The sequence below is a fragment of the Dipodomys spectabilis genome, unplaced genomic scaffold (genome assembly GCF_019054845.1).
Source record: "Dipodomys spectabilis isolate Male_0828 unplaced genomic scaffold, ASM1905484v1 ptg000693l, whole genome shotgun sequence".
Taxonomy (NCBI): domain Eukaryota; kingdom Metazoa; phylum Chordata; class Mammalia; order Rodentia; family Heteromyidae; genus Dipodomys; species Dipodomys spectabilis.
Genome location: NW_024871370.1, coordinates 152,670 through 434,876, shown reverse-complemented (window position 1 = coordinate 434,876; position 282,207 = coordinate 152,670). Strand labels below are relative to the sequence as shown.

The 282,207-nt window shown below is 55.3% G+C and overlaps 1 protein-coding gene across 2 annotated transcripts; it reads left to right on the top strand.

The window, feature by feature from the left end:
- The first annotated feature begins 50,354 nt into the window (after positions 1-50,354).
- Positions 50,355-279,703, top strand: Inpp5a (inositol polyphosphate-5-phosphatase A). Of its 2 annotated transcripts, XM_042672306.1 has the most exons (16): positions 50,355-50,684; positions 101,721-101,762; positions 135,490-135,590; positions 141,575-141,662; positions 179,640-179,703; positions 190,032-190,135; positions 201,502-201,554; positions 202,874-202,993; positions 222,617-222,701; positions 238,705-238,800; positions 238,928-239,002; positions 264,922-264,995; positions 276,325-276,436; positions 278,696-278,764; positions 279,401-279,488; positions 279,576-279,703. In XM_042672306.1, exons 1-15 carry the CDS (start codon positions 50,610-50,612, stop codon positions 279,479-279,481), a joined length of 1,239 nt encoding a protein of 412 aa, XP_042528240.1. In that variant the 5' UTR covers positions 50,355-50,609; the 3' UTR covers positions 279,482-279,488; positions 279,576-279,703. The 2 variants fall into 2 exon arrangements, with proteins under 2 accessions (XP_042528240.1, XP_042528241.1); XM_042672307.1 differs by lacking the exon at positions 279,401-279,488 and having other exon boundaries at positions 50,579-50,684; positions 279,512-279,703.
- The last annotated feature ends 2,504 nt before the right edge of the window (positions 279,704-282,207 follow it).

Here is a 282,207-nt window from a genome sequence, read left to right as displayed (position 1 = left end):
CTCTCCCGGGAGGGCCTGTGCTCCCTACAGAGCCACCAGACTCTCCCGGGAGGGCTTGTGCTCCCAGCAGCCACAGGACTGCTTGAGTCTGGGAATGGGAGGAGGGCTCAGCTAAACCCCTCAGAGGTGTGCAGCCTCACCCCAAGCCCAGCCCCAGTCCCCAGACTCCACCCCCAGCCCCATCCTCCAGCCCCATCCTCCAGCCCCAGCCTCCAGTCCCAGACTCCACCTCCAGCCCCAGCCCAGCCCCAGCCCAGCCCCAGCCCCCAGCCCCAGCCCAGCCCCAGCCCCCAGCCCCAGCCCCAGCCCCAGACTCCAGCCCCAGCCCCAGCCCTCAGCCTCCAGCCCCATCCTCCAGCCCCCAGCCCCAGACTCCAGCCCCCAGCCCCAGCCCCAGCCTCCAGCCCCATCCCAGCCCCAGCCTCCAGCCCCATCCTCCAGCCTCCAGCCCCAGCCTAGCCCCAGCCCCCAGCCCCAGCCCCAGACTCCAGCCCCAGCCCCAGCCCCAGCCCCAGCCCCAGCCCCAGCCCCAGCCTCCAGCCCCCAGCCTCCAGCCCCATCCTCCAGCCCCCAGCCCCAGACTCCAGCCCCCAGCCCCAGCCCCAGACTCCAGCCCCCAGCCCCAGACTCCAGCCCCCAGCCCCAGCCTCCAGCCCCATCCTCCAGCCCCCAGCCCCAGACTCCAGCCCCCAGCCCCAGCCCCAGCCTCCAGCCCCATCCCAGACCCAGCCTCCAGCCCCATCCTCCAGCCTCCAGCCCCAGCCTAGCCCCAGCCCCCAGCCCCAGGCCCAGACTCCAGCCCCAGCCCCAGCCCCAGCCCCAGCCCCAGCCCCAGCCCCAGCCTCCAGCCCCCAGCCTCCAGCCCCATCCTCCAGCCCCCAGCCCCAGACTCCAGCCCCCAGCCCCAGCCCCAGACTCCAGCCCCCAGCCCCAGACTCCAGCCCCCAGCCCCAGCCCCAGACTCCAGCCCCAGCCCCAGCCTCCAGCCCCCAGCCCCAGCCCCAGCCCCAGCCCCAGCCCCAGCCTCCAGCCCCAGCCCAGCCCCAGCCCAGCCCCAGACTCCAGCCCCCAGCCCCAGCCCTCAGACTCCAGCCCCATCCTCCAGCCCCCAGCCCCAGCCCCAGACTCCAGCCCCCAGCCCCAGACTCCAGCCCCCAGCCCCAGCCCCAGACTCCAGCCCCCAGCCCCAGACTCCAGCCCCCAGCCCTCAGCCCCCAGCCCCAGACTCCAGCCCCCAGCCCCAGACTCCAGCCCCCAGCCCCAGACTCCAGCCCCCAGCCCCAGCCCCAGACTCCAGCCCCCAGCCCCAGACTCCAGCCCCCAGCCCTCAGCCCCCAGCCCCAGACTCCAGCCCCCAGCCCCAGACTCCAGCCCCCAGCCCCAGACTCCAGCCCCCAGCCCCAGCCGCAGACTCCAGCCCCCAGCCCCAGACTCCAGCCCCCAGCCCTCAGCCCCCAGCCCCAGACTCCAGCCCCCAGCCCCAGACTCCAGCCCCCAGCCCCAGACTCCAGCCCTCAGCCCCAGACTCCAGCCCCCAGCCCCAGCCCCAGACTCCAGCCCCCAGCCCCAGTCCCAGACTCCAGCCCCCAGCCCCAGACTCCAGCCCCCAGCCCTCAGCCCCCAGCCCCAGACTCCAGCCCCCAGCCCCAGACTCCAGCCCCCAGCCCCAGACTCCAGCCCCCAGCCCCAGACTCCAGCCCCCAGCCCCAGACTCCAGCCCCCAGCCCCAGACTCCAGCCCCCAGCCCCAGCCCCAGACTCCAGCCCCCAGCCCCAGCCCCAGTCTCCAGCCCCAGCCTCCAGCCCATCCTCCTGCCCCAGCCCCAGCCCCCAGCCCCAGCTCTCAGCCTCTAGCCCCCAGCCCCATCCTCCAGTCCCATCCCAGCCCCAGCCCAGCCCCATCCTCCAGCCCCAGCCCAGCCCCAGCCCCCAGCCCCATCCTCCAGCCCCATCCCAGCCCCAGCCCAGCCCCATCCTCCAGCCCCAGCCCAGCCCCAGCCCAGCCCCAGCCCAGCCCCATCCTCCAGCCCCAGCCCAGCCCCAGCCCCCAGCCCCATCCTCCAGCCCCATCCCAGCCCCAGCCCAGCCCCATCCTCCAGCCCCAGCCCAGCCCCAGCCCAGCCCCAGCCCAGCCCCAACCCCCAGCCCCAGCCCAGCCCCAGCCCCATCCTCCAGCCCCAGCCTCCAGCCCCAGCCCAGCCCCAGCCCCAGACTCCAGCCCCCAGCCCCAGCCCTCAGCCCCCAGCCCCAGCCCTCAGCCTCCAGCCCCATCCTCCAGTCCCCAGCCTCCAGAGCCCATCCAGGACCTTCTGTGTTCTGGGATCTAGCCTGTACTCAGGGTCAGGGCTGCACCCCGCACAGAGTCCTTCAAGTAACACTCCAGGCTTAGGGGCCAGAAGCTTCTGGAAAGGACAGGGAGGCTGGCTTTCTGGACCCTGCATGGCCAGCAACCAGATTTAGGCCAGGTGCCAACAAGCATCTCATGCCTCCATTTCCCTGCCTGGACCCCAGGAACGCATTACTCCCTCCTCCGATACATAAGGTGTGAGCAATTCTCAGGTGGGCCCACGAGGGACTTCTGGAACCTGCCAGGGACAGGGTGGCACGCAGGGACTTCCAGCACTGGGCCATAGGGCTGAGGTAGAAGGTGTCTGGGCCAGCTGTGGTCGGTCCATCCTGCCTTTGAGTCCACCCAGAAAAAGCCAAGATGGCGCAGTGGCGGCCCCTGGTGGCCCTTTCCAGTATCACATAGGGTCCCGGAAGGGAGACACGGTCTCAGGGCAGGGCGGAGACGAGCCGCAGCTGTTCTCAGAGCAAGGGAACGCGGCGGCCCCGGCCGGCCTCCGGGCTGCCAGGGCAGGGCAGAGGTGGTCAGCCTCGAGGCTGGAGAGGCAGAGGAGGAGAGCCGTGCACAGACTCCAGAGGGGGAGGAAGAAGGCGTTGGCAAGGGCTGTGGCCACGGGCTTCCCCCGGGTTTGTTTTCATTCTAACCATGCTGGTTTCAGAACAGAGCCACACCTACAGTGGTCAGGGGCCATCTGAGGACAGGAAGGAGGTCCTGCGGGTGAAGACCCAGGGGGAGCAGTTGTATGGACATACCGGCAAGGGGGCGGGTGACTCTGGCCCCTCCCCCAGCTTCTTGATCCCAGCTTCCCGCTCCCTGAGAGGCCAGCTGGGTCTCCTGAGCTGGGTTGAGGGTTCCCAGGAGGAGGAGGTGGCGTGGCATTAGCACTGGCAAGGACACAGCGTCCTGAGGCCCTCTGTCTCCCCTGTACTGAGCAGGAGGAGCAGGGTGGACCTGGGGGTCCAGCCTGGGAGTCCCGAGGAGAAGAACACAGGGCAAAGATTTCATAGTATGAAGGGACCAGCGCGTAGCAGTCCCAGGAGCACTGACTGGAGGACAGCTATGAAGGGCACAGCTCTGGAGGACACAGTTCTGGAGGACACCTTTCTGGAGGACACAGTTCTGGAGGACACACATTTCTGGAGGACACAGTTCTGGAGGACACACAGTTCTGGAGGACACACAGTTCTGGAGGACACAGTTCTGGAGGACACACAGTTCTGGAGGACACAGTTCTGGAGGACAGAGTTCTGGAGGACACACAGTTCTGGAGGACACACAGTTCTGGAGGACACACAGTTCTGGAGGACAAAGTGCTGGAGGACACAGTGCTGGAGGACACAGTTCTGGTGGACACAGTTCTGGAGGACACACAGTTCTGGAGGACACACAGTTCTGCAGGACACACAGTTCTGGAGGACACAGTTCTGGAGGACACAGTTCTAGAGGACACACAGTTCTGGAGGACACAGTTCTGGAGGACACACAGTTCTGGAGGACACACAGTTCTGGAGGACACACAGTTCTGGAGGACACAGTTCTGGAGGACACACAGTTCTGGAGGACACAGTTCTGGAGGACATAGTTCTGGAGGACACACAGTTCTGGAGGACACACAGCCCTGGCAGACACAGTTCTGGAGGACACACAGTTCTGGAGGACACACAGTTCTGGAGGACACAGTTCTGGAGGACACACAGTCCTGGGTCTGCAGTCCTAGGACTGTACCCACATCTGCCCAGATGTGTTTGAGAGGGGCTCTCCTGGACACGGCTTTGTGTTTTCCGAGTACATGGGGTCCAGAGCCTTTCATCATCCCTCACCATGGCTTCCTGATGCTGCAGATCTTTGTCGCCCTCCACAACCGAGAGCTGGCTGTGTACCATGCCTGGGCTGGCCCCGGACCCTGGTGCTCCAGTGGACGTGGACTGCAGCCTGAGGCCGTAGGTGTAGAGCTCCTCCAGGGCCCAGCCTGCAGTGCTAGGGAAGGCAGGAGGGCCAGAGCGCTGGATAGCCATCTCCCGGCAGGCCGCCACTCCCAGCTCTGCCAGCAGAGGGCACCCCACACCCGCGTGAGCAGCTCCAGTACCTGGAGCTGGGTGTGCACCCTCCCGTTCCAGGGATTCCCCGATTCAGGCTGGGAACCCAGGGCACACAGCTCCCCAGAGGCTCGGGGGGGGGGGGGGGGGGCTCTCCAGGACGGGGCCGTCACAGAAGCGAGCTCAGAACTCCGGCAGCTCTGGGAGGCTTCTTCTGGAAGTTTCTACTGCAAGTTCGGGCAGCTCAGTTTGCCTGCACCCTGGGGGCCCTGGGGTGGTGCACCTTGGTTAAACAGACCCCGCATTACACGCCCGCCTGCCGCCGCGTCCCTGCTCTGTTCGCTGTGATGCTCACCTCACGCGCGTTAGGTTCACCATGGTCCACACGGCATTCAGCGTCCCAGGGCCGGAGACACGTGTGGGGTGGGGGTGGGGGGGTGGCGTTTCTAGATAGCTGGGAGGGCTGAGCCTCCAGAGGTGATGGCTGTGAACTTCAGGCCCCGAGGAAGGCATGACCTAGAGCAGGACGGCCAGAGAGCCCCCAGCCCTGGCCCTCTCTCATGCGAGCTCGCAGGCCACGCCCCTGCCCCACGCCCCTGCCCCACGCCTCCCCAGGGAGCGGCGTGCGCCCTCCTGTCTGAGGGTCTTTGTGCTGCTGGCCAGCGGGGTGGAGGCATACAGTGAGTGTGTGCGCATGCATGTGTGCATCTGTGCAAAAGCCCTTGGGCGTGTGGCTGGCACACTTACACAGGAATCACACATAGGCTGTGTCTGTGGGGAAGCGTAGGGGCTGCCCAGAGGCTGCTCTGTGGCTGCTCACCGGGCACATGTGCTGCGTATCTCCTCTGCTGATCTGGGCCTGCTCGCAGGACACACATGCTGTGTAGCACATGTGTTACATCCCTCCTCCGCTGATCTGGGCCTGCTCCCGGGGCACATGTGCTGCATTCCTCCTCTGATCTGGGCCTGCTCTCTGGGCACACGCGCTGCATTCCTCCTCCTCTGATCTGGGCCTGCTCTCTGGGCACACGTGCTGCGTCTCTCCTCCTCTGATCTGGGCCTGCTCTTGGGGCACACGTGCTGCGTCTCTCCTCCTCTGATCTGGGCCTGCTCTCTGGGCACACGTGCTGCGTCTCCTCCGCTGATCTGGGCCTGCTCTTGTGGCACATGTGCTGCGTCTCTCCTCCGCTGATCTGGGCCTGCTCTTGTGGCACATGTGCTGCGTCTCTCCTCCACTGATCTGGGCCTGCTCTTGGGGCACACACGCTGCATATCTCCGCTGATCTGGGCCTGCTCTCGGGGCACACGTGCTGCGTCTCCTCCGCTGATCTGGGCCTGCTCTTGTGGCACATGTGCTGCGTCTCCTCCGCTGATCTGGGCCTGCTCTTGTGGCACATGTGCTGCGTCTCTCCTCCGCTGATCTGGGCCTGCTCTTGGGGCACACACGCTGCATATCTCCTCCGCTGATCTGGGCCTGCTCCCGGGGCACACGTGCTGCGTCTCCTCCGCTGATCTGGGCCTGCTCTTGTGGCACATGTGCTGCGTCTCCTCCGCTGATCTGGGCCTGCTCTTGTGGCACATGTGCTGCGTCTCTCCTCCGCTGATCTGGGCCTGCTCTCTGGGCACACACGCTGCATATCTCCTCCGCTGATCTGGGCCTGCTCTTGTGGCACATGTGCTGCGTCTCCTCCGCTGATCTGGGCCTGCTCTTGTGGCACATGTGCTGCGTCTCCTCCGCTGATCTGGGCCTGCTCTTGTGGCACATGTGCTGCGTCTCTCCTCCGCTGATCTGGGCCTGCTCTCTGGGCACACGTGCTGCATATCTCCGCTGATCTGGGCCTGCTCTCGGGGCACACGTGCTGCGTCTCCTCCGCTGATCTGGGCCTGCTCTCGGGGCACACGCACTGCATCTCTCCTCCGCTGATCTGGGCCTGCTCTCGGGGCACACGCACTGCATCTCTCCTCCGCTGATCTGGGCCTGCTCTCGGGGCACACGTGCTGTGTCTCCTCCGCTGATCTGGGCCTGCTCTCGGGGCACACGCACTGCATCTCTCCGCTGATCTGGGCCTGCTCTCAGGGCACATGTGCTGCATATCTCCTCTGATCTGGGCCTGCTCTCGGGGCACACGTGCTGTGTCTCTCCTCTGCTGATCTGGGCCTGCTCTCGGGGCACACGTGCTGCATATCTCCGCTGATCTGGGCCTGCTCTCAGGGCACATGTGCTGCATATCTCCTCTGATCTGGGCCTGCTCTCGGGGCACACGTGCTGTGTCTCTCCTCTGCTGATCTGGGCCTGCTCAGGGGACACACGCACTGTGTGGCACACATGTGCTATGCTCTCTACTCCACTGACTGGTGCATCCTGGGAGGGGAGGGAGGGGCGCCCAGGGCCTCTGTGGTGCTGTGGGTGGGGAGGAGGGGTCCTCCAGGCCAGTTTGGAGCGGTGGAGACTGGGTGGAGGCCTGGGCTTTGTTCAGATGACCCTGCAGAGCCCCCTGAGGACTGCAAGGGTGAACTGTGCTGTGTGTGCTGCTTTCCACGTGCTGTCCTGATGGGTGAGGGTAGCAACAGGCCGGGAAGGGATGTGCGTGGGTTCTGCCTTCCCGGGCACCCAGGGGCCGCGCGGTCTGCCCGCGGTCAGAGCTGTTAGATGGAAGCTGAGTCTGTCCTCACCCCTGAAGCCCAGGGCCACCCCCCAGGGGTCAGTCCAGACAGGAAGTGGCTGCCAGAGCCCGAGCTCCAGGGTCCTCTGCGCCCTGCTGCCCAGAGCGCTGGGGCACACGTGACTCCCTCTGACAGACGAGGGAGTGCAGGCCGGTCTACCTGGAGGTCCAGCTCCAGGAGCACCAGTGTCCAGATACTGTCCAGAGCTATTTTCTCCTCTCTGCCTTCCCCTCCATTCTCATCACTGGCTAAGGCATTTTCCACCTCTGGTCTCTGCTGATCAGACCCCATCCTCTCCCCTCTCCGCCCTTTGGTCCCCCTTTCCCTCCTTCGCCTCTCTCTGGGTTCTCAACAATTGCCCTACTACGCCCTGCACTTCAGAGCACTAGATGCATGGATGGGTGGGTGGATGGACAGATGGATGGGTGGATGCATGGGTGGATAGAGGGATGGGCGCATGCATGGTTGGGTGGACGGATGGATGATGGCTGGATGGATAGACGGATGACGCATGCATGAGTGGGCAGATGGTGGATGGGTGGATAAGTGAATGAAGAGCATCCGCATCCGGCCAGCTACGAGGACCCCCTTGTGCCATTGCAGCTGGAGCCTCAGTCCCGGAGGAAACTGCTTGTGGTGACGCAGAGCCTAAGGTGAGCAAGGGAGCCTGGGTCTGGTGGTGGCGAGGGCGGGTCTCCAGGAAGGACGGTCTGTTTTGCCTGGGGCCTGGGCCTCTTTGCTACAGGAAGGGCCTCCAGCGGCACGACCCACTTCTCATCGCCTGCCAGGGGCTGCCAAGCCAGCATGGCTGTCCAGTAGCACCCAGCCTGCTGCCCTGGGGTGGCTGCCTGGTTCTGGGCCTAGCACACCTGCTGCCCTCCCTAGGCACTGGTGAAATCGGGTTACTAAACTCTTCCTTGGGGCGGGGTGGGGGGGCAGCTTCTGAAACCGGGGCAGATGGAGAGCTGAGAATTAGATTTATTAGGTCATTTCCAAATTAGACAGAGGATGACTGGACCCCCTGGGCCCTAAAAATACCACACGAGTCACATCCCAACACCCCAGCACAGAAAGGAGGCCTGCTGCCTTCCCGAAGGCCGCACTGCAGGGTTCACGGGCCCAAATAAGGCTGTGACAGTGGGGGGGAGCTGGCCCGCCAGGGCAGGGGCTGGTGCTCCATGGGGGGAGGGCAGGAGGGGGAGGCGGGGCGGGGAGGCAGACGGGCACCTGTGCAGGTAAGGCAGCATGAGCACCAGACGCCAGTCTAAGGAGAGGAGGACATGTGGGCACGGGGCAGGGTCAATGGGCATGGGGCGGGGTCGAGTGGGCACAGGGCGGGGTCGAGTGGGCACAGGGCGGGGTCAATGGGCACAGGGCGGGGTCAATGGGCACAGGGCGGGGTCAATGGGCACAGGGCGGGGTCGAGTGGGCATGGGGCGGGGTCAATGGGCACAGGGCGGGGTCAATGGGCACGGGGCGGGGTCAATGGGCACGGGGCGGGGTCGAGTGGGCACGGGGCGGGGTCGAGTGGGCACAGGGCGGGGTCAATGGGCACGGGGCGGGGTCAATGGGCACGGGGCGGGGTCAATGGGCACGGGGCGGGGTCAATGGGCACGGGACGGGGTCGAGTGGGCACAGGGCGGGGTCAATGGGCACAGGGCGAGGTCAATGGGCACGGGGCGGGGTCGAGTGGGCATGGGGCGGGGTCAATGGGCACGGGGCGGGGTCAATGGGCACGGGGCGGGGTCAATGGGCACGGGACGGGGTCGAGTGGGCATGGGGCGGGGTCGAGTGGGCACAGGGCGGGGTCAATGGGCACAGGGCGGGGTCGAGTGGGCATGGGGCGGGGTCAATGGGCACAGGGCGGGGTCGAGTGGGCACAGGGCGGGGTCGAGTGGGCACAGGGCGGGGTCAATGGGCACAGGGCGGGGTCGAGTGGGCACGGGGCGGGGTCAATGGGCACGGGGCGGGGTCAATGGGCACGGGGCGGGGTCGAGTGGGCACAGGGCGGGGTCGAGTGGGCACAGGGCGGGGTCAATGGGCACAGGGCGGGGTCGAGTGGGCACAGGGCGGGGTCAATGGGCACAGGGAGGGGTCAATGGGCACGGGGCGGGGTCGAGTGGGCATGGGGCGGGGTCAATGGGCACGGGGCGGGGTCAATGGGCACGGGGCGGGGTCAATGGGCACAGGGCGGGGTCGAGTGGGCATGGGGCGGGGTCAATGGGCACGGGGCAGGGTCAATGGGCACAGGGCGGGGTCGAGTGGGCACAGGGCGGGGTCAATGGGCACAGGGCGGGGTCGAGTGGGCACAGGGCGGGGTCAATGGGCACAGGGCGGGGTCGAGTGGGCATGGGTCGGGGTCAATGGGCACGGGGCAGGGTCAATGGGCACGGGGCGGGGTCAATGGGCACGGGGCGGGGTCAATGGGCACGGGGCGGGGTTAATGGGCATGGGGCGGGGTCAATGGGCACGGGGCGGGGTCGAGTGGGCACGGGGCGGGGTCGAGTGGGCACGGGGCGGGGTCGAGTGGGCACGGGGCGGGGTCGAGTGGGCACGGGGAGGGGTCGAGTGGGCACGGGGCGGGGTCAATGGGCACGGGGCGGGGTCAATGGGCACGGGGCGGGATCAATGGGCACAGGGCGGGGTCAAGTGGGCACAGGGCGGGGTCAATGGGCACAGGGCGGGGTCGAGTGGGCACAGGGCGGGGTCGAGTGGGCACAGGGCGGGGTTAATGGGCACGGGGCGGGGTCAATGGGCACAGGGCGGGGTCGAGTGGGCATGGGGCGGGGTCGAGTGGGCACAGGGCGGGTCTGGTCTCACATCTGAGACTCCCTTGCTCACTGGGCTCAGCCCCTCCTCCTCTGCTTTCAAGTTTTAGGGCTGGGTCTCAGGGTGGTGGCAGCATGAAGCATCCCATCCGACAATGAGCACTCAGTGTCCAGTGCCACCCCAAGGGACGTTCCCTGGCCAGGACTTGGAAACCTGGGAGGTGGTGCTGGACGAACAGAAGGCAGGCAGCTGGAGAATGTTAGGGCAGTTTATTCAGGAATGCCACCCTGCGCCTCTCCACGCCCCCAGGGAGGCTGTGCTGCCGTGGCCGGGGCTTTTGGCCAGCGACTGGGTGTTGGTGCTGTCGGAGGCGTGTTCTGGGGGAGCAGGCCGCGTCTGTCCTGAGGGGTCGAGAGCCTTGGGGCCTTCATGGGCTGGGATGGCCACCAGCCCTGGGCTGAGGATGGCCTGATGGCCGCCCTGGGACAGGTCTCCGCCCAACTCCCGATCGCCGTGCTGGGGCCCCGGGGCTGCAAGGAGAAACTGAGGCAGGTGCAGAGGGAAGTGGGGCAGTGCTGGGCAGGTTGCACGCGTGGCCGAGGCCCCGTGTGGGCAGCCACCGCTGTGGGTGGTTGAGCCGGACGGCAGTCCCCTGGCTCCCTGTCCCTGGCCTTGAGGCCTCAGCAGGCCATGCCCTGGGGGCCTGGGGCTCAGCAGCCCCCCTCGGTGGGCGGGTGGAAGGGGCCCGTGTCCCCCTCTCCCGGAGGCAGGAGCGCCGCCACGGTCATCCCCTCAGGCTCTGCTCGCTGCTGGCCTCCGTGGTGGGAAGGGAAGCGGCTGGCCAGGCCCTGAGCGCGCCCATCTGGTTTTCTTCTCTGGCCAGGATTCCAAGGCAGCTTGGGCCTGCCCCTGCCCAGAAGCTTCCAGCATCTCTGTGGCCACAGCAGACCCGTCACCAGGCCGGGAGGGGCCGGGAGCAGGCTCACTGACTGTCAGCCTTACGGAGGCCAGGCCTCTCGGCCTCCCTGGCCTTCCAGGGCCATGCTGCTGCTCCTCTGGGGTCTGTGAGGTCAGTGGGGTTACTGGGCACAGAGGAGCGCGGACCAGGGCAGCCCGGGACCACACGCTTTGCCTAGGACTGCTGTGTGGAGGGTAGGAAGCTCCCGAGGGCCTGGCCTGGCCCACAGACTCCCTGAGGACCGGCGCCACGGCCCCTGCGCCCGTCCACCCAGACGTCGTCAGACTTGTCGGAGGGTGGTGAGACTAATGTTCACAGTCTGGGGACCCGTGGCCAGGAACAGGGCGTCGGCGTGTAGCTGATGGGATGCCCAGGCTTCCGTGGCAGTGGGTGCTGAGCAAAATTCCACCACAGCAGCCACAGCAGCCACAGCCGGCCACTGCCTGCCCTGCCACAGCAGGCGCTGGCCCGGGACCGCCGCCCCGCCACAGGAGCCCCCCTCGGCAGCCCCCGGGTCCCTGTGCCGGTGTGAGGCCCGCCCCGGGCAGACGCCCCGGGCAGACACACCGGGCAGACGCGGGGCTCCTCACAGCCCACGTGCACGTCAGCACCAGCCCCAGGACTCAGAGCCCGGCCTCACCTCTGCATCTCCTCTGTGTCAGCGAGAACGGGGCCACCACAGCCGCCCTGGCACAGGCCTCCTGTGAGCAACCCCGGGAGGTGACCTCAGCGGCTCACAGACACGCCACCTGGCCAGCCAGGGCACTCCGCCCCACCGCCCGGCCCCTGACCCCTCCCCTGTGTGCCTGGCTGGGGACGAATGTCTCCGGAGGCCATGAGAGTCCCCCCAAGCTCTCCCCACAGAGACACTGAGCTCAGTGCCTCCTGGGGAACTGCTTCCATGACTGACAAAGCCCACCCAGGGTTCGAATTCTCTCCGCATTCGAGGTGCGCAGTAAGCACACAGGGGCTAGCTGTGTGTCTGGTGGTGGAGAGGTGGACAGGTCAGGCAGTGGTTGTGGCCAACACCCCCCCCCCACAGAAGGCCTGGTGCTGGGCTCAGGGAGAAGGTGGGGTGGCGTGGGGGGCAGGCAGGGCACTCCCTCTGTAACTTGCACCCCGGCCTGCTCCACTGTTGCCCAAAACCCGAGCCGCGTCGGTCATGGATGGGGTCAGTGGCCACTGGCCAGCACCGGAGGTGATGCCCGCACTGGCCCAGTCCAGAGTGGCCAGACTTTCTTCTCTGAATTCAGAACTCCATGCGGAAGTAACCAGAACCTTTGGCAGGAGCGAGGGCTAGAGGGCCCTCCCATGTGTAACTTGAAATAAAACACTGCCGGCTATACCGCGCGAGGGACGGCCAAAGTTCAGCTCTTTCCACAGTGCTGACTCGGTGCCTTCTCTGAAATAACAGATCTGAACCCTTTCCAAGCGGCCCCTCGGGATCCCGCCCCATGGTGCTCAAGGCCGTGCCCAGGCCAGCCGCAGGCAGCCTCCCAGGGGCCTCCGGTCCTCCCGGCCACCAGAGTCCCTGCCAGAGCTTTGCCAGCACCACGACGGGCCCACCCTCCAGCAGCCCCCAGGGCTCTGCCAGGGCACCAGAGCCGGCCCTGTCAGGTGCGATCTCCCAGTTTACTTCCCCCCAGGGTCGGATCTGCCCCTGGCACCCTAGCACCTTCCGGACCTGAGACCCAGGAGGCCAGCCCTGTCCGAGCACGTGGTTTAGACTGGTTCGCAGCTGCACCCGCAGGTAGTCTGCACCCTAGAGGCGTCCGCAGCGCTCAGCAGGTGAGGACACTTGATTTCCCAGTGGGACCCGGCCGAGTGTCCCCTCCCCACACAGCCCACAGCCCACAGGTCCTGCTGGCCGCCTGCCCACGTGGTAGGGCAAGTCACCAGGAGGAAGGGGCCAGAGAGGCTGATGTAATGAAGCCAGGAGCTGCCTGAGTCTGCCCCGGAGTCAGAGTCACATCTGGAAGACCCAGCTGCAGGGGCCACGGCTGGGCACAGACTCCTTCCCGCACCCGACGCCAAGGCCACATATTCACCACTGAACTAGGGACTCCTTTCGTGCAGAGACAGAGTGAGGCCCCAGCAGGTGGTACCTGGTGATCACATGGTACCTGGGTGGGAGCGTGGTACCTGGGTGAGAGCGTGGTACCTGGGTGGGAGCGTGGTACCTGGTGATCACATGGTACCTGGGTGGGAGCGTGGTACCTGGTGATCACATGGTACCTGGGTGGGAGCGTGGTACCTGGGTGAGAGCGTGGTACCTGGGTGGGAGCGTGGTACCTGGGTGGGAGCGTGGTACCGGGTGATCACATGGTACCTGGGTGGGAGCGTGGTACCTGTTAATAATGTGGTACCTGGTGATCATGTGTTACCTGATGATGGCGTGGTACCTGGGTGAAAGTGTGTTACCTGATGATCACATGGTACCTGGGTGGGAGCGTGGTACCTGGTGATCACATGGTACCTGGGTGGGAGCATGGTACCTGGGTGAGAGCATGGTACTTGTTGATAACGTGGTACCTGGCAATCATGTGGTACCTGGGTGGGAGCGTGGTACCTGGTGATCACATGGTACCTGGGTGGGAGCGTGGTACCTGGGTGAGAGCGTGGTACCTGGGTGGGAGTGTGGTACCTGGTGATCACATGGTACCTGGGTGGGAGCGTGGTACCTGGGTGAGAGCGTGGTACCTGGGTGGGAGCGTGGTACCTGGTGATCACATGGTACCTGGGTAAGAGCGTGGTACCTGGTGATCACATGGTACCTGGTGGGAGTGTGGTACCTGGTGATCTTGTGGAACCTGGTGATCACGTGCTACCTGGGTGGGAGCGTGGTACCTGGGTAGGAGCATGGTATTTGATGACAATGTGGTACCTGATGACAGCAAGGTAGCTGAGGGACACTGGCATCTGGGTGACAATTGGTACTGGTGACGTGGCACTTGGATGACAGCATCATTGTGCGGACAGTATTCCAGCCAGTCTCCTGCCTGAGGAACCAGCTGGAAGAACAGTTGGCTGACCCTGCAGGGGTGACACGGGGTGGAGCACAGTGTGGGTGCAGGTCACTGCTTTGTGTTTGATGGAGGCACAGGCGGGCCCCGGAAGAGGCTCAGGGCTGGCTGGCTATCCATGCCACACAAGAGTGGCCAGCCAGCACTAACCTCTGCCTGGCCCAGATTCTAGTCTAAAAACACCTCATCATTAACTCCAAAGACCTGGAGAGCTGCCCTCAGGGGAGAGCAGACGTGGCTACCCAAGGCCCGTGGCCGCTTCCCACAGCCCTGTGGACACTGATGGCCATGGCCCAATGCGGTCTGGCCTGCTCACAGCCTCGGCACCTAGTGCAAAATGGCCTTGCTGCCCAGCCCCTTCCCTGCCCCTTCCCTGCCCTTCCTCTGCCTCTCCCCTCCCCTCCCCTCCCTTGCCCCTCCCCTGCCTTGCCCCCGCCCCACCCTTCCTCTGCTCTCCCCTCCCCTCCCCTCCCTTCCCCTGGCCCACCCCAGGAAGGTGGCTGTGGCAGCCTGTGCAGCCCTCAAGTCTTCAAGTGTAGCTGCCAGGCTACAGGTGCCCTGCTGGTGCATCCTTTCCCATTTCCTGGGCTCAGAGCTGAGGACAGAGGAGTCTGTTTGGCAAAATGCTGCCCTCTGTGTCTCTTGCTAACAGGTCACAGGGGTCTCCCTTCCAGGGTGTGAGGGAGAGCCAGGCCCTGAGACACACCATCTGCGCTGGTGTGCTATCACAGAGCGGCCACGGGGCCCCAAGCCTCCCCACCCTGCCTCGCTGCCTCGGGGGGGCTCCCCGGAGCGCCCCCCTCCCCCACTGCCTACTGCCCTATAGTCTGGCCCTAGACAACAGCACTGTGATCTTTAGATTTCTGTGAGCTCCTGCTGGCGATCAATAAGCCATTTACAGCTGTAGACAGGGGAGCTGCCTGTCTGACAGCCCCCTGGCATTTTACTGGGGAAGAATTAATCAGCAGCAACCTTTGCGTCTGTCAGCCGCCCGCTCCCAGCTTGTTCCGAAGCCAGGGCCCCAGCTGCAGAGTGGGGGCTCGGGTCCTCGTCGGCGAAGGGCTGGAGCTGCCACCGGACCCCTGCTGTCACCAAGAGCCAGCCCCGTCCCACACCCACGCACAGAGTGGAGTGCTGGCCACGGGAGCAGAGGGGACCGTGGGGCCGCGGGGTCCCATGCAGCTCGGGGAGCGCTGGCCACGGGAGCAGAGGGGACCGTGGGGCCGCGGGGTCCCCTGCAGCTCAGGGAACGCTGGCCACGGGAGCAGAGGGGACCGTGGGCCGTGGGGTCCCCTGCAGCTCAGGGAACGCTGGCCACGGGAGCAGAGGGGACTGTGGGGCCGCGGGGTCCCACGCAGCTCGGGGAGCGCTGGCCACGGGAGCAGAGGGGACCGTGGGGCCGCGGGGTCCCCTGCAGCTCGGGGAGCGCTGGCCACGGGAGCAGAGGGGACCGTGGGGCCGCGGGGTCCCACGCAGCTCGGGGAGCGCTGGCCACGGGAGCAGAGGGGACCGTGGGGCCGCGGGGTCCCACGCAGCTCGGGGAGCGCTGGCCACGGGAGCAGAGGGGACCGTGGGGCCGCGGGGTCCCACGCAGCTCGGGGAGCGCTGGCCACGGGAGCAGAGGGGACCGTGGGGCCGCGGGGTCCCCTGCAGCTCGGGGAACGCTGGCCACGGGAGCAGAGGGGACCGTGGGGCCGTGGGGTCCCCTGCAGCTCGGGGAACGCTGGCCACGGAAGCAGAGGGGACCGTGGGGCCGTGGGGTCCCCTGCAGCTCGGGGAGGAGCCGCGCTGCTAGGGGCCCCTCTCTACCCCACCCTTAGGGCCGGAGCACCCTGCGCTTGTCCAGTTACACCCTGAGTGGGCACTGAGGGACAAGGATGTCTGCCCACCCCCAGGCCAGCGGTGAGCTTGGGCTAGCCGTCCTGCCTCTGGTCCCTTCTGCACACTTGGCCCTCTTGCTCCGTCCAGGGCTTCCTGGGTCTCCCCCTGATCTGCACTGGTAGACTGTGCCTCCAGGGTCCCGAACCCTTCCTTCTGATGACACTGGCCCCGATCCTGGAACCCCAGGGCCTCCCGCGGCTCTAAGGACACACTGGGCCCAAGCAGTGTCAGTCAGCTACTCCGCAGCCCACCCTCAGGCTCCACCTCCTGTCTGCTCTTGTCCGCGCGCTATAACCCCTGGAGGTCTCGGGCATCGCCTCCTTCAGGTGTTCCCTGGGCAGCGCTGGGGTCCTGCGATTCACAGCTCCCTCTACCAGCTGCAGCTCCAGGGGCACATGAAGCCATCCGCGGGCCCGGCACAGGCAGCAATCGCGCAGGAAGCTGCAGTGCACTGCAAGGCGTCCCGCGACCCTGCACCACAGACCCATCCTTCCTGGGGTAGCTGAGCTCCAGCCCTGGAGCTGGGCCACCTGCCTGGGTGGCTGAGCTGCCCCGGAGGGGAGTGGGGGTCGGGGGCTCTCTACCCCGTGGACCCCAGCGCTCACCTGCTTTGTCTCTGAAGGATTAGCTGCCTAGCACACCTACACTTGATAGATTTGCAGCACTCTGAAGTTAGCTGGGAATGGACAGCCTCTTCCTTCCTCCAAGTTAGGGAGAAGGTCACTTTTGGCAGGAGGCCAGCCGGAGATGCTGACCACAGCCAAAGCCAGACACAGGTCCTGTGGAGACAGAAGCCTTGATCACAGACCCCTGGGCAGCATCTGGCTCTGACCGCTGTGAGTCAGGAAAGCTGTCCACAGCCCACTATCCAGGAAGGGCTGCTTCGTGAAACACTGGACAGCCGAAGTCCTTCCTCAGAAGCTCCTACTTCACCCCACAGTGATGGGGCAGCTCCCGGGGTCCTGTGCTCAGCTCAGGTTTAACCGGGGACCCCTGAGGCCTGGGGCCTCTCTGCCCCTCTCCTGCCTCCAGGGCCAGGCTGGGCCGCCCGCCCCGCGGTCCGCTCGCCGGGCTTCCGGGCGGTGAACACCTGCCCCGCCTCGCCGGCACCGGTGCGGCCCTCCGCCTGTTCTGTGGACAGCCACGTGCACAGTGCTAGGGAGCACTGCGCATGCTTGATGTGCACCGTGCACCGAGTGCGCTCCTACCCGGCGGTCGGTCTGCCGGGCGGACGACTGACTGCCGGGTAGACAGACTGACTGCCGGGTGGACTGACTGCCGGGCTCCGGACTCCAGGGATCTCCGGGGAGGGCACTCAGCATGGCGGCTGGTGCGTGGGTCCTCAGGCTCTGGCAGGCCGGCCTTGCCTCCTGATCTGGCCTCGTTCCCTGGGAGCGCCAAGGTCACTGCTGAGGCCCGCGCCGAGGTCCATGGCAAGGCCCATGGCAAGGCTCGTGCTGAGGTCCATGGCAAGGCCCATGGAGAGGTCCGCGCCGAGGTCCGCGCCGAGGTCCGCGCCAAGGTCAGCGCCGAGGCCCGCACCAAGGTCCATGGCAAGGCCCACGCCGAGGTCCATGGCAAGGCCCACGCCGAGGTCAGCACCAAGGTCCCCGCCGAGGCCCGCGCCAAGGTCCATGGCAAGGCCTGCGCCGAGGTCAGCGCCGAGGTCCCCGCCGAGGCCCGCGCCAAGGTCCATGGCAAGGCCCGTGGAGAGGTCTGCGCCGAGGCCTGCGGCGAGGTCCGTGCCGAGTTCCAAGCTGAGGCCTGTGGCGAGGTCTGTGGCAAGGTCAGCATGGAGGCAGGCTCTGAGGCTCGGGGCTTGGGTTCTGCAGCCCTGGGCTCCCCTCCCCGGCCTCGGCCTCCTGGAGGGCCGCCCTCGGGCCCCGTAAACATTGCTTTCCTGTGGCTGCTCCCCACAGGCACGCACGCTCCTCTGGATTTACTGTTCTGCCCATTCCCAGGGCTCCACCCGGGCAGGTCGGGGCCTGGGCACACCCCACCACCCGACTGGGGACAATGCGAGTGGAGACAGGCCCAGGAGCCGACACGCCCAGGAACGGAGGACACGCCCAGGAATGGAGGTCGCACCCAGGAACAGAGGACAGGCCCAGGAACAGAGGACAGGCCCAGGAACGGAGGACAGGCCCAGGAGCCGAGGTCTCCTCCAGGAGCCCAGGCCAGGACGTGCCCGGCAGCTGAGCTCCCGCTCCTGTCTCCTGGGGCTTGTCTGTGCCTTGTGGGCCACCAGAGTCACGGCAGACCCACACGGGGGCAGCTGGTCCTCTTGGATGGAGACAAGACCCTAGAGATGCCCTAGAACGGAACTTGCAGGCTCAGAAGACTCTCAGGACAGCCACGTCACTGGGAGGGCCCAGCAGGAAGGAGACCTGACTCAGGACCAAAAGCACTCCCCGGCCCCAAAGTGGAGCCAGCAGGCAAGTACAAAGGCGGGTACAGCTGGCCCCATGTTGCTCTTCAGACAGCATGGGCCTAACTGGAGACAGCAGAGGCCTGGGCAGGGGTGAGCGTGCCCAGGGGTCCCTGCCCCTCACCCCATAACTGGGTCACCGCTCCCTGTGCGATAGCCTATTTTAAGTCCGTCTTTATAAAATCATTGGGAAGGATTCCACAGAAAAGAACTGGCACTTCAACATGGATTTTATAGATGAGATGAACACTGTCCAGCTGGGACCAAAGGTTGTTCCATCCAAGGGACATTTTCTCCTTGAAGCCAAGAGGAGGGGCAGCAAGGCTAAGTTTAGCGGAGCCTCCCGAGCACCGCCGGAGCCCAGGAGAACAGGCGCATCCAGTTCCCAGCGCAGAGACCCTGGCATGGGCTTGAGCCTGGCCGGTGAGCCGTGAGGGGGCTCGGGGCTGGCAGCCAGGCAGAGATGGGGCAGACAGGCAGGCTGGCGGGGACAGCGCCGCTCAAATCGCCTTTTGTCTCTCGAGGTGGGCACGCCTGCCCACAGCGCACCCTGTCTCAGACACTGCTTCGGACCGTCCTCCTAACAGGGGTTTGAACCCACAGTCCTAGAAGGTGAGTGGGTCTGAGATGGAGCGCTTAGGTACAGACTTGGGCCACACAGCCCTGCCAGAGGTCTTGCCCCGTCACAGACTTGTCTTCTGTGGATGTATGATGCACCACCCTGCCCCACGTGTTTCCTGGCCTTTTCACACTCGCCCCCTCCCCACGCCCCAATGTCCTCTAAAAGATCCCGTGTGCTTGGCAACTGCTAGAGCACGCAGCGCATTCTAGACCACTCCCAGGGTTGGCGGGGGCTGGCCGTGGCGAGCTGCCGCCACGCAGGACCACACAGGCCCAGACCAGCCTCTGCTGCCTGGGACAGGGCGCCTTCTCTTGATTGGCGGAGGTTGGCCGTGGTGCTGCCAACACGCAGGACCACACAGGCCCAGACCAGCCTCTGCTGCCTGGGACAGGGCGCCTTCTCTTGATTGGTAGGGGCTGGCCGTGGCGAGCTGCCGCCACGCAGGACCACACAGGCCCAGACCAGCCTCTGCTGCCTGGGACAGGGCGCCTTCTCTTGATTGGCGGAGGCTGGCCGTGGTGAGCTGCCGCCACGCAGGACCACACAGGCCCAGACCAGCCTCTGCTGCCTGGGACAGGGCGCCTTCTCTTGATTGGCGGGGGCTGGCCGTGGTGCTGCCGCCACACAGGACCACACAGGCCCAGACCAGCCTCTGCTGCCTGGGACAGGGCGCCTTCTCTTGATTGGTAGGGGCTGGCCGTGGTGCTGCCGCCACGCAGGACCACACAGGCCCAGACCAGCCTCTGCTGCCTGGGACAGGGCGCCTTCTCTTGATTGGTAGGGGCTGGCCGTGGTGCTGCCGCCACGCAGGACCACACAGGCCCAGACCAGCCTCTGCTGCCTGGGACCGCGGGGCCAAAGGCAGGGGACCTTCATCCTCGGCTCTCAGGCTCCTGAGGCACAGCACAAAGGGCTGAGAAGAGGAGGGACACACTCCATCCTGAGCATCGAGCCTGTGGGAAAGTTCTGTCAGTGGCCAGCCCACAGATCTCCAGCCAGGTTCACTGGCTCCTGGGGATATTTCCACTGATCTCAGAAAAGGTGAGAAAATGCCTCTTTGAAGAAGTTTTAAGTAAGGTGGGGTAGAATGTCATTCATGTTAAAGCCTATGATTATATCATGGATCAGCTGTCAGAGGCCTGGGGGCTGCGGCCTGGTTTCCTCTCCAGAAGCTGCCCCTGGGATGAAGGAATGAGTATCAGAGTCTAACAGGTAGGGTCTCCAAGAACCTGGGACCCGAAGTTCTGCAGGGTTTCGGCAGCGTTTTCTGATCACCCCATGGGGTCTCCTAGGGCCATGCAGGCCAGCCCTTCCACCCACCACCCCGGCCACTTGAGTGGCCCCTGGCAGCTCAGTGGTCCTGGAGCGGCCACCCAGCACCGTCAGCCCTCAGGGAACGGCTGGGCACCGCGAGGGGCGTGTCAGTCTGGCTCGATTCCTTGCTTCCCCTCAGAGACACACAGGGATGGGAGGGTCGAGGTGCGTCAGCTGGCTCTCTGGTGGACCCCACCCAGCAGGCCAGCATTTGGAGTTCTCCCCCTGGTGCTGGCCACTAGAGGTATTGCTCCCCCACCCCAGATCGGCGTGGCCTCCAGCTCCCTCCTCCTCCCACGGTCAGGAGATTGCAGGGCAGTGAGTGGGCTTCAGTGCCCAGCGCTGGCAGGAGTAAGGGCGGTGTCCCCATTGTAATCAGGTGGCCCACATTTCAAGTTGGCAAGGATATTGGAAAGCGTCCCCGGAGGCCCCCGGTATCCGGGCAGAGCGGTGAGGCCTCCCGCGGAAACCCTCAGAAGGAGGCCATCGAAGACTGTGCAGAGGTTTGGGCTGCCTGCGCCTCCACTGTCCTCCGGCCGGGGCAGGGGCTCTGGGAGGTCCAGAGTGCCCAGGGCGGCCGCTGACACCACGGGCTCTGATGTGGCCACGAGCGTGTCTGGGCCAACCTTTGCGTGGAGACACGTTCTCCAAAGAGCTTGGCCTCTGCCCCTCCAAGCCACAGGATGTGGCCACCACGCCGCACGGTGTGGAGCAGACCTGGTGGAGGTGTCTGGGGAGAGCTGAACTCCTCTGCCAGAGAGGAGAGCCTGGCGTCTGCCTCTCGCCAGGACGGTGGCACGTGCTGCCTCCAGACCCCCAGACCCCTCATGGGGTCTCCACTCAGCAGCGTAGAGGCCAGGGGGCGGCCTCCACTGGGGACTGAAGCTGGACTCGGGACTTACATCAGACTTGGAAGCCAAGGGTGAGTGCTCCAGCCGAGGGAAGGGCTCCCGATGGTCAGCCAGCAGCCCCACCGTGGCCATCTGGCAGGGCTGAGAAAAGGTTGCTCACGTGCCGGGTGGAGTCCAGACCGGAGCGGAGACTCTGTCCCTGGGTACTCTCTCTCATGCAGCGGTATGACTGTTGCCCACACCCCCACCCCCTGCATTCTGCCAGGCAACTCATTCCCGCATCTCTGCCCTTCTTCTTCCTTGCACATAGCCTGTCCAGCCTTCCGGCTACTGGTCCTCCTGCCACCTGCTCCAGGAGGCAAAGCTATGCCAGACATGTCAAGAGACACAGTCCTTCCACCCGCGGTCTTGAATCTTGCTCAGAAGGATGGTTTTCACCTGCAGAGACAACATCAGCTCTGGAACAGACAAGGGACATCCTCCTGGCAGGACCTGAAGCTAAGCCTGGCTGGCCTGAGATGTCATCGGCCGTGTGGACAGAGCTAGAGGCCAGGGTGGACCCCGAGAGAGGCCCCACGGCTCGAGGATAGAATTCAGGTCTGGCCCCGAAGGCCAGACTCCTACCACCTTCCACAACCCCCCAAGGCGTCTTGCCCAGTGACTATTCAGACCATGGCAGAGAGGAAGAGGCAGGAGAGGGAGGGGCTGTTGGTGACCTCGTGTTTGCACTCAGCTCCCCAGAAATAGATCAAGGCCCAGGAAAGGAGTCCAGAGCAGATGAGGAGACAGACACAGATGGAGGCAGAACATTTCTAGGTCCCTCTCAAGAGCTCAAGAGGTTTCTGCTACTCAAGGTAACTGGCACGGTAGGAGCACCATGTTCCAAGACCTCTACGTTTCTCTCTTGAGATAAGCCAGGCTCAAGGAACCTGCATATGGGTTTGTTCTCCATGCAGACCTGCATCTGGATGTCCCCACAGAAACAGCAGAGCATTTGCTTCCCTCATTCGACAGTGCACCTCAAGTAAATGGGCGGTGCCGGTCCTCACCCCCAGACTAGTCTACGGCACGAAGATGTTACAAGGTACTAAAGATCAGTGCCTCTCACAGAGACAGAAAGTGTCCACCAAAATGTTCACAATTGGACCAGGATGACCAAGAAAATGATTAACCCCCTCATGCCTAAGTGGCCTTACTCCCAGAATGCAAGTTGACTCGTTTAAAAATCATTGGGAGGCCTGGGAAGGCAGCTCGGTGGTAGAGCGCTTGCCTTGCACGCATGAAGCCCTGGGTTCCGTTCCTCAGCACCACATACACAGAAAAAGTCAGAAGTGACTCAAGTGGTAGAGCGCTCGCCTTGAGCAGAAGAAGCTCAGGGACAGTCGGTGCCCTGAGTTCAAGCCCCAGGACTGGCACACACAAAAAATGAAGAAAAATCATTGGGACTCACCATCTCTAGAGATGTGCAGACATCTCAAAAGATGTGGGAAAGAACCTGTCCTGACAAAAAGCAGCACATACACCCGACTGAAAACCTCTCAGCAACGTAAGTGTCCTCCACTTGAGAAAGGGCATCAGCATCCTTCACAGCTCATGCCACTACTCACACTACAGCTCACACTACAGCTCACACTATAGCTCACACCACCTCTCACACCACTGCAACACCACCACTACACCACCTCTTATACCACTGCTCACAATGCTGCTCACACTACTGCTCATGCCACAGCTCACACTATTGTTCATACCACTGCTCACACCACTATTCACACCACCATTCACACTACTGCCCATACCACTGCTTACACCACCACTCACACCACTGCTCACAGTATTGTTCAAACCACTGCTCACACCACTATTCACACCACCACTCACACCACTCACACTACTGCCCACTCCACTGCTTACACCACCATTTATACCACTGCTCACAATGCTGCTCACATTACAGCTCACACCACTGCTCACACCACTATTCACACCACCACTCACACCACCATTCACACTACTGCCCACACCACTGCTTACACCACCACTCACACCACTGCTCACACTATTGTTCATACCACTGCTCACACGACTATTCACACCATCACTCACACCACTGCTCACACCATCACTTATATCACTGCCCACACCACTGCTCACATCTTCACTCCACCACTCACACCACTGCTCGCTCACACTACAGCTCATACCACCATTCATACCATCGCCCACACCTTCACACACCACTGCTCACACCAAGCTCACAACATTGCTTACAGTACAGCTCACACCACCACTCATACAACTGCTCATACCACAGTTCATACCACTGTTCACACCACCACTCACACCACACCTTACACCATGGCTCATACCACTGCTCACACCACGGCTCACACCACTGCTCACACCACGGCTCACACCACCACTCACCCCCTTCTCAGAACACAGTGGACTGGATACTTCCCCTAAGACTGGGAACAGGACAATAACCACTTCTCCCGCTTCTACCCAGAACCACCTGGGTCTCTTAAATCACCAGGAAAAGAAATCTGCGGATTATAAAGGAAGAATGAAACGGTCTCTATCTGAGCATGACATCATTTTCTGGAAAGCCATGGTCTGCAGACAATTCTATTGTGAGCAGGGTTGTGAGTCAATGGTAGAGAATTTAGCACACCTGGCTGTGTAAGAGTAGGAGTCCAAGTCCCAGAATTGCATGTCTCACGGGTCACGCCTATGATCCTAACTACTCGGGAGGCTGAGATCAGTAGAGCTACAGTTCAAAGTCAGCCTGGGCAGAAAAGTTTTAAAACTCCTTGTCAACCTACAGCTGGACGCAGTGGCATGTGCCTACCATCCGGAGACCAGGGGATCTGAGTTCCAGAGGGGCCAGGGCAGAAAAGTCCTTGGGGCGCGGCCTCCATGGGGGAGCTGGATGGGGTGGTGCTGGGTCGTCCCAGCAACTCCGGGAAGCCCAAAGCAGGTGGGGGCAGTTCCGATGATCAGCCAGGCCCAGATGGGAGGGACGCAAGACTCCACCCTAGAAACAGCCACCGAAAACAGGCCTGAAGTTGTGGCTCAGGGGTATAGCACCAGCCTAGCATGTATGAGACCTTGAGTTCAAGTCCCAGTACTACCAAAATAATATTTACTTAATGTCAAAAGGTCAGAGAACACAGTTCACATGAGGACAGCCACGTCGCTGTTCATTCTCAGCCTCCCTATCTGGAAGTTTCTATCAGTGGATTCAACCAACTGCAGATCAAACACTTTTTGGAGTGTTTTTTCTTTTAAACTCTATCAATGCTGAACATATAAACTGTTTATTAAGTTTTCTGAGTGGATTTAGAATTTTATCAAACTTATCCTTGGCATTTATTGAGATAAGGTTTTACTTCTTTGATCTTTGACTTACAAATTGCTGAAATTAAACTCTCTTTGTATTCCTGGGATAAACTGCATTAGACAAACCAGGTTATTCATCTCCTCTTACATTTGATTTGCTACTATTCTACTTACGATTTTTGCACCTGAATGGCCTATAATTTTATTTTTTGACTCGGTCTTGGTCTCCTGGTCAAGGTTATGTTAGCCTCATAAAACACTTCAAACAGAACCTTGTCCTTTGATTTTAATCAGAAAAGCTCAGATAGCTTGAGAATTGCTTGTGCTATAAATGTTTGAAAGGCTTCCCCTGGGGTCCTTATTCAGAGGTAATCCCTAGATGACATACCCAGAGGCCATCTATAATTATTGCCCTGCCCTGCTTAGTGTTTCTTATGCTTCTTGAAGCCATTTTGTTAATTTATCTTTTAATAATATTACTTGGGTGGGGATTTTCATATCTTGACTATCATTTTGCTTATGTATATTTTCTTATGTATATATTTTTTATTCTATTTGCTGTAGATTTCTTTATTTATTACCATTTCCCCTATCTAATTATATTGATCAATTTCAACTGTTTCCCCAAATGTAAGTTTTTATTTTCAAAATGGTTAGTCATTTTCCTGTGCTTCCTTCGTACTACGCTTTTGCTTACTGTAGTTGAATACCTCAAAAATGACCAGTTGGGGGCTGGGAAGGTGGCTCAGTGGTAGAGTGCTTGCCTTCCAAACCTGAGGCCCTGGGTTCGATTCCTCAGCACCACATAAGCAAAAAGAAAAAAAAGCCAGAAGTGGTGCTATGGCTCAAGTGGTAGAGCGCTAGCCTTGAGCTGAAGAGCTGAGGGACAGCGCCCAGGCCCAGAGTTCAGGCCCCACGACCGGACCCCCCCAAAAAAATGACCAGTTGCCTCTGAGAATAGCCTTTGACACATCCCAGTGTTTTGATTTTCATTATTTCCTGAAGGTCTGTGATTGTGGTTTTGGGGAATCGTTTTGAATTCCTGCTGACTGGTTGTGTCTGCATTAGCCATGGGCACAGGAAGCAGGGGGTGGGTCTGGCTGCGCTGGACTATAGAAAGTCACCATGAGGCAGAATGATGCACACATGCAGTCTTGCTAGCCGCCTGAGCTAGTGAGGTGCTGCTCTCACACCGGTGGCTACTCTAGTGTATTTCATTGTGGTGTTAAAAAAATGTGGTCTTTACCAAAACATCTTTTTGGAATTACAGAGTTTTCTTGGGGCCTAGAATGTGGGCGGTTTTTTGTGAAGTTTGAATATACCCTTGCAAAAAGCATATTCTTTGTAGCTCACACAGCGTTTTGTAAGCAATTACTCTTTTCTTTGGAGCAGTGCTGGAGTTTGAACTCAGGAGCTTTGCTTGGTGGGTGAGTGCAGTCATTTCTACCCATTTTTAAAAATAGGATCTTGAATTTTGTCCGGAGCCAGCCTCAGACTGTGGCCCTCTACAGATGGCTTCCTATTTGTCTGGGATTACACATGCACATCACCCTGCCCAGGTTTTTATTGGTCAAGATGGAGTCTCACTATTTATCTAGGTGGGTTTTAAATCAAAATTCTACCGATTTCTGACTCCCAAGAACCGGGATTACAGGTGTAAGCCACTTTTCCTGGCTGCAACCTTGTTACTTAAAAATTTTATGTCTATCAAAAAAACTTGTTATCTCCCATCATGAGTTTCTAATGTTGGCTCCATATGTGAAAGTTTTCCCATAAACCCAGTGTGGCCTGGTGCCGGTCTGCGGTCCCAACATTGAGGCGGTGGAGTGAGGAGGATCGAGGGTCAAGGCCAGCCTGGAAAGCTGACAGGAAGTGGAGGCCGAGGGCTTGCCTACCAAGTGTGGGCCCTGCGTTCAGTCCCCTGTCCTGTCAAAAAGGAAGTTTCACTGTAGGATGCTAATAATCTATTCTTTCAAGCAAGGCATTAAAGGATGTTTAATTTTGTCTTTGAGTCGATGTGGCATTTCCACGTTTCCGGGGTTCTTAGTACAGATACTGAACTTCTAGCATGTTCGCCCTCCATGCTGCTGTCTCTACCTGTCCCCCTCCCCCGAAGCCCTGGCTCCCAGCCCTTTTCCCGTGGCCTGGCCTCCCCTCCTCTCACCCTGCCTGCTCTGCCCCCTGCAGGGACTCCTGTGCCACGGAGCTCTCCTGATGGCAAGATGTTCTTCGAGGTCCCCAGGTACTTCATCTCCAAAGACTTTTCTTCTAATCTAACCATTGAGATGACGGCATTAACTTTCCCAGATGCAGGGCACTTCCAGGAGCTCTGAGGTATGTGTGTGTGGGGTGGTGGTGGTGGGAGTGTATTGTGGGGTATGTTTGTGTCCATGTGTGTACATGCATCAGACCTGTGTGGTGCATGCTTTATGTCCATGTGTGGGCATGTGTGGTATCCATGTGTGCGCCTACATGCTGTGTGTGGGGTATGTACACGTGTGTACATGTGTGATCTGTGTATGCATGTTCTCATGTACTGTTTTGTGTGCTGTGTGTCTCTGTGGCATGCATATATGTGTGTATATGTGTGGCATGTGCAGCTATGCAATGTGTACATATATGTATCTGTGTGTACCACTCTGTGCTGTGCACGTGTATGTATGGTAGCCTGGAACTCCCAGCAACATTTGCTGAGGGCAGGTGGTGTGGGTCAGCTCTCCTCTTCTGGGGTTTACTTGGAAGCCACTTGAGGGTGGTCTGCCCTACTGTGTGGCAGTCCTGGGGAGGGAAAGGTCCCAGGGGAGTGAGGTCCTGGGGTGGGGGGAGCGAGTTCTGTGTGGAGGTCCTGGGGGGTTGGGGGGGGGTCCCGGGCACAACAGCCCTCCTGTCCTCCTAGCCGTTATCCAGGAAGCCAGGCCACCCTGTGTGCATGCCTCCCATGCTCACTCTTGCCTGGTCTTTGGGGCTCTTCTGGAAGCTTCTGGGACTGTTGGGGGGCACGGTGTGGGCGCACAGCAGGGGTGGCCAGCTTCTCTGCCCTCAGTCCGAGCTGAGGGATCTGATCTCAGGACCCTCCGTTCTGCAACCCTGCGACCACTCAAAGCAGAGGGGCTGCTGGTGGCACTGGCCATTGGTACCTGACAGCCTCGCAGTTCACCAGAATCCTCAGAAGATGCCAGGCTCTGGTGTGGAGGGGTTGTGGAGATCGGAGCATCTCTCTGCCTGGAGGGTGGGTAGCGATGGCTGAAGAGGAGAGCCGCGGCAGGGGCTCCCAGGCAAGTGTTCCCAATGGAAAGTTTTTGCTAAGTGATGTCACTCATTCTAGAAATGTGGCTTTAAGCCAGGTGCCAGAGGCTCATACCTGTAATTGTAGATACTCAGGAGGCTGAGATCTGGAAGACAGCATTTCAAGCCAGCCCAGACATCAAAAATTGCTAGACTCCATCTCCAATTAACAAGCAAAAAGCAGGGCCAGAGGTGTGGCTCAAGTGGTAGAGCATCGGCTTAGCAAGCTGAGGCCCTGAGTATACAAAAGATAGAAATAACCTTGCTTAAATAATATTTTTGTTTTTCCTTGCTTCATTAGAGCCAAACTTGGGAAATGGAAAGAGAGTGCACTCAGCAGGTATACTCTACCATTATTACCCATCTTTGGAAGCAATTTTCTCCTCTATACAGAACGCGTCCTAACACTTTAGATACAGAAACAAATGAGAGACAGTTCCGAAAGCCGTGACTCTGGGGTGGACATCAGCAGCTGTTTTCTAAGTGACTTTGTTCTGTGGAATAAATGCAGTGTATGCCCAGAAATAGACAACTGGTGGGAAGGTCAGGAAGGCAAAATTTTGCCAAGCTGAGGGCAGACAGCCTCTCATCTTGGCCCCCTGTCTGTCCTAGACACTGAAACTGTGGAGCAGAGCCAGGGCTTCTAAGAGCTTGTAAGGACTGTGCGTGGGGCTGCCTCTCACAGGGCTACCCACTCCTCCACTTGGCCATCCCTCCTCCTCCACGCACTGGCCTCACATGGATGCATTCATAACTGACGCACACCTCACACTTGCACACAGAGCCTGCACACCTGCGCCTACACTCTTCTGAGAACGCACGTGTGCATGCGCTCTCCCGATCCTGCACCATCCCCCGTCCTGCGGACCTCAAGGCTCCGATTGCCCTGGGGTGGGGCAGAGCCCTCCTCCCAGCCTGGCACTCACTCCTGACCTGCCCCAGAAGCTGTTCCAGGAGTAAGGCCTCTGGGCTGCCTCGCCACCAGACTCCTGGGCAGCCCAGGGACGCATCAAGTGGCCCCTTTGGGTGCTCAGCAACAGGACAAGGCGCAGAAGCCAGCTGGGGGCTCAGAGGAGGCCAGGAGAAGGGCAGGTGGCCTCAAGTGGGGGCCCTCAGAGGGTCTGGGGGTGCATGGGGGGCCGGGCCTGCCCATGGGGCCTCAGGCGTGACGGCCCCCCGGGAGGTGAAGGTCAGGCCACGTTCCTGACTGAGGCAGGAATTCTGACATCAGATTTTCCATGCTCGCGGGAGGGGAGGGGCTGGCCTGGAGCCAGGAGGGAGCAGTGGCCATGGGGGCGGGGCAGCCAGCGAGCTGTCCCAGCCGGGCAGGCCCACGGTGGGGGGGGAGGGGGGAGGCTAGGCAGCTGTCCTGGAGCCCCGGGGGCCCAGCCGCCCGGTCCAGCCCCTGTAGCATCCTGGGCAGCCGCAGGCGGCCACTTTCTCACCCCAGCCAGGCCTCGCTGAGTCACACAGGGTGGGTTAGGGGACGCTAAAAATAGCCAGCGGCGTGCTGCGCCAGAGACAGCAGTTATAATTAGGGTAGAACTGAGCCCTTCCCGGGCTGGCCTAGCTGCCCCGAGTCCCTGGACAGCGACGGGCTCACTCAGGCCGGCTCCCAGGGGCCTCCAGAGCCGTGGGGGTGGGGGCGGCTCCCGGATCTCCTCTCTGGGAGGACCTGCAGATGGGAGCCCTCCCTTCCTGCCCCGGCCATCTGCAAGGGCTCTTTCTGGACACCAGGAAGCACTCAGTGGACAGTTGCTTTGTTTGGGGGCAGGGGACAGGACAAAATGGAAATGTGGCTTCTTGTTCAGAAGCAACTAAATTTCAAGGCAAATGGGGGGGCAGGGAGGGGGCCGAGTGTGGTGCTGTGTGGTCAGGTCGTGGCTGTGAAGCTGGCCTGCACCCTGTCCGGCAGGGGTGTCAGCCTCATGGTGGTGACCCAGGACACATCCCCACCCTCCCACCCCACACCCCTGAGAATCCGGGCCTCCCACAAGCTCCCCTGGCCTCTTCAGCTCAACATCCTGGGGAGGAGATGGCCTTCACGGGTCCAGAAGCCCACGTCAGGCGTCATGGCTACTAGTTTAACGCTGCGCACCCAGTCCTGCCCGCCATCCCGAGGAGGTCTGCCGACCTTCTCCTACAGATGTCCCAAACTCAGCCTTCCAGGGCGCCAGGTACAAGTATGAACCACCGGCTTTGAATTTGTTTCTGAGCCCCTGGCCAGAAGAGGGCTGGTCCCAGGGGTGCACCTGCTGGGTCCCCGCACGGGGTCTGCCTCCCACCTCGTCCACCACCCATGGCTGGGTGTCTGCACAGCCCCCAGCTCCTGCCAGAGACCCTGCCGGGCCCCCAACAGACGCACATGTGGGTGTGGGTCGCCCTGAAGATAGCCCTAGGTCTTGTGTGATTGTATCAGTGACACCTGGCCTTGGGTCAACTCCAAACCACAGGCAGCAGTGCGAGTGTTCTACGCCCCTCCCCGCGAGCCCCTCTGTCCAGGCCCCAGGAGAGGCGTGGGCGTGGACGTGTGCAGGGGTGCCTGGGGTCCTGCTGGGGTTCCACGCCCTCCCCCCTGCACACAGCCTGCCCACGGTCAAGACAAATTCTGATGCCCGTGCTGCTGCTTACTTGGCATACCTGTTGAGGCACATTGTTGTTGGATCTGCCTTTTTATTTTGCTACTAAATCAAGGTCTATGTGAATTCATCTTTCCCACTTTGTAGTCGTTTTTCTTAGGATAAAGATCTGAAGAAGACTGTGACTTGGCAGCAAGCTGGGAAAAGAGTTTGGAACCTCCAGCACCTGGAGAGCAGGGGCCACTCATGCTCGTCCCCACAGTGGGCGAGGGGCGGGGGAGGGTCCTCTACTGATGTCCCCACAGTGGGCGAGGGGCGGGGGAGGGGTCCCCTACCGATGTCCCCACAGTGGGCGAGGGGCGGGGGAGGGGTCCCCTGCCGCCATCCCCACAGTGGGCGAGGGGTGGGGGAGGGGTCCCCTACTGATGTCTCCACAGTGGGCGAGGGGCGGGGGAGGGGTCCCCTGCCGCTCTCCCCACAGTGGGCGAGGGGCGGGGGAGGGGTTCCCCTACCGCCGTCCCCAGGTGCCTACCCACCTCACGGCTGCCACTTTTTCCCCTGCTGCACCCTGTCCAGGGCCTCACCTTTCTTATGAAAGCGGGGTTCTCCCAGTGGCCATTCCCCAGGGTCTGCATGCTCAGGGTGGTGAGCCCAGGGCCCAGATGGGGCCAGCAGCTCTTGATACAGGGTGAGCGGTCAGCTCCCCCAGAGGGCCAGGCCCTCTCCCCTTTGGACAGGCTCGGTGGCCCTCAGACACGGCCTCCTGGCTGGTGTCGAGGAGGGCCTCTGTCTCCACAGGAGAGCCCAGTGCAGAAGCTCCACCTTCAGCATGGGGGCTTAGTGCCAAGGTTCCCAGGCAGAGGCCGAGCCTCCCGCCACCTCTAACTGGGCCAGCCGGAGCCAGGTGCCGGTCCGCCCAGGCGAGCTGGTCCTCTGCAGAGCCGAGCTGTGTGTGCGCTGGGGCAGGTTGAGGCCGCATGCCGGGAGGAAGGGGCTGAAGTCTGAGGAGCCGTGGAGACGCTCCTCAGCCCTGTGCGTCCCCAGCCTGGGTTCCTCAGGAAGCCCCAAGGGAAACAGGAATTCCTTCCCAGCTCCAGATGTGTCCCCAGAATGTCTGTGGGTGGGTGGGGTGCAGAAGTGCCACGCATACCAAATGCTAACAAGGATGTCCCCCGAGGAGGGCTGCCAGAAGGCTATTGTGGGCAATAAACTCGGCAGACTCAGTTCCTAGAGCTGCAGGCACAGGGTGTGTGTGACCACCCAGGGGGCACCACAACTGCTGTGGCCTGGTGAGAGTGCCACTGGGGAGGCCGGGGCCTGTCCCCCCTCCGCTGGACACTGGCCGGGGCCTGTCCCCCCTCTGCTGGGCACCGGCCGGGACCTGTCCCCCCTCTGCTGGGCACCGGCCGGGGCCTGTCCCCCCTCCGCTGGGCACCAGCCAGGGCCTGTCCCCCCTCTGCTGGGCACCGGCCGGGGCCTATCCCCCCTCCGCTGGGCACCAGCCAGGGCCTGTCCCCCCTCTGCTGGGCACCGGCCGGGGCCTATCCCCCCTCTGCTGGGGAGACCGGGGCCTATCCCCCCTCTGCTGGGCACCAGCCGGGGCCTATCCCCCCTCTGCTGGGCACCAGCCAGGGCCTGTCCCCCCTCCGCTGGGGAGACCGGGACCTGTCCTCCCTCCGCTGGGGAGGCCGGGGCCTGTCCCCCCTCCGCTGGGGAGGCCGGGGCCTGTCCCCCCTCCGCTGGGCACCAGCCAGGGCCTGTCCCCCCTCCGCTGGGGAGACCGGGGCCTGTCCCCCCTCCGCTGGGCACCGGCCGGGGCCTGTCCCCCCTCTGCTGGGCACCGGCCGTGGGCCTGACCTCTAACTGGTTTGCAGAGGACAGAGCCAGTGCCAGGGAAGGCCAGCCACATGGCTCAGTGGACACACCTGGAACCTTCTCTATGCTCCTCTCTGGACTTTTGCAATTTGAGTCTGCATTTGTTGCTTCCTCTCAGCAGTTTGGGGGCTAACGGGGGCCACAGCTGCACTTGCAGTCTTCCTTAGGGACTCTGGTCCCCACATTGCTTGGAGCTATGCACACAGGGGTGGTTTTCTATTACCAGTCACCCCGAAAGAGGCCCCACCCCACCGGGGAGACTATGAGGGGGAATCCCAGCAGACCCTTGAGAACAGGCCTGGCCCTGGTGTTCGGACTCCCCTTCCATCACCAGACGTGGAGTGCTTTAAAGGCTGCAGAGAAAGGTGTGGCAGTGTTGAGACAGAGCCATAGGACAGCCACTGCCAAGTGCCTCACCAGGACAGAGCAGCGTCTCCTGGGGCCAAAGCCACCTCCACAAATGCCCAACATGGCTAGGTTCTCAAGAACATCCTGGGCGGGGCCCCAAAAGATGGACTAAGACCCAAATGGGCTGGGGCTGGACCTGGGGAGCCTGCATATCCGCCTCACATGGGTCCTAGTGGGACGGTTCCTGGAGTGCCAAGTTGGCAGGGGAAAGGGGAGCTGAGTCCTCCAACTGGGGCATCACCAAGCAGGCCCTGGGGGGGGGAGGGTAGTGAGCATCACTGAGCAGGCCCTGGCAGGGGGTAGTGAGCATCACTGAGCAGGCCCTGGCGGGGGGTAGTGAGCATCACGGAGCAGGCCCTGGCAGGGGGTAGTGAGCATCACTGAGCAGGCCCTGGCAGGGGGTAGTGAGCATCACTGAGCAGGCCCTGGCAGGGGGTAGTGAGCATCACTGAGCAGGCCCTGGCAGGGGGTAGTGAGCATCACGAAGCAGGCCCTGGCAGGGGGTAGTGAGCATCACTGAGCAGGCCCTGGCAGGGGGTAGTGAGCATCACTGAGCAGGCCCTGGCAGGGGGTAGTGAGCATCACTGAGCAGGCCCTGGCAGGGGGTAGTGAGCATCACTGAGCAGGCCCTGGCGGGGGGTAGTGAGCATCACTGAGCAGGCCCTGGCAGGGGGTAGTGAGCATCACGAAGCAGGCCCTGGGGAGGGGGTAGTGAGCATCACGAAGCAGGCCCTGGCAGGGGGTAGTGAGCATCACCAAGCAGGCCCTGGCAGGGGGTAGTGAGCATCACTGAGCAGGCCCTGGCAGGGGGTAGTGAGCATCACCAAGCAGGCCCTGGTGGGGGGTAGTGAGCATCACGAAGCAGGCCCTGGCAGGGGGTAGTGAGCATCACTGAGCAGGCCCTGGGGAGGGGGTAGTGAGCATCACCAAGCAGGCCCTGGCAGGGGGTAGTGAGCATCACTGAGCAGGCCCTGGCAGGGGGTAGTGAGCATCACCAAGCAGGCCCTGGCAGGGGGTAGTGAGCATCACTGAGCAGGCCCTGGGGAGGGGGTAGTGAGCATCACCAAGCAGGCCCTGGCAGGAGGTAGTGAGCATCACTGAGCAGGCCCTGGGGAGGGGGTAGTGAGCATCACCAAGCAGGCCCTGGCAGGGGGTAGTGAGCATCATGAAGCAGGCCCTGGGGGGGGGGGGTAGTGAGCATCACTGAGCAGGCCCTGGGGAGGGGGTAGTGAGCATCATGAAGCAGGCCCTGGGGGGGGGGGGGTAGTGAGCATCACTGAGCAGGCCCTGGCAGGGGGTAGTGAGCATCATGAAGCAGGCCCTGGGGAGGGGGTAGTGAGCATCACTGAGCAGGCCCTGGCAGGGGGTAGTGAGCATCACCAAGCAGGCCCTGGCAGGGGGTAGTGAGCATCACTGAGCAGGCCCTGGGGAGGGGGTAGTGAGCATCACTGAGCAGGCCCTGGCAGGGGGTAGTGAGCATCACCAAGCAGGCCCTGGCAGGGGGTAGTGAGCATCACTGAGCAGGCCCTGGGGAGGGGGGTAGTGAGCATCACCAAGCAGGCCCTGGCAGGGGGTAGTGAGCATCACCAAGCAGGCCCTGGCAGGGGGTAGTGAGCATCACCAAGCAGGCCCTGGCAGGGGGTAGTGAGCATCACCAAGCAGGCCCTGGCAGGAGGTAGTGAGCATCACTGAGCAGGCCCTGGGGAGGGGGGTAGTGAGCATCACCAAGCAGGCCCTGGCAGGGGGTAGTGAGCATCACCAAGCAGGCCCTGGCAGGGGGTAGTGAGCATCACTGAGCAGGCCCTGGGGAGGGGGTAGTGAGCATCACCAAGCAGGCCCTGGCAGGAGGTAGTGAGCATCACTGAGCAGGCCCTGGGGAGGGGGTAGTGAGCATCACCAAGCAGGCCCTGGCAGGGGGTAGTGAGCATCACCAAGCAGGCCCTGGCAGGAGGTAGTGAGCATCACTGAGCAGGCCCTGGCAGGGGGTAGTGAGCATCACCAAGCAGGCCCTGGGGGGGAGTAGTGAGCATCATGAAGCAGGCCCTGGGGGGGGGGGGTAGTGAGCATCTCTGAGCAGGCCCTGGCAGGGGGTAGTAGCATCACCAAGCAGGCCCTGGCAGGGGGTAGTGAGCATCACTGAGCAGGCCCTGGCAGGGGGTAGTGAGCATCACTGAGCAGGCCCTGGGGAGGGGGTAGTGAGCATCACTGAGCAGGCCCTGGGGAGGGGGTAGTGAGCATCACTGAGCAGGCCCTGGCAGGGGGTAGTGAGCATCACCAAGCAGGCCCTGGGGAGGGGGTAGTGAGCATCTCTGAGCAGGCCCTGGGGAGGGGGTAGTGAGCATCACGAAGCAGGCCCTGGCAGGGGGTAGTGAGCATCACCAAGCAGGCCCTGGGGGGGGGGGTAGTGAGCATCACCAAGCAGGCCCTGGGGGGGGGGGTAGTGAGCATCATGAAGCAGGCCCTGGGGGGGGGGGGTAGTGAGCATCACCAAGCAGGCCCTGGCAGGGGGTAGTGAGCATCACCAAGCAGGCCCTGGCAGGGGGTAGTGAGCATCACTGAGCAGGCCCTGGCAGGGGGTAGTGAGCATCACTGAGCAGGCCCTGGGGAGGGGGTAGTGAGCATCTCTGAGCAGGCCCTGGGGAGGGGCTAGTGAGCATCACTGAGCAGGCCCTGGCAGGGGGTAGTGAGCATCACCAAGCAGGCCCTGGGGAGGGGGTAGTGAGCATCTCTGAGCAGGCCCTGGGGAGGGGGTAGTGAGCATCACTGAGCAGGCCCTGGCAGGGGGTAGTGAGCATCACCAAGCAGGCCCTGGGGGGGGGGTAGTGAGCATCACCAAGCAGGCCCTGGGGGGGGGGGGTAGTGAGCATCATGAAGCAGTCCCTGGTGGGGGGTAGTGAGCATCACCAAGCAGGCCCTGGCAGGGGGTAGTGAGCATCTCTGAGCAGGCCCTGGGGAGGGGGTAGTGAGCATCTCTGAGCAGGCCCTGGCAGGGGGTAGTGAGCATCTCTGAGCAGGCCCTGGGGGGGGGGGTAGTGAGCATCACTGAGCAGGCCCTGGGGAGGGGGTAGTGAGCATCACTGAGCAGGCAGGGTGGCGGATGGGGCAGCGAGCCTCTTCTGGACTCACAGGCCTCTGGGAAGCTGCTGGAAGGAAACCTCAGTTCTGCCTCTCATCTCTGGACACAGGACTGGGCTGGTCTGTGATGCAGTGCCCTCAGGTCCTCCCCAAGCCCAGGGGATCATGCCCACCTAAGCTCCACACAAGGGTCCAGCACAGAGTCTTGAATGTGGTCAGGCCAGGGGGCCTGTGGACAGCGACTGGGGTAGCAAGAACCACCAGGGGCGAGGGGAACCACCTGTGGCCACCCAGGCAGACGCCGTGCCCTGGTGACTGCGGGCTTCTCTCCAGCCTGAGCTGCGGGCCTGAGAGGTGGGCCGGGTAGGAACTCTGTGCAGTCCCACGGCCTTCCCCCCTCACCCGCCCTTGCAGGCAGCCTGCAGCCCGACCCTCCCCAGGGCTCCTGGCTTTGGGCTGGAGCTCTGGGATCACACAGTCCAGGTGCTGGCTTTCCCTAGACCTGGCACCGGTCCACACTCAGGAAACGGCTGTGCCCTCCGTCCCTGGGCTCTGGAGCTCTGACGTTGTGGCAGTCCTGTCGTTCTGGTGGGCTCTGGTTCCCAGCTCAGCCATTGGGTAGAACCCCCAGGACAGCTGCTGCCGGCTCCTTCACTTGGGCAAGGACTCTGGTGCCAGTAGCGTGGGTGGCCAGGGGAGGGTCCTACCAGGAGGTGGACAGTTTCACCCCATAGCTCATGCTGTGGGTCTGGCTGGCTCCTTTCCCCCAGGAGGCAGAGCAACGAGTCATCTAGGCTGCCACAAATCTCTGGCCTGGGCTAGAGGTAGTGAGGGGAAGCGGGCTGGAAACACAGGCCATCGGTGGCCTGGCTGGCTCTAAGAGGGCAGGGGAGGGAAGGCTTGCCTTTCGCAGCCTTTTCTCTAGCCCAAGCATGAGGCAAGGCCGGGGTGAGCCCCTGCCAGACACACCCACCACGGCCTTTGCTACTTCCCCCACCCAGTGAATTACGGAAACTTGGCACTGGTGCTGGCCAGGATCCTTGTTCAAAAGGCCAGGGCTTGCCCCATGCCAGGTGGAACTCTTGGAGGCCTGGAGACCCGATCTGGCTGCTGGGGCCTGCCAGGCCGTCTGACCCATACTCCAGGAAATGGAAATGTTCCTGAAGCTTTTCATTTTACAGCTGCTTTTACTTTATAAGTCTGTGCTTAAAATAGCCTCCAGTGGGGCCTCTGGTTTACCTTTTCCTGAGGTTAAAGCGGCCGGCTCTGCACTGTCAGAGGCCTGCAGGAGAGGCGGCAAAGAGGGAGAGCTTGGCCGGAAAACACGTTTCTTCTTATGTAACCCAGGGCTGTGATGCTTATGTTTTGAAGGTTTGTTCCTGAAGTGAACTAGAAAGGTATATGTGAGACAGAGGCAGCCAAAGTGCCAGCTGGAGTCTCCCTACACCAGGGGCCATGCCCCCGGGCTCCCAGGGCCCGGAGCTGGCTCAGGGACCTCTGTCAGGGTCTCTGTCCTCTAGCCGCCTTGCGGGGGGGGGGGGGGGGGGGGAGGGGGCGGGGGTGAACACGATGCCTCACCTCACAGATGGGGAAGTGAGTCTGGAGGTGACATGGTTTAATACAAGTCCTGCCACTACCAAGGGTGAGGACTGAGGAGCGGGACCTGCAGGGCCAGGCCTGGCCAGTGTCAGTTGTGAGAAGCAGGAAGCACTTGCTGGGGGCTGCTGCAGCATCTGCAGGCCTCTGGGAGGAGAGCAGCAGGTTCCCCCAGAGACCTGCAGAGAGCCACCCCATCCTGGGAGCCTGTGTCTCCCATGCTTGCTCTCTCAGGAAGAGTCCTGTGAGCTCAGATTTCCTGTGGACTGCAGAGGACAAAGTAGCATCTGTGGCTAGAAGTCCTGCGTTCCCTGGGGCCCACCCCTGAGCTGCAGGGACAGGTGTGCACCACAGGTGCACCAGACCCTACTTGTACTGACTCTCAGCAGTGGCTGGACACCAAGGAGCCTTTACTGGCCATGTGGTCTGTGGTGAAGGCTTGCAAGGCACGGGCCCCTCCACGGGGTGATCCACCACCCCCAGGGCTTGCTGACCTGAGGGCACTGGCGGGAGGGGGGGTGCTCTCCGTCCAGGGCACCTGTCACCCTCGCTCCTCAGCAGCCTGCAGCCCCCTGCACTGGGTGAGTACCTGGGTGCTTTGTCCATTTAGCGGGCTGGTCATCCCCTCCCCGGGATGAGCAGGGGCAGGCTGTGCGGCTGAGCACTCCTCCTCCTGGGCAGGCTGAGCCAACCATGCACCTCAGCCGGATGGTCTTCTCCACACCGACCTGTCCTGGGCTCTGGTCAGCAGCCTGCTCCCCAGTCCTGCCAAACTGACTGGCCATGCCCCTGTCCTTTGCCTATTCCAGAGCCCAACAGCTGTCCCCCCACAACTGCACTCCTGCAAATGCCCCCCTGCCCCCAAGTGGAGATCTCTTCAGCTAAAGGTCTTCTCAACCAGCTGGCTGATGCCTGGGCCACACCCCTGGCATTCCCCTCCCCGAAATCCTCCTCCCCAGTATCCCACACACCCTGCATCCCCACATCCCCCCAGCATCCCATCCCCCTCCGCATCCCTCACCCCCTGGCATCCCATGCCCCCTCCCCCCAACATCCCATCCCCCCCAGGCATCCCACACCCCCTGGCATCCCATGCCCCTCCCCCCAGCATCCCATCCCCCCAAGGCATCCCATACCCCCTGCATCCCTCCATCCCACACCCCCTGGCATCCCATGCCCCTTCCCCCCAGCATCCCATCCCCCCCAGGCATCCCACACCCCCTGGCATCCCATGCCCCTCCCCCCAGCATCCCATCCCCCCAAGGCATCCCACACCCCCTGCATCCCTCCATCCCACACCTCCTGGCATCCCATGCCCCTCCCCCCAGCATCCCATCCCCCCCAGGCATCCCACACCCCCTGCATCCCTCCATCCCACACCTCCTGGCATCCCATGCCCCTCCCCCCAGCATCCCATCCCCCCAAGGCATCCCACACCCCCTGCATCCCTCCATCCCACACCTCCTGGCATCCCATACCCCCGGCACTGGCACAACTGTGACTCATCCACCGCAGGTTTTGTGCTTTGACTCAACCTCTGTTCTTAACAAAGGTTTTATTTCTGGCCTTATAAATATCTCATGTCATACCTAATTAACATTGCGTTCTGCTTCTGGTGCAAAGGCATTCAACTGCTCCTGATTTGACAGCCACTGTCCCCCAACCCCAGGCTGTCCCTGATTTTGGTCACAAAGAAAGCTGTAAGGTCAGCTCATCATTTAGACACACCGTCAGTCTGCCCCACGGCCAACTTCCTGGGGGCTGGTGCTCTGGGTCCTCTCAGGAGGCTGGCCACGCTGTCACCAGGATGGACGGCACGCTCCAGTCTGGGATGATCCCAGTCTGACCTTCAGGAGTTACCATTGCCCCAGGGCAGCCTGTCTACAGCCAATCAGACAGGCTCAGGAGGCCAGAGCCGCGTCACCAAGCCAAGCTGAGCCTTGCCAGCTACCCCGGTCTCTGTGTGTGAGCGCCCGTGTCTCCTGCATCGCTCTTCAGTACCTTTGGGGCCTCTCTGTATGTGGCCTTCTCTCTCCTCTTGAGGCAGCTCTTTCCCAGCTGTGGGAGGTGGGCTGTGGAGCTCCACCCTGAACTATCCCACAGTTCCAGCACGGGGAGTTGAAGGCCATCCCCTGCACCCTGCCAGCCAGCCAGGGTCTGGGCGGTGCACAGCACAGCTTGGAGACAGCTCATGGCCGAGGAACCAGCACGGTGAGTGCAAAATTGCCCGGGAAAGGAAACCCCTTACACATTGAGTCTGGCTGGGTTGGGGAATCCAGGGGAATGGAGAGCCAGGCATGCTGTGCAGGGAACAAGTAGATCTTTCTTCCACCAAGATGCCAGAGGGCAGAAATGACTAGGGACAGCCAGGGAAGTGGGGCTTGCGTCTTGCTCCATCCCTTCCAGGAGACCACTCCTGTCAGGAGACCACTGGGAAAAAGGTTGTGGGGTCCCTGTGCACGCAAGCGCAGGACCACCGGAACAATCTTATAATCAGCTCCAGGAGGCTCAGAAGTGACCTCGGAGGATCAAGGACAGGAACTTACACCATTTTCTCTGTTCTGTGGCTCAAGTGGATGTAAAAGTCCTACTGCAGAAACACGTGGCTGAGCTGGATCCAGCGCATCCCAACAGGCTCAGTGTCTGAGGTCTGGCCTCAGCTGGCCCTATCTGCCCAGGTGAGTCCGGTTCCATCTCTGGCCAGAATGGTCTGCTGCCTTTGCCAAGGTGCCCTTGCCAAGGGCTGGAGCCCTGGACTCACCTGCAGGCCCAGTGGGAGAAGGAAGAGGAGGAACACCGCTCTGTCTGGGTTCCCAAGGAGATGCCCCCAAAGGGAGGGGCAAGTGTCCAGTGTGGAGGTAGGGACCGGAGTGGCTCTTTACATCAGAGGTGACCATTCTGCAAATCGATCCTAGACTCAGCACCTGTTGCTAAGTAGGCTCATGTGCCATTTGCAGCTCTGTGTCTGAGTGTTGGCCAATTTTAGTCTGCAAAAGGAGCTGGACAGAGGGAAGCCTGGAAAGGCAAAAGGAGCAGGCAGGCATGCTGCAGGCCCGGCGGCTGCTGCAGGCCCGGCGGCTGCATCCTGCTGTCCCGCACCAGGCTGCCACTTCCTGTGGGTGGGCTTTTTATTTTTAAGGGATTGCCTGGAATGGGTTTACTACTAAAGCACGTCATTAAAAAAAAGTCATGATGGTATGAGTCGCAAGGCAAATATTTTACTTGACTCGCATTGCAAAAACTAAAAATTTTAATTAGATTTATTTGTGGTTTGGAAAAAAAATCTGTCATGTGTCTTCCATTTTCAGCCATATTTTAATTTAGCTTTAAATAGCATGACAGCTTTTATCTCAAACCTGTTAACATGATTGTCTCCCTGAAAAAATTCAAGAGAATGCCTAATAAATCATAAAAGAGGGAAAGCTGAAGTAATAGTTTTTAAGCATTAGCTATATACTCAGATTAGCAATTCTATTTTTAAACCAAAGTGAAACACAAAAGGTTGACATACCCAGGAATAAAGTTAAGATATGTGACAGAAAGACCTGAGCGGGCGGGCACGGTGATGGTACACACCTGTAATCCCAATACTCGGGAGACTGTGGCAGGAGGATTGGGAGTTCGAGGCCATCCTGGGTTACATAGAGACTTAAAGAGGTTCCTTTTTGTGAATGCTGGGTGGGACTATAGCGAGCTATGAGTAGGCAGGACATAAACTGTAAGTTAACATTGTTCTCAAAAGTGTGGAAACCTTTCGGAGATGGAAGTAAAACAGCTCTGCATTTCTTTCTTTTGAACTCAACAAGAAAACAGACTCCAGGCCATATTCAGAAACAAGCATTTCTGGACTCTGGTGCAAAGCACCAATGCAACAAGGGACGAGGCTTCCTCTGCCCGGGATTCTCTAACTCCTGGCAGGCCTTTTCTGCTTCACTTTGGAGCTTTGGGTGTGATTCATTGGGCTGATACCAAGAATTCAATTCCCATGCTTTCCACATCATCTTGCCTTCCAGTGTCAAATTCCACCAATGAAGGGCTCAGGAGCCTTGTGGCCCATCTGCTGCATCCTTGGCCCCCTCTCCAGAGCTGTCCTCAGCTAAGCGGAGGTCTGCCACCCACTGCAGAAGCCGGAGCGTCCCCTGTCCTGCGCTCCTGGATTCCTTGAGCGTTTAGAGCTGTGGACCATCGTCAGCTGTGGACAGCCACAGCCTTCATTTCCTCCTGAAGGATAAAGGTTTTTTGTAAGGTCTGCACAGGGACACCTCCTATCTCTTGGCTAAGTTTCTGCCCAGTATCTGTTACCTAGGTAACTGGCAGACCTAGAAACAGTCACTTTCCCTCCTGCTAGGTCACATCCTGGGCTACCTCTGGTCACATGCCTCCCATCTGACCTGAGGAGGGTCCCAGACCCTGAGGTCACATCTGGATCCAGTGTGGCCACCCCTTTCCCCACCTGGCCACACCTCTTCCCGTCCCTGGCCTAGATAAGTCCTGGGGGGGGGCTGGCTCAGGGCGGGTCCCCCCCCATCTCCCCCTCCTTTCCTTTTCAGCCATGCCTCTCCACCATGCGAGGGGGGATAGCAGTTCGGTAAATAAACTTCTCCTGCCTGAATAGCGTGTGGTGTTCTCTTCATCGGCTACCTAATGAAACCTGCCAATTTAATTTACTTAACAGTTTTTTAAAAAATAAAGTAATTGAAAATAAATTTTTATGCAGGAGAATGGGTTATATATCTAAGACTTATTTTTAAACAAGTCAAAATAGTATAGAAATAATCAAATAATCAAAAAGAAAAAAAGCCACTGTGGCTCAAGTGGTAGAGCGCTAGCCTTGAGCTGAAGAGCTGTGGGACAGCGCCCAGGCCCAGAGTTCAGGCCCCATGACCGGACCCAAAAAAACAAACAAACAAAGAAATAATCAAATAGTATCTTCTCACTAGAACAGTCCAGCTCTCTGGGACCTTCTCTTCATTTGCCCATTTGTCTGGTAATGCATCTTCTAGGGCAGTCCCCTACATCCAGGGGATATAAGTGTAAGTGAGAAGTGAAGTATAAATGCCAATCATTTCACTTATGCTAATCAAACCAGCACAGCCCACACAGTTAGTGTTAGCAGTCAGTTTTCAAGGAAGCCTGGCTGTAATTTCTGTTTTGTCACTTCGTGTTTAATAATCATGGCTACAAAGATCTATTTCCATTGTCCATTGTTCCAATCTGTGGGTTTCAAATCTATCCTCTATTTAAAAGGAGAACATTTGAATGTCTAAGCCCCCACCAGTGCTGGGCAGCGAATATTGTTTCTGCCTCTGAGCTCAGCCTAAGGTGGGCTGGAGCAAGAACCCGCGTTTCTTTGATACTTGGTTAACTGAGAGCACATTCTTACTTACCCTTAAAAAATAAAAAAGAAGAACATCAACTAGGCAACAGTGGCTCATGCCACAGTGGCTCTCAGGAGGCTGAGATCTGGGGATCATGGTTCAAAGCCAGCCTGGGCAGCAAAGTTCCTGAGACTCTTATCTCCAATTGACCACTAAGGATCTGGAAGCGGAGCAGTGGCTCAATTGGTAGAGTGCTAACCTTGAGGGAAATAAAAACGCTTAGGGACAGTACCCAGGCCCTGAGTTCAAGCCCCAGTACCAGCACTCCACAAAGGAGTTTTGACAACTTTGAAGATCATGGTGGACATGGAGATGGATGGTTCTCTGCCTTCGTGAAGGCACTCCTGGGACCCTTGTGAGGGAGCTGCCTGTCCTGACCACCGAGGGCCAGTCCCTGGGAGTGTGTCCCTTGGCAAGGGTCCGGTTTCTGGCAGTTCTAGTGCAGAGATCACATTGATGTCTGACTCACGGTGTGTGCCAACACTTTCTGCCTGCATACTTTTATGTACATAATTTGGCCCTGTCAACAATCTGTCTCTGCCTGAGGAGCAAGATTAACTGCCTCACCAAGAGGCAGAGGCTGCCTGTGCGCAGGCTGACTGGAGGGGCCTCCCAGGGCCTCTGGGAGGAATCACGTCACATGGAGAGACAAATTACCCTGCCACCCAGACTGGGAGGCAGTACCAGGCTGACCAGTGCTCTGAGCCTGCCTGTCTGGGTTGGTGGGGTTGCCTGGTACCTGGGTGGGCCCCTCCCTCCTACGGAGAACCTATCTGCCTCACTGGTTTCAAAGGGCTGATTAACAGCAAACCAGGAAGCCGGCGCTGGTGGCTCACGCCTATAATCCTAGGTACTCAGGAGGCTGAGATTTGAGGATTGAGGTTCAAAGCCAGTCCAGGCAGGAAAGGCCATGAGACTCTTATCTCCAATAAACCACCAGAAACCCAGAAATGGTGCTGTGGCTTAAGTGGTAGAGCACTAGCCTTGGGCTGAATTGCTGAGGGACAGCGCCCAGGCCAGAGTTCAAGACCCATGACCAACAACAACAACAAAAAAAAATAAAAGAGCAAGCGAGAGGGGCTGGGACGTGGCCCAAGTAAGCTTGGCTAGCACGGCTGGGCTCCTGGTTCCATCACAGCTCTGCAAAAGGAACGGCCTGGGGTAGGGTCCTGCAGAGCTGAGCCTCCGGCCTGTTGATGAGGGCTCGGGGAGCCTTTGGGAAACATCTTAAAAACACAGTGACCTTAGAGCTCCAGGCACGTCTGCTGAGTCATTTCTCACCAAGAGACATCCCCCTGCCCCCCATAGCGCCATTTCCGACTAAGGGGCGTCTCTCCGGGCAGGGCAGGCGGTACGATGGGGGCTGGGAGCACCTCCTGTGCTCCTGGAACCGGACATGGCTTCTTCTGGGGAGCAGGGGGCCCAGCTCCTTCTGTTCAGGTGCCATCAGGATGGGAGCTGCCGGGCGTGAGGCCCCCATGCCCAGATGCCCATGCTTCTGCAGGCTTGGGGTACCATGGAACAGACCTGCGAGTTCTGCACAGAAACCACGGGAGAGTACACAGTAGCCCGCTGCCATTGTGTTTCCAGCTGTGTAACTGTGAGGGGCTTCTTCTAAGTTCCAGTCCCTCCTCGGAAGCCCCTGGGGACCAGATGGCTAGCATTCCAGCCTTCTCCCCAGAGGGAAGGGCTTGCACATCCCCTGATGAGCAACTTACGAGGTAGAAGGGCAGCTCTATGTCTGAATGGTTTACAGTCTCAGAAAGAACACGCTTTGCTCTCTGCACTGAGTCACAGCACACAGCAGGCCCTTGTTTCCTGACCTCAGCATAGACATGAAGTGACTGAAACACAGCTCTCCACAGTTAATGCTTACACTGTTCATGAAAGACTTTGTACATGGGGTAGGAGGCATGGCTCAGTGGTAGAGTGCCTACCCACCAACTGATAGGCCCTGAGTTCAAACCCTAGTACTGCCCAAGAGGAAAGAAAGAGAGAGAGGAGAGAGGGCAAGAGGGAAAAGAAATTGTACATATACACATACATACATATTATAAATCCATGTTCTACATACACATGCATACCTATTGTGGATTTACTTCCTATTTATATACGTATTGTGAATTCACTTCCTTGAAGTTTTCTAGCATTATCTAGAACAATGGCCTCTGGTCCATCTTTAGTGAACTTTGGTATGGTGTACATTATGGCTCAGAGGTTTTTCTCTCTCTGTGAGTGACCAGTTGACCCTGGCCCCACTTGCTGAGTAGACCCTTGTCACTGAATCGACCCGTGGTGGAAGTTACCATGCCTACTTTGGAATTCTCCATTCTGTCTCATGGATCTAGGTGTTTTTCCTTTTACACTTCACAGGCCCTAAACTGCAGCTTTGTGACCAATCTTTTTGTTTTTTCCCTTTCTTGGTGGTACTGAGGTTTGAACTCAGGGCCTCCTATTTGCAAAGCAGTGCTCTACCACGTGAGCCACCTCACCAACCTTTTTATTTGCTCTGCACACATACCTTTTTATTAGCATCAGCTAGTTGTACAGATGGCTTCATTTTGGCATGTCCGTATATGCGTATGACGGTCTTAGATCCGACTCCCTCCAACAGGTTTTAGTGTATGCTAATGGCTCAGAGAGGTTTCATCACGGTGTCTCTCAGCCTACACAGTCCCCAGTCATATGGGTCCCCTGGTTTCCCCATGCCCAGGCCCCCATTATCCAGCAGCTTTCCGTGAGCACTATCTTGGCACCTCAGTCACCGATCCAGTGCATTTTGGTATTGTTCACCACAACATCTGTTTTCCTCCCCCTCTTCTCTTCTATCTCCTCAAACAGAATAACAATCACAAACTACAAATTTATATATGTACAATACACATGTATGATCCTGTGTGTTCACATTTATTTTTATTCTTTAAGTCTAGCTTCGACATATGGAAGGAAAAAAACAACAACAAAAACACAGACATTGGAAGAGCTTTAGTGTGTCAGGACTTACATTATATCGCTGTGTCAAAGCGGTGTGGCTGGCATGATCGGAGTGCTCACCGTGGGACAGAGCAGGAGAGGGAGCAGCTGGAGCTGGAGTCTTGGAGTCAAGTTAGAAGGGTCATACTCTGCAGCAGTCTGTAGTTTCCCAGTGTCCCCTGGCCACAGTGTGACTTCTACAAGGACAAGATCCACAAGGTGGCACGCATGTGTACCGCCTGAAGCCCCTGCATGTTTCTTGCCTGCCTCACCGCAGGCCCAGCATAGAACCTTCTTCTGTGCAACACAGAGAACGCACCTCTTCAACATTTGTGGAGTGAATGCCCGTGGGCTAAGGCCTTAGGGGCCAATTTCTTCATCTGGTAGCCTCTGTTTTCTCATACACACTTCATACGACTCTTTGAGAAACAGAGGTGAGAATTGCAACCTCCTCATAGACCGCATCTGTGAGATGATAAACATTACTAAGCTGAATAATAAGGAAAAGTATCACAGTGACTCTGATAATACAGCTCTCCTCCTCTTGATGGGCTCCAGGCAGTGACAGGCATCCCAGAGCTGATGGATGGCACAATACTGGCCAAGGCAACAGAGAGCAGCCCCCACCGTGGGGAGAGGGCCGCGGCTCCCACGTCCCCTGCACGTAGCTGGGCCTATCTATAGGGAATGAACTTGAACAAGTCCCTTACTCTCAGTGTTTTCATATGTGGTGGAGTAGGGCTGCCCTGGCTGGCAGGAATATTGAAGGCTGGTTATTGAATGATTGAAATGCACTTTGCAACTATAAAGTGCTTTGCATATTTATGCTGGAGAATGACTATTAAATGGGACTGCGGGCATCCACGAGGAATCTGTGATGTAAAGCCTTCTGCCTCCTGACCGGTGGAGCCCTAAATAAATTGGAACTGTCTTGGACTAAGTGGCCCCGTGGTGCCTGGCGGCCACTCTGCTGCCCTTCCTGAAATCCTTGCGGCACAGTGCTGTCTCACAAAAGACTTGGGCCTAATTCCCTCCCGGAACTCCCAAGAGCACCTGGCTGGAGAGGCACAGGTGTCACAGAAGCAGCCCCGATGGGCCTGGGCTCTCCTGGGTGGGGGAACACTTCTCAACGCTACCTTAGCCCAGGCCACGCTGTGTATCCCCAGGATACACAGGGGAAGGAGCCTCCCTCCCACTTCCTTGTGACGATGAGAGTGGTCATATCCCCCACCCACACTGGGATGGCCCGGTGTGCACGTAATAAACACTCATGGAGCATGTCCCATGGCCACCTCCATGGGACAGGAGAGGCCTGCTCTCGGGCTGCCCCACTGGAGGCTGACAAGGAGACGCAGTCACCAGCAAGTGGGGTAAAAGTGCAAGTGCCCCAGATGCTGACCCTGTGACAGGTGACTGGCCCAGCTGATGAGTCAGGAGGTCACTCTGACGAAGAGAGCAGTGGAAGTCAACCAGGCGCACACAGGCCCTCCAGTGCAGAGGTAGCAAGATGCATGGGTGCATGGGGTGCTGCACCCAGTTTGAGATGCCTCTCCCCAGCCTCAGAGGCTGGCCTGGAGGAAGTGTGCCTGGAGGAGCAGAACCAGGGCCCCAGGACTTTGGTTGGGGCAGGAAGAGAAGCCAGCAGAGGAGGCTGGAAGGGTGGTCCTCACAAGGAGGCGAGAGTGGGCAGAGCAGGAATGTTGTGGACAGGAGAAAGCCTTGACTTGCTCCTGGAAGGAGTTCGGACACCAGCCGCATTGGGAGGCAAGCTGAGACCGGGCCTGGGGATCACCACTGTCCCAGCGGCAGTGGACGATGTTAGTGAGGCCTGGAAGAGTCTGGCACACAGCCTGCTGGGTGGAGACTCCAGCAGGCTTTTCAGAAGCAGAGAGACATGAGGAGTGGGGGCATAGGGCGAAGGAGAGTTGTATAGGCGTGAGTCACCCTCCTGCCGTGAGCTGAGGGCACCTAGAAGATGCAGAAGAGCTGCCAGAAGCGACAGGCCTGCAGGCGGGCAGGCCAATCTCGGGCTATAAACCACTCCTTGGTGAAGGACAAAGGTGCCCCAGGGTGGGTCCAGAGAGAGGGAAGGGGAAAGATCGCATCTTTGGGTGATGAGGGGGCATGTGTGGGAAGCTGAGGGTCAGTGTAGGCACCCTGAGACTCAGGGTACCATGGACATGGGAATGGGCTGTTCTGTAGTTTGTCTCTCGATCCGTTTTCTCTTACTTGGAGGCAGGCTCAGAGCAAATGGGCAGCCCAGGGAGTCTGACAGTCTTGGAGATCAGTCTGAAAGTGCAGGGGCCAGGGAGCAGAGAGGAGGGAAGGTCTGTTGGGGTGACTATGCTCCAGGAAGAGGCAAAGACAGGAAGCAGAGGCATGGACACACATGTTTGTGTGGGCATCTGCACATGCCGAGCATGTGTGTGTTGGGGGTGGTTGCTGATGGAGGCCATGAGGTCTTGTAACAAGAGCTTGCAGGAGGGCCTCGAGAACGGTGCGGTGCTTGCGCCCAGGTGTGATGTGATGACTGATGACAAGAAGACCGAGGCTGTGACAGGGCAGGGGTGAGGCATCGGAGCCATCCATTTGGGTACTAGAGGCATAGGACCCGTGGGCAGGAGGTCTGTGCTGCTGGACGGTACTCAGGACGACCGGAGGAGCCACTCAAAGAAAGGCAGTCTGCTGCTCGGGAACTGTGTGAAGTCAGGAGCCCAGGGAGACCAGGGGATGCCACCCCACCTTGGCCTCCAGCACGGGGTGGGGGGGAGGGGTATTGAGGGAGATGGCCTGGAGGAAGGAGGGCAGGTGTGAAACAGATTCGGGAAAACCTGCCGCCCCGACTTGGTTTTTATTAAGGACATGCTTGGTAGTGCTGATTTTGTTAAAAAGCAAAATCAGAGGCCACATGTGAATACCACAGACTGGCTGGGGGTGGGGAGGCTTAGGCAACGGCCAGAAGCCCAAGGCCAGCTCCGGCCAGGGTGGTCAGGGTGGGGGCTCCTGGGACTTGACGCGTGGACATAGAGCAGGGAGGTGCACACCTGAACTATCCGGAGTCTCCTACGAAGGCGGGGACCCTGCTGGACCGGGGCCGCCTTACGACGGTGCTGAACCGTCCGGGCCTTGGGACGGGCTCTCGCTCCCGACACGCCACCACGGCGGCCCGGCTTACAGCTGTGAATTTTGAACAATTCGGCCCGCATGGACGTGCCCAGAGTGGAGTCGCCGTGGATGGCAAACCAGAGGATTTGGGTGCCATCAGAAGTGGTCCACGACAGCAGGAGCCCTGGGGCCTCGGCGCCCAGGCCTCCCGCCGGGCCTGCCCAGCCCCGTCCACAGCCAGAGGCCGGCGGGCTGTCGGCTGCGCTCACCCCGCGTCCGCCTGCGCCTCTCGGGGGGACCCCGGCCTCTGGGGGGCCCCGGGGGAGCCGGGTGGCTAGAGCCTTCCGCAGCCTGGGCAGCCTGGTGCAGCGGCGCGGCGCGGGGCTCACGTCAGGTGCGGCGCGAACCACTGCTGGAGCCTCGGGCAGCACGAGGCCCGCAGGGCGCGGGGTGGCGCGGGGCGGCCTCGGGCAGCACGAGGCCCGCAGGGCGCGGGGTGGCGCGGGGCGGCCTCGGGCAGCACGAGGCCCGCAGGGCGCGGGGCGGCCTCGGGCAGCACGAGTTCCGCAGGGCGCGGGGCGGCGCAGCACGAGGCCCGCAGGGCGCGGGGCGGGGGGGGGGGCGCGGGGCGGCCTCGGGCAGCACGAGGCCCGCAGGGCGCGGGGCGGGGGGGGGGGCGCGGGGCGGCGCAGTACGAGGCCCGCAGGGCGCAGGGCGGGGGGGGGGGCGCGGGGCGGCCTCGGGCAGCACGAGGCCCGCAGGGCGCGGGGCGGGGGGGGGGCGCGGGGCGGGGGGGGGGGGCGCGGGGCGGGGGGGGGGGGCGCGGGGCGGGGGGGGGGCGCGGGGCGGGGGGGGGGCGCGGGGCGGGGGGGGGGCGCGGGGCGGGGGGGGGGCGCGGGGCGGGGCGGCCTCGGGCAGCACGAGGCCCGCAGGGCGCGGGGCGGGGGGGGGGCGCGGGGCGGCGCAGTACGAGGCCCGCAGGGCGCAGGGCGGGGGGGGGGCGCGGGGCGGCCTCGGGCAGCACGAGGCCCGCAGGGCGCGGGGCAGCACGAGGCCCGCACGGCGCCGGGCGGCGCGGGGCGGGGGGCGGCCTCGGGCCCGCACGGCGCGGGGCGGGCTTTCCTCTTGCACTCGGCCCCACAGCCCGCTCGGGTAAGTCAAGTCACGCATCGGGAACGTGCTAGGAAGCGGCAAAATCCCATCCCCGGGAAGGGGCCGGGGTACGCTCGAGGACCGTCCCCGGGCCGTGCGGCCCCGCTCCGCCCCCGACGCCCGGCCCGCTGGGAGGCTCGGGAGTCCCGGAGCCCGCGGGAGCAGCGAGCGCACGGCCCCTTTAAGAGGCGCCGTCCGAGCCAGGTCCTGACGTCACGGGAGGGCGGAGGGTGGCGTCGGCGCGCGGCGGCCGAGGGCGGAGGTCTGACTGACAGAAGCGCGGCCCTGGAGCGGCCCCTCCCGGCCTCAGGCCCCGCCCCTCCAGCAGGCCCCGCCCCGCCCCGCCCCGGCTCAGTGCGGCCCACAAGCTGTGCTCCGCCCGGCCCGCTGGTTCCACGCAGGCCCCGCTCCTTCCTCAGGTCCCGCCCCGCCGGGGCTCGGCCTCTGCCCGCAGGCCCCGCCCTCCAACAGGCGGGCTCGAGCCGGTGGAGCCAGCCGCGCAGTCGGCTCCGCGCAGGCCCCGCCCCGCCCCGCCCCTCCCCCAGTCCCCGCCCCTTCCAGCCTGGGCCCCGGCCCCGGCCCCAGCGCAGCCCGGGGCCACGCCCTTCCCCGGAGCCCCGCCCCGAGGCCCGCCCCCGAGGGCGGGGCCTGCCCGAGCCCGAGTCGGCGGCGGCTGCTGTGGGAACTTTCCCGGCGGGTCTAATGGCTGCGCGCGGGCCGCTGTGAGGCGCGGCGGCGAGCGGGCGCGGGGCCGCGGAGCAGCGACGAGCGAGCGAGCGCGAGGCCGGAGCCCCGGCCAGGCCCGGCCCGACCCGCCGAGCCCGCGATGCGTCCCGGGGCCGCCCCCCGGCGCAGCTGACGCCCCGCGGCCCCGCGAGACCCCGGCCCCGCCGGGCCCGCAGGAAGCGGCCGCCGCCGCCCGGCCCAGCGCCCGCGCCGCCCGGGCACCATGGCGGGGAAGGCGGCCGCCCCGGGCACCGCGGTCCTGCTGGTCACGGCCAACGTGGGCTCGCTCTTCGACGACGTAAGTGCCGCGCCGTCGGCCGGGAGGCTGCGCGCCGGGCCGAGCCCCGGGCGGCCGGGCCGGGACGCCGCGCCCGCCGCCCCTCCGCGTCCGGCCCGCCGCCCGCCGCCCGCCGGGACCCCGGCCCAGCCTGCCGGCCTCCGGGCCGGGCCCCGCCGCCCTCACCCTCCGCGGGGCCGGCCCGACCCTCCAGCTTGAACCCCGGGCTGTCCCCGCTGACCCCTCCCCAGCCCAAGCCCGGATGCTGGGCCCCCAGCTCCATCCCTCATTACGAGTCCTGAACCCTGGCCTCAAACCTCCCTGTCTGACCCCAAACCTGACCCTGGGACCCCCGACTCCCAACCCTGGCTCATCCCGACCACCTGTCCTCATCCCCCAACCCGAGATCTGACTCCAACTCCAGCCTTCAGATGTTGCTCCCTTGGCCTTCTAATCCAGTGTATCTTCTTGACTCTGAACCTTGACTTTCCACCTCAAACCTCTTTGCCCTGACCCCGGCCCTGGGCTCTTGGGCCGAGAACGCTGGCCCCAAACCGTTCCCTGCCCCGGACCTCTCTCCCTGTGTTGCTTATCCATCCTGAGCCGTAGCCACGCCTCGCCCCTGCCTCTGGGTGCCCGAGGTGTAGGACGCCATCATTTTGCCCAGAAATGGGATGCCGACTGCCTAAGGCCTCTTCCTCCCAGGGCTGCCCTCACTGGTCTCTGGTCCCACCTAGGAAACCCCCAGGGGCAAGTGTTGGGGGGGGTGCCCTCCTTGGGTGCAGAAGGGAGCTGAGGGGGCACTGGGAACTTCCCAGAGCAGGCTGAGGCTGACCTAGTTCAGCGTTGGAGCCATGGTGCCACCCCGCTGTTGGTACTTAAACTGCCAACCCAAATAAAGCAGAATGTGGCTCCAAGTGGCATGCTTGTTTAAGAAGAAAGAGTAATGTCACAGATGGAGCTGTGGGGCCACGTACTTCCTTTCCTCTCTTCTCTAGGTGAACAGTTGGGGCAATGCCAGGGCTGGAGGTGTGTGCTGCCCATACCAGATACCAGCCTGATACAGACTTCAGGGAGGAGGGTCATTAAGCTTGGGAGAGGCTTCATTAAGCTGAGTTCACACATTAGGTGTGAGTAAAAGGCAGACACTGTCATGGTGTGCTGTTTATGTAGCTTCCAGGCCCTGCCTGCTGTTGCGCAGACTTTGTCACGAACACACCTTGGTGTAGTTTCACATGGGTCATGCTTTACAACAGCCTGTATATTTAGCCTTCTATTCTAGGCCTTCCAGTAACATGCCACTGTAACATGGTTGTGTTCAGATGATTCAGATCCGTTAGCTGTGGCTTCAAAGCCTCAGAAATGTCAGGAAAATTAGGCATGGTGGAGCATTTTAGGCTCAAAGGGAAAAGAATTTTGCTGTGCAAACATTCTTTCCAGAAATCTTTGATTCTGAGTTGTAGGCTTTGTTGTATTTTAACTGTATACATATATTTCTCTCCAATGGTGTTAAAATGGATAATTTACTTTTCTTAGTTTTTATTTTTCTTACTATCAGGATGGAATTCTGCACTATGTTTGCATCTTCACGTTGCTTTTGTTTTGGTAAACAACATATGAACCCCACAGGGTGACGAGATTCAGGCTGAGTGGAGAAGCACTGGCCCACTCCACAGCGTGGAGCTTGGCCGAGGGCTAGGCAGTGCCCTTCACACTGGCATTCTTGAGCCTCTTTCTTCTGCTGGTGTTTGGGTTATGGAGCTTGTGGGGTAGAAGCCTGAGTGGGCAAAGCAGTGAATTCTTCAGTGACGGAGACTTTAATTCCTTGGTTTCTTGTGGATGTCAGAAAGCCCGGTTGTGCCTCTATTTGCCTTGGTGTGGCAGGAACCCATGCTGCATGCGTACCTTCCGACCTGTTCCACTGAGAAGGGACTTTCTACTGTGGATGTGTAAGTTCTGCTCTGCTCAGGGCCTCCAGCTGCTTCTTAGGGAGTCCGGTTCCACAGGAGGAAGGTGTCCACTTTGAAATGGACAAGACAGTTGGGAAGGACATTTTTCCTTTTATGCAGAAGTAATAGGTGTTTTTTTTTTATTGTGAAAATACTGTACAGAGGGGTTACAATTACATGGGCAAGATAATGAGTACATTTCTTATCAAGCATTGTAGCCTCCTCTTCTGTTTCCCCTTCCCATCCCATCCTTCACCTGCTCCCCCCCCCCCCCCCCCAAGGTGGTTTGTTTTTGTGTTTGCAGTTTTGAAAGTCTCAATTCATAAACTTCCTCCTTCTCCCCACGTAGTGGTGACCCCTCTTAAATGCTACGTTACGGGTTTTGTGGGGGTGCTCAGGATTGAACCCAGGGCCTTGCCCTTGCCTACACTTGGCCACTGAGTTTTACCTAGCCTGTGTCTGTCAATTTGAATTATGCCGGGAACACTGGAACATCTTGTTCCCTTGCTCTTCTCTCATCAGCACTCCTGACATCCTTGTGTCCAGAAAGGATGGCTGGGCTGCGGTTACCCAGCCTTCCTGCTGAGGGCCTTCATGTTGTCTGGAGCCCTTGGACTTGGCAGTGTTGCTGCAGGTGCATCCCAGGGCATCTGTCCATAGACTTTATCTCAGGATCTTATTCTGGAAGATCCTTAAGAGATATGTATGTATGTAATTATTTATTTGCTGGCCCTGGGCCTTGAACTCAGGGCCTTGAGCTCACTCAAGGCTAGCACTCTACCACTTGGGCCACAGCTCCTTATGGGAGATAAGAGTCCCTTGGACTTTCCTGCTTGGGCTAGTTTAGAGTCATGATCCTCAGATCTGAGCCTCCCACATAGCTAGGATTACAGGTATGAGCCACAGGTACCCAGTGTGGTTTTTAATAGTACTGGAACTTGAACTCAGAACCTTGCTTGGCTTACTTTTCAGTTGGTGCTCTACCATTGGAGCTACATGTTCAGCAGGAACCATGTATTTATTTATTTATTTCTGACCGACTGTTTTGGAGATGGAGTCTCTTAGATTTTTTTGTTTCTTCTGCCTGAACGGATTTTGAATGGCAGTCTTTGTATCCCAGCCTCCCGAGTCTCTAGGATTATAGAAATGCACCCTCAGTGCCTGGTAAGAGTTGTTGATGTAGGTTGTGACTACTAGTATTCACCAGAGTTAGAAGTTGGAACTGTAGCTGTCAAGCACAGAGCCCACAGCCTGTGCTACTGCCTCACTCTGCTCCCTGAGTGAGGCCACACTGAGGCCCTCTGTCCTAGTTGGTGATCCTTCCAAACCTTCAGGGATGTTCCCCAGGCCAGACCCCTAGACACCCCATGTGACCAGGGGCACTTGTGACTTTCCAGTGAATGGTCATGATTGCCAGACTACTTACAGCTCCTTCACTTGGACTCGTGCTGTCACTGCCACTGGCCTAAGGCGGCCACTGGCCTAGGGTGGCCAGGGGCCTGTCCCTGTCTGCTGGCTGTGGCTGGTGTTTTGACCACTGGTTTCTAATTCTTGGTTCCTTGAACTTTTACTAGAAGTGACTTGAGCAGATAAATGTGTGCAGGCCAGCTTTAGAGCCTGACCTCACCCTTGCATGTCAGGCTGTTTGGCCCTTAGTCCTGCTGTATATTCAGAGCAAGGTACCATTTGCTTAGTCACCTCTCCAGCAACCCTTTGCAGGCAGACCTGGGATTTCAGAATCGAAGTATGGGTTCCTCATAGCAGGAACTGAGGCTTATGGTCAGCAGATGTCCATGAGCTGTGGGATAGAGGGAGGCAAGTCAGAGCTGCTGGGGTCGGGGTGGACTCTGGGCAGGTGCCTTGGCCCTCTTCCGTCTCCTTCCTGCAGTGCTGGTTTTGCCCTGTTTACAAGATTCTCCCTATCAGTGTGGAAGGCGCTGTGGTTTGTGAGACCATGAAACCCTTGGCCTTTGGTTCTCCAGCTTCTGCAGGCCTGATCTCTCAAACAGTGTCTGCTTTCCCCTTACCAGGCGTTGTCCCACACTCCTTCGCTCCTGCCAGGGTCATGTAAGTTCTACAACACTCATGGTACAAGGTGGCTCTGTGTATAAGTGTGCCACCCCTCCCCACTTGGAACTCCAGCCAGCCCCACTGCCAGTGGCTTTCCATCTCCATGGGCTTGCTTGTAAATGTGGACCCACTCATGTATGCCTTGTGTCTGTCAGAGCTCGTCTGTCCGTCCATGTGTCTGTGTGTGTCAGTGCCACACTCCTCAGTCATGAGATGGGCCACACTTTGTCCAGACATGGCTTGATGGGCATTTGGGCTGGCTTTGCGTTTTGGCTGTTGTGAATATCGGCATTCAAGGTCTTTTGGATGTGTGTTTTCAGCTGTGTGCCTCATGCTGGAGCTTCGAGGTCTCCTAGTAAGTAACCTCTGGAGGAGCCACCGGCCTGCCTCCGTATGGCCAAGCCTCTTACATTCCCACCAGCTGTGCCCATTTTCTGCCCATCTTCCCCAGCAGAGCAGTCCTTGCTTCAGCTCTGAAGGAGACTTGGGGTGTGAGCATTATGGTCAGTTGCCTGAGCCTGTCTCCTGGGATGGTGGGATCAAGTGAGGCAGTGTTTCAAGCCCACTGCAGTGCTGGTCAGCTGTCTGCTTCAGGAAACCATTTCTGGTTTGTGTACATACATTATTTCATGGTGGTCTTTGTTGTCGTTTAGAATTTTGTAGTACCCTCGAAAGACATTTGTTTCCATGCTGTGCCTGCCCCTTCCCTCTGACGTCAGGTCATGCTCTGTGCTGTTGTGGGTAGGCTTTGGGGCTCAGTGTACCTTGTTGTGGTGGAAAGGTCCCCCACTTAAGCCGCTGGAGTCTGAGGGTGGTTTGAAATATGAAATGTTTCCTCAGTGTTTGTTGAAGCCAGTGCCAAGGGCAGAGCTGTTGGCCTCTCAGTGAGAATGCTCACTCTCCGCGTGTCTGTGTCTGCGCCATCCATTCAGAGTCCAGCTGTCTCCTGCAGGGTTTCATGAGAAGCCCATTCTGTGGGCAGGTTTTGGGCCTGTGCTGCCTCAGGCTGACTTCGCCAGGAGGAGCCTGTGCCGAGGGCGTGTCTGTGGGCTTGTGGGAGCTTGGGATAGGTGGGGCTCTGCTCCTGGTGGGGAGTCTTTGAGCCATGAGTGAGACAGTGGGCGTGGTTAAGTCAGTAGAGGGGTGTGGCAGGTTTTCCTGAGACAGGCTGCTTGAGAGACAGCTCAGGGAGCAGACCCCTGTTGGGATGTGGTTTCTGTCCCAGAATGGCCTGGGCTGCATCAGGTTTTTGTGCTCAGCCATGCTGAGGCTGGCATGCCTTGATGGAGGTTGACATAGCACCCGCGCAGTGCAGCTTCTGCAGTTCTTCCTTCCTTCCTTCCTTCCTTCCTTCCTTCCTTCCTTCCTTCCTTCCTTCCTTCCTTCCTTCCTTCTATCTTTCCTTCCTTCCTTCCCTCCCTCCCTCCCTCCCTCCTTCCCCCCCACCCTTTCTTTCTTTCTTTTTTGGTGTCAGTCCTGGGTCTTGAACTCAGGGCCTGGGTGCTGTCTCTGAGTTCTTTTTGCTCAAGGCTAGTGCTCTACCATTTGAGCTATAGCTCCACTTCTGGCTTTTTGGAGGTTAATTGGAGATAAGAGTCTCATGGACCTTTCTGCCTGGACTTGCTTTGAACTGTGATCATCAGATCTCAGCCTCTTGAGTAACTAGAATTACAGGCGTGAGCCACCAGCACCTGGCTCTCAATTTCAGTTTTAGTAGAAAGGAGTTCTCTTGAAGTGGACACGGTGTGAAAGAATGGCCCCTGGGACTCCTTATGTCATAGGGGAGAAACTGTGTGGGCAGCACTCGGCATGTAGCCTTCTCTTGTCCATTTGCACCCTGACCCAGTTTCCTTGCTGAGTTTTCCCCTTCTCCATCCACACCCAGACCCTGTCTCCACAAGGAGTCTGTGCACTCCGACCCTGGTCTCCATGAGGAGCCTGTGCTCTCTGCCCCTGGTCTTCATGCTGCCTCTCTCCCTCGGTGTCTTCATACCAGGCCTCAGTTCCCTTGGTGCGGCTGGCTGGCCTCATATGCACTGGACCTTCTAGCTGTCACTCAGCCTGCCTTTTCTTCTCAGGTTTCTGGCTGGTTTTCTTGTCTTCCTGTCTGGGCCTTGGATGTGGTCCTGGGAGCACCACTGTTTCACTCCCACGGGGTCAGGTACTGCTTGAGTAGGCGGACTTGGTTCTAACTCTACAGCCAGACCTGGGCAGAATTTGGACTTGGCTTTGGTTTCAAGGCTCTATCATGTGGCTCAGCCTTGGTCCCTCATGTGCATACCTCCCCAGGCCCTCTGCATAGTTCTTCCCTGTTCTAGGAGCCAGTGGAGATTTAGAAACAGAAAATGTAGCTGTGGCTCAGTGGAGGCCAGGGGCCTCCACTTCAGGTCTGTGTGGACCCTGGTGTCTGCTCTGCCACTTACCGCACATGTGACCTTGGACTGAGCTCAGCCTGTTGATATGTCAGTAAGTAGAAATCACACCTGAAAAGCTGGTTAAGGAAGCCGGGCCCTGGTTACACATGCCTGTAATTTGAGGATGATGGTTCGAAGCCAGCCTGGCCAGGGAAGTCTGTTAGACTTTTTTCCAATTAATCACCAAAAAGCTGGAAGTGGAGCTGTAGCTCAAGTTCTAGTGCATTAGCCATAAGCAAAAAATGCTCAGGGACCGCACCCAACCCCTGAGTTTAAGCCCCAGTACTGGCATGATAAAAAGCATAGAGAGCTGGGTGCCAGTACCTCACGCCTGTAATCCTAGCTACTCAGGAGGCTGAGATCTGAGGATTACAGTTCAAAGCCAGCCCAGGCAGGAAAGTCTGTGAGACTCTTATCTCCAATAAACAACTCAGAAAACCGGAAGTGGCACTGTGGCTCAAGTGGTAGAGTGCTAGCCTTGAGCCGAAGAGCTGAGGGACAGCGCCCAGGCCCAGAGTTCATGCCCCATGACCAACCCCCCCAAAAAAAAAGGATAGAGAAGAAGGTAATGGATGTCACCGCGCCTTTAGTCTGTGCTGCCAGCAGCTGAGAAGTGTGAGTGTACTCAGTCAGGTGTGTTCCCCAAGAGCCTGTCCCATCCTTTTATTCCCAAGCAGGGAGCTTGGCTGTGGGCCTTCTGGGGCAGCCGCTTGCCTTCATTCCATCTCCAAGTTGCAGAGCAGCACACTAGCAGCTTGGATGGCTAGCCAGCTGTTCAGTGAGGCTGAACGCATGTGGCTAATGGTCATGGCCTTCCGTGCAGCCTGGCACCGCTCCCAGAGGAGCCTCATCCCCTGCAGTGTGGCCAGCTTGCTGCCTTACCCACTGTGCACAGGGCTCTGAGGAAGCTTGGAAGCCTATTCTTTCTGATCCCTCATCCCTTCCCAGTGCCTGTACCTGGACACACCTGATTTCCATGTCTGTGTGCTCTGGACTCTTCCAGATCACTTGCCTAGGCAGCCGTGTTCACCCATCCATCCGGGGCCAGGCCCTATTCCTCTCAGGACACCGTGCTGCCGCCATCATTGCCTTACCACTGGGAAGCAATTTCAGGCTGTTTTGGGATGTCTTACTACAATACAGGTGTGTTGGCCTTCGACAGCACATGGGAGTGGGGAGAGGCAGCGTGTCCTTCTTTGAGGTTCTACTTGAGTGGTACACAGTGGGGATGGAGCAGTCCTGGCAGTTCCTACCTGTTCCCGTCACTTCTGTCAGGATGAAGTAGGAGCTGGGTACTGGTGTTCAAGTTAGCCAGACACAAGAGGTAAATTGCCCTTGCTAGAGAACATTGGTGTTGGCTGTGCTTACAGCTAGCACACACCTAAGGGGAAGTGTGTTAGATGTACACTTGGTGGGCAGTACAAAGACCTTTGGGTTCCTTGACTATAGATTGTTTTTTTCTTTTCACTTTTAACAGTTTCATTGAGTGTAGCTATATAGTTTGATGATTTTTAGAAAATATTACAGTTGTGCATGTTTGTGATGCTTTCCACTTAGTTCTTTTTTTTTTTTTTTGTCGGTCGTGGGGCTTGAACTCTGGGCCTCGGCGCTATCCCTCAGCTCTTCAGCTCAAGGCTAGCACTCTATCACTTGAGCTACAGCGCCACTTCCGTTTTTCTGGTGGTTTATTGGAGATAAGAGTTTCACGGACTTTCTTGCCCGGGCTGGCTTTGAACTGTGATCCTCAGATCTCAGCCTCCTGAGTAGCTAGGGCTATAGGCGTGAGCCACCAGCGCCCGGCTTTCCACTTAGTTCTTGTAGCATGCAAGAACTTACTTCTTGTGATGCTTTCCACTTAGTTCTTGTAGCCCCCTGCCCCAGCCCCACTCCTGTCAGATTCTGCCCTTGCTGAAGATTTTGTGTCACTGACTCCTGTGCTGTGTGGTTTTGTATGTGTGTCTTCTCTCACAGAGCACAGTACGGTGGTCTTGAGGCTCATCCGTGCTTTCCTGTGTGCCTGCCTGGCCTGGGGATGTGCCGTCTTCCAGTAGCTCGGCTTTCGGGAGTTTTGGGAGTGTGCGATATGAATGTGTTGATGCGAGTGCTCACTTTTCAGGGCTAATCGTGTGATCAGTGTATAGCTGCTTTTTTTTTTTTTTTCTTTCTGAGAACTGACTAGTGTGTTCCACAGGCCTTACATACTTTCTTATTCTTCCAGTAGCCAGTGGGGTTCAGCTCCTCTGTGCTGCACAGCCCCTGTCAGGGTCTTATTTGATGATGGGGGGCGTGTTGGGGTGCATCTACATTTCCTTGTGGTTTAGTGTGTGTCTGCCTTCTGCTTCTAGATAACATATAACCCTCAGGTTTGTTCCTTTGCCATGTTGGTAATGGTTTTTGGAAAACTGGCTGTTGTCCTTCTTATCCTCGTCCCCTCCACCCCGTGCCCCAGCAGGGACCCTGCTGGCCCCATCTGCTTGGGCAGACAGCAGGTGTCATCCTTGAGCACTGTTAGGGAGATGAAGTAGGAGCAAGAATTGGTGTGTATTCTGGAGTAACAGCTGGAAGACCAAGGAAGGGGGGAGCTTCTGGGTTATTCTAGGACCCTATAGGAGATGCTTGGCTCTGCATGAGTTGTGTGAAGGGTGAGATGGTGTGTCTCTTTCATAGGATAGATAGAACCCAGCCACAAGGACCATAGCGTCAGTCAGGCCCAAGTTATTAACACAGGTTATTGTAGGGAGTAAGTCTAGAGTGATACACAGTGCTGTAGAATACTTGAGGTTACCCTTGAGTTAGTAACATACATTAGGAGTTAGTGAGGACAGTTTAATTTATTAACAGAAATTGGAAGACTCTGTATCAGCCTCTGTTAGTAACATGCAAAGGGCACACAGAATCAGCCCCCACTAACTAGGGGGGTACACAGGACCAGCCCCTAGTAATGCGCATTAGGGTACACAGGACCAGCCCTAGTAACACACATTAGGGCACACAGGACCAGCCCCTAGTAATGCGCATTAGGGCACACAGGACCAGCCCTAGTAACACACATTAGGGCACACAGGACCAGCCCTAGTAACACACATTAGGGCACACAGGACCAGCCCTAGTAACACACATTAGGGCACACAGGACCAGCCCTAGTAACACACATTAGGGCACACAGGACCAGCCCTAGTAACGCACATTAGGGCACACAGGACCAGCCTCTAGTAACACACATTAGGGTACATAGGACCAGCCCTATTAACACACATTAGGGTACGCAGGGTCAGCTTCCACAGTCATTAATGCACACTCAAGCACCTGAGCAGCCATTCCTCGTTAGTGTATGGAAAGGCCTCCTGAGAACTGGACTGCAAAGCCTCCTGCAGAGGTGAGGGCCAAGAGGTTCTCTGTCTGGTGCAACCCTTGTCGCACCAGGCTTGGCCAGTGTCCCTGTCTCCTGACTCCGGCTCTCCTGGGGGTGTGGGCGCATGTGTGTGTACACCCATGTGCAAGCCTGGGAAGAACCTTGTGGCTCTGGCTCTGTGGACTGTCACTGTGCTGTCTGTGGGATTGCGGTTATGCCTGAGTTGAGCTGCATCGCGTCAGTGGGGGCGCCTGTGGAAGTGGGGAGTGCCACCGAGCTGGTTCTGGGTGGGCAGCGGTGTCCACAGAGCAGGGGAAATACCTGGCCCTAGAGGGAGGGCCTGGGCCTCCTCCGTAGGCCTTTGGGTTGTCCTGGCCTGGGCCTGCTGGCTGAAAGACGACCACCAGGCAGGGGCCTGGGGCCATTTTCCAGTGGCTCAACTGGCCACCCTCTCGCCCGGGCCTGGGAAGGAGCGGGGAGCCCACTCCCTCACGGGAAGTGCCTGCCACTGGCTGCCTTTCCCTAACCATTGGCTGGCTCTGTGAGGTGTGAGGGTGGGGCGGGGCGGGGGCGCCTGTGGCCCCCATATAACGCACGCACGCACGCACGCACGCGTGTGGCGCTGAGAGGCGCCCAGGAGTGTGTGCAGGAGGGAAAGGCCTCCCCAACCCCCCACTCCGTGCCAGCGCCTGCAGAGCCGGGGGTTGTGTGGGTGTCTGGCCGCAGAGCTCTGCCAGCGGGCTGCAGTGGGCACTTGCTGGTTCAGCGTAGCTGTGTGTGACTTAGGGTCATTTGGGGCTACTTTCAGAGGGGCTTACTCTGTTGTCCCAGTAGGGTGCGGGTCTGAGGCGACGTCTCGTTTTGCTCTATCATGGAGAGTGTGTCAGGTCTGTTATCACTTCCTGTTTTGCTCTGACGACCTCATTGCCCTCACTGCTGCAGTCAGTGCCTACTGTGTGAACTGTCCGGGGCTAGTGTTGGGGGGACAGGGGTGAACCATGGCAACTGGCTAGCAAGGAAACAGAGCAGCACCTTGGTGGCACACATAGGTTGGGACCTTCTCATGGCATCAGGGGCTTCTGTGGAGGAGCCTCAGTATCCCCTCACGTCAGTGTGCCAAGGCCCTCGTGCCAAGGGGGCTCCTCCGTCTCTCAGGGGCAGGGGTGGGCTGAGGCCAGAGGCTCACTTGTGAGGACAGTGTCTCTTGCAGTCTTGGCTCCATGTTCACTGGGAGTCACCAGGGCCAGGACAGGCCTTCGCAGAGGCCTCATGGGTGTCTGCTGGGAAGGCTAGGGGAGCCTGGCTCCCGTCTTTTGGATTGGGGAGTGACTACCTCATGCGCCATGCTTTTCCCCAGGTCCTTGCTCCTGGTGGGCATCTACGTGTGGAGCTCAGGGAATGCTTAGAGTTCTTAGGAGGGAAGGAGGGTGAGGGGACGGGGAGGGGGTATGGGGGGCACGTGTGTACTTCCTTCATGAGGAGGAGTAGTTTTTCAGGTGCTTATTGGGTATTTGTTTTCTTTGAAGATTCAAAGTGATGACACATTTACTTTGTTTTCTATTGTTGAGTTATAAGAATTCTTCTCGTATTGTGGGTGCTACTGCATTCTTACCTGACATGATTTGCAAATACTCTGTGCAGTGTTAATTTCTTTTAAAAGCACTTTTTATCACCTTTAAGTAGCTGTACAAAGGAGCTGCCGTTTGGCAGAGCAGTTTATGAATATGGTGCGTCTGCATGAGTGTCACCCCTTTCAGCCTTCTCACCCAGCGCCCTACCTACCCCTTCCCTCCCTGTTTTTAATTTTTTATGATATGTATTGATTTTTTTGCCATTTAATTAAGCAGTTTATGAATGCAACACACCCTGATCTGTGTAACCCTTTGACAATTTTACTCCCTTTTGACCCACCCCTTCCTTTGTTTATTTTGTGATATGTACAATGAATTCTAGTCTGCATTCTTCATTTGTCTACTCCTTTCCCCTTTCACCCTCATTCATCTCCTCTTGTGAGTACACATTTCCTGGTGCTTATTTTGTTGGTCTTTGACTTAGTCTTTCTAAAGAATTATACTATTTGAGTTCTCCATAGAGTCTATTGTACTTCAGTTAATTCATTTGTAACGGCTTGCATACCACCCTGTGTGTTTACTTAGTAGATTTATAGGCACATTCTAGGTACTGTAAATGAGGGAAACTATGCAACTTTGTGTTTCTCTAGGTCTGGCTTACTTCACTTACTGTAATTTTTTCCAAGTCTTTCCTTTATCTTATGAATGGCGACAGTATTCATTGAAGCATAATTGTTAGATACGTCTGTCTGTTTTTCCTTTGGTTTCTTGTGCTTTGGGTGTCATATCCAAGAAACATATCCATATTTTCTTCTAGGACTTACCATTTTCATGTTTGTATCTCAGTCTTTAATGTACTTGGACATTAAAAAAAAAATAGTTACTATAAAGGTGATGTACGAAGGGGTTACAGTTACATCAGTCAGATAAAGAGAATGTTTCATGTTGGACAGTGTCACCCCTTCCCTCATTCTCCTTGGAAGTTCTTTGTTGTTGTTCTTGTTTTTTGTTCCAGTACTGAAGCTTCCTTTAGCTTTTTCAAATTCAAGGCTACTGCTCTACCACTTGAGTCACACTTCTATTTCTGGCTTTTGCTAGTTATTTGGAGATAAACTTTGTCTCTTGGGGCTGACTTCGAGCCCCCTATCTTCAGATTTTAGTCTCCTGAGTAGGTAGGATTACAGAAATGAGCCACCAGTGCCCAGTCGGAGTTAGTTTTTATGTATGGTGTAAGGTATGGGTCTGACGTCTTTCTTTTGCACATGGCTATCTGGCTATCCCAGGGCCATTTGTTGAAAAGACCATTATTCTCCAGTGGGTTGTCTTGCCACTCTTGTTGAAAATTAATTGACCAGAAATAGGTACATTTATTTCTGGACTGTTAATTCTGTTTCATTGGTCTAAATGTCCTTTTGCCAGTACCTTGAGGTCTTGATCACTGTAACTTTGTAGTAAGGCTTTCATACTGGGATTTCAACTTAGGGCGTAGGGCTTCCTAAGCAGGTACTCCATTCTATTAGGTTGTACTGTCAGGTTCTCTTTATTTTCTTTCACTGATGTTTTGTGATTTTTCAGTAAGTTTTAAATTTCTGTTAAATTCATTCCTAGTGTTTGTGCTTGTGATTATTATTATTATTATTTTTTTTTGTCGGTCGTGGGGCTTGAACTCTGGGCCTGGGCGTTGTCCCTCAGCTCTTCAGCTCAAGGCGAGCGCTCTACCACTTGAGCTACAGCGCCACTTCCGGTTTTCTGGTGGTTTATTGGAGATAGGAGTCTCACGGTCTCTCCTGCCCGGGCTGGCTTTGAACCGCGATCCTCAGACCTCAGCCTCCTGAGTAGCTATTGTGATTATTTTTTTCTTCTGAGTCTGCCTTGGTAGTTTTATCTTTCAGGAACCCTTGTGTCACTAATTGTGGCATTGGTTGGCACATGGTTGCTCACAGTACCCTGTGTGAGCGTGGCCTTTTCGTTTCCCTGCAGATGGAGATAATATCCTCTCCCATCCTGGAGTTTAGAAATTTGTCTTCTGGTTTTCTCTGTCAGTCAAATTACAGGTCAATTGTTTTGATCTTTGCAGAGAATCAGCTTTAGTTTCATTGATTTTTTTTTTTGGTTACTGTTTTCCTGTTCTTTGTGTTGGTTATGTTTAGAATTAAGTCACTTGGGAACCCTTCTTAAAAGTTCTGATCTTTGCTGCCATAGCTCTGGTAGAGGATTTCATTTCTTTGTCTTCACCTCAGTTTTTCTTGTGGCTCTTGGACACTGCCCCAGCGACCGTGCACTGCACAGGCTTATGTGGCTCACCCTCTGTGGCCATCCTAGCCATGGGTTTACTTTCCCACATGCCTTTTCCTCTGTGAACTTGCACCTATCAAGGAGAGCACTCACTGGAGATTTACTGACTTATTAATAGGTGCTAAGCAGTCTCTAGTCAGTCTTTAGCGGAATACTTTCATGTTACAGTGTCCTGCTGTACTGGCACGTCCCCAGAGTGTGAAAGAATGCCCTCCCCCCTGCCTGTGTCCCTGCCATTGATTTGCCACACATCAGAGATTTCTCTTGTTGACCACTGCCATTGAACTTGGGAAGAAAGTACCACTTGGACTAGTTTCCAGGAGGACTGTGCTTTCCATTTACCAGCATCTTGCCAGGTTGCCCCCTGAAGGCCTACAGTTCCCAACAATGTCTGTTCTGTCCATGCTCTCTGTGGGTATGGAAAGCAGAGACCAGGCCAACATGCATGGTGTGCGTGGGCTGTGTTTCTCCTACCTCTCCATTCCTGAAGATGACCTAGCTGTCAGCCCTGGTCCTTAGTGCAGCTGGACACTGATTTATCAAGAGCCCTCTTGGGACTAGAGGGAGCTGTGTCTTTGCCTGCATTCACTGCCTCAGTAGGTGAGTCTTAGCTGGCTTTGAGCAGGAGATTCACTTGAACTCAGTGGTGAGTTCAGCATTGGTAGTGATCTAACAATGTCCCCAACTTCTTTCCTGTTCCCAATGTTGTACTGATATAGACCTGTTTGTGTTTTCCTGTTGTTGCTGGTGCAGTTACTAGAAGGCCCTGAAGCTCAAGGCCAAAGCTCTGTCAGTCTGAGTTCCTTCTGGGTGGCCTTACCCAGCCTCATCGCTGAGCCTAGAAGAGCTGCCACTGCCCTGCAGGCACGTAGGGCCTCCCTTGCAGGAATGTGATCTCTTCTCTGCTAGGTTCAGCCTGTTCAGCAAGGCTGCGCCCGTCAATGCTGTCAGGCCTGCCAGTTACCTGAAGAACATTTAGAAAAAGTGTCTGTCTCTGGTGGTGAGTGCAGTGTCTTTGTGTAGGATGTTGGAGTGGTCAGTGGTCCCCCGGGGCTTTTCACTCCACCCCAATAGAACTATGAGCCAATTCTGTGGGGGAGCCCTAGCCATGGACGCTGTCTTTGAGGTGTGAATTACCCCTGCCACCCTGCTTTCCAGGGGTGGGAGAACAGTTGGGTATAGCCCGCTCTGAGCGTGCATGCTTTAGCTGGAAGACAATGGCAGGCGTCCTTATTGCTTACCATCCAGTAGTTTAAGCAGGACTCTCGAGCCAGGCTTGGCGGCCCAGTGAGGTAGAAGCTCGGACCCCATGTGCATGTGCCCCATTGCCAGGCAGAGGCCAGTGTAGCTGCTTCCCTTGCGTGGCTGTGTGGGTTATGGGCTGGAACAAGGGGAAATTGGACAGCACCTGGCCTCCCTTCTGGGGGTGGTGCATGTCCTGCTGTTGTGAACTCAGAGCCAGGAGCCAGAAGACGCTGTGCTGTTACCGTCTGCAGACCAACGCTCAGTAGTAGGAGGCAGCGTGGTCTCTCTTCCAGGACGCACAGTTGGGTTTGATTCTGGCTTGTCCCCGGAGCTGAGGAAGTGCATGGCCCCTGCTAACACCCCTGCCTCATCCAGGCCCAGGTGGCCTCCCTGCCTCTTCTTGAGCCTGTCCCCCAGGGACTGGCCTGCCTCTCACAGACCCCCCTGTCTCCCATGGCTTGCTGGAAAAGGCATTGGCTCCTCTGTCACAGGAGGGGCGCGGGGAAAGGCCCCAACGGATGGAGATACTGTCTTTGTAGTATGTTGCAAATCAGGTCTTTTCTTTCCTCACACTTTGACCAGAGATGTTGCTGGGCTGGTATCCTGGTAGTCCTGTGAGGACAGTTTGGACTCTTGACCAGACCTGGAGGGAGTTGCCTGGTATTTTGAGGCTTGGAGCTTTGATTGTTGAGCCAGAGAGAGGTGAGATGTAATGTCAGGAAGATGAGAGCATGTGAATCATACTCTTGTGTGTGTGGTCATCTCTTAGGCCTGTGGTCATCTCTAGGGTCTGTGGTCATCTCTCAGGTCTCTGGTCATCTCTCATGTCTGTGGTCAGCTCTCAGGTCCGTGGTTATCTCTAGGGTCTGCAGTCATCTCTCAGGACTGTGTTCATCCCTTAGGACCATGGTCAGCTCTCAGGTCCATGGTCATCTCTAGGGTCTGCAGTCATCTCTCAGGACTGTGTTCATCTCTCATGTCTGTGGTCATCTCTCAGGACCGTGGTCAGCTTTCAGGTCCATGGTCATCTCTCAGGACTGTGGTCATCTCTCAGGACTATGTTTATCTCTTGTGTCTGTGGTCATCTCTCAGGACCATGGTCATCTCTCAGGTCCATGGTCAGCTCTAAGTTCTGTGGTCAGCTCTCAGGTCCGTGGTCATCTCCAGGGTCTGCGGTCATCTCTCAGGACTATGGTCATCTCTCAGGTCCATGGTAAGCTCTCAGGTCATGGTCAGCTCTCAGGTCCATGTCAGCTCTCAGGTCCATGGTCAGCTCTCATATCTGTGTTCAGCTCTCAGGTCTGTGTTCAGCTCTCAGGTCTGTGGTCAGCTCTCAGGTCCATGGTCAGCTCTCAGGTCCATGGTCAGCTCTCAGGTCATGGTCAGCTCTCAGGTCATGGTCAGCTCTCATGTCTGTGGTCAGCTCTCATATCTGTGGTCATCTCTCAGGTCTGTGGTCAGCTCTCAGGCCCATGGTCAGCTCTCAGGCCTGTGGTCAGCTCTCAGATCTGTGGTCAGCTCTCAGATCTGTGGTCAGCTCTCAGGCCCGTGGTCAGCTCTCAGGTCTGTGGTCAGCTCTCAGGTCCGTGGTCAGCTCTCATGTCTGTGGTCATCTCTCAGATCTGTGGTCAGCTCTCAGATCTGTGGTCAGCTCTCAGGTCTAAGGTCAGCTCTCAGGCCTGTGGTCAGCTCTCAGATCTGTGGTCAGCTCTTAGATCTGTGGTCAGTTCTCAGGTCTGTGGTCAGTTCTCATGTCTATGGTCAGCTCTCATGTCTATGGTCAGCTCTCAGGTCCGTGGTCAGTTCTCAGGTCCATGGTCAGCTCTCATGTCTATGGTCAGCTCACAGGTCCATGTCAGCTCTCAGATATGTGGTCAGCTCTCAGGTCTGTGGTCATCTCTCAGGTCCATGGTCAGCTCTCAAATCTGTGGTCAGCTCTCAGGTCCATGGTCAGTTCTCAAGTCTATGGTCAGCTCTCAGGTCCATGGTCAGTTCTCAGGCCCATGGTCAGCTCTCAGGTCCATGGTCAGCTGTCAGATCTGTGGTCAGCTCTTAGGTTGATAGCTCTCAGGCCCATGGTCAGCTCTCAGGTCTGTGGTCATCTCTCAGGTCCATGGTCAGCTCTCAGGCCTGTGGTCAGCTCTCAGATCTGTGGTCAGCTCTCAGGTCTGTGGTCATCTCTCAGGTCCATGTCAGCTCTCAGGTCCATGGTCAGCTCTCACATCTGTGGTCAGCTCTCAAATCTGTGGTTAGCTCTCAGGTCCATGGTCAGCTCTCAGGTCTGTGGTCAGCTCTCAGGTCCATGGTCAGCTCTCAGGTCCATGGTCAGTTCTCAGGTCCATGGTCAGTTCTCAGGTCCACGGTCAGTTCTCATGTCTATAGTCAGCTCTTAGGTTCATAGCTCTCAGGCCCATGGTTAGCTCTCAGATCTGTGGTCAGCTCTCAGGTCTGTGGTCAGCCCTCAGGTCCGTGTCAGCTCTCAGGTCCGTGGTCAGCTCTCACATCTGTGGTCAGCTCTCAAATCTGTGGTCAGCTCTCAGGTCCATGGTCAGCTCTCAGGTTCATGTCAGCTCTCAGGTCCGTGGTCAGCTCTCAGGTCCATGGTCAGCTCTCAGGTCCATGGTCAGTTCTCAAGTCTATGGTCAGCTCTCAGGTCCATGGTCAGTTCTCAGGTCCATGGTCAGTTCTCAGGTCTATGGTCAGTTCTCATGTCTATAGTCAGCTCTTAGGTTGATAGCTCTCAGGCCTATGGTCAGCTCTCAGGTCTGTGGTCAGCTCTCAGATCTATGGTCAGCTCTTAGGTTCATAGCTCTCAGGCCCACGGTCAGCTCTCAGGTCCATGGTCAGCTCTCAGGTCCATGGTCAGCTCTCAGATCTGTGGTCAGCTCTTAGGTTGATAGCTCTCAGGCCCATGGTCAGCTCTCAGGTCCGTGGTCAGCTCTCAGATCTGTGGTCAGCTCTTAGGTTGATAGCTCTCAGGCCCATGGTCAGCTCTCAGGTCCGTGGTCAGCTCTCAGATCTGTGGTCAGCTCTTAGGTTGATAGCTCTCAGGCCCATGGTCAGCTCTCAGGTCCGTGGTCAGCTCTCAGATCTGTGGTCAGTTCTTAGGTTGATAGCTCTCAGGCCCATGGTCAGCTCTCAGGTCTGTGGTCAGCTCTCATGTCCATGGTCAGTTCTCAAGTCTATGGTCAGTTCTCAGGTCCATGGTCAGTTCTCATGTCTATAGTCAGCTCTTAGGTTCATAGCTCTCAGGCCCATGGTCAGCTCTCAGATCTGTGGTCAGCTCTCAGGTCTGTGGTCAGCTCTCAGGTCCATGTCAGCTCTCAGGTCTGTGGTCAGCTCTCAGGTCCATGGTCAGTTCTCAGGTCCATGGTCAGTTCTCATGTCTATAGTCAGCTCTTAGGTTCATAGCTCTCAGGCCCATGGTCAGCTCTCAGGTCCGTGGTCAGCTCTCAGGTCCGTGGTCAGCTCTCAGGTCCGTGGTCAGCTCTTAGGTTGATAGCTCTCAGGCCCATGGTCAGCTCTCAGGTCTGTGGTCAGCTCTCATGTCCATGGTCAGTTGTTAGGCAGGTAGTCACTTTCAGCTCTGTGGCCAGCTCTCAGGTCATGGTCAGCCCTCAGATCTGTGGTCTGGCTCCATAAGGTGATTTGGTGTGTTTCTTTGACACGGAGCATGGGGGAAGGAGCTGGAAGTGGGTAGAGAGTGCTGGCAGAGAGCAGAGCAGCCTGTGGTTTTCGCAGGATATCTGGTAACAGGTTGTTTCTGACCTGGGCCCCATCCAAACCATGATCTGAACAGTCCCCAGCCTTGCTAAGTTGACATGGCGTGAGGGACTGGTAGAAAGCGTGCGAGTCAGCTGGTGAGTACTTGAGGGCTAGGTCCTAGGAGGAGATGGTCAGGTTTATGGACAGTCTCAGGCCTGTGGTCAGCTCTGAGATTCATGGTCGGCTCTCAGGTCCATGATCAGCTCTCAGGTTCATGGTCAGCTCTCAGGTCCATAGAGGAAATTCTTCAGCCAGAGCCAGAGGAGCAGAGGAGGGGCAATCCCACTCACCCTGGCAGGCAGAGGGACTGGGAAGGAGACATGCAGGCTGCGGGTGAGTGGACCTGTGGAGTGTAGGATGGCTTGGGTTTATTTAGCATGGAAAGAGGGAGGAGGAAGGGCAGCAGGACGGGAAGGTTTGGAGTGGATGGCTAGGTCCTTTGGGTGTCTGGGCACGGACAGCAGGGCACACCTGCTCTAAGCATAGTCTCGTTGCTCTGTGCCTCCACGTTGAAGCCCTGTCCCTGTCCCTGTGGGTGGAGGGAGGAGCACATGATGAAGACTCCTTACCCTCTGGTCTTCCTCCTCCTGGTCCTGGTTCTCTTGCCAGCTCCACTGTCCTTGTCCTCTAGGCTTGACCCAGCTGTGCTGGGCTGTGGGGTGAGAGTCTGTTTTCTTTGTGACAGTCTGTTTTGATCTTATCACCTGTTTTCTTATATCCCTCTCCCTTTCCCTTCTCATTCTGCCCCTCCTCCCCTAACTTCTTGTCTAGGGTTTGGTCTCAATCTGTGGTCCTCCTATTTCCCCCTCCCACGTAACTGGCATCATAGGGGGCACCAACATTTCTGGCCCTTCTTTTCTGTGCAGTGCATTTCCTCTACCTAAAATACTTAGGGTGAAAGATAGACATGTGTGATGACAGTGGTCTGGATTTGGGAGTCAGACAAGATGGAAGGAAGACGACATTTTGTTCAGATTCTGGTCCCACGGGCAGCCACATCTGATGTCTGTCCAGTACCTCACACCCTCCTTACCACTGGTCAGGTCAGGTCAGGTCCTGGCCTTGTTGCAGGCCTGGCCACCCCAGGGATGTCCTGTGGGCCCAAGGACATCTCTTATCTTTTCCATAATAATACAGTGTCTCACTGTGTGTTTAAACTAAGGAAATTAAGCCTAAGCACATTTGTAGTCATGAACTTTGAAAAAAAATGGAAATGTTTTGTATGGTACTAAGTAAATGTTGAATATGTACAGGGTAGAGAAGTAACAAAATATCTGTATATTTGAAAGGATTATAATTACTGGTTGCTATACAGCGTAACTTTATAATCAAAAGGAGTCCTTTTTTTCTTCAGGATTGCTACTGAAGATGTGGTGTGAATGGGAAAATTAAGCTAGAGAAAAGAAAGAAAGGGAAGCAGTGGCTAAATTCTCCTGGCTCTGTGTCCTCTCTGTACTGATCCCTGGCAGCTGAGATCAGCCTGTTTACCTTTGGGCTGGAAGGCTGGGCCTGAGAACTGCTTGTTAGCCACAGGGCTGTGGAGTGGCCCCTCTGCAGCACTGTAAGTCTGCTCAGCTGTGCCACTCTGTGTTGGTGCGTATGCAGCTCTCTAGGTGCAGGTCAGCCGCCTCCCAGCAAGGCTGCCCTTGAACCCTCAACTTGATGCTTCAGGATGTTTTTTCTTGTTCCTTGCCATCATCTCAGCCTGTTTGGGGGAAATGGGAGGCTCTTCTGTTAGTGTGGTCCTCATCTTTAGTGAGAGACGGCGGTGAGGTTTTGGGAAGCCACCCACCCTGGGAGAATGTGGCATGTCCATGATCCTGTATTGGTCTGGGGAAGATGCTGTGAGTATTGAGTGCTCTGAGTCATCTCTGTGAGGAGCGGAGGCACTGGCTTTTGCTGGTGGAGTGGGGTCTTCCACAGTGGCTGGTGTCCTTCACGGAGCCTTCCCGGCGCTCCCCTGCAGGTGCTCCCCTAAGCCAGCTCTGTCAGTCAGTCTCCAGCTCATAATCAATCATCTGACCTGAGAAAGTGCTTGACTAGTTTTATATATGTGTATATATCTATGTATAGATATATATATATTTATCTGACTAAACTGTGATTAGTGGCTGAAAAGTTAGCTGGAAAATAAGAAAGCAGCCATGAATGGGAGGGGAGCGGAGAGAGGAAATGTGTAGAGACCCCTAAGTGGCTGATCCTGAAAGAGGTTGCTGCCCCTGGTCTCTGGAGGGTTGGAAGTGGAATGTCAAGGTGGCTGCTGCATCTGGGGTAGCTGATCCACACAGCACATGTTCACCGAGTTTCACTGCAGTCCCCCTATTTGGGCAGCTTTCCCCTTTCCCTGTTTGCTGAGGAACCTAACGAGACCCACTGGGATTGCTGTGGGAGCTCGGCTGTGGCTGGGAAGGCAGCCAGCTGTCTTCACTGCGCATAACTCTGGTGCTTAGTTGAGAGGGTGATACACTGCTGGCATTTCGCAGAACCGGGGTGCACAGCTCATTTGTTTTCATTTCAAACCTAAATGCTCTGCAGCACTCCTCAAGTGACTGCCTTGCCCTCCTTGTGGCTCGTGAAAACACGGTCTCTAGTGGATGGCTCAGAGGTGATGGGGGTTTACAGGACACCCTCACCACAGCCTTCCAGAGAACTGTGGACTTGTGTGTTTAGACCTGTCTGGAGGGGAGGGGTTAATAAGTTGAAAACCTGTCTTTCATTAAGTGTCGTTTCCACTTCAAGTAAACCATTAGGAATTTTAGGGGACAATTGAAACTTAGTTAATAAGGACTGAAATTTTATTGTTGAGAACAAATTCACTGCCTCTGTCTGCAAAGAGCAAGGCAGTAAATATAGACTGTGGTGACAGGGCTGTTGTATTCTCCTTTGGAAATTCTTACAGTTATGGGTGTTGGGAAACAACTGCTTGATTCTAACCATACAGTAAATAGTGTTAGGTTCCTGTAGTTGCTGTGGTTTATTTCTCTTAGATTGTTGATTCCTTTTGGTTAAACAATGACAGAATTTTGTTTGGCTGGTTTGCCCTGTGAAGCTAGCAGGATCTCCTTGCACACACTCCCTGCAGCTGACCACACATTTTCTGGGCTCTGGGTGTTCACAGCCCAGACAGCTCTCTTGGGCTCGCCGGGTAGCATACCTGTGGCACCATAGTCACTTTCAGTGCAGGACGGAGGAGGCAGCTGCCATTCGGGTGGAGATGGACTGTCTCCTTTCAGGTGACATTCTTGGAGTCTCTGTTGTCCTACTGTGGGACAAGAGGACAGGTGCTCTGGTTGTGTCTGATTCTCAGGTACTGTCCAGTGGCCTGATTGATGCTGCTGATGCTGCTTCCATTACCTGTGAATGCACAGGGGCATTGGGCAGCTTGACCATTGCTTCATTTTGGTGTTTGCTTTTAGTCTTTTCCTATAAACTCATATGTTTCTTGAGTTAAAAAATATGCGTTACCATTTCCCTATGAACTCCAGTGTACCAACAATTAAACCAAAAGTCCCAAGTAAATTGTACGGCAGCCGTAGACACCTGTGGTTTAGGACGTAGGCCCTGTGTGACTCTGGTGTTGTCAGCAGACATCTGTAGTTGAGGATCTAGGCTGTGTGACTCTGGTGTTGACAGTAGACACCTGTAGTTGAGGATCTAGGCGGTGTGACTCTGGTGTTGGCAGCAGACACCTGTAGTTGAGGATCTAGGCTGTGTGACTCTGGTGTTGGCAGCAGCAGACACCTGTAGTTGAGGATCTAGGCCCTGTGTGACTCTGGTGTTGGCAGCAGCAGACACCTGTAGTTGAGGATCTAGGCCCTGTGTGACTCTGGTGTTGACAGCAGCAGGCATCTGTAGTTGAGGATCTAGGCTGTGTGACTCTGGTGTTGGCAGCAGACCTGTAGTTGAGGATCTAGGCTGTGTGACTCTGGTGTTGGCAGCAGCAGACACCTGTAGTTGAGGATCTAGGCTGTGTGACTCTGGTGTTGGCAGTAGACACCTGTAGTTGAGGATCTAGGCCCTGTGTGACTCTGGTGTTAGTAGTAGACACCTGTAGTTGAGGATCTAGGCCCTGTGTGACTCTGGTGTTAGTAGTAGACACCTGTAGTTGAGGATCTAGGCCCTGTGTGACTCTGGTGTTGGCAGCAGCAGACACCTGTAGTTGAGGATCTAGGCTGTGTGACTCTGGTGTTGTCAGCAGACACCTGTAGTTGAGGATCTAGGCCCTGTGTGACTCTGGTGTTGACAGCAGACACCTGTAGTTGAGGATCTAGGCTGTGTGACTCTGGTGTTGACAGTAGTAGACACCTGTAGTTGAGGATCTAGGCTGTGTGACTCTGGTGTTGACAGTAGTAGACACCTGTAGTTGAGGATCTAGGCCCTGTGTGACTCTGGTGTTGACAGTAGTAGACACCTGTAGTTGAGGATCTAGGCCCTGTGTGACTCTGGTGTTGACAGTAGTAGACACCTGTAGTTGAGGATCTAGGCCCTGTGTGACTCTGGTGTTGGCAGCAGGCATCTGTAGTTGAGGATCTAGGCTGTGTGACTCTGGTGTTGACAGTAGACACCTGTAGTTGAGGATCTAGGCCCTGTGTGACTCTGGTGTTGACAGTAGTAGACACCTGTAGTTGAGGATCTAGGCCCTGTGTGACTCTGGTGTTGACAGTAGTAGACACATGTAGTTGAGGATCTAGGCTGTGTGACTCTGCTGTTAGCAGTAGACACCTGTAGTTGAGGATCTAGGCCCTGTGTGACTCTGGTGTTGGCAGCAGACAGCTGTAGTTGAGGATCTAGTCTGTGTAACTCTGGTGTTGGCAGCAGCAGACACCTGTAGTTGAGGATCTAGGCTGTGTGACTCTGGTGTTGGCAGCAGACAGCTGTAGTTGAGGATCTAGGCTGTGTGACTCTGGTGTTGACAGTAGACATCTGTAGTTGAGGATCTAGGCCGTGTGACTCTGGTGTTGGCAGCAGACACCTGTAGTTGAGGATCTAGGTCGTGTGACTCTGGTGTTGACAGCAGACACCTGTAGTTGAGGATCTAGGCCCTGTGTGACTCTGGGGTTGACAGTAGTAGACGCCTGTAGTTGAGGATCTAGGCCGTGTGACTCTGGTGTTGACAGTAGACATCTGTAGTTGAGGATCTAGGCCATGTGACTCTGGTGTTGGCAGCAGACACCTGTAGTTGAGGATCTAGGCCGTGTGACTCTGGTGTTGGCAGCAGCAGACACCTGTAGTTGAGGATCTAGGCCCTGTGTGACTCTGGTGTTGACAGTAGTAGATGCCTGTAGTTGAGGATCTAGGCCCTGTGTGACTCTGGTGTTGGCAGCAGCAGACACATGTAGTTGAGGTGCTCGGTCCCATGTGCCTCTGATGTTAACAGCAGCTGGCACCTGTACTTGAGGCCGTAGGTACCATATGACTCTGGGTGTTGACAGCAGCAGGCACCTGTAATTGAGGACGTGTAGTTGTGGGACTCCTGTGTATTCCTAGTGTTTAGTCATTAGGAGACATAAGTCCTCAGCAGTGAACTTAAGGTTGTTACCTTAAGCAGAGGAGTCTACAAAGGGCGCTCCAGTGTGTGGCGGGTTGTGAGGCGTGGGTTGCGCATGCACAGTGGGTCTGTGGGTGGCACTGGGGGATAACAAAGAGACACTGCCTTCCTTGCCACAGTCACCCCACTGTCCAAGTTCTACCTGTCTGGTCCGGTGGAGAATAACTCTGCCTGCCCTAGGAAGTGGCCAGGTTGTGAGCCCTCTGAGCCCCTTCCTGCCTCTGACCAGCTGCCACCTAGGAAAGCCATGGGCATAGAGATCTTTTGCTGGAGGAAAGAGAAATGGGGATATTGTACATCAAAGTAGAAAGACTGGCAGTTCCTGCCAGAGAGCCTCAACAGCCAGCTGGGGGTAAGGGTGGGGTGGGGAAGGGGCTTGTCAGATGGGGCACACTCAACCTGCCACAGGTCTAGACTCTGCTTGGCACTGCTCCCAAGTGTGGCTGCTGGGAAGAGCCTCTCTCAGTCCATTGTCAGAGCACTGAGACCAGCCCCACCAGCGGTGTGGTTCTGTGAGCAGGGCTTCACAATCAGAACTGCTGACCGGACTGAGGAGCGCTGTGTGGGGAACACTGACCGTGTGCTATGTATGGGCTTCTCCAGGAGTTCTCTGCATGTAAAGGCATGTAGTTCTCATGTCTTTGGGTTGCATGTGCTCTATTGACGTTCTCATACAAGCAAAAGCACAAGGGACTAGACAGGTGGGCAAGCCAGGTAAGGACTCAGAACCAGTAGGACTGAACCCACCCCAGGCCTGGGTTTCAGGGTCCTTGCCTGATGACCAGTAGAGTAGAGACAGACTGGGGTTGTGCCCCACCTGCCACCTGTCCTAGCCTTCATACCCCTTTGACCTACTTTCTGACTCTCCTTTTGGTGGCTGAGGGAGGAAGAGGGCAGGTCTGAACTCCTGGTCAAGTTCACGGAATCTTCAGTGACCTTTCCACACTCCTGATCAAAACAAAGTCCATAGAGCTCACCGCATGCACACTGAGTTGAATTCTGTCTGCCACCCTGAGTTCAGATACTATTAGCTAAGGGACCAGTACTGGGAAACATCCAGGCGCCTGGCCCAGGTGTCCCGGAAGTGGCCTCAGGCATAGAGGAGCCGAGGGCACTTCTGATGTGATACTGGAGATGTGAGTGGAGGAGATTACTGACGGGGAAACACCGTGGGCCCACAAAGCCTTTCAGAAAGATATTCACTGTCTTTCAGAGCTGGCACTCAGACATGTATACCTGGCCACCAGACACCCAGTGTGGCTTCAGTGCTGCCTTACTGAGGTGGCTGGGTGTGGGGCAGGCTGGAAGCCTCACGCACGGCAGTGGAGCACTCAGCCTGCTCTCTAAGACCATGCTCTAGCTGCTCAGGTAGTTAGTGTCCTTGGAAAACAGGTGATGGTGAGTCTGCAGTGACAGACAAGCCTATCTGGAGCATGTACCCTGGGTAGTGTTAGTTTCTGGGAATCTTAAGAGCACATTCAGTAGTGCCAAAATGTTAGTGATTAAGAGCTGGCAGGGCCTGGGTCCAGTTCATTGTCTTGCCGGCCCTTGGAGTTGGTGCATTCTTCCTAAGCAGGCTAATATCTATCTGTGTGTTGCTGGAGGCTGGCCTGCACATTTGGATGGCACCTCTTTTTGTGTAAGGGTGTTGATCTTTTCTTCCTGATACAAGGCCCACCTGGAAAGCCCACACAGCTTTAGATAGTTTTATTTGAGGTGCTGGTTGCCTCTGGCATTTCACAAACCCCCATATGTCAGAATAAGTGGGTGAGCTTGATCCATCCTGGCGGGCCCATGCCAGTCTGGTAAAGATTATAAAATTAGTGAGCAAACCACTCTAACCACATTCACAACCATTTGGAAATAAGCAAAGAGAGGAAAAGCCAGCAGCACCCCCTTCTCTACCAGCCGCAGGCTGTGGAGTGTTTATTTCCAGGCTCTTTTGCCTGTAGAATCTGTTTATTTGACATTCTGTATGCAGTGTTTATGTTAGTGAGGAGGAATCAGTTATGGACTTGGTCAGCCGGGTTTGCTGAGGCTCTTAGAATACCCTTTTTGCCAGGACTACCTATTTGTATACGCTAAGCTCCTAAACATCCAGATCTCTATGGTTAAGGGGTTCTCAGAGGCCTTGTTCTTGATGACTTTTTTGTTTCTTTTTTGCTGCCTTTTTATGAAAGGCTTTTCACCTGGGAGACATTGTTTTTTTTTGGGTCCGGTTGGGGGGCCTGAACTCTGGGCCTGGGCGCTGTCCCTCAGCTCTTCAGCTCAAGGCTAGCGCTCTACCACTTGAGCCACAGCGCCACTTCCGGCTTTTTTCTTTTTGCTTATGTGGTGCTGAGGAATCGAATCCAGGGCCTCAGAGGCATGCAAGGCAAGCGCTCTACCACTGAGCTGCCTTCCCAGCCTCGGGACATTGTTAACATTGTATCTTTCATGCTTTGTAGAGCCTGTGGCTTCTTTCCTGCCCTGGGCCACAGGCACCAGCCATTTCGGAAAGTGCTTTCCCTGTTCATCTCTGCCTGCACATGCCACTCACCCACCACAACCCCACTGGTATATACACTGCTGCTGTGGCCTTCTGTGGAGCCTGACTTCTGCCTTCTCTGTTTGGTTGATCTGTTCGGCTTTGAAGGCCAGGCCTGGCTCACCCCTGCTGAACATGGCCTGTTCTGGCAGCTGTGGCCTTCCAGTCCTCTTGCCAGAGAGTAGCAGTGACCCATGGTCTCAGAACTGGTGCCTCTGTCGATGGTTGCAGTGCAGCTCGTCAGGTTAGGTCTGTTTTATTTGTGGGGCATGGCTCAGTTGGTAGTGCTCTAACCAGTGAGTGGAAGCGTCAGGCACTGAGTTCAAGTACTTGTCTCAGACCTAGAATTAAAGAGAAAGAAAAGAATGAAGTTTTGTTTATGTGGGGAGAAGGCCAGGTTCAGAATGGGGCTCACCACATCCTGGGAAGCCCCGGAGTGCTAGTTTTCCTTTCTGGAGTTTGGTTAGCAGGTTCTAGAGCGTTCCCCACCTCGTCCTCACCCTGGATAGAAAGAGGAAGAGAAGCTCATGGTGTTCATCAGGCTGTGGCACTGCAGAGATCTGTGGCTGAGGTCACTGCAGGCCGGTAGCCCCTCCCAACGAGCCTATAGGGCACATGATACGTAGGCACTGCCTTTCAGGAAGGAGGCAAGAATCTCCTGAGTGGTCCTGGAACACAGCTGGAACACACCAGTACATGCTATTTGTATTTATGATTTTTACTTGTCATGTATTTATCTAGGTCAATGCCTCACCTGGAACTGAGTGGGAAAACTGGGTAGGGCTATGACACGCATGTGGCTCCTGCCCTTTTGTGGCCCAGTGTTAGTGGGACAAGTGTGAGCCACAGCTGGAGCAGAGGTCACGTTGGGCCTGACCCCCTTAGGGGCAGGTGGGAAGTGGCATCACCACAAAGTGCCATTTGAGGCAAGACCCCCAACGCCAGGGCAGGAGGCATCATTGGTGGGCATGAGGGGCCTTGGCCGGGATGTAAGGCAAGCTTCATTTGGCTGGGTGGGCAGGGGGTTGCACAGTGATCTCTGCTGTGGGCACAGCCTTTTCTTTGTCTCAGCACATCTGCTGGGCTACCTTGTTGTCCCTAGAGATTTCACGGCTTCCAGTTACGGTGTGCTCCGCCAGTCCAGCAGGGGACGTTTGGGTTATTCTGGTTGTGGCTGTCCTTGCTAAAATGTCAATAATTTGGCCTCATTTAAAATTTGCTTTAGAATTAGGCTCAATATTGTACTTTCATTGAATGAAGGAATTGAAATGTTGGGAGTTATTGAACCTTGGAGACAATTGGGACATTGTTGTGCTCCCATAAAAAGCACTGTTCAACTTTGCACCTAGGGAAGAGGTCTCACTCATTTGGTCTTCATCTAGTTCTGTGCAGTGCAAACCTGCTCCACGCTCACCCACACAGGGCTGTTGAGTGCTCTGAATTCTTACAGCGAGTTTTATAGGGACAATATAAAGGGCTCACCTCCTTGGTGTTGGGCACTTGGTAGATTGCTTCAGTAAGCTTTGCTGTGGCTGTGTGTGGAGCAGGAGGAGGGTAGGCTAGAGGCTACTGAGGGGGCCTGGGGACCAGCCTGGCTCTGGAGAAAGGAAGACATGCCAAGTGAGTGAGGTAGGAGGGGTCCTAGGGAATGATCAGCAGGTAGCAGATGCTTGGGAAGGACTGAGGGCCATGGAACATTCTGGAAAATGCTGTGGAGGGCTGTGCTCTCCTCCCCAGCTACAGCACAGCCAGGTCACACCAGATTGCAGGTTCACATCCCAGAGCTACACCTTTCTGGCTGTGTGACCTATGGGAGCTCATTCATTTTCCTGAAGCCCAGCTTCTTCAGTTGAGCAGTGGGCTGGTCATAGGCTGCCTCACAAGAGACACGAACTGTGCTTGTCCACATGAAGACTGTTACCTGTAAGCTGCTTAACACTGAGGGAAGACTGTACCTCTGCCAACCAAGTGTCCCTGAGAGTGGTCATCCTGAGAGAGGACTGCGCCCCTGTAGACCAAGTGCCTACAGACCCAGGCTCTGGGTGGATAGGTATAGGGAATGCCTCATCGAGAGACACAGGTTCAGCTTGCCAAAGTGAGGTTAAAAGAGCCTTCGGAATCCCTGTGATGGTAATACTGATGTGGCTGGTGATGGAGGAGAGCTTCAGTCCAGAACTTAGGGGGCTGTTGATGCTCTATGATTAAGTACTGGCTTGTCCCCCCCCCCTTTTTTTTGATATGTGTGGCCTGAGATTGGAACCTAGGGTCTGTATATTCTAGGCAAGTGCTCTGTCACTGAGCCACAGCCTTAGTCTCCTTTCTCTCTTTTTTTGTGACCCTGGAACACTGTGACGAGCTGTGGAAGGAAAGAGGGAGTTGAGAAGAAGACCAAAAAGTAGATGGAAATATGTATCTCCATACATGCATGCAGGGAAGGGGGTGGAAGTGTGTATCTCTATACACGCAGGGAAGGGGGTGGAAGTGTGTATCTCTGTACACGCAGGGAAGGGGGTGGAAGTGTGTATCTCCAGACGTGTGTGCAGCGAAGCGGGTGGAAGTGTGTATCTCTATACACGCAGGGAAGGGGGTGGAAGTGTGTATCTCTATACATGTGTGCAGGGAAGGGGGTGGAAGTGTGTATCTCCAGACGTGTGTGCAGGGAAGGGGGTGGAAGTGTGTATCTCTATACATGCAGGGAAGGGGGTGGAAGTGTGTATCTCTATACACGCAGGGAAGGGAGTGGAAGTGTGTATCTCTATACATGTGTACAGGGAGGGGGTGGAAGTGTGTATCTCTATACATGCAGGGAGGGGGTGGAAGTGTGTATCTCTATACATGCAGGGAGGGGGGTGGAAGTGTGTATCTCTATACATGCAGGGAAGGGGGTGGAAGTGTGTATCTCTATACACACAGGGAGGGGGGTGGAAGTGTGTATCTCTATACATGTGTACAGGGAGGGGGTGGAAGTGTGTATCTCTATAATGCAGGGAGGGGGGTGGAAGTGTGTATCTATACACGCAGGGAAGGGGGTGGAAGTGTGTATCTCTATACACACAGGGAGGGGGGTGGAAGTGTGTATCTCTATACACACAGGGAAGGGGGTGGAAGTGTGTATCTCTATACATGTGTACAGGGAGGGGGTGGAAGTGTGTATCTCTATAATGCAGGGAGGGGGGTGGAAGTGTGTATCTCTATACACACAGGGAAGGGGGTGGAAGTGTGTATCTCTATACATGTGTACAGGGAGGGGGGTGGAAGTGTGTATCTCTATACACACAGGGAAGGGGGTGGAAGTGTGTATCTCTATACATGTGTACAGGGAGGGGGTGGAAGTGTGTATCTCTATACATGCAGGGGGGGTGGAAGTGTGTATCTATACACGCAGGGAAGGGGGTAGAAGTGCATATCTCCAGACATGCATTCAGGGAAGGTGGGTAGTTTGAACCCCAGGTTGGCAGGACAGCTTCCTGTGATCCTATAACCTTTTTGAAGGCTGGACAATTTGAACCAGGGAACTGGGCCAGGGCCTGGCAGTGTGTATTTCAGGCTGTGGATTCAGGGTGTGCTTACTGAACTGTCTGTGTGCTTTTAGTGGTAGTGGTGATAGGGTAGGTGCAGATTGTGTTTTGTCATAGTTTTTAAACTACCTACCCTGGTGATTTTCCTTAATAGTGAGGCTTTATCTTGCAGATGCACAGGTAGGTCTCTCTGGAGGGTGCTGTAGATTGCAGACTCAGCAGAACTCCTTGTATGTGGGGTTTTGGTAGGAGAAAAGTATGTTTCATCCCAGGACTCCATGAGGCCTAATCGGAGCAAAAGCCTGGAATGGAAATTGAAAGTCCTAGGACAGAAATGAAACAGGAAGAGAACAGGGATGTGAACTCAGAATGTGGCACTGTGAAGATGGGCAGCCCGGTGACTTCTGAGCTGGGAGACCATTGTCCCCACCTCCAACCTCCTCTTCCCCCAGGAGCCTCCTGGAAATCCCACCAGAGGCTCATCTCTTCCTAGGCTTCTGCCCTCCAGGGGGAGGCTCTGCAGGCGGCAGTGGAAATGGAAGGTGGCGTGTCACGGGCTAGTAATGTGTAACAGTGGATGGGAGGGGCACCACAGCGCCCGCCAGGCCCCACGTGCTGGGGACTGCCAATTTTATCTGGACTGGAGAAAGATGGAAGAGAAAGCCTTAACTTGTGGAAGCTCCACATACTGCTACTGCAAGTGGTGGCTGAGCCAGGCTGTGGTGGATCCAGCTCTGACGGAGCTGGGAGTCGACAGCCTTTCCTTGGGCTTCATGTGGCGCTGGAGCCAGGGGTCTGGGCCCTCTGCCTGCTCTTCTCTCCAGGTCCATCCTGGGGCTGGTTCTCCTGAATATTTAAGAACTCTGAAGTGTCAGGACCTCTTTTAACATAGTGTATTTTTTCTAAATATTAGTACTTTGTGTCTTGGTTTTGGGTCATTTGCTAGATTATAAATCATGTATCCTATCCTGAACTTGGCCTGGCAGTGGCTTGGGCCTTCTGGAGAGAGCCTGCTTCTTCTTCTCATGGCAGGTAGCTGTCCTCGGCTCTCACAGAGCATTGCTCCTCTGTGGGCAGCTTCTCATGCTCTTCTGCAGGCTCCTAGAGAAGAAGATGGGTCTGGTTTCTCAGTGGAGGTTGTCCCAGAGTGCAGGAACCCGTGGTGTGGGGAGGCGGCACTTGGGTGGTGCTGGGGCCACAGGTTGCAGGCCTGGTCTCGGCACCCCGGCTGCCATGGAGGCAGGGTTTGTCTGCATCCCTTCTCCAGACAGGATGGAAGATGGCCCCCATGTCTGATCTGCGTGTCAGCAAAGTGCATGGAGCTGAAGGTAAAGATGCCTTGAAGCATCTGGGAAAAAGACCCAGAGAAGCATTATCTTCATGAGCTTTCAGGGCTGCTGCCAGCCCGGCGCTCCCATGGCTACTGCTGCTGGACTGCTGGCCCTAGGGCAGTTTCTGAGTCATATGTGTGTTATCTGGAGGATGCCTCTCACTGGTTTCCTGTGGGGTAATGGTGCTGACCAGGACCTGCAGGCTAGCCTCTTGCAGGTGGATTGCAGGGTTGCTTGCATGCACATGCATGCCCTTGGGTGCGTGTACTTGCACTGGAGAGGCAGGAGGCCCCAGGCGGGGGCCTTGGGCTCTGGTAGCAGGTGTGGGGTCTGTTCTTGGTCCCCGTGGGGCGTGGTGGCCTCTGGCGTGTGCGGAGGCTCCCCTCTCTAGAAACTCTGCTCAGCTCAGGGGACGGTCCTCTGGCAGGGTGGGCCTGTGATGGCTTTGCTTCTACAGAGGTGGTCTGTGGTCTGCTGAGGCCCGTGGAGTTGGGTGTGTCCCTCTGGAATCCCAAGGGGGGTGCTGCTGCCGTCTCTTCAGCAGCCTGGCAGCGTTTATCACTCTCCGAGCAGCAGGCTGATACTAGGCTCTTTAAACAGGCTAGTTCTCCGAGGAAGGGTCAAAGAATTAAACTTTTTGAGGCCACAGACCCTCCCAGTACTGTCACTGTCCACAGTGGAGAAGACCTTTGACAGAGTCTTGTCCAGCTTCAAGGGTCAGCCGAGGAAGCCCCTGGCCTCAGTTGCTCCTGCTCACACTGGACAGTTTTGGTGGAGCAGGTGGCCTGTGCCTGGGCTCCAGGCTTCAGTGCATTGGTGCCTCTCCATCTACTTCTCCACTCCTGAAAGTTGAGTCTTTGCCTACAAGATCCAACACTGACAGATGACCAACACCATGTGCAGAAAGAGCTGAGACTCTTGGATGCCAGCTTCTGGCTTTGGAGGGGCGGGAGAGAGCCAAGTCATAATGGGAAGTGCTGGTCTTGTCACTGAGCACCCGGGTGACTGGACCGAGGCCAGCTTTCCATACGGCTGTACACGGATGACCACATCACCTATGGAGAGAGGAGACACAGGGAGTCCATGGCTGTGGTGTTTGCACACCAGCAAGTCAGCTTAGAACTAGTTTTTGCATGCCAGTCTTGGGGCTCTGTGTAGATGGTTTGCTCTGCCCAAGGCAGATCCTGGGGCCCCACCAGTGAGGTGGAAGAGAGGTCGGGGCAGTGTGAGCCTGCACTTAGTGTGCACCTGTCCTGTCGCAGTCCACAATGGACCTGGAAGAGCGTGTGTGTTCTGTGTAGGGCCAGGCTGCGCCTCTGCCGGGTGTCTGGCAGTGAGGCCTGGATGCGGGCCCTGGGCTCTGTTCTTTCATGTGCCTGCTGGCTCTGCTTCTGCCGCATCCCTGCTGGTTTCTTTTTCTTTTCTTTCCTTCTTTTTTTGTTGGTCCTGGGGCTTGAACTCTGGGCCTGGGCACTGTCCCTCAGCTCTTCAGTTCAAGGCTAGCGCTCTACCACTTGAGCCACAGCACCACTTCTGACTTTTTCTGTTTATGCAGTGCTGAGGAATTGAACCCAGGGCCTTATGCATGCGAGGCAAGCGCTCTACCACTGAGCCACCTTCCCAGCCCGCCCCCCTTGCTGGTTTCTCTCTGGACCTTGGTGGCTGGCTGTCAATGCCCCTGCAATTCCTGGACCTGATATCTGACAATTTTGGTGTGGACCTGGGGTCCGCAGCCTACAACTGGCTCTGAACTGGTTGTGTTATTTGGGGTCTATGTAGAGCTGCTTAAATCCATGGGTGCCATTTTTTGTCACAGTGGATCTTTGGTGGTAGAAGGACACTCAGACTCTGTGTGTGTGTGTGTGTGTGTGTGTGTGTGTGTGTGTGTGTGTGTGGTGGCCCTTGTACCTGAGGATATAGTCACCTTGTACATGTACCTGGATATGTGTCATTGGCCATGAGAACAAGATCTGGGAAAGAGTCAGGCCCGAGTCAGCAGGTGCAGGTCCTCCACACCCCCATCTCCTCTCAGTGTTCGGTGGGGCCCCTTGTGCCTTGCCTGTCCTCTGTTCACCTGTGTTGATGCTTCTCATCTGGGCAGGGGTGCACCCTAGCTCTCCACAGGGCATGACTGTCTTTCCCCTGGGCCTTGTCCTTTGACCCCTGGCAGCTGGCCCCAGGAGGCTGTTGGATTAGGGGATTGAGTGGCCCCTGGCTTAGTTGGTGGGTGCCAGAGGCACGTGGTCCTTGACTAGCACTGGGTTTGGGGGATGAGGAAACTGGCTTTCTGTGGAGATCTCAGTCTGGGACAGGGGTGAGTAGGCGCCCAAGGTGGGTGGACTTGAGGCTGTGCTGCTGGATGCAGCCCCTCGAGGGCAGGGCTCTGGGGCCCTGGCTTGCTGGGGAAAGGTGTTCTGGCAGGGAGCCCATCCCTGAGGGTTGGGTTCCATCCTTGGAAAGGCGCTGCAGAGTCGGCTCAGCCTTGCCTGGGCTGGGTCTTGCCTCTGGCCTGCAGGTGGGGACTGTGCAGTATACAGATGGGGCTTGCAATGTGATCAGCAGGGCTGAGGAAGCAGGGAGATGGAGCAAGCGTTTATTTTATACAGACAGTATTTTTAGGCTTAAGTTATTTTGGGCTTGAATTTTAAGATTTAAATAAACCTTTTGAGACTTAAAATTAGCATATCTGATTGTTGAAGAAGTTTTGGGCTTTGGTTGGTTTACAACCCAATTGACTATCTTCTCAGACTCGAGAGATGGAGAGGGGGAAAGAGAGGAAGGGGAATGGAGGAGGAAGAGGCGGAAAAAGAGAAAGGACAGGGGGAGAAGGGAGGGACTGGCTCTGTGGGAGCATCCTGACCTCCTGCTATTGGTGGAGGTGTTGACACTGACATTTTACCGTTCCTGTCGATGGCTTTTCTCCACCTCAAAAGCGCTGTCAATACGGATGGGGAGGCTCTTCTTGGGATGCAGGGATGTAGCAGTGAACCTGGCTGTGCCTTTTAGGTAGGCTGGTTCTTCTTGATACTACTCCAGTTTGTTTACTAGATAAAATGCCATGTTTTATTTATTTATTTATTTAAGGGAAAATAGATTCTTAAAGATAAACTTGAAAGTATTTTCAAGGAATAATTTGTCCTTTCTCTTTCCCTTTCCTGTACTGGGGCTTGAACTCAGGGCCCCATGTTTATCTGGCTTGCTTTGGCAACTGTTGGCACTCTTGAGGTATGCCTCCAGTTCAGCATTTTGCTGGCTACCTGGAGATAGAATCTTGCAGACTTTTCTGCCTGGGTTGGCTTTAAACTGTGACCCTCCAGGTTTCGGCCTCCTGAGTGTCTAGGACTATAGGTGTGAGCCTCTGGCACCTGGCTGTCTCCCAGTGTCTGAGGTGAACACGGCTCACTGTGAGAAGCAGTCTGTTAGGCCGACCCAGGCAGCAGTGTGCAGCTTGTGATACTGCTCGAGAAGTAGCCAGGCTCCACTTCCCATCTGACTCTCACCCTCCACCTTTCACATGTGGGTTTGTGCTGGATGCCAGTTTGGGAGACAGATCAGGGTTAGAGTGCAAGTCCAGCCGTGGAGAAAAAAGTTAGACGTCCATCTCAGTCAGTAAGCTAGGTGTGCTGCATGCTGTTTGGGAGTCCCAGCTATGTGGGACTCCATAGGCAGGAGACCTGTCATCAGAGGTTGATCTGGACCCGGAACATGAGGCCCCACTAGAAAACTAAAGCAGAAGGGGCTGGGGTGTGGCTCAAGTGGTAGGTAGGCTTTTTCTAGGAAGGCTTACCATTTTGTCGCAGCCCCGCTGGCCTGTATTTGCCCAGAAGGTGGTGCTTCATTTTTATATGCTATTTCAGAGTGAACGTGTCTTATTTCTTCGGATTGGGCCCTCTTTAATGGTGAGTTATCACTTGGGCGCACATTTCAGGGTAAATGCTGTCCAGTGGACAGAGGCTCACAGAGTATGTGTCCTCTGGAGTCTCTGGCACGCTCTGAAGCTTGTAGGCTGCTTTTCTCTCTTACTGAATGGAGAGGAGGGTATTGCTGGAATCACCTTCAGAGGAAGGGGCCTGCTCCTTCACGGCTGCTTCCTCTCTGGTGCTCTGGCTCTGTGTGGTCTATGGATGAAGCTGGGCTCCAGAGGCCCTGCAGGTCAGTGCCCCTCCGAGTTCAGCCGTCACTCCCGCCTCCCACCCCCTCCAGTGGGGACAGGGCTTGCACTTGTCATCTGGAGGAAGGCCCAATCATTACTTCCTTTTATAAAACTATTTTTAGCTTTAGTGTTTCCATGACTGCATAGACAAGATTGCATTCTTCATGAGAGGAAATGGGTTTCTGCAGGGATAAGAGTGTCATGGGGCAGGGTTTCCTGAGGAATTAGCAGCAGTACTGTCCAGGGTCTTGTGCAACAGTGGGTCCACCTCATGTCCTGAGGAAGGCTGTGGCCACTGGCCTCTTCCGGGTCAAGAGCGCATGGTGCTAGTTTGTTTTGACACAGCTGTGTGTGGAAGTTGTAAGGAAGTATTGAGAAAAGAGAGTTATGTTCCGGTCTGTGTGGTGATCACTTGTGTGGTGCTCAGTTGCTGTCTCTCCCCCAGCTGCCAGCACACCGAGTGCTGCCATGGTTTGGTACCATGCTAGCCTCGCATCTGAAGCTGGCTGGTCCTCTTCCAGGCTGGGAGGCGGTGCCCAGGAGGAAAGCTTGGTTTTTCTGACAGGAGCTGCCTGACTTGGCAGGATGGAACGTTGGACCTTGAGGAGGAGGAATGGTGGGGGTCCCTCCAGCCCTGAGCCCCGAGCCCTGGGAGGAATGGAGGCAGATATGGTCAGTCTCACAGGCCTCCTCCCACCCTGTTTGAGAGGAAGCATCAGCCCTGCGGCCTCCTGTGCAATGTCAGTACTATCCCACAGAGCCTGCAGTTCCCAGCCCTGTGATGCTGCCAAGTCCCATCTGCCCAGCGCCCGTACCCTGGCCTCCTTCCCCCAAGGATATACCCTTGAGCCACACTTGTAGGTAGGGGTATTTTCAGCTGTGGGCCCTTCTTCTCCCTCTTTCTACTGATACCTTAAAAGTCTTGGCCCTATGTTTTATGGAGAGCCCTGCTATTTGGACTGTTCTGGAGGCTGCTTGGTGCTGATTGCAGCAGGCATTTGGGGCAAGGACACCACTAGGGTAAGTCTGAGTATTACATGCCCAGCAGGAAGGCTGGTTCCCCCTGGGAAAGCCCACACCTCTGACCCGAGGAGGTCTCAGTGCCCACCATGCCAGTCAGTGGCTCTGTGGCCTTCTGTGCATCTTGTTCCTGTCCTTCTTCCCTTGACTTTTGAGTGTTCTTCAAATCTGATGAAGATGAACTGTGATACATTTTTAATAAAAATGTTTTCTAGCCACTTTTCTGAACCATGTGTAAGGGCTAGTGTTTCTGAAAAAGCCGGCTTTAGGATGCAGATAAATGTGTGTGGTGTGGAATATTCTGATAAATATGCCATACAGTATTCATACTTGTTGGTGTGAAGTGAGTCATAAAATAAACTGAAAACTGGATATGGAACTTGGCATAACTGACGAGGGTAAGAAGGATAGATATAAATCTCAGAACTGCATGGAAAAAATTAAATGAAAGACTTATCAACCTCTGTTTGTTTGAAAACAAGAGAAGGGTGAGAAGGCAAACTGGGTGGGCTGAGCAGCGGTAGGTTTGGAGCAGCGTGGTGCGTGTGGCAGTTTTACCGGTAGGTTTGGAGCAGCGTGGTGCGTGTGGCAGTTTTACCGGTAGGTTTGGAGCAGCGTGGTGCGTGTGGCAGTTTTACCGGTAGGTTTGGAGCAGCGTGGTGCGTGTGGCAGTTTTACCGGTAGGTTTGGAGCAGCGTGGTGCGTGTGGTAGTTTTACCGGTAGGTTTGGAGCAGCGTGGTGCGTGTGGCAGTTTTACCGGTAGGTTTGGAGCAGCGTGGTGCGTGTGGCAGTTTTACCGGTAGGTTTGGAGCAGCGTGGTGCGTGTGGTAGTTTTACCGGTAGGTTTGGAGCTGCGTGGTGCGTGTGGCAGTTTTTTTTTTTTTTTGGTTATTGTTGATGATGTTCTTGTTTTTTTTTTTTTTATTGTAAAGCTACTATACAGAGGGTTACAGTTACATGAGTGAGGTAATGAGTACACTTCCTCTTGAACATTGTTACCCCCTCCATTGTTTTCCCCCTACCATCCCCTCCCTCCCTCCCTTCCCCGAGGTTCTTTTTTTTTTTTTTTTTTTTTTTGATTGTGATTAAATGATTACATAATTTCAAAGTCACAAGTTCATTCTAACTTCCCTGGAGCAAATTGTCTACCACAGTCTGTAATATATAACAGTGTTCACATGTTATATACCATATTTGTGATCAGCAGCATGGGGATATTTAGTAGTGGTTCAACCAGATGAGCGGGAGTTCTTTGTTTCTTAAGTCCTGTTAGTTTTGTCGTATCACCTAACCTTTTGGATTTAGCATCCACTTATCAGGGAGACCATGTACCGTTTGTCTCTTCGTTCTTGGCTTACCTCGCTCAACATGATTCCTTCTAGCTCCATCCATTTCCCTGCAAATGCCATTATTTTGTCATTTCTAATGGCTGCATAATATTCCATTGTGTATAGATACCACAATTTTTGGATCCATTCATCTGTGGTGGGGCATCTAGGTTGTTTCCATATCCTAGCTATTGCGAACAGTGCTGCAATAAACATGGAGGTGCACGTGTCCTTGTATATTGGTTCCTGTTGTTCAGGGTAGATGCCTACAAGTGGTATGACTGGGTCGTAAGGGAGGTCAATCTTTAGCTTTCTAAGGACCCTCCAGACTGCTTTCCAAAGTGGTTGTATAAGTGTACATTCCCACCAGCAGTGTAATAGGGTTCCTCTTTCTCCACATCCCCTCCAGCATTTGTCGTTGGCTGATTTGTGGATGTGGGACATTCTGACTGGGGTAAGGTGGTATCTCAGGGTTGTCTTTATTTGCATTTCCTTCACCACCAGGGATGATGAACATTTCCTCATGTGTTTCTTTGCCATTTTTATTTCTTCATTTGAGAAGTCCCTCTTTAGTTCCCTTGCCCATTTAGTAATTGGTTTGTTAGGTTTGGGAGGGATTAGTTTCTTGAGTTCCTTGTATATACAGGATGTTAACCCCTTGTCTGATATATTGCTGGTAAATATTTTTTCCCAATTAGTTGGTTGTCTTTCTAGCTTAGTTGTGATAGATTTAGCTGTGCAGAAGCTTTTTATTTTAAGGTAGTCCCATTTGTCGAGTCTCTCTCCAACTTGTTGTGACCCTGGGACTCTGTTCAGGAAGTTCCTTCCTGTGCCTATTAGTTCAAGTGTCTCTCCTACTCTGTCCTGCAGTAGTTTCAGGGATTCAGGTTTAATGTTAAGGTCTTTAATCCATTTTGAGTTGATGTTGGTGCATGGTGATAGGCTGGGGTCCACTTTTAGTTTTCTGCATGTGGCTGCCCAGTTTTCCCAGCACCAGCGGTTGAAGAGGCTGTGTTTCTTCCATTGTATGTCTTTGGCTCCTTTGTCGAATATCAGCTGGCTGTAGGCCTGTGGATTTATATCTGGATCTTCTATTCTGTTCCATTGGTCTTCGGGTCTGTTTTTGTGCCAGTACCATGCTGTCTTTGTGATTATAGCTCTGCAGTAGAGTTTGAAGTTCGGCATGGATAGCCCTCCCATATTGTCTTTATCCCCTAGAATTGTTTTGGCTATTCTAGGTCTTTTGTTGTTCCATATAAATTTTTGGACTGTTTTCTGTATTTCAGTGATGTACGTCATTGGGATTTTAATAGGAATTGCATTGAATTTGTATATTAGTTTTGGAAGTATCACCATCTTTACTATATTAAGTCGGCCTATCCAGGAGCATGGGAGGTCTTTCCATTTCCTAGTGTCTTCTGCAATTTCTTTCTTTAACTTTTTATAGTTCTCATTAAATAGTTCTTTTACATCTTTGGTTAGGTTAATTCCTAAATATTTTATTTTTTGGGAGGTTATTGTGAATGGGGTTGCTCCCTTTATTTCCCTCTCTTCCTGTGCGTTATCAGTGTATAGGAAGGCAACTGATTTTTGTGGGTTTATTTTGTATCCTGCTATTTTGCCGAAGTGACTTATGATTTCTAAAAGTTTGGGGATGGAGTTTTTGGGATCGTGGAGGTATAGTATCATGTCGTCTGCAAAAAGGGATAGTTTAACTTCTTCTTTCCCTATGTGGATCCCTTTAATGTCTTTTTCTTGCCTTATTGCCCTGGCTAAGGGTTCTAGGACTATGTTGAAGAGGAGTGGAGACAGTGGGCATCCTTGCCTTGTTCCTGTTTTTAGGAGGATTGGTTGTAGCTTTTCCCCATTAAGTATAATATTGGCTATTGGTCTGTCATAAATGGCTTTTATTGTTTTTAGAAATGTTCCTTCTATTCCTATTTTCTCCAGAGCTTTTAGCATGAATGAATGTTGAATTTTATCAAAGGCCTTTTCTGCATCTGTGGCGATAATCATGTGATTCTTGACCTTGGCTCTGTTGATATGCTGGATTACATTTATTGACTTACGTATGTTAAACCATCCCTGTGTCTCTGGGATGAAGCCTACCTGATCATAGTGTATTATTTTTTTTATGTGTTTCTGGATTCTGTTAGCTAGAATCTTGTTAAGGATCTTTACATCTGTGTTCATCAAGGAGATTGGCCTGTAATTCTCCTTTTTGGTTGGGTCTTTGCCTGGTTTGGGGATGAGTGTGATATTGGCTTTTCAGAATGAGTTTGGGATAGCTCCCTCCTTCTCTGTTTCTCTGAAGAGCTTGAGGAGTATGGGTATTAGTTCTTCTTTAAAGGTCTTATAGAATTCTGCTGTGAATCCATCTGGTCCTGGGCTTTTTTTTGTTGGAAGACTTTTGATAGCTTCCTGTATCTCATTATAGGATATTGGCTTATTTAATTGGTTAACTTCTTCTTTGCTCAGTTTGGGTAACTTGTATTTCTCTAAAAATGCATCCATTTCCGCCAGATTTTCTTCCTTTAGAGAGTATAGCTTTTGAAAGTAGTCTGTTAGAATTGTTTGGATATCTTGGGTACATGTTGTGATGTTTCCCGTGGCATCCCTAATCCTGTTAATATGGGTTTCCTCTCTTCTTTTTTTAATTAATCTTGCCAACGGGCCATCAATTTTGTTTATTTTTTCAAAGAACCAGCTTTTTGTTTGGTTTATTTTGGTTATGGTTTTCTGATTTTCTAATTGGTTAATCTCTGCTCTCAATTTGGTTATCTGGCTTCGTCTAGTAGCTTTAGGTCCCATTTTTTTCTTGTTTTTCTAGCTGTTTTAGTTGCAACATGAGATTATTTACTTGGTCTGTCTCCATTCTCTTGATGTGGGCACTGAGGGCAATAAATTTGCCCCTCGCGTGTGGCAGTTTTACCGGTAGGTTTGGAGCAGCGTGGTGCGTGTGGTAGTTTTACTGGTAGGTTTGGAGCAGCGTGGTGTGTGTGGTAGTTTTACCGGTAGGTTTGGAGCAGCGTGGTGCGTGTGGTAGTTTTACCGGTTGTATGTGGTGGTTAGGAGAGTGTGGCACATGTGATTTAGCAGCAGTGTGACTGTTAGGGTGCAGGGTGTGTGTGTGTGCATGCGTGGGCATGTGCACATGTTGGTACTGTTAGGGTGCAGGGTGTGTGTGTGTGCATGCGTGGGCGTGTGCACATGTTGGTACTGTTAGGGTGCAGGGTGTGTGTGTGTGCATGTGTGGGCGTGTGCACATGTTGGTACTGTTAGGGTGCAGGGTGTGTGTGTGTGCATGCGTGGGCGTGTGCACATGTTGGTACTGTTAGGGTGCAGGGTGTGTGTGTGTGCATGCGTGGGCGTGTGCACATGTTGGTACTGTTAGGGTGCAGGGTGTGTGTGTGTGCATGCGTGGGCGTGTGCACATGTTGGTACTGTTAGGGTGCAGGGTGTGTGTGTGTGCATGCGTGGGCGTGTGCACATGTTGGTACTGTTAGGGTGCAGGGTGTGTGTGTGTGCATGCGTGGGCGTGTGCACATGTTGGTACTGGGGCTTGCACTCAGGGCCTAGGCAATCTCCCTTAGCTTTCTTGCTGAGTCACATATTCACTTCTGGCCCATTTTGCTGTGTGAATTGGAGACAAGAGCCTCACAAACTCTTACCTAGACTGGAAACTGAGCTTTGAACTGCAGTCCTCAGATCTCAGCCTCCTGGGTCACCAGGAGTACAGGTGTGAGCCACCTTGCTGTGAATGTTTCATCTGAAGACAAAACAAACACAAAATCTGATCGGGGAAAGTATTTGAATCTTCATCCTACATAATCATACACACGTATGTACTTAGAACCTGTTAATTAAAGGTGTAGTTTTCTGTGCTGTATAATGAACCTCCATGCACTGTCTCCAATTGTGTTTCTGTGTGGGATTTGGCATCCATCAGGGAGATCCTATGTGGTCTCAGGCTGCAGTCAGCTTGTGGGCAGGGCTGGTGTCCATTAGGCAGGTCCTGTGTGGGTCTGGGCTGCAGTCAGTGTGGGGCAGAGCTGGTTAACTCACCTGGGCTTGTGGAGTGCAGGCTCTGCCTTTAGGCCACTCCAGGCTGTTTCCTGTAGCAGTGTATCTGTGGCCTGTCTCTGCGTGTTCTGTATTGTGTGTGCTCTGTTACACTCATTCTTCTGGAACATTCTAACTGATTCTGTTAGAGTGATGTTATTAGCAGCTTGTGCAGAGGGCTTTTGTTGTTTAGGATTTTTCTTTTTTAAGATTTGACCTCTGGAAACAATCCTATTTTAAATATGTTTTGAGAAGAATTTTATGGTGGTTGGAGAAAACAAAGGCATGTGCTTTTTGCCACGTAGCAACAGACACATGCAGGACTGCACCAGCCATGGGCTGAGCCTGGAGTCCTTAGAGGTGGTTTTGGTGTTTCTTTTTGATAAATAGTTAAATAAATAGATAAAAAATACCTGTGTTAGCCAAGTATGGGTTGTGATTGTGAGCAGGTGTGACCAGAGCTGCCTGGGAAAAGGCTAGTCACCAGAAACCCCGGTGTAGGCAAGGCAGCATGGCATGGCAGTATGGACATGGCGGTGTAGACATGGCGATGTGGACGTGGCAGCGTGGACATGGCAATGTGGACACGGCAGCGTGGACATGGCAGTGTGAACATGGCGGTGTGGACATGATGGTGTGGATGTGGCAGTGTGGATGTGGCAGTGTAGACATGGTAGTGTGGACATGGCAGTGTGAACATGGCGGTGTGGACGTGATGGTGTGGATGTGGCAGTGTAGACATGGTAGTGTGGACATGGCAGTGTGAACATGGTGGTGTGGACGTGATGGTGTGGATGTGGCAGTGTAGACATGGTAGTGTGGATGTGGCTGTGTGGACATGGTAGTGAGGATGTGATGGTGTAGACGGCGGTGTGGATGTGGCTGTGTGGGCATGGTAGTGTGGATGTGGCAGTGTAGACATGGTAGTGTGGATGTGATGGTGTAGACAGCGGTGTGGCTGTGGCTGTGTGGGCATGGTAGTGTGGATGTGATGGTGTAGACGGCGGTGTGGCTGTGGCTGTGTGGACATGGTAGTGTGGATGTGGCAGTGTAGACATGGTAGTGTGGATGTGATGGTGTAGACGGCGGTGTGGCTGTGGCTGTGTGGGCATGGTAGTGTGGATGTGGCAGTGTAGACATGGTAGTGTGGATGTGATGGTGTAGACAGCGGTGTGGCTGTGGCTGTGTGGGCATGGTAGTGTGGATGTGATCGTGTGGACATGGTAATGTGGATGTGGTGGTGTGGACATGGCGATGTGGATGTGGCGGTGTAGACATGGTGGTGTGGAGGTGATGCTGTGGACATGGCAGTGTGGAGGTGGTGGTGTGAACATGGTGGTGTGGACGTGATGGTGTGGATGTGATGGTGTGGACATGGTGGTGTGGAAATGGTGGTGTGGTCATGGCAGTGTGGACGTGGCACTGTGGATGTGGTGGTGTGGACGTGGCACTGTGGATATGGCCGTGAGGACATGGTAGTGTGGATGTGATGGTGTGGACATGGCAGTATGGATGTGGCCGTGGTGTGGACATGGTGGTATGGACGTGGTGGTGTGGACGTGGCAGTGTGGACATGGTAGTGTAGATGTGGCCATGTGAACATGGTGGTGTGGACGTGGTGCTGTGGACGTGGTGCTGTGGATGTGGTGCTGTGGATGTGGTGGTGTGGACATGGTGATGTGGAGGTGGTGGTGTGGACATGGTGGTATGGACGTGGCAGTGTGGATGTGGCAGCGTGGACATAGCGGTGTGGAAGTGATGCTGTGGATGTGGCGGTGTGGAGGTGATGGTGTGGACATGGTAGTGTGGAAGTGATGCTGTGGATGTGGTGGTATGGACGTGATGGTGTGGACATGGTGGTGTGGATGTGGTGGTGTGGACATGGTAGTGTGGATGTGATGATGTGGACATGGTGGTATGGACATGGTGGTATGGACGTGATGATGTGGACATGGTGGTGTGGACATGGTGTTATGGACGTGGCAGTGTGGACATGGCACTGTAGATGTGGTGGTGTGGACGTGACGCTGTGGATGTGGTAGTGTGGATATGGTGGTGTGGACATGGTGGTATGGCCGTGGCAGTGTGGATGTGGCACTGTAGACATGGTGGTGTGGACGTGGCGCTGTGGATGTGGTGGTGTGGAGGTGATGGTGTGGACGTGGTAGTGTGGATGTGGTGGTGTGGACATGGTGATGTGGACGTGATGGTGTGGACATGGTGGTATGGCCGTGGCAGTGTGGATGTGGCACTGTAGATGTGGTGGTGTGGATGTGGCACTGTAGACGTGGTGGTGTGGACGTGGTGGTGAGGACATGGCATGTAAACATGGTGGTGTGGACATGGCGGTATGGATGTGACATTGTAAACATGACCGTGTGGTAGTATGGCTGTGTGGCCTGCAAAGAGCAGCTCTGGTAGGAAAGTTTGTCCTCTTTGCAAAGACACTGTGGTGGGTTAGGGTTTAACTTTATCAAAGCTTCTGGCATGGATGCATGATATAAAATGACTTTTGTCTTTTGTCTTGGTAGAGCACTTGCTTAACTGTGTGCATGCTGTGTGTATACAGGTGTGGGTTGGTGTTCCTGTGCAGGGAACATGCTTAAAATTGTGTGTGCACACTTCTGTGTGTGTGCATGTGGGTTGGCGCCCCTGGAAGAAGGCTTGCTGACTGTGGGGCGGCGGGCCCATGTGTGCGTGGGTCTGGGTTGGCACCCTCATGCACCTGCATTTTGATGTCTGAAGTTTCAGTGAAGAGCTGCTTGCAGTGTTCATTGGCTTTTGCAGGTATCTTTCTTCTGTTCCTCTCAGCAAGCCTTGGGGACCCAGTGCAGATGTGGCTGGATATGGTGGGGGTGGGGACTGCGCTCAGCAGGGGCAGGGCGTTCATCCCATTCTGCAGGTCCTAGGAACATTTTGCCCCAGTGAGCATTTACCATGGCTTGTTAGTTCCTATACTTGATGTGAAAAGAATGGAGGTAAATATGGTAACTTAGGCATTTCCGGAGGTTGTGTTTTCCCAACACATCTGTAGGGATGTCAGGAAAGGCAGACTATAGGTCACGTGTCAGGTGGAAATGCAGTTTTACTTCTGCTGGGATTACGGCCTGTCTCCTTGTCCCCTATTCAGCTCCGCTGGTTGGTGGCCCTGGGTGTTGCTACATGGAATCACCCCTTCACTTTGTTCTTCCTTCCTTCCTTCCTCTCCCTTCTCTTCTTTATCACCATTTTTACTTGAGACAGGATCTCAAATAATAAATAAATAAAGCCAGGCTGGCTTTGAACTCATGATCCACCTGTCTCCGCCTCCCGAGTGCTGGGATGCGTGTGCGTGCGACAGCACGGGCACACATCGGTCTTCCTTTTCATGGTTACTTTGGCTACTTGACAGTTCTAGGTGGATGTTAGAATTTTTCTTTTTGCAACACAAAAGGAAAAAAAGGTGGGATTTTGATACAGAATTTACTCTGTAAATGTCGCCTGTGTGTTGGTCTCCTAGCAGTATTCCTATCCCAGGCTTGAACATATCTTTTTTTTTTTTTTTTTTTTTGGGTCTGGTCGTGGGGCCTGCACTCTGGGCCTGGGCGCTGTCCCTCAGCTCTTCAGCTCAAGGTTAGTGCTCTACCACTTGAGCCACAGCGTCACTTTTGGCTTCTTTTTTTTTTTTTTTTGCTTATGTGGTGCTGAGGAATCGAACCCAGGGCCTCAAGCATGCAAGGCAAGCACTCTACCACTGAGCCACCTTCCCAGCCCTTGAACATATCTTGCTTAACTTCTTCCGGCAATACTTTGTAGTTTTTAGTGTCTAGGTGTTTTGTCTCCTTGTTAAGTTTGCCCTTAAGACTTTATTTAATTTTTTGCTGGTCCTGGGGCTTAAACTGAGGGCCTGGGTGCTGTCTCTGAGAGTTTTTTTGTTTTGTTTTTTGCTTAAGTTTATTGCTCTCTCATTTGAGTCACAATTCCACTTCTGGCTTTTTGGTGGTTAATTGGAGATACATCTCACAGACTTCCCTGCTTGGGCTGGACTCCTGAGTAGCTAGAATTACAGGTATGAGCCACTGACACCCGACCCTAAGTGTTTTGTTGTTTATGATACTATTGTTCATGGAATTGTTTTCTTAATATCCTTTTTGGATTGTTATGGTTAATATAAAAATGATACTGACGCCAGGCGCTGGTGGCTCACGCCTGTACTCTTGGCTACTCAGGAGGCTGAGATCTGAGGATTGTGGTTCAAAGCCAGCCTTGGCAGGAAAGTCTGTGAGACTCTTATTTCCAATTAACCACCAGAAAACCAGAAGTGACACTGTGGCTCAAGTGGTAGAGCACTCACTTTAAGCTGAAGAGCACAGGGATAGTGCCCAGGCCCAAGCCCAGACAGAGTTCAAGCCCCATGGTGGACAAAAAAAAAAAAAAAGACACTGATAATTGTGTGATTTGTGTCTTGCCACAACTTGCTACAATGTTTTAAGTTTGCTTTTCTTTCTTTCTCCTCTTCCTCTCTTTCTGTCTCTGTGCATATAATTCTTAGGCTTTTGTCATGTCTGTGGAAGTGGCGCTGTGGCTCAAGTGGTAGAGCACTAGCCTTGACCTGAAGAGCTGAGGAACAGCTCCTAGGCCCACAGTTTAAACCCCATGACTGACTACAAACCAAAAGTTTATAAAGTCTTGTCTGTGAGCAGAGATCCTTTTCTTTTCTGCCTGAGCCCAGATGTCTTTATTTCCTTTTCTAACGGATGGCCCTGACCAGGACACCCGTGGTGCAGTGAGTGGCTGAGGTCTTAGAGGAAAAGCTCCGTCCTTCTCTGTTGGCGTGATACTGGCTGCAAGTTGTTTAGTTGAGTGTAGAATTATGGGCACTTCCCCTGGGTTCCTTTCTTTGCTCCTTCCCCGTCCCGAAGACTTGCGTCCCTATTTTTACCGTGAGAGCAGCTATTGTTTTATATTTTCTTCTGATTCCTTGTGGTTTCAAGTTTCCAGTTTACCTTCTGAATGTATCTGGAGTCTGTTTTGTTTGTGGAATAAAGGAAGGGTCTGATAGTGCATTTTGAAAGTAAATATTGGCCCGCTTGGCCTAGGGTTCCTTGTCCATAGTGGCCTTCCCTTGCGGTTCGAGTGCCTCATCTCCCCCACCCCTCCTGGCCTCTTTGCCTTCAGGGCTCCAGTCTTTATGGTGTCTTTATGCTGTCCTGACACTTTTGCCTTCCTCTGGTGTTAATGTTATTTTTTAGGGGCATACCAGCAGACGTGCTAAAAGCCAGTCGCCACTCAATGTGTTTCCTGTGAAAATGACATTTTTTGATCAAGGGCATTTTTTGCTTTTGAGTATTTTAGAAATGGATTGATTTTTTTTTTTTTTTTTTTTTTGGGTCTGGTCATGGGGCCTGAACTCTGGGCCTGGGCACTGTCCCTCAGCTCTTCAGCTCAAGGCTAGCGCTCTACCACTTGAGCCGCGGCGCCACTTCCGGCTTTTTTCTTTTTTCTTATGTGTTGCTGAGGAATTGAACCCAGGGCCTCGAGCATGCAAGGCAAGTGCTCCACCACGGAGCCACCTTCCCAGCCCAGAAATGGATTGATTTTCAAATCCTTCCACCCTGATAGAGTCACTGCCCTGGAGTAGCCATTGTGCTTGGCAGCAGCTCACCTCCCTGTGTCTCTCCACCTTGAAGGGTTGGCTTCCGTGAGCTTGAATTGCCTGGGAGAGAGGATGGGGCCATAACTGATGGAATATCTGGATTTAGATACAGAGGATTGGTGCAAACGAGAAATATCTTCAGGATTCTGAGGATTCTAAAACTTCAACAACTCTAAGAATGTAGAGTGCTGTGGGCAGCTTCGGCATGCAGGTTTGTGTAGACTGTTTCAGTTCTTTTGGGCTTATGTTCCTGGGAGTGGACTCCCTGGCCACATAGTAGTCCAGGTTTAGCATTTCAAAGGCTTGCCGCACTATACCCTCTGGATGGGTCTTGCTAGAAGCTTCCTGCTTCTCTCAGGCTTCCCTATGCCTCAGATTCTAGCAACCCAGCAGCTGTGTGGTGCACTGTGGCTTTGGATTTGCATTTCCTCCAGGACTAATGATGTGCAGCATCTACGGGTACCAGGGGCATCTGTCCCTGTGTTCACCCAGCTCAAGGTTGTCTCTGTGATGCTCTGTTGCTGTGCTCTGCTCTGTGAATGAGGAGGGAGCAGGGGAGGGAGCTGGGTCCTCCGGTGTGTGTGTGTGTGTGTGTGTGTGTGTGTGTGTGTGTGTGTGTGTGTGTCAGAGAGCCTGGGAGTTGTGAAGTGTCTTAGATCTCCTCTGCTCTCCTGGGGTCTGTAAGGCACTTATTCCTTGCCAGCATTTCCTGTCATTCGCTTATCTACAGTTTTACCTTCTTGATTGCCAGAACCATCAGCCAGAAAAATTAGGCTGTGCCAGTGTAGGAGTAGCCCCAGGTGGGCCGGTGCCCCGGGTTTCAGCAGTGAGGTGACATTTGGGCAGGGCTATGAGTGGTCAGCCTCTCAGAGCCTCTCTGTTCGGAGTCCACAGCCATGGTACTTGGACTTCATCAGCCAGGCTGAGGTGAACTAGGCCATCAGTCCCAGTAGCTGGGTAGGATTTGTTACTCTAATTTTCTTTATTGTGGTATAAAACACATTCCACTTAGCACCCTGGCTGACCTTCAGTGTTTACCTCGGCAACATGGACTGTGGTTGGGTTGTTTTACAGGGGTCTGAGATGCTCCTGGGACAGCCCCCACCTCCGCCCACTGGACACGGACTCCGAGTCCTCACTGTGAGACTTCTGACTAAGCAGCAGGCGCACAGCGGGTGGCACCCCTCAGGCCTGCTGTAGGTGTGACCACTGCCACTCCTGGTGGAGCTGGCACCAAGTCAAGGAGCGCTGGTGGCCTGGGGCTCTGCAGGGCGTTGGGAAGGGCAGAGTGCTGCTCCTCTTAGGCCAGCGCTTGGCCTCTCTGATCCTGAGGGTTTCCGGCCTATGTGTGTGAGCATGTGTACATGGCTCTAGGTTCTCTCTCAGTGTCTCTACAAGGGCCTCTCCAGAGCCCTTCCTACTGCCCTTCTCCCACCTGGGACACACGGGCGCCCCTGGGCTGTGGGCTGCATCTCATGCTCCAGAAAGCACTACTGAGGCCATCCTCCTGCAAGCAGCCTTGGTCCAGGCATGTGTGGAAATAAGCTGCTGTATGGCTTCTTGCCTGTTGCTGTGTTCCAAGCAGCCATGTTGTTTCCATCCCAATGACCCAAGTGGAGGAGAGAGTGGGACTGTGGGTCCTCTGGAACATGGGCTGCTGTGTGTGCCTGACTGGTCCAGGGAGGATTGCAGTATGTCACAGAGAAGCTCACAGACTGCAGCCTCTGGATGGAGCTGGGCTCCCTCTTGTGGAGTACAGCCCCCACTGTTGATGGGGATGGAGAACAGTCCCCGTGTGGATGGAGAACAGTCCCCGTGTGGATGGGAGAACAGTCCCCGTGTGGATGGGAGTACAGTCCCCGTGTGGATGGGAGTACAGTCCCCGTGTGGATGGAGTACAGTCCCCGTGTGGATGGAGTACAGTCCCCCTGTAGATGGAGTACAGTCCCCGTGTGGATGGGAGAACAGTCCCCGTGTGGATGGAGTACAGTCCCCGTGTGGATGGAGTACAGTCCCCGTGTGGATGGAGAACAGTCCCCGTGTGGATGGAGTACAGTCCCCGTGTGGATGGAGTACAGTCCCCGTGTGGATGGGAGAACAGTCCCCGTGTGGATGGGAGAACAGTCCCCGTGTGGATGGGAGTACAGTCCCCGTGTGGATGGGAGTACAGTCCCCGTGTGGATGGAGTACAGTCCCCGTGTGGATGGAGTACAGTCCCCCTGTAGATGGAGTACAGTCCCCGTGTGGATGGAGTACAGTCCCCGTGTGGATGGAGTACAGTCCCCGTGTGGATGGGAGTACAGTCCCCGTGTGGATGGAGTACAGTCCCCATGTGGATGGAGTACAGTCCCCGTGTGGATGGAGTACAGTCCCCGTGTGGATGGGAGTACAGTCCCCGTGGGGATGGAGAGTACAGTCCCCGTGTGGTTGGAGTACAGTCCCCGTGTGGATGGAGTACAGTCCCCGTGTGGATGGAGTACAGTCCCCGTGTGGATGGAGTACAGTCCCCGTGTGGATGGGAGTACAGTCCCCGTGTGGATGGAGTACAGTCCCCGTGTGGATGGAGAACAGTCCCCGTGTGGATGGAGAACAGTCCCCGTGTGGATGGAATACAGTCCCCGTGTGGATGGAGTACAGTCCCCGTGTGGATGGAGTACAGTCCCTGTGTGGATGGAGTACAGTCCCCGTGTGGATGGAGAACAGTCCCCGTGTGGATGGGAGTACAGTCCCCGTGTGGATGGAGTACAGTCCCCGTGTGGATGGAGTACAGTCCCCGTGTGGATGGGAGTACAGTCCCCGTGTGGATGGAGTACAGTCCCCGTGTGGATGGAGAACAGTCCCCGTGTGGATGGAGTACAGTCCCCGTGTGGATGGAGTACAGTCCCCGTGTGGATGGGAGTACAGTCCCCGTGTGGATGGAGTACAGTCCCCGTGTGGATGGAGAACAGTCCCCGTGTGGATGGGAGTACAGTCCCCGTGTGGATGGAGTACAGTCCCCGTGTGGATGGAGTACAGTCCCCGTGTGGATGGAGTACAGTCCCCGTGTGGATGGAGTACAGTCCCCGTGTGGATGGGAGTATGGCTCCGTGTGGATGGGTAGGTACGGCCCCCATGTGGATTTGTGTTACAGCTTTCCCTATGTGGTTGGGGTGTCCTGTGTAGGTGCCAAGCTACTCGTATTTATCTCCAGAGTTCTTTCATCAAACCTTTTGCTTGGCTGTGTGGAGCACCATCTGTTCTAACTACTCTCTTTTCTCTTTTCTTAACTTACAGCCGGAAAACCTGCAGAAGAACTGGCTCCGGGAGTTCTACCAGGTAAGAGCTGCTGTGTGTGTGTCGTGCAGGACAGTCACCCAGGGGTGAGTATTTCTTTAGTTGTGTGTCTATGTGGAGATCACAGCAGGTCCACATGGAGGGCAGTGTAGGTGACACTGGCTAGATCCTAGCATGATTAGATTGGCTTCATATCTTCTTCAGAAGCAGTGGATGTTGTGCCTTGGTTCGCCTCAGGTCATGTTCCACACTATGATGGTCTCCCAGCCAGGATACCCAGAACCCAGGTGGGGGTACTACTTTCTGAGGCTGAGTACCTGCATCATTATGGGAGGAAGCCATTGCTTCTCAGGAGAATTTCAAGTTGAGGTGTGAGCAGAGGCCCAGACTGGTGCTGTGGGTCCAGTGGGACATTGGTGGGTTAGTGGAACATTGGTGGTCTAGTGGGACATTGGTGTTCTAGTGGAACATTGGTGGTCTAGTGGGACATCGAACATTGGTAGTTTAGTGCGACATTGAACATTGGTATTCTAGTGGAACATTGGTGTTCTAGTAGAACATTGGTGATTTAGTTGGACATTGGTGGTTTAGCGGGACATTGGTGGTTTAGTGGGACAGTGGTGGTTTAGTGGAACATTGGTAATTTAGTGGAACATTGAACATTGGTGGTTTAGTGAGATATTGGTGTACTAGTAGAACATTGGTAATTTAGTGGAACATTGAACATTGGTGGTTTAGTGGGACATTGGTAACTAGTGGAACATTGAACATTGGTGGTTTAGTGGGACATTGGTGTTCTAGTGGAACATTGTTGGTTTAATGGGATGTTGAAGTCCTCCATGAGCTCCTTAATCCTCTGTGACCTGGAACAATGCAATAATGGGAGACTGGATCATGCAACTGAGATTTTGGGTACCAGGGGACCTGTAGCCTTCCACTGGCAACAGATCCTGAGGTCCCATTAATCAAAGTTTTTATTGGTCTTGTGCAAGGAAGTAAGGTACAAACTTCAACATGTAATGCATGTGATGATATTTTGCATACAAGTGGTAGGTGACCTTTTTATTTGGGGAAGGAGGGTTAAACAGTAGAGAGCCTTCAATTTGCGTAAACCTAGGTCTACCCTTAGGTTCCTGAACAGTTTAGGGTAGAATCTGAGTTCCCTTAAGCCAGGACTGATTGACCTTTCCAGGAAAACTGTGTTCTCAGAGTGTATTGGGAGAAGGCATTCCTACTCCCAGTCCTTTCCTGCTTTCACAGTGGGACACTGAGGGGTCTAGTAGAATATTAATGTATCTAGTGGAACTTTGGTGGGTCTAGTGGAACTTCGGTGGGTCTAGTGGGACATTGGTGTACCTAGTGGAATTTTGGTGGGTCTATTGGGACATTGGTGTACCTAGTGTAACTTTGGTGGGTCTAGTGGGACATTGGTGTACCTAGTGGAACTTTGGTGGGTCTAGTGGGACATTGGTGTACCTAGTGGAACTTTGGTGGGTCTAGTGGGACATTGGTGTACCTAGTGGAACTTTGGTGGATCTAGTGGAACTTTGGTGGGTCTAGTGGGACATTGGTGTACCTAGTAGAACTTCGGGGGGTCTAGTGGGACATTGGTGTACCTAGTGGGACATTGGTGTGCCTAGTGGAACTTTGGTGGGTCTAGTGGGACATTGGTGTGCCTAGTGGAACTTTGGTGGGTCTAGTGGGACATTGGTGTGCCTAGTGGAACTTTGGTGGATCTAGTAGAACTTTGGTGGGTCTAGTGGGACATTGGTGTACCTAGTGGAACTTTGGTGGGTCTAGTGGGACATTGGTGGGTCTAGTGGGACATTGGTGTACCTAGTGGAACTTTGGTGGGTCTAGTGGAACATTGGTGTACCTAGTGGAACTTTGGTGGGTCTAGTGGGACATTGGTGTACCTAGTGGAACTTTGGTGGGTCTAGTGGCACATTGGTGTACCTAGTGGAACTTTGGTGGGTCTAGTGGAACATTGGTGTACCTAGTGGAACTTTGGTGGGTCTAGTGGAACTTTGGTGGGTCTAGTGGGACATTGGTGTACCTAGTGGAACTTTGGTGGGTCTAGTGGAAAATTGGTGTACCTAGTGGAACTTTGGTGGGTCTAGTGGGACATTGGTGTACCTAGTGGAACTTTGGTGGGTCTAGTGGGATGTTGGTGGGTCTAGTGGGATGTTGGTGGGTGTCACTTTGAAGAGACAGCTGGTGGGCTCTACATTCTCTCAGTATATGTTCTTTTGGGGAGATGGGATTCGCATGGTCCTGAGGTTGTCCCGGATGGGTGATAGTAATCATCTCGGGAGGGAATTTGTGAAAATCTTGAGGATGAGAAGGCTGTGCCTGTCGATAGATGCAGGCATGTCCTATTTGTGATTCATGCTGGAAAGCACTAGAAGGTTAAACAGCCCCTGGCCCACCTCTACCCCCAGCTTTGCTCCATGGGTGTGGACAGGAGTGGGCCTCAGCAGGGGCTCAGTCTTAGTGGGGAGGGCAGAAGGACAGGGTGAACACAGACGCTCACACCTGTGGTCTCTCAGTTTGTTCGTGGTGCAGGCTGGGTAGGACTCAGGGCCATCTGTAGGCCCCAGACCATGCTGGACCTCGGGGAGTAGCCTTGGTTCTGTGTGCCAAATCCTCACATCTCAGGTGATGACAGAAGATAGATGTATCTGCCCTGTCATTTGGAGATGGGGTTCTTCACTAACCATCCAGCATTCATGAACCTTTCCTTAGTATGTTTGGTTCTGAGATGGGGAATGGAGGCAGATCTCTGGGGAGCAGTGGAAGGAAAGTTTGGTGGGGCAGGGGTGAGATTGGGCCACGTGGGAGGCTGGAGGTCTGGGAGGTGTCAGGTGGTGAATGATAGCGGGTATTCCTGTCTCTCAGGGTGGGAGTGATGAGGGAGAGCCCTGTTGAAGAGGGTCTCAGGTGGCGAGAAACAGGGAAGGACTCTTTCAGAGGAGGGTCTAGTTGATCTGGAAATGATGGCCAGGACCTGGGGGACATGGATTTTGCTTCATTAGCTACTGGTCCTTTGGCAGTCGTGGGTTTAGTGCCATAGAGTGAGTCTGTGTGTGGATGTAGACACCACAAAAGCTAGGGACCTGTGTCCCTCCTGACCTTGCAGTCCCTGGAAGGGATAGTACACCTTCTTTGGCTGAACAGGGACCAGATGGGCCTGAAGAGTTATAGATTGGCATGGGTGACAGCCACAGTAGGCAGCAGTAGTACCTAGATGGTTTGGAACTAGCTCTAAAGGTGTTTCAGGGCCTACCACCTGTCTAGAATTTTCCAAAGTAAAATAACCTTCCACATGATAGCAAGGCTGATGGAGGATGTGGTGTGGGAAGAGGTGCTGGGCAGCTTGGATCTGATAGGACGCGCTCCAAACTCTTTGGTATGCTGGGGCACTGTGTGGCCAAAGGGAACCCTGGCTCCTCCCACAGGGAGTGCTTGGGCTGTCTGATCTCTGGGAATGTGGTTGGTGTGCCGAATGACCTGTCTATCCTGTGTCCCTGCCATCCGACCTTTCTATCCTGTGTCCCTGCCGTCCGACCTGTCTATCCTGTGTCCCTGCCATCCGACCTGTCTATCCTGTGTCCCTGCCGTCGACCTGTCTATCCTGTGTCCCTGCCGTCTGACCTGTCTATCCTGGGTGCTATCCTGTGTACCTGCCTCCTGCGGAAGGGACTCCGTGCTATTCCAGGGCACCTTGTGGGTGTTTTTTTTTTTTTGTCAGTCGTGGGGCTTGAACTCTAGGCCTGGGTGCTGTCCCTGAGCTCTTTGGTTCAAGGTTAGTGCTCTAGTGCTTGAGCCACAGCGCTACTTCTGGCTTTTTCTGTTTATGTGGTGCTGAGGCATCAAACCCAGGGTCTCAGGCATGCGAGGCAAGTGCTCTACCACTGAGCACCTTTCCAGCCCATTATGGGTGCCTTATAGGGTTCTCCTGCTGTCCTGCTATCCAGCCATCCTCTTGCATACATTTGCTCTGAATTGGAGGGATATAGGAATGAGCTTGCAGCTCTTGCTCTGAAGTGTGTGGTGAAGGCTGGTGCTGTGAGAATTGGGGAGTGTGAGAACCGGAGCACCCCATGCGCCCCCGTTCTGGCCTAGTGTGTTGTGTGTAGTGGTCCAGATGTACCCACAGCAGCTTTCAGAGCCATTACTTCATCCCATTCACACAGACAATCATACAGCATTCATTCAGTAGCTGTAGACTCTCTGGCGCATGCCAGAGTGAACAGAACACACCCAGAGTGTGAGTCTCACCGTGGCTCAGGGAGGAGAGGCAGCTTCTCTCCTGGGGTGGTCATGGAAGGTCTGGGGGCAGGGGGGCCCTGGGAGCCGCCTCATCTGGGCTGGGCATGGAAGGGTGGGGCAGGGGCTAACCTGAGACTGGAAGTTCGAAGGAGCTGTCTGCCGTTGGCTGACTGAGTCTTCAGTGGTGTGGCTGAGATAGTAAGGATGCTAATGGACCCTCTGAAATGGTGTCCTTGGCTTTGTGCTCTCAGAAGTGGGGTCTCATCTGCCTGCACATTGCTGTCCCCCAAGCACACATGGTATATGTGTAGCAGTTACTTGTTTTTTTTTTTTTTGGGTCCGGTCGTGGGGTCTGAACTCTGGGCCTGGGCGCTGTCCCTCAGCTCTTCAGTTCAAGGCTAGCGCTCTACCACTTGAGCCACAGCGCCACTTCTGGCTTTTTTCTTTTTGCTTATGTGGTGCTGAGGAATCGAACCCAGGGCCTCGAGCATGCAAGGCAAGCGCTCTACCACTGAGCCACCTTCCCAGCCCCTGTAGCAGTTACTTGTTAACAAAGCAGAAAAGTATAAACAAATGTTTGTTCTATTTCTCTTTCTCCTCCAGCTTGATATACATTTAACTCGTAGTATATGTCTGTGTGTGGTATTGGGAAAAATGTGCCTTCCATCAGTGGGTCACAGATGTATGCCTATTAACACATACGGTGTTTCTGTAGCTTCTTGGCATTCCGTGGTAGGTGGTGGTGTTTGTGTGGTTTCCCCCGCCTCTTTGTTTTTAGTACTGGGGATTGAACCTGGCACTTCACTTAAACCTTCTCTCCAGCCCTTTTGCTCTTAGTTTCTTTTTCAGATAGGGTTTCTCTCTAACTTTACCTGGGCTGACCTCAAACCAACATCCTTCTCGCTCTGCTTCCTGTGTAGCTGGCAATATAGACATGGAACACCATACCTGGTCAAGTTTTCACCTTTGACGTTGCTTCTATTGAGGGACTTTTAGATTGTTGGAGTTTTGTTCATGGTAGCTATAAGGATGTACTTTTAAACAAGAGACAATGTTGCTTATACACATATAAAATGAGCAGGTATTGAAGATTTTGTAATTGTGATAATAACCATTTTGTGTTTAGTGTTAAGAGCCAGTAAAATATGAACTGGGTCAAAAAATCAGAGACAGAGAGATCCTCCCATCAGCAATTCTGATATGAATTTTTTCAGCAGATGCAGTACTAGCCAATATTTATAGGGTAGAATAATGTGCCTTATTTCACTGTCAGTTTAACTCCCAGATCTTTAAAGTAGTTCAGAGATAACCCAAATAGGTGAGATAAACAGACACTCAGCGTTTTTGTCCACTTAGAAGTTTTCTTTTCTTTTCCTTTCTTTCCTTTCCTTTTCTATCTTTCTTTTTTTTTTTGTTTTTTGGTCAGTCGTAGGGCTTGAACTCTGTGCCTGGGCACTCTTCAGCTCTTCAGCTCAAGGCTAGCGCTCTACCACTTGAGCCATAGCACCACTTCCAGTTTTCTGGTGGTTTATTGGAGATAAAAGTCTCACAGCCTTTCCTGCCCAGTCTGGCTTTGAACCGTGATCCTTAGATCTCAGCTTCCTGAGTAGCTAGGATCATAGGCGTGAGCCACTGGTGCCCGGACCACTTAGAAGTGTTTTTATAGTGTTTCCTGACAGACATGTCTGTCCTGCTTGCATGGATGAACAGGTTTACCCTCTGGGCTTAAGAAAACGCCAGTGAGTTTCAAACACTCCACGACAAGCAGTGCAGTGGTTCCTATGGGAAGGACCGAGGGAGGCCAGCCCTGCGCTTTCCAGGCCAGTGCGCAGTGGAGTGACGTTCACACCTAGTACTTGTCACAGATCACCTGTAGGTAAAGAGGCAGGGAAGTGTGGCCTGTAATGAGAAAACCGAGTGGTAGCCGTGGCCAGTTTTACTGATCTTGAGGAACCTGCTTTTGGCATTTCTGATTGTGTGTCTATTCTCTTCCTATTTTTCTCTTCCACTGATTTCTGCTTTTCCTTGTTTTCTTTGTGCTACTCTGGATTTAATTTGCTCTTTTGTATCTAGTTTCTGAGGATGGGAAACAAAAGTTACCAATGTCAGAAATTTAACCTGAGGTATTATCACTAAAGAATATAGAAAACAAAAAGACAATAAGGCAATGCCATTAATAACTTTATGCCAATAAATTTGAAATTTTTAATGACGAAGATATTTTTGGAAAAAGAAGATAACCAAGTTTACTGAAGAAGCAATAAGTGCACTCATTCCTATTCATTAAACTAAGGTTTTGCTCATCTCCTTTTTACAAAAACCCCTGTAACTAGATGGTGTCACTGGTTAATTCTGACAAACAGTTCAGGAAGAGGCTGTAACAGTTCTGCAGAAACTGCCCAATAGTGTTGCGTCACCACCGGTCCTTTAACTCATCCACCCTATGACAGGGCGTGAGGGCATTCTGATTCCAAAGCAGACGGGGACATTAAATGAGATAGACTCTATCCTCCATGAATATACGTGCAATGTTCTTAAAAATTTAGCAAATGAAAGCAGTGAACCAGTATGCACACGTATTCATACATGAATATTAACAGTGCATGTTTTAGCATAAACATGCTATTTGTGGGGATGTGGTTCCAATTGCTTTTTCAGATACCCAGACCAACAGATGCTCAAATCCCCTTTATACAACGGTGTAGTGTTTGCATGTAGCCCATGATGTCCTTCCTACTTTAAATTATCTCTAGATGACTTCTTTTCTTAACAATGCAAATGGTTAATATCCTGTGTTTTATGGAAAATGGCACAAAAATCTGCATATGTTCCCCAGATAGTTTCAACTTGTGGTCTGCTGAATCCATGGACACATAACACAGGTAATGTGTGTGCCACATGTGTGTTTGCACAAGGCAGACTGCCGGGCAGACCACCCCTCCCCGAAAGTTTGTCTCTGCACTGTGGTGTGTTATCTGCTCATACCTGTGGGTCTGTTTCTCAATCTCTTTTGAACAATGATCCGTGCCTCATCTATCTGTCAAGAACGTTCTATCTTGTTTGCTATAGCTTTATGTTAAGTCTTAAAAACAGAACATGAGTTCACCAATTTTGTCAACCTACTTCAGCTTTTAAGTTCCTTTACTCATCTTGCCCATATGTTTTAAAACTGTATTGTGACTTCTTCCACAACCTTCTGAAAATTTTTTTTTGAAACAAGTTCTCACAATGTTAGTCCAGTCTGTCTTCAAACTCACAGGCCTCTTCTTCAGTGTCCTAAAGTGCAGGGATTACAGAACTGTGCTACCGTGCCTGGCTCCAGATGGATTTTTATGGAAACTGCATTGAACCAGTAGATCTGATATGAAGAATTCACATGTTAAGATGCTTGAGTTTTTCAATCATAAAGATGTAATATCTCTCAAGTCTCTTAGTTTTTCAATCATTAAGATGCAATATCTCTCAAGTTCTTGATATCTTCTCTGATTTCTTTCATCCATGTTTCATAGCTGTCAGTGTATAGATGTTGACATACTTTATCCAAATATTTTACTTTTGTTCCAGTGCTAATATATTTCTTAAATTGGGTTTCCCATTGTTTATAGTTAATTTAAAAAAAAGATGTTTTCCTACAGACCTTGTATGTTAAAAGCTAATAAGTTCACTTAGCATATACAGAGCAGACCACCGTGGATGGTCGTGATTTTCTCTGGATGGTCAGTCATGTCTTCCTGAAACAGAGTTGTTTCTGCCTTCCGTGCTTGTTTCCAAGCACCAGTGAGGTCCATCAGCAGCATAATGAATGGAGAGGTGGCGGGGGATCTAGGCAGATTTACAAGGCTAGAAGTGTCAACAGCCCCAGGGGCTGACTTGGTCTCAGACTTGAACATCACAGCAGCCATGATTGCAGCTCAGATTTTATACTCTTCATGCTGACCGAGTCAGGGTAAAGGCACTTGAGTACAATCCCAGCAGGTGCACAGGGGAGACTGAGGCTGGAGCTACTGCTGGCTCCACCCCTATCCTGAGAGGGTCAGTCCAGGCTCCTGGGCAAGTGACCTTGTGGCTCTGCTGTGTGGGTGGGACTAGGAGGCTGCATAATTGGTGGTGTAGGGAGTGGTGCCCCGAGGCTGCAGCAATCCTCTTCTGGCTACCTTACTGTGCAAAGGGGTGGGGCTTGTCTGTTCCTCTTCACTGCCCTGAACTGCTAGCACGGCCTGAATGAATGAATGAATTTGAAAGCAAAGCATCTTTTCAGGAACAGCAGTGGTGAAAGCATCCAGTTGAGGTGGTTGAGGCTGGAATAGGAATAGGGGCATGCAGAGGGCTGGGGCCTGCTGTGGAGCTTCAGGTCTTTGCCCTTGACAGTTCACATGGAAGGTAGCGCGTTCTTGTCTGACAGTAGGGATGCTAAGGGCTGGTGACCGGGGAGAACATGTCTGGAAGGAGGCCCACCGAGGCTGGTCTTGAACTTGTGAACTAAAGCCATGCACGGCTCCAGCATTTTAAGTAGCCATGTCTGTAGGAACACCTCACCTCACGTGTCTCTGATTAACAATCTTCGATAGGCTATTGGTAAAGGGAAATACAGGTAGCCTCAAGTACGGATGAACACTTCCCTAGAAATGAGTCTCTAGCGGAAACCCCTGCAAGCAGCTTTCATAACTGTGTCTTAGCATTGTGAAAGACATCAGAATCCTGCCAGGGAAGCCCCACACCTCTTGAGCAGTCTGATGGCTGAAGAGCTGGGCCCTTTTGACCCACCATGAAGAGGCACTGTGGCTGTGAGCCCATTGTAGGCCACAGAGCTCAAACCCTCCTACTGGTCCACCCTCCTGTGTGATTGTGAGCCGGTGGGGCAGCATCTCTGCACCTTGGTGTGCTGGTGCCACGGCACTCACTGCGGGTCGGCGAGGAGCAATGGAGCCACTGTTGATGCCCTGCGGATGGCTACCAGGCCTGCGTGAGGGCACCGCTGTGGTGGCAGCCTACAGCCTGTCACACCTGTCTCCTTGAGGGGGAAAGAAGGGGGGGTACAGATCTGAGTTCTCCTCACGCTCAGAAAGCTGGGGTGCTGGTAAAAGACAGACAGAGACTACGCTAAAAAGACCATAGGCTGGCTACCAGTTGCATGCAGAATAGGAGGCCTCTGCCTCTGGTGGACTGGCCAAAGACATCTTTCTGTCCCAGGAGAAACTCCTTGTAAGGCATATATGGAATTTCAGGTTTCCTAGGAGGCTTTTTTAAAGCACTAAAAAAGAATTAGGTGAAACTGATTCTAATAAATGTGTCCAGCCAAGCTTCTGGTTCAAACATGTAGCACCTCAACCACATGACTGACACTTTCCTTACTTTTGTGTTTCTTTGGGAACTGGGTGGGTTTTCTAGTATGAACAGACAGGCAGGCGTGGGAGCAGGCAGCAGCTATACTGTGGACAGTCAGACCTGAGAGGAGGCAATGGCTGTACTATGCACAGTCAGCCTGAGAGGAGGCAGTGACTGTACCGTGGACAGTCAGCCTGAGAGGAGACAGTGGCTGTACTGTGAACAGGTGGGTCTGAGAGGAGGCAGGGGCTGTACCGTGGACAGTCAGTCTGAGAGGAGGCAGTGACTGTAAGGTGGACAGTCAGCCTGAGAGGAGGCAGTGACTGTACTGTGGACAGTGAGCCTGAGAGGAGACAGTGACTGTACCGTGGACAGTCAGCCTGAGAGGAGGCAGTGACTGTACCGTGGACAGTCAGTCTGAGAGGAGGCAGTGACTGTACCATGGACAGTCAGTCTGAGAAGAGGCAGTGACTGTACCGTGGACGGTCAGCCTGAGAGGAGGCAGTGGCTGTACTGTGCACAGTCAGCCTGAGAGGAGGCAGTGATTATACTGTGGACAGTCAGCCTGAGAGGAGGCAGTGACTGCAAGGTGGACAGTCAGCCTGAGAGGAGGCAGTGGCTGTACTGTGCATAGTCAGCCTGAGAGGAGGCAGTGGCTGTACTGTGCACAGTCAGCCTGAGAGGAGGCAGTGACTGCAAGGTGGACAGTCAGCCTGAGAGGAGACAGTGACTGTACCGTGGACAGTCAGTCTGAGAGGAGGCAGTGGCTGTACTGTGCACAGTCAGCCTGAGAGGAGGCAGAGGCTGTACTGTGCATAGTCAGCCTGAGAGGAGGCAGTGGCTGTACTGTGCACAGTCAGCCTGAGAGGAGGCAGTGACTGCAAGGTGGACAGTCAGCCTGAGAGGAGACAGTGACTGTACCGTGGACAGTCAGTCTGAGAGGAGGCAGTGGCTGTACTGTGCACAGTCAGCCTGAGAGGAGGCAGAGGCTGTACTGTGCATAGTCAGCCTGAGAGGAGACAGTGGCTGTACCGTGAACAGGTGGGTCTGAGACGAGGCAGTGGCTGTACCGTGGACAGTTAGGCCTGAGAGGAGGCAGTGGCTGTACCGTGGACAGTCAGTCTGAGAGGAGGCAGTGACTGTACCATGCACAGTCAGCCTGAGAGGAGGCAGTGGCTGTACTGTGCACAGTCAGCCTGAGAGGAGGCAGTGGCTGTACTGTACACAGTCAGCCTGAGAGGAGGCAGTGGCTGTACCGTGGACAGTCAGCCTGAGAGGAGGCAGTGACTGTACTGTGGACAGTCAGTCTGAGAGGAGGCAGTGGCTGTACCATGGACAGTCAGCCTGAGAGGAGGCAGTGGCTGTACTGTGGACAGTCAGCCTGAGAGGAGGCAGTGACTGTACTATGCACAGCAGCCTGAGAGGAGGCAGTGACTGTACTGTGGACAGTCAGTCTGAGAGGAGGCAGTGACTGCAAGGTGGACAGTCAGCCTGAGAGGAGACAGTGACTGTACCGTGGACAGTCAACCTGAGAGGAGGCAGTGGCTGTACTGTGGACAGTCAGACCTGAGAGGAGGCAGTGGCTGTACTGTGCCACAGTCAGCCTGAGAGGAGGCAGTGGCTGTACTGTGGACAGTCAGACCTGAGAGGAGGCAGTGGCTGTACTGTGGACAGTCAGCCTGAAAGGAAGCAGTGGCTGTACTGTGCACAGTCAGCCTGAGAGGAGGCAGTGGCTGTACTGTGCACAGTCAGCCTGAGAGGAGGCAGTGGCTGTACTGTGCACAGTCAGCCTGAGAGGAGGCAGTGACTGTACTGTGGACAGTCAGTCTGACAGGAGGCAGTGACTGTACTGTGGACAGTCAGCCTGAGAGGAGGCAGTGACTGTACTGTGCACAGTCAGCCTGAGCGGAGGCAGTGACTGTACTGTGGACAGTCAGTCTGACAGGAGGCAGTGACTGCAAGGTGGACAGTCAGCCTGAGAGGAGGCAGTGGCTGTAAGGTGGACAGTCAGCCTGAGAGGAGGCAGTGGCTGTACTGTGCACAGTCAGCCTGAGAGGAGGCAGTGACTGTACCGTGCACAGTCAGCTTGAGAGGAGGCAGTGACTGTACTGTGGACAGTCAGTCTGAGAGGAGGCAGTGACTGCAAGGTGGACAGTCAGCCTGAGAGGAGGCAGTGGCTGTACTGTGCACAGTCAGCCTGAGAGGAGGCAGAGGCTGTACTGTGCATAGTCAGCCTGAGAGGAGACAGTGGCTGTACCGTGAACAGGTGGGTCTGAGACGAGGCAGTGGCTGTACCGTGGACAGTTAGGCCTGAGAGGAGGCAGTGGCTGTACCGTGGACAGTCAGCCTGAGAGGAGGCAGTGACTGTACCATGCACAGTCAGCCTGAGAGGAGGCAGTGGCTGTACTGTGCACAGTCAGCCTGAGAGGAGGCAGTGGCTGTACTGTACACAGTCAGCCTGAGAGGAGGCAGTGGCTGTACCGTGGACAGTCAGCCTGAGAGGAGGCAGTGACTGTACTGTGGACAGTCAGTCTGAGAGGAGGCAGTGGCTGTACCATGGACAGTCAGCCTGAGAGGAGGCAGTGGCTGTACTGTGGACAGTCAGCCTGAGAGGAGGCAGTGACTGTACTGTGCACAGCAGCCTGAGAGGAGGCAGTGACTGTACTGTGGACAGTCAGTCTGAGAGGAGGCAGTGACTGCAAGGTGGAGAGTCAGCCTGAGAGGAGACAGTGACTCTACCGTGGACAGTCAGCCTGAGAGGAGGCAGTGGCTGTACTGTGGACAGTCAGACCTGAGAGGAGGCAGTGGCTGTACTGTGCCACAGTCAGCCTGAGAGGAGGCAGTGGCTGTACTGTGGACAGTCAGACCTGAGAGGAGGCAGTGGCTGTACTGTGGATAGTCAGCCTGAAAGGAGGCAGTGGCTGTACTGTGCACAGTCAGCATGAGAGGAGGCAGTGGCTGTACTGTGCACAGTCAGCCTGAGAGGAGGCAGTGGCTGTACTGTGCACAGTCAGCCTGAGAGGAGGCAGTGGCTGTACTGTGGACAGTCAGTCTGACAGGAGGCAGTGACTGTACTGTGGACAGTCAGCCTGAGAGGAGGCAGTGACTGTACTGTGCACAGTCAGCCTGAGAGGAGGCAGTGACTGTACTGTGTACAGTCAGTCTGACAGGAGGCAGTGACTGCAAGGTGGACAGTCAGCCTGAGAGGAGGCAGTGGCTGTAAAGTGGACAGTCAGCCTGAGAGGAGGCAGTGGCTGTACTGTGCACAGTCAGCCTGAGAGGAGGCAGTGGCTGTACCGTGGACAGTCAGCCTGAGAGGAGGCAGTGGCTGTACCGTGGACAGTCAGCCTGAGAGGAGGCAGTGACTGTACTGTGCACAGCAGCCTGAGAGGAGGCAGTGACTGTACTGTGGACAGTCAGTCTGAGAGGAGGCAGTGACTGCAAGGTGGACAGTCAGCCTGAGAGGAGACAGTGACTGTACCATGGACAGTCAGCCTGAGAGGAGGCAGTGGCTGTACCGTGGACAGTCAGCCTGAGAGGAGGCAGTGGCTGTACCGTGGACAGTCAGCCTGAGAGGAGGCAGTGGCTGTACCGTGGACAGTCAGCCTGAGTGGAGGCAGTGGCTGTACCGTGGACAGTCAGCCTGAGAGGAGGCAGTGGCTGTACCGTGGACAGTCAGCCTGAGAGGAGGCAGTGGCTGTACCGTGGACAGTCAGCCTGAGAGGAGGCAGTGGCTATACCGTGGACAGTCAGCCTGAGAGGAGGCAGTGGCTGTACCGTGGACAGTCAGCCTGAGAGGAGGCAGTGGCTGTACCGTGGACAGTCAGCCTGAGAGGAGGCAGTGGCTGTACCGTGGACAGTCAGCCTGAGAGGAGGCAGTGGCTGTACCGTGGACAGTCAGTCTGAGAGGAGGCAGTGGCTGTACTGTGCACAGTCAGCCTGAGAGGAGGCAGTGGCTATACTGTACACAGTCAGCCTGAGAGGAGGCAGTGGCTGTACCGTGGACAGTCAGCCTGAGAGGAGGCAGTGACTGTACTGTGGACAGTCAGTCTGAGAGGAGGCAGTGGCTGTACCATGGACAGTCAGCCTGAGAGGAGGCAGTGGCTGTACTGTGGACAGACAGCCTGAGAGGAGGCAGTGACTGTACTGTGCACAGCAGCCTGAGAGGAGGCAGTGACTGTACTGTGGACAGTCAGTCTGAGAGGAGGCAGTGACTGCAAGGTGGACAGTCAGCCTGAGAGGAGACAGTGACTGTACCGTGGACAGTCAGCCCGAGAGGAGGCAGTGGCTGTACTGTGGACAGTCAGACCTGAGAGGAGGCAGTGGCTGTACTGTGCCACAGTCAGCCTGAGAGGAGGCAGTGGCTGTACTGTGGACAGTCAGACCTGAGAGGAGGCAGTGGCTGTACTGTGGACAGTCAGCCTGAAAGGAGGCAGTGGCTGTACTGTGCACAGTCAGCCTGAGAGGAGGCAGTGACTGTACTGTGCACAGTCAGCCTGAGAGGAGGCAGTGACTGTACTGTGTACAGTCAGTCTGACAGGAGGCAGTGACTGCAAGGTGGACAGTCAGCCTGAGAGGAGGCAGTGGCTGTAAGGTGGACAGTCAGCCTGAGAGGAGGCCGTGGCTGTACTGTGCACAGTCAGCCTGAGAGGAGGCAGTGGCTGTACCGTGGACAGTCAGCCTGAGAGGAGGCAGTGGCTGTACCGTGGACAGTCAGCCTGAGAGGAGGCAGTGGCTGTACCGTGGACAGTCAGCCTGAGAGGAGGCAGTGACTGTCCTGTGTACAGTCAGTCTGACAGGAGGCAGTGACTGTACTGTGCACAGTCAGTCTGAGAGGAGGCAGTGGCTGTACTGTGCACAGTCAGTCTGAGAGGAGGCAGTGACTGCAAGGTGGACAGTCAGCCTGAGAGGAGGCAGTGGCTGTAAAGTGGACAGTCAGCCTGAGAGGAGGCAGTGGCTGTACTGTGGACAGTCAGCCTGAGAGGAGGCAGTGGCTGTACCGTGGACAGTCAGCCTGAGAGGAGGCAGTGGCTGTACCGTGGACAGTCAGCCTGAGAGGAGGCAGTGGCTGTACCGTGGACAGTCAGCCTGAGAGGAGGCTGTGGCTGTACCGTGGACAGTCAGCCTGAGAGGAGGCAGTGGCTGTACCGTGGACAGTCAGCCTGAGAGGAGGCAGTGGCTGTACCGTGGACAGTCAGCCTGAGAGGAGGCAGTGACTGTACTGTGCACAGTCAGCCTGAGAGGAGGCAGTGACTGTACTGTGGACAGTCAGTCTGAGAGGAGGCAGTGACTGCAAGGTGGACAGTCAGCCTGAGAGGAGGCAGTGGCTGTAAAGTGGACAGTCAGCCTGAGAGGAGGCAATGGCTGTACCGTGGACAGTCAGCCTGAGAGGAGGCAGTGGCTGTACCGTGGACAGTCAGCCTGAGAGGAGGCAGTGGCTGTACCGTGGACAGTCAGCCTGAGAGGAGGCAGTGGCTGTACCGTGGACAGTCAGCCTGAGAGGAGGCAGTGGCTGTACCGTGGACAGTCAGTCTGAGAGGAGGCAGTGGCTGTACCGTGCACAGTCAGCCTGAGAGGAGGCAGTGGCTGTACCGTGGACAGTCAGCCTGCGAGGAGGCAGTGGCTGTACCGTGGACAGTCAGCCTGAGAGGAGGCAGTGGCTGTACCGTGGACAGTCAGCCTGAGAGGAGGCAGTGGCTGTACCGTGGACAGTCAGTCTGAGAGGAGGCAGTGGCTGTACCGTGCACAGTCAGCCTGAGAGGAGGCAGTGGCTGCACTGTGGACAGTCAGCCTGAGAGGAGGCAGCAGCTATACTGTGCACAGTCAGCCTGAGAGGAGGCAGCGGCTGTACTGTGCACAGTCAGCCTGAGAGGAGGCAGTGGCTGTACCGTGGACAGTCAGCCTGAGAGGAGGCAGTGACTGTACTGTGCATAATCAGCCTGAGAGGAGGCAGTGACTGTACTGTGCACAGTCAGCCTGAGAGAAGGCAGTGGCTGTACCGTGGACAGTCAGCCTGAGAGTAGGCAGTGGCTGTACTGTGGACAGTCAGCCTGAGAGGAGGCAGTGGCTGTACTGTGCAGTCAGCCTGAGAGGAGGCAGTGGCTGTACCGTGGACAGTCAGCCTGAGAGGAGGCAGTGACTGTACTGTGCACAGTCAGCCTGAGAGGAGGCAGTGACTGTACTATGGACAGTCAGTCTGAGAGGAGGCAGTGACTGCAAGGTGGACAGTCATCCTGAGAGGAGACAGTGACTGTACCGTGGACAGTCAGTCTGAGAGGAGACAGTGGCTGTACCGTGCACAGTCAGCTTGAGAGAAGGCAGTGGCTGTACTGTGCACAGTCAGACCTGAGAGGAGCCAGTGACTGTACTGTGTACAGTCAGTCTGAGAGGAGGCAGTGGCTGTACTATGGACAGTCAGTCTGAGAGGAGGCAATGACTGTACCGTGGACAGTCAGCCTGAGAGGAGGCAGTGGCTGTACTGTGCACAGTCAGCCTGAAAGGAGGCAGTGGCTATACCGTGGACCGTCAGCCTGAGAGGAGGCAGTGGCTGTACCGTGGACAGTCAGCCTGAGAGGAGGCAGTGGCTGTACCGTGGACAGTCAGCCTGAGAGGAGGCAGTGGCTGTACCGTGGACAGTCAGCCTGAGAGGAGGCAGTGGCTGTAAGGTGGACAGTCAGCCTGAGGGGAGGCAGTGGCTGTACTGTGCACAGTCAGCCTGAGAGGAGGCAGTGACTATACCGTGGACAGTCAGCCTGAGAGGAGGCAACAGCTATACTGTGCACAGTCAGCCTGAGAGGAGGCAGTGACTGTAGCGTGCACAGTCAGCCTGAGAGGAGGCAGTCCCTGTACCATGAACAGTCAGCCTGAGAGGAGGCAGTGGCTGCAAGGTGGACAGGTGGGTCTGAGAGGAGGCAGTTGCTGTAGTTGACAGTCAGACCTCAGAGGAGGCAGGTGGGGGAGCAGGCAGTGGCTGCTGAGAATATTCTGGGACTCCTCCTGCCAGATAGCTCTTCTGTCCTGTCCTCTGCCTCTCTGAAGAGAGCTGCGTGGATGTGGCTATGCACAGACAATGGCTTTTGGAAGGAGCCTTCCAATCTGGCCTTTCCCAACATGCCTTCCTCAGTGGACCTCCAGAAAATCAGACCCTTGTGAGGAGGCCTGCCCAGCAGTGTCCTGCTCGGAAAGCTGCCAGGCCATCAGCTCCGTGCAGGCTCAGAGGAGCGTGGGGCCGTGGAAGGCTGTGGACAACGCGTTTGTCACGTGACGGTGCTGTTAGTGATTTGGCAAAGGCTGTAGCTAAACACTCTTGTAAATATAGGAGGTTATCTGCGTAGGAAAGATGGGTGGTCAGATGTCAGCTCTCCTGTATAGTACAGTCCCTTGTTTCTTGACTCTGCAGTCAGCAGGGGTCTGTGTTTAGAGGCCTGTCAGCTGTGCTCAACCCTTCACCCCTCTTCCTGGCATGTGGTCATTCTCTATACCCCATTTTACAACTGAGAAAACCGAAGGAGGCGAGGAGCAGCGCCCAGGTCCCCATGTATGCTGCTGTCACGTGATCCCGAAGTAGTGCTTTCTGCAGCTCAGCGAGGGGGGAGTGAGGCATGGGCTCTGGAGAGCCGCAGGAGGTGAGCTGGAGCGGAGCTGCTGTGTCATGAAGGCTGGTGGAACTGGCTGGAGAGGCTGGGGGTGAGGAGGAGAGGGGGAGACTGGACTCGGGCTTGAAGATGGACTCCCCCCGCCCCGTAGTTATGGAGGAGGATGGGCCCCCCTGGGGCACTGAAGGAGGGCGAAGGTGTCTGGTTGGGCCACTAGGTAGAGCTGGAGGAGTTCCCAGCAGCCTCAACCAGGCTTCTTGGCTCTTCCTGAGGCTCATGGCCGAGAACTGCCTGGTGATTGCTTCACGCCCCAGAACCCCAGAAGTAAAAGAGGAGTCTGTTGGGTCCTGCAGCCCAGATGTGGATAGGGTCAGGGCATGGCTGCTGTGGTGGGTGGGAGGAGTGCAGGCTGGGGTCCAGGCACTTGGGGGCAGGGTGGGCATGGAGGAACCTCTGGACCCCATGTGAGGGGCCTCCCTGCCGGGTTTGCCTCTCATCCCCTGTGGACCCGACAAGGCCCGAGTGAGGAGGGCCTTCATGAAGGCCCGTGTGGGGTCGGCTTCCTGAGCCAGTGGCAGAAGGAGCCCGTGGACGATGGCTCCCCCGTGGCGGCTCGTTGGTTAGAACACCAGGTGAGCACCTGGAAGGTGGTGAGAGGCCCACAGTGCTGTGTGGCCTTCCGGGTAACCTCCCACCTCAGCTGGGGAAAGCACTCCCCAAGCTGACCGTCCACCCAGTGCTTTGCTGTCTCTCAGCCAGAGGCCTCAGCACTGTGCCACCCTGATTTGTGCCTCATGGGGCGGGCGCTCTCCTCCCGCCCCACAGAGGGCTGCTCTCAGCCACCCCGCTGCCTACCCCTGAGCCAAGGGCAAGGACAGAGGAAGAGCGAGCCTACTATCCCCTGCCTACTCTCCCCTGCCTACTATCCCCTGCCTACTCTCCCTGCCTACTCTCCCCTGCCTACTCTCCCCTGCCTACTCTCCCTGCCTACTCTCCCTGCCTACTCTCCCCTGCCTACTCTCCCTGCCTACTCTCCCTGCCTACTCTCCCTGCCTACTCTCCCCTGCCTACTCTCCCTGCCTACTCTCCCCTGCCTACTCTCCCCTGCCTACTCTCCCCTGCCTACTCTCCCCTGCCTACACTACCCTGCCTACTCTCCCCTGCCTACTCTCCCCTGCCTACACTCCCTGCCTACTCTCCCCTGCCTACTCTCCCCTGCCTACTCTCCCTGCCTACTCTCCCCTGCCTACTCTCCCTGCCTACTCTCCCTGCCTACTCTCCCCTGCCTACTCTCCCCTGCCTACTCTCCCCTGCCTACTCTCCCCTGCCTACTCTCCCCTGCCTACACTCCCCTGCCTACACTCCCCTGCCTCCTCTCCCCTGCCTACTCTCCCCTGCCTACTCTCCCTGCCTACACTCCCTGCCTACTCTCCCCTGCCTACACTCCCCTGCCTACTCTCCCTGCCTACACTCCCTGCCTACTCTCCCTGCCTACTCTCCCCTGCCTACTCTCCCTGCCTACACTCCCTGCCTACACTCCCTGCCTACTCTCCCTGCCTACTCTCCCCTGCCTACACTCCCTGCCTACTCTCCCCTGCCTACTCTCCCCTGCCTACTCTCCCTGCCTACACTTCCCTGCCTACTCTCCCCTGCCTACTCTCCCCTGCCTACTCTCCCCTGCCTACTCTCCCCTGCCTACACTCCCCTGCCTACACTCCCCTGCCTCCTCTCCCCTGCCTACTCTCCCCTGCCTACTCTCCCTGCCTACTCTCCCCTGCCTACTCTCCCCTGCCTACTCCCTGCCTACACTCCCCTGCCTACTCTCCCCTGCCTACTCCCTGCCTACACTCCCCTGCCTACTCTCCCCTGCCTACTCTCCCCTGCCTACTCTCCCCTGCCTACTCTCCCTGCCTACACTCCCTGCCTACTCTCCCCTGCCTACACTCCCCTGCCTACTCTCCCTGCCTACACTCCCTGCCTACTCTCCCTGCCTACTCTCCCCTGCCTACTCTCCCTGCCTACACTCCCTGCCTACACTCCCTGCCTACTCTCCCTGCCTACTCTCCCCTGCCTACACTCCCTGCCTACTCTCCCCTGCCTACACTCCCCTGCCTACACTCCCCTGCCTACTCTCCCCTGCCTCCTCTCCCCTGCCTACTCTCCCCTGCCTACTTTCCCCTGTGAGTCTCTGCCTGACTGCCATGGCCTGTGCTGCCACGGCCTGTGCCAGGTGGACGGCGGTGAGGAACTGTGTCTGGTGGCTCCCAAGCTGGGGCTGCTCCCCTCACCGCCATGTCTGAGCCTGGGGAGACTGGAGGAAGAGCCCACGCAGGCCACAGGGCAGCGGTCTCATGGGGAGACTCGAGGAAGAGCCCACGCACGCCACAGGGCAGCGGTCTCATGGGGAGACTCGAGGAAGAGCCCACGCACGCCACAGGGCAGCGGTCTCATGGGGAGACTGGAGGAAGAGCCCACGCAGGCCACAGGGCAGCGGTTTCTCGAGCGGGCGTTTTCAGTGTGGCTGGCCTTGTCTGGGCAGGCAGGCTCCAGTAGCATGGCGGGCAGGATGTAATTCCTTTTTAGGTCACTGATGCTCCTCCATGGAGGAGGCTTAACAGGGCCTTGCTGTTGCTAATTTTAGCTCTGTTCTTGGCAGTGTCCAGGGCCGGGTGGCCACAGGCCCTCTTGGGGCTTCCTGGGAGCCTGTGTGGCTTTGGCTTAGACATCTGTGCAGTGTCACACACAGGGAAAATGCATCTTGTTGGACTGCCACCAGCCCATGTGTGTTAATTTTCTGGGTTCCTTTTGCCTCACACTTCTACTTCACAGTTCCCAAGTATTTCTCTTAAGAAATACTTCTGTGAAGACTGTGCTACGAGGAAGTGCTACTAGAAGGACCTGTGTGGCTGGTCACGTGTTCTTTAAGTTAGATACAGCTCCATCCGTCCCAGGACAGAGATGCTGATCTGTTCCCAGGCAGGGAATGTGCAGTTGAGGAAGCCCCTCGGGACAGAGAGGCCCCGAGGAGGTAGGAGCCCTTTCTAGTCAGCTGTGCCAGACTATGCTGCCCTGGGCCTTTCCTACTGAACTTGTTCTGCCTGAAGGGCCCTATCTCCAGGGCATTTGGGGCCCAAAGCTCTTTGGCTGTCCGGCAGCTGCTGAGAGGGCTCTGCACTGACTCCAGTTCAAAGAGGGAGCCAGTGCCAGTCCTGGGCTGTGTGTACCGCAGCCTCATCTCCCCGGCCCCCGCCGTAGCCTTAGGCAGGGTGAAGTGTGGAGCTGTGTCGTTAGTACTGTTGGCTGTTGAGTGTTTGGTACCTGCCTTCCCACAGACTACCCAGGGAGGCACACGTGGAGCAGACGCTCAGGGAGGCATGCTCTCCTTCCCGTGCGTGGAGAGCCACTAGTCCTTGCCGGTTATTACAGTCAGGGAAAATAAAGGTACAAATGCCCCAAGTCACCACTTCCTAACTCTTGTGTTGTCCTTCTCTGTGGGCCTCATTCTTTCTGTAGTATCAGTGGGGAAGCTGCAGGTCAGTGCAGGCTGCTGGACACTTCCCGTGCCTGTTCTGTCACGTGCTCTCGGTGGCTTGGCTTTGGTTTGCAGGGATCATTGGCCAGGTACAAGCTCCCCCCAGGGAACCACCGTCTGGAAGGTTCCAGGCACAGGCTCTCCCACAGAGAACCACTGCGGTGCAGACCTCCATACACTGCCTCCTCCGTGGTACTGCCTCCTCCGTGGCACTGCCTCCTCCGTGGCACTGCCTCCACGGCACTGCCTCCTCCATGGCACTGTCTCCTCCGTGGCACTGCCTCCTCCGTGGCACTGTCTCCTCCGTGGCACTGCCTCCTCCGTGGCACTGTCTCCTCCGTGGCACTGCCTCCTTCGTGGCACTGGCTCCTCCGTGGCACTGCCTCCTCCGTGGCGCTGCCTCCTCCACGGCACTGCCTCCTCCGTGGCGCTGTCTCCTCCGTGGCACTGGCTCCTCCGTGGCACTGCCTCCACGGCACTGCCTCCTCCATGGCACTGTCTCCTCCGTGGCACTGCCTCCTCCACGGCACTGCCTCCTCCGTGGCACTGTCTCCTCCGTGGCACTGCCTCCTCCGTGGCACTGTCTCCTCCGTGGCACTGCCTCCTCCGTGGCACTGCCTCCTCCGTGGCACTGTCTCCTCCGTGGCACTGCCTCCTCCATGGCACTGCCTCCTCCGTGGCACTGTCTCCTCCGTGGCACTGCCTCCTCCGTGGCACTGTCTCCTCCGTGGCACTGTCTCCTCCGTGGCACTGCTATGACACTGCCTCCTCTGTGGCACTGTCTCCTCCGTGGCACTGCCTCCTCCGTGGCACTGTCTCCTCCGTGGCACTGTCTCCTCCGTGGCACTGTCTCCTCCGTGGCACTGTCTCCTCCGTGGCACTGTCTCCTCCGTGGCACTGCCTCCTCCGTGGCACTGCCTCCTCCGTGGCACTGCCTCCTCCGTGGCACTGCCTCCTCCACGGCACTGTCTCCTCCGTGGCACTGCCTCCTCCGTGGCACTGCCTCCTCCGTGGCACTGCCTCCTCCGTGGCACTGCCTCCTCCACGGCACTGCCTCCTCCACGGCACTGGCTCCTCCGTGGCACTGCCTCCTCCGTGGCGTTGTCTCCTCCGTGGCACTGCCTCCTCCGTGGCACTGGCTCCTCCATGGCACTGTCTCCTCCACGGCACTGGCTCCTCCGTGGCACTGCCTCCTCCGTGGCACTGCCTCCTCCGTGGCGTTGTCTCCTCCGTGGCACTGCCTCCTCCACGGCACTGGCTCCTCCGTGGCGCTGGCTCCTCCGTGGCGCTGGCTCCTCTGTGGCGCTGGCTTCTCCGTGGCACTGGCTCCTCCGTGGCAGTCTCCGTGGCACTGTCTCCTCCGTGGCGCTGGCTCCTCCGTGGCGCTGGCTCCTCCGTGGTGCTGGCTCCTCCGTGGCGCCGGCTCCTCCCTGGCAGTCTCCGTGGCACTGTCTCCTCCGTGGCACTGGCTCCTCCGTGGCACTGTCTCCTCCGTGGCACTGGCTCCTCTGTGGCACTGTCTCCTCCACGGCACTGCCTCCTCCACGGCACTGCCTCCTCCGTGGCACTGGCCACCCTGCTATCCCAGAGAAGGTGGCTAACCTTTGCCACTGGATTTCCTGTTCTTTCAGCACAGTGTTTATAGTTCCCTCTAAGTTATTCACAGCAACAGCATGTCACTAAAAATGATCATCTTCTGATGAGCTAATCTGAATTCATCTCGAGCCACGGGTGCTGGGTTTTAAAGTGCACTCTCTGCTTTGTGTGCCATCTGGTCGAGGTGTTGTTTGACGTAATGTCTGCAGGCACCTGCGCACAGCATGGACCGACTCCCTCTGGGGATGGCACTGCCTTGCCATGGGAGCTGGCAAAGGCAGGTTCCAGTCTGAGTCCCATGCAGGATGTTTAGTAAGGGCAGTAATTCTCCTCTCCTCCTCCTCCTTGAGGTTAGCAACTGGGAGAGAGCAGAGACCTCAGGAAGGAATGGTTTCCCATCACACACGCCTGCTTGCTGTCAAGTCCTGAGTAGTTCCCACTCTCAGGGCCCAAGTGATGTGCTCTTTGGTGTCTGGTTTTGTTCCAACCCAGTCACATGGAGTGTCTTACCATTTCCAGCAGATGGTTTCCAACCTATAGAAGATAGGCCAGCCATACCCCATACTGGGCTCAGCTAGCTTTCTCTGCACCAGCTCACCTGGTCCTCAACTCCAGTCATCTCAAAGTGTTCCTGAGGTTTTTCTCAAAAAAGAAAAAGAACAATAGATCAGGCCATGGGTCAAGTAGCAGAAAACCTGCCTAGTAAGCTGAAGAAAAAAAGGAAAAGAATTCAACACACTAAATTAAAAATGTCCTCAAAAAGGAGGCATTGATACACGTTGGGAGTGTGTGTGTGTGTGTGTGTGTGTGAGTGTGTGTGTGAGTGTGTGTGTTTGTATTTGCTTGTCCTGGGGCTTGAATTTAGGCCTAGGCACTGTCTCTGAGCTTTTGTGCTCAAGGCTAGTGCTCTACCACTTGAGCTACAGCTCTATTTCTGGCTTTTGGTGATTAATTGGAGGTAAGAGTCTCACAGAAAGCCAGGCACTGGTGGCTCATGCCTGTAATCCCAGCTACTCAGGAGGCTGAGATCTGAGGATTGTGGTTCAAAGCCAGCCTGGTAGGAAAGTCAGTGAGACTCTTATCTCCAATAGACCACTAGAAAACTGGAAGTGGTGCTGTGGCTCAAGCGGTAGAGTGTTCACCTTGAGCTGAAGAGTGCAGGGACAGCGCCCAGGCCCAGAGTTCAAATCCCACGACCGACCAAAAAGAAAAAAAAGAGTTTCATGGAATTTCCTGCCCGGACTGGCTTTGAACCATGACCCTCAGATCTCAGCCTCCTGAGTAGCTGGGATTATAGGAGTGAGCCATCGACATCCAGCAATATGTAGAATTTAAAAATCTTTTATCTCTTAATTGTTATTATGCGAGTGATACACAGAGGGATAACAGTTATATAAGTCAGGCAATGAGTACATTCCTTTTTTGACAATGTCACCCTAGAATTTTTTTTAAAGAAGGAAATCAATATGGAATATCAGTAGCACGAATAACAATAATGAAAGAATGAGAAAGAAGCCCAGGTGTAGTCTGCTGTCAGGCCCCACAGGTCCTGGTTGTGGTAGATGGCCAGCGGCATTTCCAGGTTCTCAGGCATCTCAACCTTTATAGCTCTCATGTTATAATTGGTGCCATAATGGTAGAAATTAAAGTTGTGTGTGACTTTGCTGAGATATAACTGACCTTCAACAAACTTACATACTTGAAGCTTACAATGCAGAGTAGGGACATGTCTGTATCCCGAAACCCTCACACAACATGACTGTCCCTTGGCTGCCCTCCTGCCTCCCCCACTGATGCAGGCAGCTGGTCTGTTTTGTGATGAGTTAGCCTTTTTCTAGTATCTTGTACAAATGGAATCAAACAATACCTGTTTCTTGTCTGGCTGCATCAGACAGTGTGGCCGATTCCTGTGGTCAGAGGACAGAGTGATTCAAAACCTTAAAATTGCCGGCTCATATTAGAAATGACAAAATAATGGCATTTGCAGGGAAATGGATAGAGCTAGAAGGAATCATGTTGAGCGAGGTAAGCCAAGAGCAAAGAGACAAACGGTACATGGTCTCCCTGATAAGCGGTTGCTAAATCCAAAATGTTAGGTGATACGACAAAACTAACAGGACTCAAGAAACAAAGAACTCCCAGTCATCTGGTCGAACCACTACTAAATATCCCCATGCTGCTGATCACATGTATGGTGTATAACATGTGAACACCGTTATATGTTACAGACTGTGATAGACAATTTGCTCCAGGAAAGTTAGAATGAACTTGTGACTTTAAATGAGCATCATTATTCCACAATACTGTGAAATTTGGGAAATTATGTAATCACTTAATCACAATTAAAAAAAAAAAAAGAACCTCGGGGAAGGTAGGGAGGGAAGGGATGGTAGGGAGAAAACAATGGAGGGAGTAACAAAGCTCAATAGGAAGTGTACTCATTACCTTACTCATGTAACTGTAACCCTCTGTATAGTATCTTTACAATAAAAAATAAAAAAATATTAAAAAATAAAAAAAATTGCCGGCTCACACCTGTCATCCTAGCTACTCAGGATCCTGAGATCTGAGGATCACTGTTAGAAGCCAGCCCGGGCAGAAACGTCTGTGAGACTCTGATCTCCAGTTAGCCATCAGAAAACTGGAAGTGGTACTGTGGCGTGGCTCAAGTGGTAGAGCGCTAGCCTTGAGCTGAATTGCTGAGAGACAGAGCCCAGGCCCAGAGTTCAAGCCCCACGACCAACAAAATAAAACAAAACAAAAACAAAACCTTTAAAATTCCTTGAGATATGGTTTACAGTCAGCACGAGACTTGTATTTTTTAGCATTAGGTAATGAATTTTAATATGAAGGCTCAAAATAGATATTCTGAATTTTTCATGTTACACCAGAATGATTGACATGGAAGTATTAAGTATTAAGCAGCTCAGGCTATAAGAATGCTATCATCATAAACCCATACTTGCACATACTTTTGAGAATTTTTAATCTCATCCATTTTTTATTACATACATTAGTTCTCCAGGGGAGGATTTCATTGTGTGACATTTCCACGAATGTTTACAATGTATTCCAACCAGCTTCTCTCCCTTTACCTATCCACCTTCCCTTCTTCCTAAGGTTATTTCAGTAGATTTCATTGTTCTGTTTTCATAAGCACGCCATGGAAAAGAAGATATGCCCAGCCACAGCTGGATGTGTGGTTGTGGCATCATCAGGACAGGGTGTGAAACTGTGCTGTTCTCTGTCCTGACTGTTGTGTATGTGTTCACATGTGCATGTGTAAGTGTGAAAATGAGATGTGGGTGTGCCTGACTGCACATGAAACAGCACGCATGCATGTAAATGTGTGTGTCTAGGAGTGTGTGCTTGCAGTGAGTGTGATGAGTTGTCCTCTGGACGTGTCACTTGAGTAATGGTGGGCTCGCCCGCCAGTCTTCTCATTTCCTGACACAATGCATGGTGTGATCCGTGCCGCTGGCTGCACACATGAGGGGCCCTGCTGTTTTCCGGCGTGTCCTCTCCTGGCTGGCAGTGTCCTTGTCTTCTGAGGCCTGCGTCTCTCGTAGTGCATCTCCTCCCATCTTCCTGGGCTCACGGATGGTGTGCTTTTCAGATGGCTCCCTCCAGCCTGCTCTCCTCTCTGTGGAGCTCTGGGAGGCAGGTCATCTGAGACGTCCCTGTGTCCTGATTCGCTCACTGCCCTTGCTGAGTGTCCAGCTGGACACAGCAGCAGGATCAGCTAGCAGTGGGATCGTTCTCAGAGGAGGCAGGATTGTTGAGAAACTGGATTTCATTGTTTTGTAAAGTTTTAGGAAGGGTTTATTTTAGTATAACGACGCTAAACTAGGGAGAAATGGAAAAAGAGAGAAACATTTCTTGCTCTCCAAGATTTAAGACTTAAAACAGAGGTCCTTATCTGTAGCTTTTATACTTTTTTAAACTGGGCAAATATATGTGATTTTGCCAGTCTAACAATCCTTAATTCCCAATCCTTGGACAGTGGTTTTGAGCGGGTAAGATGGAGCCCCTCCCCTCCCAACCCAAGCGACCTTTATGTCAAGAAGACTGAGATTTTTACCCTGTCAAAGAGTAAGACTTAGATAGCCCCTCCTATGTTAGAAATATAGCTATAAAGCCAAGTTAAGTAGCCCCTTCCATGTCTCCTGATTTGTTACTTAACATTGAAAAGGAAGTATGGTGGGAGGGAAATGAATCTGCTTTTTCAGTTTGCTTCCTGATTTTGACCTCTGAGTCCAGCCCTTTTGATATTTGTTGAAGATAATATAATTCCCTGTTTCCTGGTCGTTGTTCCCCTAAGTGACATTGGCCCCTCTCAGGCGTGGATTTGTCTCCTACAGCTGTGTGTACTGCGCGTGGACTGTTCGGCCTTGGCTGGAAATAGGGACGCCAAAAGTAGTTTCTATCTGATTCAGGAGGGGACATGGCAAGTTTAGCTGGTGGAGAGTTCATCCAATGGGTTGCAGTGATCAAGACCAGAAGATGATCAGGATCAGAATACATAAAGTTGTTGAGGCTTTTCAGTGCCAGTCCTGGGGCTTGAACTCAGGACTGAATACTTCACCTGAGCTTTTTTGTGCTCAAAGCTAGTGTTCTACTACTTGAACCATAGTTCTACTTCTGGATTTTTGATAGCTAATTGGAGATAAGAGTCTCACAGACTTTACTGCCTGGGCTGGCTTTGAACTGCAATCCTTAGATCTCAGCCTCCCGAGTAGCAGGTATTCACGTGTAAGCTGCCGGTACTCTGCATAGTTTTTTTTTTTTTAAATAAGCAGGAGTGTACTGTACAACATTGATAAAAATGTATACTGTATAGACGGTGTGTGGCCCAGGGGGTGGAGTACTGGCCTCAAGAGATAAAGCCAGAGCGGGTACAAGGCCCGGAGTTCAAGCCCAAGTCCCAGTCTTCCCCAGGATATGCACAAACGTATGTACACATTTGCATACATGTGCGCGCATGCGCATACACACACAGAGTTTTATTCCCAGGTGTTGTGTGGTGCCGTGGCGGCGCAGCGTGATGGCTGGCACTCCTGCTCTCACAAGCGGGGTGCATGGTGTGAGTGCTGAGACCTGGCTCCTCAGTAGTCCCGGCCACCCACATGTGTGTAATGAGGAAAATGCTGTTTCCCGCGCATGACTGTGTAGGCCGAAATGTTTCATCATCCACTTAAAGTTGTGACTGTACTAATGTCCCGACCCGCAGGACTTCAACCAGGGCAGTGAACCTAAGCGAGAAGGAATGAAGGGACAAGAGACACGAAGAAGGACAGCAAGACAAGGATTCTGATCAAGCTGCCAAATTTTATTTTTCACACAGGGGTATTATATGCTTAGAATAAGGAAGCTTTTTCATTGGGCTAGCAGCTGCAGGATGCTTGCTTAGGGCAATGTGAAAAGGTGGTCAATAGCAGCTACCTGGTCTTTGTTTGGGGCAGGATGCAAAGACCAGATTCTGTAAATAGCCTTGAGAGATGTTCCAGCGAGATAGTCAAGCTTATCATGCAGAGAGACTCCCTGCAGGGCTCTCGACATACTAACCCATGTGTGCGTGGAAATCTTGAAGCCATGTAGATTCTGTGTGGCATATGCATTGCTTGTGTAGATGTTAAAGCCCTCAGGCAGTGTGTGTGTGCCCAGTTGGTACCCATGCTCCGCCCTATCTAGCCTGCTGCTGCTTTTGGAAGCCAGCTTTTACAGGCATAGCCTATGGCTGCTTTTGTATTTCCACAGCACAGACACAAGTGACCCACAGCACCCTCAATATGGATCAGGTTCTGTATGGAAAGACAAGCCCTACTGGCTGGCATAGACTCCTCAGAGAGAACCGGCCTAGACAGCGAGCACATTTCTTTGTCTTCCTCGGAGGAGGAGGGCCCTTGCCTGGATGTATAGCCCCTACTTTACAGAAAACGCTGGTGGCTCTACTCAGATGCTGTTTCGTCTGGTCCCAGCCGTACCTTGATGCTTATTGTCTGTGGGAGGTGGCTTTTTACCTGGAGGCTTTGAAGCTAATTGGCCCTGGGCTTCCTCCAGACTCTGGGGTCCAAATCTTACCTGTGCCATCAGCCGTTCCGTGTGCAAGTTGATGATGTCCTATTGCACTTCTGGCTGTCCTGATGCTCTAAGGCTAGTCCTCTGTCATGGGCTCTCTGCTTCGGATGACTCTTTTTGTTTCCTTCTGCTGTTTACTAGTGGTCTTACTTTCCTGTTGGCACTCCTGGCTTCAGTGGCTAGCTGGCTTTCTCTTTCCTGTGCATTTTATAATTCATTCTTGTTTTCCTTTACTTTCCCATTTTCTCAGTGGTCCTCATATTTTTTCTTTTTGGTCCATTTGTAATTTTGTTTCGTTTCTGATTCTAAATGTTTGTTTGACTATATGTGATTCAGTTTGCCTGCTTCCTGGTTGTTTTTCTGGGGAAGGGGATTTCTTTCTGTGCAGGAGTTTTTGTGTTCTTGCTTCTTTTCCAGTGTCTCAGTAGCCTCTGGCTTCCTGTCCCCGTGGTGCCTTGGGGATTCCCTGTGTGGTGGGCCTCTTCTGTCCTCAGGCAGCAATCAGGTGCTGCAGTTGTAGATTGTGTTGGGGCCAGGGAACCTTTTGACTCCATGTTCGGTTTTTGTTTTGTTTTGTGGTTCTTTCAAGGCTCTGTCTTTCCACCCCCTTTTCTTCCTTTTTCCTTTACTGCTCAGCTTCCTGGGTTGCTGCTTCCTGCTTTTTATTGTTTTTCCTCCAGAATTGCTGTCCCAGATTGTACTCTTTTAAAGCCACCAACTTTGAATCACAAGCACTTGGATGGCTGGATGGTTGCCCAGTGTCTCAGTGCTAACATTTCCTAGTTGTGTCCTGGAATCTGTCCCCCCTTTTTATCCTGGGCCCCAGCTCTCTGCTCATCCCAAGGGGTATCAGGTATCAGGTCCCAAGGGAGCTGGTACTGTCTCCTTCCTTACAGCTTCTAGTTGTCACACTGTCTCAGGCTGCACCCCACCTGTGCCCTCGGTTATTTCTGTTTGCATGTGGTAACTGTATATTATGTACACAATATGTTCTAGGCATATGTATATATGTGTGTATATATATATATATACATATATATATATATATGTATATGCATGAATCAGGGGCAGGCCACAGGGGTCAGGTTATTGCAGGCACGGCAGGACTTCACTGGAGTGAGTGTGTGCTGGTGTGCAGGCTTTGAAGCTCCCCACCCAGCCTGAAGGGACTGTGGAGGGGCAGAGGTCACCAGGGCTGTCTTGGAACCAGTCGGGGAGAGTAGCAGAAGGATTCAAGCTGCAGGTGGACAGCTCTGGGACTTGGGCATCTGGTAAGGCATGGCATTCAAGGTGGGGCTACGGCTACATGTAAGATGCTCTATTGCTTGGGCCCAGCAGCAGTTGGCAAATTTTTGTCCAAGTTTTGGGGTTCTCAGGCTCAGTTTACTCACCTCGGGGCTGTGTTCCCATAATTCCTTTAAGTTCCCTTTGGCCCTTGGTGTGTGGCACCCAGATCTGGCTGCTGAGGCTCGTAGCTCTCAGCGTGGAGAGTTGGATGCCTGGTGAGGTCCATGCCGAGGAGCCTGCGCCTGAGGGGAGGGGAGGGGGGGAGGGAAGAGCAGCCTGGCCTGCAGGAGGCCACCCAGAAGCCCTGTGTTACAGGAAGGAGGGAGCCAACCGATGAACGGGACCTGGGCCAGGAGTTTAGTCTTCATTCCTCCAGAAAATGTGCCGGTTGCGGCCAAAAGATCATTCCAGAGGAGAAACTCTGCTGGAGGGGCTCACAGGGGAATGAATAGAAGGTTCTGGAAGAGAAGGTGCAGTGGCAGTAGTTCAGGGGGGTCTGTTCTGCCAACCCCAGGGCAGGTGTGTTGCCGACAGCAGGGACAGACCCCCGACCATGGAGACCAGCAAGGCTGGACTTGGGCCTGGGGAGATATAGGCAGAGTGTGTACCAGTAGGGATCGGCTGGCCCCGGGAGGGCGGGCAGGTTTCTAACATAATGCTGGAGACTACCCTGGGGCGGGCAGGACAGGTTTCTGGGGACTGGGCCTACCCCAGGGAGGGCGGGACAAGGTTGGACCACAGCCTCTGCTGTTTGTGTGAGCTCTTGGCTGCTGTGGTCCAGACGCCCTCCAGTGGCAGCTTTTGTTCACGTCCAAGTCTTATTCACTCTGTGGTCAGGGCTACCTCGGGCTCACTGGATATATTCTTTGTCTACAGTGCCAATGAAGTGGACATGTAGGCCAGACACTGCTTTGAAGGCTCCTGGGGGGTGGGTGGGGAGGACAGGGGAGAGGAGGGAGGCAGGGCATGTGCTGACTAGATGGACATGGCCTAGGAAGGCCACTTATTCGGTGGAATAATCCATACTAGGGAGGGCTGACTCCAGGGCTTGTGGACAGTGTTGGGCCAGGCTGAGTGGGCCCATCTGCAGAGGACATGGGTCTTAGGGGAGGGCTGGACAGACCAAGGAGGAGAGAGATGCGGTCCTCACACATGCAAGAACATTTAGTTTGTTCCAAGCACTTTGTGACACTGTGGTCTCCAAAGGCTGTAGTACCAGACCCCGTCTAGATGACTTCGAGCCTAGCACCTGGCCTGGCAACCGGAAGGGGCTTACCACTTCTGGATGCGGGTGTTAAGCATGGCCATGGAGAGTAAGAGACCTCTAGTCAGGACTTGAGATGTGGTGCTGAGTGGGGCTGTGAGAGGTGTCAGGGGGCAGATGTTGTCTCCCTGCAAATGCATGGACACACGTGGCCAGCCCTACCCAGGGTTCTGGAGTGCTTTGTTTGCTAGTTTCCTAGCCCAAATGTGGTTGGTTACTGGATACTAGCTGATGCCACTACGCAAGGCCACCCGGAGTCCTGTGACATGGCACCACTGCAGAAATCCTTGGGAGGGCTTTGTAATGAAACAGGTAAAGCTGCGGTAAGAAAGGTGCTTCCCTGAATCTCTGCTCTTGTGCTTCCTGCATGGAATGAAGATGTGAGACTGGAGGTTTGGCAGCCACTTTTCAGTCTTTAGCTTGACACCTGGTCTAAAGGCAGCAGAGCAGAGCAGTGAAGCAGCAGGTCCCTTGAGGTCATTCAAGAGCAGAGTGCCATCTCCAACGGCCTTGTGCGTCTTGTGGGGAGGAAGCCCCCCCTCCCCCGCCCTGTCTAACTGAGCCGCTGGCTCTGCTTCTGGTTTTCTGTTGTCAGCCAGACATACAGTCCTAACTCACATATGTGGCCATTTTTCTCTGAGACTTTCACGTATAGCTCCTGCTGTATTTTATTCATCCTGGTAGAGGTCTTCCCAGTTGCCCAGGAGTGCGTGCTCCATGGGCTCCTCAGAGCAGGGTGCCCAGGCTTGGGCTCAGCATAAAGTGCCTTGAAGATGTGCTCGGTTCTCCATGGGCCTGCTCATGGGCGTGCATGCTGGAGGTGCTCATGCCAGCTCCCTGAACATGGGATCGTGGCCCGCAGAGGCCTCAGCAGGTAAAGGCCTGGAGAGAGCTGCAGCTGCAGCAGAGGTGGAGTTGGTAGTCTTGGCATAAATTCCTCCTAGCATGAACAGAAAACATAACAGGTCAGAACAAGCAGCAGACCAACTCCAGCTGCCGGTGAGGCACAGCGGAAGAGCGAAGTGTCGTTGCTCTGGGCCTATGCCATGGACCCCTCAGGCCCGCCCATGTGGCTCTCAGAGCCGTGGCCTTGTGTGATGGCTTTCCCCATTTTATGGGTGGGAGGTGGGGTGGGGAGAGACAGAGGCTGTGTCAGACACAGCAGGTTTGGTGGGAAACCACAGGCAGGGATGAAGCCTTTGGGTCCTCCCCTTCCTGGGCAGCACAGGCCATACTGACTCCAAGCTAGGGTCTGTAGCCTGGGCTACCTTTGGCCAGTGACTTCCTGAGGGCCTGTCTTCAGGGCATCCTCTGGGCTCAGTTTTCTGGAGCAGGGAGCCCTGGTTGGGTCTTTAGCAGTCTACTGACCTCCAGCCACTTTCCCTTCTTGAATACTGAATGGCAGGAGGCCAGTAGGCCAGTGCAGTCCTCTAACCAGCATGGGGGGGAGGGAGAGGGGTCCCTGCAGCTGAGCCTGAGTACAGTCCTCTAGCCAGCATGCCGGGGTGGGATGAGGGAGAGGGGTCCCTGCAGCTGAGCCTGAGTACAGTCTCTAACCAACATGGGGGGGTGGGGGGGCCCCTGCAGCTGAGCCTGGTGAAGCGGAGCCCACACAGCCGCTCTGGCCCCTTGCTGGCAGTGAGCACCAGGGTTGCAGCCCTGTGACCGTATCAGCGGCCGCAGCAGTGCAGACACAGTGTCGAGTGACCTGGTCCTCAGCTCGGGAATCTGTATCCTTGCACTGCCACATGCTCACGCATACGCTCGCCTTCGCACCTGTACACGCGCACTCACAGGCACTGGATCACACCTGTACCCTGCAGTACACACAGGCCCACACTCAGGTGCACATTCACATTTGCACCGTCACACACATGCTCTCACACATGAACACAACGCACACAGTTGTACTCGTGCACACATGTGCTTACACACACACAGGTTCATGCAGATGCTCACCTTCACACACAGCACTTACATTTGTACCCTTGCATGTGTGTTTACACTTGCCCACATGCTCATGTACACATTCATAATTGCGCTTTCACACAGATGTGGACACATTAATACACAGTGCTCACATTTGTACTCTTGCACACATGTATTTGCATACACACAACTTTGCACACTTGCTCTCATACATGCTCTTGCTCACATGCACACTCATGTTCATCTTTGCACATGTGCTTACACGCTCATGCCACACTCACGCTGGGGCCCTGGCATGCATGTGCTTATGCCCATGTGTACTCATATCCACATCATGGTGCACACCTGCTTACACATTTACATAGACATGACACATATGCCCTAGCACAGCATGTCTACACAGAAGCATTCACACATGTACACATGTACAGATTGCACACACACACTTGTGGCCACACTCATTCATGTGCATGTCTGGCTTTGCCTCCTTGTGCAGGAACACACGCTCAAGTGTTAAAGGTGGTGTCTTCCTAGAATACTGTCCTTTGTTTGTATTGGGGAGCTTTCTAGATGCTCTGAAGACATCAAATACTGCCTCTTTGTAATTAGAGAAAGGGGCCCTTAAGTTACTTGTGGAGGTTCTAAGAAATTCTGAATCTTTTTTAAAGAAACTTTTAGTAGCAGAAACATGAGAAAACATTGGAAATAAAATAGCTATAAGCATAAAAGTATCTGATTCCTAGGATCTGTTAAGAACCGATGGTCACTGATGTGTGGCTTTCATCCTTGAAACATACATGTACACACACTCACCTGCCAAGGTCCTGGATGAGGTTGCCCATGGAGCTGTCTGGTGGTTCTATACCTGACACCCTGTGCTTTCCTTCTCAGGTCCTGCATGTGCATAAGCCGCACTTCATGGCCTTACACTGCCAGGAGTTTGGAGGGAAGAACTATGAAGCCTCTATGTCCCATGTGGACAAGTTTGTCAAGTAAGTCTTGGGCAGAAGCCTGTGGGTGGCTATAGTGTGGGCTGTGGACGAGTGTGGGACTCTGGGTCACCCAGGGAGAGCCGCTGTTTTCCATGGAGAGAGAGTATGGCTCAGATGTGCGGCAGCCACTCACCTCCAGAGGGGACATGGGCTGTGGGACCAGGGCAGTATAGATCCTGTGAGAGCATGCTGAGGTATGTCTGAATGGCCGGATACTCCTAGCCTGCTGCTGTGGGGGTGGACCATGGGCAGGGTTGCTTTCCACATGGCTGCCTCTATTCAATGCAATCACCATGGAGCAGAGCTGTGAGGAGCTGCGGTGCAGCATCCCCACCCTGAGCTCCTCAAGCTTTATGAGGAGCTTCCAGGCCAACATATGGCAAGGTTTCCCGAGATAAGTATGATTTTAGAGAATTGTAACGGAAGGTAAAGGTGTTTTTCCTACCACTCAGTGGTGAATACTGAAATTGCTATGTAGAAGCAGAAGGTAAAGCATGGCTAAAACTGTCCTGGAGCTCCTGCCACCAGGCCTTGGGCTCTCGTCAAGCAGTGGCAGAGCTGGTGTGGGCAGATGTGCAGGCGGGCGCTTGCTTCTTAAGGGTGCAGCATGAGGTGCTGGGAGCTGAGCAGGCTGCGTCTCTGTGTTGGGAAGCGTAGAGTTGTTTCTGGCTTCATTTCCGGCTTCATGTCATGGCTGTTGCACCCCAGGCCTGTCAGACTCCACCTGCATCAGAGTAAGATACAGGAGAAGATTTTCATAGATTTGGGATAGGAAAATAATTCCTTTCAAAAGATACAGAAAGTACAGTGTTGAAGGGTCAGTTCTAATATATGCAGTGCTATAGAAAGCACTCTACACAACGGCTGACCTAAGTTACACTGAGGGGCTTCCCTGCAGCTCACATCACAGACAGAAATCAGTGTGCCTAGGCCAGGAGGCCTAGCAGTCGACAAGAAGAGGAAAAACTTTAGTAATCAAAACAGCTTGGTACTGGCACAAGAAGAGACCTCAGGACCAATGGAATAGAATTGAAAACCCAGAAATGAATCCACAGACCTATAGCCATCTAATCTTTGATAAGGGAGCTAAAAAAATAGAATGGAAGAAAGACAGCCTCTTCAGTAAATGGTGCTGGCAAAACTGATTAATCACTTGTAGAAAACTAAAGCTAGATCCTTATATATCACCCTGCATCAGAATCAACTCCAAATGGATTAAACACCTTGGAGACAAAGTAGACACCCTGAAGCCATTACAGGATGGAATAGGAGAAACTCTAGGTCTCCTTGGCACAGGCCGAAATTTTCTTAATAGAGACCCGGAAACACAACAAATCAAAGAAAGGTTGGACTAATGGGATTGCATGAAGCTGCAGAGCTTCTGCACGGCAAAGGACATAGCTAGCAAGATCAATAGAAAGCCCACGGTTTGGGAGAAGATCTTCACTAGCCATACAATGGACAAGGGTCTTATATAAAATATACCTGGAACTCAAAAAATTAAATCCCCCAACAACAAATCTTCAAAGAAACAACTGTCCAATAAATAAATGGGCTAAAGACTTAAAGAGAAACTTCTCTGAAGAGGAAAGAAGGATGGCCAATAGACACATGAAGAAATGCTCAACCTCTCTAGCCATAAAAGAAATGCAAATTAAAACAACATTGAGATACCACCTCACCCCAGTTAGAATGGCTATAATCAAGAACTCTAATAATAGGGCTGGGAAGGTGGTTCAGTGGTAGAGCACTTGCCTTACATGCCTGAGGCCCTGGGTTCGATTCCTCAGCACCACTTAAGCAAAAAAAAAAAAAAAAGCCGGAAGTGGCGCTGTGACTCAAGTGGTAGAGCACTAGCCTTGAGCTGAAGAGCTGAGGGACAGTGCCCAGGCCCAGAGTTCAGGCCCCACGACTAGACCCCCCCCCCCAAAAAAAAAAAAGAACTCTAATAACAACAGATGCTGGAGGAGATGTGTATAGAAGGGAACCCTACTGCATTGTTGGTGGGAGTGTAAATTTGTTCAACCACTTTGGAAAGTAGTATGGAGGTTCCTCAAAAGACTCCACATAGAGCTCCCCTATGACCCAGCAATCCCACTTTTGGGCATTTATCCAAATGATCACAAACAAGGCCATACTAAAGCTACCAGCACAACTATGTTTATTGCAGCATTATTTACCATAGCTAAGAATGGAACCAACCCAGATGCCCCTCAGTAGATGAATGGATCAAGAAAATGTGGTATATATATACACAATGGAATTCTATGCCTCCATCAGAAAGAATGACATTTCCCCATTTGTTAGGAAATGGAAAGACTTGGAAAAAATTATATTAAGTAAGCCAGGCCCACAGAAACATAGGTCCCATGATTTCCCTTATTTGCAATAACTAGTATATGTCTGAGACAAGCAGAAAAGGTCAAATAAGATGATGTTAAGCGAAATGAACCCCAAGATAAGGACACAAGTGTTTTTTTTTTTTTTTTCCCTTGCTATTGTTTCTAACGTATTTGTAAGATATCATGTGATTTTTTGTTGCTTTGTATGTCCCTCCCCCATGGTATACACAACCTCTGTTTTCACTGTATTTGATGTTGGTATAATTTGGGGAGCAGAAGGGAAAAAACAAATTGTTTAATGAGATGTACAAGATACTATGTCAAAAAATGAACTTTACAATTTAGGCGGGGGCAGGGGGGAAGGGGAAGGGTAGTGTAGTTCTAGAGGTGGGAGGGTAGGGGAAAAACAAAGGAGGCAACAATGCTTGATAAGAAATGTACTCATTACCTTGCTCATGTAATTGTAACCCCTCTGTACAGCATTTTCAAAATAAAAAATTTACTTAAAAAAAAAAGAAAAGGAAAGACTTGTCCTGGAGGACTGGGCATCTTGTGCCAGGGAGAAATGCAGGGAACATGAGCACGTTGGCATCTGGTGCCGTCGAAGGGTCCCCACCTCCTCTGCCTGGCTCCACTTAGCCGTCACTTGGGAGGCGCTGGTGCAGGGCCACTGTCACCCCTGGGTGCGCTTTCCGTGTTCTTGGCTTCTATGGCTTCCATTTTTATCTGGGTCATTTTCCTTCAGCTGAAGAGCATTCTTTAGTGTTTAGATTAGCACAAGTCAGCTGCTGCTGATTCTCTCAGCTTTTGTTGTTCTGAAAAGGTCTTTGTCCTCTTTTTTGAAAGCACGTTTGTTGGGGATGAATTCCCGCTTGTCATTTCTGGCTCACTTCTTCAAGGGTGCCATTTCGTTGTCTTCTGACTGTGTTGTTTCTGACCAGAATTTGCCTATTGTCCTCATCTCAATTTTCTTGTATATGATGTGCTTTTTCCTGGCTGCTAGATTTTGTCTTGTTTATAGCTTGTTTGCAGGATTTTGATTGTGTTGTACTTAGGTTTGATTTTCTTTATGCTCAATCAGATTTGGGAACCGTTTATCCATCATTTCTTTGAATACTACTCCCCTCCCTTCCTCCTTTCCTCAGACTTGGTACACCAATGTTGCCACAGCCCCAGCTCTGCTCTGCCCTGTCTCCCTCGAGGTGGAGGTTTGGTGTTCCAAGTCCACCCAGTGAACTTGCTTTACTTTGGAGACGCTGGTCCTCAGTGCCTGAATTTCCATGGTGTCTTTTAGGTTTTCTGCTTCTCTTCATTGTGCTCATGTTTTACTTTAAGAGTGATGGTTTTCATGCAGTCCATCACTTTTGTCCTTTTTGGTCTGGATGTGTGGACAGCTTGTTTTGGAAGTGTTATGTCAGGTTTGTGTACATGTCACGTGACTGGTGTGATGTCAGCTGTGACCTGGCGCTCCTGTGGTGTCCCGAGCACACTGGTCTGTGTTTGCCAGCAGCCAGGTTAGCCAGAGGTCAGTGGAAATCTGTCAGAGCTCACAGCCCTGACTGCTTTTTGTGAATCATTTGTGTTTCTTTTTAAAAAAAAAATTCAAATAAACTTTTAATGTTTAATAACTCAAAGATTTGGTCTGAATTTATGAATAGATAGATGTAGTTTGTCTCAATGGGCAATTCCTTTCTGTATATTCTTAGCATTTCTACTTTTAATAGTCCTTGTTTCATGTTTTTGCTGTCATTTTCCTAGAATACCTGGTTTATGTTTTAACTTTGAGCTATTAAAATTATCAAATATATACAAAAGTAAATAGAATAGTATAATGAGTCCCATTACTTATCACTGAGCTTAAACAATGATCAGCTGTCCATATCTACAGATCCCATGACCAAGGATTCAACCAACTACAGGTCAAAATTCAAAAGAAAACAGTGTTTAAATGCAAACTGGTCCTTTTACTTTCTTGGTAGTGTCCTTTGATGCTAAAAAGTTTCAGTTTTGATGATGTTAAATAAATGTTTTTTCTTTTGTTACTTGTGCTTTTAGTGTTTTGTCTCAAAAATAATCACCTATTGCAACATCACAAAATTATGTCTATGCTTTCTGCCATGAATTTTATTTATAGTTTTAGCATTTCCATTCAGATATTGTTACCTAATTTTTGTATGTGATACGAGTTACAAGTCCCAATTCATTATTTTACATACAACTATTCACTTATCCATTTTTTTAGCCAAGGTTTGCTATTTAGCCAATTGCTATTTTATTGAATACATTTTCTATACCTTTAGCTTGCATTTCTTCTTCTATGCCCATCATTCATGGATTTGGTCTTTTATAAGATTTTTTTTTTTTTTTTTTGGTCCGGTCGTGGGGCCTGAACTCTGGGCCTGGGCGCTGTCCCTCAGCTCTTCAGCTCAAAGCTGGCGCTCTACCACTTGAGCCACAGTTGCCACTTCTGGCTTTTTTCTTTTTGCTTATGTGGTGCTGAGGAATTGAACCCAGGGCCTCATGCATGCAAGGCAAGTGCTCTACCACTGAGCCACCTTCCCAGCCCCAGATTTGGTATTTTAAAATGATGTCTTATCTTTGTCTTTTTCACTCAAGGCTGGTGTTCTGCCACTTGAACCACAGTTCTATGTCCAGCTTTTTCTGGATAAGAGTCTCACTGACTTTTCTGCACAGGCTAGCTTTAAATTTCAATTCTCAGATCTCAGCTCTTAAGTAGCCAGGATTGTAAGTATGAGCCACCAACCACCCAGGTTTTATTCAGGCATTTATTTCTATCTTTTTAAATTTCTTTGATTATTCTTATTTTTGTTCTGTTGAAATTGTTGTCTGAGATCTTATCCACTTAACTGTCTTTGAGTCCTTTATTGTGAGATTGTTGACTGTGGGGAGGAATGAATATTGTCTTTGTTCTTTTTTTGCATTTCTTGTGTTTCAGTGTTTGTATCTGATGCCAAGTCACTGGTTGGAGGTTTTACTCAGTGCTGTTTCCTTGGCTTTAGTTGTCTTCTTCAGGTAGTCATCTGTGTTTCTTACTGAGGACCCTTCCCCTGATACATGTGTTGCTAGGTTGGGGCATTGTGCCACGTAGGAGGGCAGCCCCTTGTCTCTGGGCATGTAGTTCTTCTTCTCCACGGCTGATGGCGAAGTGCCTGCTGTGGCTTTAGACGGGGGCAGTGAGAAGGGGAGAGAGGGCTGCAAGCCCGTGCTGACGGGTACTCACAGGCCAGGGGACTCTCGGAGAACAGCCTGGATCAGGGTGGGTTGGTGGGCAATGGCGCCACCTGTGCAGATCCTACTTTGTTAGGTCCAGCGAGAGCAGCCAACAGACCCTACATGGCCCTGGTACATGGCCCTGTGTGAGTTCTAGGTGCCTTCATCCCTGGGAGGTTGTAGAACTAGACAGCTATGGGGCTGTGCGGGCTGAGTGGGACCTGGGCCGAGTGTCTCCCTCTTTCTGAACTGAAAACATGCTATGGGCCTCCATTTCTGCCCTCTTCCCACCCTCCTCTCTCCCCTCTCTTCCCACCTTGCCCCATTGTGGGGGGGGGGTGGATACCTGACCACCTCCTTGGCCTCCAGGGGTCCTGTGCTTGTTTACTGCATGTGCTCCTCTCTTCCCAGGGAACTGCTCTCAAGTGACGCAATGAAAGAATACAACAGGGCTCGGGTCTACCTGGATGAAAACTACAAGTCGCAGGAGCACTTCACGGTGAGTCCTCATCTAGCCATGGTGTGAGCCCCAAGCAAAGTTAGCCTGGGTTTCAGTGGCCTTCCCATCTGAATAAATGAAGAGCTGGCTAGTCTGCTGTCAGTGGCACAGTGCAACTGTCCCGAATTAAAAGGCCACTATGTCCTGCTGCCCAATGGATGATCTGGATCCACAGAGCATGCACAGGGGTCTGGAGTTGCCTCTGTTACTGGCATGTGCCGGCTAAGTAGGGGCCTTTATCCTTGGTGTCGGGGTGTGGGGGCTCTCAGAGAGGCCTGGAAGGTTTTGGACTGCTTGTTGGCAGTTCAAGCCCCGAGTCTCATGGACTCCCTTTAGATTGGATCAGCTGCCCCTCCTTCTTGCCCCTTTGTCTCCCTATGTTACAGTGTCATGCTTGTAACTGCTCACTCCTGTCTGTCAGCGTGTCCCTGCCCAGCCACCATTTGCTGGCGCATGGAGGAATGACCGCGTGTCAGAGCTGGGACAGACTCACATGTACAGGGCCATGGGGTGTGACCTGGGCTTGTTCCTGGACTAAAGATCGCAGACAGGTTTCTGGCTGGGTTTGCAGTGTCTGATATGTCTCATGGCTGAGACCATCTCAGGTTTGCGGTGTGTTGCAGTAGCTGAGGCTTCAGACTTTGCAGCGTCATGCTAGGCGTCTTTGCCATAGCCATGTTTCTCCACGCTCCCATCTTCCCCTGCTCAGGCAGCCCCAGCTCCAACTCCGCTGTGCCATGGAGGCCTGGACACCAAGGCTGGTGTTTGTGCTAAGGACAGGACAGCTCACCACGGCTGCTTCCTCTTCCTCCCTGTGTCCTTTCCTCGCCCTGTTTTTTTTTCCCCTCTCTGGATGCTGTCCTCTTTCAGGGTCCAGCTGTCTAGCTTCAGAAGTGGAACTTATGCAGATGAAAAGGACAAAACCAGGGCTGGGAAGGTGGCTCAGTATTAGAGCTCTTGCCTTGCAAGCCTGAGGCCCTGGGTTTGATTCCTCAGCACCACATAAGCAAAAAGAAAAAAGCCAGAAGTGGTGCTGTGACTCAAGTGGTAGAGCGCTAGCCTTGAGCTGAAGAGCTGAGGGACAGCGCCCAGGCCCAGCGTTCAGGCCCCACGACCGGACCCAAAAAGAAAAAAGAAAAGGACAAAACCTGCAATACAAATAGGTTGGGGTGAATTTCAGACTAGGCATTTCGGAAGACATGATTGGACTGGAAGAGAGCAGTAGGGATGTTCCAATGAACCGGAGAACAGGCCGTGGGCCTCTGAGAGAGCGGGGCTTAGGAGCCACATGTGACCTGACACACCTTTCTGGGGCACTGAATGCTGACCTCTTCACTGCTGTTCAGTGCCCTCCGTGGGTCAGAGGCTTGGGTGCCACCTCCACGTGTCCGGCTGGAGAGAACTGGCAATGTTGAAGGCCACGCGCTGCCAGCCCGGCAGCCCCCTGGCTCCAGAGATTTCTAGATTTAATCTTTGTAAGATTGATGGTATCAGGGCAGTATTTTTAGCTGAGTCTGGTTCAAATAATATGCCATTAAGTGAAAAAGGAAATTGAAGTGGATTTATCTTGTACATAAATGGTGTCATGGCATTAATAGGGATCAAAATATAGTGGCTTAAAGAAAAAAAATCAGTGAGCCATTTCAGAGTCCTGCTGCACAAGGTGTTGGTGAGGTTGTGTGGGTGTGTGAGTGCATGCACACCTTTGTGTATGTATGAAGTGTGTGCAGTCTGCTGCTCCTGTTCGTGAGTCTGGGAGGATCTGCTGTTCCTGTTGATGGGTCTGGGAGGATCTGTTGCTCCTGTTTGTGAGTCTGGGAGGATCTGCTGCTCCTGTTCGTGAGTCTGGGAGGATCTGCTGCTCCTGTTCGTGAGTCTGGGAGGATCTGCTGCTCCTGTTCGTGAGTCTGGGAGGATCTGCTGCTCCTGTTCGTGGGTCTGGGAGGATCTGCTGTTCCTGTTGGTGGGTCTGGGAGGATCTGCTGTTCCTGTTGGTGGGTCTGGGAGGATCTGCTGTTCCTGTTGGTGGGTCTGGGAGGATCTGTTGCTCCTGTTGGTGGGTCTGGGAGGATCTGTTGCTCCTGTTGGTGGGTCTGGGAGGATCTGCTGTTCCTGTTGGTGGGTCTGGGAGGATCTGCTGTTCCTGTTGGTGGGTCTGGGAGGATCTGCTGTTCCTGTTGGTGGGTCTGGGAGGATCTGTTGCTCCTGTTGGTGGGTCTGGGAGGATCTGTTGCTCCTGTTGGTGAGTCTGGGAGGATCTGCTGTTCCTGTTGGTGAGTCTGGGAGGATCTGCTGTTCCTGTTGGTGGGTCTGGGAGGATCTGCTGTTCCTGTTGGTGGGTCTGGGAGGATCTGTTGCTCCTGTTGGTGAGTCTTGGAGGATCTGCTGCTCCTGTTGGTGGGTCTGGGAGGATCTGCTGTTCCTGTTGGTGGGTCTGGGAGGATCTGTTGCTCCTGTTGGTGGGTCTGGGAGGATCTGTTGCTCCTGTTCGTGAGTCTGGGAGGATCTGCTCTTCCTGTTTGTGCGTCTGGGAGGATCTGTTGCTCCTGTTGGTGGGTCTGGGAGGATCTGTTGCTCCTGTTGGTGGGTCTGGGAGGATCTGCTGTTCCTGTTGGTGGGTCTGGGAGGATCTGTTGCTCCTGTTGGTGGGTCTGGGAGGATCTGCTGTTCCTGTTGGTGGGTCTGGGAGGATCTGCTGTTCCTGTTGGTGGGTCTGGGAGGATCTGCTGTTCCTGTTGGTGGGTCTGGGAGGATCTGTTGCTCCTGTTGGTGGGTCTGGGAGGATCTGCTGTTCCTGTTGGTGCGTCTGGGAGGATCTGCTGTTCCTGTTGGTGGGTCTGGGAGGATCTGTTGCTCCTGTTGGTGGGTCTGGGAGGATCTGCTGTTCCTGTTGGTGCGTCTGGGAGGATCTGCTCTTCCTGTTGGTGGGTCTGGGAGGATCTGCTGTTCCTGTTGGTGCGTCTGGGAGGATCTGCTCTTCCTGTTGGTGGGTCTGGGAGGATCTGCTGTTCCTGTTGGTGGGCCTGGGAGGATCTGTTGCTCCTGTTGATGGGTCTGGGAGGATCTGTTGCTCCTGTTGGTGGGTCTGGGAGGATCTGCTGTTCCTGTTGGTGGGTCTGGGAGGATCTGCTGTTCCTGTTGGTGGGTCTGGGAGGATCTGCTGTTCCTGTTGGTAGGTCTAGGAGGATCTGTTGCTCCTGTTGGTGGGTCTGGGGAGTTCTCCGTAGCTCCTGTTGGTGGGTCTGGGGAGTTCTCCACAGCTCCTGTTGCTCGGTCTGGTGTGTGTGGAGGAGGGACTCTTGCTGCCACTGGTGGTAGGGCTCTCCAGGGGCTTGGTGGGAAGAAGCTGGAGGCTTGCAGATGGCAGTAGTTGCCAGGAGATGGCGCCAGTGGAGCACCTGCAGCCCAGATGCTCCCTGCAGGAGCTGCTCCTAAGGGGATTTTTAACTTTAATGGCAACATTAACTTCTGTGTGCTCACAGAACTGTGATGGTTGGCTGTTGATGTAAGCAGAGGCCATAAAGACAGACCTCCTTGGCTGGCCTCCCCGGGCAGCCATGGTCACTCCTTGCCTGCTGAGCTTTTGTGGAAGGTGGTGTCATGTGTCTGGGCCTTTGGCCCTGTTTCCCGTCTGGTATGTAGGGTGTTAGCACTGAGAAGCCTGTTCCTGGGGTTTGAATGTCTCCACGCTATGGGCAGAGACCGGCCCTGGATGTTGTGTGGTCCAATCTGAGCCTCGTGAGGGGCGGAGCCCGGGTGCTGTTCCCACCCTCCAAGTGGACACCGCTGGTGGACAGCCCAGTAGGGCTCTGCTTCACTGTCTCCCCTAGGCTTACACTCATGAGAATGACATTCCAGCTCCTTCCTGCTCTGCCTGGAGCCCGGGCTCGTGCCACACACGTTCTGAACACTCAGAAAGTGTACTTGAGTCGGTGACGGACAGGATCTGAGGCGGAGTGGTGAAGGGCTGACACCATTGCTCTGAGCCCGTGCTCGGAGCTGGAGAGACAGAGGCACACTGGCGTGAGAGCTGCCGAGGGGCAGTGGTACGCCATCTCCACGTGATGAGATGTTTTCTAAGAAAACAAAGTAAAAAGTAGCTACATGGAATAGGGCTGGGAAGGTGGCTGAGTGCTTGCCTCGCATGCATGAGGCCCTGGGTTCGATTTCTGAGCACCACATAAGCAGAAAAAGCCAGAAGTGGCACTGTGGCCCACGTGGTAGAGCGCTAGCCTTGAGCTGAAGAGCTGTGGGACAGCGCTCAGGCCCAGAGTTCAGGCTTCATGACCAGCAACAACAACAACAAAAAGTAACTACATGGTATAAAGGAAGGGAGCCAGGTGGAAGCCAGGTGCCTCCTGACCTCCAGGCCCCACCCTAGCCTTCTGTTGTAGCACTCAGGGAGCAGGGACTGGGCTTCGGTGTGTGTGGAGGTGGGCAGTGCTAGTCGCTTCAGTATCAGGGGCCTCCTGTCCCTGAACCATTGCTGGCAGTATCCTCCAGGAGCTGGAAAGGTCACTGGCGTCCTGGCAGCCTCCTGTGTCTAAATTGCAGTCACACTTTTGTGTTTGCCCCAGAGAGAGTGAGTTTGCTCCTTTCTTAGTCATCAGCAAGTTGGCAGAGGTCCATGTGTATCTGTGGCCAGTGAACCCTGTGGCTGTATCTCTGAGGCCAGTGAACCCTGTGACTGTATCTCTGTGGTCAGTGAACCCTGTGTGTCTGTATCTCTATGGCCAGTGAACCCTGTGGCTGTATCTCTGTGGTCAGTGAACCCTGTGACTGTATCTCTGTGGCCAGTGAACCCTGTGAGACTGTATCTCTGTGGTCAGTGAACCCTGTGGCTGTATCTCTGTGGTCAGTGAACCCTGTGGCTGTATCTCTGTGGTCAGTGAACCCTGTGGCTGTATCTCTGTGGTCAGTGAACCCTGTGACTGTATCTCTGTGGTCAGTGAACCCTGTGACTGTATCTCTGTGGCCAGTGAACCCTGTGACTGTATCTCTGTGGTCAGTGAACCCTGTGTGACTGTATCTCTGTGGTCAGTGAACCCTGTGACTGTATCTCTGTGGCCAGTGAACCCTGTGGCTGTATCTCTGTGGTCAGTGAAGCCTGTGACTGTATCTCTGGCTAGTGAAGCCTGTGACTGTATCTCTGTGGTCAGTGAACCCTGTGATTGTATCTCTGGCTAGTGAACCCTGTGACTGTATCTCTGTGGTCAGTGAAGCCTGTGACTGTATCTCTGGCTAGTGAAGCCTGTGACTGTATCTCTGTGGTCAGTGAAGCCTGTGACTGTATCTCTGGCTAGTGAAGCCTGTGACTGTATCTCTGTGGTCAGTGAAGCCTGTGACTGTATCTCTGGCTAGTGAAGCCTGTGACTGTATCTCTGGCTAGTGAAGCCTGTGACTGTATCTCTGGCTAGTGAAGCCTGTGACTGTATCTCTGGCTAGTGAAGCCTGTGACTATATCTCTGGCTAGTGAAGCCTGTGACTGTATCTCTGTGGCCAGTGAACCCTGTGGCTGTATCATCTTTGTGGCCTGTGAACCCTGTGACTGTATCATCTCTGTGGCCAGTGAAGCCTGTTGTTTGTTCTGCAGAGGAAGGTCCTGTGTAGCCTGCAACTTACTCTAGCTGTAGCTGCTGGCAAGAGGAGACTCACAGCGGGGGAAGCTGTGTGCCTCAGGAGGAAAACACTACTCAGATCATGCCGTGCTCTCTTTCCTACTCAGAGCCCCCTCCCTGGCTCCTCCCCTCGCCCCTCCCAGGAACCACACAGCTGGGAACGTGGTGATGTGGAGTTGGTTGTCGCTGGGCCCTTGCATGCCCAGGGAACAACCCTGCACCGTGCTGCCACGTGTCCAGGTGCCGGAGGCAGAGCACCTGGGAGCACGGAGGAGCAGAGCAGGCGGGAGCCTGTGTTGGATCCCCGCCACGCTCCCCGTGCCTGCACTCTTCTCTCACAAGTCTGCCCGCCCATCCCTCTGTTCCACTTGGAAAGCCTCCTCCTGGAACACCAACCGCTTACTTTCCCAGGGGCCTCTGCCGTCCAGTGCATGGGCTCTGATGCAGACATGCACTGTCACCAGGGCACTCGCCTGGCGCTGGCAGATCAGCTCAGTGAGGGCAGAGCCGTGAGAACATTCCTGTGTGCCAGTCCTGCTGGTGACGGACTCCAGAGAAGACCGGTGCATGCACTCGGCATGCGGCAAAGCTGGGGCCTCCTCAGGAAGACCAGCTGAACAAGTCCCGAGGAGCCTTTCTGTTACCAGGTTGGCTCCAAGATGGAGTCAGGATTGTCCTTGGATGCTTCCAGGCCTTGCAGCGGGAAGCCTACCGTGGCTGATGCAGGAGCTCCCTGGTGGTGTGCTGGATGAGACCTGCTGGGCCACAGAGGAAGGCCCTGGTGGACGTGACCGCACTGAACCTTGAGCTGTGTGGACTGAAGGTGGGCGAGTGACATCTGGCTTTGTGTCCGGGTGACACTGATCTTCAGGGAGTCCTGGAGGAAGATGGCACCAACAGGCCCTGCTCGGCTCTGGCCTGCCATCCGGCCTGTGGACGTGCCTTCTGCCTGCACTGGAGATGACCTCACAGGACACGCCCCGGGGTCAGCTTCATAGCATCCCAGTGGAGTTGGGACAGCACCCAGCCAACCAGGCACTGAGGAAGGGCTCAGGGGTTTTCCAAGGCCATGCCGTGTCTATTGATCAGAGCTCAGCAGTGTAGGAATCATGTGATTGTGTGTCTGACTTAACTGGCCACGCGGAGGAGCATGGAAAGCACATCGCTCACCCTGACAAGCAGGCATGTCGATAGGAGGACGCAGGCTAACGGCGTTCCTGTACTCCACCTTCAGAATGGCTAAACGAGGAAGGAATTGCAAATTTATTTTCGTATAATTCCACCGCTGTCTTGTTTTGCTGCAGAATGAAAGCATTGAAGCATGGGGTGTTTGTCACTGCTTTGTTGGTTGCTGTTCTGCCTGGGAAGCCTGAGAGAAAGACGGTGGCCAAGTCCACAGTGGTGGGCTCCCCAGGTGTTCCAGGGGGGTGGTGATACCCCTGTGAGCTGCCAGGCCCTTTCAGCCTTTCAGGCAATCTCTGTCCAAGGCACTGGTGCCTGCATCTGTGCTCCAAAGCCCGTCTACGGCTCTGCTCCCCTCGGGGCCACATGGCCAGCTCTGAGGGGCCTTGGGCTGTTCGGCTGGTTACCTACATTCCCATGGGAGCAGGGAAGACCACGCGTCTCCTGGTCTGGTTACCATTCTGCACCTAGTGAAGAGGGCACTGGCAAGAGCTGGGATTGCTGATCGTGGCCCAGAGCCCTGAAGTGAAAGCGGCTGTGGAGACGGGATGAGGGCTGGCCCCCTCCTCGCACTAGTACAGGTGTGACGGTCAGAGGAGGAGAGAGGCCAGGAGGCCGGCCTGGGCGCCAGCAGGGCAGGAGGAGGCACGCGGGAGAGCAGGCCTGTGCCTTGCTGATCCTCCGCAGGCCGTCCTTGTCTGCAGGCTGGCGGAGAGCTGTGCTGCTTAGAAGGTGGGCACTGTGCTCCTCTGTGTGTAAAATCAGGCCAGCAAAGCTCACGTAGCCAGATTGCTTCAGGGAGGGCCCTGGGCGGCCTGGGACCATGACCTGCGCCAGGACCTGCGCAGTGCACACCCCTGACCTGCTAGAGCTCCTAGTGACGGGCGGGGCACGTGCCAGCCTCACGGTGGCCTGCTGGCCTGGGCTCCGGGGTGCCCCTAGCAATCTTGCTTGTGCATAGCGTGGGGGGCGATGTGAGGGCAGGGTGGTGCTGGGGGCGTCCGACATGGGCTTCTGGTGACCTCGCTGGCGCAGCAGCAGCAAGAGTCACAGAGTGAGGGGCTTTGGAGGAGGGGAGGAGCTTAGTCCACTAGCTCCAACACCAACACCAGCGCTCTCCTCTCAGGCACCAGACAGGTCATCTTCCTCACCGAGGCCTTCGGCCCCGCAGCAGAGCCTGGCCGCTGCTCGCCGTTGGATAGTTGGTTCTGCCCCTGCCCCTGCGCTATGCTGCCCTGTGCGGGGTCTTGTTCCTTCCTCCCAGCCCATGTGGCCTCCAGCCATGCTGGGAGGATGTCCTGCCTGGGGCTCCCTTCCTGGCTGCCCTGGCCTCTCCTGGGGAAGTTCCTCCTGGGGCTGAGGGCCTGCTCCCCAGCGCCCTGCCTGCCTTGGTTGCTCTGCTCTGGGCTTTCCTGGAGGGATGCAGGCCTAGAGTGTCCACTCCTCTGCTACGGGAGACCACCCAGACGTGCCAGGTGCCTTTTCCAGGAGACATCTGTCCTGCCTTCGCATGGCTTGCCATGCTCTCCTGTGCCCACTAGAACTTTTGCCCAGCAGAGGGTAGAAGGTGGCCTTTCCTGGGAGACACCCTTCCCACAGCACCTGTCCCTACACCACAACTGCCCTGCTGCATCTTCTCCTAAGGAAGACTGGGAAGGAGATGGGTGGGAAATTAATCGAGTTACCGGTGTCCTTCCAGGAAGGGTGGGGAGAGGCAGCTGCGTCTGTGATGGGGACTGATCTCTTGCTGGCCGTGGCCCTCTCCCCGCCAGGGCCTTCTCTCCTCCTCCTCACCTGAGGCAGGCCTGATGGAGTGAGCAGACCAAGATTGGTTTTCCGAGGGCGCCGGGTGCTCCGTGCTCAGCTAAATCATGGCTGTCGCCCACGATGGGTGATGACCTGCTCCCGGCCGCGGCCCCTCGGCCCCGCCGGCCCCGTGGGACGCGGTGATGTGCGCCGGGCAGCGGCCGGGCTGCAGTGAAGGTGAAACTGTCGTATCGATCTTCTTAGCACTAAAATATGAGCCACTTTACGCTGCTCCCCGCTGCTGTGATGTGAAAAATAATAACTCGGATCCAAATTAAAAATATTGATCTCTGGAAGGTGTTGAAAGTAAATAAACACCTTCCGAAGTTTTCGGGTCAGCCGAGAAATGGTATAGAGCAATAAATGTGTCGGCACGTCAGAGTCAGGGTTCTTGATCTGTTTTTCCTCTGAATTGATTTTTCATTATTTACTTCCTAAAAGTGTTGGAATTTGGTCCTCCACTGTTAAATCCCAGTGTTTGGGCAAATTATTTCTTTGGGGCTTATGAGGTACTCCTAATCCACTCCTTCATTGATTGATTGATTTTTGACTCAATGAGCTTGCAGTCCCCGCTTTATTTAGGACTTCCATCATAATTTTTTATACATTTAGGCTTGACTTTTTTATTTCCCTGTAACGGATGAGCTGACACTGGGCTATCAAACTGAGGAAAACAATTGCCATGAGGTTAATTTTTGTGGTGGGCATGCACGAGTCTGAGGAGGCAGCAGATGTTTCTGGCCCTGGAGGAGGCCTTCCACCAGGACACCTGCTTGCACAGGTGAGGCAGCTTGCTGGAGGGAGCTGAGGGCACCCTCCCCGTGGATGGCCTGTAGTGGGGCAGGTCTTGGGCCCGCACGAGGACAGGCTGCAGTGTGCGAGTCTGGCACAACTTCCTCTCAGGAGGTAGTGAGACCTGCAGCTGTCATGGCCTGCTGCTGGAGCCCGGGGAGGAGAGCCATGGTGACAAGGCGGACTCACCTCCGAACCTGTGGCGGCTCCAGCACTTCTCCAGAGGTATCTTAGCTCCTGGACCCTCACCTGCCCACTCTGGTCAGGAAAGGCGGGAGCCTGGGCCAGTTAGTTTCTCTGCACCCCTCAGGTGAGCCCAAGGGAGCCTGGCTCAGGCTCGGGACATCCACGAACCGATTTGGGACAGGGCAGGGTGCCCTACAGCAGTGGTGTTTGGGTGTTTGCCAGGTGCTGGCCGGAGGGAGGTTTACCCACAGGGGCAAAGGCCTGGCCCCGGCGGAGGGGCCATCCAGCTGGACTGCCTGGCTTGGAAGGGGAAGAGTGAAAGAGCAACTGTGTCCTGGTTTGTGGAGTCGAGAAAGATGAGATGGCATCTGGTCATGTCCATATGAACCTGGTGGGAATCCCCTCCTCTGTGACACTGGCATCGATTGCAGCCCGCATTTCCCCTCCGCTGTGACACTGGCATCGATTGCAACCCGCATTTCCCCTCCGCTGTGACGCTGGCAGTGCGTGCAGCCCGCATTTCCCCTCTGCTGTGACACTGGCATTGATTGCAGCCCGCATTTCCCCTCCGCGGTGACGCTGGCAGTGCGTGCAGCCTGCATTTCTCCTCTGCTGTGACACTGGCATCGTGTGCAGCCCGCATTTCCCCTCCGCTGTGACGCTGGCATCGATTGCTTCCCGCATTTCCCCTCCTCTGTGACGCTGGCATCGATTGCAGCCCGCATTTCCCCTCTGCTGTGACGCTGGCATCGATTGCAGCCCGCATTTCCCCTCTGCTGTGACGCTGGTATCGATTGCAGCCCGCATTTCCCCTCTGCTGTGACGCTGGCATCGATTGCAGCCCGCATTTCCCCTCCGCTGTGACGCTGGCATCGATTGGAGCCCACATTTCCCCTCCGCTGTGACGCTGGCATCGATTGCAGCCCGCATTTCTCCTCCGCTGTGACGCTGGCATCGATTGCAGCCCGCATTTCTCCTCTGCTGTGACGCTGGCATCGATTGCAGCCCGCATTTCCCCTCTGCTGTGACACTGGCATCGATTGCAGCCCGCATTTCCCCTCTGCTGTGACACTGGCATCGATTGCAGCCCGCATTTCCCCTTCCCTGTGACACTGGCATCGATTGCAGCCCGCATTTCCCCTCTGCTGTGACACTGGCATCGATTGGAGCCCACATTTCCCCTCCGCTGTGACACTGGCAGTGCGTGCAGCCCGCATTTCTCCTCTGCTGTGACGCTGGCATCGATTGCAGCCCGCATTTCCCCTCCGCTGTGACACTGGCAGTGCGTGCAGCCCGCATTTCCCCTCTGCTGTGACGCTGGCATCGATTGGAGCCCGCATTTCCCCTCTGCTGTGACGCTGGCATCGATTGCAGCCCGCATTTCCCCTCTGCTGTGACGCTGGCATCGATTGGAGCCCGTATTTCCCCTCCGCTGTGACGCTGGCATTGATTGCAGCCCGCATTGACGCTGGCATCGATTGCAGCCCGCATTTCCCCTCTGCTGTGATGCTGGCATTGATTGCAGCCCGCATTTCCCCTCTGCTGTGACACTGGCATCGATTGTAGCCCGCATTTCCCCTCCACTGTGACGCTGGCATCTATTGCAGCCCGCATTTCCCCTTCCCTGTGACGCTGGCATCGATTGGAGCCCACATTTCCCCTCTGCTGTGACGCTGGTATCGATTGCAGCCCGCATTTCCCCTCTGCTGTGACACTGGCATTGATTGCAGCCCGCATTTCTCCTCTGCTGTGTTACCGGCAGTGTGTACAGCCTGCATTTCCCCTCCACTGTGATATCGGCAGTGCGTGCAGCCCGCATTCCGGCAGTGGCCTGGAGCCTGTGAGTGTGCCACCAGTTCCGGGTTTTGGGTGGGAGGAGATTGGAGCTCAAGGTTTCCTGGATCCATGGCCCGGCTGAAGGCCTGAGTTCCAGGTGTCCCATTTTCAGGCCATGCCACCTGGCCAAAGCAGGGCACTGCTCCGCTGCTGAGGTCCTGCCTGCTCAAGCAGTGATTCTGGCGACCCTCAGAGGGAGGGCGTGCCTCAGCACTCACAGAGACCCACTGGTGACCATGTGCACAGGTTCCAGAGCTCGCAGGACAAAGAGAGGACACAGGTGTGGGTCACAGAGGGCCACTAGCACCCCTGTCCTTAGCACCCTGTTCTGGGCCGCTGGGCATGGAGTGTGTATGGACGACAAGGAGGTGCAGAGGAAGGCATCTTAGGAAGAGATGGACCTGGGAAGAATCCCGCCTGCAGGGCAAGCACTGCTGTTAGCTCAGCTCCAGGCCCCAGTTCTGGCTCGAGGATTCAGTGAGAGCGGTATGGGTGGTCAGGGCTGTGTGGAGTTCTTGGTGGTGCCCACACAACCATAGCCTGTCCTCAGCGAGCAGGTCATGTTGGGACGGTCACCCAGCAGACGTCGGCCAGGTCCCTCTGTGTTATGTGGCTGTGTGCTGGGTGTGGTGTCCGTGTGCAGGGGTGAGGCAGGCCAGGGCCAGTGGGGAGAACACCAAGCCGGCAGCACTGGCACATGCAGGTGGCACTTTAGAGATTGGGTCGTCACAGTCCGATCTCCAGCCCTTCTTTAGTGGGTGCTGAGAGCACAGAGAAGAGATGGGCGTGGCCAGGGCACCATACAGCAGGGCTGAGCCCCGTGTGTGCAGCTACACTCCAGAACACCACCACAAGCTGCAGCCACATCAGGAGTATGGGAAGCGGCTGCTGCGAAGGCTGGGCTGTGGCAGCCGCTCCCTGGCCTGGGTGACAGGGCCTGCGCGCGCGCGCGTGCGCTGGTGGGGGCCTGGAGAAGGGCTGAGTGTGGAGGAGCGGGGAGGAGCATTCAGGGTGGGCAGGGCCCAGGGCTATGCCCCCCAAGGCCCCTGCCACCCGTGCCACTCTCCCTGGGCTGTGCCCTCTAGGGGTGGTAGGCTGCGTGGGGCTGGTCTAGGGACCCAGCATCCAGACCCCATGTGGTAGGAAGCGAGGGGTCCCGTGGCACTGCTTCTTGGGGGCCTTGGAGCTCCGTGCTCTACCTCTGGCAGACAGAAATTCCCATACCAACTACACCTCGGGGCAGCCTGTAATTGGGAAGGTAGAGACCCCTACAGGCACGTAAGGTCTTTTCAAAAACATCTGTCTGATAGATATATCCTTTCTTGGGAACCTTGTCTGTAAGGAAGCTGGATCCAAACAGTGGGTGCAGGGTCCAGGGGACATTGAAGTACAGAGGCTGAGGGCCTGGGGGAGGCGCTGACCCTCCTTGGCTGGGCAGGGAGCCTTGGGGTTGGGGAAGGGAGTTTTGACGCTCCTCCAGCTGTGTGGGCCTCAGCCCAGCCTCCTCCACCCTGGCCTCCTCCAGCTGTGTGGGCCTCAGCCCAGCCTCCTCCACCCCGGCCTCCTCCAGCTGGGTGGGCCTCACCCCGGCCTCCTCCAGCTGGGTGGGCCTCAGCCCAGCCTCCTCCACCCCGGCCTCCTCCAGCTGGGTGGGCCTCACCCAGCCTTCTCCACCCCGGCCTCCTCCAGCTGTGCGGGCCTCACCCCGGCCTCCTCCAGCTGTGTGGGCCTCAGCCCAACCTCCTCCACCCGGTCTTCTCCAGCTGTGCGGGCCTCAGCCCAGCCTCCTCTACCCAACTGGCTCACCCATTTTGGTTCACCTTTGGGAAGGCTGGTTGGTGTGTGCCCATGTTTGAAGCCCGATTTTCAACTCCCAGGGGAATCCCAGATTACATAGTTAACAGAAAGTATTAACTCCAGGAAAACCACAAAGCTGTCCAAGATAAGAATCACATTTATAAGTGTTTCTTTACCCACAAGACGTTTAGTTATAATGAGGTAAATAATGATCATTGGCTTAAGAACTGGTATGAATGTGCTGAGGATTGGGTTGGGGTGGAATGAATGGGCATGGGAGTGAGGGAAAGACACGGTAGATAGCTTAAGGGTGAACCCTGACTGTCCACTGGCACAATTAGCAGTTCACGTTGGCATCTGGCCACAATACAAGCTTTCAAGAAAACCGGGTAACTGGCTCTGGAGTGGTTGGCAGGATTTATGGTGCGTGTAAGAAGCCCAGCAGCACAGGATCAGGACAAGGGTGCTTCTTTGTAGGAAAAGACCCCTAGGTCGTGGCATCAGACCGGGAGGTCGTGCGGAAGGGTGGTGCTGGCGAAGGTGGTGTGGGCACCTGGGCTCCAGTGAGCAGCAATCCCGGCCCGCAGCTCAGGTGCCCGCAGAGACTGGCCGTGAGCAGAGGCTAAACTCCTGGCTATGCTTTGTGCATCGGGAGAAGGGGTTGGGGTGTCGAGGGGTCCTGGTGGGGTTTGGCTGTTGGATGGGGAAGACGGGAAATGAAGATTGAGTTTCAAATGTAAAGGCCTGTTTGATCTGCCTTTTCAACTGTTGTTGAAATGAACACATGGCAAGAACCAGAAGCGGTTCATTCTTATTTCTTGACTCTGGTTCCTTCGTTTCTCCCAGCCCAAACTGTGCAGGGAGGGGTCCCCTGCTAGATGCTAGCGTGGTGGGGGGTCAGGCCTGAAGGTGGCCTCCAGTGGGGGTTCCTGCATCCTGGCGGGGAATGGAGGCCAGGTGTGGCATGGCTGTTCTGGGCAAAGTGGTGTCTCCCTGTGACCCCCAGATAATTCCCCCACCTCTGAACACAGCCAGCACAGCCGGCTATACACAGAGGCTTCAGATCAGTCTGACCAAGCTGACCTTACTGGAAGTAGCAAGGACAAAACCCTTCATGAACAGGCAGAATAGATTTTCTGATGGAAAAGAGTTTTTATGTCTAAAATCCTGTAGTCAGTGGCCTGTGAGTTATCAACTTGTAAATGGTTCTGTTGGAAATTGGTATTTAAATAGCATCAACCATGACGCTAAGCATGAATTATTTAGAATATGTGAGCTCAAAGATAGGTGAGGCTTGCATCTAGCAAATTACCTGAATAAATGGAGAGGTATACCACACTCATGGATTGAGATACTAGGGTGTTGTTTCTCCCCAGGTCCATATAAAGATTCAGGGTGATTCTAATGAACACCTAAGCATATTGCTTATAGAAAGTGAAAAATAGACTAAAATTTATGTGGAAATGCCAGGGGGCCCGATGGCCACAGCCACTTTACAAACAGATAGGGGTGGGGAATGTGCACTCTCCTGATGAAGGCTTACAAGAAATCTCTGGTGATTGGTACAGCGCTGTGTTAACGTAAAACCAAAGTGTAGCAGATCGTGGACAGCACATGGTCTAGAAAAAGACTGAGTCTAGTATTTATTTATTGCTATTTGTTAGAGACAGACTGACTTGAAGTGGCAATCCTCCTGCGTTAGCCTGACAGATGTAAGGATTATAGGCATATATGCAACCATGTCAGCTGGCCATGGGTTTTCCTTCCTTCCTTCCTTCCTTCCTTCCTTCCTTCCTTCCTTCCTTCCTTCCTTCCTTCCTTCCTTCCTTCCTTCCTTCCTTCCTTTCTTCTTCCCTCCTTCCCTCCCTCCCTCCCTCCCTCCCTCCCTCCCTACTTCCCTTTCTCTTTCTCTCTTTCTCTCTCTCTTTCTCTCTTTCTTTGTTGTGGGGCTTGAACTCTGGGCCTGGGTGCTGTTCTTCAGCTCAAGGCTAGTGCTCTACCACTTGAGCCACAGCGCCACTTCCAGTTTTCTGGTGGTTTATTGGAGATAAGAGTCTCACAGATGTTCCTGCCCAGGCTGGCTTTGAACCGCAATTCTCAGATCTCAGCCTCCTTGAATAGCTAGGATTACGGGCGTGAGCCACCAATGCCCAGCTAGACCATGGGTTTTTGACAAAGGTTACCAGGGCTATTTAATCAGCAGTCAGCAAGGTGACATGACCCACAGTTGAAGCCTGGCCAGAGGGAGGGCTCAGCTGTCACTACAGACACGGAGGCTACCTGGGAGCAGTGTAGGCCCAACGGAGTAGTGACACAGCTCAGGAAGAAAGCTCGGGGGGAGGGCCTTAGGTTTGGCAGAGACCCCTTACAGGTGACACAACTAGTGTCATTTATGAAGAAGATTAATTGGCCAGGCTTAATGGAAACACTTGTTCTTTGAACGATACTGTTGACATAGCAAAGAACTTTTTTTTTCAGTACTCACCTCAGGGCTTAATACTTGCCAGGCTAGCACTCTACCATTTGAGCTACATCCCCAGGCCTGGTTTTTGCTGGTTATTTTTAAGATAAGGTGTCTTGAACTTTTCTGCCTAGGCTGGCCTCAAAGCTCTATCCATGTGCTCCTAGCCAAGATGATAGGTGTGAGCCACCAGTGCGTGGCTGGTAGAGAACTTTCATTTGGAATTCTCACCATCCAATTTTTAAAATGGATACACAGTATCAACAGACATGTCACATATGTGGCACAGAGCTGGCAGACAAACGTATGTTTGTTCAGCTGCCAGCCTGTAAGTGCCCAGCCAAACCACACTTTCCCATCAGAGAATGCCAGCTTTCCACACGGACAAGAACTAAAAGATGCCAGCACCATACAGAGCTGGGATGGCTGTGGCATGTTACTAGTTAAATGAAAACTTGCACCTCTGGGGAAAGTGCTTGTGCAAAACCCCCAAAATGTACCTACCGTTTGACCTGGTTGTTCCCCTCAGAGAAAGGAACACACATTCCACTCAAGGACTGCATGAGAAGGAGTGCGGCGGGCTGCAGGCGGAGCACTGCTCAGGCCTGGCAGGAAGCAGCTGTCTACACCCTGGGCAGTACAGTGGGCTATGGAAATAATTCTTCCTAGAGAAAGAAGCCAGGCGTGGTGACGCACGCCTGTAGTTCCAGCACATGGGAGAGAGAGGTAGGAGGATTGTGATCAAGGCCAGTCTGAGCTACTTAGTGAAACCATCTCAACCAAGCCAAACCCCAAAGAAAGAAACAAACTGAAAACAAGGCAAAACAATTTTTAAAAGGAGCATGTTGCATGTCTTCATGTATGTGAAAGACTTTAAAATGTAGACCGATCTGTAATGACAGACAGCAAATAATGGTTTCCTGGGGCAGGCCAGGATGGAGGCTAAGGGGTTATGCAGAGAGGACACGGGAGCTTTCCGGGAGTGGGGAACGCTTGTGTCTCAACCACAGGGGTGGTTTCACAGCAGCATGGGTGTATCAGAACCCTTCTGGTTCTGTGCTTGGCATTGGAGCACTTCCGTACAGGTCAAAGAAACCTTGTTGTGCACAGTGATGTAAAAGTGGTCAGCTGTGAGTGACTGAGTTGGAAAGGGAGCATCTGTGTTCTGAGCAGACTCTGTGATGGGTAGACGGGCTCTTCTGTGTGTCCTGTGACTGGAAGTCCAAAGGTCCACGTGAGGGGATGCAGAGTGCGCCATTTTCAGTTCTGGATGTGCAGCTAGAGCAGAGGCCTCCCGAGGCCAGCAAGGCTCTCCTGCTTTTGAAGGTGGCATCTTTCCCACTCAGCGAGAGTAGTTTTGTGGACATGAGACCGTGTTTTCTCTGGATGCCAGCCAGGCAGGTGCTGCTTTCAGGCTTACTGCTGGTCTGGGTTGCCAGCAGGCCATGAGCTTGCAGTGGGCTACTTCCCTATGATCGAGTCATGGCCAGAGGGGTCTGCGGCCACAGCTGCCCTCCTGCAGCATCTTCCTCTGTTGATCCCACCCTGTGGGTGCAGTGCTCATGTGTGAGCTTGGATCTGGGAGGTGTGTGCACGTCCTGTACATGATGACCCTGCTCACACTGTGGGCCTGTGTCTGAGCACACCTCTCATGCCAGCAGTGTGGCACCCTGCCACCCAGAGCCATCCCTGCTGCACACTTAGTGTGACGTTGAATCCCACCCTGTGATTTCTACCCCTGGTGGTAAGACTTTGTCCTGGGCCGACCTCCAGGGTAGAGTGACCCCACGTGACACAGAAGTCATGAGGGCTGGGAGCAGCCTGGGGTCCCCCTGCTCCCAGCCCTGGGCCTGGCACCAGGGGGTCTGTTCTGAGAAGGCCAGTGAGCAAGCAGCAGTCACATGGCTTCATCCATGTCGCGGTTGTTACCTGCCTGTCCCCAGCACGCCTTCCACTCAGGACACCCCGAATCTGCAGGCTACCTGAGCATGAGCAGTCACGAGGTGTCTGTCTGCAGCCCTGCGCGGGCCGGGCTTTCGATCCGGACCACTGATCTGTCCTGGTCTCCTTTCTGCTGTCACGCCACTTAGCACAGCACAGGTCTCTGTGCCTAGGCCCTGGCCCAGGACAGTGTGACACGAGATGGCCCAGCTAAGACTTCCCACCTCTGCTGCTCTAGCCAGCCTGGGCGTGCCCTTGACCAGGCCTCTCGCAGCCGTCTCTACCCGTCCCCTGCTCCCCAGCGGGAAATCCGTTCTGGGCTCTTCGGTGGAGGCTGTGGCGGGCGCGCGGTGGCGGCTGATCCATCAGGCTGCCGACAGGCGTGATGGAGGGCCATGTCACACCGGCCTGGGAAACAAATACACTGTAGGAAATGTATTGGTGAACAAACTGAAAGATTGTAAAGCTCTTAAGGACTTTCATGCTTGTTAGCATTTTTTGACAGAAAATCACTGAAGCAGCGAACATAAAAAAAATCGTCCTGGCTGCTTACCGTGTAGCTGCTCATTCTATTCATTTGGCCTCAAGTGACATTTCACTTGAGTCCCCACGAGCTGCCTTGCTTGCCTGGAAGTATTTTCCCCAGGAAGTCTGGTAAGCGCTGGCTCCACCTGAGCCTACAGCCTCCCTGCAGGGCCACCGTGCTGCCCACCGAGGCCCGGAGACATCAGCCAGCGGCCATGCTCCCACGGCCCATGGCGCGTGCCTGGCTGTGCCCAGCGCCTCACCTTCCAGGAAGTCCCTGGAGGGTGGTGTCCCTGGCCTCCTGTGGGGCCATTCCGGTGTCTGCTGCCCTGTCATCTCTTCAGGATGCTTGAGGGGATTCGGAGTCTGTGACCCCCCTGTCCCTCTGTGGGGTCACATGGCCTGCTTGTGTGTGGGCATCTGTGGCCCACCCATGTCTCTACCTCGCTATATGTAGCCCTGTGCCCAGCATGGAGGTGTGGGCGTGCTGGGAAGAGAGCCTTGCTCTCTGACCTGACACCTGTGGGACACCTTGCGTTCATCTGTATCTGTAGCTATCTGCAATCCTTCCTGAGGAGGTGACCACCTGTTCATGGTAGTGGTGAGGACCCCGGCTGGTGCTCCCTGATGGTGTCTGCAGAATTACGCCCCACTAAGCATGGTGCTGCTGCCACTTAGCCAGGAGGTGGCAGCCCAGGGGTGGTTTTGCTGAGCACCCTCCAGTGCTAGGTGTGCTGCTTCTGCCTGAGCAGTCCTTCCCCGCCTGTGTGGGTGCGGCGGCGGCGGCGGCGGCAGCGGTGGTGGTGGTGGTGAGTGGATTCCCATGTGTCCTCCAGGTGGCTGTGGATTCCCATGTGTCCTCCGCTTGGGGATGGTGCTAGTTATCACGAGGCCTCTGTGTGGTAGTGGTGTGGTCTTCGTGTGTCTTCCCTTAGGCTGTCAGGGCTTGGCCATGCTTTGTCCTTTGGGGGATGTGTTCCGTAGTCTTGCTGCTGTTACGTGGCAGTCCTAAACAGGGTGTGCTGGGCATGTGTCCTAGGTCTGTAACCCCAGGCCTAAGAATGGGAAGATGATTGTTTGAGGCCAGTCCAGGAAAAAGATTATCAAGACCACACCTCAGTCAATAGATTGGGCATGGTGCTGTGTGGGTCTGTAATCCTGGCTGGCTATGACTGGGGGTAGGGTTTCTTTCTTAGCTGGCCCCAGGCCAAGTGCAGGACCTTACTGAAAGATAACTAAAGCAAACAAGGGTTGGAAGTGTGGCTCAAGTGGTAGAGCACCTGCCTAACAATACTCAAGTCCTGAGTTCAAACCAAGATCACCCTCAGAAAGGGCAGGCAGGAAGGCAGGCAGGCAAGCAGGCAGGCAAGCAGGCAAGGAAGGAAGGAAGGAAGCAAGCAAGGAAGGAAGGAAGCAAGCAAGGAAGGGGAAAGGGAAGGGGGAGGTGGAGGGGAAAGGGGAGGGAGGAAAGGAAGGAGGGAGGAAAAGCAGAGGAAAGGAAACCTGACAGAACTGTGCTGGCATGTCCCTCTGATCTCCAGCCAGTGCTACCCAAGGGTCCTCTCTGAGTCAAGAGTGGAGAAGCTGTGTGGTCAGGGGCAGTTCCTCTGTCGTGAACAGTCACAAGCAGGTGGTAGGCCCGGAACCCCAGCCCACCAAGCCTGTATGAGTCACAGCCCCCACCCACCCTGCACAAGCCCGTCTTCTGTGCTTACACCTGGCCTCCGCAGATGTTTCGCTGTCACAGAACACACATGCCCAGGGCGGAGTGCCCCAGGGTCTGTCTGTCACCCGCCTGCTCCGCTCCTGGAACACAGGGCCACCACCTCGTGCTCTTGGGAGCCCACTTCATGTCCTCCTTCAGCTTTGTGTCCATTGGCTTCTGAGGCGTGCCTGCTTTTTCAGGGTAGTGAGATGTGAAGGGGTTTTCCTCACTGCGTAATGTTTTCACTGGCTAAAAGGAACCGTAGGCTGGGCGTCTATGGCGCACGCCTGTCATCCTAGCTACTCAGGAGGCTGAGATCTGAGGATCGCAGTGCAAAGCCAGCCTGGGCAGGAAAGTCCGTGAGACTCTTATCTCCAAATAACCTCCATAAAACCAGAAATGGTGCTGTGGCTCAAGTGGTAGTGTGTTCACCTAGAGCTGAAGAGCTGAGGGACAGCACCCAGGTCCAGAGTTCAAGTCCCATGACTAGCAAGAAAAAAAAGGAAAACTAACACAACTCCCTTAGGATATTTGCCCTACAATGAAATAACATAGGCCTTCCTTTTCCTAGTGTTTTTCTCCCATGTTGGGATTACTTCTGATGTATTCTTATGTCCCTCATCTTACCCTTTGAAAATAATGACTCTCAGGGTCACTGACACCTGCAATAGCAGACAGAGAGATTTATTTGAATGCATTATGCCATCTTACTTGGCTTAACTCAGATTTCTGCTGGCTGGCCAGGGGTGGACTGAGGGACCAGGGAACCATTCTTTCAGGGTGAAGTGTGAGGACAGGTCCTTTCAGATCTGCAAGAAATGCCAACTGTGTGCCCCCTTTGCTATGGAGTTGGAAGCCTCGATCTCAGTGTCGACCCGGTTCACTGCAGTGTGATGGTTGGGAGGAGGGCGGACCCACAGAGGAGGTGATGTGGGCACCTCACCCCTGCCTGGGATTGTCTGAGAGTGCCCTGGGAGACTGGGCACACCCCGCTCCAACGCCTTTCAGACGAGATTGTTACACTTTGCTCTGACTTGAAATTAATGTTTGGTTGTCAATTTTTATTGCTGATCTAATGGATGAGGTCCTGCAGTGGTAGCTGTCCTTGGGGAAACCGAGATGCTCATGGAAGTGCTGCAAGGTGAACCTGCCCCCCCCCACTCCCTGAAGAGCTGGGGTAACCCCCCCTGGAATGCTGGGGGTGTGAACCCCACACCGCCCCGGAGAGCTGGGGCCCCACCTACTCTGTGCTTTAGTTCCTGAGAGTCAGAACAGACTGAAGATGACTTTCTCCTTAATTTTCTCTTTATTAATCCTGTACTGCCCAGGAAAACATGTCTGGCTGCTATCTGGTGATTTGGGTCCAGAACAGCCAGCCCTGGACAAGACAGCTCTACCCATGCTGGTGCGCTTCGTGGATCTCTTTGGGTGTACAGTAATGTAATGAGCTTGTTGAGCTTGTCTAATAATGCTGCTGTTGGTGCTCTGGACGGCAAGCCCGCCCACGGTGACCCGGCTCAGCCACGGCCCCTTCAGGTTAGAGCTAGGCTATCTAATAAATGTTGGCTGTCCTTCCAGCCATCATAATATTTAAAGGATTTTCAAAAGAGAGAGGGCAAATCAAATCAAGCCATTATGGCTGCCCTGTTGTGGATGTAAGTGTGTTTGTGAGATGTGGGCCTTGTTAGAGTCTCCTCCTAGTTTTCATCTATTACCACGATAATTGAGTTTGTAGCTGGAATTAAATTCATCAAATTGCGTTATCCTCTTTAGAAATTGGATAGGCACCCTGGCAGGACGAGGCAGAACTTAATCCGGTTTGCGAAAGCCCCCCCGTGGCACCGTGTGGCAGGGCAGGGAGGCTCAGACGGCTTCCTGTCACCCCAGACACGATGTGATTTCTCCTAGATCCCCTGTGCAAATAATGACATTTGAATCGAGCATTAACAGGCTTAATTACTTTAAAATTGTCATTTTAATTTACACTGATATAGTATTGATCATACAAGCAGAGATTAAGCTGTTCAGTGGAGCGGGTGATGGGGAATTAAACATTAAAGGGTCCTCAAGGGGCTGAGTGCGCTGCCCGGCGCGCGCCGGAGAGGGATGATAGTTCTCGGTAATGAACTGGCGGCATGCGAGGACATGAATCTTGGGCTCCTGGAAAAGGGGAAGTAATGGGGTTTGGGACGCATTTGCAGGTTGTTCATTCGCTGCCATGCGCCAGCTCTCCAGTGATTCATCCACCTCTTCAGCATTTATTTATCCAGCAAATTCCGCAGCTTTGACCTTTTTGCTAAGTACGTTAGGCAGGAGTTGGAGGGGGAATTTTTATAACTTTTATAAGTATTTGTTATTTTTTCTTATTTCCAGTTACCATCAAGCTGAGTGACTCAGTTTTTCAAGTGTTTTCAAGTGCAGTCAAGGCTCAGTGTGAGAGTGAGGATGTGCCCATGTGCACATGCGCGTGTGGGTGCACGTGTGTGCGTGCGTATGCACGCTGATAGTCATTCAGCTCGCCCCCTGCATTGCTGTAAAATTCCAGGGGATGTCCCGGCTTGCAGTGTCTCCTAGTGCACTGTCTGCACGTGGCCCGCAGATGGCCGTCCTTTGCCTCATTTGAGCTCTTTTGTTTCCCGTGGTCATCATGGGAGCTGTCTGTAACTGCGTGGGTGCTCCTAAGGGGAAAGCGTAGATGAAGCAGGCATTTCTGCCCCAGAAGCTCTTCTAGACCGCTTTTGGCCGAAATCAGAACCGATCACATCTTTTAACTTCAAACAGGTCCACTTTTCAGGATTACGTCATAAAAACTTAGGTGATTGATTTTGTGCTCCGTGGAGGGTGATGAAATTATTGGTCACTGTCCATCCATCACAGCTCTCTCTTAAACAATGGGCTAGAAATCGAATGAAAGCACAGCTGTGGAAGGAGAGAATGCTGGCACTCTTCTGAGCAGGTGTGGATGTGGGAGGCAGGGGCTTAGGATTGCTGGTGACATTCCTTTTCTTTTCTGTAGGACTTCCAGCGGCTCAGTGGCCCCCGTGCTCTGGTAGGCAGCAGAGTTGCATGCACTTTGTGCTTTCCACCTGACATGCGGTGGCAGGGAGCAGCCAGGCTCCGGGGACCCTGAGCACAAGCTCCTGGGGTCTGACAGTTCTGCTTCAGTGCACTCAGCCTTTTTCCTGCTTTCTTTTCTCCTTCAGAAGAGCTAGGCTGGTGTCTCATACATTCACAAATCCTTTTCATACATCAGCAATATGACACAGATTGGGAAAGTTTTGTGGCCGTGCACCCACCTGTAACTCTCTCCTGGTGTCCACCAAATAGCTGCCTCTGGGCAGGGAGGTGGCAACACGTAACTTGTGTGGGACTACATGGACTGGGGTGGATTTCAGTACTTGAAACTGGACCACAATTTCTACAAGACCCATTCTGCCACACTCTCTCTTCAGTTGCTGATTTTTCTCTCTTGTGTTTACATACTGACATGTTAGTAGTTCGGTGGAAGGCCGGCTGTCTTTACCAGAGGTACCTCTGTGTCTCAGCTCTTCGCCCAGCAGGACCTGGTTCACACTGGCTCCATGTGCTGAGTCCACTCAGCTCTTGGGTCGCGCTCTGGCTCTGTGTGTCCCAGCTCTTTGCCCAGCAGAAGCTGGTTCGCACTGGCTCCCCGTGTCTCTTGGGTCGCGCTCTGGCTCTGTGCACGTGCCCACTCTTCCCACCTGGCCCCTGCCCCTCCCCCATGGTGTCTGCTCCTCTGTCCTGTCTGTGCCAGCTGCGGGGAGCCCTGGCCTTGCCAGCCCATAGGCCCTGGCTCTGTGGGTCTTCTAGACTTTCTTAACCCTCCCTCGTGGAGCCCTGCTTTCTCCTCACCTCACAACCCTCTTCCCCAACACCCCCACTGAAGCCAAACACTCGACTCTCTCCATGCTGTCTCCGCCCCCCCCCCCCATGCCCTGCCCTCCCAGCACCTGTGCCCTGGCGCTCCTGTCCTTCCAGCCTGTCCCCTGCCACCCCCTGCCTTGTGAGATCCTGGCTGGTAAGCAAAGACAGCGCAGCCTCATCGCTAAGGCCAAGTGCAGCTGGGTGTCCCTTCCTGCCCCTGCTCAGGTCAGCATTCCCACGGCCTTATGGGAAGTCCTGGGCTATCCCTCTTCCCATGTCAGAGGCCCCGTCAGCAAACAACTCCTCACTAGCATGCTCCCCCTCTCCTGGCCCCCACCTACCTTACCCAACAGCCAGCACCCGTGCCTCCCCCTCCCCAGACAGCAGCCAGTGCCCACCTTCACCCCCTCACCCCCTTACAACAAGCACCCGTGCCTACCCCTCTCCCCCGACAGCAAATGACCACCTTTACCGCTCACCCCATACCCCCCCATGGCAAGCGTCCGTGTCCAGCCTCACCCCTCCCCTGACTCCCCCCATCCTGCCCCTCTGCAGACACTGGCTGTCCCTCTTTCAAGGAGAATGACAGGTCCTCACGAGGTCAGGATGACAGCACCAAGTGCTGAGTGCCTGCCATGGAGTCACTTGATGGGTGTCACTTTTCTTCGGTCTTTGTCAGCAAGGTCTAATTTATAACAAGGCCATTAGTGGCGGTGGCTGTCTGTGGACGTCTTTCCGGTAAGGGCTTTGTGCTGCGCCTCAGGAAGCAGGAAGAGGAGAAGGTCTCCTGGCTGTGGCGGAGCCCGGGCCCTGAGGTGCCCCACCACCCGACGCCTGCCCTGCGGGTCTCAGTGGACAGCGCGGGCTCGGCCCGGGAGGAGGTGCCCAGCCCCCATGGGGAACTTGGGAGGGGTCTTCTGTGGAAGGGTCACCCTGCTGGGCAGGTGACCTCCTCACTGCATGCTCTGGTGCTCTGGCTCCTGAGGCCCCTTTCTGTTGTTCTGAGGGGCAAGAGCTCGGGGTGCGAGGCTCTCCGTGTCCTTGGCAGAGCTACAGGCCTGGTTGTCACATGGTACCATGCCTTGTGCATGGTAGTGCAGGGCCTGAAGCACGGATGCTGCCCTGTGCCACAGAGGGAACTGAACAGGGAGGACCAGGAGTGTGGGGATCTCAGACACACAAGGCCCAGCCTCTGGGCTCCACAGGGAGGCCCAGGAGTGTGGGGATCTCAGACACACAAGGCCCAGCCTCCGGGCTCCACAGGGAGCCACACAGGGAGCCCCAGGAGTGTGGGGATATGAGACAGGCAAGGCCCAGGAGTGTGGGGATCTCAGCCCAGCCTCCGGGCTCCAGACCTGCACTGGCACGCTGGGCCCTCGGAACGGGGCAACTGTGGTCTGTTATCTGCTGGGATGCCCTCTGGCATTGTGGCTCCAGCCAGGGCTCAGTGTGGGTGGGAGGTGAGCTTCAGGGCGGGGCTCCATGGAGGCTGGGGCCCACAGCAGCCCCTGCCCCCCCTCCCCATCCCCCTGCCCCCCTCCCCATCCCCCTGCCCCCCTCCCCATCCTGAGGCGGCCAGAGCCCTGTCCTCTCAGATGGTGCTTGTTCGATCTCACCGGGCTCTGCCCCTGCTGCCTCTCACCGGGCTCTGCCCCTGCTGCCTCTCACCGGGCTCTGCCCTGCTGCCTCCTGAATGTCGCCAGAGGTAACGCTGTATGGTGGTAGCGCCAGTGTTTAAGGAGTTTGTTGATGTTTTGTATTTACTGAAAACTCTGACCACAGATAGGCCCAAAGAAAATCCTGTCTGGAGCCTGCAGTGAGGAACGGGTGGGGAGCGAGCCACAGGTCACACATGGCAGCCTGAAAAAGAAGCAGGAGAGGACGGGAGTCATTCCTGAAGAAATTATAAATGGCAGACTTTCAAACTGTGAAAAATCTCAATACTCAGAGAATACATAATAAAACTAGAAAAGAAACTCTGTGTCCAGACAGATTGCCATAAAATTGAAGAAAACCAGCTGGGTGCTGGTGGCACATGCCTGCAATCCTAGCTACTCAGAAGGCTGAGATCTGAGGATTAAAATTTGAATCCAGCCTGGACAGAAAAGTTCAATGAAATGCTTATCTCCAATTAACCACCAAAAGCCAGAAGTGGAACTGTAGCTCAAGTGGTAGAGCACTAGCCTTGAACACAAAAGCTCAGGGAACTGTGCCTAGGAGGGGAATTCAAGCACCAACACCCTCCTTCCCCCCAGAAAGCAGCTGTCAAGATAGAGAGAAGGGGAAGCAATTAGACAGATCACATTTCAGTAAAATCTGTAAATGCTTGCTGACCCTCAGGGTCCCAGAGGGACCATCGATGTGGAATTCTGTATCCAGCAAAAACACATTTTAAGAATGAAGGTGAAGCTGGGAGTGGTGGTCCATCCCTGTAATCACAGCACTAGAGAGGCTGGTATGCTCATTCACACCTGTAATCCGGCACATGGGAGGCTGAGGCAGAAGGATTGAGTTTGAGGCTAGCCTGAATTTCATAGCTAGTTTGAGGTCAGCATAAGCCACATAATAAGATGATGTTTCAAGAAGCAAAGCAATGAATGGAATGTTGGCATTTTCATTACAATGCAGCCAAAAGGATTTTTTATCAGCAGACCCACAGAAAAGATACTGGATATTCCTTAGGCAGGTAGGAAATGATCTTTGGTTAGAAAAACATAAAGCAATAACAATAGCAAATATGGGGTTAAATAAACAAATCTCTGTCTATTAAAAAAATCCCTAGGACTGGGAAGGTGGGTCAGTGGTAGAGCACTTGCCTTGCATGCATGAGGCCCTGGGTTCAATTCCTCAGCACCACATAAGCAGAAAAAAAAAACCCAGAAGTGGCTCTATAGCTCAAGTGTTAGAGCGCTAGCCTTGAGCTGAAGAGCTGAGGGACAGCGCCCAGGCCCAGAGTTCAGGCCCACAACCAACAACAACAACAAAAATCTTTATAAAGTCTTAAAGGAAGCCCATGAAGAGATCAGGCAGGGGCAAGGGTGTGGTGTGGGCGTGTTGGGCCCTCTGCTGGTGTCAGCTCTAGGACAAGGGCTCAGCCTGTGGGGCTTTGCCATCTCTGCAGTGCTTCATGAGTGCAGAGGGCAGTTTCCCAATATCATTGGAACTCACGAATCAATTAGAGTCCTTTTGTTGTGTTTTATATGCCCTGAGCCTTTCTAAGGGCAGAGGTTTTCTGTATACAGCTTGTGTTCTGTATTGGCCTCCTCTTAAAGTGCATTGTGCCTTAATTATTCTATATCTGTAATACGCACAACTTCTCCAGACGTTTGTAAGGATGGAAGTGTAATTGAAAGATAATGATTTTTAGAAGACAAAAGATAAGCTAGAGCTGTTTCAATGATGATGCAAACTCTTCACATAATGTAATTGGCATAAAAGTGTATTGATTTACTTTTGTCATCGGTTAGACATGGAAAACTATGACTTAATAAATTAAACAATTAGAACTAGATATTATTTTGAGTTTAATATGTTTCTTGTTCATTATTGAAGTTTTCAATTTGCAAAATGGGTGTTTACCCAAATAGCATCCAGGTTGACCTGCATCTCCCTTGGGGATGAAAATGCAAGCCAGGCTGTGGAGGCCCTGCGGGGGCCCATCCTGCCAGCACCACCTCCCGTGGGTGGGCAGGGGTGCTCGGCTCCTGTCCCTCTGTGTTGTGGCCATCTTGTACAGCTTTAGAAGACTGCCCTGCCCTGCCCTTTGCCCTCCCTCTGCAGTCAGGTAAATTCTTCCTAGCTTTGGTTTACCATCGACTCAGAAGGTAGATGGGGAAAAAAGGAAATTCAGTAGATGAAACCAGGGGAGTTGGCCAGGAAGGACCCCCTTCGGGTGACTGCAGCTGCAGGAGGCACCGGTGGGCTGTGCCGTAGTGAGGGGTGGGTGCTGGACACCTGTTCTTCCAGCGCTTCCTTGGTGCTTTCAGCACTGAGGAATCAGCACCTCCCAGTTCTGCCCACCGTGCCTCCCGCCTCCTCTTAGCACTGTTCTGGCCATGGGTTATGCAGCCACTGCCTGCCTCAGGTGGCAGACTGTGTGGCCCCTGGGGCTGGTGATGGAGCATGCAGTCAGAACGTCTTTCTTTACATTGCGTGAGGAGCGGCTGCTCGGAACCATGCTTACTCTTTAATCTGTATCCGCGTGAACCTGGGAAGCAGCACTGTGCCGCCGTGGTCGCCCCTCAGGTCCAGGTTACCACCTGCCCTTGATTCCTCTTCTTCCCCACACCCACCTCTTGTTCCCTGGACCCCCACCCCCTCTTCTTTCCCTCTAACTCCCTCTGGTCCCCCCAACCATCTCTTTCCTCCACCACTCCTTCTTTTCTCCACCACTCCTGTGTGCATGACAGTGGCCTTGCCTACTCTGAGCCTCTCTCTAATGGTGGAGCTAGGTTCAGCCCTTGCTTGTCCTGTCCTCTGGCTCTAGATCCTTGTGGAAAGGTCAGCATTCCAGGCCTCTGAGTACTACCAGTTTGTGAGCCCAGAGGCCTGGAGTCTCCCTGCTAGGTTTAAGAACCCTGGCTATCTCCTTGGGTGTTAAGGCGCCTCAGCCTATCTGAGCTGGAGGTCTCAGTGCCCTCCTCATCCCAGGGGAGGTTGGCAGGCGCTGCAACTGTGCAGGCAAAACCCCAGGGCCATCTTGATGCCCCTGTGCCTGCATTGTCTTCTGCCATTCCAGTGCCTGGCTATTGTTTACAGGTCCATCTCAGGCCCTGGGGCAGCATGTGGCCCAGAGAAGGTGCAGTGATCTCTTAGAAGGGTGGGTGTCTGTCACACTGGTACTATGGCTCATCTGGGCAGGCCCAGCGGCCTTTGGGAGCCTGGGATTATCCCCCACTCCTCATATCAGCACCCCACATCACATGCCTCTTTCCAAAGCCTATCTTCAGCTGTCTCATTATATTTTGGCTGCTCTGTACTAAGTAATAGGAAATGTTCACAGGCCCGCCAATCTGGTGGAACTTTATCGTGGTCCAACATGAGATATGAAGTAGCTGCTGTGCGTGGTGTTTACCCTCGTTGTCGGGATGCTTCTTGCTTTGCTGTGGCAGACAGGACCCTGCCCTTCTGGGCTGCCTAATTGGGGACGCAACAACCAGGAGCTGTGACAGGGTTCAGCACCCCATGTACAACACGCCAGCTCCCATGTGCCCGCTTTATAAAACGCTCTTTAATTCAGGGACAGAATATCATTAACTTTGTAAGTGGATGAATACAGTGGACAACCAATTTAATTAACTTGTAATGTCGGCTCTTGGATGGGAGATGGAATGAGATTACGTGAGCTCGCTCAGGCCTGCAGCCAGCCTGGAGAGGGGCTGGGCGCTGAGGTCAGGCAGCGGGCCGCGTGTGCCGTCAACTCCGGTCTTGCCCCAGGAACTGAAATGGGAAGGCAGCACTTTGTAAAGGCATCCATGCTGGCCATGGAGCTTCTTGGCGACAGAGACATGTGGCTGAAGCCTTCCCTGCATGCCACCCAGGTAATGCTGGGGAAATGGGTAATAATGCCCTGTCATCCAATTAGATTGGTTGTCCATGAGTTTATTATACAGAGGAAGATCAATAAAGCTCTACATTGATTTGAAGAAAAGCTTTGTTTCATTTATTATTGTTTATAATCTAATGAATGTGATGGTACCTTTGCTTTGATTTATTATTCAATCTGTTAGATTGATTAAAAGCCAGGGCTTGCCTTTGTGATATGGTCAGAAAAGCAGCATTTTTGTGATCATAATCTCTCTCTGAGGCTGTTCTTTGAAGTTGTGTCCCAAAGCCTCACAAATAGTTTCCTGCACACTGGGCCCAGAACTCTTGTCCAGCATGCTGTGCATCTCTTCTTTTTGACCAGGGTCACCAAATCCCTGTGTGAGCTGAGCTGGGACTCAGCAAGGCCTGCCCTGGAGAAGCTTCCTCCCCCGTAAGGAGATGGACGGACAGGAAATCCAAGGCAGGGGCCTGTTGTGGCGGGCTTGTGAAACCTCTGCAGGAGCCGTCAGGGGGAGCTGCTTAGAGGAGGCAGCATTCCCATGGAGTCTTGGGATCTTGGGGGCCTAGGTGGCCAATGTGACTGGGGCTCTCTGAGCTGGAGGGGTGGGGCACTTGTACAAGCTCAAGGGTCAGGTTTGAGAGCCGCGGCAGGAGCCTGTCAGTGGAGGAGAGACAAGAAGTGAGAGCAGAGGAAGCAGAGTCATTTGGGCAATGGGTGATACTGGCAGTGGAGAGAATGGAGGCTGGAAATGGAGCTGTGAGCCATAAAACTCATGAGTCAGAACCCATGAGCCCTAGAACCCACGAACCACAGAACCTGTGGATAGAATAGATGTTGAGGGAGGGGCATGGCAGTGAGAAGGTGCTGGGGGAGTCTGAAGAGATGCAGCTTCCATGGGAGCAAGAGAGGGATAGGATGGTTCTGAGCTGGGTAAGACTGGATTTCTGTGAGACCCAAAAGAGCAATGTGCAGCTGCCAGGACCTGTGAGCTGCCTTCAGGGGACCAGCGGAGTGTCCTGAACCTTGCCAGGACCTGTGAGCTGCCTTCACGGGACCAGCAGAGAGTCCTGAGCACTGCCAGGCCCACTGAGCTGCCTTCAGGGGACCAGCAGTGTCCTGAGCATTGGGAAGGCTGGCTATACCACGGGGGAGGAGACAGTGGGGAAAGACTTCAGAGGGCACCCTGTGCAGGCCCAGCGTGTCATTGTTGCTTGGACGGGAAGAAGTGGAGATTCTAGAGAGGAAGCGTGATGTCCTGAAGCCCAGAAGTAAAAGTCAAGCTCATAGGAAATGATTTGCAACTTGAACATCACTGAAGAGTTGTCTTAGAACAATTCTGTCCAGGTGGTAAGAGCAGAAACAGGCATGGAAGCAGTTCAGAAACCTAGGCAACGGTATTAGCAAGTAAAAATCCCACAGTGTATAAAAGTGGGTTATGATCGCGATAGGCTTATGCCAAGAATGCAAGGCTGGTTTAACCCTTTTGTGGTTGTTTTGTTTTTTGTCCTGGACTGAGATCCTCCCACCTGTACTTCCTGTGTAGTTGGGATCTGGCATGAGCTCATGCCAGGGTTACTGGTTGGGGTCTCACTGGCTTTTTACCCAGGCTGGCCTAAAACAATGATCCTCCCAACCTGCACATTTCAGGTGTGGCTTTACAGCCACATGCTATGGCATAGTGCTTTCGAATCTCAGTTTGCTGCAGTTTGCTACTTGGGTCAACTTGAAGTCAGAAGTGAGCCACGATCACCTGTCGCTTCAGTCAGCTCCAGCCAGCTCCCTGGGTTTTGAGGAAGTGCTCCTGATTGCTCTGCCTCTCATCCAGCAGCGTCCTAGAGCTCAGCCCTCAGCCCCCCTCCCCGCAGCATTCTTGCCCAAACATTCCCCAAACTCCAGACTCCAGGTGCCTGTGTGCAGGCTTCCCAGCTCGGGTGTGTGGGGTGTCCCTGGTTCCTCATTCTGCAGCCACTGCTCCCCTGTACTTACCCACTCCCTCAGCCACTCTGGGAAAAGCCCTTGGAGCATTTGACTGTTCTGTGCTCTCAGTTTCTCAGCAAATGTGCTCCAGGCCAGCCATCCCTGCTCCTCGGCTGCTGGTGTCCTGGGCCTGTCTCCTGGGCCTCCTTTGAGTGGGTGCGGTGGGGGGAAAAAGGAGAGAGAGACAGGCGCCAGGGTATAACTCAGAGGTGGTCAGTTTCCTAGCAAGCATGAATTCTGGGTTCCATCCCTGGCACCCAAAAGGAGGGAGCAAGGCGATGAAAAATAAAGGGACTGCTCACCTGAAGTAGCGTAATGAGTATACAAGGAAGTGAAGGTGAGTGTTGCCCTACAGTGTAGGTGGTGGCATGGCTTTCATGGTGACCAGGTGTTGAAGGTGATTCCTTGTGCACATTTTGTACGAATGCATCCTCACTTAAAACACGCACACATGTTATATTTCACACACTAATCAGAAATCCCGTGCAAAGATGTTTATTGTAGCATCGAAGGTAATTGTCAAAAAGTTAGAAAGACTTGTGGAGAAATAGACAGACTGCAGTGTTTTTATGTAGTGTAGTGTTATGCAGCATCAGATATAAGCTGAACTATAACAGAGTGGGAAGGGTAAATTCTAGAAGGTGAGGGAGACATGGTAACTGAGGAAGCTGAGGCCCGGTGCTGCTTTCTCTGCCAGCACCATTTGTGATGGTGGCTACTCTAGAGGGGCAGGGCAGTGGCACTGTATGGAACAGAGCAGGCTCCCAGGCTCCTGCCTGTCTGACGTGGGTGTGGGTGGGGCTCTGAGACTGGCCGCCTCCCTTCTCTGCCCCCTGATGGATGCAGGTGCTGAGCTGGCATCTCCTTCTCCCTTCGGCCTGCCACACTCACTGTCCCTGTGGCTGGTGCTGCTCCTTACACTCATTCCCTTCTGCCTTCCCTTTCTTTTTTTGACCGGTCGTGGGGCTTGAACTCTGGGCCTGGGCTCTGTCCCTCAGCTCTTCAGCTCAAGGCTAGCGCTCTACCACCTGAACAACAGTGCCACTTGCAGTTTTCTGAGTTGTGTATTGGAGATGAGTCTCCCAGACTTTCCTGCCCAGGCTGGCTTTGAACAGAAATCCTCAGATCTCAGTCTCCTGAGTAGCCAGGATGACAGGTGTGAGCCACTGGCTCCCGGCTGCCTTCCCTTTCTTATCTTTAATGTAATGCGGTGAACTCCTCCCAAGTCCCCATGCACCCTAGGATCTCTCTCGACTGAGGACCTCCGTCTTGCTCCATGCCCGCCCTGCCCCCTCACAGCTGTTCTAATGCTATGCTCATCGTGTGATTCCTTTTGAAGTCCGGTCCTCATGGTGCTTCTGGTCATGTGCTTGAGCTTCTTTTGTTTTGTCTTATTTTTGGCATGGTGTATGAAGTTTTAGGAGCTTTTTTATTTGGTTGGTTGATTTGTGTGTGTGTTTGTGTGTGAAAACTGTTCATGTTTGTAGGCACAAATGGCTTGTTCGTTTCCCTTGCTGTGTAGTCTTCCATGTTAGAAGTATTTCAAGTCTGGCTGGTCTGTTTTCCTGTTAGCATCTGGGTTTTTAGAGGACAGTTACTGCATTCCTATGCTTACCTCCCAGGACCTCCAACTTCTCCAAAGGATATGTCTGTAGTATTTATATGGGTCACACATGTGTGCATTTGTATGTGTGTGGTGCACATGTGTTGAGAATACATGTATATTTGCATGTCTGTACATGTAGCATTTAGATGTGTCATATGTGTGCATTCATGTTTATGATGCCTGCATGTATGTCCTGAACCTGCATACCTGTGCCTGTGGTGTTTGTGTGTCACACGTGTGCATTCATGTGCACACATGATGTGTGTGTTGTGAACATAGGTGTGCATGTCCATATACCTGTGCCTGTGGTGTTTAGGTGTCCCGCATGTGTGTGTTCACATGTGTGTGATGTATGCATTGTGTCCATGGACTTCCAAGTGCATGTGTGTGTGTAGACGCCCTTTGTGTGTGTACCAGCTATGAAGCCATGCAGCTATCATCAATGGACATGTCTCTGTGACTCTGCTCTGTGTTCTTTATCAATGAACCAGGCCAGCCTCCTTTCTCAATATTGCCAGGGAAGGTAGAACATGCCTCTGATTAGGCTTGAGGCTGAAATGCCTGTCTGCATTCAGGCAGGGACTTGTGTTCTTATCACGAGGGGTGGCATTATGTCACCCTCTCTCTGCTGGCATGAAGTTTGTTCTTAGAGGGGAGGAGCTGTTAGCAGCTGGCCCTACGGTAATGGAAGTCCCTGGGGTCAGCACACGAGCCTTGTTTCCATGACTGAAGTTTCCTCATGTTTGATGTTCCTCAGTGTGTGTCCTGCCAGCTGCTTGGTTTGTAGTGTTAGACATGGGTTTCAGGCGAGGGTCCTCCGCCCATAATCCAGCATCTTTCTGAACCCACCACAAGGAATAGGCACAGGGGATGTGTGCCTTAGAGGTCCCTGGTGACCCCAGACATGGTCAGGGCCTGGACTAGGGACAGAGATAGGCGAGGGCCACCAGGAAGCTCTGGACTCTCCCAGCAATGCTGATAGATAGGGTGCACTGAGGACACAAGGGAGGGTGGGCTGGAAGGATGGGAGGAGAGGGAGGACTTTGAGGGAGGGTGGGCTGGAAGAATGGGTCGGGAGGGTGGGCTGGAAGGATGGGAGGGGAAGGGAGGATTTTGAGGGAGGGTGGGCTGGAAGGATGGGACGGGAGGGGAGGACTTTGAGGGAGGATGGGCTGTAAGGCTGAGAGGGAGGGTGGGCTGGAAGGATGGGAGGGGAGGGGAAGACTCCCTGTGGGATTCTCGGTGTAGACTGGACACTAGGCTTGACAGCTCAGAAGTGTCCTGGTGGGAGAGTAGGCTGAGCAGTGAGATTTGGAGTGAGTGTAAGGCACAGGAATCCCAGAGAAGGGAGAAAGGAGCAGAGCCCCTCTCCCCACTGGGCTTAGGGTAGCCAGCAGGGGCTGGGAGTGGGTGGAGATCAGCCTGGTATCTGGCCCGGCACCTGCAGTGTGGCACACACCCCGAGCCAAGACTGGTCACCCAAGTGCAAGGCGGGAGGCGGGGCTCCTGTGTGAGGAGTCAATCAGTGCAAGGCGGGAGGCGGGGCTCCTGTGTGAGGAGTCAATCAGTGCAAGGCAGGAGGCGGGGCTCCTGTGTGAGGAGTCAATCAGTGCAAGGCGGGAGGCGGGGCTCCTGTGTGAGGAGTCAATCAGTGCAAGGCGGGAGGCGGGGCTCCTGTGTGAGGAGTCAATCAGTGCAAGGCGGGAGGCGGGGCTCCTGTGTGAGGAGTCAATCAGTGCAAGGCGGGAGGCGGGGCTCCTGTGTGAGGAGTCAATCAGTGCAAGGCGGGAGGCGGGGCTCCTGTGTGAGCAATCCGTTTTTGTATTCTGATGACTAGAAAAATGTATTTAAAATCAAGCAGTATTCCAGAAGAATTGCACTATGTTGTTGCTTCCTTAAAGGATGGGCCAGCAAGGATGCGTTCCTGGCAAGCCCGGTGTAGCCCTGGCCTCCTGGATGCTGCCCCCATATTTGTGGGAGAGCAGGAAAATGAGGCCAGACCGAGCGCTGTGCGGGGACCATGCCAGCACTTCACCTCTGCCTGTAACTGTTCAAGTGAGCTTCCTTCTAAATCCCACAGGCAGTTAAGTTCAGCATTGCCTACATCACTAAACATTATTTTAAGTGTGAGATTGGATGGGTCAGCTATGGAAAGACGCGTGTAGGTCCATCTGATGATCTGCCTCTTTAAAAAAACTTCATGCTTTCTTTCTGAGACAGTGGAAGGCTGATTTCTTCTGCTATAATTGTCAGTGGTGTTTGATGCAGTGATTTACAAGACAAAGATGTTAGGGGTCTATCAGGAGTCCAGGTGGGCTTGGCTAGCTGTGTCCATCCTTAGCTGGTGGCGATAGCTCAGGATGTGGGCAAATTATTAATATCATGTCCTCTTCTGTTTACTTTTGACAATAAACGTTGCAAATCTGAGTTTCTGGCTCAAAGTTAGATTGCGAGCATTCAACCAGTTTCAAGTCTGAGGTGACTTTGGTGTCTAGGTGCTGGGTCACCCAACAGCCAGACTTGCCTTGTTCTTTAAAACCAGTGAGTCACTTACATAACTGTAACCCCTGTACATCACCTTTACAATAAACCAGTGAGTCACTTACATAACTGTAACCCCTGTACATCACCTTTACAATAAACCAGAGAGCCACTTACATAACTGTAACCCCTGTACATCACCTTTACAATAAACCAGAGAGTCAGTTATATAACTGTAACCCCTGTACATCACCTTTACAATAAACCAGTGAGTCACTTACATAACTGTAACCCCTGTACATCACCTTTACAATAAACCAGAGAGCCACTTATATAACTGGAACCCCTGTACATCACCCTTACAATAAACCAGAGAGTCACTTACATAACTGTAACCCCTGTACATCACCTTTACAATAAACCAGTGAGTCACTTATATAACTGTAACCCCTGTACATCACCTTTACAATAAACCAGAGAGCCACTTATATAACTGGAACCCCTGTACATCACCCTTACAATAAACCAGAGAGTCACTTACATAACTGTAACCCCTGTATATCACCTTTACAATAAACCAGTGAGTCACTTATATAACTGTAACCCCTGTACATCACCTTTACAATAAACCAGAGAGCCACTTATATAACTGTAACCCCTGTACATCACCCTTACAATAAACCAGTGAGTCACTTACGTAACTGTAACCCCTGTACATCACCTTTACAATAAACCAGTGAGTCACTTACATAACTGTAACCCCTGTACATCACCTTTACAATAAACCAGAGAGCCACTTATATAACTGGAACCCCTGTACATCACCTTTACAATAAACCAGTGAGTCAGTTATATAACTGTAACCCCTGTACATCACCCTTACAATAAACCAGTGAGTCAGTTATATAACTGTAACCCCTGTACATCACCTTTACAATAAACCAGTGAGTCACTTACATAACTGTAACCCCTGTACATTACCTTTACAATAAAATTTTTAAAAAATAAAGACAAAAAAGAAAGCCCTATAATCATGCTGGAGAGGAGAAAACGCAGTGCTCTGACTGGTGGGGTGGGGATAGCCCGTCTTGGCCACTTCTTATTGTGTAGACCCAACAGTATGACTATCCCTCAGCTCCCCATCAGCTCGTTGTGATGGCTTTTTAAAACTGTCCACTTACAATGGAATAAACTAAGATGCTGACTTTGCTCACCTTCCTACGAAGGGGTATGTTACAAGAATGTGGAGATATGAACGTCTGAGGGCTAGGGGAGAAGGACGTGGTTGCTGAAGGGGCTCAGTGTTTCCCAGGCAGATTTTGTGAAAGTGGGTAAAAAAGAAACCACACACTTTACACCTGACCGACCTATGGTGTGTGATGCTCCATTCCAACCCTCTGGGGTCGTCCTGACTGCTCTCCTGCAAGACGAAAGAACTGTTGTCAAACCTCAACATCAACTGTGAAACCAAAATATCCTCTGATATCAAGTTGCCCATAAAGGTTTTTCCTCAAAGTCTTCTGTGCTCTCAGCTCCCTCTCCCCTCCACGTACACACGTATGTGCACACACGTGCATGCACACGCACACACACACAGAAGCTTTGTCCCTCTGGGGACATGAGCTTGGCTTACACTTCAAGACCATGAACTGCAGGTGGCTGAGTTGGACAATGTTCGGGCTTGCTGAGGGTTGGCTGACAGACAGGGGTGTGGTGCCTTGGGCTGGGTCCCCACCAGCATCTCAGAGTCTCTGGGCCCTGGTTGGCTCTTTACCCTGCCCACTGTACCATCTCCTTCATGTGGGGCAGCAGCACAGCAGTCATGAGCCCAGGGCGGTGCCAGGGCACCGTGCCACAGGCAGGGCTGGGCTGTCCCGCACCCAGCCCCCGGGAGGCACCAGCTCCGACACACATAAGGAGAGTAAGAGCCACGTTCAACTCACTGGCTTCTCCTCTGCACTCCTGGGTGAGTCCCACTGGGGTAGGTCTTGTTTGCTAAGTGGTTTTACGAGCATATAATCTACAGATAGTCAAAAGTATCCCTTCAGGCTCCAGTCCAGAGGGTTCCGGCAAATGTACTTTTGTAACTTCTGTAGTCTGCTGCAGAGACCCGCATGTCCTCACGGAGCTCGCCCGGTTTGTAAGACAGTGAGTGCACATACACATGAGCATGTAAACATGTGTCCACGTGAATGCACACGTGATGTCCAAGCGTTACACCGCGTTTCAGATCTGCGTTGTGCTGCCCCCCCCCGGCCCTGCCCCCATAGCATCCATGCAGCCACCGCCCCCACCACCCCTCATGTCCAGGTGCAGATGCAGGGTGCAGCTCTGTTCAGGACAGAGAGAGGAGGGGAGGCTGTGGGCAGTGCTGTGCCGCGCTCAAACCCGGGCAGGGATGGAGCTGAGGTCCAGCGCTCCAGAGAGGTGGGTCCAAACATGTCCCTTCTCAGGTCTCCACTTGGTGTGGGATGTTGGCAGGCTCTGAGGCCAGCCACGTCTTGGTAGCCGCACCACGGCGGCTCCGCCACTTTCCAGCTTAAGGAGCTGCTTGGTCGCACGGACCTCCCTCCGGGATGAAGTTGTTACTCTAGCACCATCTCTGATCCATCTTTGTCTTTGCTCTTACAGGCACTAGGAAGCTTTTACTTTCTTCACGAATCCCTAAAAAACATCTACCAGTTTGACTTTAAAGGTAAGACTCAATGCCATCTTCTGGGGTCTGCCTTGGTGTCATCCTGTCTTCCAGAGAGGGCTTGGGTGTCCAGGTTTGATGTCCTTTGGGAGCAGTCACTAGCCAGAGATGCCTGTGAAGACTTGGTTGTTAGCTTCTCCAACGTGGACTTGTGCTCTGGTCCCAGCCCACCCGCCCTCCTGCACCACACGCCAGCTCTTCTCTAGGGGCTAGTGGAGAAGGGGATAGTTTTCTGTGTTCCCATGGAAAAATGTGAAGAAGAATTGAAGCAGAACCAGTGGCTTGTGTATGTCAGACACAGAAGTAGACAGAAGTGTGCAGGTGGAAAACGCTAACCCTTGCGTAATGGCTACTGATATGTTTGCCATTTGTCAGAGACAACCTGTCCACCATCCCAGACACCCCTTCTGACACAACCTCTACTCCTCGTGTTCACCTTGTGTCTCAGGGACATTTGCTGTCCAGGTGGGAGGGACTTCCTTGTGAGCCCTGTCTGTCTATGGGACATGGGTGTGTTTGCTGACCATTGGATACCTTCTCTCCTACTATATGTGAACTGTCCTGAACTCCATGTTAGTGCAGGGCCAGATCACATCATGTTGAAGCGTCTTAAGAGTTGTAATAATGGTGAGAGGTAACTAATTGTTAGCTGGCTCCAGTCTGTCCTTTTGCTCATGGCCCCTCAGGAAGCTTGGGGCATCTCCTCTGCTTTGCTTGAGCAAAGATTCTGTCACAGGGAGAGAAGTTCCTGGCCAGGACTGTGACTCCCCCTGCCCTCTTGGCTGAGGGTTCTTCAGATATGCAGTACCAGCACCCAGCATCTACACTGAGGATTGTGGCTGGAGTGACATGACTGGAGCCGCTCCTCTGTGGCTCCTCTGTGCTCCTCTGTGGCACTGTTAGCTGGATCCACGGCTCCGTAGACGTGAGAGAGACCGTTAGATCCCACGGCTCCGTAGACGTGAGACCATTAGCTGGATCCTCATGAGATTTCTGGAGCCGCTCTTCTGTGGTTCCATAGAAGTAAAAAAAAAAAAAAAAAAATCAATGCCTCTTCTACCAAGTTAAGAAAAGTGAGGGATGGAGGAGTTGGTGCGAAGGTTGAGAAGGGTGACGTTGATGGAGATGCACTGTAGACACAGACTTCTTTGGTGAATGGTAACTCCTTTGTACAACTACTTAAAGATATATAATTAAAAATAAATTTGAATATCAGAAGGGGGATCTGAATCTGTAGAAGGTCTAGGGCCTTCTACTCAGGGCCTAGGCACTGTCCCTCAGGTTTTTTGCTTTTTGTTTTTTGTGTTTTTTTCTTCTCAAGGCTAGTGCTGTACCACTTGAGCCACAGCTCCACTTCTGGCTTTTTGGTAATTTTTTGGACATAAGAGTCTCACAGAGTTTCTTGCCTGGGTTGGCTTCAAACTGTGATCCTCGGATCTCAGCCTCCGGAGTAACTAGGATTATAAGCATGAGCCACCGGCACATGGCACACTTTCTCCTTTTTAAGAAACTGCACATATATATTTTACTGCTAAGTGAAATGAGTCGAAGTAACTGAGTAGGCCATCATCTGTTTACAACAGCAATTTAGATCCATATAGAGCTCCAGTTTAGATACACATGAAACTCCAGGAAATCTTACCAGGGGACTTCATGTTGTCTATGCCGCGGAAGTGGGCTGGTGGGCAACGTGTGCTCAGCACCTGTTTCTGATTCTGTGTTGTTTCCAACACACTCTCAGAGGCCTGGCTGAATCTGTGTTGGTTCCAACACGCTCACAGCAGCCTGGCTGGTGCCTGGTGCTGCTGACCCTTTCACAGATGTGTCACTGGGCTCTTGGAATGGGGCACGTTTGTCCCTGTGACTCACAGCATCACTCTTCTGGCTTGAATGTGCTTATGGCAGGGCAATAATTTATAAGCAGTTTGAACAAACTCTTAAAGTAATTTCCTGAATTTTAAACCAAAAAACTTGTTGCAAAATTAAGGACTCTGCAAAGGTGAATCTAACAAGCAAGGAGGACTTCCAGTTTTGGTCCATCGTGAGGAGTTTGAATGCCTGGCTCCCGTTCTCACAGAACCACGCCGAATGGGCTGAGGGCAGAGCCCCTTTGAGACCCTGTAGGGATTTGGGCCGTGGAGCAGCCACTGTCCTGAGTAGGCAGGTGGACACAGGGTCATACACCCCAGGGGCAGCGTGCCACCAGAGCCCACAGCTGAGGCTCATTGGACAGGAGGGTAGAAAGCACTAGCTTTGAAGAGAACTCTGAGATGCCTGTGTGTGAGTTTCTCCCCAGGAGCCGGGCCCTGCCCTCCTGGTCAAGGTGGTGCGCCCCTCCTTTACGGGGCCTGCCCCCGGGAGCTATACCACTGGAACCACGCAGCCCAGAGGGCAGTTCTCTGGCTTTCCTCTCCCATGATGGAAGGCAAAGACACTTGTGTGGAGGTCATGGCTGGGAGCACAGGCCCGCAGGAGGACTGAGACTTTCTTTGCTCACACAGAGTGTAAGAAGATCTCTCACAGGAAGTCCACTGACAGCAGAGAAGACAAGAACAGTAAAAGAAAGTTGCAGGCCTGGCACCTCACCCACAGCACACAGCGCTGCCCGAGACTGGCCCGAACACTATGAGACTGCACACCAAAGGCCTCCTCCTCGGCTTCTCTCACCTGTTCATGTTCTGCCGTCAACAGCAACGTCACCATGCTAGAAGGTAAACATGGCACACAGAGAGCCAGACCAGCCCTTCAACCCAGACTCAGATAGGACAGACATGGGAGCTTAAAATGGCTGACTGCAGTACCACGGGAACTAATGCAGAAAGAGAGCGAGAAGAAGAAAGCGAAGTGGAGCAGTGCCAGGTGGTTGTTCAGACATCAGAGAACCTGCAGAGAGGGCAGACGTGCAACAGAACAGCCTGGCTGTACAAAGCAGGAGGAAGGTCTGTGACAGAATAAAGGAAGGTTTGGGATGTAATTGAAGGGAGCTGGGCTGTAACTGTCATGTGACTGCAATGCGATAGAAGCGGAGTCTGGTGTGACGTTAGAAAGACTTTTGCTGATACAGGCCTGCAACAGAGGAAGCTCTAACAGAAGTGGCATCTGTGTGCAGCAGAAGTGATGCCTGTGCAACAAATCAAAGAAGGTTGGACAGATGGGATTGCACGCAGCTGCAGAGCTCCTGCACGGCAAAGGACACAGCTGGCAAGATGGGGAGAAGACCCTCACTAGCCATACACCAGACAAGGGTCTCCTACCTAAAATATACTTGGAACCCCCCAAATTAAATCCCCCAACAACAGATCTTCAAAGGAACAACTGCCTGATTAATAAGTGGGCTGAAGACTTAAAGAGAGACCTCTCCAAAGAGGAAATAAGAATGGCCAATAGACACATGAAAAAATGCTCAACCTCTCTAGACATAAAAGAAATGCAAATCAAGACAACATTGAAATTCCTCTCACCCCAGTTAGAATGGCTATAATCAAGAACTCTAATCACAACAGATGCTGGAGGGGATGTGGCCAGAAGGGAACCCTACTGCATTGTTGGTAGGAGTGTAAACTTGTTCAACCACTTTGGAAAGCAGTATGGAGGTTCCTCAAATGACTCCACATAGAGCTCCCCTAGGACCCAGCAATCCCACTTTTGGGCATTTACCCAAATGATCACAAGACCATACTAAAACTACCAGCACAACTATGTTTATTGCAGCGTTATTTACCATAGATAAGAATGGAACCAACCCAGATGCCTCTCGGTAGATGAATGGATCAAGAAAATGTGGTATATATACACAATGGAATTCTATGCCTCCATCAGAAAGAATGACATTGCTCCATTTGTTAGGAAATGGAAAGACTTGGAAAAAATTATATTAAGTGAAGTAAGCCAGGCCCAAAGAAACATAGGTCTCATGGTTTTCCTTATTTGCAACAACTAGTATATGTCCAGGATAAGCAGAAAAGGCCAAAAGCTATGTCCCTATGACCAATAAGACGATGCTAAGTGAAATGAACCCCAAGATAGGGACATGAGGTTTTATTTTTCTTGCGTTGTTTTTAATGTACTTATACTAGGTGATTTTTTTTGTTCTTTTGTATGTTCTTCCCCCATGGTATAACCCCTGTTTTCACTGTAGTTGATTCCAGAGCCCTGCATCTTTTCTAATTTGGGGAGAGGAAGGGAAATAACAAAATGCTGAAATTAGGATACAGGTTGACCCATTGTAACAATGAGATGTACAAGACACTGTGTTGAAAACAAGCTTTACAACTTCAGGGGGTGGGGGAGTTGGGGAAGTGGGGAGGGAAGGGATGGTACGGGAAAACAAAGGAGGGGGTAACAATGCTCGGTAGAAAATGTGCTCATTACCCTACTCATGTAACTGTAACCACTCTGTACAGCATCTTTACAATGAAAAATACGTATTAAAAAAAGAACAGAAAAGTGACATGTGATGTGACAGAAGCAACGTCTGTGTGTGACAGAAGTGACGTCTGTGTGACAGAAGTGACGTCTGTGTGTGACAGAAGTGACGTCTGTGTGTGACAGAAGCGACATCTGTATGTGACAGAAGTGACGTCTGTGTGACAGAAGTGATGTCTGAGTGACAGAAGTGACGTCTGTGACAGAAGTGACGTCTGTGACAGAAGTGACGTCTGTGTGGCAGAAGTGATGTCTGTGTGTGACAGAAGCGACATCTGTATGTGACAGAAGTGACGTCTGTATGTGACAGAAGCGACGTCTGTGTGTGACAGAAGCGACGTCTGTGTGTGACAGAAGTGACGTCTGTGTGACAGAAGTGACATCTGTGTGTGACAGAAGTGACGTCTGTGTGTGACAGAAGTGACGTCTGTGTGACAGAAGTGACGTCTGTGTGTGACAGAAGTGACGTCTGTGTGACAGAAGTGACGTCTGTGTGTGACAGAAGTGACGTCTGTGTGTGACAGAAGCGACGTCTGTATGTGACAGAAGTGACGTCTGTGTGACAGAAGTGACGTCTGTGTGTGACAGAAGTGACGTCTGTGACAGAAGTGACGTCTGTGTGTGACAGAAGTGACGTCTGTGTGTGACAGAAGTGACGTCTGTGACAGAAGTGATTTCTGTGACAGAAGTGACGTCTGTGTGATAGAAGTGACGTCTGTGTGACAGAAGTGACGTCTGTGTGACAGAAGTGACATCTGTGACAGAAGTGATGTCTGTGACAGAAGTGACGTGTGTGTGACAGAAGTGACGTCTGTGTGTGACAGAAGTGACGTCTGTGACAGAAGCGACGTCTGTGTGACAGAAGTGACGTCTGTGACAGAAGCGACGTCTGTGTGACAGAAGTGACGTCTGTGTGACAGAAGTGACGTCTGAGTGACAGAAGCGACGTCTGTGTGACAGAAGTGACGTCTGAGTGACAGAAGTGACGTCTGTGTGACAGAAGTGACGTCTGTGACAGAAGCGACGTCTGTGTGACAGAAGTGATGTCTGTGACAGAAGTGACGTCTGTGTGTGACAGAAGTGACGTCTGTGTGACAGAAGTGACGTCTGTGTGTGACAGAAGTGACGTCTGTGTGACAGAAGTGACGTCTGTGTGTGACAGAAGTGACGTCTGTGTGACAGAAGCGACATCTGTGTGACAGAAGTGACGTCTGTGACAGAAGTGACGTCTGTGTGTGACAGAAGTGACGTCTGTGTGACAGAAGTGACGTCTGTGTGTGACAGAAGTGACGTCTGTGACAGAAGTGACGTCTGTGTGACAGAAGTGACGTCTGTGTGTGACAGAAGTGACGTTTGTGACAGAAGTGACGTCTGTGTGACAGAAGTGACGTCTGTGACAGAAGTGACGTCTGTGTGACAGAAGCGACGTCTGTGTGTGACAGAAGTGACGTCTGTGTGTGACAGAAGTGACGTCTGAGTGACAGAAGTGACGTCTGTGTGACAGAAGTGACGTCTGTGTGACAGAAGCGACGTCTGTGTGACAGAAGTGACGTCTGAGTGACAGAAGCGACGTCTGTGTGACAGAAGTGACGTCTGAGTGACAGAAGCGACGTCTGTGTGACAGAAGTGATGTCTGTGACAGAAGTGACGTCTGTGTGACAGAAGTGACGTCTGTATGTGACAGAAGTGACGTCTGAGTGACAGAAGTGACGTCTGTGACAGAAGTGACGTCTGTGTGACAGAAGCGACGTCTGTGTGACAGAAGTGACGTCTGAGTGACAGAAGCGACGTCTGTGTGACAGAAGTGACGTCTGAGTGACAGAAGTGACGTCTGTGACAGAAGTGACGTCTGTGTGACAGAAGTGACGTCTGTGTGTGACAGAAGTGACGTCTGTGTGACAGAAGCGACGTCTGTGTGACAGAAGTGACGTCTGTGTGTGACAGAAGTGACGTCTGAGTGACAGAAGTGACGTCTGTGTGACAGAAGTGACGTCTGAGTGTGACAGAAGTGATGTCTGTGACAGAAGTGACGTCTGTGTGTGACAGAAGTGACGTCTGTGTGTGACAGAAGCGACGTCTGTATGTGACAGAAGTGACGTCTGTGTGACAGAAGTGACGTCTGTGTGTAGCAGTAGTGAAGTCTGTGATATGGCAGGAGGAAGGTTTTGCCTGTTTCTCAGCTTCTGTCTGCCTCGATGCTTTGTCTGCCTGTGTCTTTGGTGGACAGCACGGTGTCCGCCTGTGTTTGTGATGGGCAACACTCTGTCTGCTTGTGTCTTTGGTGGACAGCACTGTGTCCGATTGTGCTTTTGGTGGACAGCACTGTGTTCAACTGTGTCTTTGGTGGACAGCACTGTGTCTGCCTGTCTTTGGTAGACAGCACTGTGTTTGCCTGTGTCTGTGGTGGACAGCACTCTGTCTGCTTGTGTCTTTGGTGGACAGCACTCTGTCTGCTTGTGTCTTTGGTAGACAGCACTGTGTCCGACTGTATCTTTGGTGGACAGCACTCTGCTTGTGTCTTTGGTAGACAGCACTGTGTCCGACTGTGTCTTTGGTAGACAGCACTGTGTCCGACTGTGTCTTTGGTAGACAGCACTGTGTCCGACTGTGTCTTCGGTGGACAGCACTCTGTCTGCTTGTGTCTTTGGTAGACAGCACTGTGTCCGACTGTGTCTTGGGTAGATAGCACTGTGTCCGACTGTGTCTTTGGTAGACAGCACTGTGTCCAACTGTGTCTTTGGTGGACAGCACTCTGTCTGCTTGTGTCTTTGGTAGACAGCACTGTGTCCGACTGTGTCTTTGGTAGACAGCACTGTGTCCGCCTGTGTCTGTGGTGGACAGCACTCTGTCAGCTTGTGTTTGTGGTAGACAGCACTGTGTCCGACCGTGTCTTTGATAGACAGCACTGTGTCCGACTGTGTCTTTGGTGGACAGCACTCTGTCTGCTTGTGTCTTTGGTAGACAGCACTGTGTCCAACTGTGTCTTTGGTAGACAGCACTGTGTCCAACTGTGTCTTTGGTAGACAGCACTGTTTCCGACCGTGTCTTTGGTAGACAGCACTGTGTCCGACTGTCTTTGGTGGACAGCACTCTGTCTGCTTGTGTCTTTGGTAGACAGCACTGTGTCCAACTGTGTCTTTGGTGGACAGCACTCTATCTGCTTGTGTCTGGTAGACAGCACTGTGTCCGACTGTCTTTGGTAGACAGCACTGTGTCCAACTGTGTCTTTGGTGGACAGCACTCTATCTGCTTGTGTCTGGTAGACAGCACTGTGTCCGACTGTCTTTGGTAGACAGCACTGTGTCCAACTGTGTCTTTGGTAGACAGTACTATATCTGCTTGTGTCTTTGGTAGATAGCACTGTGTCCGACTGTGTCTTTGGTAGACAGCACTGTGTCCAACTGTGTCTTTGGTGGACAACACTGTGTCCAACTGTCTTTGGTAGACAGCACTGTGTCCGACTGTGTCTTTGGTAGACAGCACTGTGTCTGCCTGTGTCTTTGGTGGACAGCACTCTGTCTGCTTGTGTCTTTGGTAGACAGCACTGTGTCCGACTGTGTCTTTGGTAGACAGCACTGTGTCTGACTGTGTCTGGTGGAAAGCACTGTGTCCGACTGTGTCTTTGGTGGAAAGCACTGTGTCTACCTGTGTCTTTGGTGGACAGCACTCTGTCAGCTTGTGTCTGTGGTAGACAGCACTGTGTCTGACTGTGTCTTTGGTGGAAAGCACTGTGTCCGACTGTGTCTTTGGTGGAAAGCACTGTGTCTGCCTGTGTCTGTGGTGGACAGCACTCTTTCTGCCTGTGTGTTGGTGGACAGCACTGTGTCTACCTCTGTCGGTGGTGGACAGCGCACTGGGCCCTGCAGGTCCTAGCTGCTCACAGTGATGAAGATGTCCCATGGAATCCTGGAGACACCACTGCTGCTTGTCCAAAGCTGTCCTCCAAGAATCTACTTGACAACCAGTGATTCACCCCAGGGCAGTTGTTCTTGGCCCCGGGAGGAGCATTGGGTCCTGGACTGGAGCTGGGGGAGCAGATCCAGGGACATCTGGGCTGGGCCTCTGCTACTGCAGTGACCTCAGGCCCACGCACCTTGCACCCTCACCGCAGGGACCAGAAGCTTCCTGTCACCGAGCCCTGGAGGCTTCTAGGAATGAAGGTCATGTTCACTGTCACACACCACTGTCCAGAGGGACAGACCTGAGGCCAGTCCCTGTCCTCAGATACCCTCCGTGTGGCGGCCTGGGGCCTCCAGGAAAGTCTGGGTGTCCGCTGGCAGAGCAGGGCCCAAGAGCGCCTGCCCGTGTCCCTCTCCCCCTCACAGTAAAAACTTCCTTGGAGTATGAGTGATGTTGTCTGTGTGCAAAGAGGAGATCAATGTTATTAAATAAATTCATGTGGCGGTCTGAGCGAGTGGTAATTCCACAGCCCTCTTCAATATGTTCATGGCTCTCGAAGAGGGTGCCAATTAGTCCCTGTAAATCTGCAGGCTGGACGCTCTTAGGGGATAATGAAGTGGAGTGTCAGATTCTAGGTCGCGGAACCAGAATTTATGAGAGCCACACACATCCCTGGAGCAGCTGCTCAGAGCCGGCCCCCTGTCCACTTCCCTGACTGGGGCCTCAGAGCCGGCCCCCTGTCTGCTGTCCACTGCCTGGGACCTCAGAGCCGGCCCCCTGTCCACTGCCCTGACCGGGACCTCAGAGCCGGCCCCCTGTCCACTGCCTGGGGCCTCAGAGCCGGCTCCCTGTCCACTGCCCTGACCGGGGCCTCAGAGCCGGCCCCCTGTCCACTGCCCTGACCGGGGCCTCAGAGCCGGCCCCCTGTCCACTGCCCTGACTGGGGCCTCAGAGCTGGCCCCCTGTCTGCTGTCCACTGCCTGGGGCCTCAGAGCCGGCCCCCTGTCCACTGCCCTGACTGGGGGCTCAGAGCCAGCCCCCTGTCCACTGCCTGGGGCCTCAGAGCCGGCCCCCTGTCCACTGTCCACTGCCTGGGGCCTCAGAGCCGGCCCCCTGTCCACTGCCCTGACCGGGGCCTCAGAGCCGGCCCCCTGTCCACTGCCCTGACCGGGGCCTCAGAGCCGGCCCCCTGTCCACTGCCTGGGGTCTCAGAACCGGCCCCCTGTCCACTGCCCTGACCGGGGCCTCACAGCCGGCCCCCTGTCCACTGCCCTGACCGGGGCCTCAGAGCCGGCCCCCTGTCCACTGTCCACTGCCTGGGGCCTCAGAGCCGGCCCCCTGTCCACTGTCCACTGCCTGGGGCCTCAAAGCCGGCCCCCTGTCTGCTGTCCACTGCCTGGGGCCTCAGAGCTGGCCCCCTGTCCACTGCCCTGACCGGGGCCTCAGAGCTGGCCCCCTATCCACTGCCCTGACCGGGGCCTCAGAGCCGGCCCCCTGTCCACTGTCCACTGTCTGGGGCCTCAGAGCCGGCCCCCTGTCCGCTGTCCACTGTCTGGGGCCTCAGAGCCGGCCCCCTGTTCACTGCCCTGACCGGGGCCTCAGAGCCGGCCCCCTGTCCACTGTCCACTGCCTGGGGCCTCAGAGCCGGCCCCCTGTCCACTGTCCACTGCCTCAGAGCCGGCCCCCTGTCCACTGTCCACTGCCTCAGAGCCGGCCCCCTGTCCACTGTCCACTGCCTGGGGCCTCAGAGCCGGCCCCCTGTCCACTGCCTGGGGCCTCAGAGCTGGCCCCCTGTCCATTGTCCACTGCCTGGGGCCTCAGAGCCGGCCCCCTGTCCACTGTCGGGACGGGGGCCTCCCTTGCCGCCTCAGGCTGCTCTGTGGGGCCATGCTCCCAGTAGTGAGTAGCTGATTGGATGGGGTGTAGTGATGAGGTTATTCATGTCCTGATTGGATGGGGCGTAGTGATGAGGTTATTCATGTCATCCTTCTGGTCTCTTCCAGCCAAGAAGTATAAGAAAGTCACTGGCAAGGAGATCTACTCAGATACCCTGGAGAGCACGCCGATGCTTGAGAAGGAGAAGTTCCCACAGGACTACTTCCCCGAGGTGCGGAGTTCAGGGGGGCTGTGACCCACTGTTTGATACCCAAAGTGCATAGGGCTGTGGAGCACTGTTCCTGGGGCGGCTGTGCTCCAAGGCCTCTACCCCAGAAGTTCCAAACCTTGTCTTCCCGTGGGCTGATCTGGGCAGCCCTACAAACCTTATGTCAGGTAGCCAATCCTCAGATCCCTTCTTCCATCCAAGGGAGCCTTCCCAGAGGTCACAGGCCGATGTCTTCCCGCTCTCCTGGAGCTGGAGAGGGCAGCCAGCTGCCCATGCAGCACTGTGTGCACTCCTTTTCACTTGGTGTGGAGGGCTGCTGTCTCCACACGGCTCTTGTGTGCGACTGAATTCAGATGCCTTCATAGCCACCCACCGGGGAGCCTCTTTAGCCTGTATGATCTTGCTGGTGCTCACACCCATCAGCTAAAAATCACAGAAGCATTTCCAGCACTGAAGGGGAGGAACTGAGCAACATCTGTTCGTGCATGCTCTGCCCGTACCATCATGTAGGGACTGCATCTAGGCTCATTGGCATGCTATCCCCCAAGAAGGATTGCTTTTGGCTCCCTCTCCACCCGGGGCCTGCATAGCCCAGTGCAGGGCTTGTTCAGAGCTGATTCTCAGCAAGGCCACCAGGTTATTAACTTGCTTTATAACCCGCACTTGGAGTACGGGCTTATGGCTGTCTGCATGAAGGATGGGTGCACTTGTCACCTGTGGCCCGGCTTCCTCATCTGTCATCCCCAGGCCAAGGACATGGTGTAAGCAGGCTGGCCTTCTGTCCCCAGCCAACTCAGGCCTACACTGTGGTCTCCTCTTCTGCCAGGTTGGAAAGTTCCAGAGCTTTTGTACAGCCACAGCCCATGTGTCATGAAAACCCTATGTGGCAGGCTCTATGGAAGGACCCTGGGGGCAGCAAAGTCCTTAAGAATCTATGGGCCAAGAAGCTGGGTTCAGAGCCTGTTTGTGACCTGTCCACTGCAGACTGGCCCTAGCTCCTGGGAGGCCTCTTCAGGACTGGCACCCCAGCTCCTGTCTCAGAGTAACCACAGCAGGCTTAGCCTGAGTAGGAACGACGGTGCTTGGAGAGGTGCCAAGCATGACCAAGAAGCCAGGGCTGGCTAGCAGCTGCCCTCTTCATAGTTTTGAGATACTCCTTGCAGGACAGGTCCCCAGTCCACAGGGGTGGACTGAAGGAGGCAGTGCTGGACATGGTCATAAGCAGGGGTATGTGTGACGTTTCCAGGGTAAGATAGTGTTTGATTCCCAAGCAAGTCTAGTATCCTTCTTTGCAACTTTCTCCTTTATTGTGTGTGTGCCAGTACTGGGGCTTGAACTCAGGGCCCCACATTCTAGCTTGGCTTTTTCTCTCAGTCTGGCATGCTGCCACTTGAGCCATATCTCCGCTCTGGCTTTTTACTAGTTACTTGGAAATAAGAGTCTCATGGACTTTTCTCCTCAGGTTGGCTTCAAACATCAGTCCTCAGATCTCAACCTCCTGAGTAGCTAGGATTACAGGGTGTGCCAGTAGTACTGAGCACAGGATTTTCCTTCAAATACCCTTCAGCCTATCTCCAATGCTGAGAAGAGTGTGATGAATCAAAAATAGATACCGTGGCCCCATCCAGATTGAGAACAACCACAGCTGGGCACACAACCTGCACTCCTCAGTGGGGTCTTCTCCTGAGTCACCGCAGGCCACGCTCCTGTCCTTCCTGACACCTTCCTCAGTGGGGTCTTCTCCTGAGGACAGCAGCTGCCATCTACTTGAGAACCTTGTATGTATCTGTGCAGTGCGTGGATGGGCCTGTAATCATGTGCTTACAGTTCCCATGAGTAGGCTGGGAATGACGGTTTGTGCTGTAATCCCAGTCACTGGGGAGATGGAGATTAAGATGATTGTAGTTTGAGGCCAGCCTGTGCACAAAGTTAGCAAGACCCCCAGCCACTTGTGGTGGTATACCACTCCCCCAGTGGAGGGGTAGTTAGGGGGATCATCAGGGGGCTGCCAGGGCATAAAAGCAGGAGACCCGGTCTGAAAAATAACTGAAGCAAAAAGGGCAGGGCATGTGGCCTAAGTGGTAGAACACCTGTCTAGCAAGCGCACAGTTCTGAGTCTAAACGTCAGTACTACTGCGTTACACAGTTCATACACTGTTCCATAGGCTGTCTCCGTGGTTGTTTTTCACTTCCTGGGCTTAGTAGGTAGCCTCCATCCACGGGCCCCTCCATGGCCTCCATCCACAGTAGCCCCTCCATGGCCTCCATCCACAGCAGCCCCTCCATGGCCTCCATCCACAGCAGCCCCTCCATGGCCTCCATCCACAGTAGCCCCTCCATGGCCTCCATCCACAGTAGTCCCTCCATGGCCTCCATCCACAGCAGCCCCTCCATGGCCTCCATCCACGGGCCCCTCCGTGGCCTCCATCCACAGTAGCCCCTCCATGGCCTCCATCCACAGTAGTCCCTCCATGGCCTCCATCCACAGTAGTCCCTCCATGGCCTCCATCCACAGTAGCCCCTCCATGACCTCCATCCACAGCAGCCCCTCCATGGCCTCCATCCACAGTAGTCCCTCCATGGCCTCCATCCACAGTAGCCCCTCCATGGCCTCCATCCACAGTAGCCCCTCCATGGCCTCCATCCACAGTAGCCCCTCCGTGGCCTCCATCCACAGTAGTCCCTCCGTGGCCTCCATCCACAGCAGCCCCTCCATAGCCTCCATCCACAGTAGCCCCTCCATGGCCTCCATCCACAGCAGCCCCTCCATGGCCTCCATCCACAGCAGCCCCTCTATGGCCTCCATCCACGGGCCCCTCCGTGGCCTCCATCCACAGCAGCCCCTCTATGGCCTCCATCCACGGGCCCCTACATGGCCTCCATCCACAGCAGCCCCTCTATGGCCTCCATCCACAGTAGTCCCTCCTTGGCCTCCATCCACAGTAGCCCCTCCATGGCCTCCATCCACGGGCCCCTCCGTGGCCTCCATCCACAGTAGTCCCTCCATGGCCTCCATCCACAGCAGCCCCTCCATGGCCTCCATCCACAGTAGCCCCTCCATGGCCTCCATCCACAGTAGTCCCTCCATGGCCTCCATCCACAGTAGTCCCTCCATGGCCTCCATCCACAGTAGCCCCTCCATGACCTCCATCCACAGCAGCCCCTCCATGGCCTCCATCCACAGTAGTCCCTCCATGGCCTCCATCCACGGGCCCCTCCATGGCCTCTATCCACAGTAGCCCCTCCGTGGCCTCCATCCACAGTAGTCCCTCCGTGGCCTCCATCCACAGCAGCCCCTCCATAGCCTCCATCCACAGCAGCCCCTCCATAGCCTCCATCCACAGTAGCCCCTCCATGGCCTCCATCCACAGTAGCCCCTCCATAGCCTCCATCCACAGTAGCCCCTCCATGGCCTCCATCCACAGCAGCCCCTCCATGGCCTCCATCCACAGTAGTCCCTCCATGGCCTCCATCCACGGGCCCCTCCGTGGCCTCCATCCACAGTAGCCCCTCCATGGCCTCCATCCACGGGCCCCTCTGTGGCCTCCATCCACAGTAGTCCCTCCATAGCCTCCATCCACAGTAGCCCCTCCATAGCCTCCATCCACAGTAGCCCCTCTGTGGCCTCCATCCACAGTAGCCCCTCCATGGCCTCCATCCACAGTAGTCCCTCCGTGGCCTCCATCCACAGCAGCCCCTCCATGGCCTCCATCCACAGTAACCCCTCCATGGCCTCCATCCACAGCAGCCCCTCCATGGCCTCCATCCACTGTAGTCCCTCCGTGGCCTCCATCCACAGCAGCCCCTCTATGGCCTCCAGCCACGGACCCCTCCGTGGCCTCCATCCACAGCAGCCCCTCTATGGCCTCCATCCACGGGTCCCTCCATGGCCTCCATCCACAGCAGCCCCCCTATGGCCTCCATCCACGGGCCCCTCCGTGGCCTCCATCCACAGCAGTCCCTCCATGGCCTCCATCCACAGCAGCCCCTCCATGGCCTCCATCCACAATAGTCCCTCCATGGCCTCCATCCACGGGCCCCTCCGTGGCCTCCATCCACAGTAGCCCCTCCATGGCCTCCATCCACGGGCCCCTCTGTGGCCTCCATCCACAGTAGCCCCTCCATAGCCTCCATCCACAGTAGCCCCTCCGTGGCCTCCATCCACAGTAGCCCCTCCATGGCCTCCATCCACAGTGGTCCCTCCGTGGCCTCCATCCACAGCAGCCCCTCCATGGCCTCCATCCACAGTAACCCCTCCATGGCCTCCATCCACAGCAGCCCCTCCATGGCCTCCATCCACAGTAGTCCCTCCGTGGCCTCCATCCACAGCAGCCCCTCTATGGCCTCCAGCCACGGACCCCTCCGTGGCCTCCATCCACAGCAGCCCCTCTATGGCCTCCATCCACGGGCCCCTCCATGGCCTCCATCCACAGCAGCCCCTCTATGGCCTCCATCCACGGGCCCCTCCGTGGCCTCCATCCACAGCAGTCCCTCCATGGCCTCCATCCACAGCAGCCCCTCCATGGCCTCCATCCACAGTAGTCCCTCCATGGCCTCCATCCACAGTAGTCCCTCCATGGCCCTCTATACACAGTAGTCCCTCCATGGCCTCCATCCACAGGCCCCTCCGTGGCCTCCATCCACAGCAGCCCCTCTATGGCCTCCATCCACGGGCCCCTCCGTGGCCTCCATCCACAGTAGTCCCTCCATGGCCTCCATCCACAGTAGTCCCTCCATGGCCTCCATCCACAGTAGTCCCTCCATGGCCTCCATCCACAGTAGTCCCTCCATGGCCTCCATCCACAGTAGTCCCTCCATGGCCTCCATCCACAGTAGTCCCTCCATGGCCTCCATCCACAGTAGCCCCTCCATAGCCTCCATCCACAGTAGTCCCTCCATGGCCTCCCTCCACAGCAGCCCCTCTGTGGCCTCCATCCACATCAGATCCTCTGTGGCCTCCATCCACAGCAGCCCATCCATGGCCTCCATCCACAACAGCCCCATGGCCTCCATCCACAGGCCCCTCCGTGGCCTTCATCCACAGGAGCCTCTGTGGCCTCCATCCACAGGCCCCTCCATGGCCTCCATCCACAGCAGCTCCTCTGTGTCCTCCATCCATTGGAGCCTCGTGGCCTCCATACACAGGAGCTCCTCTGTGGCCTCCGTCCATTGGAGCCTCCGTGGCCTCCTTACACAGGAGCCCCTCTGTGGCCTCCATCCACAGGCCCCTCCATGGCCTCCATCCACAGCAGCTCCTCTGTGGCCTCCATCCATTGGAGCCTCTGTGGCCTCCATCCACAGCAGCCCCTCTGTGGCCTCCATCCACAGCAGCCCCTCTGTGGCCTCCATCCACAGCAGCTCCTCTGTGGCCTCCATCCATAGGAGCCTCCGTGGCCTCCATCCACAGCAGCCCCTCTGTGGCCTCCATCCCCAGCAGCTCCTCTGTGGCCTCCATCCATAGGAGCCTCCGTGGCCTCCATCCACAGCAGCCCCTCTGTGACCTCCATACATAGCAGTCCCTCTGTGGCCTCCATCCACAGCAGCTCCTCTGTGGCCTCCATCCATAGGAGCCTCCGTGGCCTCCATCCACAGCAGCCCTATGGCCTTCCTGGTGTTCCATGTCCCCACTTCACAGCAGAGCTTCACCTTTGCCTTAGGCTCTGGAGACTTTGGGGAAGGGCACTGGCCACATCCATGGTCTCTGCCTCTCTGCCAATGTCTTAGCACAGTATCCCTGTGTCCTGAGTAGGAAGAGGAAAAGGGGAGGCTGGGACAGCAGGTGCCACGAGGGGTGGCCCGCTGGGGTAGGCGTCCTTTAGAACCTCACAGCCGGCCCACAGACGCCTGTGGGTTCCTGGTGCCTTTCGTCCCCCACAGTCCTCAAGGCTGTAGCTCTCTGAGGGTCTCCTTACTCCTTGGGGCTCCCCCAGCCACAGGACTTCCCACTTGTTATGGCACCGTAGAGCCAGTGAGATCTGGGGCCTGGCTGTGCGGCAGTGGTTTGGGGCAGAGCATGAGGCCCGTCTGCTTCCACAGGAAAGGCAGCCCAGCTCAGATCCAGGCCCTTTGTACTCCTTGGACCTGGCTCCAGGGCCATGTTGTCATGTCTGCAGGCAGAGATGTTGAACTCACAGGAAGGGAAGGCTCTGGCCTTCTGCCCTGGGTGTCTGGTGGACACCTATCTCAACACTGTGAGCAGTGTGGTGCTGTCCACAGCCTTCTGGTCAGCCAGTCAGCTGACCCCATGGCACCGGGGCCTGGCCTTGCCAGTGTACATACTTTCTGGGTCGTCAGGGACGCTGGCTGAGTCCCAAGTTTTTATGCTCTGGCTCATGCTGGGCAGGTGGGTCATGGGTTTCCTTTCATCTGGTGAAAACAGCAGGAAACATCTAACTTTCTTAAAGCGCCAGACCTCCCAAAGCGTGTCACAGGAGGCTTGGCACCTGTGCAGGTCATGTGGAGCCTCCACAGCCTGGGGGGGCCACTGGCTGGGTTCACGAGCCTCCCACCACCTTCTCAGCTCCCCACGCCTCTCCAGCCTCCTGAGCCTTCTCAGCCTCCCCAGCCTCCTGAGCCTCCTCAGCCTCCCCAGCCCCCTGAGCCTCCCACTGCCTTCCACAGCCCCCTGAGCCTCCTCAGCTCCCCAGCCCCCTGAGCCTCTCACTGCCTCCCACAGCCCCCTGAGCCTCCTACTGCATCCTACCGCCTCCTGAGCCTCCTACTGCCTCCCACAACCCCCTGAGCCTCCTCAGCCTCCCCAGCCTCCTGAGCCTCTCACTGCCTCCCACAGCCCCCTGAGCCTCCTCAGCCTCCCCAGCCCCCTGAGCCTCCTGAGCCTCCCCAGCCTCCTGAGCCTCCTCAGCCTCCCACAGCCCCTTGAGCCTCCCAGCCTCCCCAGTCTCCTGAGCCTCTCACTGCCTCCCACAGCCCCTTGAGCCTCCCAGCCTCCCCAGTCTCCTGAGCCTCTCACTGCCTCCCACAGCCCCCTGAGCCTCCTCAGCCTCCCCAGCCCCCTGAGCCTCCTCAGCCTCCCCAGCCCCCTGAGCCTCCTCAGCCTCCCCAGCCCCCTGAGCCTCCTGAGCCTCCCCAGCCTCCTGAGCCTCTCACTGCCTCCCAGAGCCCCCTGAGCCTCCTCAGCCTCCCCAGCCCCCTGAGCCTCCTGAGCCTCCCACTGCCTCCCCAGCCTCCTCAGCCTCCCCAGCCTCCCGAGTCTCCTCAGCCTCCCCAGCCTCCTGAGCCTCCTACCGCCTCCTGAGCCTCCCACTGCCTCCCACAGCCCCCTGAGCCTCCTCAGCCTCCCCAGCCCCCTGAGCCTCCTCAGCCTCCCCAGCCCCCTGAGCCTCCTCAGCCTCCCCAGCCTCCTCAGGCTCCTGAGCCTCCCATCACCTCCTCTGCCTCCTGCAGCCTCCTAAGCCTCCCACCATCTCCTGAGTCTCCCTGCAACCTCCACTGCATTGGAGTGCATTTTGGGGGAGAGAATTAGTGGAAGACTGATCTCTCTCTCTTTTATTACCATCACTTAAGGATAATCTAAATGTAATTACCGTGATGGAGGCATAATGCAATTCCAAATAATTACTGGCCTGCGCATCTAAAACTAACAAAACTTTCTCCCCTGATTTATGGGTGCTTTTGGCTCAGTATGAATTTCAGATGACGCCTCAGGGAGCAGCACTCCAGATAATGCGAGGCCATTTTTAAAAAGCAGATTTGTGTAGTCGATCGGGGTGAGTCATTTTTTTCCCCTTGCCCGTGGTGAGAAATTGGTTGTTACCATAGATCACAGGCCCTGCTGCTAGCGTCATGAAAGATGAATTAATTCCACTAATGCTCTGAGCAGGCCTTCCACGGCACGGCCGCCTGGCTGCGCCCTCCGCAGCCCCTCTTTTCTCCACCGCGATTTATGCTGTCTTTTTAGTAGATGAAGCTGCCTGTGTTTGCAATCCATCTGCCGGCTCAAGGCACCTCATTAATGGGGCCGAGCAGAGACCACAGGGGGGAGCGGTGCGCCCTCCTGGCCAGGCTGTATGCCTTTCATTTCTGTGGTGTGACCCTCAAAGAGCCTCCCCACAAATGCGGCACTCTTCTGACTGCTCTGAGGAGTTGGAAGGTGATTAGTGACTAGAAAGTTCTACAGCATGGCTGATGGGAAGAGATCCATCAGACGCTGAGGAGCCCTAACCCCACCCACACTCACCCTGCTTCGGTTTCCTGACCCAAGGTTGGTACCTCCAGCTGGGGACCCCTGGGCTTCCTGAGGGGCTGAACTCAGCCTTCAGTGTCCTCTGCCACACTCGCCCGGCCTCCCCGGTGCTGCATGAGCACTCGGTGCCTGCACACACAGGGACTTCTCTGTGTGTTGGCACTGGCGTGGGCACACATGCATTTCATCAGAGTGGTGCCCGTGGCGGGGGTACCTCGGCATCAGTATGTGTCGGGTACCCCCATGCTGTGTTCATGTGTTCTGTTAGCGGTGCCCGTGTGCATGGGTACCACAGCATCAGTGTGTGTTGGGCACCCGCATGGCATGTCACGCATTTTGTCAGAGCGATGCCTGTGTGCATGGGTAACTTGGCATCAGAGTGTATTGGGTATCTGCACGGGTGTACACAGGTGCTTTGCCAGTGGGGGTGTTGAGGGGTCCACACGGAAGAGCTTCCCATCAGGAAGGTACCCTGCCACCACCAGTATCTGCCCTGAGTGCTCAGGCAATGGAACATGGTCACAGGAGGAGGAAGCTCTGGCCTAAGAATTGGGAAGTGCATTCCAGCTCTGCTCCTTTCTCATGGAGCTAGTGGTCTTGGGCAGGGCCAGTGCTGAGGGCGTGGTGAGGGCAGGTCCCCAAAGGGCATAAGGGCCGCACGGGCAGCCCTGTCCTTAGACTGGGTGGGAGGCCAGGTCCCACACCCTGGCCAGGTCTTGGCAGGCGCCAGCGTCGCCAGCCATGAGGCAGTCAGATGGCAGAGGCGTATGTTTGCCTCGCACAACCACGAGTGGTCTGGAAATGTAGCCCAGACATTCATGGTGGCAGGGTGAGCGTGGCTCCCACGTGGCTCCAGGGAACGTTTTCTACAGTATTTCTTAATGTACTGGGTTATGACAATGTTAACTTGGATTTCCTGAGATTCATCTGCACCTTAATGAGAAGTCTCAAATCTAGTTAGAATTCTAAAACTATAATTATATATAATTACATATATATCTATATATAACATGATGTCTCCTGTTTTACGTATTCAGTCTATAATAATTAATATTGAAATAATGCCCCTTTATTATGGAAAGTTAATGTCTAAAGATACACGTGTGTGCATGCATTCAAGATACATACCCATCTACCCAGTTTACATAAATGTGAAAACTGAGGGGAAGAGCAATTCATTTTTGGTCTAAAGCTATTAACAGCTGTATATTGAGTTCTAGGCAGAGCATGGATGCGTTCAATTTGGGGTCAGAAATTGGGGTGCGATGCCAATGATACAGGTCCACTGCTCCTGCGGGAAACCCCTCAGAAGGTGGCTGAGCCAGGGACCCCCCCGCTGCTCCCTCACAGCAGACATGCTGCCTGGGTGTGGCAGGCAGGCCGGGTGGGCCTCAGCCTGTGGAGCTCTCCCCTAACCCCAGGCGGCCCTCCTCTGCAGCTTTTAAGTGAAAGTTTCCTCCAAGAAAGGAAGAGTTGAAGCTCAGATTTTCATTCATATCTTTTGATGTGGGCAGGCTGGCCCAGAACCTTCCATTATGCCACAGATCCTGCTCGACAGTCAGCTGTGCTGGCTTCTCTGTGTACAGGAGTGGTAGCTAGTAGAGATGGTGGGAAAGGCAGCGTGGCCCTGCGGGCAGGATCGCCTGTGGCTGTGGATGCGGCTGTCTGGACGTGGCCTCGTGCCCCACTCTTTCCCATCCTGAGCCGCTGCTGTGACTCATCGTTTTTCAAGCTAGCAGAGGGTAATGTGGGAAATGAGTGCCAGTCCTCGACTAGAGCAGAGTCTTCAGGCAGGCAGAGCGTTGTAGAAGCTGACACCAGGGTTTTCATCCTGACCTCTTCCTTGTTAGCAGCTGGCTTACAGGAACACCTTAGGTGGGGTGATTTACAAAGCAATTTATTTTCCATAGTTCTAGAGTCTGGGAGTCCAAGATCTGGTGCCTACAGATTGAGTGTCCAATGAGGCCACCTCCTTCTCCCACGATCACACCTTGTTTCTGCATCTTCCAGGGGAACACTGTGTCCCCAGTGGAGACAGGAATCAGAAAGGACCAGACTCCTTTGCTAAACAGCCTTCCACAGCAGTCATCTTATAAAAGACAGTCACCCCCTCCTCAGAAGGGACCTCAGGTCTCAGCCACTCCTCAGAGGCCCCAAGCCTCCGTACATGACAGTGGTAGTTGAATTTCAGTATAGGGATTCGGCATCAGACCACAGCACACGCCCCATTGTGAGGCAGGATCCACATACCATAGCCTGCTACCACCTCCCGTGTCCACACACTGTGGCCTGCTGGGGCCTCCTGTGTCCACACACCGTGGCCTGCTGGGGTCTCCCATGTCCACACACCGTGGCCTGCTGGAGTCTCCCGTGTCCACACACCGTGGCCTGCTGGCACCTCCTGTGTCCACACACCGTGGCCTGCTGGGGTCTCCCGTGTCCACACACCGTGGCCTGCTGGGGCCTCCTATGTCCACACACCGTGGCCTGCTGGGGTCTCCCGTGTCCACACACCGTGGCCTGCTGGCACCTCCTGTGTCCACACACTGTGGCCTGCTGGGGTCTCCTGTGTCCACACACCGTGGCCTGCTGGGGTCTCCTGTGTCCACACACCGTGGCCTGCTGGGGTCTCCTGTGTCCACAGCTGTGGCCTGCTGGCACCTCCTGTGTCCACACACTGTGGCCTGCTGGGGTCTCCCATGTCCACACACCGTGGCCTGCTGGGGTCTCCCGTGTCCACACACCGTGGCCTGTTGGCACCTCCTGTGTCCACAACCGTGACCTGCTGGCACCTCCTGTATCCACACACCGTGGCCTGCTGGGGTCTCCCATGTCCACACACCGTGGCCTGCTGGGGTCTCCCATGTCCACACACCGTGGCCTGCTGGGGCCTTCCGTGTCCACACACCGTGGCCTGCTGGGGTCTCCCGTGTCCACATACCATGGCTGTGGGGCCTTCCACATCAGATATCTGTCACTCTCTTGGTCAGGCCAACTCATGGCCAGCAGGGTGGCTTCTCTGGGGTCCTGGTCCCCCATGAGTGCCTGGTGCTGGAAGGTGGGTGGGACTGCGGCGTGGAAAGCTCCCCATCCGGTCCAACGCAGAGGGCCGTGTGGTCTTCCCAGTTCACTTGTTGCTGCTCACTGTGTGATTTTGATTTTTCAGTGTAAGTGGTCAAGAAAAGGCTTCATCCGGACACGGTGGTGTATTGCTGACTGGTATGTTACATGACATCACACTGTCTCTGCTTTATGGCTTCCAGAGCAGCCTCTGACCCTCTGCTGGGTCTTGCCTGTGGGTTTTGAATGTGCCACTGAAGGCCGTGCTCATTTTGGATGGGGACCCCAGCCACCTGACTGGTTTGGGTTTGGAGGTGACCTGGTATGACATGGAATGTGGTGACCCATCTCCTATATGTAGGCAGGCGGTCCTGCACCGGCACAAATGGCCGTAGACAAGGGACGCTCTGGGCCCTCCTCAGGCATAGGCTCCGTGTGCCAGAGCCAATGGACAAGCAAGCTGCCAGGGAGGCGTCTGGGTCCAATGCAAGTTAGAGTCTGCAGATGCATACAGTAGCCACACCCCTGGCTTCCTGCTGGGCCTTCCGCCGCCTGGTGACCTGCACAGCCCTCCCCTCCCCCAGGAGTGGGGTCCCCATACACTTCTTTCTATTTTCCTCCCAGGGACTTCTCTGAAGCTTCACGGCCCAAGGGTTGATTGCTCTACAACAGACCACAGAGACTCTAGTTTCTCTGTGGCTCAGCTGAGACTCTGGCCCAAGCCTCTAGGGGCTGCTCAGGACACAGCCCAGAGAAGAGAGGAGGGAGAGGGAGACAAAGAGATGTCAGGATGAAGCTACAGTGCTGGGTGTCTAATGCAGAGGGTGGCGGCCTCTTCTGCCTGTGCTCTTGGTCTCAGGACATGCCCAGGACACCCAGGGTGTGGATTGCTGGTGACCACAGGGAGGAGGGGGATGCAGTCCGGCAAGACTCTCCTTCGTGCCACTGTGAGAAGGGGCAATGCTGAGCACCATTGTCCTGGAGAGGGGGCTGTGAGCCTCCTGGGGGCAGTGGTAGGCCTTATTGAAGGTGGTGTGCCTATGACAACCGGGAGATGCAGAGGGTCTCTGAAGGCTGACACACACCAGATTCCAGCCTTATGCCCCTCTGCTGAGGCTCTGCTCAGGCATGTGCTCAGAGTAAAGATGGCCCACCTGCTCCTCTCCATGCCGTGTTGGAGCTCCAGCTGTGGTGCACTGAGAAGTAGCATGGGCTCCTGGGAGGTTCGGCCAGGAAAGATGTATTCTCATGTTCTAGTCTACGCCTTCAGAAAGTCCTGCAGTGTATGCACGTGAATTGAGCTCTATGGAACTGAAAGACATCTTCCCTTTTCCTTGACTTTGGGAAGGGGCTGCTTTGGGTCAGCCTGGAGCAGCCAAGGACAGAGTGGGCAGGTGCACGTTGCTGCGGCCGCCCGCTGAGGGCTGTATGGGGGTCCCGTCTCCCTGTCACCTGGCCCGGTTCTCTCTCGGTTACAGTGCCTTTGACTTGGTGAACATCCATCTCTTCCATGATGCATCCAACCTGGTGGCCTGGGAGACAAGTCCCTCCGTGTACTCCGGTGTCCGGCACAAGGCCCTTGGCTATGTACTCGACAGGTGAGTCTACCCCAGCCACCTTGGAGTGGAGCCGTGGCTGCCCCGAGGCCACTTTCCTGCTGTCTTTTTGTCTATCCACCAACGGTCCTTGGAGATGCCCCGCTGACCCCTAAGCACATCTGCTGGCTGTGTGCTCAGTGCATCTTCTCCCTCTGTGTCCTCCCTTCTGGGCCTGGAGGATGTGGGAACCTGAACACTGACCGTGCAGCTCCACCAAAAACACAAAGCCGCCTGGGGCTTTGGGCTCAGAGATCCATGGCCCTGGGCTCTGTTGACGATGGCAGTGCCTTCCCACAACTCTGGGCTGGACTACATAAGGAGGAAAAGCCACGGCAGTACCCACGGGGTGCACCCAGGCCTCCACCTCATGTGGAAGAGATGCCCAGTGTGGGAAGAACAGGCCGCTTAGAGGGGCCCTGAAGCCAGTGTGGTGTCCAGCATTGTTACTTGCCTGAGGTTTGAGGACAGGGCTGGGATAGATCACAGGAGAGACTCCCCCACCAACAGTGACTGAGGAGCATCTTGGCGAAGGGGTCAGAAGGGGGTCACAGAACAGTTACTAGGAAGGCTCTAGCCCACATATCTAGACATGAGGCCTGTCTCCTTCCAGCATATGCACTGCGTGTAAGTAAGATCAAGTGGCATGCACGTGTTTATGCATAAGCATGTGTGTATACATGTATATTGCATGCTTTACTGAAAAACAGTGTGCTGTAGCTCACTGTATATACTCTGAGGTCAGAGGTGGTATGTAGCTCAGCTTTGAGTACCCTAAGGTAAGAGGCTGTGTCTCAGCAGTGTTTCCTGAGGTCAGAGGCTATGTGTCAGCAGTGTGTCTGAGGTCAGAGGCTGTGTCTCAGCAGTGTGTCTGAGGTCAGAGGCTGTGTGTCAGCAGTGTGTCTGAGGTCAGAGGCTGTGTGTCAGCAGTGTGTCTGAGGTCAGAGGCTGTGTGTCAGCAGTGTGTCTGAGGTCAGAGGCTGTGTAGCTCAGCAGTGTGTCTGAGGTCAGAGGCTGTGTAGCTCAGCAGTGTGTCTGAGGTCAGAGGCTGTGCAGCGCAGCAGTGTGTCTGAGGTCAGAGGCTGTGCAGCTCAGCAGTGTGTCTGAGGTCAGAGGCTGTGTAGCTCAGCAGTGTGTCTGAGGTCAGAGGCTGTGTAGCTCAGCAGTGTGTCTGAGGTCAGAGGCTGTGTAGCTCAGCAGTGTGTCTGAGGTCAGAGGCTGTGTAGCTCAGCAGTGTGTCTGAGGTCAGAGGCTGTGTAGCTCAGCAGTGTGTCTGAGGTCAGAGGCTGTGTAGCTCAGCAGTGTGTCTGAGGTCAGAGGCTGTGTAGCTCAGCAGTGTGTCTGAGGTCAGAGGCTGTAGCTCAGCAGTGTGTCTGAGGTCAGGGGCTGTAGCTCAGCAGTGTGTCTGAGGTCAGAGGCTGTGTGTCAGCAGTGTGTCTGAGGTCAGAGGCTGTGCAGCGCAGCAGTGTGTCTGAGGTCAGAGGCTGTGTAGCTCAGCATTGTGTCTGAGGTCAGAGGCTGTGTAGCTCAGCAGTGTGTCTGAGGTCAGAGGCTGTGTAGCTCAGCAGTGTGTCAGGTCAGAGGCTGTGTGTCAGCAGTGTGTCTGAGGTCAGAGGCTGTGTAGCTCAGCAGTGTGTCTGAGGTCAGAGGCTGTAGCTCAGCAGTGTGTCTGAGGTCAGGGGCTGTAGCTCAGCAGTGTGTCTGAGGTCAGAGGCTGTGTAGCTCAGCAGTGTGTCTGAGGTCAGAGGCTGTGTGTCAGCAGTGTGTCTGAGGTCAGAGGCTGTGTAGCTCAGCAGTGTGTCTGAGGTCAGAGGCTGTGTGTCAGCCGTGTGTCTGAGGTCAGAGGCTGTGTGTCAGCAGTGTGTCTGAGGTCACAGGCTGTGTAGCTCAGCAGTGTGTCTGAGGTCAGAGGCTGTGTAGCTCAGCAGTGTGTCTGAGGTCAGAGGCTGTGTAGCTCAGCAGTGTGTCTGAGGTCAGAGGCTGTAGCTCAGCAGTGTGTCTGAGGTCAGAGGCTGTGTGTCAGCAGTGTGTCTGAGGTCAGAGGCTGTGTAGCTCAGCAGTGTGTCTGAGGTCAGAGGCTGTGTGTCAGCAGTGTGTCTGAGGTCAGAGGCTGTGTATCAGCAGTGTGTCTGAGGTCACAGGCTGTGTGTCAGCAGTGTGTCTGAGGTCAGAGGCTGTAGCTCAGCAGTGTGTCTGAGGTCAGAGGCTGTGTGTCAGCAGTGTGTCTGAGGTCACAGGCTGTGTAGCTCAGCAGTGTGTCTGAGGTCAGAGGCTGTAGCTCAGCAGTGTGTCTGAGGTCAGAGGCTGTGTGTCAGCAGTGTGTCTGAGGTCAGAGGCTGTGTGTCAGCAGTGTGTCTGAGGTCAGAGGCTGTGTGTCAGCAGTGTGTCTGAGGTCAGAAGCTGTGTGTCAGCAGTGTGTCTGAGGTCAGAGGCTGTGTGTCAGCAGTGTGTCTGAGGTCAGAGGCTGTGTATCAGCAGTGTGTCTGAGGTCACAGGCTGTGTGTCAGCAGTGTGTCTGAGGTCAGAGGCTGTGTGTCAGCAGTGTGTCTGAGGTCAGAGGCTGTGTGTCAGCAGTGTGTCTGAGGTCAGAGGCTGTGTGTCAGCAGTGTGTCTGAGGTCAGACGCTGTAGCTCAGCAGTGTGTCTGAGGTCAGAGGCTGTGTAGCTCAGCAGTGTGTCTGAGGTCAGAGGCTGTGTGTCAGCAGTGTGTCTGAGGTCAGGCTGTGTAGCTCAGCAGTGTGTCTGAGGTCAGAGGCTGTGTAGCTCAGCAGTGTGTCTGAGGTCAGAGGCTGTGTAGCTCAGCAGTGTGTCTGAGGTCAGAGGCTGTGTGTCAGCAGTGTGTCTGAGGTCAGAGGCTGTGTGTCAGCAGTGTGTCTGAGGTCAGAGGCTGTGTGTCAGCAGTGTGTCTGAGGTCAGAGGCTGTGTGTCAGCAGTGTGTCTGAGGTCAGAGGCTGTGTAGCTCAGCAGTGTGTCTGAGGTCAGAGGCTGTGTGTCAGCAGTGTGTCTGAGGTCAGAGGCTGTGTAGCTCAGCAGTGTGTCTGAGGTCAGAGGCTGTGTAGCTCAGCAGTGTGTCTGAGGTCAGAGGCTGTGTAGCTCAGCAGTGTGTCTGAGGTCAGAGGCTGTGTGTCAGCAGTGTGTCTGAGGTCAGAGGCTGTGTAGCTCAGCAGTGTATCTGAGGTCAGAGGCTGTGCAGCGCAGCAGTGTGTCTGAGGTCAGAGGCTGTGTAGCTCAGCAGTGTGTCTGAGGTCAGAGGCTGTAGCTCAGCAGTGTGTCTGAGGTCAGGGGCTGTAGCTCAGCAGTGTGTCTGAGGTCAGAGGCTGTGTGTCAGCAGTGTGTCTGAGGTCAGAGGCTGTGTGTCAGCAGTGTGTCTGAGGTCAGAGGCTGTGTGTCAGCAGTGTGTCTGAGGTCAGAGGCTGTGTGTCAGCAGTGTGTCTGAGGTCAGAGGCTGTGTAGCTCAGCAGTGTGTCTGAGGTCAGAGGCTGTGTGTCAGCAGTGTGTCTGAGGTCAGAGGCTGTGTAGCTCAGCAGTGTGTCTGAGGTCAGAGGCTGTGTAGCTCAGCAGTGTGTCTGAGGTCAGAGGCTGTGTAGCTCAGCAGTGTGTCTGAGGTCAGAGGCTGTGTGTCAGCAGTGTGTCTGAGGTCAGAGGCTGTGTGTTAGCAGTGTGTCTGAGGTCAGAGGCTGTGTGTCAGCAGTGTGTCTGAGGTCAGAGGCTGTGTGTCAGCAGTGTGTCTGAGGTCAGAGGCTGTAGCTCAGCAGTGTGTCTGAGGTCAGAGGCTGTGTGTCAGCAGTGTGTCTGAGGTCACAGGCTGTGTAGCTCAGCAGTGTGTCTGAGGTCAGAGGCTGTAGCTCAGCAGTGTGTCTGAGGTCAGAGGCTGTGTGTCAGCAGTGTGTCTGAGGTCAGAGGCTGTAGCTCAGCAGTGTGTCTGAGGTCAGGGGCTGTAGCTCAGCAGTGTGTCTGAGGTCAGAGGCTGTGTGTCAGCAGTGTGTCTGAGGTCAGAGGCTGTGCAGCGCAGCAGTGTGTCTGAGGTCAGAGGCTGTGTATCTCAGCATTGTGTCTGAGGTCAGAGGCTGTGTAGCTCAGCAGTGTGTCTGAGGTCAGAGGCTGTGTAGCTCAGCAGTGTGTCTGAGGTCAGAGGCTGTGTGTCAGCAGTGTGTCTGAGGTCAGAGGCTGTGTAGCTCAGCAGTGTGTCTGAGGTCAGAGGCTGTAGCTCAGCAGTGTGTCTGAGGTCAGGGGCTGTAGCTCAGCAGTGTGTCTGAGGTCAGAGGCTGTGTAGCTCAGCAGTGTGTCTGAGGTCAGAGGCTGTGTGTCAGCAGTGTGTCTGAGGTCAGAGGCTGTGTAGCTCAGCAGTGTGTCTGAGGTCAGAGGCTGTGTGTCAGCCGTGTGTCTGAGGTCAGAGGCTGTGTGTCAGCAGTGTGTCTGAGGTCACAGGCTGTGTAGCTCAGCAGTGTGTCTGAGGTCAGAGGCTGTGTAGCTCAGCAGTGTGTCTGAGGTCAGAGGCTGTGTAGCTCAGCAGTGTGTCTGAGGTCAGAGGCTGTAGCTCAGCAGTGTGTCTGAGGTCAGAGGCTGTGTGTCAGCAGTGTGTCTGAGGTCAGAGGCTGTGTGTCAGCAGTGTGTCTGAGGTCAGAGGCTGTGTGTCAGCAGTGTGTCTGAGGTCAGAGGCTGTAGCTCAGCAGTGTGTCTGAGGTCAGAGGCTGTGTAGCTCAGCAGTGTGTCTGAGGTCAGAGGCTGTGTGTCAGCAGTGTGTCTGAGGTCAGAGGCTGTGTAGCTCAGCAGTGTGTCTGAGGTCAGAGGCTGTGTAGCTCAGCAGTGTGTCTGAGGTCAGAGGCTGTGTAGCTCAGCAGTGTGTCTGAGGTCAGAGGCTGTGTGTCAGCAGTGTGTCTGAGGTCAGAGGCTGTGTGTCAGCAGTGTGTCTGAGGTCAGAGGCTGTGTGTCAGCAGTGTGTCTGAGGTCAGAAGCTGTGTGTCAGCAGTGTGTCTGAGGTCAGAGGCTGTGTAGCTCAGCAGTGTGTCTGAGGTCAGAGGCTGTGTGTCAGCAGTGTGTCTGAGGTCAGAGGCTGTGTAGCTCAGCAGTGTGTCTGAGGTCAGAGGCTGTGTAGCTCAGCAGTGTGTCTGAGGTCAGAGGCTGTGTAGCTCAGCAGTGTGTCTGAGGTCAGAGGCTGTGTGTCAGCAGTGTGTCTGAGGTCAGAGGCTGTGTAGCTCAGCAGTGTGTCTGAGGTCAGAGGCTGTGCAGCGCAGCAGTGTGTCTGAGGTCAGAGGCTGTGTAGCTCAGCAGTGTGTCTGAGGTCAGAGGCTGTAGCTCAGCAGTGTGTCTGAGGTCAGGGGCTGTAGCTCAGCAGTGTGTCTGAGGTCAGAGGCTGTGTGTCAGCAGTGTGTCTGAGGTCAGAGGCTGTGTGTCAGCAGTGTGTCTGAGGTCAGAGGCTGTGTGTCAGCAGTGTGTCTGAGGTCAGAGGCTGTGTGTCAGCAGTGTGTCTGAGGTCAGAGGCTGTGTAGCTCAGCAGTGTGTCTGAGGTCAGAGGCTGTGTGTCAGCAGTGTGTCTGAGGTCAGAGGCTGTGTAGCTCAGCAGTGTGTCTGAGGTCAGAGGCTGTGTAGCTCAGCAGTGTGTCTGAGGTCAGAGGCTGTGTAGCTCAGCAGTGTGTCTGAGGTCAGAGGCTGTGTGTCAGCAGTGTGTCTGAGGTCAGAGGCTGTGTGTTAGCAGTGTGTCTGAGGTCAGAGGCTGTGTGTCAGCAGTGTGTCTGAGGTCAGAGGCTGTGTGTCAGCAGTGTGTCTGAGGTCAGAGGCTGTAGCTCAGCAGTGTGTCTGAGGTCAGAGGCTGTGTGTCAGCAGTGTGTCTGAGGTCACAGGCTGTGTAGCTCAGCAGTGTGTCTGAGGTCAGAGGCTGTAGCTCAGCAGTGTGTCTGAGGTCAGAGGCTGTGTGTCAGCAGTGTGTCTGAGGTCAGAGGCTGTGTATCAGCAGTGTGTCTGAGGTCACAGGCTGTGTGTCAGCAGTGTGTCTGAGGTCAGAGGCTGTGTGTCAGCAGTGTGTCTGAGGTCAGAGGCTGTGTGTCAGCAGTGTGTCTGAGCTCAGAGGCTGTGTGTCAGCAGTGTGTCTGAGGTCAGAGGCTGTAGCTCAGCAGTGTGTCTGAGGTCAGAGGCTGTGTAGCTCAGCAGTGTGTCTGAGGTCAGAGGCTGTGTGTCAGCAGTGTGTCTGAGGTCAGAGGCTGTGTAGCTCAGCAGTGTGTCTGAGGTCAGAGGCTGTGTAGCTCAGCAGTGTGTCTGAGGTCAGAGGCTGTGTAGCTCAGCAGTGTGTCTGAGGTCAGAGGCTGTGTGTCAGCAGTGTGTCTGAGGTCAGAGGCTGTGTGTCAGCAGTGTGTCTGAGGTCAGAGGCTGTGTGTCAGCAGTGTGTCTGAGGTCAGAGGCTGTGTGTCAGCAGTGTGTCTGAGGTCAGAGGCTGTGTAGCTCAGCAGTGTGTCTGAGGTCAGAGGCTGTGTGTCAGCAGTGTGTCTGAGGTCAGAGGCTGTGTAGCTCAGCAGTGTGTCTGAGGTCAGAGGCTGTGTAGCTCAGCAGTGTGTCTGAGGTCAGAGGCTGTGTAGCTCAGCAGTGTGTCTGAGGTCAGAGGCTGTGTGTCAGCAGTGTGTCTGAGGTCAGAGGCTGTGTAGCTCAGCAGTGTGTCTGAGGTCAGAGGCTGTGCAGCGCAGCAGTGTGTCTGAGGTCAGAGGCTGTGTAGCTCAGCAGTGTGTCTGAGGTCAGAGGCTGTAGCTCAGCAGTGTGTCTGAGGTCAGGGGCTGTAGCTCAGCAGTGTGTCTGAGGTCAGAGGCTGTGTGTCAGCAGTGTGTCTGAGGTCAGAGGCTGTGTGTCAGCAGTGTGTCTGAGGTCAGAGGCTGTGTGTCAGCAGTGTGTCTGAGGTCAGAGGCTGTGTGTCAGCAGTGTGTCTGAGGTCACAGGCTGTGTAGCTCAGCAGTGTGTCTGAGGTCAGAGGCTGTGTGTCAGCAGTGTGTCTGAGGTCAGAGGCTGTGTAGCTCAGCAGTGTGTCTGAGGTCAGAGGCTGTGTAGCTCAGCAGTGTGTCTGAGGTCAGAGGCTGTGTAGCTCAGCAGTGTGTCTGAGGTCAGAGGCTGTGTGTCAGCAGTGTGTCTGAGGTCAGAGGCTGTGTGTCAGCAGTGTGTCTGAGGTCAGAGGCTGTGTGTCAGCAGTGTGTCTGAGGTCAGAGGCTGTGTGTCAGCAGTGTGTCTGAGGTCAGAGGCTGTGTAGCTCAGCAGTGTGTCTGAGGTCAGAGGCTGTGTGTCAGCAGTGTGTCTGAGGTCAGAGGCTGTGTGTCAGCAGTGTGTCTGAGGTCAGAGGCTGTGTAGCTCAGCAGTGTGTCTGAGGTCAGAGGCTGTGTGTCAGCAGTGTGTCTGAGGTCAGAGGCTGTGTGTCAGCAGTGTGTCTGAGGTCAGAGGCTGTGTGTCAGCAGTGTGTCTGAGGTCAGAGGCTGTGTGTCAGCAGTGTGTCTGAGGTCAGAGGCTGTGTAGCTCAGCAGTGTGTCTGAGGTCAGAGGCTGTAGCTCAGCAGTGTGTCTGAGGTCAGAGGCTGTGTAGCTCAGCAGTGTGTCTGAGGTCAGAGGCTGTGTGTCAGCAGTGTGTCTGAGGTCAGAGGCTGTGTAGCTCAGCAGTGTGTCTGAGGTCAGAGGCTGTGTAGCTCAGCAGTGTGTCTGAGGTCAGACCCTGTGTAGCTCAGCAGTGTGTCTGAGATCAGAGGCTGTGTAGCTCAGCAGTGTGTCTGAGGTCAGAGGCTGTAGCTCAGCAGTGTGTCTGAGGTCACAGGCTGTGTCTCAGCAGTGTTTGCTGGCTCCTGGGTCTATTCTTACATCTAGCATGCATGTAGCTACCGCTGCAGATCATGGCTCTGAGTGAAGTTTAGCTAAAGACCTTGTTGTCTGCTCCCTATCCCTGTCTAACACTCCCAGCTTCCTCTCTAGCAGAAGTGGGTTCCCGGTGCTGCTGACATCCATGTGTCTTTATTGAGGATCCTCAGACAGGGAGCTGTACCCAACAGGGAGAGCCAGGCCCTCAGCCTGCCTGTGACACACCCCTTCAGCTGGGACTGGTGTCAGAGTTCCCAGAAGGAAGCCGGAGCTCCAGTCCTGTTGTGGGCTGCTCCCTGGAGGGTAGCTGTTGACCCAGAGCTTTGTTTCCCCATGATCAATGGCTGCCTGTGTTCTGTCCCGATGTGGCCCTCGCTAGATGCTTGGCACCTTCCCCCTGGCTCCCCCTCGCTAGATGCTTGGCACCTCCCCCTGGCTCCCCCGCTGGTCTTCCTGGAGCCTCCACCTCAGCACATCTGCTCTGGAGCACCTCTGCCGCAGACCCTGCAGGCCCTGTCCACATGGAGTCCCTGTGGTGTCGCCTGGCATCTCAAGTGGAAAACCAAGTTGTATTGCCCCAAATAAGCCGAACCCTTGTGATGGCACTGGACTGGTAACACCTCCTGTAGTGTCATGTCTCAGGTTAGTGAGGAGATTGCCTTGGTCCAGGGAGAGTGTCCGATTCCTTCCCACAGGATCCCTTCCCATGGCTGCACCTCCTCTGGTCCCTTCTGGGGCAGTAACATAGCAGCTCAGTGGGCAAGAGCCCAGTCTAAGCACAGCCAGGTGCTGACTGGCTTGTTCCTTGGTGAGACCAGGTCTGTGGGCCCTCCCAGGGAGCCCAGAGTTGAGCAGGGTCTGCTATGAATTAGGTCTTGGTGGCCACGGTCAGCTTCTTGGCGTGCTGAGGCGTTATACGTGTCATTGCCCCACACAGCCCCCGAAAGCAGCCGTAAGGGTGGGGCCAAATTCTGCATCTATCTGTTCCCATGAGTGGCCTCTGTGGCGAGCTCAGCCAGCCGCAGATCCGGACCTCCGCTGGGAGGGCTGGGCTGCAGGCACAAAGGGCGCTCTGTAGGAGCGGTGAGTGATGGCCACCCTTTCATCAGGGGTGCTAACCTTTTGGCAGCCACCAGCAGACTGCATTCTGCTGTGCTGATTGGGAGGACAATGCCGCACTGGCCTTTGAATGGACACTGCCACCAACAGCGTTGTATTCACAGGGCACTGGGAACCGCACGGGCATTGTCCACAGGCCCCTGAGCTGCGGACGACCGGGAGGCGCCAAGGGGACCTGCCTTCTGTGGGCTTAATCTGCTCTCCGCCAGAGCTGCAGAGCCGTGAAGGCCAGCCCTGTGCCCTACGAGAGGGGGAGACACTGCGTCATCCAGGGCACCAGTGTCTGTGCTTGGTCTCCAAATCCAAGATTGCTCCAAATAAAGGGCTAAGAAGCAAAATACAGAGAGAAACTAACGCAGGACCAGTCCTGCTGCAGCTCGAGTTCAGTCACCAGTGGAGATCAGTACCCAAGTTGAAGTGCCGTCATAGTGTTCATCGAGAATAGCCAATACTGCGCCCTTTCCCCTTTCTTTTCGCCCTCCTTTTCTCTTCTTTTTTTCTTCTTTCTTGAAACAGTATCTTAGTATGTAGCCCCAGCTGGCCTCAAACTTAAATTTCTCCTGCCTCAGCCTCCCAAGTGCTGGGATTACATATTTGTGTCAACACACCCGGTCAACCAAGGACTTACTTTTTGTATTCTGGTTTTTTATTTTTATATCAGGTAATAATCTTTCTGTTTTATGCCAATTTATGAATCTTGGTCATGAATTTCTTGTTATAAAATACTGAAAAAAAAACAAACCATGACCCCTAATTACTGAAGAGAGCCAGGCTCAGAGATGTGGTCAGGGTAGGAAGTTGGAGGTACATGTGCCAGGCAGGGGAGGGTTCTGGGCCCTAGGCAGCAGCCTGCCCTCCGGTGGCCCTGGCAGGCCCCTTCATGGACCTGGCTGAGTCACTGAGCTGCTCTCCTAACACGAGGTCAGCTTTTCAGGGGCACCGGGGCCACCGAGCCAGGGCCCCACACTGATCTTCCCTGGGCACCGGTTGTGGACATACAACGAACCTTTCCCTAGCACTCAGCCTATGCAATTGGACTTTTTTTTTTCCCACAAGTGACAGGACTCTTTAGTGTCCTCTTTGAAATGTGGCCTGGCTAGTTCAACAGAGACATTTTTACATTACAACTGTGAAATCTCAGCATAAAGTGCCCCTCTGTCCCCCCATTATTTTCTCACAAACACAGTCCATTGTCACAGTGCTGAAGTTAATTTGATCAACATTGGGACATTTAACTTTTATGTCCAGTCAAAAGAGTTGTTTCATGCTCATTTTGGGCATTCATAGGAAATGATTGCCAGAAAAATAATGTCCCTCTGGACAATTGAGGGCAATTAGTCTCCGAGGGAGAGGCGATGCGGCACGGCCGCCACACAGCTCTCCTTTGTGGCTTTATGGACGGTCATCCGTCAGCTGTCAGCCTGCTCAAAGACCCCTCCCAGCTAAGCGCTTTCTTTAGGCCGTTCCCAGAACTCGCCTCCCTGTTCAGTGAGCAAAAGAAAAGCGGTGTGTCTCCAGGCAAAAGCAAGCTGTGTGCTGTGGGTCCAGGTCCTTCCAGAAGGCCCTGGGGTGGCTGGCACCGATCTGCCTGTCTTGCCTACGCGCCGCCTGCCGCCCCAGAGCAGCGTCGTTGGTGTCTTCATCCGAGGTGCACATAGCCGGGCCTCTGAGGCTTCAGGCTAAGACTTCAGGGGGCCGGCTGTCTGTGCTCACCCTGCCCAGCACGGCGTCCCCGCAGCTGTGCGGACACCCGGAGCCCACAAGCCAGCACCTCTCCACCCTTCTTGCAGTAAGCCTGAAACCTGGGGCCTACGCCAGTGTTTCTCTGGCACCCATCAGCAGCACAACTAATTAGGTCAAATACAGTTGCAATTGTAGCGAGATGAGTTATTTTTTAATTGGCTTGTTGTTTTAGTTGTTGCTGTAAAGGTAATATACCAGGGAATTATAGTTCCATAAGCAAGCTGAGTTATTTGTGCCTTACATTGCAGCAGTATAGCATGCACACTTTACTGTTTTCCCTTCCGTGAAGAAATACACAGGTGTGCAGCACTAGTGGCCGGTGTCTGCCACCTGAGCTTCCAACCCAGCCATCTTTGGATTTGGTGGCTGTCTTTCCTTTACATGCTCCTGTGCTTGTGTTGCACAGAGATGTACTGTCTTCTGTCCACACACTTTTATGCCTTAACCTGATGACAGATGTGTGCGCTTCATCGCAGGTGTGCATCTGGTTTACGTTTTGCTCATGTGGGGTCCACAGTGATGTTAGTGACAGGTGAGCGCCATCCTATTGCATTCCTCATTGGCAGCACATTTCCAGCTCTTGTGGCTTTGCATCAGATGCTGCTTTGTGGGCCTGCCCTGCTTTCTCTGACTCCTTCTAGGGATTCTCAGTATTTACCAAAAGATGTCTCCCTTACCTGTCCATACCCAGGCAGTTGGGGAGGTGGTACGATTTCCAGGGCTAGGAGCCATGAAGCAGAGCATTGCTGCCTCTGTTTCCTGGTGGTTCAGGTTCAAGGGCTGCTCAGCTCCTGAGATCTCAGCTGTGTTTTCCCTACCTGATGCCTGGGAATGAGGTGGCCAGGGGAGCTGAGCCACTTCCTGTATCCTGTGTGGTTGACGGTTCTTGGTGGTGTTTGAGCAGTTGAGTAGACTGGCAACTCATGTGAGAAAAAAGCACATTTGAGATCCAAATCCTGCATTTAGAAAACAAATGGGAATGGTGATTGCTAGAATGAGAGCTCCACCCAACCCTCCATCCTGGGCACAGAGCAGGCCAGGGCGCACAGCACTGTATCTTGGTGCACAGCTCTGTATCCTGGTGCACAGCTCTGTATCCTGGGCACACAGCCCTGTATCCTGGGCACACAGCTCTGTATACTGGGCACACAGCTCTGTGTCCTGGTGCACAGCTCTGTATCCTGGGCACACAGCTCTGTGTCCTGGTGCACAGCTCTGTATCCTGGGCACACAGCTCTGTGTCCTGGGCACACAGCTCTGTGTCCTGGTGCACAGCTCTGTATCCTGGGCACACAGCCCTGTATCCTAGGCACACAGCTCTGTATCCTGGTGCACAGCCCTGTATCCTGGTGCACAGCCCTGTATCCTGGTGCACAGCCCTGTATCCTGGTATACAGCCCTGTGTCCTGGTGCACAGCCCTGTATCCTGGGCACATGGCTCTGTATCCTGGGCACACAGCTCTGTATCCTGGGTGCACAGCCCTGTATCCTGGGCACACAGCTCTGTATCCTGGGCACACAGCCCTGTATCGGGGCGCACAGCAGGCCAGGGCACACAGCCCTGTATCGGGGTGCACAGCCAGAGGCCCATATCTGGAAGGGAGCCTGAACTTCAGAGGGATGCAGAAGCCAGGGTGGTGATGGATCCCAAATGCCCTGGCGCACAGTAGGTCCCCCCCTTGTGTTTCAGGGTCGGGTGAACCACCTTTGCTAGAGGGCTGGAATATTGGTGAGGGCCCCGTTGCCAGGAGCCGTGGTTGACTACTTAGCATCTTGGTGAGGCTTTAGCACCTTCCTCTGTCTTGGTGAGGACTGCTTGGCACAGCAAAACACCACAAGCTGGGACCTAACTACAGGTTTAGTTCTCAGAACTTGGAAGCCGAAGTCCAAGCTAAGGGCAGCAGGGCCAGTTCTGCCAGTGGCACTGTGTCCCTGCTGGTGGAGGGCTGAGTGCTCTGCTACCTCGTCCTGTCTTACAAGGACACCTGCCGGTTGCGGTTGTGACTCCTTGACCTCCCTCCCCGGACCCCAGCCTGCATGACCTCCCACCCCGGACCTCCTCAGCCTCTAGGATGTAGTTTCCTTGAAGACTCCATCTCTAGTAAGGCCCTGGGTCAGGGCTTCAGCACAGGAGAGGACACAGCCCAGCCCACTGCACACGGGAGTGCGGGCCATGGTCCCCAAGATGGTGGCAGCAGGGAGGAAAGCAGACGCTTACCTGGGCCAAGATTGAGGAGAGTGGCTTTCAGTGGTTGGGCCCCTGTGACAAGGCCCTGGCAGTGCCGGGCCAACGTGCCCCTCACCTGAGTCTCAGGGGGTGGAGGCCGCGCAGCAGCTGCCCTGCTACAGGTTGTGTGTGCAGGTCTGAGAGCACCTGGCGTTGCTGGTACCCGCAGGGCCCCAGGAGGGCAGGGGCTTGGCATCACTAGCTCGATGGGGGCGGGCCCTGTGCAGGAGGGCGGGGCTTGGCATCACTAGCTCGATGGGGGCGGGCCCTGTGCAGGAGGGCGGGGCTTGGCATCACTAGCTCGATGGGGCCGGGCCCTGTGCAGGAGGGTGGGGTCTTTGGATGGGTTGAGAGAGAGGGTTAGATTCTGGGTCTCTGTCCGGGGACCCACCAGGCTACCACAGTGCCCTGCTGGGTTCCCACTGGCTGGAGGTTGGTTCGGGGTCTTGTCTTGGCCTTGGCTGTATCTGGAAACTGTCTGAGGCCCCCATCTCCAGTGCCTGCTCCCACAGGAGCTGAGTAGGAGCAGACAGGAAATTCAAACCTGCCACTGAACCTGTTTATTTTAAATCGCCTAAATATACTCATGGCACAGCAGTCATTTAGATGGCTTATGATTAAGAGAAACTTGAGTGTTTAATTACTTTATATTAATTACTTTACAGTATTTGTATTATCAATGCCATATAACACTGTGTACGAACAAACATGGTCTTTCTGATAAATGAGATAAAAGCAAATAGTTGATTTCTGGGCAGACATAGACTACTACGCTTATAAGCATAGCACCAGAAATTTAACATCACACAAATCGCTGTTTGGAAAACAAAAAAGGGAAAAAAGAAGAGCCATCTTCCTAAAATGTTGGCATTGCTGGAGGAGACCGGACTGACCAGTGTGGCAAACCTACCTTCCAAACCTCCTCTTCAGCTCTCCTTGTTGGATTACACACACACACACACACACACACACACACACGCGCACACACACACACACACACAATGCACACACGCACGCACGCACGCACACACGCACGCACACACGCACGCACGCACACACACATGCACGCACACACACGCACGCACACACACACACACACATGCACGCACGCACACACACACACACGCACACACACACATGCACGCACACACACACGCACACGCACGCACGCGCACACACACACATGCGCGCGCACACACATGCGCGTGCGCGCACACACACGCACGCACGCACGCACGCACACACACATGCACGCACACACACACGCACGCACACGCACGCACACACCACACACACATGCGCGCGCGCACACACGCACGCACACGCACGCACACACCACACACACATGCGCGCGCGCACACACACACACACACACACACACGGGCCACGTGCAAGTCTGCTATTTCGTGAAGCCCCTGCAGGCCTGTTCGTGGCACTCTGCACAGGCCCCACTGACCGGAGACTTGCAAGACGGCCGAGAAGTAGCCCAGCAGGAAAGCCACTGCCTCTGGAACTGTATTTTGAGTCATTGTGACTCTCTTCTGGAAGGCTTGAACCCATGGTGTCCCTCAGACACGGGGGACAAGGCCCCGGCCCGGCCGGGGAAAGTTGCCCCTCCCCCAGCAGGCTGCCACATCCTGAAATCACCTGTCAAACAGGAGACACCATTTCCAGGCCTAAAAAATTGATTTTTATGGCTCTTCTTGTAATTCTCTTTCTGAATGAGGCACACAATATTGATGTGGGCCTACTTTTTAATCATAATAGCTACTGACAAGGTAATTAATTTTATTTTTTCCTGGTCCAAATGGCACTATATTGAGATTAAAAGCGAGTGTGCCGGGGCCGTGGGCTGGCGCTCAGGCGGTGGCCGGGCTGGTGACAGCCCCTTCGTCTTGCTGCTTCTGTGCGACCTTCGGAGACGGTGTTGTTATTAATTGGCTCAGGCTATTATATCAGAAAGAGCAGCGCAGGGAACTGTGATAAAGTGTGTGTTTCTAACGATGGCCTTACAGGAATCCAGGCCTGACGGTGGGATTGTGCGTGCAGATCATCCGTGTGTGCACATGTGTGTGCACAGAGGAGACCTCACAAATCAGAAAACAGCTTTCTAGAGCACATGCAGTCAGTTTAATTCCTAAACTAGGTTTGTAATAAAAGAATTCACCTCAGAATGTACTTCCTGTTGAATGCGCTGAGCGGGTGTTCCGAGCCCTGTGTTGGGATGCTTCGCAGGCCTTGCTTGCTCTGCCACCCCCAGTGAGGCGTGCTGAGCCGCGTCCTGCACCAGGGAAGAGCCAGAGGGCCTGGGCCCGTTCCTGCACAGTGCAGATCCCCCCGCCCCACAGACTCTCCTGGTGCCCCGTGCACACCCTCCCTGGGAAGCTTGCACTAACGCAGAGGATGAGCCCTGTTCGGCCTTGCTTCCTGCTTCTCTGGCCCATGGGCATTGTCAGTTCTCCAAGAAGGCTTCTGGGCAGCCTCTCAGCACCTGGAGCAGTCACTGGGGGCCAAGAACCCCCTTTCCCTTTAGTACATGCTACGAGCCTTTAGTCCATGCTACCGGGAGAGCTCTCTAAAACAAAGATTTAATCTACATGTGTTTGACACAGACAGGAGTTGACAAGTACGTGCGCATCCTTCAAGCAGGGAAAGCTACATACTGTGACCGGGGCACATAGCACACCCCAGCGCCCGTCTGTGTCATGGGCATAGCACGCCTGTGTGGGGCACTGCGTGCAAAGTGTGTTCTCATTTCTGCAGTCATGAAGGAAAAGTTTACATCAACCTTAGTATTTTTCAAGGTCAAGTGAAGCATAAGTACAAAAGGAAAATGAGCTAAGTGTGGTAGTACACACCAGTAACCCCAGAGCTTGGGAGACTTGAGGCAGGAGAGAATCAGCCTGGGCTGTATGCAAGACTGTCTGAAAAGCAAAACGCAAAGAGATGAGCAAGCTTTTGTCTGTGAGTCCACACACATTTGTGTTGCTTCCTGTGCTGGACTGCTGAAGGAGCGCGAGTGCTCAGGGGCTTGCTGGTGAGGTGTTGACACGTGCAGCGCACGTGCAGCACACGTGCAGCACACGTGCAGCGCAAGAGGTGCCAACCTCTCGAGGCTTTTTCTAGAAGCGTGACGGTTTCTTCCAGTTTTTTCTACAGCCAGTAGAAGCTTGGGGTTTGCGTTCCTTTGCTTTTCTCTAAACACTAGAAGAAGAAGAGGAGGAGAAGGTAGAGCTCCCTGATGGTGGCCCTGTGGCACAGGTGGCACTGTCTGGTCCCCAGGCCCTAGGCCCACCTGCCACTCCACCTTCTTCCAGACCCTCCAGCACTTGCTGTGTGAGACTGTGAAGAGGTCTGCTCACGACAGCCCGGGGTGCTTCTTCTACCGCCTGTGGGCCTGGGGTGGCAGTGGCGCGAGGAGTTGAGTGTTCGGACCTGTGGGCTCTCGGCAGGCAGGCTGCACACCTCACGGGAGAAGAGCGCATGTGTCTCCTCCTCTCCCCCCTGCGCCCCCCACCCCCCACCGCCTAGATTGCAGCACAGAGACCTCGGACCCCTATTTCATGACTGGGAAAACCAGGAAGCTGTGTGTGGCTGGGCACCAGTGCTTATACCTGTAGTTTTAGCTATTTAGGAAGCTGAAACCTGGAAAATCGAGATTCAAAGACAACGTGGGTAGACGAATCCGTGAACTCCACTGAAGTGGAGATGTGGCTCAAGTAGTAGTAGGTCCCCAACCATGAGCCAAGTTAAGAGTGAGTGGCCCTGAGTTCAAGCCTCAGTGTCAGCACAAAAAGATTGAAGAATGATCTGCTGCCCCAAGAGCCTCTCTTAAATGCTTAAATTTGAACGATACTCCAACTTAAAAGGAAGACAAAAGTTGTAGAACTTGGCCAGGTATTAATAATCAAGAGGAAAATAAGAGCAGAGACAGTTTTTAAAAGAATAGTCAACAGGTGAGGCTTCCTGTAAAAAGCCATATGAGAGAAAGGCAGACGGAATAGGTCAGATCTATAGTCTCAAGTAGACCTGTGCAGACTCAGCGGGAGGTGGGCTAGGCATTTAAATGCAGGTGCCTTCAGCACCAGGCTTGGGGGCCCCATCCCAGAAGGTGAAGTATACCAGAATAGCCGGCAGCTGTAAGAGGCCCCAGCACAGCCCAGGGCAGAGAGCCAGGCCCACTGCAGGCACAGGGCTGGTGGAGGTTCTGTTCCCTGTTCAGGGGCGATTTAGTGGAGATGGTAGAGGATCCTGGGGTCAACGCTGTACGCACGAGCTCTGCAGCCTTTCTGGCCAGCCGGCTACTCAGCGCCCCCTGCCTCCCTCACTGGGGTACTGAATGGAGCAGAAAGCAGTCAGGGGCAGCAAGGCTGCTGCAGAGGGGACTGCTAGCACTCCAGTGACCTCGTCCTTCCCATGATGACAGTGCCTGCAGAAGCTCCTCACACACCACACTGCACACCACACCGTGTAGGCTCCACACCAGGAGGGCTGCTCACTTCTCCCGCTAACAGGCCAGATGAAAAATCCGTGTCTGATTAGTCAACCTCGTTCTCTAGCCTCCTCTGCTTCCAGAGCCCTGGCATCCTGAGCCTGGCTCCAGTGTCCACAAACAGCATCCTGGCAGTGGCTAGGGCCCCTGCTGGCACTCAGCTGTGCACAGAGCCATGCACACCTGCTGGCACTCACTTGTGCACAGAGCCTGCACACCTGCTGGCACTCACCTGTGCACAGAGCCGTGCACACCTGCTGGCACTCACCTGTGCACAGAGCCGTGCACACCTGCTGGCACTCACCTGTGCACAGAGCCGTGCACACCTGCTGGCACTCACCTGTGCACAGAGCCGTGCACACCTGCTGGCACTCACCTGTGCACAGAGCCGTGCACACCTGCTGGCACTCACCTGTGCACAGAGCCGTGCACACCTGCTGGCACTCACCTGTGCACAGAGCCGTGCACACCTGCTGGCACTCACCTGTGCACAGAGCCGTGCACACTTGCTGGCACTCACCTGTGCACAGAACCGTGCACACCTGGCACTCACCTGTGCACAGAGCCATACACACCTGTTGCACTCACTTGTACACAGAGCCATGCACACCTGCTGGCACTCACCTGTGCACAGAGCCATGCACACGCTGGCACTCATCTGTGCACAGAGCCATGCACACCTGCTGGCACTCACCTGTGTACAGAGCCATGCACACGCTGGCACTCATCTGTGCACAGAGCCATGCACACCTGCTGGCACTCACTTGTGCACAGAGCCATGCACACCTGCTGGCACTCACCTGTGTACAGAGCCATGCACACGCTGGCACTCACCTGTGCACAGAGCCATGCACACCTGCTGGCATGCACCTGTGCACAGAGCCGTGCACACCTGCTGGCACTCACCTGTTCACAGAACCGTGCACACCTGCTGGCACTCACTTGTGCACAGAGCCATGAATACCTGCTGGCATGCACCTGTGCACAGAGCCATGCACACCTGCTGGCACTCACATGTGCACAGAGTCATGCACACCTCTACCTCCCCACCAGGTGATACATTAGGACCTCCTGATAACCAGGCAATGATTTTGAGGACTAATAAAAATTCTCCCTGACTCTGCCTGGTCAATTACTGGGTTCAAGAAATACTACTCCAGGGCTGGGAAGGTGGCCCAGTGGTAGAGCGCTTGCCTTGCATGCCTGAGGCCCTGGGTTCGATTCCCCAGCACCACATAAGCAAAAAGAAAAAAGCCGGAAATGGCGCTATGGCTCAAGTGGTAGAGCACTAGCCTTGAGCTGAAGAGCTGAGGGACAGTGCCCAGGCCCAGAGTTCAGGCCCCACGACCGGACCCAAAAAAAAAAAATAAAATAAATACTACTCCGGCCAATCTCTTCATCTGTCACAGGGAAGCCCTAAACCAACAGCAAGTCTCCATCCCTCTGATGTTTGTTGCAAATGGTCACCATTCACATTCAGATCAGAAGTAAGGAGCACTGGGCCTGCATGGAGAACAAGAGCCCACTGGCTCAATGGTGACCTTACCCAATGCTTGGGAGATTTGGGCTACGTTTTCTACGGAGGCTACTCCTGCCGTGCCAATCGTGTGTGTGTGTGCGCGTGTGTGTGTGTGTGCGTGTGTGTGTGTGTGTGTGTTTCCATGGAATATCTTCATAAAGGAGATCCTGAGGGATTCAGAATATATCAAAAAGTCTCTTGCAGCCAGCAGCACCAGCTAGTGTGTGTGCTATATAGCTTGGAAATATCTGGGTGGGATAATTCATAAACGAGTTGAGCTGAGCCCCCAGGAGCTGTACTGTCTCCTCGAGGTCCCCAGGAGGCAGTGCTTGGCTGAGCTTGGCTCTGGTCCAGGGAGGTCTATCTGCAGGACTCTCCCTCCACTGCAGTGCTGACCATGTTGCCTTCCTGCAGCTCCTGAATGCCGTTTACACTCAGGCACCTGTCTTGGCCCCCATTTCTTTCTTGCATGCCTCATTTACTCTGAGTTTGTTTTTGTTGTTGCCTGGCCTGGTGAGGCCAGAGCTGAGTGCTGTTTGGCAGCCACATGATGGTGGGAGTCCCCACTAGGGCTGAGGAGCGAAGAAGTGATCACCAACAAATGGTAGGCACAGCCTCTGGGGAGCATGGAAGGGAGATGTAGCCAGTCTGCACCCGGTAACGCTGCTCAGTGCCGGGCATCAGTGACCTCTGTCGTTTTCTCTTCTTAGAATCATCGACCAGCGGTTTGAGAAAGTTTCCTACTTTGTCTTTGGAGATTTCAACTTCCGCCTGGACTCCAAGTCTGTTGTAGAGGTAGGCATGGCTTCCCCCCCCCTCGCCCGTGCTCCCCTCTCGCCCCTCCCTGCTTTGTGGTGGAACACGCTGGGGAATGTACCTTTGCTGGCCCTGTCCGTGTTGGCCTTCTCACTGATTACCTGATAGGGGAACAGCTTTGTGGTTAGAAGAAAGAGGGACTAGGGTCCCTTAGCACCTCGTAGCTGGTCAGCCGAGCAGCCCTGTGTCCACAGGTTGGTGGGCCACTCTCAGGACAGCTCAGGGCCTACAGAAGGCCTGGCAAACACCTGCCAGCTAGGCCTGCAGGGCTTCTGTCCAGTGATGTTCTAACTGAATTTTGTTTTTTCCCCCTCATTACACACGTAGAATTTTAAAAGCCCACTTCAAAATTTGTACTCACCTGTCTGCAACTCCCAGAGATAAGCCCTGGGAGCAGCAGCCTGGCGCTGATGTCAGGCAGGGTCTGATGTGGGTCAGGGTCAGGAGCTGTGGCCCGAGCACTTGGCGCTGTCTTGGCTTCCTCGGCCCTAGGACAGCAAGCTGGCTCTGGCCACACCCTCGTTCTTTTCCTGGCTCTTGTGTAACGGGGTACACCACCTTCCCTGCAGAGCAACAGGAGAGGGTCTTCAAAGTGAGATGTACATACCCTTCACACTCCTACACACGGTGTGGAGCAGGCCCAGACCGGATGACTTCAGCCGGCCTCAGCCAACCTTCCCGTACTTGGCCTGCACCCGGTGGCTGACATGTTAGTTTTCCATCACTGGCAGAATATTACTTCTTTTTCTTTTGGAGGTACTGGGGTTTGAACTGAGGGTCTTGCATTCCACTAGTTGAACCACATCCCAGCCCTCTGGTCATTTTTCAGGTAGAGTCTCAGTTGTGCTTGTGTCAGCCTAAGAATGAAGCCTTCCTTTTTATGTCTTCCACGTAGATGAGATGGCAGGCACTGCTGTCGTGTCTGGCTTGCTTGTTGAGATGGAAATCCCACCAAGTTTTTGTCCAGGACGGCCTGGACATGCGATCCTCATGTTCTTCACCTTGGAATTGCAGGTGTCAGTCACTACACCTGACAGAAAGTCTTCTTTCTTCTTTCTCAATCTCCCTTCCTCCCTCCCTCCCTCCCTCCCTTCCTTCCTTCCTTCCTTCCTTCCATCGTAGGACTTGAACTCAGGGCCTGCACTGTCCCTGAGGTCTTTTGCTCAAGGCAAGTGTTGTATCACTTGAGGCACAGCTCCACCTGTGGCTTTTTTGGTGGTGAATTGAAGATGAACGAGTCCCATGGACTTTCCTGCCCAGCTGGCATTGAACTGTGACCCTCAGATCTCAGCCTCCTGAGTAGCTAGGATGACAGGCGTGAGCCACAGACACCCAGCCAAAAAGCATTGAAGAGTCAGAGCTCAATAGGCTTCTGTCCTCTCTCTTTGGTTGACAGAATGAGTAAAGTGCTTTACAAGTATTTTTTTCTGTGTTTAAGCTGAGGACAATTTGTAAGTGTGTGTGTGTGTGTGTGTGTGTGTGTGTGTGTGTGTGTGTGTGTGTGTGTGTGTTGGGCTCATATGTCTCCCTGATGGTGAGTGACACTCGGAGGGGAGGCCTGAGTCCTTCAGGGAAGCCTTGTGGAGGGAGAGGCGGGGCCTGCGGAGGGAGGGGCGAGGCCTGTGGAGGGAGGGGAGGGGCCTGCAGAGGGAGAGGCGGGGCCTGTGGAGGGACAGGTAGGGAACTGTGGAGGGAGAGGCGGGGCCTGTGGAGGGAGAGGCGGGGCCTGTGGAGGGAGAGGTAGGGAACTGTGGAGGGAGAGGCGGGGCCTGCGGAGGGAGAGGCGGGGCCTGTGGAGGGACAGGTAGGGAACTGTGGAGGGAGAGGCAGGGCCTGTGGAGGGACAGGTAGGGAACTGTGGAGGGAGAGGCGGGGCCTGCGGAGGGAGAGGCGGGGCCTGTGGAGGGAGAGGCGGGGCCTGTGGAGGGACAGGTAGGGAACTGTGGAGGGAGAGGCGCGGCCTGTGGAGGGAGAGAGTCGGGGCCTGTGGTGGGAGAGAGGCGGGGCCTGAGGTGAGAGACAGGCGCGGCCTGCGGAGGAAGAGGCGGGGCCTGTGGATGGAGAGGTGGGGCCTAGGGAGGGGAGGGGCCTGTGGAGGGAGAGAGGAGGGGCCTGAGGTGAGAGACAGGCGCGGCCTGCGGAGGAAGAGGCGGGGCCTGTGGATGGAGAGGTGGGGCCTAGGGAGGGGAGGGGCCTGTGGAGGGAGAGAGGAGGGGCCTGAGGTGAGAGACAGGCGTGGCCTGTGGAGGGAGAGGCGGGGCCTGCGGAAGGAGAGGCTGGGCCTGTGGAGGGAGAGGTGGGGCCTGCGGAAGGAGAGGCGGGGCCTGCAGAGGGAGGGGCGAGGCCTGTGGAGGGAGAGGCGGGGCCTGCGGAAGGAGAGGCGGGGCCTGCAGAAGGAGAGGCGGGGCCTGCGGAGGGAGGGGCGAGGCCTGTGGAGGGAGGGGAGGGGCCTGCAGAGGGAGAGGCGGGGCCTGTGGAGGGAGGGGAGGGGCCTGCGGAGGGAGAGGCGGGGCCTGTGGAGGGAGGGGCGGGGCCTGCGGAGGGAGGGGCGGGGCCTGTGGAGGGAGAGGAGGGGCCTGCGGAGGGAGGGGCGGGGCCTGTGGAGGGAGAGGAGGGGCCTGCGGAGGGAGGGGCGGGGCCTGTAGAGGGAGAGGCGGGGCCTGTGGAGGGAGGGGCGGGGCCTGCGGAGGGAGAGGTGGGGCCTGCGGAGGGAGGGGCGGGGCCTGCACGGCTATGCATGGAAATGCTGCACACACTGATCTGACCCGTATGCTCAGCCACTTGGCTTCAGCTCCCCAGGGTCAGGGCTTCTGCCCCAGAGGGCTCGTGGTGGGCAGCTTGGGGGGGGGGGGAGAGGAGGAGCGGGCACCGAGGGGCTGTGGCCTCAGGAGCCGCGCCCCCTGGTTTCGGGTCTGGAGCTGGCCAGCTGCCATCCGGAGCAGGACGGTGCCCTGTCTTGAGAACAGGGTAAAGGGGTCACTGCCCTGTGCAGCCCAGCCTCATGCCTGGGGAGGGGGGACAAGCCCCAAGGACTTAAGTTTCCTTCCTGTAAATCATGAGCTCGGAAACTGCGGGGCCTACTCCGCCCACCGTCTGTCTGCTAGGGACGCTTTCCTCCACTGGCCTGGGATATTTTGGGGGCAAGTATGCCTTTGCAATGTCAGAGTTCATGGAGAGACTCAGAAGCAATGGCAGTGGTGTTCATTTGCCACCAAGTACCACCTGCATCACAGCCTAAACTACTGCATGACAGCCCTAAACTACTGGCAATACCTCTTCTCTTATTCCAATCTGAATTACTAGTTTTTTGGGGGGGGAATCCGGTCGTTGGGCCTGAACTCTGGGCCTGGGCGCTGTCCCTCAGCTCTTCAGCTCAAGGCTAGCGCTCTACCACTTGAGCCACAGAGCCACTTCCGGGTTTTTTTTTCTACTTATGTGGTGCTGAGGAATCGAACCAAGGGCCTCATGCATGCAAGGCAAGCACTCTACCACTGAGCCACTTTCCCAGTCCTGAATTACTAATTTTAATAAGTCTCAGATTACACATTTTTAAAAAAGTTTATGCCAGTATGGGAACTTGAACTCAGAGCCTTTTACTCTACCTTAACTTTTTCACTCAAAGCTGGCACTCTACCACTTGAGCCATACCTCCACTTCTAGCTTTTTTTGCTGGTTAATTTGAGGTAAGAGTGTCTTAGATTATCTGCCAGGTCTGGCTTTGAACCATGATTCTTAGGTCTCAGCCTCCTGAGTAGCTAGGATTAGAGGTGTGAGTCAATGGTGCCTAACTGAAATTATACAGTGTGCACTTTTATACATTATACAGTAGCATTTTATATGGGCTATAAAGTGCTAAGAAAGCATTAAAAAGGCTACAGAATTCAGAGGGCACAGGTAGACACAAGGAAATGTCTGGAGGAGATCAGATCAGAGGTTCTACAAGCCACAGATGCAGAGCTATTCCAGGTGCAGAGTTGTCAAGCACAGGTCTGGGTGGCAGGCCACGTTGTGTGTTAGTCTGACGTGAGTGGGATGTCACCGTCAGGAACACTGCACTCCCGCTGGTCAGGACAGCCAGAGGTCCTGTGCTGTAGCAGCCTGAGAGGGACCAGGTGACAGAGTCTGTCATGTAATGGCCTTGTGCCAGTCTCAGTGTACTCCTCCCTACAGCCCTGGGTGAGGAGATTGTGGCTGGTGTGATTGATGAGCTCCTGTCTCTAATGTTTCTGAAACAATTCAGCATATTGCAGTTGTAATTATTTGTTGACACACAAATGTGATCAGTTTGTGCCTTGTGGTGTGCTGACAGATGGTAGTTGTTTGTGTGTGTGTAAACAAAATGTAGAGCCATTCTGTGTTGGCACTTTTGTGCAAATGGAGAAGTTTAGTTCCAAATGCTTGCTTCCTGGAGTGGAAGGAGTGAAGGCCGATCCCAATTTTAAAGCTATATTTCCTATCCACACAGAGTAGCCAGAGCCCTGCCATCCTCACACAGCCACATCCATCTGTGAGGGCCCCTTCTCAGAGCCATTGCATGGGCAGTGTGTCCTAAGTGGACCTAATACCCCAGGGGAGGGGGAAGGCATCCCTGAGATTGGACACTCAGAACCTCCCTGAGAGTGTGTGCTCTAGAACCCCCTGAGAGTGTGCTCTAGAACCTCCCTGAGAGTGGGACACTCAGAATCTCCCTGAGAGTGTGTGCTCTAGAACCTCCCTGAGAGTGGGACACTCAATCTCCCTGAGAGTGTGTGCTCTAGAACTCCCTGAGAGTGGGACACTCAATCTCCCTGAGAGTGTGTGCTCTAGAACTCCCTGAGAGTGGGACACTCAGAATCTCCCTGAGAGTGTGTGCTCTAGAACCTCCCTGAGAGTGGGACACTCAGAACCTCCCTGACAGTGGACACTAAGAACCTCCCTGAGAGTGTGTGCTCTAGAACCTCCTTAAGAGTGTGTGCTCTAGAACCTTCCTGACAGTGGACACTCAGAACCTCCCTGAGAGTGGGCGTTCTAGAAACTCCCTGAGAGTGAGTGCTCTAGAACCTCCCTGAGAGTGGATACTCAGAACCTCCCTGAGAATGTGCTCTAGAACCTCCCTGAGAGTGAGCACTCAGAACCTCCCTGAGAGTGGGTGCTCAGAACCTCCCTGAGAGTGGGTGCTCTAGAACCCCCTGAGAGTGGGTGCTTTAGAACCTCCTTGAGAGTGAGTACTCAGAACCTCCCTGAGAGTGGGTGCTCAGAATCTCCCTGAGAATAGGTGCTGTAGAACCTCCCTGAGATTGGACACTCAGAACCTCCCTGAGAGTGGGACACTCAGAGCCTCCCTGAGAGTGTGTGCTCTAGAACCTCCCTGAGAGTGTGCTCTAGAACTCCCTGAGAGTGTGTGCTCTAGAACCTCCCTGAGAGTGTGTGCTCTAGAACTCCCTGAGAGTGTGTGCTCTAGAACCTCCCTAAGAGTAGACACTCAGAACCACCCTGAGAGTGAGTGCTCAGAATCTCCCTGAGAGTGGGTGCTCTAGAACCTCCCTGAGAGTGGGACACTTAGAAACTCCCTGAGAGTGAGTGCTCTAGAACCTTCCTGAGAGTGAGCACTCAGAACCTCTCTGAGAGTGGACACTCAGAACCTGAGAGTGGGTGCTCTAGAACCCCCCTGAGAGTGTGTGCTCTAGAACTCCCTGAGAGTGGGACACTCAGAACCTCCCTGAGAGTGTGTGCTCTAGAACTCCCTGAGAGTGTGTGCTCTAGAACTCCCTGAGAGTGGACACTCAGAACCTCCCTGAGAGTGTGTGCTCTAGAACTCCCTGAGAGTGTGTGCTCTAGAACTCCCTGAGAGTGTGTGCTCTAGAACTCCCTGAGAGTGGGCACTCAGAACCTCCCTGAGAGTGTGTGCTCTAGAACTCCCTGAGAGTGTGTGCTCTAGAACTCCCTGAGTGGGTGCTCTAGAACTCCCTGAGAGTGGGTGCTCTAGAACTCCCTGAGAGTGTGTGCTCTAGAACCCTCTGAGAGTGTGTGCTCTAGAACCCCCTGAGAGTGGGCACTCCAGCACTGGTGCCTGGCACCTGGATGCTGCCTGATGGTGCCCCTCACACGTGAGAAACCCCGAGCTCCTGGTCCTTGCTGTTAATCTGTGCTTGTGATGACATGGGAAGAAAATCAGTAGTTGTTCACTGACTTATTTGCTCAATAAATAAATGGCTGGGTCTTAGATCCATGCTCCAGTTGTTGGGGGGGTTTTGTGGGTCTTTAAACCCATGCAGATAGCTGCTGTTTATCTGTCAGAATTATCTGTTAGTTACATTTTGCTTGCACTTCATTATATAAGTAAAAATAAGCCGAATGGAAAGTATGGGATGTGACTTTTTCAGAAGTTTTTCAGGACTCTGTGAGGTGAAGGCTCTAGAATTAGACTCCCCGTGCCCCGTGGTAGCTAGCTGGCTCTGGGACTGTGGCACGGAGCATGCGGCCAGGAGCATGTGCGACCCTCCACATCCTCACCCACCTCCACCAAGGAGGAGCAGCCCCTGAGCCTCCCAGCTCAGCCCCGTCCAGCGCCGACACAGACAGCGCTGCCAGAAAGAAAGGCAGAGCTGCCTCCGGGACAGCCCCCGCCCTCCCGGCACCTAGACACCCCTGCGGACCAGCCCGGGTGAGGTCAGCCACCTCTGCTCACAGAGGCCACGGCCACCTCCGTGTCCGCTACACACTGTCCTCCACACGTTCCGTCTTAGGAAGGACAGCCTCTGCCTCACATGCCTGAGGACCCCTCCTTGGAGGAGGGAGGAAGGTCATGCCAGCCTCAGGCCTGAGTGCTCAGGATGTCTGTGCCCCCTCTTGAGCCTCCCCTCCACCCTCCCCATCCCCCCACTTGAGCGGGCCCCAGCAGCTTTTAGACTGCTGACAAGTAAAACTCGGAAGGGTCGGCACGTCCCCCGTGTGCGCCGTGGAGAAGCTGTGAGGAAGGCGTGTTGCGGACTGCAGAGCTTTGCTGCAGGGGCAGTGGGGGGCCCGGGACGGCCTCACCCCAGCACCATCAAGCAGGAACCGCTGCAGCATGCCTCTCCACAGTACAAGGGAGCGTGCTTCTCAGAGTCTGGGAACCAAGGTGTCCTTCACCAGCACTGATGTGTCATTGAGCCCGGTCCGTAGCAGCCCCCCTTCCCCCCTTCCCTCCGTGCCCTGGGCTCTCAGAGGAGCAGAGTGCTGTGACACCCCTTCCCCTTGTGGTTCTCAGGACACCTTCTGACACCGTCACACTGGCTGGCAAGATTCATTAGAGGTTAATTAAATCCATCTCCGAAACAATGAGCAGCCAGTGAGCGGAGCTGACTGCAGTAAATTAAATGCACTAAAGGCAGCGATTGTCCATCCTGGTGGACGGTGCAAGGCCCTGGGCCTCGAGCGAGACCCGCCTCTGGGCCCTGGAGGCTCTGGGAGCCCAGTGGGGACTGCTCGTCGTTCTCAGGGAGGGGGATTACGGGGATTGGACAGCGCGGCCTGTGAAAGAGGCTCTGTGTGCAAAGTGAAGAGGCTCTGTTCCCCCGGACCCAGCAGCTTCTTGCGTTTCAAATGCAAATGAATGCAAACATGCCTGCAGGGCAGGACTGAAAAGATGATACTGTGATCAAATTTGGCACTGCTTACACTGTAATTAAAACGTACACAGATTAAACACGATTATCATGTGCCATCTAATAGGCCCGTGGGTGGTTACACTGATTAATAATGCAGCTCCGCTCAGCCCTGTGCCGGCTGGGAGTGCTCGCTCGCAGGGTGTGTTTTATGCCTTGCGGGTGGTGACTGGCAGCTGGAGTGCTCTGCTGGCTGTGGTGACACAGAGTGACAGCAGTGCCAGGAGCGCCCGTCTCTGCGTGGCCCGCACTGCACCTGCCGCCCATCACCTCGCTGGCAGTGGCAGTGATGAATGAGGTTTTGGAGGCTGGTGATGGTTGTTAGAATTCAGTTGCCAGTTGCTGACAGGTGTGTGCTCAGGTACAGGCCCAGCTGGGCCTGCTGGGGAGCAGAGCCCTGCCAGGGCAGGGCTGCTTCCAAAGCTGCCTGTGGAGAAGCTCCTGGATGTGCCTTTCAGACTGGCACCAAGGAGGGCACCGGCAGTGTTGAAAGTGAGTCCGGTACACAGCCCAGCTTCTCTGTGCAGGGACTGCAGCCTGCAGGAGCGGCTGTGACCCGAGGCCACAGATACTCCTGGTGTCCAGGATGGCTGTAGGCCAGCCAGGAGGTGGCATCACACCTTGCCCTTGTCTGGTGAAGCCCCTGGCCCGGCCCACACCACCTCCCTGGGCTGCAGCTGAAGTGTCGCTGCGTTCTCGCTGAGCCAAACTCTGCCGTGCCTTTCTGCACACAGACACCACCGTGAGCACGTGGGAGGGGGCGGGGGGGGGGGGGATTGTGCAGACTGTGCTAGGAGGGCCCATGGCCCATGGTAAGCATCTTCATAAGACATGTGCCCAGGTTTTGCTTCGGGCTAAATGTGCATCAAGCCCAGCCTAACATCAGCAGCCTGCAGCCCTGCCCTGGGTCCCCTGCTCAGAGGAAGGCTTGTCTGAGGCCTTGTCCCCAGCTCCAGGTGAAAAGGCATACACTTGAGCTCTGTTGAGCTCTTGCTCTGTGGGTTTGGAGCCAGAGCCAGCGTGTCTTGCTCTGTGCTCAGACACCCGCGGTGAGCCCTGCCTTGTCCTGTGAGAGGCCCAGGCATGGTTCAGTGGGCATGCAGCTCTACAGGCACGTGTCCGCCAGCACCTGGCCCACAAGCCGCCCTCCCTCGCGCCTCAGGCCCAAAGGGGAGGGCCTGAGGGCCTGAGGGCCCGGCGAGCAGTGCTTTGGCTTCTCAGCGGTGCATGTCTGCTGTGCATCCTGGGAAAGGAGGCTTAGTTCAGGTTGACTTTTATGTACCATTCAGTCATGTGTTTCTATCGAGCATAATTCGGCCTGCATGTGGCAATGTCCTTCCAGTTCAGGGTTGGTGTCCTACCTCTGAGGGCTCCCATGGCCTCCGGCACCTGGTTTGGATGCCCATTGTCACGGGCCACCGGGATGGGCACCTGTTGGATGTGCCCACAATAGGGAATGGTTGGAGAATGAATTGAGATACTATTTTCCTGGACCTCCAAATTCATGTGATGAATGCAGGCTTCAAAGCCTTTGTTTTGCATTTCAGAGCAAGCAGTTAAGTGTCTGACTAGTTATCCTCATTTTCTACTCCATGAATGTATTTAAGACTTGAAGTAACATCCAAACATTTTAGTTATCAAGGACTAGATGGTGCCTATTTTGCAATTCTAAAACTCAGGTAGCTATCCAGTGACTTTCATATCCATCAGAATATAACATTTGATTTCTTAGCACCCTCTTGGCAGTGTCCTGGACGTAAGCCCAAGCCGCTGCTTACTGGCTACGTGTTCTGCAGCTTGGGACATGGACAGCCTGGCTGGGGGAGGGACCACAGCACCAGCATGAGGTTGCGGCCTTTGGACGCGTGTTGTCTTCCAAGGAAGACTGCTGTATTGGTTTAACAGCGTATGACACAGGTGGCGCGCTTACAGTAATGCTGAGAACTCCCAAGCCAGCTATTTGTAGCTAAAGAAGGCTTTTCCTCTAGGTCAGTGCCATTTTCTGGAGGCATTCAGAAGATGTGAACTCAATGGTGAGCATTTCCTGCCAAGTCGTTGCAAGGGAGCCCTATGCCTGTCCAAGCCCAGGCAACAGGTCGGGCAGCTCTCAGCTTGGCCAGCCCTGCTGGGGCATGGAGCTTGTATGTGTGGCTCTTCATGTCAGAACATTTTTGTGGCTAGAAATCATCCAAGAACCATGGATGGATGGTAAGAGCCGCAGGGGACTCTGGTTGAGCCTCTCTGTAGCCCCTTTCCAGCAATAAGCCACCCACACGTTCCTGTCCCCATGTTCGGCTCTATGGGCTGTTTCCTTGATTACTGGGTCAACACAGCACAGGTTCATACTTCATGGGGCTCCCGGCTGTCAGAATCAGAAAGACGGCGTCCCTGTACAGGGAACCAGCACTGCTCACTGCCAGAGGTGCCCCCAGATGAAGGTGTCTGGTGTGGGTCCTGCCATGCACTCTGCATGCCTGTTCCCATGACTGACTTCAGCTCTGCAGCGTGCCTGCCTTCTGCACCAAAGCCGTCAGTCAGAAGCCACGGCCTCAGTGCATTGGTAGAAGTTGGCCCAATTCCTGGGGCCCCCTTTGCTGGAAAAGCCCTCTCCCAAGTGGCCACGCTGGGCCCAGCGGCCCGTGGCCTGTATCCATGCTGGCATTCTGGATGTTGGGCCTCAGATGGGTGAGGATGTGGGCAGCTGATGTGTGACTGATGGTGGATCCAGGTGGGGGAGCCCTGCTGCACAAGCGTGCACAAGTATCTCTGAGTCTGCTTCTCTGTGTCCACACCCTGTCCATGCCATGTCCAACGAGTACTTCACCAAGCTGCGCGGCCTCCTCGGAGCCCAGCTCTTGCCCACGTCCAGTCCTGTGGCTGCTCCACCTCCCAGAGGCAGTGCAGGCCAGGACCCCTCCCAGCTTCACGTAGCCAACAGCAACTGAGACCCAACCGCCTTCAACGGCTGTCTGGTTTCAACCAGAGCGTCCCACCTGTGCTGGCGGTCTTCACTCACTGATGTCTCTTGGAGCCTGTGGCTCAGATTTCAGCAAATTACAGCCCTGTAGAGCAAGAAGTATCTGCAAATGGGAGAGGAGACAGTGGTGCTGGATGCACTGTTCAAGCTCTCCTCCCTGCCATGGAGTCCAAGATGGACCTGAGAACCGGGCATCGTTGGGATTCATGATGCTGGTTCTGTTCCCAGCCTGCTGCCTGCTTCCATACCTCGTTCTAAAATGCCAAAGACGTTCTCTAAGGACCGTTTCTCTGTAAGCATCTCCTTCTGACGTTCCTGAGATTCGGCCGCCGCAGCCACTCCTCACCCCTCTGTCAGGGGCCTTTGTTCCCGATTTCATGCTATCAGAGATTCTGCATGTTTTCCTGCTGAAGTTGTCAAAGGGATAAAGGCTTGGGAGCAGGGTCGTGTTTAGAGGGATGAGCATGAGAAATTGGGAAGATGTATCTGCGAGCCCACCCACCGGCCGGCCAGCAGGGTGGCCCGTACTGCGTCTGGCGCAGGCCGGTCCCGCCTTCCTCCCTTCCTCATCCCTGGGCACCACGTGAAGTCTTCCAGCAGGCAGGGTGTGTAGAGTCAGGGCCACCTCCGGGAGCAGTCTGTGGACGTCTGCCAGCCACAGGTGGTAGTCCCTCACACACAGTCCTCTGGGGCTTGGCGCCTTTGCTTGCGGGGCAGCTCTGGAATGGCCTTCGCAGGAACCTTCAGGCCTGCGGGCCCTCAGGCTGATCTAGGGTTTCCCAGGCCACAGGAGCGGCTGGGGCCCAGAGCCACCTGGCTTCGGAGCACCTTGATCCGATGTCCAGACCATGGAGAGCAGGCCAAGCCGGAGGCGAGGGCTCTGTCCTCAGCCAAAGGCCCGCTTGTAAGAGCTGCAGCGCCCAACTGCATGCTGCTGAGCAGGGCTTACAGAGCTAGGTGGGGCCAGCTGCCCTTTTTCTTTATGGATGTGTGCTGAGAAAACAAGAGGCTGCTGCAGCCAGGTCTAAGTTGGGGCGGGAGCCTGCGTGGTGCTGCCCCAGCCTGAGGCACCGGCCTAGAGGGGCAGGCTCTTCTGTGTCATCTGCAACCTGAAGTTAGTGTTGCTTTCAATTTGTGAGAAAATTTAATTCAGCCCCTGAGGGTTCACATGCTGTGCAACCGAGTCTGAGAACAGGTCAGCCCTGGTTCTAGTATCTGAATATGCCTCTTTACCCATGGCCCTGTGAGTCCTGGAGCAGCAGCATCTCAAGTCCGGGACCCACCGGAGAATTCCAGAGCTCAGCACCGGAGGCTGTGCTGCGCACGGCCTGGGTGCCTGGTTGACCGGTGCTGTCCTGGGTGCGGGTGGACAGGAGCGGTGGCACGGGTTTCTCTTCAGATCAGGTGTCCGCTGGCCCTGGCCTACCTGTCTTCACTCAGGCTTGACCCTTGACCCTTGTTCGTCCTCTGAGATGCCTCATTGTTCACCTGTGCAGATGTGCAGCCAGTTCAGGGGCACAGGGACGGTGTCCAGCAGGCTGTCAGAATGTGTCAAGGAGGCGTGCCGCAGGGCAGCAGTGCCTGCCTCCGTCCTGGCGTCAGGGACTAACGGGTGGTGCTGGCCGTGACCTGGGAGTGCGCAGGCCTGGCGTGGTCTCGGCACGACTGCCATCTCTGCGGGTGGAGCCTGTGGTGTGTGGTGCCCACGCCCTTGGCAGTACACTACAGATGGCAGCTGAGCTCCCTTAGCTACTGGCAAAGGCAGACTGGAATGCTTTTTAGTTTTTTACTGCCACTGGCTGGGAGTGGGGGCGGGACACGGGTCCTGCCTGCAGACAGAGCCCCGCCTACTCTCCATGGCTAGCAGATACCTTGAGAAGCTCTTTCTGTTCCTCTGACCTCCATGGACCTTACAGGACTGTGAGTCTACTTTCTAAGAGTCGCTGGGGCCCGTCCAGCATCCCAGGGCAAGATGCAAGGCCCAGATGCCCTTCCAACCTGGCCTTTGCAAACGCTTGTTAGCAGACCCCTTGGCTGGGCCCGGTGTTCCCAGGACAACTACACCCTCTCCTTCCGGGTAAAATGGGCATGTGGAAGAACCTGGGGGGGGGGGGGGGGCGCTGGCTCCTGTCTGGAGGTTTCAGTGGAGCCAGGCTGGGCAGCACAGCTTTATTTCTGTTTTTCTAAACAGGCTGTTGAACGTTGCACTGGGAAGACTTGGGCTATTAGGGTCAACAAGCTGTTGGCCCCATTAATAGAGTCTTGAACTCAGAGAATGGTTTGGTTCCTGCAATGTGTGGCCCTGTACACATTCATATCAGAGCCTCTGATTATCACGGGCTTTGTGCAAATCTAATGAGCTATATAGTTGTGTGATTCAGTAGCTCAGAAACAGCTGTCTCCCACTATCACCAGTGCCCTGGGCTGGTGACACCAAGACAGGAGCGAGTGTGGACACGGACCAGCAGGACGGAAGCAGGGATTCCGTGCTGCACACCTTAGGGTGCGTCCCGGCAAATTCCTGGGGAAGAAGGGCTGTTAAGGGCCAGCCAGGCCTGGGCTGGGTCACCCTTTCCAGCAGCCTTTGCTGCAGGCACTGGCGATGAAGTGAACCCTAGGTGGCTTTTTCAAAATAGTATTTGGGGTATTTCTCCTCTTTTCAAAAGAGCAAAATCCCTTCCACCGCAGTTGAGCCGGGAAGGCAGGCCGGCTGCTTTCTGCATGAGTGGGGATGGCTTCTCTGAATTGGAAGGCAGCTTTGCTGGCCCAGCCCCTGATTACTTCTTTACAGCCTGTGAATGGGGTAGCTGTGTGGGAGGGTGTGGGAGAAGGGGGCGGGCCAAGAAATCTTCAGATGTCTGTCATTTGGGCACTGCCTGAGTGCTGAAATAAAGCAGTTTTTGCCAGCGTTTCAGCAGATGCCTTCAGGAAACAGAACCGAGGATTTCCTGAACCTCTGCCTTCCATGGCCACAATGGCCTCTGGCCCCCAGCCTGCCCATCTCCCCCTCCCTCCCATTCATAGAAAGAGGCTTAAGCCCCTTAAGCCTATTAGCACCCTTCTGGGATCCAGTAGGCAGGGTGGCCAAGGTGCCTGGTTGTTTGGATACTTGTCTTAATCCCCTGCAGCCAGACTGATTTGTGACATAGGAGTCCAAAAGCCACTTCAGGGGCTTGGCCAGCTAGCTGACCTGTGCCCTGAGTGTGGATGACCTGTCCTAGGGTGGCTCTGGGCATGGTGGGCCTTGGCTGAGATGCTGTGCGTAGAGCTGGCTCTCTGGGACGGGACAGCGGAGGCAGCCCATCCCGGCAGGGTGCCTTCCAGGAGAGGCCAGGCCGGGCCCCCACCAGCCCTAGGCTTCTGCATGCGCCCACCTAACCAGTCAGTCATGTCTATTACAGTGGTCTTTTTTTTTTTTTTTTTTTTTTTAATTTTGTGCTGGTTCTGGGACCTGAACTCAGTGCCTGGGCACTGTCCCTGAGCTTTTATGTTTAAGACTAATGCTCTACCACTTGGAGCCACAGCACCGTTTCCAGCTTTTTGGCAGTTAATTGAAGATAAGAGTCTCATGGACTTTCCTGACCAGGCTAGCTTTGAACTGTGATCCTCAATTCTCAGCTTCCTGAGTAGCTAGGATTATAGGTATCAGATTATAGGTATGAGCCACTGGCACCTGGCAACCGTGGGCTTTTTAAAAGTAAAATTCATATATTCTCTTTTTCAAATAGTTTTTGAAATGTATTTTAACACACAAAACATAATTGGGCTGTGGACTGTTACTGAGGAAGTTTTCCAGGCCCTCCTCCACCGTCCCTTCCCGTACCACCCCAGCCCAGGTGCCTCGGCCCTGCCTTGTCGGGCTTTCTGCCCAGGCGTGTGTGGTTGTGAGATGTGTGGCCTGCGGAGGTGGTGGCTCTCCTCACCCAGCTGTGCCTGGCGAGGAGGCTTTATCTCCCCGCACCCTGGGCATCAGTCTACCTCGGTTTTCCCCCAGTGGGCATCTGCTGTAGGCAAAATGTACCTGCTCAGACCATCATCCCAGACCAGCCACCGCCACCTTTTACACTTGTCCGAGCTGACAGCTCCTGGAGGCCCAGTGCGGCCCGCACAGCGCCCCGCACGCACGGGGTGTGGACTGCTCAGTGCTCCGCACGCGCGGGGTGTGGACTGCTCAGTGCTCCGCATGCACGGGGTGTGGACTGCTCAGTGCTCCACATGCGCGGGGTGTGGACTGCTCAGTGCTCCACATGCGCGGGGTGTGGACTGCTCAGTGCTCCACATGCGCAGGGTGCACAGTGCTCCGCACGCGCGGGGTGCACAGTGCTTCACACGCGCGGGGTGCACAGCGCTCCGTGCACAGCGCTCCACACACACGGGGTGCACAGCGCTCCACACACATGGGGTGCACAGCGCTCCACACGCACGGGGTGCACAGCGCTCCGCACGCACGGGGTGCACAGCGCTCCGCACGCACGGGGTGCACAGCGCTCCACACGCACGGGGTGCACAGCGCTCCACACACACGGGGTGCGGCCCGCGCAGCGCTCCCCACACACGGGGTGCACAGTGCTCCGCACACACGGGGTGCGGCCCGCGCAGCGCTCCACACGCACGGGGTGCACAGCGCTCCACACACACGGGGTGCACAGCGCTCCGCACGCACGGGGTGCGGCCCGCGCAGCGCTCCCCACACACGGGGTGCACAGTGCTCCGCACGCACGGGGTGCACAGCGCTCTGCACGCACGGGGTGCGGCCCGCGCAGCGCTCCCCACACACGGGGTGCACAGTGCTCCGTACGCACGGGGTGCGGCCCGCGCAGCGCTCCCCACGCACGGGGTGCACAGCGCTCCGCACGCACGGGGTGCGGCCCGCGCAGCGCTCCCCACACACGGGGTGCACAGTGCTCCGCACACACGGGGTGCGGCCCGCGCAGCGCTCCCCACACACGGGGTGCACAGTGCTCCGCACACACGGGGTGCGGCCCGCGCAGCGCTCCACACGCACGGGGTGCACAGCGCTCCGCACCCACGGGGTGCACAGCGCTCCGCACGCACGGGGTGCACAGCGCTCCGCACGCACGGGGTGCACAGCGCTCCGCACGCACGGGGTGCACAGCGCTCCGCGCGCACGGGGTGCGGCCAGTGGCTCCTCTTGCTTTTGAGTAGGAATGCAGAGCACAAGGCGGGCTGCCTGTGTTCTGTGGGCTGCTCTACTCAGCCCGGGCTGGCACAGCTGCCACCCACCGCCCACCTCGTGGCGCAGGAGCAGCGGCTTTGCCGCACGCGCTCCCTGGCAGAAGGTGTCATGAAACACGGGTTTCCGTGTCAGGCCGCTCCGGCCCAGGGCACAGGAGCACTGAGTCCCTCCCTGTCTTTCCAGACACTCTGCACAAAAGCCACGATGCAGACAGTCCGGGCTGCCGACACCAATGAAGTTGTGAAGTTAATATTTCGGGAGTCAGACAATGACCGGAAGGTGAGTGGCTTGTGGCTGGGGCTCCTGACACAGGACAGCCACTGGCCGTTCCTGGCCTGGGGAGCAAGGGCTCGGGGCACATGGGCACCTCCACTCCCTCAGCACTGAGGCCTCTCTGACTTGGCAGGTCGTGCTCCAGTTGGAAAAGAAGCTCTTTGACTACTTCAACCAGGATGTCTTCCGGGACAACAATGGCACTGCGGTGAGTTTTCCTCCCAGGCCTGTGGCCAGTTACCCTCAGACTCCTCTTGGGTGACATGGACCACTCGGGCTTAGCTTCCAGGCCTGTGCTTGGCTTGGGGCTGGCTGGGTGGGCCGGTTAACAGGCACCCTGTTGGCATTAGACTCCTGCTGGCAGAGGTAAAGTCTTAGCTGCCTGTGGCGGGAACCAGGGAGTTCCTGGCAGCAGGGGTAAGCTGTGCCTCTGGCACGGGCATGAACTAAGCACATATGTGTGTCCACATGTGTGTACTGAGCACAGCTGTGTCAACATGTATACTGAGTACATGCAAGCCCGTGCATGTACTGAGTACATGCATGTGCATCCACATTATATACATATTTGATGTGTATACTGCATACATGTGTGCCTGTGCACACTGGGTACCTGTGTGTCCATGCACATGCCTGTACTGAGAACGTGTATGTCCATGAATGTGCATGTAGTTAGTGCATGTGTGCTGATGCATGTGTGTGGCCTACATTGTGCTGGTGTGTGTACCGAGTATATGTGTCCATGTGCATGCACATAGCGAGCACATGTATGTTCATATATGTGTGTGCTGAGTACATGTCTGATAATGCATTGCATGAATGAGTGCATGTGTGCTGTTGTACGTGTGCTGAGTGCATTGTGCTGTGTGTAGTGAGTACATATATGCCTTGCACGTGTGTGTAGTGAATACATGTGTGTTCACAAATGTGTGTGCTGATGTGCTGAGTGCATCTGTGATGTGTGTGTGTTGCTGAGTACATGTGTGTCTGTGCATTGTGGGCCCATTGTATGCATGAGCTTGTGTTCATAATTGTGTGTGCATCAAGCACATGTGAACTATACACGTATGTATGTGCATGTGTTTATGAGCATGTGTGTAAACTAAGCTGTGTGTTGATGAGAATGTACTGAGCAGGACTGGGACCCCTGCCAGAGGCAGCCGTGCCGCTCCTGCTCTGTCCTTTCTGCAAGGGTGTGCACAGGCAGGGCTGGCAGGCCCTGTGGTTCTCCGGATGGCTGGCTCTTACTGCAGCATAACTCTCCAGCTTTAGTGGATAGGCTATGCAGCATGCCTGTGTTGAGGGTAAAGTGGCAGTGCCAGGGCTTGCCCGTGTCTGGTGGAGGCTCCTCTGTGGTGATTCTAGGCCACAGTGAAGAATTAACTCTCAAAGTCGTCCTCCGCCAGCTGCTCCCTGGTGGGCACTTCCTGGGGGTGGGGTGAGGACTGTGCTCCTGGCCTTCGGGGCTGCCAGAGCCTGACTCAGGAGTGGCGGGAAGGGCACGTGTGCCCGCTCTGGCGGGCTTCTCCTGACCCATGGGCACACCAGACGGTGCCTGACTCAGGCTGGGTGCCCGGTTCCCACATACCAGTGAGGGAAAAGCGCCTAGACAGGAGAAGGCCGCGCCCAGGTCTGTCAAAAGACTAGCCGGGATCCCGTGTTCTTCCAATCCCCTCATTCGGGAGATCTGCCTTTGTCCCCTGGTCTCCAACTCACCCCCATATCCTGTTTCTCATGGGAAGTCACATCTGCACTTGATGCCCTCCAACCCAGAGTCTGGCAACTTGTGACTCGCTTATTTCTAGAGCCCATGCAGGTCCATCCCCTCACATGATCAGAGCACACCTGCATTCTCCTCTGACATCCAGTCCTCTGTCCTCCGGCCAGCTCTGGCTCAGGGCCAGCCTTGGCCTCCTTCCTCCAACTTCCTCACTGGCCCTAGAGCCTGGAACACTGGAGTCACAGGATCTACTTTGGCTTCTCCACTGTGTTCCCTGGTGCCCTCCCTGCGGTGCCCCCCGGGGCCACAGTGCCCCCTCCACTTCCTCCCTCTGCCCCCCTCCCGGGGTCACAGTGCCCCCTCCACTTCCTCCCTCCGCCCCCCCCCCGGGGTCACAGTGTCCCCTCCTCTTCCTCCTCACCCCCCCCCCGGGGTCACAGTGTCCCCTCCTCTTCCTCCTCACCCCCCCCCGGGGTCACAGTGTCCCCTCCTCTTCCTCCTCACCCCCCCGGGGTCACAGTGTCCCCTCCTCTTCCTCCTCACCCCCCCGGGGTCACAGTGTTCCCTCCTCTTCCTCCTCACCCCCCCTGGGGTCACAGTGCCCCTCCTCTTCCTCCTCACCCCCCCCTGGGGTCACAGTGCCCCCTCCTCTTCCTCCTCACCCCCCCTGGGGTCACAGTGTCCCCTCCTCTTCCTCCTCACCCCCCCTGGGGTCACAGTGTCCCCTCCTCTTCCTCCTCACCCCCCCCTGGGGTCACAGTGTCCCTCCTCTTCCTCCTCACCCCCCGGGGTCACAGTGTTCCCTCCTCTTCCTCCTCACCCCCCCCCGGGGTCACAGTGTCCCCTCCTCTTCCTCCTCACCCCCCCCCGGGGTCACAGTGTCCCCTCCTCTTCCCTCCACCTCCCCCCCCCCCGGGGTCACAGTGTCCCCTCCTCTTCCCTCCACCTCCCCGGGGTCACAGTGTCCCCTCCTCTTCCCTCCACCTCCCCAGGGTCACAGTGCCCCCTCCTCTTCCTCCTCACCCCCCTGGGGTCACAGTGTCCCCTCCTCTTCCTCCTCACCCCCCCCCCCTGGGGTCACAGTGTCCCTCCACACACTCATCACTGCAGTCCACTGGTGAGTCTTACTCATGGGGCAGTGCCATGCCATCCTGCCTACTGTCTGCTTGAACAGGACAGTGTCCTGCCACTCCAGCAGAGGACAGCCTTTGGGAGGTGGGTGTTCTGGGACTCCCAGTAGAGCCTGGAAAATGGTGTTCAAGCAGGAAGCAAGTGGAGGGTCAGGGACAGCGCTGGAGCCGTAGGGACAGAACACTGTGGTCACTGTGAGCAGGCTCCAGTAGCTGAGGGGAGACAACTTGAGCTGGGACAGAGCTTGTAGCTCAGGCCTGTAATCCTAGCAACTCAGGAGGCTGAGATCTGAGGGTCCCCATTCAAAGCCAGCCCAGGCAGAGAAGTCCGTGCGACTCTGGTCTCCAATTAAGCCCCCCAAAAGCCAGAAGAGACTCAAATGGTTGAGCATTAGCTTTGAGCACCTAATTTTGGGGATGGTGCCCAGCCCTGAGTTCAGTCCCCAAACCGGCATGTGAGCACATGCTCACTACACACACACACACACACACACACACACACACACCTACCTTTCTGGGGGTATCTTCTGTGGGTCCAAAGGCTGTGTGGTTCTCTTAGCAGATTGACCACAATTAATCAACCCTGTTCCGCTGTACCCAGTAACGTTCTGTGTATGCAGTGTGGCATGTGAGAAGAACATTCGTTTGAACACTCAAGAGAACTTGTTATCTTGAGGCTGCGTTGGAATAGAGGAGGGTTTCCAGGCGTGGTCTGGGAAGGACCCGTGCCTGCGTGGAAAGATGGGGAGCCCCGGGTTGGGGCAGCTCTGCCTACAGGCAGAGCATGTGGTTTGGACTCAGGTGGGACCTGGGCCGTCAGCGTGGCCATCCAGTCCTGAGGCACACACCTCCAGAGGCGCCCAGGGTCCCCCGACACACCAGCCGGCCCTGGAGGTTCCCTGTTCAGAATCCAGGGTTGTCCCCCTCAACCGGGAGGGGCAAAATAAACGGCCTAATGAGCACGGAGATCATCTCATTCTCATGGTCCGGCCATACACGTGGTCCCACAAACACTGGAAGCAAACTGCCCTGCGTAGATGGATGCACCTGTGCCAGACTCTGCCCCAAAATCCATCGCATCCTTCATCAACCACCGGTCTTGTACTTGTCTGACAGAAATTTAATTCAAGCTGGCTTCTGAAAATAATTATTGTATTTTAAGAGTAGTAATCATTGGCCGGGACATGATTGAATGTGTCCATGCCTATTGACTTTTTCTATGATTTATAGCTTTGTTTAGTCGATATTCCCATCGAAATTGTATAATTAATTGTAAGTGTGGCTGTCAGGGATGCAGGATGGAGTGCCCTGGTGAGGGTTTGGAGAGATTAAATTTTCCTTCGCTGTCCCAGGGCAGGGCTTGGGAATCGTGAAGTGTGGGGCCTGTTGGATGGAGATGTTGTCTGTGTGGTTAGCAGCCACCCAGCTCGGGCGCATTGATTTTCTAGGCTCTTTTTCTTTATCAGTGCAGTCTCTGCAGCAACTGTGGAATCTGTGCAGCTGGGACGCCCCTGACAGATACGTATGACCAGCAGCTGCTTTATCATTGTCCATACACTGGCCTGGCTGCTTTTCACTTTGTAATCAAGAAGAATGTTTAAGATACATGTGAAATTGGTTATGGTGTTTGTGAAAAATCTCAAACAGATACAAAGGATCAATTCAACAGTAATTTTCAGTTAGACGCCACATCTGGCATTTTGTGCCAGTGGCAGCAGTGGCTTTAACTCCCATCGTTTCATGTTGATGTGGAAGTCTGGAGCCTTCAGCATTCGCCACACCATTCATGGGGGGAGGCTTCTGCTGGCCTGTCAGAGCCCACTGACAGACCAGGGCCCCAGGGCCCAACTTGACCATCTTCTACTCGCAGAGCAGGTTTACATCTGTCTGTGTGGCTGTCACTGTAACTTTCCACACTCCCATTAGATGGGAAGTCCAGGAGGGCAAAAATGTGAAGGATTTGTTCAAAGCCAGCCAGCTTCTGGCATTCAGCTGACGCCTGGTGAGCACTGGGATGGGAGAGGTACTTTGTCATTGCAGGGCATCATGGAAGGTGTGTAGACAGCCACGTGATGGGAAGGCAGCAGGGTGTCATGGAAGGCGTGTAGACAGTCACGTGATGGGAAGGCAGCAGGGTCATGGAAGGCATGTAGACAGCCATGTGATGGGAAGGTAGCAGGGTGTCATGGAAGGCGTGTAGACAGTCACGTGATGGGAAGGCAGCAGGGTGTCATGGAAGGCGTGTACACAGTCACGTGATGGGAAGGCAGCAGGGTGTCATGGAAGGCGTGTAGACAGTCACGTGATGGGAAGGCAGCAGGGTGTCATGGAAGGTGTGTAGACAGTCACGTGATGGGAAGGCAGCAGGGTGTCATGGAAGGCGTGTAGACAGTCACGTGATGGGAAGGCAGCAGGGTGTCATGTGTAAGGAGTGTAGACAGTCACGTGATGGGAAGGCAGCAGGGTGTCATGGAAGGCGTGTAGACAGTCACGTGATGGGAAGGCAGCAGGGTGTCATGGAAGGCGTGTAGACAGTCATGTGATGGAAAGGCAGCAGGGTGTCATGGAAGGCGTGTAGACAGCCACGTGATGGGAAGGCAGCAGGATGTCATGGAAGACGTGTAGACAGTCACGTGATGGGAAGGCAGCAGGGTGTCATGGAAGGCGTGTAGACAGCCACGTGATGGGAAGGCAGCAGGGTGTCATGGAAGGCGTGTAGACAGTCACGTGATGGGAAGGCAGCAGGGTGTCATGGAAGGCGTGTAGACAGTCACGTGATGGGAAGGCAGCAGGGTGTCATGTGGAAGGCGTGTAGACAGTCACGTGATGGGAAGGCAGCAGGGTGTCATGTGGAAGGCGTGTAGACAGTCACGTGATGGGAAGGCAGCAGGGTGTCATGTGGAAGGCGTGTAGACAGCCACGTGATGGGAAGGCAGCAGGGTGTCATGGAAGGCATGTAGACAGTCACGTGATGGGAAGGCAGCAGGGTGTCATGTGTAAGGAGTGTAGACAGTCACGTGATGGGAAGGCAGCAGGGTGTCATGGAAGGCGTGTAGACAGTCACGTGATGGGAAGGCAGCAGGGTGTCATGGAAGGCGTGTAGACAGTCATGTGATGGAAAGGCAGCAGGGTGTCATGGAAGACATGTAGAGAGCCACGTGATGGGAAGGCAGCAGGGTGTCATGGAAGGCGTGTAGACAGTCACGTGATGGGAAGGCAGCAGGGTGTCATGGAAGGCGTGTAGACAGTCACGTGATGGGAAGGCAGCAGGGTGTCATGTGGAAGGCGTGTAGACAGTCACGTGATGGGAAGGCAGCAGGGTGTCATGTGGAAGGCGTGTAGACAGTCACGTGATGGGAAGGCAGCAGGGTGTCATGTGGAAGGCGTGTAGACAGCCACGTGATGGGAAGGCAGCAGGGTGTCATGGAAGGCGTGTAGACAGTCACGTGATGGGAAGGCAGCAGGGTGTCATGGAAGGCGTGTAGACAGTCATGTGATGGAAAGGCAGCAGGGTGTCATGGAAGGCATGTAGACAGCCACGTGATGGGAAGGCAGCAGGGTGTCATGGAAGACATGTAGAGAGCCACGTGATGGGAAGGCAGCAGGGTGTCATGGAAGGCGTGTAGACAGTCACGTGATGGGAAGGCAGCAGGGTGTCATGGAAGGCGTGTAGACAGTCACGTGATGGGAAGGCAGCAGGGTGTCACGTGGAAGGCGTGTAGACAGTCACGTGATGGGAAGGCAGCAGGGTGTCATGTGGAAGGCGTGTAGACAGTCACGTGATTGGAAGGCAGCAGGGTGTCATGTGGAAGGCGTGTAGACAGCCACGTGATGGGAAGGCAGCAGGGTGTCATGGAAGGCGTGTAGACAGTCACGTGATGGGAAGGCAGCAGGGTGTCATGGAAGGCGTGTAGACAGTCACGTGATGGGAAGGCAGCAGGGTGTCATGTGGAAGGCGTGTAGACAGTCACGTGATGGGAAGGCAGCAGGGTGTCATGTGGAAGGCGTGTAGACAGTCACGTGATGGGAAGGCAGCAGGGTGTCATGTGGAAGGCGTGTAGACAGTCACGTGATGGGAAGGCAGCAGGGTGTCATGTGGAAGGCGTGTAGACAGCCACGTGATGGGAAGGCAGCAGGGTGTCATGGAAGGCGTGTAGACAGTCACGTGATGGGAAGGCAGCAGGGTGTCATGGAAGGCGTGTAGACAGTCATGTGATGGAAAGGCAGCAGGGTGTCATGGAAGGCATGTAGACAGCCACGTGATGGGAAGGCAGCAGGGTGTCATGGAAGACATGTAGAGAGCCACGTGATGGGAAGGCAGCAGGGTGTCATGGAAGGCGTGTAGACAGTCACGTGATGGGAAGGCAGCAGGGTGTCATGGAAGGCGTGTAGACAGTCACGTGATGGGAAGGCAGCAGGGTGTCACGTGGAAGGCGTGTAGACAGTCACGTGATGGGAAGGCAGCAGGGTGTCATGTGGAAGGCGTGTAGACAGTCACGTGATTGGAAGGCAGCAGGGTGTCATGTGGAAGGCGTGTAGACAGCCACGTGATGGGAAGGCAGCAGGGTGTCATGGAAGGCGTGTAGACAGTCACGTGATGGGAAGGCAGCAGGGTGTCATGGAAGGCATGTAGACAGTCACGTGATGGGAAGGCAGCAGGGCGTCATGTGGAAGGCGTGTAGACAGTCACGTGATGGGAAGGCAGCAGGGTGTCATGGAAGGCGTGTAGACAGTCACGTGATGGGAAGGCAGCAGGGTGTTGTGTGGAAGGCGTGTAGACAGCCACGTGATGGGAAGGCACCAGGGTGTCATGGAAGGCGTGTAGACAGCCACGTGATGGGAAGGCAGCATGGTGTCATGTGGAAGGTGTGTAGACAGCCACGTGATGGGAAGGCAGCAGGGTGTCATGGAAGGCGTGTAGACAATCACGTGATGGGAAGGCAGCAGGGTGTCATGTGGAAGGCGTGTAGACAGCCACGTGATGGGAAGGCAGCAGGGTGTCATGTGGAAGGTGTGTAGACAGTCACGTGATGGGAAGGCAGCAGGGTATCATAGAAGGCATGTAGACAGTCACGTGATGGGAAGGCAGCAGGGTGTCATGGAAGGCATGTAGACAGTCACGTGATGTGAAGGCAGCAGGGTGTCATGGAAGGCGTGTAGACAGTCATGTGATGGGAAGGCAGCAGGCTGTCGTGTGGAAGGCGTGTAGACAGCCACGTGATGGGAATGCAGCAGGGTGTCATGGAAGACGTGTAGAAAGCCACGTGATGGGAAGGCAGCAGGGTGTCATGTGGAAGGTGTGTAGACAGTCACGTGATGGGAAGGCAGCAGGGCGTCATGTGGAAGGCGTGTAGACAGCCACGTGATGAGAAGGCAGCAGGGTGTCATGGAAGGCGTGTAGACAGTCACGTGATGGGAAGGCAGCAGGGTGTCATGGAAGGCGTGTAGACAGTCACATGATGGGAAGGCAGCAGGGTGTCATGTGGAAGGCATGTAGACAGTCACGTGATGGGAAGGCAGCAGGGTGTCATGGAAGGCTTGTAGACAGTCACGTGATGGGAAGGCAGCTGGGTGTCATGGAAGGCGTGTAGACAGTCATGTGATGGGAAGGCAGCAGGCTGTCGTGTGGAAGGCGTGTAGACAGCCACGTGATGGGAATGCAGCAGGGTGTCATGGAAGACGTGTAGAAAGCCACGTGATGGGAAGGCAGCAGGGTGTCATGTGGAAGGTGTGTAGACAGTCACGTGATGGGAAGGCAGCAGGGCGTCATGTGGAAGGCGTGTAGACAGCCACGTGATGAGAAGGCAGCAGGGTGTCATGGAAGGCGTGTAGACAGTCACGTGATGGGAAGGCAGCAGGGTGTCATGGAAGGCGTGTAGACAGTCACGTGATGGGAAGGCAGCAGGGTGTCATGTGGAAGGTGTGTAGACAGTCACGTGATGGGAAGGCAGCAGGGTGTCATGGAAGGCGTGTAGACAGTCACGTGATGGGAAGGCAGCAGGGTGTCATGGAAGGCGTGTAGACAGTCACGTGATGGGAAGGCAGCAGGGTGTCCTGGAAGGCGTGTACACAGTCATGTGATGGGAAGGCAGCAGGGTGTCATGGAAGGCGTGTAGACAGTCACGTGATGGGAAGGCAACAGGGTGTCATGTGGAAGGTGTATAGACAGTCACGTGATGGGAAGGCAGCAGGGTGTCATGGAAGGTGTGTAGACAGTCACGTGATGGGAAGGCAGCAGGGTGTCATGTGGAAGGCGTGTAGACAGCCACGTGATGGGAAGGCAGCAGGGTGTCATGTGCAAGGCATGTAGACAGTCACATGATGGGAAGGCAGCAGGGTGTCATGGAAGGCGTGTAGACAGCCACGTGATGGGAAGGCAGCAGGGTGTCATGGAAGGCGTGTAGAGTGACGTGATGGGAAGGCAGCAGGGCGTCATGTGGAAGGTGTGTAGACAGTCACGTGATGGGAAGGCAGCAGGGTGTCATGGAAGGCGTGTAGACAGCCACGTGATGGGAAGGCAGCAGGGTGTCATGTGGAAGGTGTGTAGACAGTCACGTGATGGGAAGGCAGCAGGGTGTCATGGAAGGCGTGTAGACAGTCACGTGATGGGAAGGCAGCAGGGTGTCATGGAAGGCGTGTAGACATCCACGTGATGGGAAGGCAGCAGGGTGTCATGGAAGGCGTATAGACAGTCACGTGATGGGAAGGCAGCAGGGTGTCATGTGGAAGGTGTGTAGACAGTCACGTGATGGGAAGGCAGCAGGGTGTCCTGGAAGGCGTGTAGACAGCCACGTGATGGGAAGGCAGCAGGGTGTCATGTGGAAGGCGTGTAGACAGTCACGTGATGGGAAGGCAGCAGGGTGTCATGGAAGGCGTGTAGACAGCCACGTGATGGGAAGGCCGCAGGGTGTCATGTGGAAGGTGTGTAGACAGCCACGTGATGGGAAGGCAGCAGGGTGTCATGGAAGGTGTGTAGAGAGTCACGTGATGGGAAGGCAGCAGGGTGTCATGTGGAAGGCGTGTAGACAGTCACGTGATGGGAAGTCAGCAGGGTGTCATGTGGAAGGCGTGTAGACAGTCACGTGATGGGAAGGCAGCAGGGTGTCATGGAAGACGTGTAGACAGTCACGTGATGGGAAGGCAGCAGGGTGTCATGGAAGGCGTAGACAGTCACCTGATGGGAAGGCAGCAGGGTGTCATGGAAGGCGTGTAGAGTGACGTGATGGGAAGGCAGCAGGGCGTCATGTGGAAGGTGTGTAGACAGTCACGTGATGGGAAGGCAGCAGGGTGTCATGTGGAAGGCGTGTAGACAGTCACGTGATGGGAAGGCAGCAGGGTGTCATGGAAGGCGTGTAGACAGCCACGTGATGGGAAGGCAGCAGGGTGTCATGTGGAAGGCGTGTAGACAGCCACGTTATTGTGAAGGCAGCAGGGTGTTATGGAAGGCGTGTAGACAGTCACGTGATGGGAAGGCAGCCGGGTGTCATGGAAGGCCTGTAGACAGCCACGTGATGGGAAGGCAGCAGGGTGTCATGGAAGGCGTGTAGAGTGACGTGATGGGAAGGCAGCAGGGCGTCATGTGGAAGGTGTGTAGACAGTCACGTGATGGGAAGGCAGCAGGGTGTCATGGAAGGCGTGTAGACAGCCACGTGATGGGAAGGCAGCAGGGTGTCATGTGGAAGGCGTGTAGACAGTCACGTGATGGGAAGGCAGCAGGGTGTCATGGAAGGCGTGTAGACAGTCACGTGATGGGAAGGCAGCAGGGTGTCATGGAAGGCGTGTAGACAGCCACGTGATGGGAAGTCAGCAGGGTGTCATGGAAGGCGTGTAGACAGTCACGTGATGGGAAGGCAGCAGGGTGTCATGGAAGGCATGTAGACAGTCACGTGATGGGAAGGCAGCAGGGTGTCATGGAAGGCGTATAGACAGTCACGTGATGGGAAGGCAGCAGGGTGTCATGTGGAAGGTGTGTAGACAGTCACGTGATGGGAAGGCAGCAGGGTGTCCTGGAAGGCGTGTAGACAGCCACGTGATGGGAAGGCAGCAGGGTGTCATGTGGAAGGCGTGTAGACAGTCACGTGATGGGAAGGCAGCAGGGTGTCATGGAAGGCGTGTAGACAGCCACATGATGGGAAGGCCGCAGGGTGTCATGTGGAAGGTGTGTAGACAGCCACGTGATGGGAAGGCAGCAGGGTGTCATGGAAGGTGTGTAGAGAGTCACGTGATGGGAAGGCAGCAGGGTGTCATGTGGAAGGCGTGTAGACAGTCACGTGATGGGAAGTCAGCAGGGTGTCATGTGGAAGGCGTGTAGACAGTCACGTGATGGGAAGGCAGCAGGGTGTCATGGAAGACGTGTAGACAGTCACGTGATGGGAAGGCAGCAGGGTGTCATGTGGAAGGCGTGTAGACAGCCACGTGATGGGAAGGCAGCAGGGTTTCATGTGGAAGGCGTGTAGACAGTCACGTGATGGGAAGGCAGCAGGGTGTCATGGAAGGCGTGTAGACAGTCACGTGATGGGAAGGCAGCAGGGTGTCATGTGGAAGGCGTGTAGACAGTCACGTGATGGGAAGGCAGCAGGGTGTCATGGAAGGCGTGTAGACAGTCACGTGATGGGAAGGCAGCAGGGTGTCATGGAAGGCGTGTAGACAGTCATGTGATGGGAAGGCAGCAGGGTGTTGTGTGGAAGGCGTGTAGACAGTCACGTGATGGGAAGGCAGCAGGGTGTCATGGAAGGCGTGTAGAGTGACGTGATGGGAAGGCAGCAGGGTGTCATGGAAGGCGTGTAGACAATCACGTGATGGGAAGGCAGCAGGGTGTCATGGAAGGCGTGTAGACAGTCACGTGATGGGAAGGCCGCAGGGTGTCATGGAAGGCGTGTAGACAGTCACGTGATGGGAAGGCAGCAGGGTCATGGAAGGTGTGTAGACAGTCACGTGATGGGAAGGCAGCAGGGTGTCATGGAAAGCGTGTAGACAGTCACGTGATGGGAAGGCAGCAGGGTGTCATGGAAGGCGTAGACAGTCACGTCATGGGAAGGCAGCAGGGTGTCATGGAAGGCGTGTAGAGTGACGTGATGGGAAGGCAGCAGGGCGTCATGTGGAAGGCGTGTAGACAGTCACGTGATGGGAAGGCAGCAGGGTGTCATGTGGAAGGCATGTAGACAGTCACGTGATGGGAAGGCAGCAGGGTGTCATGTGGAAGGCGTGTAGACAGTCACGTGATGGGAAGGCAGCAGGGTGTCATGGAAGGCGTGTAGACAGTCACGTGATGGGAAGGCAGCCGGGTGTCATGGAAGGCGTGTAGACAGCCACGTGATGGGAAGGCAGCAGGGTGTCATGGAAGGCGTGTAGAGTGACGTGATGGGAAGGCAGCAGAGCGTCATGTGGAAGGTGTGTAGACAGTCACGTGATGGGAAGGCAGCAGGGTGTCATGGAAGGCGTGTAGACAGCCACGTGATGGGAAGGCAGCAGGGTGTCATGTGGAAGGTGTGTAGACAGTCACGTGATGGGAAGGCAGCAGGGTGTCCTGGAAGGCGTGTAGACAGCCACGTGATGGGAAGGCAGCAGGGTGTCATGTGGAAGGCGTGTAGACAGTCACGTGATGGGAAGGCAGCAGGGTGTCATGGAAGGCGTGTAGACAGCCACGTGATGGGAAGGCCGCAGGGTGTCATGTGGAAGGTGTGTAGACAGCCACGTGATGGGAAGGCAGCAGGGTGTCATGGAAGGTGTGTAGAGAGTCACGTGATGGGAAGGCAGCAGGGTGTCATGTGGAAGGCGTGTAGACAGTCACGTGATGGGAAGGCAGCAGGGTGTCATGTGGAAGGCGTGTAGACAGTCACGTGATGGGAAGTCAGCAGGGTGTCATGTGGAAGGCGTGTATACAGTCACGTGATGGGAAGGCAGCAGGGTGTCATGGAAGGCGTGTAGACAGCCACGTGATGGGAAGACAGCAGGGTGTCATGTGTAAGGAGTGTAGACAGTCACGTGATGGGAAGGCAGCAGGGTGTCATGGAAGGCGTGTAGACAGCCACGTGATGGGAAGACAGCAGGGTGTCATGTGTAAGGAGTGTAGACAGTCACGTGATGGGAAGGCAGCAGGGTGTCATGGAAGGTGTGTAGACAGCCACGTGATGGGAAGGCAGCAGGGCATCATGTGGAAGGCATGTAGACAGTCACGTGATGGGAAGGCAGCAGGGCGTCATGTGGAAAGCGTGTAGACAGCCACGTGATGGGAAGGCAGCAGGGTGTCATGGAAGGCATGTAGACAGTCACGTGATGGGAAGGCAGCAGGGTGTCATGGAAGGCGTGTAGACAGTCACGTGATGGGAAGGCAGCAGGGTGTCATGGAAGGCATGTAGACAGCCACGTGATGGGAAGGCAGCAGGGTGTCATGTGGAAGGTGTGTAGACAGTCACGTGATGGGAAGGCAGCAGGGTGTCATGGAAGGCGTGTAGACAGCCACGTGATGGGAAGGCAGCAGGGTGTCATGGAAGGCGTGTAGACAGTCACATGATGGGAAGGCAGCAGGGTGTCTTGGAAGGCGTGTAGACAGTCACGTGATGGGAAGGCAGCCGGGTGTCATGGAAGGCGTGTAGACAGCCACGTGATGGGAAGGCAGCAGGGTGTCATGGAAGGCGTGTAGACAGTCACGTGATGGGAAGGCAGCAGGGTTTCATGTGGAAGGCGTGTACACAGTCACGTGATGGGAAGGCAGCAGGGTGTCATGTGGAAGGCGTGTAGACAGCCCCGTGATGGGAAGGCAGCAGGGCATCATGTGGAAGGCGTGTAGACAGTCACGTGATGGGAAGGCAGCAGGGTGTCATGGAAGGCGTGTAGACAGTCACGTGATGGGAATGCAGCAGGGTGTCATGGAAGGCATGTAGACAGTCACGTGATGGGAAGGCAGCAGGGTGTCATGGAAGGCATGTAGACAGTCACGTGATGGGAAGGCAGCAGGGTGTCATGTGGAAGGTGTGTAGACAGCCACGTGATGGGAAGGCAGCAGGGTGTCATGTGGAAGGCGTGTAGACAGTCACGTGATGGGAAGGCAGCAGGGTGTCATGGAAGGCATGTAGACAGTCACGTGATGGGAAGGCAGCAGGGTGTCATGGAAGGCGTGTAGACAGCCACGTGATGGGAAGGCAGCAGGGTGTCATGTGGAAGGCGTGTAGACAGTCACGTGATGGGAAGGCAGCCGGGTGTCATGGAAGGCGTGTAGACAGTCACGTGATGGGAAGGCAGCAGGGTGTCATGGAAGGCGTGTAGACAGCCACGTGATGGGAAGTCAGCAGGGTGTCATGGAAGGCGTGTAGACAGTCACGTGATGGGAAGGCAGCAGGGTGTCATGGAAGGCATGTAGACAGTCACGTGATGGGAAGGCAGCAGGGTGTCATGGAAGGCGTATAGACAGTCACGTGATGGGAAGGCAGCAGGGTGTCATGTGGAAGGTGTGTAGACAGTCACGTGATGGGAAGGCAGCAGGGTGTCCTGGAAGGCGTGTAGACAGCCACGTGATGGGAAGGCAGCAGGGTGTCATGTGGAAGGCGTGTAGACAGTCACGTGATGGGAAGGCAGCAGGGTGTCATGGAAGGCGTGTAGACAGCCACATGATGGGAAGGCCGCAGGGTGTCATGTGGAAGGTGTGTAGACAGCCACGTGATGGGAAGGCAGCAGGGTGTCATGGAAGGTGTGTAGAGAGTCACGTGATGGGAAGGCAGCAGGGTGTCATGTGGAAGGCGTGTAGACAGTCACGTGATGGGAAGTCAGCAGGGTGTCATGTGGAAGGCGTGTAGACAGTCACGTGATGGGAAGGCAGCAGGGTGTCATGTGGAAGGCGTGTAGACAGCCACGTGATGGGAAGGCAGCAGGGTTTCATGTGGAAGGCGTGTAGACAGTCACGTGATGGGAAGGCAGCAGGGTGTCATGGAAGGCGTGTAGACAGTCACGTGATGGGAAGGCAGCAGGGTGTTGTGTGGAAGGCGTGTAGACAGTCACGTGATGGGAAGGCAGCAGGGTGTCATGGAAGGCGTGTAGAAAATCACGTGATGGGAAGGCAGCAGGGTGTCATGGAAGGCGTGTAGACAGTCACGTGATGGGAAGGCCGCAGGGTGTCATGGAAGGCGTGTAGACAGTCACGTGATGGGAAGGCAGCAGGGTCATGGAAGGTGTGTAGACAGTCACGTGATGGGAAGGCAGCAGGGTGTCATGGAAAGCGTGTAGACAGTCACGTGATGGGAAGGCAGCAGGGTGTCATGGAAGGCGTAGACAGTCACGTGATGGGAAGGCAGCAGGGTGTCATGGAAGGCGTGTAGAGTGACGTGATGGGAAGGCAGCAGGGCGTCATGTGGAAGGTGTGTAGACAGCCACGTGATGGGAAGGCAGCAGGGCGTCATGTGGAAGGTGTGTAGACAGTCACGTGATGGGAAGGCAGCAGGGTGTCATGGAAGGCGTGTAGACAGCCACGTGATGGGAAGGCAGCAGGGTGTCATGTGGAAGGTGTGTAGACAGTCACGTGATGGGAAGGCAGCAGGGTGTCCTGGAAGGCGTGTAGACAGCCACGTGATGGGAAGGCAGCAGGGTGTCATGTGGAAGGCGTGTAGACAGTCACGTGATGGGAAGGCAGCAGGGTGTCATGGAAGGCGTGTAGACAGCCACGTGATGGGAAGGCCGCAGGGTGTCATGTGGAAGGTGTGTAGACAGCCACGTGATGGGAAGGCAGCAGGGTGTCATGGAAGGTGTGTAGAGAGTCACGTGATGGGAAGGCAGCAGGGTGTCATGTGGAAGGCGTGTAGACAGTCACGTGATGGGAAGTCAGCAGGGTGTCATGTGGAAGGCGTGTATACAGTCACGTGATGGGAAGGCAGCAGGGTGTCATGGAAGGCGTGTAGACAGTCACGTGATGGGAAGGCAGCAGGGTGTCATGTGGAAGGCGTGTAGACAGCCACGTGATGGGAAGGCAGCAGGGTTTCATGTGGAAGGCGTGTAGACAGTCACGTGATGGGAAGGCAGCAGGGTGTCATGGAAGGCGTGTAGACAGCCACGTGATGGGAAGACAGCAGGGTGTCATGGAAAGCGTGTAGACAGTCACGTGATGGGAAGGCAGCATGGTGTCATGTGGAAGGAGTATAGACAGTCACGTGATGGGAAGGCAGCAGGGTGTCATGGAAGGCGTGTAGACAGCCACGTGATGGGAAGACAGCAGGGTGTCATGTGTAAGGAGTGTAGACAGTCACGTGATGGGAAGGCAGCAGGGTGTCATGGAAGGCATGTAGACAGCCACGTGATGGGAAGGCAGCAGGGTGTCATGTGGAAGGCGTGTAGACAGTCACGTGATGGGAAGGCAGCAGGGCGTCATGTGGAAGGCGTGTAGACAGTCACGTGATGGGAAGGCAGCAGGGTGTCATGGAAGGCGTGTAGACAGCCACGTGATGGGAAGGCAGCAGGGTGTCATGGAAGGCGTGTAGACAGTCACATGATGGGAAGGCAGCAGGGTGTCTTGGAAGGCGTGTAGACAGTCACGTGATGGGAAGGCAGCCGGGTGTCATGGAAGGCGTGTAGACAGCCACGTGATGGGAAGGCAGCAGGGTGTCATGGAAGGCGTGTAGACAGTCACGTGATGGGAAGGCAGCAGGCTTTCATGTGGAAGGCGTGTACACAGTCACGTGATGGGAAGGCAGCAGGGTGTCATGTGGAAGGCGTGTAGACAGCCCCGTGATGGGAAGGCAGCAGGGCATCATGTGGAAGGCGTGTAGACAGTCACGTGATGGGAAGGCAGCAGGGTGTCATGGAAGGCGTGTAGACAGTCACGTGATGGGAATGCAGCAGGGTGTCATGGAAGGCATGTAGACAGTCACGTGATGGGAAGGCAGCAGGGTGTCATGGAAGGCATGTAGACAGTCACGTGATGGGAAGGCAGCAGGGTGTCATGTGGAAGGTGTGTAGACAGCCACGTGATGGGAAGGCAGCAGGGTGTCATGTGGAAGGCGTGTAGACAGTCACGTGATGGGAAGGCAGCAGGGTGTCATGGAAGGCATGTAGACAGTCACGTGATGGGAAGGCAGCAGGTTGTCATGGAAGGCGTGTAGATAGTCACGTGATGGGAAGGCAGTAGGGTGTCATGGAAGGCATGTAGACAGCCACGTGATGGGAAGGCAGCAGGGTGTCATGGAAGGCATGTAGACAGTCACGTGATGGGAAGGCAGCAGGGTGTCATGGAAGGCGTGTAGACAGTCATGTGATGGGAAGGCAGCAGGGTGTCATGGAAGGCGTGTAGACAGTCACGTGATGGGAAGGCAGCAGGGTATTGTGTGGAAGGCGTGTAGACAGTCACGTGATGGGAAGGCAGCAGGGTGTCATGTGGAAGGCGTATAGACAGTCACGTGATGGGAAGGCAGCAGGGTATTGTGTGGAAGGCGTGTAGACAGTCACGTGATGGGAAGGCAGCAGGGTGTCATGGAAGGCGTGTAGACAGCCTCGTGATGGGAAGGCAGCAGGGTTTCATGTGGAAGGCGTGTAGACAGTCACGTGATGGGAAGGCAGCAGGGTGTCATGGAAGGCGTGTAGACAGTCACGTGATGGGAAGGCAGCAGGGTGTTGTGTGGAAGGCGTGTAGACAGTCACGTGATGGGAAGGCAGCAGGGTGTCATGTGGAAGGCGTGTAGACAGTCACGTGATGGGAAGGCAGCAGGGTGTCATGGAAGGCGTGTAGACAGTCACGTGATGGGAAGGCAGCAGGGTGTTGTGTGGAAGGCGTGTAGACAGTCACGTGATGGGAAGGCAGCAGGGTGTCATGTGGAAGGCGTGTAGACAGTCACGTGATGGGAAGGCAGCAGGGTGTCATGGAAGGTGTGTAGACAGCCACGTGATGGGAAGGCAGCAGGGTTTCATGTGGAAGGCGTGTAGACAGTCACGTGATGGGAAGGCAGCAGGGTGTCATGGAAGGCGTGTAGACAGTCACGTGATGGGAAGGCAGCAGGGTGTTGTGTGGAAGGCGTGTAGACAGTCACGTGATGGGAAGGCAGCAGGGTGTCATGTGGAAGGCGTGTAGACAGTCACGTGATGGGAAGGCAGCAGGGTGTCATGGAAGGCGTGTAGACAGTCACGTGATGGGAAGGCAGCAGGGTGTCATGGAAGGCGTGTAGACAGTCACGTGATGGGAAGGCAGCAGGGTGTCATGGAAGGCGTGTAGACAGTCACGTGATGGGAAGGCAGCAGGGTGTCATGGAAGGCGTGTAGACAGTCACGTGATGGGAAGGCAGCAGGGTGTCATGGAAGGCGTGTAGACAGTCACGTGATGGGAAGGCAGCAGGGTGTCATGGAAGGCGTGTAGACAGTCACGTGATGGGAAGGCAGCAGGGTGTCATGGAAAGCGTGTAGACAGCCACGTGATGGGAAGGCAGCAGGGCATCATGTGGAATGCGTGTAGACAGTCACGTGATGGGAAGGCAGCAGGGTGTCATGTGGAAGGCGTGTAGACAGTCACGTGATGGGAAGGCAGCAGGGTGTCATGAAAGGCGTGTAGACAGCCACGTGATGGGAAGGCAGCAGGGTGTCATGGAAGGCGTGTAGACAGCCACGTGATGGGAAGGCAGCAGGGTCATGGAAGGTGTGTAGACAGTCACGTGATGGGAAGGCAGCAGGGTGTCATGGAAGGTGTGTAGACAGTCATGTGATGGAAAGGCAGCAGGGTGTCATGTGGAAGGTGTGTAGACAGTCACGTGATGGGAAGGCAGCAGGGTGTCATGGAAGACATGTAGACAGTCACGTGATGGGAAGGCAGCAGGGTGTCATGGAAGACGTGTAGACAGCCACGTGATGGGAAGGCAGCAGGGTGTCATGGAAGGCGTGTAGACAGTCACGTGATGGGAAGGCAGCAGGGTGTCATGGAAGGCGTGTAGACAGTCACGTGATGGGAAGGCAGCAGGGTGTCATGGAAGGCGTGTAGACAGTCACGTGATGGGAAGGCAGCAGGGTGTCATGGAAGGCGTGTAGACAGTCACGTGATGGGAAGGCAGCAGGGTGTCATGGAAGGCGTGTAGACAGTCACGTGATGGGAAGGCAGCAGGGTGTCATGTGGAAGGTGTGTAGACAGCCACGTGATGGGAAGGCAGCAGGGTGTCATCGAAGGTGTGTAGACAGTCACGTGATGGGAAGGCAGCAGGGTGTCATGTGGAAGGCGTGTAGACAGTCACGTGATGGGAAGGCAGCAGGTTGTCATGTGGAAGGTGTGTAGACAGTCACGTGATGGGAAGGCAGCAGGGTGTCATGTGGAAGGCGTGTAGACAGCCACGTGATGGGAAGGCAGCAGGGTGTCATGGAAGGCGTGTAGACAGTCACGTGATGGGAAGGCAGCAGGGTGTCATCGAAGGTGTGTAGACAGTCATGTGATGGGAAGGCAGCAGGGTGTCATGGAAGGCATGTAGACAGCCACGTGATGAGAAGGCAGCAGGGTGTTGTGTGGAAGGCGTGTAGACAGTCACGTGATGGGAAGGCAGCAGGGTGTCATGTGGAAGGCGTGTAGACAGTCACGTGATGGGAAGGCAGCAGGGTGTCATGTGGAAGGCGTGTAGACAGCCACGTGATGGGAAGTCAGCAGGGTGTTGTGTGGAAGGCGTGTAGACAGTCACGTGATGGGAAGGCAGCAGGGTGTTGTGTGGAAGGCGTGTAGACAGTCACGTGATGGGAAGGCAGCAGGGTGTCATGTGGAAGGCGTGTAGACAGTCACGTGATGGGAAGGCAGCAGGGTGTCATGGAAGGCGTGTAGACAGTCACGTGATGGGAAGGCAGCAGGGTGTTGTGTGGAAGGCGTGTAGACAGTCACGTGATGGGAAGGCAGCAGGGTGTCATGGAAGGCGTGTAGACAATCACGTGATGGGAAGGCAGCAGGGTGTCATGGAAGGCATGTAGACAGTCACGTGATGGGAAGGCAGCAGTGTGTCATGGAAGGCGTGTAGACAGTCACGTGATGGGAAGGCAGCAGGGTGTTGTGTGGAAGGCGTGTAGACAGTCACGTGATGGGAAGGCAGCAGGGTGTCATGGAAGGCGTGTAGACAGTCACGTGATGGGAAGGCAGCAGGGTGTCATCGAAGGTGTGTAGACAGTCACGTGATGGGAAGGCAGCAGGGTGTCATGTGGAAGGCGTGTAGACAGTCACGTGATGGGAAGGCAGCAGGGTGTCATGGAAGGCGTGTAGACAGTCACGTGATGGGAAGGCAGCAGGGTGTTGTGTGGAAGGCGTGTAGACAGTCACGTGATGGGAAGGCAGCAGGGTGTCATGGAAGGCGTGTAGACAGTCACGTGATGGGAAGGCAGCAGGGTGTCATGGAAGGCGTGTAGACAGTCACGTGATGGGAAGGCAGCAGGGTGTCATCGAAGGTGTGTAGACAGTCACGTGATGGGAAGGCAGCAGGGTGTCATGTGGAAGGCGTGTAGACAGTCACGTGATGGGAAGGCAGCAGGGTGTCATGGAAGGCGTGTAGACAGCCACGTGATGGGAAGGCAGCAGGGTGTCATGTGGAAGGCGTGTAGACAGTCACGTGATGGGAAGGCAGCAGGGTGTCATGTGGAAGGCGTGTAGACAGTCACGTGATGGGAAGGCAGCAGGGTGTTGTGTGGAAGGCGTGTAGACAGTCACGTGATGGGAAGGCAGCAGGGTGTTGTGTGGAAGGCGTGTAGACAGCCACGTGATGGGAAGGCAGCAGGGTGTCATGGAAGGCGTGTAGACAGCCACGTGATGGGAAGGCAGCAGGGTGTCATGGAAGGCGTGTAGACAGTCACGTGATGGGAAGGCAGCAGGGTGTCATCGAAGGTGTGTAGACAGTCACGTGATGGGAAGGCAGCAGGGTGTCATGGAAGGCATGTAGACAGCCACGTGATGGGAAGGCAGCAGGGTGTTGTGTGGAAGGCGTGTAGACAGCCACGTGATGGGAAGGCAGCAGGGTGTCATGTGGAAGGCGTGTAGACAGTCACGTGATGGGAAGGCAGCAGGGTGTCATGTGGAAGGCGTGTAGACAGTCACGTGATGGGAAGGCAGCAGGGTGTCATGTGGAAGGCGTGTAGACAGTCACGTGATGGGAAGGCAGCAGGGTGTCATGTGGAAGGCGTGTAGACAGCCACGTGATGGGAAGGCAGCAGGGTGTCATGGAAGGTGTGTAGACAGTCACGTGATGGGAAGGCAGCAGGGTGTTGTGTGGAAGGCGTGTAGACAGTCACGTGATGGGAAGGCAGCAGGGTGTCATGTGGAAGGCGTGTAGACAGTCACGTGATGGGAAGGCAGCAGGGTGTCATGTGGAAGGCGTGTAGACAGTCACGTGATGGGAAGGCAGCAGGGTGTCATGTGGAAGGCGTGTAGACAGTCACGTGATGGGAAGGCAGCAGGGTGTTGTGTGGAAGGCGTGTAGACAGTCACGTGATGGGAAGGCAGCAGGGTGTCATGGAAGGCGTGTAGACAGCCACGTGATGGGAAGGCAGCAGGGTGTCATGGAAGGCGTGTAGACAGCCACGTGATGGGAAGGCAGCAGGGTGTCATGGAAGGCGTGTAGACAGCCACGTGATGGGAAGGCAGCAGGGTGTCATGGAAGGCGTGTAGACAGTCACGTGATGGGAAGGCAGCAGGGTGTCATGGAAGGCGTGTAGACAGTCACGTGATGGGAAGGCAGCAGGGTGTCATCGAAGGTGTGTAGACAGTCACGTGATGGGAAGGCAGCAGGGTGTTGTGTGGAAGGCGTGTAGACAGTCACGTGATGGGAAGGCAGCAGGGTGTCATGTGGAAGGCGTGTAGACAGTCACGTGATGGGAAGGCAGCAGGGTGTCATGTGGAAGGCGTGTAGACAGTCACGTGATGGGAAGGCAGCAGGGTGTCATGTGTAAGGAGTGTAGACAGTCACGTGATGGGAAGGCAGCAGGGTGTCATGGAAGGCATGTAGACAGTCACGTGATGGGAAGGCAGCAGGGTGTCATGTGGAAGGCGTGTAGACAGTCACGTGATGGGAAGGCAGCAGGGTGTCATGTGGAAGGCGTGTAGACAGCCACGTGATGGGAAGGCAGCAGGGTGTCATGGAAGGTATGTAGACAGTCACGTGATGGGAAGGCAGCAGGGTGTTGTGTGGAAGGCGTGTAGACAGCCACGTGATGGGAAGGCAGCAGGGTGTCATGGAAGGCGTGTAGACAGCCACGTGATGGGAAGGCAGCAGGGTGTCATGTGGAAGGCGTGTAGACAGCCACGTGATGGGAAGGCAGCAGGGTGTCATGGAAGGCATGTAGACAGTCACGTGATGGGAAGGCAGCAGGGTGTCATGGAAGGCGTGTAGACAGCCACGTGATGGGAAGGCAGCAGGGTGTCATGTGGAAGGCGTGTAGACAGTCATGTGATGGGAAGGCAGCAGGGTGTCATGGAAGGCGTGTAGACAGTCACGTGATGGGAAGGCAGCAGGGTGTCATGGAAGGCGTGTAGACAGTCACGTGATGGGAAGGCAGCAGGGTGTCATGGAAGGCGTGTAGACAGTCACGTGATGGGAAGGCAGCAGGGTGTCATGGAAGGCGTGTAGACAGCCACGTGATGGGAAGGCAGCAGGGTGTCATGTGGAAGGTGTGTAGACAGTCACGTGATGGGAAGGCAGCAGGGTGTCATGGAAGGCATGTAGACAGTCACGTGATGGGAAGGCAGCAGGGTGTCATGGAAGGCATGTAGACAGTCACGTGATGGGAAGGCAGCAGGGTGTCATGGAAGGCATGTAGACAGTCACGTGATGGGAAGGCAGCAGGGTGTCATGGAAGGCGTAGACAGTCACGTGATGGGAAGGCAGCAGGGTGTCATGTGGAAGGTGTGTAGACAGTCACGTGATGGGAAGGCAGCAGGGTGTCATGGAAGGCGTGTAGACAGTCATGTGATGGGAAGGCAGCAGGGTGTCATGGAAGGTGTGTAGACAGTCACGTGATGGGAAGGCAGCAGGGTGTCATGGAAGGCATGTAGACAGTCATGTGATGGGAAGGCAGCAGGGTGTTGTGTGGAAGGCGTATAGACAGTCACGTGATGGGAAGGCAGCAGGGTGTCATGGAAAGCGTGTAGACAGTCACGTGATGGGAAGGCAGCAGTGTGTCATGGAAGGTGTGTAGACAGTCACGTGATGGGAAGGCAGCAGGGTGTCATGTGGAAGGCATGTAGACAGTCACGTGATGGGAAGGCAGCAGGGTTTCATGTGGAAGGTGTGTAGACAGTCACGTGATGGGAAGGCAGCAGGGTGTCATGGAAGGCGTGTAGACAGCCACGTGATGGGAAGGCAGCAGGGTGTCATGGAAGGCGTGTAGAGAGTCACGTGATGGGAAGGCAGCAGGGTGTCATGGAAGGCGTGTAGACAGTCACGTGATGGGAAGGCAGCAGGGTGTCATGTGGAAGGTGTGTAGACAGTCACGTGATGGGAAGTCAGCAGGGTGTCATGGAAGGCGTGTAGACAGCCACGTGATGGGAAGGCAGCAGGGTGTCATGGAAGGTGTGTAGACAGTCACGTGATGGGAAGGCAGCAGGGTGTCATGGAAGGCATGTAGACACCCACATGATGGGAAGGCAGCAGGGTGTCATGGAAGGCGTGTAGACAGTCACGTGATGGGAAGGCAGCAGGGTGTCATGTGTAAGGAGTGTAGACAGTCACGTGATGGGAAGGCAGCAGGGTGTCATGTGGAAGGCGTGTAGACAGTCACGTGATGGGAAGGCAGCAGGGTGTCATGGAAGGCGTGTAGACAGTCACGTGATGGGAAGTCAGCAGGGTGTCATGTGGAAGGCGTGTAGACAGTCACGTGATGGGAAGGCAGCAGGGTGTCATGGAAGGCGTGTAGACAGCCACGTGATGGGAAGGCAGCAGGGTGTCATGTGGAAGGCGTGTAGACAGTCACGTGATGGGAAGGCAGCAGGGTGTCATGTGGAAGGCGTGTAGACAGTCACGTGATGGGAAGGCAGCAGGGTGTCATGGAAGGCGTGTAGACAGTCACGTGATGGGAAGGCAGCAGGGTGTCATGGAAGGCGTGTAGACAGTCACGTGATGGGAAGGCAGCAGGGTGTCATGTGGAAGGCGTGTAGACAGTCACGTGATGGGAAGGCAGCAGGGTGTCATGGAAGGCGTGTAGACAGTCACGTGATGGGAAGTCAGCAGGGTGTCATGTGGAAGGCGTGTTAGCCTCAGGTTGTAAAGGCATGTCACCAGGACATGTCCTTTGGCCTGGATTTTGCACATTGAGTGTGGGCTGTTGTGTGATGGTGAGCTGGTGTGAGCTGGAGGCCTTCCCACTTCATTCCCCATAATTTGCATGAAGCTATGCTTATTAAAGCATTGCACGTTTTTTTGTGGGTCTGCTTTTTAGTTGGAAGTTTCAGGCCTGCCCTCACAACTGTCCTTTCCATGGTGGACAGTGTCCATGTTGGCATGTCAGTCCGAGGCCTGACTGAGGCCCTGGCCACTTGAGGAGCAGGCCCTGAGCCTGGGCAGGCTGCCTGAGGTGGCTTTGGGTTGTTGGAGGCATCTTAGCGGATGAGCATGCCATCAGGCAGCTTGCACTGAGCCTTACCTGACCGTTAAAGCAAGCGTGTGTGTGTGAACTCGGCAGTGAGTACGTGGTCGCCAAGGAGGCTCAGGGCGCAGCTCTGGTCACCCTGTGGTCTCCACGGTGCTGCCGAGGCAGCATGTGGAGCTTTCTGTGTGCACAGGATGGACCAGGAGGCTAGCTTCTGCAGGCTTTCCTCCGTGCCACGTCCGAGATGAAGGAGCCCCAGGGCAGCCTGTGCCCAGCCCACAGGTCCCTTGTGGATCCTGACCCTGGTCTCCTCTGACCACGTGCAGTAGTCCGGGGTGAGGGGCTCTGGCTGTTCCTTCTGCACGGCCTGCCAGCCGTTCCTGTGGCCCCTGCCCAGCATCTCCTTGCAGACTTTGAGGAGTGGGGTGGCCAGCAGGGGCTCGCTATGTCCAGCCGCAGCTGGGACCAGTCACACAGAGCAGGGCTTCTGCCCTGGCCCTTTCTGGAAGTGAGGCCTGGGTAATGTGTGAGGTTCTTGGGAATTTTCTTCAGAGCATAAAGAAAAGAGAAGAGGAGAAGAGTCTGTCTCCACCCCCCCGTAACTTTGAAGTGCCTTGCCTGCTATTTCCTATCTCTGAGTCTTCCAAGCAGCAGCCTGCCTTTGGGTCACTAGAAATGGCCTTGCACATCTCCATTGCAGAGTACAGACCGGCTCTGCCCTCCGCAATCTGAGGGGGAGCAGTGCTGAACCTTGACGGTGGTTGAACCACTGGCAGCAGTCACATGATAGCTTCATATTTTATATGTCTTAGAGCTTTAGACGATTGAAAAGATGAAAGCATATGAACATGAGTCCCACTGTGATAAAAAAAAAAGATCAGCACACCAGAAAACAGTCATGGGTGGACACAGGAGAAGAAAGGATTTAGGAACTGGACAGTGGGCTGAGCTGTGGCCCAGGGCAGCACTTAAGCTCTGGGTGAGCGAGGCAGAAGTGAGCTCTAGAGACGGGGTGGGCGGGCCAGAGCCTGCCACTCATCCAATGGGAGCTGCCTGGCTCTGTTCCCATAGCTGTCCACGGGACAGATCACCAGGAGACAGAACGCCAGGTTTCCTGCAGGACTGTATGCGCAGCCCATGGCATGGCTGCAGAAACAACCGTGATTGGATCAAAGAGGGTTCAGAATTCTGCAAACAGAGGGAAGCTCAGGGCCTTGCACATGTTTGGCAGATGCTCTACCACTTGAGCCACAGCCCGAGTCCTTTTTGTCTTATTTTTCAGGTAAGGTCTTGTGCTCTGGAGCCTACCTATACTCTCCCTATCTCTTCCTCCCCTGTAACAGGGATTATAGACTGGCTTATTCTTTGAGATGGAATCTAGCTAACTCTGCTAAGCCTGGCCTGGAACCGTAGTCCCCCCCATCTGCCTCTTGGCTGGCTACCCACCTGTAGGACTGTTTTTGTGATTCATTCAGAGTTGACCCAGCTTCCTCTGAGTTGCTCTGGGTACAGTGGGAGCTGTCATTTCTGCTGGGGAAGGCTGCAGGGCCCCCCTTGGGCTGACCTGCCTGTGCCTCGGGTGAGCTGCAGGTACGCCTACCTCCACGGCAGCTGCCGCACCGTACGGCCAAGTGGCACCCAGGTCTTTCTGTGGTCTAGTGGCTGAGAGAGCAGTGTGGTTTACCCCGCCGACTTCAGGGATCACAACTACCCCAGCTCTAAAGACTGCCACGGCCTGGCAAGGACGGCCAGTGACTTGGTCTTCTTTTTCTTTAGCTTTTGGAGTTTGACAAGGAGCTGTCTGTCTTCAAGGACAGACTGTATGAACTGGACATCTCATTCCCCCCAAGGTAAGGAGCCCTGTGCCTGCTGGCGTGGGCGGCCGTCCCCTCTTTCCTCTCGGGTTGGCTGTGCCTGCGCCTCCGTGTGCGCGTGTGTCTCTGCATCTGTGTGTGGTCCGTGGGAACGTGTGCCTCTGTACATGTGTGTGCATGTGTGGGCATGCATGCATTGTGTGTTATACCTCCTCCCTCTCTTTCTATGGTCTGAAAGCAATTAGCTACAGATATTTAAAAATTGGGTAATTTTATTTTAAAGTGCTTTTCCAGGGTACAAGGTAGGTTATGTTAGATTTTCAGGGGTAGGGTCTGGGGACTGCCATCTCCTTGGCCACCATGCTGGGGAGCGGGAGGGGTGAGGTGTGTTCCTCTGGCAGAGAGGCGTTTACTGAGTTTTGTTCTGGTATTTATGGAATCTTCAGTCTGCAGCAATAGCACTAGTTCTCACAGGACAGGAACGCCGCCGTGGCACGGGACAGGGATGCTGTCATGGCACGGGCCTCATTGGGCCCTTCTCGGCTTCCTTCTCCTGCCTCAAATCCCACCACCCAGGTGCAGAGCGCGCCGGGTTGTCTGGGCACTGGGCTGTGCCTGCACGGGTAGCACCTGGGTTGCACACTTCACCCCTGCACGTTCTGTGCTTGCCTGACAGTAAGCACAGGGCCTTTGCCTCCAAACACGCAGTTGTACCTCTGGAATGAGTTTGACAGCCACTTGGCCTTTGACCCTCTGCCTGGGCTGCTTCTGTGAGCCATCTCCATCCCTTGTCACCAGGGAACAAGGCTCTGAACACCCCCAGGATCCTGCCTGTCACTGAGGCTCCCGACCTGCAGCCAGCTAGGCCCAGCACCCTGCTCTGCCTGCCCTCCTGCTGGCCTTGCACAAACCTCCAGCCTGTCCAGGTTGCCGCTCTTGGCAGGGTTGAGGTCTGGGCCCAGTGTGCAGAACTTACCATCTGAGGCCTGCGTGCTCCCCCCGTGACGTCTGGACATCTTGTTTCTGTAATAGTAAACCCACTATACGTTAACATGAGTAAGATATTAATGCAAAACTACTTTCCCCCCAAAAAAGTTAGAGTAACAGTGTTCACATTTATTGTTTATTTTATGTATGTATGTGTTTACTTATTTATTTTGTCGCCGCTCCTGGGACTTGGACTTGAGACCTGGGTGCTGCCATCGACCTTTTATGCTCAAGGCTCTACCACTTAAGCCACAGCTCTGCTTCTGGGTTTTTTAGTGGTTAATTGGAGAGAAGAGTCTTCTTTCCTGCCTGGGCTGGCTTCAAATCCTGATTCTCAGACCTCAGCCTTCACAGAAGCTAGGATGACAGTGTGAACCGTGCGCCGTTTGGCTTGGTGGGTGGCAGCTAGCGTGTAGAGCCAGCCAGTGCCCAGACGGGAGCCCTCGGGGCCATGAGAGAAGTGTGCTGACCACCCCAGGCCGGGCTGTCCTCCCTCCTCGTGGCGATTTCCAGGCCTTGCTGCCGGAGCGGGTTCGGACCATGGAGAACCACTGGCCTCCACTCAGAGCAGGGTCTGGGTTTGGGAGCCACAGGTGCTGTGCGTCTGTGCCTCACCCGGCAGCCCTTGGCCAGGACACCCCGACCTCCGCAGACAGGTCTTCACAGGAAGTGCCATCAGGCTCCTGGGACAAAATGCATTTTCCAAAACTCTGGATTTTTCCTGACAGCTTGGATTTGTGTTTGGAAGCCCTCCTCAGGAGACCCTGCCACCCTACTGACCTCACTGTCCACCAGGCTGCCAGCAGAGTGAGGTGGTGCACACACACCAGCACTGCAGACCGGTACACACACGCACCAGCACTGCAGTAGCTCACACATGCACCAGCAGAGCAGAGAGGCACACTCACACCAACACTGCAGACTGGCACACACACGCCAGCAGAGCAGAGTGACACACACACACGCCAGCACTGCAGAGTGGCACACACACGCCAGCAGAGCAGAGTGGCATTCACATGCACCAACACTGCAGTAGCTCACACACGCACCAGCAGAGCAGAGAGGCACACTCACATGCACCAGCAGAGCAGAGCGGCACACACACATGCACCTGCGCTGCAGAGTGGCACACACATGCACCAGCACTGCAGAGTGGCACACATGCACCAGCACTGCAGTGACACACACATACACCAGCACTGCAGTGACACACACACATGCACCAGCACTGCAGAGTGGCACACATGCACCAGCACTGCAGACTGGCACACACACGCCAGCAGAGCAGAGTGGCACACACATGCACCAACACTGCAGTAGCTCACAGACGCACCAGCAGAGCAGAGAGGCACACTCACATGCACCAGCAGAGCAGAGCGGCACACACACATGCACCTGCGCTGCAGAGTGGCACACACATGCACCAGCACTGCAGAGTGACACACACATGCACCAGAACTGCAGAGTGACACACACATGCACCAGCACTGCAGAGTGGCACACACATGCACCAGCACTGCAGTGACACACACATGCACCAGCACTGCAGAGTGACACACACGCATGCACCAGCACTGCAGAGTGGCACACACATGCACCAGCACTGCAGAGTGACACACACACATGCACCAGCACTGCAGAGTGACACACACACATGCACCAGCACTGCAGAGTGACACACACGCATGCACCAGCACTGCAGAGTGGCACACACATGCACCAGCACTGCAGAGTGACACACACACATGTACCAGCACTGCAGAGTGACACACACATGTACCAGCACTGCAGCGTGGCACACACACATACACCAGCACTGCAGAGTGGCACACACATACACCAGCACTGCAGAGTGGCACACACATGCACCAGCACTGCAGAGTGACACACACATGCACCAGCACTGCAGAGTGACACACACGCATGCACCAGCACTGCAGAGTGACACACACATACACCAGCACTGCAGAGTGACACACACATGCACCAGCACTGCAGTGACACACACATGCACCAGCACTGCAGAGTGACACACACATGCACCAGCACTGCTGAGTGACACACACACATGCATACACCAGCAATGCAGAGTAACACACATGCACCAGCACTGCAGAGTGACACACACATGCACCAGCACTGCAGAGTGACACACACATGCACCAGCACTGCAGAGTGGCACACACATGCACCAGGAATGCAGAGTGACACACACGCATGCACCAGCACTGCAGTGATACACACGCATACACCAGCACTGCAGTGACACACACACGCACCAGCACTGCAGATTGACACACACATGCACCAGCACTGCAGAGTGACACACACATGCACCAGCACTGCAGAGTGACACACACATGCACCAGCACTGCAGAGTTACACACACATGCACCAGCACTGCAGAGTGACACACACATGTACCAGCACTGCAGAGTGACACACACATGCACCAGCACTGCAGTGGCACACACACATGCACCAGCACTGCAGCGTGGCACACACACATGCACCAGCACTGCAGAGTGACACACACACATGCACCAGCACTGCAGAGTGGCACACACACATGCACCAGCACTGCAGAGTGACACACACACATGCACCAGCACTGCAGCGTGGCACACACATGGACCCGCACTGCAGAGTGACACACACACATGCACCAGCACTGCAGCGTGACACACACATGCACCAGCACTGCAGAGTGACACACACATGCACCAGCACTGCAGAGTGACACACACATGCACCAGCACTGCAGAGTGACACACACACATACACCAGCACTGCAGAGTGACACACATGCACCAGCACTGCAGAGTGACACACACACATGCACCAGCACTGCAGAGTGACACACACATGCACCAGCACTGCAGAGTGACACACACACATGCACCGGCACTGCAGAGTGACACACACATGCACCGGCACTGCAGAGTGGCACACACATGCACCGGCACTGCAGAGTGACACACATGGACCAGCACTGCAGAGTGACACACACATGCACCAGCACTGCAGAGTGGCACACACACATGCACCAGCACTGCAGAGTGACACACACACATGCACCACCACTGCAGCGTGGCACACACATGGACCCTCACTGCAGAGTGACACACACATGCACCAGCACTGCAGAGTGGCACACACATGCACCAGCACTGCAGAGTGACACACACATGCACCAGCACTGCAGAGTGACACACACATGCACCAGCACTGCAGAGTGACACACACATGCACCAGCACTGCAGAGTGGCACACACATGGACCCGCACTGCAGAGTGACACACACACATGCACCAGCACTGCAGTGTGACACACATGCACCAGCACTGCAGAGTGACACACACATACACCAGCACTGCAGCGTGGCACACATGCACCAGCACTGCAGAGTGGCACACACATGCACCAGCACTGCAGAGTGACACACATGGACCAGCACTGCAGCGTGACACACACATGCACCAGCACTGCAGAGTGACACACACACATGCACCAGCACTGCAGAGTGACACTCATGGACCAGCACTGCAGAGTGACACACACATGCACCAGCACTGCAGAGTGACACACACATGCACCAGCACTGCAGAGTGACACTCATGGACCAGCACTGCAGCGTGACACACACATGCACCAGCACTGCAGCGTGACACACGCATACACCAGCACTGCAGCGTGACACACACATGCACCAGCACTGCAGCGTGGCACACGCATACACCAGCACTGCAGCATGGCACATACACTAGCATGCTGCAGAGTGGCGCATGTACTGTCGATCTGCAGCCAGTGGAAACCGCAGCACCAGTGACACACCTGGCCTTCACAGGACATTCTGCGGTGCTTGAGTCCTCTCCCATGGAACCCACGCTCGGTGCTCACTGCATAAGCACACTGCTTGGTCAAGGCATGTGTAGACCACAGGCTGCCCCACTGGTGCTGCTGGTTCTACGGTGGCACCTCTCCTTTTCCACTTTGGCCTTCAACTCATGGTGCAGCACAGAAACCACTTGCTGCTGTGATGCTGGGCAGCTTTCCCTCTGAACCCCTGAGGAGCCCCACTCCCCCTGGCCGCTCTCCCCCAGCACTAGCCTGATGCTGCACAGCCCGCCTGACTGGCAGTGGGAAGGACTCTGGGTGGAAGGGCGTGTCTGTGCATGAGTTGCCAGGGCTGCTGCCCCTGTGAGGACAAATCTCAAACCACAGGACCAGACAGACCTGCCGCAGGCTGGGTGGGCACCCAGTGCCCGCAGCTCTGTGCGTCTGCACTTTCACGTGAAAGAGGGCGGGGGTGGGACGGGGCAGGACAGCCCTCAGCCTTGCTTGTCCTATGGAGAGGGGCTGAGGGGGAGGAGAGTCGGTGAGTGACAGCGGCTCCTGGAGCTGCAGTGAGGGAACCAAGGCTGACGTGGTATCTCTAGCCCCGCCTCCAGGGCGCCACTCAACCACCAAATTCTTCCATTTAGTAATTCCAGTTAGCCACTGCTCTTATTGCTCAGTTCTTTTTCTTTGGTTTTAGGGTTTGTTTCTTTTTTCCTTTCTCAGGCACTTGAAACTATTCAGCAGTCTTTAAAACAGGGCGCTGGTGACACATATTAATCCAAGCTACTCAGGAGAGACTGCAATATAAGGACTACAGTTTGAAGCCAGCCCAGGATAGAAAGTCTGTGAGACTCCAGTTAACCACCAAAAGAAAGCCAGAAGAGGAACTGGGGCTCAAGGAGTAGAGTACTAACCTTGAGCAAATAGGTCAGGCACAGTGCCTAGGTACTGAATTGAAGCCCCATCCCTGGAACACACAACACACACACACACACACACACACGTGTGTGCACGTGCATGCACGCTCATGTGTATGTTCACTGAGACTCTGGGCCTCCCATGAGTGTAGGTGTTCTTTTAGCAGTGCACTTGCTGTGGGCAGGTAGGTCAGGAACATGGTGACGGTGAATTACCCTTGAAGGCAGGTGCTTTCGGATCTGTGTCGCAGAGGAGCTGCATGGGGGCTGGAGAGGGAGCCGGGGCATTTTTGCAGGTGAAATCGGACAGAACTTCCTCTCCCCTCCCCGCTTTCTCCCAGGGACACAGCACAGCCCCTTGCTCTCTCTCCTGTAGTTGAAGAGGAGTGGGGGGTTGCATCTGGATGGCAGACTGGGCTGGCTCTCCTCTCCCCCCCTTCCCTGCGATACTCAAACACAGCCAGCTTTGTGCTTCCCAAGCGTGGTAGCTACCAGGCTGTGGTCACGCTGTCAGAGCCGAGCCACCAGGTCTGGGCTGGGCCTTGTCACCGGGGCTGGGCCAGCAACAAGTAGACAATCAGCCAGCATAGGGGTGCCTGCCTGCATCCTGAGGGGCTGTGCAGGGCTGGGGTGCCTGCCTGCATCCTGAGGGGCTGTGCAAGGGTGCCTGCCTGCATCCTGAGGGGCTGTGCAGCATAGGGGTGCCTGCCTGCATCCTGAGGGGCTGTGCAGCATAGGGGGTTCCTGCCCGCATCCTGAGGGGCTGTGCAGCATAGGGGGTTCCTGCCCGCATCCTGAGGGGCTGTGCAGGGCTGGGGTTCCTGCCCGCATCCTGAGGGGCTGTGCAGGGCTGGGGTGCCTGCCCGCATCCTGAGGGGCTGTGCAGGGGTGCCTGCCCGCATCCTGAGGGGCTGTGCAGGGGTGCCTGCCTGCATCCTGAGGGGCTGTGCAGCATAGGGGTGCCTGCCCGCATCCTGAGGGGCTGTGCAGCATAGGGGTGCCTGCCCGCATCCTGAGGGGCTGTGCAGCATAGGGGTGCCTGCCCGCATCCTGAGGGGCTGTGCAGGGCTGGGGTTCCTGCCCGCATCCTGAGGGGCTGTGCAGCATAGGGGTGCCTGCCCGCATCCTGAGGGGCTGTGCAGGGCTGGGGTTCCTGCCCACATCCTGAGGGGCTGTGCAGGGCTGGGGTGCCTGCCCGCATCCTGAGGGGCTGTGCAGGGGTGCCTGCCCGCATCCTGAGGGGCTGTGCAGGGGTGCCTGCCTGCATCCTGAGGGGCTGTGCAGCATAGGGGTGCCTGCCCACATCCTGAGGGGCTGTGCAGCATAGGGGTGCCTGCCCGCATCCTGAGGGGCTGTGCAGCATAGGGGTGCCTGCCCACATCCTGAGGGGCTGTGCAGCATAGGGGGTTCCTGCCCACATCCTGAGGGGCTGTGCAGCATAGGGGTGCCTGCCCGCATCCTGAGGGGCTGTGCACCATAGGGGTGCCTGCCCGCATCCTGAGGGGCTGTGCAGGGCTGGGGTTCCTGCCCGCATCCTGAGGGGCTGTGCAGCATAGGGGGTTCCTGCCCACATCCTGAGGGGCTGTGCAGGGCTGGGGTTCCTGCCCGCATCCTGAGGGGCTGTGCAGGGCTGGGGTGCCTGCCCGCATCCTGAGGGGCTGTGCAGGGGTGCCTGCCCGCATCCTGAGGGGCTGTGCAGGGGTGCCTGCCTGCATCCTGAGGGGCTGTGCAGCATAGGGGTGCCTGCCCGCATCCTGAGGGGCTGTGCAGCATAGGGGTGCCTGCCCGCATCCTGAGGGGCTGTGCAGCATAGGGGTGCCTGCCCGCATCCTGAGGGGCTGTGCAGGGCTGGGGTTCCTGCCCGCATCCTGAGGGGCTGTGCAGCATAGGGGTGCCTGCCCGCATCCTGAGGGGCTGTGCAGGGCTGGGGTTCCTGCCCACATCCTGAGGGGCTGTGCAGGGCTGGGGTGCCTGCCCGCATCCTGAGGGGCTGTGCAGGGGTGCCTGCCCGCATCCTGAGGGGCTGTGCAGGGGTGCCTGCCTGCATCCTGAGGGGCTGTGCAGCATAGGGGTGCCTGCCCACATCCTGAGGGGCTGTGCAGCATAGGGGTGCCTGCCCGCATCCTGAGGGGCTGTGCAGCATAGGGGTGCCTGCCCGCATCCTGAGGGGCTGTGCAGCATAGGGGTGCCTGCCCGCATCCTGAGGGGCTGTGCAGCATAGGGGTGCCTGCCCGCATCCTGAGGGGCTGTGCAGCATAGGGGTGCCTGCCCGCATCCTGAGGGGCTGTGCAGCATAGGGGTGCCTGCCCGCATCCTGAGGGGCTGTGCAGGGCTGGGGTGCCTGCCCGCATCCTGGGGGATCAGCCAGCATAGGGGTGCCTGCCTGCATCCTGAGGGGCTGTGCAGCATAGGGGTGCCTGCCTGCATCCTGAGGGGCTGTGCAGGGGTGCCTGCCCGCATCCTGAGGGGCTGTGCAGGGCCCGGGGGGGGGCAGCTGAGGAGCACAGGTGGGTAATTGTTAATTTTATCACCACTGCAATTAATTACAGTGATTGTCCCGGGAGCCGAGCAGGCTGAGATAGAGCCGGCTTGTCCTGTCGCGCCCCGTGGATTTGCTTCCAGATAAGTGCTGGGCCGCGCAGCCCACATTAATCACCGGTGGACAGGCTCCGAGTGTAGGAGGGGATGGGATGCACGGCCTCTGGACCCAGGTGGCCTCCTACGTGGTGTCGGCTTCCATTCTTTGATGTCAGGTTCCCCTCACAGAGAGCACCCCAGCCTACACAGCCAGGCCCTGCTTCTGACCCTGGTCAGAACAACTATCCACCTGCGGACCTCTCTGGGCAGCTGGAGTTGGTCCTGAGCCCCAGCAGTGCCAAGGGCCCTGGGCTGAGATCTAACGTCTACACAGGAAATCCACTTGCTGGCCCTGACTTGGGGACCTGCTGTGTCCAGGTGGTGACCTCCTGTCAAGTCCTGTGCTTACTCACAGACGGAAGGGACCCAGACAGGCCATTCCAGGCTGATTGAGCTTGGGGACTAGAACACCTTCGTCTACAAGTGCATGTAAAAGTGAGCTGCAGAGCCGGGTGTGGCGACCATAATCCTCACTGCTCGGGAGGTGGCCGCGAAGACCACCCAGGCAAAGTTAGCATGAGCTTGTCTGGACAGGATGATGTCAGGGGTGTATGAGGCCCCAGGCCCGTGGGCCCACTGCAGCTTCAGCATCAGAGCTGTGCTGAGGAGACCAGAGTTCTAAGGGCAGGTGGTGGCTCCGGATGATTCCCTTCCAAATTGGCACTTTGGAGTGAGGTGGTTTAGGTTGGTCTCACGTTGGCAGTGTGTGAAGTGCACACCAGACCCAAGTCTGAAGACACAGGGACAGCCACAGGGTCAGAGACGGTGAGCAGAGTGTGGCTCCCTAGGCCCCACAGAAGGGTCAGCTGGGATGCTGTGGACAGCCGAGGCCAGCAAAGTGAGAAGCTGTCCCAGGGTGCGTGGACAAGCCGGAAAAGATCAGCCTCTCTGCCAGGAAAGGCCCAGTGCCTGGGCCTGGCCCTGCTGCCCTAGCCCTGTGAGGACCTCCCAGCCTACCTGTGGGAAGCCCTGCTGCCCAACCCTGCCTGCTTCCCACCTGGCCTGCACCTGGCTGGAGTTCCACCACCTGCACACACCTCCACCCTGTCCCTTGCACTGACACTGTCACCTGCACTGACACACTGTCACCTGCACTGACACACTGTCACCTGCACTGACACACTGTCACCTGCACTGACACACTGTCACCTGCACTGACACACTGTCACCTGCACTGACACACTGTCACCTGCACGCTCCTCCATCCCATGTGGGGCCCAGCCTGAGTCCCAGACAGGCAGCTTCTACCAGGGGTCAAGGTTCATTTCTCCAGAATCTATGCCCAGGGTAGAGAAACACTTAGCAAGTTAACCTGCTATTTCAGTATTCTTTAAAAATATCATGTAACCAAACACCAGGTAAGGTCTTTAGTCCTTTGAGAGACCAAGGCTACAGTTCCTGTGAATGTTTGTGGGCTCCCCCTTGGTGAACAGGCAGGAAGTGCATTCTACAAGGTGTCCCCACATCCAGGAGATGGAGGACCAGGCCAGCAAGAGAGTGGCTGGGCTTGCAGGAGGCGGAGGACCACAATTAACCCTGACAGGAGCTCTGACCGCTTCAGACTGGAAAACAGCCTCATTCCTTCTACTAAGGACAGCAGACTTGAGGGGCTAGGACACCCTCCTCAACACTGTTGGCTTTGGGTGACCAGAGAGCAACATTCGACTAAAAGGATGGTTGTGCAGGGTCTAGACATTGAAGGCCCTAAAAGCACTGTGGACGCCCTGGGGTAGGGAAGGCAGACCTAGGCAAAGAGCCCTACAGGGCCCTCCTTAGTGGCACCCAGCGAAGTGCCCTTCCCAGGCTGGGCCTGGCAAAATGCCCTGAGGTGCCCACACCAGACCAGTTGTTCTCAGGAGAGCTCACCTGTTACTACAGCATAGTCTAATAAGCACAATGCCCATGTGGGGTGAGTTCCTACTCATCAGGACAGCCTCTGAGATGACACTGCTTCCTGCTCTGAGATGACACTGCTCAATGCTTTGACAGGACACTGCACACAGCTCTGACAGGACACTGCACACAGCTCTGACACTGCACACAGCTCTGACATGACACTGCACACAGCTCTGACAGGACACTGCACACAGCTCTGACACTGCACACAGCTCTGACACTGCACACAGCTCTGACAGGACACTGCACACAGCTCTGACACTGCACACAGCTCTGACAGGACACTGCACACAGCTCTGACATTGCACACAGCTCTGACACTGCACACAGCTCTGACACTGCACACAGCTCTGACAGGACACTGCACACAGCTCTGACAGGACACTGCACACAGCTCTGACACTGCACACAGCTCTGGCACTGCACACAGCTCTGACACTGCACACAGCTCTGACAGGACACTGCACACAGCTCTGACAGGACACTGCACACAGCTCTGACACTGCACACAGCTCTGACAGGACACTGCATCCTGAATCAGGGCTACTCTCTCCAGACGTAGACATAAGACAAGTGGTCTCCTCAGATCTGGATTGTCTCTACCTACGGGTTGTGGTGTGTGGAGGCGGGCAGTGCCCGGTGGGGCCACCCAGGGCCAGGCTGAGCTATGTCAGGATGACCCCGTGGGTGAGGTGGTGTGTACCCGTGGCGTGGACAGGGTGAGGTGGGAGGGCTCACTGCGATGGTCAGAAGACCCAGCAAGAAGGCCGCGGTCACTGGCTGGAGCCCCACCTTCAAAGAGCTAAACAGGCTCTCAGGGGCAGCAAGCCATGGACAGGGACCCCCATGGTCATGCCTGATAGGAACTGCGGTCAGCAGAGTGAGTGGACGCCGGGCCTGCGGGAGGAGACATGAGCTGCCCGTAGCAGCACTGGAGGAGAGCCGAGTTTGCCGTGAAGACAGGTTGTGCCGGTGGCTGCTGTGGAGGCATCTGTGTGCGCTCTCTCCTTGGACAGCATGGTCCTCCCTTCTGGACCCAAGGACGGCAGGGTGAGGGTGCGCCTAAAACCGCCTCTTTGTCTCCGCAGCTACCCGTACAGCGAGGACCCCAGCCAGGGCCAGCAGTACATGAGCACCCGCTGCCCGGCGTGGTGTGACCGCATCCTCATGTCCTTATCTGCCAAGGAGCTGGTGCTCAAGGTCAGTGGAGGCCCTACGGCCATGTGGGCGGCATGCCACCCTCTTGGGTGAGCACTGACCTCGCGCTGGTCCTTGCTCAGGCCAAGGATGGAGAGGGAGGGGGAAGGCCGCCATCTTACAGTCTGTCAGACCTGTGGAGCCCATGGCCTCGGAGGGCGGCTGTGAGACCCAGGCTTGCACCTGGGCTGGACAGGCCTGGGGGGACCATGATGTTCTCAGAGCTGGGAACTTGCCCACTTTCATAGGGTTTCCAGGGGATTCCATTCTCTCCCATGTTTTAACCCAAAGGGGTGTTTTTCAGAAGAGTTCGGTTTGTGTCGGCTTGTCAGCAGTGGGCACACAGTGGGCCCCACAGCACAGACATCTTCTTGCTGCTCACCATGCAGAGCCGAGGGTCCAACCCAGCCTGGTCTGGGGTTAGCAGGACCAGGAGATGCGGGTAACTGTGAGCCTGGAGCTCTGTGCTCCAGCGCCCTCTCCCCGCAGCCCAGTCCCGGCATGTCGGACCAACCCCTGCCCCCCCACATGCCAGGTCAGCCCAGTTGCCCTGAGCTTCTCCATCTGTGTCCCTGCTGCCCTCCCCGCTGTCTCCTCCAGAGGCCTGGCCCCCACCATCTCCACCTGCTCTCCCAGAGCGCTCTGCAGGGGAGGACGGAGGCAGGAGTGTGGTGATCCCCACTTAGGTCTGCAGGACTCGAGTGAGGTGGGCTGGGCCAGGGCCTTGGGCAGCCCTCCTGCCAGTGCCCTGCCAAGTGTCCAGCCTGCTCACCGATGTGGGCTCCATGCCCAGCCTGCTCACCAGCGTCCATGCAAGCCTGAGCAGGTGCTAGCCAGGAACCCGCAGACCCAGGGCAAGCTGGGCAGGAGCCTCCCCTGTCGGCCTGGACTAAAGCACACGCCACGTGGAGGAGGCAGGTGGTGGACTTGCACACTGGCTGCCTCGCCATGGGTCGCCTGCCTGACCAGGGGCCCAGCTGGGGAGAACAGAGACTGCATCGCCCAGGAGGCAATACCTAGTACCACAAACGCTACGCTCAAGTCTGCAAGGACACGGTGCGGGCTTGAGTTGGTGGTAGAAAGCTACTGGGGGCCTGGCGGCCGTGCAGAGTCCAAACACAGCTCCACAGAGGGCAGTCTTTGAACCGACTGCTCATGTGTTCACCTGCCCCTGGGTGCTGGCTTCACAGTCACAGTGGGAAGCCTGGCTCTGCTCTTCATCTGAGCAGAAGGCAAAGCTTCCCTGGCCCCTAAGGGTCCGCCCATGGAGCGGGAGTCCCACGGGCCCTTGCCTGGACTCCAGCAGGCGGCGGGCATGGAGGGGGGCAGACGGGGCTGGGAGCAGCCTCCGAGGTGCCATCCATCACGCCGCGCTCCGGCGCCCCCACCGCACTCCAGAACAGCGAAGGCAGCGTGCCGCGGAGCTGCGTGCTCGGCGAGGTGTGCCGGGTCCTGCCTGCGCCCTGCTGTCATTTGTTTACCTGTCCAAAGATTATGCAGTTGAAAATCCACAATTTTATGCTGCCTTGTAAATTACCACGCCGCGTTTGATGGATGTCCCCGCACTTCCGCGGAGCCGCCCCGCACTCCTGAAAGATTGGAAGGTGTTTGTGCGTGCGGGGCCGAAGGTTATGTTTTTATACTTTCTGGCAGGAAACCATGCTGGAAAGTAAATCTGACCTTAAGCTTCCTACTGCATTAAAGATAATTCAGTGTTAACTTTATCGTCTTGGAAGCTTCAGCTGTGGATATAAAACTTCAGCCTGCTCGGAGCTGGCTGATTGCCGGCAGCAAACCTTGACTTTGCCCAAAGTACCGAACTCTGCCGGTGCCGCCGGAGCGTGGCCCCGCTCCTCCATATGCAGCATGGCCTTGTGCGTGGCATCCGGCACCTGTGCTCCTGCGTGGGGAGCTCTGTTCACCGAGCAGGCTGTCAACAACGAATGTAAACAGAAGGCGGGAAATGGACGTGCTGCTATAGTTAGTGAAGCCCCTTGGCCAGGAGGCTCGGAGTGGGGCGGAGTGCAGCGGGTGAGGGGCCACGCCTGCCGGTGCAGAGCTCAGCAGACAGGGAGCCCCACGCTCCCCGGGCAGGGGGTGTGATGCTGCGGCGGCAGTGGTCAGCTGCAGTGCCTGGCCAGACCTGTCCAGGGCCAGCTCCCCCACTGGCCAGACCCACCGTGTGCCCTGCAACCCTACCTGTTACCCCCAGTGGCACGCAGTGTACCCCAACCTCCCATGCTGCTCTCTGTTTGCTTCCAGTCAGAGAGTGAGGACAAGGTGGCCACCTACGACCACATTGGGCCCAACGTCTGCATGGGAGACCATAAGGTAAGCGGCCTTGTTGAACCAGGCCCGGGCGGATGGCTGGCAGGAAGGCAGGGTGCGGGGTCTCACCTCCCTAGCCTAGCTGCAAGCCAAGTTAGATTGTGTTTATTTAATTTTAATAAAATACTGAGAGACAGATGAGTTGGGAGGAGGATGGCAAAATGACTAGTTGTAATAGAAAATTCATCATGCCATTGTTCGTAAAACACCGTGTCTCCACTGGTTGTTTTTGAAGACTGGTTAGGGCTCGGTGTTGCACTCAGGTCAGCCAGTCAGAGTGATAAATAGGTGTCCCATGGGCCCGGTTGCTTGGGACAGGCACTGGACGTCTGTACCGACGGCCTGGGGGCGGGCAGCCCTGCAGACCCAGTGGTATGGAGGGGTCCACGCGACCCTGCCGGGTGGACGCACCCCTCCCCGCTGCGCTGCGCCCGGCACTGACATCCTTTTTGCCTGAGCACCTTCCCTGTGAACACGAAGGCTATCTGGAGCCTCTCACGGCTCAGGCGGTCTCGTCCACATCCTGTGCTCCGTGCTGCCTGTGCACATCAGTCTCCTCCCGTGGACCCGCCCCAGCCTCCCAGGAGACTTGTGGGCCCGCGGCCTGCCTGCTGACACCCTTTCTCCTCCCCGCTGCAGCCCGTGTTCCTGGCCTTCCGAATCGCACCCGGGGCAGGTAAACCTCACGCCCATGTGCACAAGTGTTGTGTCGTGCAGTGACGTGTTGGTAAATATGGCTCCTTCCCTTAGTTCTCCTTTCTGCAGCTTTTCCTGGTGTGTTTGCTCCCTTAATGAACGACTCGTTTCCCTTCAGGAAAGAGGAGCCAGCGCCAGGACCGGGCGCTCGGCGAGACCTCCCTGTAGCAGTGTATCAAAGCTACTCCAGCCGCCACCGGTCCCTGCCCAGCGTTGCCTGCTAGACGGCCGGCCCCACACTTCGCTTCAGCCTCCGGAGCCTCCGGAGCCTCACATACCTCACCATTGTGTCTGTTCGTGTGACATTAAGTAGACATGCTGGGTTTTTAAATAAGTCACAGTCCTATTGCCAAAACTCTAATAGACAAGCAGAGATTCTGTATTTTAGACTCACACTTCTTCATTTGTCCTGAGTGTCTGTGGAGGAGCTTCTCCAGTGTAGAGCCCAGGAGCCCGGGGCCCCTTGCCCGCCGGGGTGGCCCCGTGGTCCAACTCTACTGCCATGTGACGTGGCCTCTGAATCACACTGCAGCTGCTTTCCATTTTTATATATATAAATACATATAAATATATACTTTTTAAAATAATTTATAAATCTTACCAAAACTTACGCTGAATATACTTTCCAGTATGAGTGCACGCGTGTCCCATCGGCAGGTAGACTGAGGCAGCAGTTGAGTGACACAGGCCAACACCAGTTCCCCAGACGGAGGACCTGCAGTGCGGGAGAAATGGCCCCACTACCCAGGTCCCCGCCCTTGTCACTCCGCTGCCTTCCTCTGTGTAAGATTAAGAACTGAATGTGAAGTTTGTAGCTAGCCTGGTGTACCTTTTAAGAATTTTGTAAACCATTTTGTCTTTTGTTACCGTTTTATGGTGCCAAGTATCCTACATAAAACCATAATCTCGTGGGAGAGTTAGAAATAGCCTCGTCCGCTTCCCACGGATCGCTTCCAGCATGGGCCGTGTGTCAAGGGACGCTGGGCTGCCTGTGGCTGCCGGCCTGCGGGGCTGCGGGTGGCCTGCTGCCCACACTCGGCTCCCAGCACTGAGTACCGCGCGGAAGGCAGCCGCAGAGCCTGTTGCCAAAAGAGACACAGCGTGCGTTTATTGATTTACTTCTGAACACTACAGTTCCTGGACCGGGCGGAGGCGTGAGTTCGCGTGTTTCTGTGGGAATCACTACCCTGGAGAGTAACTTGGTGTCTGCAGGCCGGCCTGGGCTTGGGAGGTGTGGTCCGGTCTGCGCAGTGCTGTGGTCTACGCTGTCAACATGCCACATCTCGGCCACCACTGGAGATTGTCTGGTTTCTGCTGCGTCCTTCTTCTGAAGGCCTTTGGAAGAGACTGCCCGGTTCCTAAGCAATAAAATTGATCCTGGTGAAAACAGTTCCTGCTGCTTTGTCTCCTGCCCCCCCCCCCCTTCCCGTCTTTGAAATGCTAAGTTCTGCTGGTGGCTTCCTTTGTGCCCTGTTGTTTGTGCTCTGGCTCATGAATCCTAGCATTTCACTGGCACTGACTGTCAGAGAACCAGTTCTTGAACTTTTCTCTATCAGGAAAAAGGCTTGTCCCTCAGCATTTGTAATGGAGGTATATAAGTGGTTTGCTTTCCAAAAACAAAAACTTAAAATGAAATTAACTCCTCTGATCTTACCTTTAGCTGAGATATAGCTCATTTGCTGAAATTACACCGCCACCCTTGAGAAAATGAGCTAAGGGACAACACCCAGACCCTGAGTTCAAGCCCCAGAACCCAGCAGATGTGTGCACAAACGTACACACACGCGCACGCACACAGATTTGGGTTCTTTTTAAGGAAAACCAGCCAGTGACCCAAAAGAAATGTCACCTAGCGATACAACTACCGGGGAAATGCTAAACAAAACTGCAGACTTCTACTTTTCTCATAAACACCTTCAGAATTCCAGTCTCAGAGAAATTTTGGATCAACCTGTACTTAATAGGCGATATTGCAACTCAAGGCTTAAATCTGCTACAGAGCACCTGTGGAATACCCGCGGGCCCACGAACAGAGGGAGCAAGTGGGTTTTGGCCTGGGAAATCACACCCTTGGAGCCAACGGGAATGTTCCATAGCTAGGCAGCTTTGGGGGTCCAGGGGTTCCCCGGAAGGCCCTCCCCCGCGGCCGGGGCCCTTCCAGAGTTGGTCGCAGTGGGGTTTGTGAGCCGCTCCAGATGGGCACAGGTGTTTGGATGGAAACGGTGGTTTTGGGGGCCGCGCGGCGCTCGGCTGCAGCCCCTCCGTGCGCGCCGGGGCCGACTTGCAATGCTCGGCTCGGCGTTCCGGCTTCTCCAGCGGCACCGGGCTCGGCCGGGCCGCCCGGGGCAGCTCCCGGCGGGCTCCGCGCGCCCGCACCGGCGTTCTGCCCATATTCGGGGGCCACCAAGGACGCGGGCCTGGTGCGTTAAGGGGTGCGGTGAGGGGGGCGTACCTGCCGCGGGGCCGCTGTGGGCTCCTCCGGGCACCGCGCTTCGGCTCCTTCCCGCGCCCCTGCTGGGCCGCGGAACCGGCGCGCGCACGGGGACCGCGCCGCCGCGGGACGGGCGGGAGGGAGCCGCGCTCCGGACGGAAGAAACACGCGGGGCCGCCGGGGAGCCGCGCTCCGGACGGAAGAAACACGCGGGGCAGCGGGAGCCGCGCTCCGGACGGAAGAAACACGCGGGGCCGCCGGGGAGCCGCGCTCCGGACGGAAGAAACACGCGGGGCAGCGGGAGCCGCGGCTCCGACGC

Excerpts from the sequence above, each read along its gene's own strand:
- Inpp5a (XM_042672306.1), top strand. The coding sequence starts at position 50,610 with ATGGCGGGGAAGGCGGCCGCCCCGGGCACCGCGGTCCTGCTGGTCACG. Across the intron at positions 135,591-141,574 it reads CATGTGGACAAGTTTGTCAA|GGAACTGCTCTCAAGTGACG; the intron begins GTAAGTCTTGGG and ends CTCTCTTCCCAG. Across the intron at positions 238,801-238,927 it reads AGTCAGACAATGACCGGAAG|GTCGTGCTCCAGTTGGAAAA; the intron begins GTGAGTGGCTTG and ends CTGACTTGGCAG.